This window comes from Cydia amplana, chromosome 8 (genome assembly GCF_948474715.1).
Source record: "Cydia amplana chromosome 8, ilCydAmpl1.1, whole genome shotgun sequence".
NCBI classification, from domain to species: domain Eukaryota; kingdom Metazoa; phylum Arthropoda; class Insecta; order Lepidoptera; family Tortricidae; genus Cydia; species Cydia amplana.
In genome coordinates this window covers 12,021,838-12,249,310 of record NC_086076.1, presented here as the reverse complement: position 1 = coordinate 12,249,310, position 227,473 = coordinate 12,021,838, and the positions used below count along the sequence as shown (strand labels likewise).

At 36.4% G+C, this 227,473-nt stretch overlaps 22 protein-coding genes and 1 pseudogene across 22 annotated transcripts; 7 read left to right on the top strand and 16 right to left on the bottom strand.

Annotated features, from left to right (window-relative positions):
- Nucleotides 1–6,523: 6,523 nt before the first annotated feature.
- LOC134650457 (uncharacterized) lies at nt 6,524–18,767 on the bottom strand. The gene is made up of 9 exons (XM_063505413.1): nt 18,718–18,767; nt 18,355–18,627; nt 12,380–12,634; nt 11,994–12,277; nt 9,163–9,266; nt 8,726–8,993; nt 7,320–7,383; nt 6,921–7,229; nt 6,524–6,839 (listed from the first exon to the last, which is right to left on the bottom strand). Exons 1-9 carry the CDS (start codon nt 18,727–18,729, stop codon nt 6,576–6,578), a joined length of 1,833 nt encoding a protein of 610 aa, XP_063361483.1. The 5' UTR covers nt 18,730–18,767; the 3' UTR covers nt 6,524–6,575.
- LOC134650288 (cuticle protein 7-like) lies at nt 8,634–9,490 on the top strand (annotated as a pseudogene).
- Nucleotides 14,162–14,976, top strand: LOC134650282 (cuticle protein 8-like). Its single transcript, XM_063505241.1, has 2 exons — nt 14,162–14,532; nt 14,622–14,976. Exons 1-2 carry the CDS (start codon nt 14,206–14,208, stop codon nt 14,904–14,906), a joined length of 612 nt encoding a protein of 203 aa, XP_063361311.1. The 5' UTR covers nt 14,162–14,205; the 3' UTR covers nt 14,907–14,976.
- An 8,195-nt stretch (nt 18,768–26,962) lies between the features above and the next one.
- LOC134650456 (uncharacterized) lies at nt 26,963–65,119 on the top strand. Its single transcript, XM_063505412.1, has 13 exons — nt 26,963–26,975; nt 27,249–27,557; nt 27,662–27,931; nt 33,205–33,411; nt 33,581–33,847; nt 48,123–48,146; nt 48,257–48,730; nt 48,935–49,171; nt 53,107–53,322; nt 53,431–53,813; nt 55,619–55,976; nt 64,215–64,510; nt 65,039–65,119. The coding sequence occupies exons 1-13, from the start codon at nt 26,964–26,966 to the stop codon at nt 65,100–65,102; spliced, it is 3,117 nt and encodes a 1,038-aa protein (XP_063361482.1). The 5' UTR covers nt 26,963; the 3' UTR covers nt 65,103–65,119.
- LOC134650290 (uncharacterized) lies at nt 36,805–40,471 on the bottom strand. Its single transcript, XM_063505250.1, has 3 exons — nt 39,886–40,471; nt 39,104–39,243; nt 36,805–36,958 (listed from the first exon to the last, which is right to left on the bottom strand). The coding sequence occupies exons 1-3, from the start codon at nt 40,195–40,197 to the stop codon at nt 36,856–36,858; spliced, it is 555 nt and encodes a 184-aa protein (XP_063361320.1). The 5' UTR covers nt 40,198–40,471; the 3' UTR covers nt 36,805–36,855.
- Nucleotides 53,002–54,068, bottom strand: LOC134650270 (cuticle protein 18.6-like). Its single transcript, XM_063505229.1, has 3 exons — nt 54,020–54,068; nt 53,440–53,913; nt 53,002–53,349 (listed from the first exon to the last, which is right to left on the bottom strand). Exons 1-3 carry the CDS (start codon nt 54,029–54,031, stop codon nt 53,110–53,112), a joined length of 726 nt encoding a protein of 241 aa, XP_063361299.1. The 5' UTR covers nt 54,032–54,068; the 3' UTR covers nt 53,002–53,109.
- A 978-nt stretch (nt 65,120–66,097) lies between the features above and the next one.
- Nucleotides 66,098–76,414, bottom strand: LOC134650455 (histidine-rich glycoprotein-like). The gene is made up of 11 exons (XM_063505411.1): nt 76,304–76,414; nt 75,716–75,853; nt 74,096–74,262; nt 73,209–73,266; nt 69,809–70,018; nt 69,317–69,483; nt 68,855–68,894; nt 67,823–67,909; nt 67,224–67,403; nt 66,738–66,904; nt 66,098–66,237 (listed from the first exon to the last, which is right to left on the bottom strand). Exons 1-11 carry the CDS (start codon nt 76,373–76,375, stop codon nt 66,171–66,173), a joined length of 1,353 nt encoding a protein of 450 aa, XP_063361481.1. The 5' UTR covers nt 76,376–76,414; the 3' UTR covers nt 66,098–66,170.
- On the bottom strand, nt 68,831–70,313 carry LOC134650302 (cuticle protein 19-like). Its single transcript, XM_063505262.1, has 4 exons — nt 70,297–70,313; nt 69,809–70,018; nt 69,317–69,483; nt 68,831–68,894 (listed from the first exon to the last, which is right to left on the bottom strand). The coding sequence occupies exons 1-4, from the start codon at nt 70,306–70,308 to the stop codon at nt 68,831–68,833; spliced, it is 453 nt and encodes a 150-aa protein (XP_063361332.1). The 5' UTR covers nt 70,309–70,313.
- Nucleotides 76,415–77,252: 838 nt separating the features above from the next.
- Nucleotides 77,253–88,403, bottom strand: LOC134650454 (histidine-rich glycoprotein-like). Its single transcript, XM_063505410.1, has 7 exons — nt 88,392–88,403; nt 87,828–87,977; nt 82,496–82,662; nt 82,088–82,148; nt 78,051–78,599; nt 77,445–77,611; nt 77,253–77,361 (listed from the first exon to the last, which is right to left on the bottom strand). Exons 1-7 carry the CDS (start codon nt 88,401–88,403, stop codon nt 77,298–77,300), a joined length of 1,170 nt encoding a protein of 389 aa, XP_063361480.1. The 3' UTR covers nt 77,253–77,297.
- On the bottom strand, nt 84,885–87,262 carry LOC134650264 (uncharacterized). The gene is made up of 2 exons (XM_063505219.1): nt 86,269–87,262; nt 84,885–85,305 (listed from the first exon to the last, which is right to left on the bottom strand). Coding segments are annotated over exons 1-2 (819 nt in total). The 5' UTR covers nt 87,086–87,262; the 3' UTR covers nt 84,885–85,303.
- A 3,637-nt stretch (nt 88,404–92,040) lies between the features above and the next one.
- On the bottom strand, nt 92,041–100,583 carry LOC134650453 (uncharacterized). The gene is made up of 9 exons (XM_063505409.1): nt 100,510–100,583; nt 100,256–100,408; nt 100,018–100,184; nt 99,376–99,435; nt 96,727–96,829; nt 94,816–94,884; nt 93,772–93,924; nt 92,929–93,095; nt 92,041–92,121 (listed from the first exon to the last, which is right to left on the bottom strand). Exons 1-9 carry the CDS (start codon nt 100,519–100,521, stop codon nt 92,055–92,057), a joined length of 951 nt encoding a protein of 316 aa, XP_063361479.1. The 5' UTR covers nt 100,522–100,583; the 3' UTR covers nt 92,041–92,054.
- On the top strand, nt 96,089–96,910 carry LOC134650315 (histidine-rich glycoprotein-like). Its single transcript, XM_063505276.1, has 3 exons — nt 96,089–96,201; nt 96,278–96,430; nt 96,700–96,910. The coding sequence occupies exons 1-3, from the start codon at nt 96,190–96,192 to the stop codon at nt 96,847–96,849; spliced, it is 315 nt and encodes a 104-aa protein (XP_063361346.1). The 5' UTR covers nt 96,089–96,189; the 3' UTR covers nt 96,850–96,910.
- A 1,299-nt stretch (nt 100,584–101,882) lies between the features above and the next one.
- LOC134650452 (histidine-rich glycoprotein-like) lies at nt 101,883–110,516 on the top strand (the record flags this gene model as incomplete). The annotated part of the gene is made up of 11 exons (XM_063505408.1): nt 101,883–102,041; nt 102,120–102,286; nt 102,455–102,514; nt 104,562–104,697; nt 104,851–104,957; nt 106,923–106,951; nt 107,491–107,631; nt 107,714–107,844; nt 109,925–110,077; nt 110,156–110,322; nt 110,434–110,516. Coding segments are annotated over 11 exons (1,311 nt in total), but the record flags the coding sequence as incomplete, so codon positions are not given.
- An 837-nt stretch (nt 110,517–111,353) lies between these two features.
- On the bottom strand, nt 111,354–117,579 carry LOC134650451 (histidine-rich glycoprotein-like). Its single transcript, XM_063505407.1, has 7 exons — nt 117,493–117,579; nt 116,533–116,793; nt 114,605–114,768; nt 113,677–113,711; nt 113,425–113,432; nt 111,923–112,428; nt 111,354–111,479 (listed from the first exon to the last, which is right to left on the bottom strand). The coding sequence occupies exons 1-7, from the start codon at nt 117,502–117,504 to the stop codon at nt 111,416–111,418; spliced, it is 1,050 nt and encodes a 349-aa protein (XP_063361477.1). The 5' UTR covers nt 117,505–117,579; the 3' UTR covers nt 111,354–111,415.
- A 1,675-nt stretch (nt 117,580–119,254) lies between these two features.
- On the top strand, nt 119,255–122,273 carry LOC134650450 (uncharacterized; the record flags this gene model as incomplete). The annotated part of the gene is made up of 3 exons (XM_063505405.1): nt 119,255–119,737; nt 120,633–120,799; nt 122,228–122,273. Coding segments are annotated over 3 exons (696 nt in total), but the record flags the coding sequence as incomplete, so codon positions are not given.
- Nucleotides 122,274–124,518: 2,245 nt separating this feature from the next.
- LOC134650448 (histidine-rich glycoprotein-like) lies at nt 124,519–126,600 on the top strand. The gene is made up of 4 exons (XM_063505403.1): nt 124,519–124,784; nt 124,875–125,477; nt 125,648–125,814; nt 126,409–126,600. Exons 1-4 carry the CDS (start codon nt 124,629–124,631, stop codon nt 126,476–126,478), a joined length of 996 nt encoding a protein of 331 aa, XP_063361473.1. The 5' UTR covers nt 124,519–124,628; the 3' UTR covers nt 126,479–126,600.
- Nucleotides 126,601–127,355: 755 nt separating this feature from the next.
- On the bottom strand, nt 127,356–129,181 carry LOC134650216 (uncharacterized). Its single transcript, XM_063505159.1, has one exon. The coding sequence runs from the start codon at nt 128,801–128,803 to the stop codon at nt 127,385–127,387; it is 1,419 nt and encodes a 472-aa protein (XP_063361229.1). The 5' UTR covers nt 128,804–129,181; the 3' UTR covers nt 127,356–127,384.
- Nucleotides 129,182–135,635: 6,454 nt separating this feature from the next.
- Nucleotides 135,636–137,456, bottom strand: LOC134650259 (histidine-rich protein PFHRP-II-like). Its single transcript, XM_063505215.1, has 4 exons — nt 137,285–137,456; nt 136,416–137,006; nt 136,044–136,210; nt 135,636–135,763 (listed from the first exon to the last, which is right to left on the bottom strand). Exons 1-4 carry the CDS (start codon nt 137,294–137,296, stop codon nt 135,691–135,693), a joined length of 843 nt encoding a protein of 280 aa, XP_063361285.1. The 5' UTR covers nt 137,297–137,456; the 3' UTR covers nt 135,636–135,690.
- Nucleotides 137,457–140,376: 2,920 nt separating this feature from the next.
- LOC134650297 (cuticle protein 7-like) lies at nt 140,377–141,885 on the bottom strand. The gene is made up of 4 exons (XM_063505258.1): nt 141,768–141,885; nt 141,089–141,346; nt 140,840–141,006; nt 140,377–140,521 (listed from the first exon to the last, which is right to left on the bottom strand). The coding sequence occupies exons 1-4, from the start codon at nt 141,777–141,779 to the stop codon at nt 140,455–140,457; spliced, it is 504 nt and encodes a 167-aa protein (XP_063361328.1). The 5' UTR covers nt 141,780–141,885; the 3' UTR covers nt 140,377–140,454.
- A 524-nt stretch (nt 141,886–142,409) lies between these two features.
- LOC134650564 (cuticle protein 7-like) lies at nt 142,410–149,041 on the bottom strand. The gene is made up of 5 exons (XM_063505519.1): nt 148,958–149,041; nt 146,463–146,601; nt 145,344–145,438; nt 144,638–144,804; nt 142,410–142,665 (listed from the first exon to the last, which is right to left on the bottom strand). The coding sequence occupies exons 1-5, from the start codon at nt 148,967–148,969 to the stop codon at nt 142,557–142,559; spliced, it is 522 nt and encodes a 173-aa protein (XP_063361589.1). The 5' UTR covers nt 148,970–149,041; the 3' UTR covers nt 142,410–142,556.
- Nucleotides 149,042–156,292: 7,251 nt separating this feature from the next.
- LOC134650563 (uncharacterized) lies at nt 156,293–157,899 on the bottom strand. Its single transcript, XM_063505518.1, has one exon. The coding sequence runs from the start codon at nt 157,635–157,637 to the stop codon at nt 156,663–156,665; it is 975 nt and encodes a 324-aa protein (XP_063361588.1). The 5' UTR covers nt 157,638–157,899; the 3' UTR covers nt 156,293–156,662.
- A 6,067-nt stretch (nt 157,900–163,966) lies between these two features.
- On the bottom strand, nt 163,967–171,013 carry LOC134650562 (uncharacterized). The gene is made up of 4 exons (XM_063505516.1): nt 170,779–171,013; nt 170,614–170,700; nt 165,188–165,284; nt 163,967–165,116 (listed from the first exon to the last, which is right to left on the bottom strand). Exons 1-4 carry the CDS (start codon nt 170,809–170,811, stop codon nt 164,110–164,112), a joined length of 1,224 nt encoding a protein of 407 aa, XP_063361586.1. The 5' UTR covers nt 170,812–171,013; the 3' UTR covers nt 163,967–164,109.
- Nucleotides 171,014–173,817: 2,804 nt separating this feature from the next.
- LOC134650561 (adult-specific cuticular protein ACP-20-like) lies at nt 173,818–196,417 on the bottom strand. Its single transcript, XM_063505515.1, has 4 exons — nt 196,306–196,417; nt 178,087–178,350; nt 174,906–175,002; nt 173,818–174,173 (listed from the first exon to the last, which is right to left on the bottom strand). Exons 1-4 carry the CDS (start codon nt 196,318–196,320, stop codon nt 174,007–174,009), a joined length of 543 nt encoding a protein of 180 aa, XP_063361585.1. The 5' UTR covers nt 196,321–196,417; the 3' UTR covers nt 173,818–174,006.
- Between the last annotated feature and the right edge of the window lie 31,056 nt (nt 196,418–227,473).

Sequence of the window (227,473 nt, the reverse complement as noted above, 5' to 3'; positions counted from 1 at the left end):
CTTTGTGAAAATGTATTATATTAAAAAACAAGAAAACTAATTTCAGCGTTTTCGAAAATTCATCCCCCAAGGTGGTGAAAAAGGGGTTGAAAGTTTGTATGGAGATCAAATATTTTTGTGAGTGTGTGACTTTAAACTTTGTATATGGGTATATTATTATAAGACAGGAAAAGTAATTTCAGCGTTTTTGAAAATTCATCCCCTAACAGGGTTAAAAAGGGGTTGAAAGTTTGAATCCATTACAAATGCTTTGAAACTTCTTAGAAAGGCATAATAGCCGATTACAAAAAAAAGTAATTGCGACGTTTTAGGAAATTCAACCCCTAAGGGGGTAAAAAAGGGGATGAAACTTTGTCTTGGGGTGCAAATTTTATTTTAAGCTAGGACCTTGAAACTTTGCAAAAAGGTATTAAATTAAAAAACAAGAAAACTAATTTCAGCGTTTTTAAAAATTCATCCCCCGAGGTAGTGAAAAAGGGGTTGAAAGTTTGTACGAAGATCAAATATTATTGAGAGTGCGGGACTTGAGTCTTTGTATAAAGCCATATTATTAAAACTCAAGAAAAGTAATTTCAGCGTTTTTAAAAATTCATCCCTTAAAAGGGTTAAAAAGGGGATGAAAGGTTGTATGGGGTTCAAGATTTATTTTAAGCTAGGAATTTGAAACTTTGTAAAAATGTATTATATTAAAAAATAAGAAAACTAATTTCAGCGTTTTCAAAAATTCATCCCCCAAGGTGGTGAAAAAGGGATTGAAAGTTTGTATGGAGATCAAATATTTTTGTGAGTGTGTGACTTTAAACTTTGTATATGGGTATATTATTATAAGACAGGAAAAGTAATTTCAGCGTTTTTGAAAATTCATCCTTTAACAGGGTTAAAAAGGGGTTGAAAGTTTGAATCCATTACAAATGCTTTGAAACTTCTTAGAAACGCATAATAGCCGATTACAAAAAAAAGTAATTGCGACGTTTTAGGAAATTCAACCCCTAAAGGGGTAAAAAAGGGGATGAAACTTTGTCTTGGGGTGCAAATTTTATTTTAAGCTAGGACCTTGAAACTTTGCAAAAAGGTATTAAATTAAAAAACAAGAAAACTAATTTCAGCGTTTTTAAAAATTCATCCCCCGAGGTGGTGAAAAGGGGGTTGAAAGTTTGTACGGAGATCAAATATTATTGAGAGTGCGGGACTTGAGTCTTTGTATAAAGCCATATCATTAAAACTCAAGAAAAGTAATTTCAGCTTTTTTAAAAATTCATCCCTTAAAAGGGTTAAAAAGGGGGTGAAGGGTTGTATGGGGTTCAAGATTTATTTTAAGCTAGGAATTTGAAACTCCGTAAAAATATATTATATTAAAAAATAAGAAAACTAATTTCAGCGTTTTTGAAAATTCATCCCCCAAGGTGGTGAAAAAGGGGTTGAAAGTTTGTATTGAGATCAAATATTTTTGTGAGTGTGTGACTTTAAACTTTGTATATGGGTATATTATTATAGGACAGGAAAAGTAATTTCAGCGTTTTTGAAAATTCATCCCTTAACAGGGTTAAAAAGGGGTTGAAAGTTTGAATCCATTACAAATGCTTTGAAACTTCTTAGAAACGCATAATAGCCGAATACAAAAAAAAGTAATTGCGACGTTTTAGAAAATTCAACCCTTAGGGGTTAAAAAGGGTATGAAACTTTGTCTTGGGGTGCAAATTTTATTTTAAGCTAGGACCTTGAAACTTTTGCTAAAAGGTATTTAATTAAAAAAAAAAGAAAACTAATTTCAGCGTTTTAAAAAATTCATCCCCCGAGGTGGTGAAAAAGGGGTTGAAAGTTTGTACGGAGATCAAATATTATTGAGAGTGCGGGACTTGAGTCTTTGTATAAAGCCATATTTATTAAAACTCAAGAAAAGTAATTTCAGCGTTTTTAAAAATTCATCCCTTAAAAGGGTTAAAAAGGGGATGAAAGGTTGTATGGGGTTCAAGATTTATTTAAGCTAGGAATTTGAAACTCTGTAAAAATGTATTATATTAAAAAATAAGAAAACTAATTTCAGCGTTTTCGAAAATTCATCCCCCAAGGTGGTGAAAAAGGGGTTGAAACTTTGTATGGAGATCAAATATTTTTGTGAGTGTGTGACTTTAAACTTTGTATATGGGTATATTATTATAAGACAGGAAAAGTAATTTCAGCGTTTTTAAAAATTTATCCCCTAACAGGGTTAAAAAGGGGTTGAAAGTTTGAATCCATTACAAATGCTTTGAAACTTTTTAGAAAGGCATAATATCCGATTGCAAAAAAAAGAGATTGCGACGTTTTAGGAAATTCAACTCCTAAGGGGGTAAAAAAGGGGATGAAACTTTGTCTTGGGGTGCAAATTTTATTTTAAGCTAAGACCTTGAAACTTCGCAAAAAGGTATTAAATTAAAAAACAACAAAACAAATTTCAGTGTTTTTAAAAATTCATCCCCCGAGTTGGTGAAAAAGGGGTTGAAAGTTTGTACGGAGATCAAATATTTTTTAGATTGCGGGACTTGAATCTTTGTATAAAGCCATATTATTAATTCTCAAGAAAAGTAATTTCAGCGTTTTCAAAAATTCAGCCCTTAAAAGGGTTAAAAAAGGGGTTGAAAGATTGTATAGGGTTTATATTTTATTTTAACCTACGAATTTGTAACTTCGTAAAAAGTTATTTCATTAAAAGAGAAGAAAACTATTGTTAGCGTTTTTCAAAATTCAACATTTAAGGTGGTGAAAAAGGGGTTGAAAATTTGTATGGAGGTCAATATTTTTTGTAAGTACGGGACTTGAATCTTTGTATAATGACATATTATTAGAATACGAGAAAAGTAATTTCAGCGTTTTTAAAAATTCATACCCTATAAGGGTCCAAAAGGGGTTGAAATTTTGTATAGGGTTCAAATTTTATTTTACGCTAGGAACTTGAAACTTCGTAGAAAGGTATTTTATTAAAAAACAAAATAACCTATTCAGCGTTTTTAAAAATTCATCCCCCGAGGAGGTGAAAAAGGGGTTGAAAGTTTGTATGGAGATCAAATATTTTTGAGAGTGCGAGACTTAAATCTTTGTATAAAGCCATAGTATTAGAAGACAAGAAAACTTATTTCGGCGTTTTTAAAAATTCATCCCATAACAGGGTTAAAAAGGGGTTGAAAGATTGTATAGGTTATAATTTTATTTAAAGCTAGGAACTTGAAGCTTCGTAAAAAGGTAATTTATTAAGAGAAAAGAAAACTAATTTTAGAGTTTTTGATAATTCATCCCCCAAGGTGGTGAAGGGGGTCGAAAATTTGTATGGAACCCAAATATTTATCGGAGTGCGGGACTTTAATCGTTGTATAAAGGCATATTATTACAATACAAGAAAAGTAATTTCAGCGTTTTTAAAAATTCATCCCCTAAAAGTTTAAACAGGGGTTGAGAGTTGGTAGAGGGTTCAAATTTTATTTAAAGCTAGGAACTTCAAACTTCGTAAATAGGTAGTTAGGTAGTAGGTTTTATTAAATAGTGAACTTGAAAATCTTCTGGGGGTTGAGAGAGATTATATCGAGATTATCGAGAACAATTTTATTCAGTTAGGGGCTTGAAACTTCGTAGCCAGGTTGTGAAAGACAAATCTCATGCGTTGTATACTTAATAATTAACAAATGAATAACCGTCCCTACTGCTATCTTTTGCTGCATAATGTTCTAAGCTAATGTAGAATTTATAACCACAAATATACAAATCCACGCGTACGAAGTCGCGGGCAACAGCTAGTAATTCATGTTCCGGTGTTGTTTTTAACACTAGTTGGTCGCCTCCAACTGTAAACTCGAGATTTGCAAAACGCGCCATCTTGCCTGGCGTAAAGGGTAGTCTACAGGGTGCCCAGTAATTAATGGATAACCTTTTAACTACCAACAGGGCACCTTAGACTGGTCCAGAAAATGCACTTAGGTACTTATAGGACTAGTAAATATTTCGTGGTTTACGAGATAATCGAACTTTTCTATCTTTTTTAATATCCATCCATAATAGGCCATATCTTAGTTTGTAAAGATGCAAATAAATACCATTTTAGAATTAGTATTAGATAAACTTTTTTTTTTAAATTGGTCACATTGGTCTTCATACATTTTTTACTCACAACAAGCGATTAAAAAAAACTTGCTAGTTACTTTCCAAGTACTTCTTTGGCACATTAAGAGACATCTAATCCTGTTCTTTTGTTCAATATTGATTTTTATGGACGCGTGTTAGAGATTGATGGTGGTCAAACCAATTGTTTCAAACATTTTTTTATTAAAATTGTTACTGCTTTAAAAAATGTACCGAGAACACAGTGACCTACTTTTTGAAATAGTTTTTCTACTCCCGTACTTTTATTTGTCAACCTTGAAAGGGGTGGTGCACACATCTTTAAAACCCTACCTTATAGTTGTCAAGACAAGTCTTTAGTGCATACACGCAGTATCTTTTTGGAACTTTTTCGATACTTCGTGTAATGACCACTTAAAAAATATTGTATGAAATACCTTGTTGCCAACCTTATTTTAAATATCATCTCTGAAAAATAAGCGAACCATAGACATTTTTTATTTATTTTTTTATTAGCCTATAAATGAGTGTCCCACGGCTGGGCACAGGCCTCTCCCCTCGATTTCCACGATTCCCGATTTGGTTTTTCCTCAGGCCACTTGTTCAGGAAGTTGTCCAGGTCATCCCGCCATCTCCTTTTGGGCCTGCCCCGTCCACGTCCCTCTACCGAACCATAACATACCATAACATGTTTTTTTTTTAATTTCATTCATTCATTCAGTCTTTTTCCGCCCGTACCCTCCATTCTTTGCTACTTATAGAATGTGGTTGTCGAATAAAAACTTAACTTTTGTGTTAAAAAACAGTGTCTTTCAAGTTAAAATGGATGAAGACGAAAAGCCTGAAGAAATATCAGTGATACTAAAGTAAAAGTCACTATAAAAATAGGTAGAAGTCCACTTGATTACATGAAATATATTTGTTTTTACAATTTTATATCAAAGTAAGTGCTTGGTCGTAGAAAAAGTATTGTATGCAACGTTGTTTTATAACTGAGTCAGAAAAATACTCGGGGCGTCATTATAATGACGCCCCGAGAATTCGGCTTCGCCTCAAATTGTTACTCACGCCACTCGCCTTTTTTGATCTCTCTTAAGCAACGGTTGCATAAAATACTATTAGCTAACCATCGTTAGAAAAATTAGCTACATTAGGTCCTCAAGATCCAGGCACCGCCACCGAATTCACCTTCTCCCGTTCCTTCTCGTCTGGAGATTTGATGATTTTATTTCAATTTCCTTGACAAAATATTGCTGCTTTGGTCGCATTGATGTCGTAATTAGAATGTTCAATACGTCACTAACTTAATTAAGAAGATCTGCTTCCTCAGTACGACTGCAGCTTGACGCTGGAATAGCAACGCTGCTTCAAGCGACATCATATAGCAACCACAGCAACGCTGCTGCAGACACCGTCCGAATATAAAATATAAACGTTACACGCCTCGTGAACTTTTTGTATATCTCCGGGAAAGTGATGTTTTCTGTACCTACGTGAATATAAATAAATCGACCTAGCCCCAAACTAAGCAAAGCTTGTACTATGGGTACTACGGGTATGGGTATGGGTAGAAGGCGACGATATATATACATAGGTACATATATTTATCAATAAATATATCTTATATTACTTATGTACATACAAATTACCCATGACTCAGGATCAAATATCTGTGTTCATCACACAAATAAATGCCCTTACCGCGACAATCGATTTCATTCACTAGGCCAGACCGCGTCGTCAAATAGGTATGTTTTTAGTTAGGTCGATCGACCTTTTAAAATATTGCAAAGTGGCATTAAACGGGTGTGCAGTTTCGATATAAGAAAGGATGTGTCGATTTCTTAAACAAGCTATGTAAAGGATGCCGTATCGGATGTTACATCTGCTTCTCGATTAGTTATGAATGACCGGCCTGATTTCCGCAGTACATATGTCGGCAAGGCAAGTAAGTGGCACAGGCGTGCGAACTGCGAACTTAGTAGGTACTTAGTTTATTTTTAACTTGAGTTTGTTTGGTAGTTCGTTTTAGTAAATCTAGAGGACGTTGATACATGGTTTCTATATTCACCACTAGCTTTTTAATAAAGAAAATAATTAAAAATGTGTAGACATTTTCGCCAACAAAAATCCTTGTTTGAATTTATGTTTTCTGAGACTGATCAAAAGTCTGAGACTGAACGCTTCGAAGACGTTACACACACCTAGCGATATCCACTTATAAATCGCTAGTGTGATAACGCCCTAAGGGTGTGGAGCTTGAACAGTAGTTACGTTCAAGCCCGTGTTCAGTTTTGGGCTGATTGAACAACTTATTTATTTAAAAAAAAACATTTAAGAAATTAGATACCTGACTTGTTTGGGAAAAACTAAAATGTATATTTAATTTTTGACACCTTTTATGTATTTATGCATGAAATAAATAAACATTCAACAATTCCGCCAGTTTCTATCAATCATCTTTGGTAACAATTTTCCTAAATATATTAGTGATGGTAGTAGGCGGGAGCGGCGTAGACGGGCGCAGCCTTGATGAGGGCGGGCGCGTGCGTGGGGGCGGTGTTGTGCACCACCGCGTTGAAGCCGTTGTGGTCGTCAGCGGTGTACTCCACGGTGCGGATGGAGCCGTCAGCCTCGTGGAAAGAGTAAGAGCCCTTCACGACATCTCCGTCGCGGGTCTCCTGCTGGGACTTGTTGTCGCCGGTGTGTCCGTCAGCCACGGAGTAAGTGTACTCGTATTTGGGGTGAGCCTGGAAATCAATGTTTGGTAAATATAATGCCACTTAAACAGAACACGTAAATTATTGAATTTTATTTTCGCTACAACTTACGATTTCTTCCTCATGATGGGCTACTACTTTAGCGATAGGGGCAGAATAATGGACGGCAGCAGGAGCGGCGTGGTAGGCGATGGGGGCGGGGGCGGCGTGGTACGTGACGGGAGCAGGTGCGGCGTGGTAGGCGATATGAGCAGGAGCGGCGTGGTAGGCGACGGGGGCAGCTACCAGCTTGTGGGCCACGGCTTGGGGCTGGTCGTGGCGCACGATGCTCTGGGAGGAGACGGCGGCGGCCGAGGAGTAGTGCGGCTCAACCAGGAGACCGGCCTGGGCTACAGCAGCGAAGGCGCACAAAGCGACGATCTGAAATCGAATTTATTATTTGAGTATACGTTTTATTTATTTATTTAATTAATTTGCATTTATTTATTTATTGGCTACTGCTGAACTCACTTTGGAAAACATGTTTGGTTCTTCAACGTCTACAGTCTGAATGATGTCTGTGTCGTATTGAAATCTGATTTTATACTTACTCGCTATCTACTGTGCAAGCATTCTTAATCAGGTTGTAATGTGACCTTGCCTCCGGCCAGAGGCGCGAGCTTACGTATAAGTCCATTCAAAGGTATGACATAACATCCTCATAACATGTTACAATAAAAAATAGCTAAATATTATAGGACATTTATGTTAATATTTGGTATTGCAAAAGATGATTTCAAGTACTTATTTGTTTTTATACTGTATCACTACCAAAACCAGGCTTTAAATATCGTTTCTACTCCCGTACATTTATTTGTCATTTAAAGAGTCGTACACACACCTTTACCTTATAGTTGTCAAGACAAGTCTTTAGTCTATTCCCCAAAAAAGCATTTGTGCATATTTACACGCAGTAGCTTTTTTGCACTTTTTCGATACTTCGTGTAATGAAAACCTAAAAAATATTGAATGAAATATATTGTTGTCAACCTTATTTTAAATAACATCTCTGACAAATGAGTGAACCATAGAGATGTTTTTTTTATTTCATTCATTCTTTTTCCGCCCGTACCCTCCATTTTACTCCACTACCACTACCACTCGTGGCGTTACTCACGCCACTCGCCTTTTTTGACCTCTCTTAAACAACGGTTGCATAGAATACTATTTCACAAATTTTCAGTTAGTTTCGGCTGTGTGTCCTCTTGTCTGTAATCAAATTTTGCCAGTTTTGGACACAGTTTTGGTATTGCAAAAGAGGATTTTAAATACTTATTTGTTTTTCTATTGTCACTACCAAAACCAGGCCTTAAATATCGTTTTCACAAGTTTTCAGTTAGTTGTGTGTCCTCTTGTCTGTAATCAAATCTTGCTAGTTTTTGACACAGTTTTCTTTTATAGAACTTGAAATTTATCAACTCAGCCTCATGAAATTTGGGCTTGTAGCAATTATCTTAAATCATGGTGACTGTACAAAGCATAGCTATAAAATAATGTGGAAAAAAAATGTTCTTGACAAAACCACTTTTGCATAATTTCATTACTTTAACTTTTATGCATCATACGAATAGACAATAAGCGACTATTATTAAAATGTGTGTCCAATGAAAGCTACATACTTACTTATAAATTTGAAGCTACATGGCACGCATGGCACATTTGACCCGAATCAAGGTTACGTTACGCTATGTTCTGCTTGATACATTTTACAACAAGTATAAAACCAGAATTCAGCTCTAGACAACTATCATTTACTTATCAGCCGTAATAGTAGAACAATCAATTATGTTCTCCAAAGTAAGTTTAATCATAAAAACTAAAATTAATAATAAATAAAAACCTTAATTAAATATGAAGTGATTAACAATGACTGTTACTGTTCTAGATTGTCGCTTTGTGCGCCTTCGCGGCTATAGCCCAGGCCGGTCTCCTGGTTGAGCCGCACTACTCTTCGGCCGCGGCCGTCTCCTCGCAGAGCATCGTGCGCCATGACCAGCCTCAGGCCGTGGCCCAAAAGCTGGTAGCTGCCCCCGTCGCCTACCACGCCGCTCCTGCTCACGTCGCCTACCACGCCGCTCCCGCTCCCGTGACCTACCACGCTGCCCCCGCCCCAATCGCCTACCATGCTGCTCCTGCCGCTGTTCACTAAATTTGTTGCCCACCACGAGGAAGAAATTGTAAGTTGCCATAAACAGGTAATATTGTTCCTTGCTTTACTACATTAAAAACCTACAAAACGTATATTTGACAGAACATTAACTTTCCAGGCTCACCCCAAATACGAGTACACTTACTCCGTGACTGACGGACACACCGGCGACAACAAGTCCCAGCAGGAGACCCGCGACGGAGATGTCGTGAAGGGCTCTTACTCTTTCCACGAGGCTGACGGCTCCATCCGCACCGTGGAGTACACCGCTGACGACCACAACGGCTTCAACGCGGTGGTGCACAACACCGCCCCCACGAACGCGCCCGCCGTTCTCAAGGCCGCTCCCGTCCTAGTCAAGGCTGCACCCGTCTATGCCGCTCCCGCCTACTACCACCACTAAGTTACATATTGAAATTTATACCAAAGAGATAAACTGGCAGCAGTTAGTTGTTGAATATTTATTTATTTCATACAATGTATTAAAAGCCACAAAAAGCTATTAAGTTGATTTTATTTTTTTCCTAATAATAAGCTAAAATCCTGTTTTTTTTAATCCATTAAAGGCATGATTCATGTAGCATAGTCTTCTCAAATTATAAATATTATAATAAAATAATAAGAATAATGTAGTTTAAAACATTTATATTATACGTAGTTAAAAGTATGGAGTTTTTTTTTATCAATTAAAGGCATGATTCATGTAGCATAGTCTTCTCAAATTATAAATATTATAATAAAATAATAATAATAATGTAGTTTAAAACATTTATATTATACGTAGTTAAAAGTATGGAGTTTTAAAAACTGTAGGTAGGTATTTAATAACTCAACTACGTTGCGGTCTATGTCGTCTATTCTTACCTTATGATTTGTGTCAACTATATAACTTGTAAATGTATTGGGTAACAATATACAATCCCATCAGTTGATTGCAGTATTTGTCACATAACTTACACAAGTGGCCTACTACTTTGCTAACAAGATATGTAGATATCTATCGATATGTTGATCGGGATTTAGATACGTCTTAGAACACGTTTTACATTTCTAAGTGTTTTGAAATAAGTAAGTCATTCATTCAGTCCTAGACAAGCAGGGATTGAAACGTTCAGTTAGATCTTGGTTGTTGCTCCACCGTTAGGGTGTTATTACACACTTACAGTTTACATGTAAGTTGCGAGCGAGGCTATTGCTGAACCCGATAATCACCAGTGTGCGTTATATTCTTCGCCGCGCTCAATCTGCAAATTTGACCAGTCACAAAAAGCAAAGATTTAGGGCCCGATTCGGATTTTGAAATATACATCTATTAGATATCTTTTAGACATCACCAAGATACGATAATGATATGTTTAAGATCTAACCTGTCAAATTTGACATTTGCGCGATTCTGGAGATACTCTTGAACGATTTCCACAGGATACGACTTAGAGATCCAATTCACATCTAATAGATCTAACTCTATCTAACGTAAAAGTGACATTGGTTGCCCGAATTGCGCTGCAAAAGAGAATTAATTGATATCTAAATTATAACGTATCTAGAATGGATCTAGTACGTGTCGTCTCTTGTAAATATCTTGAAGTTCGAATACGGCAGTTAAACTAGAATATTTTCTGGATTTCATAACTGTGAAAATGTTCACGACGTGGAAAATGAAAGAAGATATGATTGCCTTAGGTGGACCCATCATTAAAAAAATCTCCTTAATGTACCCATGTAAATATAAACTTCTCTTACATGATACATATTATGGATAGGTACACCGTTGTTTTTTTCAGTCGAAAAGCTAGTGGCAAATAAGACAATTTGTTATATATCGACCACAGCTATATGCCGCTACGTTTATTTTATTTTCATATTTTTATTTATTTTAAGAGTTAGGAGCATTTTTTTTATGAAATCTGTTTACCGCTCCTAATTTATACAATAATAACAAAATCGAAAAAATTCAAACCTAATCAGAATTTGTTATGGATATTATGATCTGTCAGTATCAAAAGTAAAGCTTCTGGTTGAACTTTGACACTGACAGATCATATCTATCACAAATTCAAATCAAATTTATAGCGTTATCAATCAGAATACGCCTTTAAATAACCTAACTTATCGGCTGTCCTATATATTGATATAGGAATTGAATTTTGCATTTTTAGGTATTGACCTAGTAAGGGACAAATTTCTGGAAATTCGTTTTTTAATTTTCTTATTTGGACCCGCCTAGTAGATTATACCTGCTCCAATATCGGCATCAATACCAAAGATTTCGGCACATACGTAGGTACTAGGTTTTGGCGTGGACGTCGTTCAGCCTTACTAGGTTTTAACTGGGAATTTAATGATTAAATAGTGGGAATTTTTTTAGGGTGAACCCCAAATGAAATGGGAAAAGGCACGGATAAAGGAGAAAGTATGTTTTTTTTCTTCAGTTGTTACCAGTGGTATTTAAAAAGTGTTTAAAAAACTCATAAAATATGCATATATATATAATGTTGATACCATGTTTTGTAATCTACCCATTCACGTAGGTATTTTTTTTATTTAAAAGAAAACAAATCAAGGCTTACTCATTTTATGTTTTTACGCTTTCCTGTAAAATTTTGACCTCAAGTACTTAGTGGGTTTTGATATAGGACAGCCGTTATCATCATCATAATCGCAAATTAAACCTGCAATTTGATGTACCTATTTAAAGTATGGGTGAAATTTACTCATTTTTTGCCATTTTCAACTGCCGGCTACCATATCCCTTACTAGGAATTCGATAGGAAACATGATACTCGTAGCTACATAAAGCTAGTAGGTAGGTATCAAGCTGTCCTTAAGTTTCAACAGCAACTTTGAATTTTGCTGAATATGGTTGGAAAAGGAAATAAAATGACATGCATATTTAATTTTTGACACTTTTCATGTATTGCATAAAATAAATAAGTATTCAACAAACACTCCTGCTTCAACTCTGTCTTCTTTGGTATCAATTTTACTGTGTAGCTTAATGGTGGTAGTAAGTGGGAGCGGCGTAGACGGGCGCAGTTTTGACGAGGACGGGAGCGGCCTTGAGGACGGCGGGCGCGTGCGTGGGGGCGGTGTTGTGCACCACCGCGTTGAAGCCGTTGTGGTCGTCAGCGGTGTACTCCACGGTGCGGATGGAGCCGTCAGCCTCGTGGAAAGAGTAAGAGCCCTTCACGACATCTCCGTCGCGTGTCTCCTGCTGGGACTTGTTGTCGCCAGTGTGTCCATCAGCCACCGAGTAAGTGTATTCGTATTTAGGGTGAGCCTGCAAAGTCAATCTTAGGTAAAATATATGTTGTATAGGTTTCTAATGTTGAAAAAATGGAGGAACGGAAACGAAGGAGGATTTTATTTTAGGTCAACTTACAATTTCTTCCTCGTGGTGGGCAACATATTTAGCGACGGGGGCGGCGTAGTGAACAGCGGCAGGAGCAGCATGGTAGGCGATGGGGGCGGGAGCAGCGTGGTAGGTCACGGGAGCGGGAGCGGCATGGTAGGCGACGTGAGCGGGGGCGGAGTGGTAGGCGACGGGGGCAGCTACCAGCTTGTGTGCCACGGCCTGGGGCTGGTCGTGACGTACGATGCTCTGCGAGGAGACGGCGGCGGCCGAGGAGTAGTGCGGCTCAACCAAGAGACCGGCCTGGGCTACAGCCGCGAAGGCGCACAAAGCGACGATCTGAAATCGAAGTTATTATTTGAGTATACGTTTTATTTATTTATTTAATTAATTTGCATTTATTTATTTATTGGCTACTGCTGAACTCACTTTGGAAAACATGTTTGGTTCTTCGACGTCTAAAGTCTGAATGATGTCTGTGTCGTATTGAAATCTGATTTTATACTTGCTCGTTATCTACTGTGCAAGCATTCTTAATCAGGTTGTAATGTGACCTTGCCTCTGGCCAGAGGCGCGAGCTTACGTATAAGTTCATTCAAAGGTATGACATAACCTCCTCCTAACATGTTACAATAAAAAATAACTAAATATTATAGGACATTTATGTTAATATTTGGTATTGCAAAAGATAATTTCAAGTACGTATTTGTTTTTATACTGTATCACTACCAAAACCAGGCTTTAAATATCGTTTCTACTCCCGTACATTTATTTGTCATTTAAAGAGTCGTGCACACACCTTTACCTTATAGTTATCAAGACAAGTCACGCAGTAGCACGCAGTAGCTTTTTTGCACTTTTTAGATACTTCGTGTAATGAAAACCTAAAAAATATTGAATGAAATATATTGTTGTCAACCTTATTTTAAATAATATCTCTGACAAATGAGTGAAACATAGATATGTTTTTTTTAATTTCATTCATTCTTTTTCCGCCCGTACCCTCCATTTTACTCCACTACCACTACCACTCGTGGCGTTAACAATTTTCGGCTTCGCCTCAAATTGTTACTCACGCCACTCGCCTTTTTTGAACTCTCTTAAACAACGTTTGCAACAAATACTATTTCACAAGTTTTCAGTTAGTTTCGGCTGTGTGTCCTCTTGTCTGTAATCAAATTTTACCAGTTTTTGACACAGTTTTGGTATTGCAAAAGAGGATTTCATATACTTATTTGTTTTTTTATTGTATCACTACCAAAACCAGGCCTTAAATATCGTTTTCACAAGTTTTTAGTTAGTTTCGGCTGTGTGTCCTCTTGTCTGTAATCAAATCTTGCTAGTTTTTGACACAGTTTTCTTTTATAGAACTTGAAATTTATCAACTCAGCCTCATGAAATTTGGGCTTGTAGCAATTATCTTAAATCATGGTGACTGTACAAAGCATAGCTATAAAATAATGTGGAAAAAAAATGTTCTTGACAATAACACTTTTGCATAATTTCATTACTTTAACTTTTATGCATCATACGAATAGACAATAAGCGACTATTATTAAAATGTGTGTCCAATGAAAGCTACTTACTTACTTATAAATTTGAACCTACACGCATGGCACATTTGACCCGAAGCAAGGTTACGTTACGCTATGTTCTGCTTGATACATTTTACAACAAGTATAAAACCAGAATTCAGCTCTAGACAACTATCATTTACTTATCAGCCGTAATAGTAGAACAATCAATTATGTTCTCCAAAGTAAGTTTAATCATACAAACTAAAATTAATAATAAATAAAAACCTTAATTAAATATGAAGTGATTAACAATGACTATTACTGTTCTAGATTGTCGCTATGTGCGCCTTCGCGGCTGTAGCCCAGGCTGGTCTCCTGGTTGAACCGCACTACTCCTCGGCCGCGGCCGTCTCCTCGCAGAGCATCGTGCGCCACGACCAGCCCCAGGCCGTGGCCCAAAAGCTGGTAGCTGCCCCCGTCGCCTACCACGCCGCTCCTGCTCACGTCGCCTACCACGCCGCTCCTGCTCACGTCGCCTACCACGCCGCTCCCGCTCCCGTGACCTACCACGCTGCCCCCACCCCAATCGCCTACCATGCTGCTCCTGCCGCTGTTCACTACGCCGCCCCCGTCGCTAAATTTGTTGCCCACTACGAGGAAGAAATTGTAAGTTGCCATAAACAGTAATAATGTTCCTTGCTTTACTACATTAAAAACCTACAAAAAATATATTTGACAGAACATTAACTTTCCAGGCTCATCCCAAATACGAGTACACTTACTCCGTGGCTGACGGACACACCGGCGACAACAAGTCCCAGCAGGAGACCCGCGACGGAGATGTCGTGAAGGGCTCTTACTCTTTCCACGAGGCTGACGGCTCCATCCGCACCGTGGAGTACACCGCTGACGACCACAACGGCTTCAACGCGGTGGTGCACAACACCGCCCCCACGAACGCGCCCGCCGTTCTCAAGGCCGCTCCCGTCCTAGTTAAGGCTGCACCCGTCTATGCCGCTCCCGCCTACTACCACAACTAAGTTACATATTGAAATTTATACCAAAGAGATAAACTGGCAGCAGTTAGTTGTTGAATATTTATTTATTTCATACAATGTAAATATTAAAAGCCACAAAAAGTTATTAAGTTGATTTTATTTTTTCCCTAATAATAAGGTAAAATCCTGTGTTTTTTTAATCCATTAAAGGCATGATTCATGTAGCATAGTCTTCTCAAATTATAAATATTATAATAAAATAATAAGAATAATGTAGTCTAAAACATTTATATTATACTTAGTTAAAAGTATGGAGTTTTAAAACTGTAGGTAGCTAGGTATTTAATAACTCAACTACGTTGCGGTCTATGGGCCCGATTCGGATTTTGTAATAGACATCTATTAGACATCGCCAAGATACGATAACGATATGTTTAAGATCTAACCTGTCAAATTTGACATTTCCGCGATTCTGAAGATACTCTTGAACGATTTCCACAAGATATTACTTAGAGATCTAATTCACATATAATAAGTACATATTTAACACGATCTATCGTAAAAGTGACATTGGTTGCCCGAATTGCGCTGCAAAAGAGAACTAGTTGAAATCTAAACTATAACGTATCTAGAATGGATCTAGTACGTGTCGTCTCTTGTGAATATCTTGAAGTTCGAATACGGCAGTATGTCGTCTATTCTTACCTTATGATTTGTGTCAACTATATAACTTGTAAATGTATTGGGTAACAATATACAATCCCATCAGTTGATTGCAGTATTTGTCACATAACTTACACAAGTGGCCTACTACTTTGCTAACAAACAAGATAGATATCTATCAATATATTGATCGGGATTTAGATACGTCTTAGAACACGTTTTACATTTCTAAGTGTTTTGAAATAAGTAGGTAAGTCATTCATTCAGTCTTAAACTGAGCAGGGATTGAAACGTTCAGTTAGATCGTGGTTTTTGCTCCACCGTTAGGGTGTTATCTATCATACACTTACAGTTTACATGTAAGTTGCGAGCGGTGCTATTTCTGAACCTGATAATCACCAGTGTGCGTTATCTTCTTCACCGCGCTCAATATACGTATTTGACCAGTCACAAAAAGCAAAGATTGAAACTAGAATATTTTTTGGATTTCTTAACTGTGAAAATGTTCACAACGTGGAAACTGAAAGAAGATATGATTGCCTTAGGTGGATCTATCATTAAGGAAACCTCCTTAATGTACCCATGTAAATATAAAGTTCATTCACATGATACATATTACGGATACAACGTTGTTTTTAACACGCTTTTATTTGGTCGACCTGTATGTAACTAACTAGGTAATGGAATCTTGCAAGTTAAATTTGATCCACTTCCCGGTTTCCGATTGAGCTGAAATTTTGCATACACATGTAAGTCGGGTGACAATGTAATATTATGGTACCATCGAGCAGATCTGATGATGGAGACAGGAGGTGGCCATAGGAACTCTGTGATGAAATAACGCAACCTAATTGTGTTAGGGGTTTTTAGAATTGTCTCGATGAGTATTAGTCGTCTATCGTAAGAAAAGTACAGTCAGCGATAAAAGCTTGTACCAAAAATTAAATTTTTGTCAAAAACTTATTTTCAGTCGAAAAGCTAGTGGCAAATAAGACAATTTGTTATATTCAACTACAGCTATGTCCCTACGTTTATTTTATTTTCCAATTTATTTATTATTTTATGAGTCAAGAGCATTTAAACTTTGTTATGAAATCTGTTTACCGCTCCAAATTTTTAGAATAATCACAAAATCGATAAAAATCAAACATATTAGCTATCAGATCTAAATTTGTTATGGATATGTCAGTATCAAAAGTAAAGCTTCCGGTTGAAGTACCCCTTTGATACTGACAGATCATATCTATCACAAATTCAAATCAAATATAAATTTATAAAAACTGTTAATAGTAACAATCAGAATACGCCTTCAAATAACCTTACTTATCGGCTGTCCTATATTAATACCTAGTAAGGGACACATGTCTGAAAATTCGTTTTTTTTTTAATTTATTTGGACCCGCCTAGGAGATATATATCCCCACCCGATTACATCTGCTCCAATATCGGCATAAATACCAAAGATTTCGACACTTCCAAACCCACGGTGACGGTTTACAATTGTAAAATTCAGCAAGTCACAAATCCCATATCAAAACCTAATAAGGATATCAGACATAGGTACTAAGTTTTGGCGTGGACGTCGTTCAGCTTTACTAGGATTTAACTGGGATTTTAATGATTAAAGTGGGATGTTTTTTTTTCAGGGTGAACCCCAAATGAAACGGAAAAGGCACGGCCAAAGAAGAAAGTAGGTTTTTTTCAGTTGTTATTTTAAAAAGTGTTTAAAAAAACTCATAAAACATGAATATAATAAAATATGGATGTTAATACATAGGTACCATGTTTTGTAATCTAGCCATTCACGTAGGTAATTTTTTTAATTTAAAATAAAAAAAATCAAGGCTTACTTATTTTATGTTTTTTACGCTTTCCTGTAAAATTTGATCTCAAGTAAGGTAAACGTACTAGTGCTCAACATGTTAATGCCCAATAGATGACACCCTGCTGTCACCTCTATTGACAATGACTTAAGTTTCAAGATGAAATATACTGGGACCGCGTCGAGCACCAGTACGTTTACCTTAATAAGTGGGTTTTGATATAGGCGTTATATAACATCATAATCGCAAATTAAATGACCTGCAATTTGATGTACCTATTTAAAGTATGGGTGAAATTTACTCATTTTTTTGCCATTTTCAACTGCCAGCTTCTATATGCCTTACCAGGAATTCGATAGGAAACATGATACTCGTAGCTAAATAAATCTAGTAGGTATTAAGCTGTCCTTAAGTTTCAACAGCATCTCTGAATTTTGCAGAATATGGTTGGAAAAGGAAATACAATGATATGCATATTTAATTTTTGACACTTTTCATGTATTGCATAAAATAAATAAGTATTCAACAAACACTCTTGCTTCAACTCTATCTTCTTTGGTATCAATTTAACTGTGTAGCTTAGTGGTGGTAGTAAGTGGGAGCGGCGTAGACGGGCGCAGTTTTGACTAGGACGGGAGCGGCCTTGATTAGGGCGGGCGCGTGCGTGGGCGCGGTGTTGTGCACCACCGCATTGAAGCCGTTGTGGTCGTCAGCGGTGTACTCCACGGTGCGGATGGAGCCGTCAGCCTCGTGGAAAGAGTAAGAGCCCTTCACGACATCTCCGTCGCGGGTCTCCTGCTGGGACTTGTTGTCGCCGGTGTGTCCGTCAGCCACGGAGTAAGTGTACTCGTATTTAGGGTGAGCCTGCAAAGTCAATCTTAGGTAAAATATATTTTGTATAGGTTTCTAATGTTGAAAAAACGAAGGAACATTATTAGGTTGTTCGATTTTATTTTAGGTCAACTTACAATTTCTTCCTCGTGGTGGGCAACATATTTAGCAACGGGGGCGGCGTAGTGAACAGCGGCAGGAGCAGCATGGTAGGCGATGGGGGCCGGAGCAGCGTGGTAGGTCACGGGAGCGGGAGCGGCGTGGTAGGCGACGTGAGCGGGGCCGGAGTGGTAGGCAACGGGGGCAGTCACCAGCTTGTGGGCCACGGCCTGGGGCTGGTCGTGTCGCACGATGCTCTGCGAGGAGACGGCGGCGGCCGAGGAGTAGTGCGGCTCAACCAGGAGACCAGCCTGGGCTACAGCCGCGAAGGCGCATAGGGCTACGATCTGTGTATAAAAGATAAGATCAGTAAGTTCACATTTTGGCATAGGTACATAACCTGCTCCAGATTAACTTGAGTACTTTATTCAACTTACTTTGGAGAACATATTGATTTTGATACGTTCAAATTGTAAATGATAAACTGCAAGCAGTGAATACTTGTTTTATACTTACAAACAGTTGTAGGTGTCTTGGTATTCTAGAGTTGAGTAAGTAGTATGACAAGTTTTTGGCACAGTCGACCTTGCTGCGGGCGACATCTCTCAACGTTGTTACTGCTCTAGATTCGAATCATGTTTCATGAAGAGCGGTTAGTGATTTAAGAGTTATAGTAAAAAACTTATCATATGACAATAATTATCAGGCTGTCTGGAAGAGATCGCTCTTTAGCGATAAGACCGCCTGTTGTTTACCTCTGTCTTTATGTATTATTTGTGTTTCCATGTACATTTATCCTGAGGTTGTGCAATAAAGAGGATTTGTATTGTATTGTATAATTTAGCAATATATGTACTCCACTCATTTTACGGACTGGAAGTATGACAAATTGGAAGCTTTCCGGTACAAATATGTTTGTACCTAATATGTTTTTTTTTCCTGTAGGACTTCCATAGGCATATATTTTCTAAGTAGGTGGTTTTAATACGAGTAGGCATCTAAACAAATTACTACTTATTACTCTTTGTTGCTAGCAAATTATGTGCCCTACATTTGTAGATTTACTAGTTTTATGAACCTATAAATTTTCTTTAATTTCGCTTTTTTATGATTTTAGGCCAAAATTTCATTCTGCTTGCAAATAAAAAAAAATTTTTTTTCTTAATTACATACTTCCAGGTAGAATGTTGTTGGTAGGATTCCTGCATACCATTATCCTTAAATATCTTTTAATTAGGAAACAATACAAATTATTTTTATTAGGTACCTACTTAAATATTTTGTATTTGTATTTTTAAGTAGTTACACTATTCAGTATTATTTCAGTTTATAAACTGTAAATATCATATTTACAAGGATGCTTAAAAAATCAGTCTTTTTTTTTGTAATAGTCAGCAAACGAGCAGACGAGCCGCCTGATGGGAAGCGGTCATAGTCGCCCATGTACATAAGCAACATCACAGGAGCCACTTAAGCGTTGCCGACCCTTGAGAACCCTAAATACCCGCTTCTTGAAGAATCCCATGCCGTAGCGCAAAGGAAATACCTCAGGAGGCAAGTAATTCCACATTCTGCACGTTCTGGGAAGAAACGAGCGAGATGCCCGCTTATTCTTGGTGTGCCATGTATCTAAGAAGTGAGGATGAACTTTGCTCCTTTGGCGGGAGGTGCGGTGATAAAAACGAGACGATGGCAGCAAATCAAAAAGTATTTTTCAATTATACTGTTGTTCACAATTTAAACTTTGCTCATGAATGATACAAGTACGGTTCCGCAAAACATTAAATTTAATGTTTTAATGTTTTTCATAACGCAATTTAACATTCCGTAACCTACCTACAGCTAATTAGTAGCACTTCTGAAACAAACATAATATTATTTATAGATAATAGAAAAACCGTCAATGTAACATAACAAGATGTAGGTAAATCACGATAACGATGCCCGACAGATTTTCCGAATATAACTTCATCATCTTTTCGCACATTTTGACAACAAAAATATATCACTTAGTTATCATTAAGTGATAGTACAAATAGTTTTTTTTTACTTGTACGACTGTCCATATATTTGCATTGACGCGAGCGAGACGCACGGGCGAATGATAACAAAATGATATCAATTTAACGTCTAAGTGTACGTTTGAACTGACCTCCATGATCATATACCTTGCATCTAAGCATACGATTTACTAGTAGGCGGGTCAGCACAGTTCATAATGTATGAGAGCTCTACATGAATTCTCACACTAGAGATTTTTTGAGATGTGATAACCTATGTTGCAAATACTATATTTAAAAAAAAATCTCCACAAAATATGTCACATGGTTTTAATAAATCCAAACTATTATTAAAATAGAAAAAATATATCAAAACATGAATCCGACACTCGAGATTTTTTAATATGCAGTTCTCAAACATATACTCATTATGTATTTATATTTTCTCCCAGCTTGACACCAAAACCAGCTCCCAATAATTTTCTTTATTAAAAATATTTTTTTATATAAAAATAACAACTATGTGTACATAACAATTACATGTTAATTAAGCTCTGTATATTTACTATATCCTACAAAAAAATCTCTCACGTAAATTAATCCATTTAATTACTATTAACCATTTTTGTTTTGAAAATGTTTTCGTTGCTTCGAGAAAATGGACAGTGGGTTTGTTTTTCACTTTCTCAAATCTCTTTCTCATGTTAGTGTAACAACAAAAAATCTCCCACGTATATGTAATATTGTATGGAATAAAACCATTATTAAATCATCCAAGCTATTTAAATTACCCTAAATGGCGGGTACTGATTCACTGTAGAGAACGTTTTATCGACTTCCATATCTCCGTCTCACTTCAATGTTCGCGGCAGACGATTATTCCGCTTCAACAGCCGAGAGTTCGCGATCCGGTCGACCGTTAATTCTCCCATGACTATCTTACCCAGTTTCATCGGTATGCGTTGCGCGCTTACTTAACACACCTCAGGCCAAGCTCCTATAAAACGCGCAATGCATGCATGCATTGCGGTATCTCCTATACGTCACATATGTCAGCTATGAGGCTATGACATGGCTATGACAGACTGTGGCAGTTAGTTCCAAAGAAGTATACAGACTTGTCTACCCACCATAAAGTTTAGCGTAAAGAGAATATATCACTCCTTAGTGAAAAACCATACGGTTTGTGCGAAGTTGAGCGTTATGTCAATGCTAATAAAGATGATGGTTTGACTTACGGAAATGAATAATATAATATCATTTTATTTTATATTTCCAATTCCCGTTTCATTTACACCCAATATTAAATCTTTTTCCGTAATAAAATGCGTATATAATTACTGTCATCATCTGTATTTATTTTATTTCTTTAACCCCCGTTATTCATAAACGCGCTACAAACCTCAATTAGCTAATAATAGTAATAATCGTTTGTCCTTATCTGTCACTTTAACTTATGTATTTGTAAGTAAGGGATAAACATAATTGAACTAAATCAGGCCCGTAAAGTTTATGAATAAAGTGGTTAATCTTTATTGCACAAAAGAAAAACCTTATAGTACAAGAGGCGGACTTAATGCCATAAGGCATTCTCTACCAGTTAACGATGGCTTGTCCTCCGGCCCATTTGATCGATGACCTCCTTTGATTATTTATTTTTAATGGACGCCAAAATCCAGACAGGAACTTCGATTTTGACATTTACCACAGTAATGCAGTCGATAGCAATGTCGCGCTTCAAAATTGCTGCAGTCGACTGCATTGCTGTAGAAAACGTGAAAAAGGTCATTCAAAGGGTAATAGGGTTATATACACCGCGGGATTTAATAACCCGAAAGATTTAAACCAACGATTTTAGAGCCTAATTAGAGTATATAAAGTTATATAACACATAGTCCAAAAACCCTTAATTTAAGAGATATTAATTATTTAAAACAAATCACAAGTAAAAAAATCTCAATTCTAACACACCCTTATGCGTGACGTAGCCACCAACTAATTTTACACGCAGACGCACTAACTACATGGTTATTAGCCAGTTTCACTTAATTAAGTTTGATATCCTACAAAAGGTTTCACTACCGAAATTTTGTTCTGTTCTCAATCACGAGAGTACAAACTATTTACCTTTACGATAACTGGCCAGTTTGACGAAAATGACGAAATTGATGTCAATAAAATGACATATTTCATATGTCACACAAGATATGCGCAAGATAACATCTTTAAATTTGATTGACTGTAATAAATAAAATTCATTTAGCGGATATTCACTTTGTGTACGGATTTGGAAACCCGAAGAACTATGTGCTTCCGGCACGACGGACCCACTTCAGCCTAGAAGTTCGTAAATTGGCTAGACGAACAATACCCTGAGAGGTGGATTGGCCGTGGAAGCAACGTCCTAACCTGGCCCGCCCGGTCACCCGACTTAACGCCATTGGTTTTTTTCTATGGGGAACTCTGAAAGATAAGGAAGGAATACTCAACACCAGTGAACTCTGGAGAAGAATTATTAATAAAAATTCGAACGGCTTCCGAAGAAATAAAGAACACTTTTGTAAACCTAAATAATGAAATCCGTTTAAAATTAAATCTTTGTGCTGAAAATGGTGGTACACACTTCGAAAACCTAATTCATTAAATTAATAAAAAAGCGTAATTGTTTAACATAGTTGTTTATTTTACTTTACTCAGTATAAATCAACACATCGAGAATTTAAAATACGTACTGATAAGCATGATCGATATTTTAACAAAAGGTCATTCAAGTAATCATCCCTTTCCAGCTGTAGTATGAGTTAAAACAATAAGAGGCATGATTTCTTTCGGATATAATCATGGTTAATGGCTTTGGTTACCTCACTCAAAGGAAAAGATTTTATCGCAAAGTTTCAACAATAATAACTGCACTATACCTACTGTTGTAGTAATTAATAAAGTTTTGATACAATTTGTGGTATTTTGAGGTGCCAATCAATTGAAATAATTTCAACGTAAACATGATCCTAGACATAACTTGACACTTCTTGTCATGGAACACATGTCACTGCATTCGCCGTGCATCGTATGATATCGGAGTGATTCATGAAATGTCATGCTCGCTCTCTGTTTCTCTACTTGAGATTAATTAAACTCGCTCACTCTCTGAATAAAGGTTTGTTCACAAAGAAGCGGTAAATTAATATGTTTTAATTTGTACTGAAATAGTAGTTTAATTAAAATATATAATTGGACCCATGTTGATATAACATTATTTACTCGTACAGTCACCAGCATAAATATATGACTGTGGGCAGCCGTGCAAAAATATCTGATGCTCCATTGGAGGCATAAGTACATGACGACACTACCTCGGTAAAAATATGTGATGCTTTGTGGCCGGCAAAAATATCGTTAGTCTTTATCCGCATAAATATCGGATCGGGTCGCTTAAAAATATTTGATTACTTATAAAAATCAAAATTATCTGATTACTCTCATCTGGCATAAATATCTCTCCACTGTGAAAGCAAATACATCGGATGGACGACGGACCGCCTATTATAATATCTGAAACGTTGGAAAATCACAAATATGTTATCGACCTTCAAAAACGAACCATACATGTTTGGTATAGAGCCGTAAATTGTATGAAGTGATTTGACAATTCACGAAAAGAGTGCAGTCTTGTCATTGTATATGTCTGTCTCACATTATATTCTATCATCGATTTGACGGAATAAAATGGATATATTTTTTTTGTAAATTTGAACGTATTGCAATCATATCATGAATCTAGTATATAACTGGATCTGGCATGAGGGGTGGGGGAAATGACCGAACGGGATAGTCTTATGTATCATTCAGTAGGAGTAGCAGCGAAAGCACTATTATTGTTTGTCCTTGTCACAGTCCACAAGTTGACTTCTTTATCATCCTTTTTTATGTAAGAAGGAGGTTTATTAGTTTTATTACACATCTTCTATTAAAAGTCTACCTGAATTATGTCACAATTTAAAATTGCAAATGAAATACGTGAGACAGACATATGCAATGACAAGTCTGCACTCTTTTCGTGAATTGTCAAATCACTTCATACAATTTAAGGCTCTATGCTATCCAGGTATGGTTCGTTTTTGCCGATTGATGACATACATATTTCATAATTTCGTGTCAGATATATAGGCGGTCCGTCTGCCATCCCATGTATTTGCATTCACAGTGGAGAGATATATAAATAAGCCAGATGAGAGTAATCACATAATTTTGATTTTTATGAGGCGTCAAATATTTTTAAGCGACCCGATTCGATATTTATGCGGATACAGACTAACGATGTTTTTGCCGGCCACAAAGCATCACATATTTTTACCGAGGTAGTGTCGTCATATACTTATGCCTCCAATGGAGCATCAGATATTTTTGCACGGCTGCCCACAGTCATATATTTTTGCTGGTGACTGTACTGTCGTCAAAAATACGTGATTTAAATCTTTCGGGTTATTAAATCCCGCGGTGTATAAAATGAAATGATGCATTAATAAAACTTTAGTTAATTAACAATATTATATTAAATCATTAACAACTTTGACAGCACGATCTCTTCGCAGGTAGGTGCTCTACAAGGAGTTTATATTACAACATTATTTCCAAGAAATAATCTCTCATTGTTACGAAAATGTTGGTAGGGTGGCTTTAGGTTACTTTTCGTTCATATCGTCTTGGATATGGGTGAACATGGTGTTAATACACTCAGTATCAATCAACCTGTAAAGATATTGTAGCCTGGCCTTTTCTCGAAAAGTCTTCTAGAAAAAATTACGCTCATGTCGTCTCGGATATGAGTATATTTGGTATCAGTGCATTCAGTATAATATCCTGAACACAAATATATGAGTTGACAAGCGCGAAAGTGGTGAGGGTAGTTGCTATGACGCAAAGTTTTTACCATTTTTCTTTTAAACATACCATGTGGGGTACCAAATGAAAGGGCCTTGTAAGTAGATCACAAATATATAACACACTGTAACACTTTTACTACTTAATCCAACAAATTATTTGAAAACGTTCAAAAATTTCACAATAAGTTGAATTCCAACTGCTCTAAATTGACTAAGATAACTTGATCCCAAGTTTCCTTGCAATTATACGTAATCGAGGGCCAGGCTCATACTAGTTCTCATGTCGCGATGCGCTAACGCTAACAAAAACTAAGCGTTACGAATTGCTGACATTTGCTTCTTTTAGTTTCACTCTACTCAAGCATCGGATGACAGGATCGTTGAAAAGGGACAAACATATCCTTTGACGTTACGTTACTCTTCTCGTGAATTGTCAAATTTTAAAATTCGAAATTAGCTTTGGAATTTGTCCGGGTGGCTATTCGAAGTATAACTTGGTGGACGGTACTTACTAACCAAATAAGCTTGGGATCCAGTATCATAGATAGTTGTAAGACTTCAAGGGTCTATTTATATCTGACTGTGCATCCTGTATTCTAAACGTTTTGTGAATAGATATAAAAATTGACACCTATCATTTTTCACATAAACACAGACACTTTATGCATTGAATTATTAAACCTTAACGCAATGCCATAAGTCATAAGGTATATTTTCCTAATATACCTTGATGCTAATTCGAACTTTGTTATAAAAGATGTCATTTTATATCATTCGCGCGTGCATTTCACTCGTACTAGATGAAATATGTATTGGTGCGAGCGAGACGGTTGGGCGAATGATAACAAAATGATATATTTTTGACATCTTAAACAAAGTTTGACTTGGCCTCTGTGGAAGCCTGGAAATACAGCATACTTCATTGACTTTTTATGCTGGAAATTGATTTAATAATTGCGAGAAAAATAAGTATGTTATTCTTCAATAACTTGTACACTTACTGTCAAAAAACTAGAAGTGTCCATTAATTGTGTAGAACATTATTTGCTGTTTGTTTCCAATATCATGCTGCTATTCTGCGAATATAGCAGTTCCTCAGGCAGATAAATTAAACATGATCGAAACAAACACTATTAACCACAATAGTAAACTTTTCTCTCAGTGTGGGATATTCTCGGTCATGAAAAACTTACAAAGTTATTGTTTTTTTCATTAAATCTATAATTAATATTATTGCCGGGAGAAATTCTGACCGTGTAGTCGTGTAAGCTTCATAGCCCATTCTTCAAAAAATCTCTAGTGTGAAATTACTGTTTAGGTAGTATAAAATATAAAATAAAAAAAATGTTATTTCTCAAAAACGGGAACAGATATCAAGTTGTTAATTCGCAGCCGGGTATTCAATATGATATATAATTCACCCGTGTAGAAACATTTGACTTTGCAATTAATGTAACTTTAACTTTATATTGACTCCACTATAGGTGTTATCAGTCATACAGTATGACTCATACTACGAAATAAAATAGTCTCAGTTCTTTAAGATTCTTATTTATTATGAAATCCAGAATTTACTGACACTGCAACTTGTTAAAGTTATTAAACTTGTTAAAATTTTCTAATGTAGGTATATATGTATTACTATAACATTCATTAGCCTTAGCGGCACTTTGACACGAGACAAGGTCAAATAGCGAGTAATATCAGTTCAAAACTAGTTTCCTTTAATAAGTATAAAACGCTCTAGCACAATAATCAAGTTATCATTCATTCTTCGTACACTACATCGAAAGTAGCAAAATGTTCTCCAAAGTAAGTGGACATTATAATGTATCGGCATGTCATAAGTAAATAAAAATAATAATGGGGCGTGTTACAATTTCAAAAATAACGTTTTAATTTGATATTAGGTACACTTTACTCGGGACTAAAATTAATTAATTAATCAAGTATTAATTAAGTACCTATTAAGTATTAATTAATTGATGTTGATACGCCTTCAACTTTTCTAATTTAGGGGCAATATACCAATCAGGGAATTCAGCTCAAACAATTAATTCACAATTTGTTTTTTTTTTTTTTCAGATCGTGGCTCTTTGTGCGTTCGTGGCGGTTTCCCATGCGGGTCTCTTGCCTATGCCCCACTACTCCCACGCCGAAGCCGTCTCATCCCAAAGCATCGTACGTCACGATGAGCAGCCCCATCACTCCCCCAAGTTGATCGCCGCTCCCGTCGCCAAGCTGGCTGTCGCCGCCCCCTTCGCCTACCAAACCGCCCCCGCTCCCGTTGTCTACCACCACGCCGCTCCCGCTCCCGTCGCCTACCACGCTGCTCCCGCCATCCACTATGCTGCCCCCATCGCTAAGGCTATTGCTCACCACGAGGAAGAAATCGTAAGTTTCTAAGGTTAAACATTTAGAATAAACCATGATCTTTATAAATGCAAATGTACTTTATAAAGTCATGGCGTAATCTAATATTTTTTTTATTATTGCAGGCATACCCCAAATATGAGTACACTTACTCAGTGGCTGACGGACACACCGGCGACAACAAGTCCCAGCAGGAGACCCGCGACGGAGATGTCGTGAAGGGCTCGTACTCTTTCCACGAGGCTGACGGCTCCATCCGCACCGTGGAGTACACCGCTGACGACCACAACGGCTTCAACGCGGTGGTGCACAACACCGCTCCCACGCAAGCGCACGCCGTCCTCAAGGCCGCTCCTGTCCTAGTCAAGGCTGCTGCACCCGTCTACTACCACCACTAAACTGTTATTTTGTAATAGGAAATGTTATTTATTGTAAATATAGATTCTTGCGAATGATAAACAAAATAAGGTTGTTTTATGTATATGTCACCGTAAAATTGTAAACACTCGTTATATTATAATCTCGCTAATTACATTATAAACTGACGACAGGGAGATTATAATCTAACCTAACCTAACCTAACCTACGTTAGATTACCTTTAAACTAACGGGTTCACAATCTTACGGTGTCATATATACACAGCATCCCTAAAATAATCTCTTGAAATAATCAACAATACAAAATACATATTAATATATTAATGGACAGTTCCGAGTTTGATCTAAGATTAAGAAGAAGCATGTCGGGTCTTGTTCAGTGTAGGCTTCCGTAGTTATCCATCCGTCGCAATTATTATTTATTATTAGTAAGTAAATATCATGTAGGTACTTTTTTTCTTTCGGAGCTGTACCTATCACTTTGTCAAAAAAAATTGTTGAACAGTGAACACCCCTATTCGTTTTAAAAGACTTATCCAACGACAATCCACACCATATAGGTTGAAGTGAAAAAAAAAAAATAGGTACCTATTCTATTTTTTTTCTTTTTGTAGTTTTTATTTTACTACATTGTAGGCATGATTGATTTATGTATTAGAACAAATTAAATTATTTTCAGAAAATATTTTAATTTGTTTTTCTACTCCAGCACTTAAATGTGTCAATTAAATGACTGACAGTGATATCTAAAGCAATGTCATTTGAATGATTTGTCTATAGGCTCATAAGATGACTGCTAGCAGTCATCTTATGAGTATAATACAACTGCTTTATTTTTTTTAAAGATACAAGTTCCGATCATCTTGATTGAAAGAGGTATGTTTTCATTTACAATAATAACTCTTTTTTTTTAAATAATAACTCAATTTTTTTTAAATAATAACTCTTTTTTTTTTAATAATAACTCTTTTTTTTTAATAATAACTTTTTTTTTTTTTTTTTTTTGCTGCAGCTGTCATAGAAAAAGTAATGTATGCAACAGCTCATAATTGGTTCTTAAAATTCTCGGGTCTTTTTTTACAAAACTCGACTACGTCTCGTTGTAACTTCGACCCTTGAATTTTAAGAACCCTTATTATATCACTGTTGCATAAACTACTATTTTATTTCAAGTAGACACACTACTATAAATTATAAACTTTGAATAAATGTCATATACTAAGAAAAAGTGACCAAGGCCTCCAGTGCCCCAGGCTGGAATCGAACCAGCGTCCTCTGCTATCGCGGCAGGTGCCTGAGCCATTCGGCCACCGGGCCACAGCGGCATAGGTCGAATTTTTCCAAGTATATGCACTTCTTACTGAAGGCTTATGGCGCCCCCTGGCCACCTCTAAGGTAGAACAGTATGGTTCGACCTTTCTAACTGGATCATCTCAGGTGATACCGAGTTAGCGAGAGAGATGGCGCTGCCAATCAATGTATTAGAACAAATTAAATTATTTTCAGAAAATGATTGATTTATATTTATATTTATATCCATACCAAATTGCACCTTCTCAGCACTAACGATCACGGAGCAAAGCCGCGCCATATGGAGATTATAATTTATATTATAATATCTGGGAGACCGAGCTTTGCTGGAAAAACATATAAAATCTCAAAAGTTAGCGTTTTCCCATAGATAAGACCTAGCTAGATCGTTTTTTCGCCCCCGAAAACCCCCATATACGGAATTTCATCGAAATCGTTAGAGCCGTTTCCGAGATCCCCGAAATATATATATAAATAAATATACATACAAGAATTGCTCGTTTAAAGGTATTAGAATTTTTGGTGGCTTGTACACAACGATTTTCAAAAAAAATGTTAACGATTTTGAATCATGCAGTTATATTTCACTGAAAACACACGTATCTTCTTACGGGTGGCACGATTGCTTAATGTTGCTATTGTATAGTCCCAAAATCAGATCAGTACATATGCGTATCTAAATCTCACAACCAATTAAAATAAATGTCCAAATGGGATGCCATTTTTAGGGTTCCGTAGCCCAATGGCAAAAAACGGAACCCTTATGGATTCGTCATGTCTGTCTGTCTGTCCGTCTGTCCGTCTGTCTGTCCGTCCATAGGTCACAGCCACTTTTTTCCGAAACTATAAGACCTATACTGTTGAAACTTGGTAAGTAGATGTATTCTGTGAACCGCAATAAGATTTTCACACAAAAATAGAAAAAAAAACAATAAATTTTGGGGGTTCCCCATACTTAGAACTGAAACTCAAAAAATGTTTTTTCTTCAAACCCATACGTGTGGGGTATCTATGGATAGGTCTTCAAAAATGATATTGAGGTTTCTAATATCATTCTTTTCTAAACTGAATAGTTTGCGCGAGAGACACTTCCAAAGTGGTAAAATGTGTATCCCCCCCCTGTAACTTCTAAAATAAGAGAATGATAAAACTAAAAAAATATATGATGTACCTACATTACCATATAAACTTCCACCGAAAATAGGTTTGAACGAGATCTAGTAAGTAGTTTTTTTTTAATACGTCATACATACCCTAAATACGGAACCCTTCATGGGCGAGTCCGACTCGCACTTGGCCGCTTTTTTAAATAATGGCTTTAAAGTATTTTTATTCAATAGGTACTTAAATACCTATTTAAAAAGCAATCGCTGCTTTGTCGAGGAAATTACCAATTGTATGTTGTTTTAGTAAAAAAAACACTTGTTGACTAAATTTCCCGTATGACGGAATTGGTCACATCGACCATACAGATATTTGATTAAAAAATGTATGTAAATTTCCATGAATTACCAAAGTTTCATACGTTTTAGCAACTGAGTGTAAGATTTTGTGGGACATACGATGAAATTTCGCTTATTTTGTACAGAATAGGGAGCTATATCTAGTTATCCGCCAAATCTAATCAAAATATGAGAAAAATGAAACACCGACAGTAATATAAATGAATACCCATATGGTTTTCGTTAGGGTTTTTATATTATTAATATTTATTGCTAAAAAATATGGAATCTAAAACGTAAAAGGACTTTATGTCCTTATCTATAGTGCTGACGTAGAAATTAGGCAAAAAAAAGCAACAGACACAATGGTTGGAATAAAACGTACTTATTAATAAAATAATATAATTATTTCAGTTTTTCAATTTCCATAATATATTAGTAACTTAATTATTATTATGGCTAATATGGCTCGATTCTAAACAACAGCACACGTAAATGATAATAACAAAATCCTCAATTTTAAGATATCTAATCTACAGTAAATACTTCATTAATACAAGATATACCTACTTAATTTCAAAATTATAACCTCTAAATTTTGATTTTTATATTATTCTAATTTCTAATGAAGACTGCCAGAATTTCATATTTGGAGCTTTAGGTCAAACATGATAGGTAGGTACTTGGGCCACTTGCACCATTCCACTAACCTGGGGTTAAGCGGTTAAACCGTTAACCCATTGTCAAATTGTACTGCAAGTGGCCCTTAAACTCTCAAAGAGTATTGGACAAGTATAAAATTAATCTAATTAATTGCATCTAGACATTTAAAATCAAAGATCAATCTCTAGGATAATATTTAAATTAAATCCAGTAACTTTAATGCCATACGATAAATACATTTAAAATCAGTCGAAATAACCATGGCTGTTAAGATCAATTTAGTTTGCGCTCTGTCAATAACCTATAATAGCAAATATCTGGGAGACCGAGCTTTGCTCGGAAAACATATAAAATCTCAAAAAATTGCGTTTTCCCAGAGATAAGACCTAGCCAGATCGATTTTTCGCCCCCGAAAACCCCCATATACCAAATTTCATCGAAATCGTTAGAGCCGTTTCCGAGATCCCCAAAATATATATATAGAAATAAATAAATAAATAAATATGCAAGAATTGCTAATTTAAAGGTATTAGATAGATTAATTTCTTATATCAGGCTAGCCTATCACGAGGTTAACCGATGGTAAAATTAATCCGTTTGATAGGGCTTCTCAAAACAAGCGTTTTAATATCTCGATATAAAACCTCGATTAGTGTAAGCAGTTCGTCCCTGGTCGGGATGTATTTTAGTATCGTGAAACGCGAGAAAACCAGTATAAATGATTTTATGTCTTCTATTAATCACCTAGGTAGTCCTTCATACCTACTTACAGCAATATCTATTAACCCTATAAAACATTGGAACATATAGACATATCAGATTTTAGCGATATTGTTCTACAACTGAACGTGCCAATCAGGATGCGCAGGAGTTAAGGCGTTATCATTACAAACAACTACTTATCACGCAAGGTGGAAATTGTGGCTGCGGCCAGTATACTATGTAATATCGCAATGCGCTGACTCAAATGGCACAAAAATTGGTCAGTTCAAAGAAATAAAATAAAAAGTGGCCAAGTGCGAGTCGGACTCGCCCATGAAGGGTTCCGTATTTAGGCGATTTATGACGTATAAAAAAACTACTTACTAGATCTCGTTCAAACCAATTTTCTGTGGAAGTTTACATGGTAATGTACATCATATATTTTTTTTAGTTTTATCATTCTCTTATTTTAGAAGTTACAGGGGGGGGGGGGGGACACACATTTTGCCACTTTGGAAGTGTCTCTCGCGCAAACTATTCAGTTTAGAAAAAAATGATATTAGAAACCTCAATATCATTTTTGAAGACCTATCCATACCGCACACGTATGGGTTTGATGAAAAAAAAATTTTTGAGTTTCAGTTCGAAGTATGGGGAACCCCAAAAATTTATTGTTTTTTTTTCTATTTTTGTGTGAAAATCTTAATGCGGTTCACAGAATACATCTACTTACCAAGTTTCAACAGTATAGTTCTTATAGTTTCGGAGAAAAGTGGCTGTGACATACGGACGGACAGACAGACGGACAGACGGACAGACAGACAGACAGACAGACATGACGAATCTATAAGGGTTCCGTTTTTTGCCATTTGGCTACGGAACCCTAAAAATTAATAGAAGGAAGACAGACGTATTCTGAAAAATCTATGTAGTTAGTTTTTCAGTGATGAGACCACTATTGTATCATTGATTGTATACTTCACTTTTTAGTCTCCAAATTTTTATGTTGTTTGATTTTCTCTATTATGATGAAAAATAAACATTATTTTAGGTAGTTTTAGAGGTCAGTATTAAAAGGGATTTTGGTTTAAAAATACTTTAATTCGCAAGTATCTATATTTACAATAAATAACATTTCCTACATTAAAATAACACTTTAATGGTGGTAGTAGACGGGCGCAGCCTTGACTAGGACAGGAGCGGCCTTGAGGATGGCGGGCGCGTGCGTGGGGGCGGTGTTGTGCACCACCGCGTTGAAGCCGTTGTGGTCGTCAGCGGTGTACTCCACGGTGCGGATGGAGCCGTCAGCCTCGTGGAAAGAGTACGAGCCCTTCACGACATCTCCGTCGCGGGTCTCCTGCTGGGACTTGTTGTCGCCGGTGTGTCCGTCAGCAACGGAGTAAGTGTACTCGTATTTGGGGTACGCCTGTAAAATATATTAAATACCAATAACCAAATATTCAGAAAAATACTCTGAATCTTATCATTGGTTATTTCGGAATTGTTTAATAATAATGTCTTAGTTACTTGCTATAATATCTACAATAGGGCAAACTACAGGGACGATTGGATCTTGTTGATATTTTATTTTTGTACAAAACTTACGATTTCTTCCTCGTGGTGAGCGACGACTTTAGCAATGGGGGCGGCGGCGGCGTAGTGAACGGCGGGAGCAGCGTGGTAGGCGACGGGAGCGGGAGCGGCGTGGTGGTAGACAACGGGAGCGGGGGCGGCTTGGTAGGCGAAGGGGGCGGCGACAGCCAGCTTGGCAACGGGAGCAGCGATCAGCTTGGCGGAGTGATGGGGCTGCTCATCGTGACGCACGATGCTTTGGGATGAGACGGCCTCGGCGTGGGAGTAGTGTGGCTCAGGCAAGAGACCGGCCTGGGAGACAGCCACGAACGCGCAAAGGGCCACTAACTGCAATAAAAATAAAATAAAAATATTCTGAATTAAAATATAATTTCGTATAAATTAAAGTACCCCTTATTCATAACATAAATAGTCTAATACATATAAATAATTATTGTACTTACTTTGGTAAACATTGTGCTAGCTTTCTCTGTTGTGTATGAACAGTGAATGATAAATTTCAAATTGTTCTCGCCTATTTTATACTATACGAATAAAAGTAACCCGTTTGAATTGCTAAAATGCTTATTAGACATGTGTAAGTAGAAGTTGACCTTGCCCTAGGTCAGTTCATTCTGTCTATCGTACGACTGAATAATATTTTTTTTAAAACATTGTTGTCAGAAAGAATTATTTTTGTAAGCATTAAGAAGCTGATTAATCGTTTTGATGATATAGGTCCTTAAGTTTACTTAAAAACAAAACGGGCAAGAACATCTCGGGCTATGTTGAGTGTAGGTTTCCGTAACCGCAATTAAAAAGAGTAGGTGTCCTACATTATTGTAACCAAACCAAAAAAAAAACTAAATTTTAGTTAGGTACTTATTATATCTACAAGGTTTATTAAATTGTACAATAACTCAAGACATACTTAATGATGCATTTATTTGGATATGTATTTTAAGTATGTTTATAATATGTAAGTACATAAAACTCGTATTCATTTTTCTTAATGTTTCTTTTTACGAATTATTATAATCACAAGACGGCGAGGTTTCTTTTTTGGACTCCTCCTCAGGCGCGGGTGAGCTTTATATGCGTTGTTATCCATTATCTCTCCTGTAACGTCTACACTTCTTCTATGACGTCTACCGCCAAGACTATCCCAGGGGTTATTTTTGACATGAGGATTCCAGTTTGGAATTATTACATCTCGATGTGTTGGTTTCTTTATTCCAGTGATTTGAATATCGCGCGCTGTCCTCGCTAATATAGGAGTACGGGTAACGGGTTCTGGGATGCTAGGACGCGGGAATATAGGCTTTGGTTGATGAGTATTCAGAGGTCCAGGAAGTTTTATATCCCTTGCATTGCGTCTGTTGTAGCCAGGGTGTGTTGGACCAGTGTCCCTGCTGCCAGAAGATGTTTTGGGACTGCCTCCACCTCGCTTGGCGTCGGGTGAATCAACGCTGCGCGCACTTCTTTGGCCAATTTCTAGATATTGATAGTGGGTACCATCCGGCATAATTGAATCACTGGATATCATATTATGTAAGGATGCAAGATTTGGAATATCTATTCCTGACGGTGTTATATCATCTGCTGCTCTGGCATAGCGAAGTAGATTCGGGCCTCGCCGTGGTGGCCGGTATGTAGGGAGTATACTATTAGGTATAATAGATTTGAACGTAGGACGATGCGGTGGTCTGTATGTAGGTAGAATTATCCTTTGACTGGTAGATCCGACAACAAACACTGTTAGGAGAGCTCCTAATACGACAGTTATTTTAAACATCTTCAGCGCTTGTTAAATGCTTGGGATGAACTGAGTATTAAAATTGATTGCCAAGTTTTTATACCCTAGTTTAAGGAAACTCCGGTACTTTACCCAAACAATAACTCATGATTGAGAAAAGGGGAAGACCTGTAACTTGTTTGCTAGTCTTATTAGTAATGAAGCAGTTAAATAATCTAAACTACCGGAATGCTTACTTCGTTATCTAAAGGTCATATGAGCTTGTGCTGTCAGGCTTGGTCAATATTTGCTGATATCGTTGTTTAAATACAACGGGACCTTTCCGAGATTTGGATAAATTATACTGAATAGCTGAGTTAGTATAAAATTACATCATCCGGAATTGTGCATATGAAACAAAATTAATTTAAGTGTTTTAAATGGAACAGAATTAACTTTCACTGCGGTTTTTACGGTTATTTAAAAGTAGGTAATTTTTTCAGTTGCGGTTTAATATTTCATTTATGTAATTTGAAGAATGAACGCCTGTTCATAGGAGTACACATATTTTAATTAAAATAGATAATCTCTACTTATATTATAAATGCAAAAGTAACTATCTGTCTAGGCTTTTAATTAAAATATGTATACTGACCCATTAAATTGGTTAATAAACGAAAAAGGTATCACTGTGTGGCATGTTTCCACCTATGCTGAAAAAATAAATCTTTGACTGTTTGTAAATATTTTATGTTTAATCAATTAGTTAATACAATATTGGAGGTTGTAGTTAATTTTTATTATAATAAAAAAAAACTATTCTTGAATAACGTAAACATACATACCTAATAATAAATTAAATAATTCAATATATTTATCATATGTACCTACAAAATTAATTACTTATGTTATACTGTACATTTGGTTTGAACCTCAAGGGGCCCACTGATTAACATTCCGCCGGAGGATATCGGCCTGTCAGTTAGAACAAAAATTTGTCAGTTCCGAACAACTGACAGGCCGATATCGTCCGGCGGACTAGTAATCAGTGGGCCCCTTTAGGGTGTCATTCTGAATCCCTAACAACGTTTGTAGATTCGGAGATTTGTAGAACGTTTGTAAAGTCACTTGCCCTAACTGGTTTGTCCTAATGGGCCCATGCCCTAACGATCAATTGTCATAACGATTATTTTCCATAATGTAAGGTTCTAAAAAATGGTTAGGTTTTAGAACTTGCTGCCACAAAGGTGGCAGCAAGGTTAGGGTTAGAACTGCGACCCTCGCAAAAAAGAAAATATGCTTAATAACATTAGGATACGCAATCAATAATTAGGGCAACCAAAATTAGGGTTTTTAGTGTTAGGACAACTGATCATTATGACAAACAATATTAGGGAATGCAAAGATAGGAGAAAAGACTTTAGGGATTCAGATATAGATCCGCCCCTTTAAATGTTTATTCGGATTATTCAAGTGATAGCTTGCGTGCGCTTCGGGGCTTCCCATGCAGCTTCTCCTACACGACATTAAACTTTTTATGATAAGCTATACGTGGTATCGGTTGGAATGGCGTATTTCTGCTCAGCTCGTGCGGCATTGTGATGAAGGGGACCCCCTGTCTGAAACAAAATAAAATAAAATAAAAATAAATAAATATTGGGGGACATCTTACGGCTCCTCTACACGATGGGCCATCGCCGGCCACTCCAAGGGACGCATTTATGCATTAGAGGGAGCAAGTGATAATGCTATTTCATTCTACCGCATGGCTGCGTCCCTTGGAGTGGCTGGCGCTGGCCCGTCGTGTAAAGGAGCCCTTACACAGATCAACCTAGCCCCAAACTAAGCAAAGCTTGTACTATGGGTACTAGGCGACGATATACATACTTATATAGATAAATACATACTTAAATATATAGAAAACATCCATGACTCCGGAACAAATATTAGTGTTCATCACACAAATAAATGCCCTTACCGGGATTCGAACCCAGGACCATCGGCTTAGCAGGCAGGGTCACTACCCACTAGGCCAGACCGGTCGTCTTCAGCTCTAATTAAACAAGACAAAATCATTCAATTCTAATTAAACAAGATTAGACAAGGCATAATTCGTTTTAGTCCTAAAAACTTAAAGTCAGTTTAACATAAAATTTAGTAAACGTCTTAAGGATGACATGCTAGAACGGTCTGGGTCCGGGCCGAGGCAACCGACACTTCGTTTTCCATGGCAGGTGACCGGTGATCACAAAACATTACCCTGGGTGTTATTAATTGATTGCACTTTTTAAATATCACAAGCAATTTACATCAATTACCATGTGTGTCTATAGTTCGTTTTTTTTAGCATTAGAAAGAACTTGAAAGAAGGTAAGCGATTTTGACATGTCTTTTAATTGAAAAACACTTTTTAAAAATCAATAACTATTACTTATGAAAGCAGAAGACTATAAAAGATCGTATTAGATTCATAATTGTTACATATTTACCGTAACTTATTATTAAAATGTGTTTTTCAATTAAAAGACACATCAAGATTGTTTACCTTATTTCTAATGCTAAAAAAAACGAACTATAGTAGGCATATTCACAAGAGACGACACGTACTAGATCCATTCTAGATACGTTATAGTTTAGATTTCAACTAGTTCTCTTTTGTAGCGCAATTCGGGCAACCAATGTCACTTTTAAAATAGATCGTGTTAGATATCTATTCGATGTGAATTAGATCTCTAAGTAATATCTTGTGGAAATCGTTCAAGAGTATCTCCAGAATCGCGGAAATGTCAAATTTGACAGGTACAGGTTAGATCTTAAACATAATATATCGTTATCGATCTTGGCGATGTCTAAAAGATATCTAATAAATGTCTATTGCAAAATCCGAATCGGGTCCGCAGAGAAAATATTTTGTTCGGATAATTGTAGATGCGTAGAATGTCAAATATTCAGCCGTAAGACAGGGTCATTGCGCTAATTTCCGTCCATGCTCTAGTTTTCGCTCACTTGACGGATTAGTAAATAATATAATTATACTTGGTCAAGCAGATCTTGTCAGTAGAAAAAGGCGGAAAATTTGAAACATGTAGGCGCGAAGGGATACCGTCCCATAGAAAATTTGAATTTCGCGCCTTTTTTTACTGACAAGATTTGCTTGACCAGCTATATGTATTTAGTTTTTAGTTAGCTACTTGCGAAATATTTTTTTTATGTAGATAGATATATTGCTTAGACGTTAAGGAAGTGGACGAAAACTAGAGCAGGACGAAAATGAATGCACCTACTCATAGGTAGTATCAAGAATGTCAAAAGTAGGTATGATGAGGTCATCATTGAGAAAACTAGTGAGTTTGAGTGAGCACTAGAAGACTATGGGCCCGATTCGGATTTTGAAATAGACATCTGTTAGATATCTTTTAGACATCACCAAGATACGATAACGATTGTTTAAGATCTAAACTGTCAAATTTGACATTTGCGCGATTCTGTAAATAGTCTTGAACAATTTCCACAAGATATGACTTAGAGATCCAATTCACATCTAATAGATATCTCCATAACAGATAACTCCATCTAACGTAAAAGTGACATTGGTTGCCCGAATTGCGCTGCAAAAGAGAACTAGTTGAAATCTAAACTAAAACGTATCTAGAATGGATCTAGTACGTGTCGTCTCTTGTGAATATCTTGAGGTTTGAATACGGCAATATACATAGTTAAGTATTTTTTTAAATTGAAGCTGTAGACGTAAAAATATGACTTACTTTGGTAGAATTTTGACGCCAAGATTAAGTATATGAGAAAGTTTAGGATTTTCAATCGTAGTTGTTGGGGCGATGTACTTAGGCTCCTGATCCAGTTGCTGGTGAAGTTGATGGAAAATCGCCAAATGATGCAAGTCAGCCTAAATATGAAAAAATAAAAGCAAATTATTTTTAGAAAGAAGATAATAATTATTTACCATTATTATTAATTTGAACTATTGTTAAAATAAATAACTACTATTTGAGAGATGTAGAGTCTCTATTGTTCATTCCTTAGACAATTCTAATACGAGTTAGCGAAAGAGATGGCGCTGCCAACCAATGTATTAGAACAAATTAAATTATTTTTCAAAAAATATTTTAATTTGTTTTTTTTTTAAGAAGTGCATATACTTGGAAAAATTCGACCTATGCCGCTGTGGCCTAGTGGCCGAATGGTACAGGCACCTGCCGCGATAGCAGAGGACGCTGGCTCGATTCCAGCCTGGGGCACTGGAGGCCTTGGTCACTTTTTCTTAGTATATGACATTTATTTAAAGTTTATAATTTATATAGTAGTAATTTATATAGTATACTTGATATAAAAAAAAAAACAAATTAAAATATTTTCTGAAAAATAATTTAATTTGTTCTAATACAAATTCTAATACGCTTGAAATATTTAGATACTTACTTGAATAATGTAAAGTTACAAATATGGTTTAGAATAGTCAACATAAAATCTTGTAAGCAAAAAATTATAGCAGTAGTAGTAGGTAATTTTAAATAGCCTTCATTATTACCATTTCGAATGTTGGTGTCGCTGCCGTTGTTGCCAACGCCTTGTAGACCTTTGGTCGAAGATGCGAATGATGGGAATGCAACATTTTAACGTCGTGGTTTATATGTGGCCTATAAGTACTAGGACTTATGTTCTTCGCCTTATAGGGAATACGTTTTGGTTCCAGATGCAAGGTTGGTTCCGCTGAATTTTCAGTAAGTTTAATGTTTCCGTATTCAGTAACTGGGTTTGAAACAATTGAAGTATACAAGATGGGCGTTGGCGGATACATGTTTTCTTCTGAATTTGAATATACAGGAAATTGATGGTTCATTGGAGCGAATTGGATTGTTCTGTTACTCAACGGCTTGAGCGGTGAGTTATTCGCTGAATGAACGTGATATGATACCTCCTGCCTCTGTGGAAAGTCTTCATTTCTCTTCGGAGTATCCTCATGTCTATTAAGACTGTCTTCTGCCCTCTTTGGAGTGTAATGATGTATTGCACTGTACTTATAAGATAAGGGGACATCTTCCCTTATAAAACTATGTGAATAATGAGCTTCGTTAGATTTTGCTTGTAAGGGTGGAGCTCCAGAACATGAAGTAATTAAGGTAATTACATATATAATCTGCAAGAGATAATGACATTTATTTGTTGGTAATGCTTTGGTGTTTTATTTTGTGGTAAAAATAACGGTTTCACTAAAACTCACTTTGAAAAACATCTTGCTAGAGATTCGTCGGTGGACCACTCGGAAGTGTTTGTGTCCGGATGCAACGTGCTACACTTATTTATAGGCACGTGGTTTAATCAGAGAGAAATCATATGTTATATAACAATTTTTGTTATACGCAGAGCAATTATTCGCTTGCCTCCGGTGAGCGACTCCTGTAACAAAGCCGATGGGCTCCGGACCTTTCACCCGTTTTTTTCGATTCAAACTTGATTCGAAATTGATGGATAGACATTGGTTGTTGCGATCGCGAGTTCACTAACTCGACTCAACGTCTATAACTTGCCAAGCGTAGGATTTGTTTTGGATAAATGAGATGATATCAGTTTATATAACATCTTTGCAATTGTCTACAAGTGTGAGGGGTCAATATTATGCATTTATTATGGAAAATAAGCGAAACTATTGTCCACTTATTATTCAGTAGAGTACCTATGTAACAAGCGGTTTAATACATCGCAATTATAATAGGTTTCTCATATAAAAACCATTTTTATACATACCTAATAACAAAAGAGCACTGATCTAATGCCATACTAAAATATAATGTGAGCCCTTGTCTGTGGATAACGAGATTTTATTAGTCAAGAGAGTCGTTGTTTTCTGCATCGCCTATAAATGGATATGTCTAGGAATACTTAATTATACCTACATATTTTTTTAGGTATTTACTTCGGATCGGTGAATTGATCTATATTCTAATTAAATGGCTTGGTGGTCATAAGTAAGGCCTACTGAACGTGAGAATCTGTAGTTTGATTAGGTTCAGTTCTACTTAGTCAGGTCAAGGATTGATATCTTTTTCCAAGATGTCCTATCTAGGTACCTAAAGTGTCATTCAATAGAACTTGCTAACTATGTAAACAAACCGCCATACTAAAATTGACATTGAATGTCAAATTACTAGTAACTTTTGTTTACATAGTTAGCAAGTTCTATTGAATGACACTTTACATAGGACATGTTGGAATTTTTTAAATTGCCCTCGTGTGCAATTTTTACACAATGCGTGATTTACATTATTATGACGAAAGTAAATTAATCTGAGATTAGGTAGGTATTTCTAATTCAATCCGCACTGTGTGGGAGGTAAGTTGTTGACACTCGCGTGGAGGCCAGTGCCCGAGGCGTTGCATGCTATATAGTGTAAGTTGTGAGAATGCGGCGATATGTGACAGCGTAAATGTACACTTTAATGTAAGATAGTAATTTATTGCAAAAATGTATTAACAGTTATTTCTAGATTAATTTTGAATTGTATGTAGCTTCTTTGAAATTCAAACTATAGGTTTCTGACAATTTCAAATTAAGCAAAATATTTTTTTTCACATACGCTTGGTAGGGTTCCGTAGCCAAAAAGACAAAAACGGAACCCTTATAATTTTGACATTGCAGGGCCCCTATTCGAGATGTAGGTATAACTGTCAGATTTCGCGTCCACTTCAATTCAACAGTTGATTGAATCGCATGTTCATCAACTGCGGATAATATCCTTTGGTACAACCAATAATTCAACAGTAATCAACTTTGTTTTATTACTAGTTTAAGGTTTATAATGCTAATGTCAAATTTTGACACAAGATTGTTCCGATTCAACGGGAGTACCACGCGATACGTCAAACTTCGTCATGCTTGTCGAATACCTGTCCTATATATTATACTACTCTTTGCGAATACCCCTCCTGTTTTGCGTCTATAAATTCTTCTTAGAGACTTTTCTAATAAGTTCAAAATTGAAGTGGTTGCGTTTTTCGTCGAAATGTTCAAACCTCGTTTAAGAGTTCCACGAATTAAAAAAAAGCGGCCAAGTGCGAGTCGGACTCGCCCATGAAGGGTTCCGTATTTAGGGGATTTATGACGTATTAAAAAAAACTACTTACTAGATCTCGTTCAAACCAATTTTCGGTGGAAGTTTGCATGGTAATGTACATCATATATTTTTTTTAGTTTTTTCATTCTCTTATTTTAGAAGTTACGGGGGGGGGGGGGGACACATTTTACCATTTTAGAAGTGTCTCTCGCGCAAACTATTCACTTTAGAAAAAAATGATATTAGAAACCTCAATATCATTTTTGAAGACCTATCCATAGATACCCCACACGTATGGGTTTGATAAAAAAAAATTATGAGTTTCAGTTCTAAGTATGGGGAACCCCCAAAATTTATTGTTCTTTTTATGTTTTTGTGTGAAAATCTTAATGCGGTTTACAGAATACATCTAATTACCAAGTTTCAACATTATAGTTCTTATAGTTTCGGAATAAAGTGGCTGTGACATACGGACGGACAGACAGACAGACAGACATGACGAATCCATAAGGGTTCCGTTTTTTGCCATTTGGCTACGGAACCCTAAAAAACGACATAATATTAAGTTTCAGTTTAATTATAGGTTGAGAAAAGTTTCAAATCAATTTGTCATATTCTGAACCAAAATATTGTAAAAACACGAGGTATACAAGCATACAGAGTGAAGTTCAGTAAAATATAGTAAGGCATTGTAATACTAGATCTTATGACTTACGGCGCTTAACGCATGAATACAATAATGTGTTATAATATCGCGAGCCGGTCAACTATGCGGTTATCCCTGACCTTACAACCGGGCCACAAATTCGACGCAACGCTCTACTTACCTGTCATTATGTTATTGATGGCTTCAAAACTGATAGATGTATTACTCTGTCAACTGAGTAATTGACAGAGATAAAGATTTAACCCAATTGTAATAACATGGTCAGGGTTGGGCAAAATACTGGCTTCCACGTATTTGAAATACAAATTACAAAATACATTTTTAAAAGTATTTGAAATACAAAATACAAACTACTTTGGTGACGGGTATTTGAAATACAAAATACAAATTACAGTGTTTAAAATAATGTATTTCAATTACAAAATATACCTTTATTTATTTTTTTGTTTAGCATTTAGTTTTAACGTTAACGAATATCCTTTCATATAAACTTATAGGGTCATTGCGCTAGTTTTCGTCCAGCTCTAGTTTACGTCCACTTGACGAGATTTGAATATATACCTACATTCCTGCACAAATTTGGACTGATTTCAATCCTTATGTCTAATTCGTCTAAGCAATATATCTGTCTACATATAACAATGATATTTCGCAAAAAGGAAGCGCTGGTGGCCTAGCGGTAAGAGCGTGCGACTTGCAATCCGGAGGTCGCGAGTTCGAACCCCGGCTCGAACCAATGAGTTTTTCGGAACTATGTACGAAATATCATTTGATATTTACCAGTCGCTTTTCGGTGAAGGAAAACATCGTGAGGAAACCGGACTAATTCCAATTACGGCCCTAGTTTACCCTCTGGGTTGGAAGGTCAGATGGCAGTCGCTATCGTAAAAACTAGTGCCAATGCCAATTACTGGGATTAGTTTCCCCAGGCTCCCATGAGCCGTAGCAAAATGCCGAGACAACGCGAGGAAGATGAAGATTTCGCAAAAAGTAGTAAATTAAAAATGAAATATATATTTGATAATCCGTCAAGTCGTCGAAAACTAGTGCATGGACGGAAACTACTGCAATGACCCTATCCCCTAGATTTAAACGAAAAGTTCCACGGAGAAGTTGACCTAATATAGATCCAGTATCCAGCCAATGAAAATTGTATCTCGGCTGGATCGGAGGTTCGCGGTCGGCTCACAGCTTGTGCGAGAGATTAGACATTTTAGGATTAAAGAATTTAATAAAATGTATTTATAGAAATGTATTTTGAAGCTTGAAGTATTTGAAATACAAAATACTAAATACATGTGAGTGCAGTATTTGAAATACCAAATACAAAATACTTTTGAGGTAGTATTTGAAATACAAATACAAAATACTAATTTGTATTTCAAATACGTATTTCAAATACATGTAATTGAAATACTGCCCAACCCTGAACATGGTAATCAGTGTCGTTTTGTAACGACGTCTTTAATGTAATGTTGTGCGTACGCCTACCTACAATGAACCTAATCATTTGTTTTGTGATGTAAAGTATACATAGGTCAATAAGCAGATCGCCGCGATAAAAAATAGATCTATAGAGATAGGGATAGAGAAACTATGCTTCCATAGAACTGAAGCGTATTTATAAACTGTAGACGTGACTTTATTGCTCGTTTAACAGGTTTATGGCAGGTAAAAAGATTCTAACTAACGAACTCTTAGGTCTATTGAATATCTAATCTATTATTCAATCCGCTTCATTGCACAATACATGAAGGTACAAATGAAACAATATTAAACTCTTAGGTAAATATTACTAAGTATTACTACTAGTAACTACTAATTACTAATACAATTCTATTAAGTAATGAAATACGTAATGGAATTGGAATAGACTCTGAATTAGCTTTTTAATTATGGTACCACAAAGAAAAAGATATTTCAACTCCAATGTTTGAAATATACCTGCTTATTATTAAATGATGATGCGACGTAACTATTTGTATTTACGAATTTATCAATGAATTTAGAATAGAACCTTGAGTAACGGATGATAGTGGATTTCATTGATGCGCTCGAGTGACTCATCTTCATTCATTGATATGAGTAGGTCGATAACCTCAAAAGCCGTGACTTGAGGCATCTTATCGAAGATGCGTTAATGTTGTGAACTTGCTTGTAAAACGAGAAGTTATGGCATAAAACTTATAAACAAGAATTAAGTAATTTAAAGATACGAGTAGAACAGGCTGATTTAAATTTTCTTTCAATGAAAGTATTAGGTATATCGTCTTATTATAATGACATTATGACTGTTCATAAAACTTTTGACTTACATATTTACAAAAGTAGACGTTCCGTTTATACTCGTAATATAGACTAAATGTAAGTATTTTCCCTATACATAACATATCTCTAGATGTATAAATTATAACACAAATTTAGTGTTCTCATCTAGTGTTATCAGTTTGTTTATTTAAAAACTCATAATCTCATTAGTCATTATATTGCATTCAGAATACTTATATTCATAGAGATGCTACATAAAAAATGGATGTAAGTATATAATATATGAGTGAACAAGGTAAACACGAATAACTTAACTTTATGGGCATGATATAGTTGGCATTGGAACTTTAAATATATCAATGTGATTTAACTAGAATTAAAAACTAAGCTTAAAAACTAAGCATAAAAATAAACTATAGATAAAAAATTTTGCCCAAATCGCCGTCCATTGGCAGCGTGCCCAGAAGGCTGGCAGCATTGCCACGTTGTATGGCAATGCTGATCCGCTGTGCTAGATATGACCCAGCCCTCTGGTCACGCGTCAATCCCACCAACCTGTGGCTACATGTGATTTAATATTTGTTTGCGATACTATAAACGAGAGACAAAGGGATGCACTAAGAATAATATCAAATCAATATCCAATTCAGATTTAAAAAGTTAAACATGGCTCTAAGTAAATCAAAATATATGAAGTTAAAAGTAAATAAAATAAATAAAATAAAATAATTATTTATTTCAGAAAAAGGTAAAGAAAGAGAAAGTAACTAAAGAAGCCTGTGAATCATTTTATTATCAGGTTACCTAATTATTAACCACTCACATGATTCCGATTTTAACAAAAGGTGCCCTGAACTGCTCTGCCATTTCGCAGATACGACGGCACAGTGTCATGATATTTTCAAAAATCGATAACTTTACTTCTGCTAAAGCATTTGCAACGATTCTTTTGGTTTTTTAATGATAAAGAAACAAAGAATTTATTTTACTACTATAGCATTGTGCTGTTATAATAAAAATAATTATTAAAAATTCACAAAGTTGACCCAATGAAATAATGTCCGCGTTATAGTAGAAAACTATTTTTAATTAAAAATCTAAATCGATAACGTATCTTTTTTTTGTATTAAATTTAAAGAAGACTTAATAAGCTTTTAATTGGTACTAAACATCTTGATAGCTCACCTATGAAATTGCCGAGTAAAACTAATTCAAATTCCGATAAGAAACTTTCGAATTGCTCAATCTGCTGTGAAACTATATATTATGTTCATGATTTTTTTGTGGCTAATTTAGACACTGAAGTACTAAAATATAGTAAAAAACAGTTTAAGACACTAATAATCTTGAAATAAAATGCATAACTTATGCAATTATAACGATGATAGTAGCTATATAACTTAAAATAACAAAAGAGTATCTACGTACCTACTAAATTTTGGTGTTTTTATAATTGCCGATCACCAACAACCGAACTAACTTATAACTACACTAATACGTTTAATACATCCACCATAACACACACTTCACAACATATTAAGCACAATAAACCAATAATAACTATTAACACATAAAATTATACTGATTACAAACGTAAATAAGCCGGTAAACTGACTTCTTCCATCTCAAAAATAAAGATGGCTACCCATTTAGGGTGGAGACACAACAGCGCGCGGTGCAGATGTTCAACAGAAATAGGAACTTTAAAATTGTAATACCTAATTAATTATTTATTTAATCGTATAATTATTTAGTTTATTCAATGTAAATAGCAAAGAAATATTAGTAAATACAAATTATAAGTAAGTAGTAAAAAAAATCCCAAAACGCGTATGCAATGCGTCTAGTACACCACATGCCTTACGATATGCAGAAATGCTTTAAGCAACCACAGTTGCCGGGTTTGTACTTACAATTTACCGTCACATGTTTTGATCGCTAATCCTGTGTAATACACAGTGATTTAATACATTCTATGGTTTATTAATGTAACTTAATAATCGAACTAGTTAATGTCTATTGGTTGCTCAAGATATATTTAGTAATCTTAGAAATGTAGGGCATTCAAATAAGAAACACGTCAAGAATCTACAGAACTATTGTTTTGAAGTGATATTATTTGGTCATCAATATTAAGTAGGTCTAAAATATAGTTTTAAACTAATAGACCAATAAACGCGGAGTAGTTTAATATACATTACTAATAGAAATATCTAAATTTGAATACTTGAGGCATTTTAAAACACGCAGCAACTTTTTACACATCGCACTTCCTGAACAACTTGCAAAGTAAAATAGATAAGAAATACTGTGGTTGTGTCTATATGGTTGAAACATTTTTTAAATATTGTCACGTTGGTAGTCTGTGTTTTAAAAATTGTTTATACCGTATCTGTGCAGCCCTTCACAGATAATAAATAAAAAACCGCATACACTCCTTTTGCAACTCGAGTTGCGACGATCATTTTAGAGGTGCGCAATCTTGAAACTCTAGTTGCTGGAATCATGTGAGTGGTTAAGCAGTGCACGTGGTGGACTGTCAGAAATCATATTTTTAAGTGCGTAATGTAGACCTATGTTCAAGTATCAAGGATAATGAAGTGGCCATGTGTTACCCGATCATGAAACTTTAACCTTTAATCTGCACTAAGAAAGTTTGTAACATTTTGACCCATAGTAAATACCATACCACGCTGCGACCCGGCGACCTTGTCCCGCCCAAATCCGAGCACTATAAAAGGCACACGTTACACATCCAATGCATCAGTTGATCACTAGTCAACAAACAATATGTTCTCCAAAGTAAGTCATCAAAAAGTGAAAAGAAAAATACGAAAAGTTTTTGTGTTTTACTTGTTCAGTTGAAGAGGAAAACCCGTATGGATTGCACTAAATAACTATTTTTATTTTAGATCGTCGCTGTGTGCGCCTTTGTAGCGGCAGCCCGGGCTGGCCTTATTGCCGAGCCTCACTACTCCCACGCTGGAGCTGTGTCATCTCAAAGCATCGTGCGTCACGACGAGCAGCCCCATCACCCTGCCAAGCTGATCGCCGCTCCCGTCGCCTACCACGCCGCTCCCGCTCCCATCGCCTACCACGCCGCCCCCGCCCCCGTCGCTTACCACGCCGCTCCTGCCCAGGCTCACTACTCCTCTGCTGGCGCTGTGTCCTCCCAGAGCATCGTCCGTCACGACGAGCAGTCCCATCATGCCACTAAGCTGATCGCCGCTCCCGTCGCTAAAGTCGCCGTGGCTGCCCCCATCTCCTACCACGCCGCTCCCGCACACTACGCTGCCAGCCCCGTCCACTACGCCGCCCCTATCGCCAAGGTGCTCGCGCCCGCCCCCAAGCTGATCGTCTCTGCCCACCATCATGAGGAGGAATACGTAAGTGTTTGCATCATAAAGACATAACATTGTTTTATAATAGAATAGAATTACAAACTAAAACAAAAAATGCCACGAAATGGACTCATCTCTGCTTGAAGAAAGATTCAGAAATGAAAATGAAATAGTCAGATATTAGGGAAATTAATCCCTTAATATAATACCAACATATCTATTTATTGCTAAATTATTTTCTTTGTTTAGGCCCACCCCCAATACGAGTACTCTTACTCCGTGGCTGATGGACACACCGGCGACAACAAGTCCCAGCATGAGTCCCGCGACGGCGACGCCGTGCACGGCGAGTACTCTCTGCTGGAGGCCGACGGCTCCGTGCGCAAGGTGCAGTACTCCGCCGACGACCACAACGGCTTCAACGCGGTGGTGAGCCACTCCGCGCCCGCGCACGCCGCGCACGCGCCCGCCCTTCTCGCCCACCACTAACTCCTGCAGCAATTGTATACGTTAGACGTTGACTCGTGATTGTAGACGTTAGGAACCCCGAACTGTAAATAGTCAATAATATTTATTTTTGTGATAATAAAAGCAAATTGTTGAAATATAAAACGGTCTTCTTATTGTTTATACGTGCAACCTTGGTGAAATTACAACTTTAAAACAAGCAACAAGTTTGGAAAACCTCACCCCGACTACGGATAATTTTGTCAAAAAGCCTACTCATTACAATCTAAAGTCACCCACGTTATAAAAATGAATCAATTGACACCTCATGCCTTCTTCAACATAGAATTAATATGACTAGAACAACTGTCAATATTCAAAAGTGGGCCCAAAAATGAAATGCAAGTGTGTGCGTAAATTGTCTATGTAAGAACAAAAATAGTGATGTCATGTTACAACATATTAATAATCTGTCGATGTTTGATTGCTTTATCGACTACTTTTTCAAATGTGTTATTTTAAACGTTAAAATTCTACGACATTATGATGTATAAATAACACGTGCACTGCGTGTGCTATCAAAATCGTTGCAGACTTATCTTAATGCAACTCTTACTGTGTTGGAAAGTGAAGTTTAAATTTACCGCTAAACATGAGCACCTTCAATAAGGTATAACAATCGTTATTATTTGAAGTCGGTTATAAAAGCTAATATCTTAATGATGTCTTGTGAAGAAATAATTACATAGCTATTAATATACTGACAAGTTATCGATACTGTCATATGTACATTTTGTCAAGCCCTAGCGTAAAGTAACAGATTATGTTTTTACACAAAATATTTTAAATTATAGACTAATATGATAAAATATTAGCAAACAAAGGAAGAAAAACTTATAATGAACTTTATAAACCGGCTTCTTACACTTTTTACGCTGTTAATTTGACAAAATATCGTTATGAAAATTTCGCTCGGAATATCATAAATCCTCTCAAATGAGTATTTGCTTGGATTATTTGGCACTGTAACACTGAAATCCAACACACTACAATACACCATCTTCACTGAATTAATTTATTTAATACTTTTCGTCCTAATCCGTGTATATTTTTCAATTTGAAAATTACCGTGATACGCTCTTGGCCGTCCGCGGCCGTCGTCAAAAGTGGTTACGTTTTCTCATTGGTAGTCTGACTTTTTCGCACTCATGGGATGTTCATATACGTGATGGCTTCCCTTTCGCACACTTCAGCTGTCTGTCAAGCGCGAGCGGGAATTGTATGTCTGTGTTCTTCAAAATCGGCTCAGCACTTTAGTTCGTTTTTTTTAGCATTAGAAAGAACTTGAAAGAAGGTAAGCGATTTTGACATGTCTTTTAATTGAAAAACAATTTTTAAAAATCAATAACTATTACTTATGAAATCAGAAGACTATAAAAGATCGTATTAGATTCATAATTGTTACATATTTACCGTAACTTATTTTTAAAATGTGTTTTTCAATTAAAAGACACATCAAGATTGTTTACCTTATTTCTAATGCTAAAAAAATCGAACTATAGTTTTGATGCTACCGTGGAACACACGAAGTCGGTTAAAATTCAAAAGTTCGCCTAAATTGTATAACTTCAAATTGTGTAAATTGTAGGTTTATAACCTTCATCGTTTTAAAAAAAAAATTGGGATCATGGTTTTTTGCTAACTTTTAGACTTAAAATTACCGGTAAATTGCAGCAATTTTGTGATTTATATTTAATTATATTTGTGTTCAAATACCTATACATACGAATATAACCTGTATAACATAATGCGATCTAATTTGAGACTGCTAAATTTTGTCACATTTAAAGCGGTTTTTATTTTGGTCGTGCCACGAAATGTGTAATAGGTACCTTACCTTCATATTATTTCATACAGACGACCTAGCTGATTTTTGACAGCTGAAGGCCACGAACTTTCCCTCCAAAATGTATATCAAGTTCTGATTCGACTTACGAGGTTTGCCAAGATTGCGTCTTTTGCTTCATCCAGCGCATTTATTGTAGTCATATACTTAGTATTTTTAAATTCGATTATGCAGCTCAATCTAGTTGTTTGGTCCTGACTCCAGTCCACATGGAATCCAGTCATTAGTCACAAGGGGAAACGAATGTCGACAGTCGATAAATCGAATATCGTTAGTGTTGTGTGTCGACAGAGTAACATCCCTAGTGCGCAAAACGTTCAAGCTGATAAACAAGACCAAGCTAGTGCGGGTAGTACGAAAAACTCGCGCTTTAGACATTCTTCTCCGGACCACGGGGACAACGCCGTCCTCGAAACGTCGGAGGTGAATCTTAAATATATACGCAATTAAGTACCGTTTAACAATTTACATAATAATCTGTAAACGTTTAAATCAGTGTGGTCGAATATGTACGCAAATTGTTTTATTTTTATTCGGTCTGCCTGGCCTACTAGGTAATGACCCTGCCTATGAAGCCGATGGTCCCGGGTTCAAATCCTGATAAGGGCGTGTAAGGGCATTTATTTGTGCGATTACCACGAATATGTGTTCTTGGTTCCATCATTCAAGAACACATATTCGTGCGGGTACGGATCCCTAAAAACATCCATATGCTTTTAGGGGTCCGTACCTCAAAAGGAAAAAACGGAACCCTTATAGGATCACTCGTGCGACTGTCTGTCGCTCCGTCCGACCATTCCCCCCATTTATCTCAGAAACTACTAAACCTATTAGAAATGTGCAGTCAAGCGTGAGTCGGACTTAATGTACGGAACCCTTGGAACACGAGTCCGACTCGCACTTGGCCGGTTTTTTATGTAAAGCTGGTCAAGCAAATCTTGTCAGTAAAAATAGGCGTGAAATTCAAATTTTCTATGGGACGATATCCCTTCACGCCTACATTTTTCAAATTTGCCGCCTTTTTCTACTGACAAGATCTGCTTGACCAGCTATACCTATTCAATTATATATGTATAAATATTTTTACATTATATAATATATTGTTGTCTAAGTATCCAAATCACAATTATTAACAAACACCTTAGGTATTGAGCATACTGTGGAGCTTAGTCAATTTGTGTAATAATATCGTATACTTAATATTTATTTTTATTTACTTATTCTTAAGCGAGATTTAGACTAACAAGAACTTGCATACAAATTATCATTACATTGCGGTATACGAGTATCATCAAACTTTTGAATTCAGTTTACCTTAGAAGTCGGCAATGTAATTTAAAATGCATGCAAGTTCAAGGTTTTTTTTGTGAGTTGTAAGAATAGCATAATATGTCCTTTAAGAGAATCAGTACCTAAAGTTTCTCAATTTACTTAATTAAAAAATTCTAGTTATAAAGGTTGTCTTAGTTTTAAAGGTTGCTAACCTAACCACCGACAGGGCACCTTAAGCTGGTCCAGAAAATCGACTTTTAAAGGTCTAGTAAAAGTTTTGAGGTTTTCGAGATAATCGAAGTTTTTTTTTTAATTACATAAGTAGTTAATAATCATCATTAAATATAACTTAAAGCTAAATCTTTTTTGATTAGTTTTCTTCACTTTAATCACAATCTAGGAAATATCTTAGTTAGGTATTTGTCAAGATGTAAATACCATGTAAGGTATCCCATTTCACCTCTAGAATCAGTATTAGCTAAACTAGTTTTTAGAAAGTTGGTAATTCTGTTCTACATATACCTACATTTTATAAATTATCGCTTCAAAAAGCGAAATTTTCTTCATGTTATTAATACCTATATATGTATTTAGATGATAATACTACATAAAAGTATATTTATATACGGTGTGAGTTTAATAACAGGCAGTTTTTTATATACGGTGTGAGTTTAATAACAGGCAGTTTTATATTATATATCAACAACTTGCTTTTATTATCAAAAACATAAATACTATCGACTATTTACAGTTCAGTGTTCCTAACGTCTACAATCAGGCGTAATTACGGTTTCAGGCGTTAGTGGTGGGCGAGAAGGGCGGGCGCGTGCGCGGCGTGCGCGGGCGCGGAGTGGCTCACCACCGCGTTGAAGCCGTTGTGGTCGTCGGCGGAGTACTGCACCTTGCGTACGGAGCCGTCGGCCTCCAGCAGAGAGTACTCGCCGTGCACGGCGTCGCCGTCACGGGACTCATGCTGGGACTTGTTGTCGCCAGTGTGTCCATCAGCCACGGAGTAAGAGTACTCGTATTTGGGGTGAGCCTAAGAAACGATACAAAATATTATATATTTAACTCGTAAGTATATGTGTACCTAAATAATTAGACTAACTGTATGACTTAGTACACTTACGTATTCCTCCTCATGATGGTGGGCAGAGACGATCAGCTTGGGGGCGGGCGCGAGCACCTTGGCGATAGGGGCGGCGTAGTGGACGGGGCTGGCGGCGTAGTGTGCGGGAGCGGCGTGGTAGGAGATGGGAGCAGCCACGGCGACTTTAGCGACGGGAGCGGCGATCAGCTTAGTGGCATGATGGGGCTGCTCGTCGTGGCGGACGATGCTCTGGGAGGACACAGCGCCAGCAGAGGAGTAGTGAGCCTGGGCAGGAGCGGCGTGGTAAGCGACGGGGGCGGGGGCGGCGTGGTAGGCGATGGGAGCGGGAGCGGCGTGGTAGGCGACGGGAGCGGCGATCAGCTTGGCAGAGTGATGGGGCTGCTCATCGTGACGCACAATGCTTTGAGATGAAACAGCTCCAGTGTGGGAGTAGTGAGGCTCGGCAATAAGGCCAGCCTGGGCTGCCGCCGCAAAGGCGCACAAAGCGAGGATCTGTAATAAATTACAATCTTAATTAACATTTGTCACACCATATTTTACACTTTTTTTTTCACTGCACTGAACACCTCTTGTCACTCGAGTAATCCACAACACTTACTTTGGAGAACATTTCTGTTTGTTTAGTGGGTTCACACTGATACGTTACATATGAGAAGAACAGTTTATATAGTTATTTGGTCAGGACAAGGTCGACAGGTCACAGAGTCATTTCGTGATTAATTATTGTCGCTCGATGAGAAATTTGACCGTAGGCTGAGTTGAAGTAGAGCACCTTGAAATTTGGACGACTTTTAAAATAATGATACCGAACCTCTAGCTTCAACCTGTTAGCGCCACTTGCACCAACCCACTAACCCCGGGTTAACCGGTTAAATCTTTAACCCAGTGTCTAAATGTACTGGCAACCATGCTAACTCCAGGTTTAACAAACTAACTCCGGGTTATTGAATGGTGCAAGTGGCTCTTAGTCCCTTAATAACGTTTCAATATACATTTTTGTGTATAGGTTATTTATACACAAAAAAAACCGGCCAAGTGCGAGTCGGACTCGCGCACGGAGGGTTCCGCACCATCAACAAAAAATAGAGCAAAACAAGCAAAATAACGGTCACCCATCCAAGTACTGACCCCGCCCGACGTTGCTTAACTTCGGTCAAAAATCACGTTTGTTGTATGGGAGCCCCACTTAAATCTTTATTTTATTCTGTTTTTAGTATTTGTTGTTATAGCGGCAACAGAAATACATCATCTGTGAAAATTTCAACTGTCTAGCTATCACGGTTCGTGAGATACAGCCTGGTGACAGACGGACGGACGGACGGACGGATGGACAGCGGAGTCTTAGTAATAGGGTCCCGTTTTTACCCTTTGGGTACGGAACCCTAAAAAGTAATATAATATGTGTCTAAATAAAATATTTATGTAATTAAATTAAGACGAAATTGGATGACCGCCTTTTTATACCAACGTTCTCCCCATTTTCTTTTCTGGATATTAACATAATATAAAATACTAGCTAATGCCCGCGACTTCGTCTGCATGGAATTAGTAATTTGGGTAGCTTATTTTTTATCCAATCTACTTTTTATCATTTCCCTATAGAAAGTGCCAACCCCTTTTGAACCCCTAAAGGGATGGCTAATTTACGAAAAAATAAATGACAAGTCTCAATTCTAATGTCAATATCCAGACAGGAAAATGGTAACTAGTAACTGCGTTTGTATGAAGAAGCGGTCATCCACGATGCGCTTAATAATGAGGGCTAATGATGAAATTTATGAACTTTAGAAGTAAGTAGGTATTTAACTTCGTTTTCATTTAAAAAGCAGGTTTTGTTCTATTTAGTACTTTATTTATATACATATCATACGTGGTATAAAATAAACAAGATCTTAACAGTCAATCAACAAATTAATGATGGTGATATTTGGGTGCAGCGTGTTGCGCGTGACCTTCGCGCTTGACCTCAGCATTGAACCTGAAACAGAAGTGACATTAATATTTATATATATATGTAGGTACATAATATGGTTGTCTTATATTTCAAACCTTAATTTATCTTACCTTACTAGCAATTCTGCACATATGTAAATGCATTCAATTTCAATAAAAACAATATCCAGATAAAGAGACGTACTTAATGATTTTGTGACATGACAAGCGCAAAAACGTAAAACAAACGCAAATTATTAAACAGCTCACCCGCTATGCTTATCGGCGGAGTAATGCACGATCCTGACAGTGCCGTCGGGCTCGTGCAGGCTGTAGTAGCCCTTCACGACGTCGCCGTCGCGGGACTCGTGCTGGGACTTCTTGTCGCCGGTGTGCGGGTCCTCCACCTTGTACTCGAACTCGTATTTAGGGTGTGCGTAGTAGTCGTGGTGGCCTTCGGGCGCCTTGCCGGGCACGTCGTGGCGCTGGATGTTTTGCGACGAGACGGCATGGTGGTGGTCATGGTGAGATTCAATATGGGCGGGCTGGTGGTAGGACACTACAAGCGCCGGCTCGTGGTGTTCATGCTTGTGTTGTTCGTGCCCATTATTATGATGAGTCTGGTGTAAAACGATGCTCTGAGATGAGTACGCATGCCCATGCTCTTGCTGGTGTTGCTGCTGATATTGGGCGGCAGCTACGGTGAGGGTAACGGCGACAAAGATGATCTGTAAACAAGTAAAATTAATGAACAAAGGCTATTCAATTCAGGCAACTCAATTTTTAAATAGCCAAACTGATTGTGGTTAAAAGCTATAATGGTTTGTCAGTCAGCGGCTGGGAGTTAGACCATCAGTAAAATGTATCACCGGTAATAGTAGAGGCTAGCCAGTGATTTCAGGTAACTTGCGGCACTCCTTCCATCCCTTATATTTATTAAACAGGTAATACCTAGCCAATAGTGATTTAAAAATAAATAAATGTTTTCTACATTTTTCTACCTTTGTGTACATGGTTGTAGGTATATTTGAGATCGCTGTCGAAGTAAAAATACAACTGATAACTTTAGCTACTAAAGTAAAGTATTTTATAGGAATACTTTTACAAAAGTTTCGTAAGGACAAGACTTCGATAAAACCTGCATTATTCAATTTCATTCATCCAGTGGATACAGTGAGAGTAAGTAAACAGCCTTGTATTTTTGGTTTCGTTATTGTGTGAATGCTTTCATTTGCTTCCCACGTAAATTTTAATGACATGGCCCTTGACCGTGTAATTGGCAAAATATACCTAAAAAAACAATACTTGAGTACCTATAAGATGCTTGAAATGTATTAATTAGGTATTATTTTAATTGTCCCTTTGTGCATACTTATGATAACGGCCAGGATTTACATTTAGAAGTCGTAAATAGCAGTACGTGGCAGGTTATGAAAATAAGTAGGCGAGGAACGCATGTTGTGTGGATGTTATCTGTCTAGAATATGTAGGTGCAGTCGGTTCCCTAACATTAGTATTCACTTTTCTATATAATTAGTACGGCGACTTGGGTACTTACGTAGGGGCACCGACCGTACTACGATCAAACCTATAATATTAAGACGCCTGATATGATAACATTGTATTGTTACTTTTTTGAAAATCTGATCATTCAACTAAGTTATCACGATGATCAGAAAAACAATTAGGGTTTATGCCCATAAATTATAACTAAAGATATATTATGTTGAAGCCCGTAGTCTCACTTGCAAATTATGTCATTATTTTAAAGATTGTCGTTGTTAATTTTAGTCTCCTGATAAAATAATATGAGCAATCAGTTTTGTTTATAGAACTCTGACTCAATATTTCGATATTTCAGGGCGATGGTCAACTGGTTTTAAACATCGAGCCCGTAAATTTGTAAGTTGTATATAAAGTGCCCGCAACGTTAACATGTTATCAGACACAAATATAGCACACAGTTGATCACAACTGCTTATTTATTATCAAACATGTATTTCAAGGTATATATGAACATTTTAAACTATAGGCAGGGCTTGTTAACGTTACCAATTCACATTATAAAGTAACGTTACTTAACGTTAAAATCATAAAAATACCTTATTACCGGTAGTAAATGGTAACGATACTTGATAACTTAACATTATTATAACGTTAGCTCGTTAACGTTAATTTTACCGGTAATTTTACTTTTTATTGCAGGGCTTGTTAACGTTACCCAATTCACATTATAAACTAACGTTACCAAACTAACGTTAACACTATCATTCTTTAAGCTGATATTTGCTTGTAATTTCATACACAATTTTAAGGCCAGTAGACCTTATTGACCATAAATACGGCAGGGTTTCTGTCAAATTGAAATAGAATCAGTCAAAATACATTAAAGATAATTATGTACGTTAGTAAAACTCAACTTTAATTCTAGTAGTTAGAGTTCATAGTCTTTTGTCATTATTCTTTATGTTTATCAAATGAAAGAGGTGGTATTCTACTTGTTTAAGATCTTTGTCCAATATGCATTGCGTTTCACTCTCTCATTAAGCAAAATGTGAGACGCAAATACACAATGGACCGAGATTGGACAGATAAAATACCACCCGGCTGTGTCGGAATATATTTTCCAAAATAAGAAGGTTGCAAAACGTCATAAATTAGTTTGTTAAATATGATGGTATAGCTAATTCGTTACTTGGTCGGTTTATATTAGGTACAGGCGTCTTTGATATAATATACGTCAAGATTATATAGGTTGGATAATGTCTTGATTTTTTTTGTGAAATATGGAGGTGTTGCTGAAATGTAATTTAGTCGGATTATATTAAATGAGACACTTATTTATTGATGTTACTGCTTGCTTGTAAAATAGTCTGGTCAGCACAGTTCATAATGTATGAGAGCTCTACATGAATTTTCACACCAGAGATTTTTTGAGATGTGATAACCTATGTTGCAAATACTATATTTAAAAAGAAATCTCCACAAAATATGTCACATTCTTTTAATAAATCCAAACTATCATTAAAATACAAAAAATATATCAAAACATGAATCCGACACTCGAGATTTTAATATCATTTTATTTTACATTTCCAATTCCCGTTTCAATATTAAATCTTTTTCCGTAATAAAATGCGTATATAATTACTGTCATCATCTGTATTTATTTTATTTCTTTAACCCCTTATTCATAAACGCGCTACAAACTTCAATTAGCTAATAATAGTAATAATCGTTTGTCCTTATCTGTCACTTTAACTTATGTATTTGTAAGTAAGGGATAAACATAATTGAACTAAATCAGGCCCGTAAAGTTTATGAATAAAGTGGTTAATCTTTATTGCACAAAAGAAAAACCTTATAGTACAAGAGGCGGACTTAATGCCATAAGGCATTCTCTACTAGTTAACGATGGCTTGTCCTCCGGGCCATTTGATCGATGACCTCCTTTGATTATTTATTTTTAATGGACGCCAAAATCCAGACAGGAACTTCGATTTTGACATTTACCACAGTAATGCAGTCGGTAGCAATGTGGCGCTTCAAAATTGCTGCAGTCGACTGCATTGCTGTAGAAAACGTGAAAAAGGTCATTCAAAGGGTAATAGGGTTATATACACCGCGGGGGTTATTACCCGAAAGATTTAAACCAACGATTTTAGATCCTAATTAGAGTATATAAAGTTATATAACACATAGTCCAAAAACCCTTAATTTAAGAGATATTAATTATTTAAAACAAATCACAAGTTAAAAAAGCTCAATTCTAACACACCCTTATGCGTGACGTTGCCACCAACTAATTTTACACGCTGACGCACTAACTGCATGGTTATTAGCCAAATTCGAACTACTAACGAAATTTTGTTCTGTTCTCAATCACGAGAGTGCAAACTATTTACCTTCACGATAACTGGCTGACAGTTTGACGAAAATGACGAAATTGATGTCAAGATATGCGCAAGATAAAATCTTTAAATTTGATTGACTGTAATAAATAAAATTCGCCATGCCGCATTATCCTCCGGCTCATTTAGCGGATATTCACTTTGTGTACAGATTTGGAAACCCGAAGAACTATGTGCTTCCGGCACGACGGACCCACTTCAGCCTCGTTCCCAGTTCGTAAATTGGCTAGACGAACAATACCCTGAGAGGTGGATTGGCCGTGGAAGCAACGTCCTAACCTGGCCCGCCCGGTCACCTGACTTAACGCCATTGGTTTTTTTTCTATGGGGAACTCTGAAAGATAAGGAAGGAATACTCAACACCAGTGAAGTCTGGAGAAGAATTATTAATAAAAATTCGAACGGCTTCCGAAGAAATAAAGAACACTTTTGTAAACCTAAATAATGAAATCCGTTTAAAATTAAATCTTTGTGCTGAAAACGGTGGTACACACTTCGAAAACCTAATTCATTCTTCTTCTTCAACCTAGCGTTTTCTCGGTCTAGCGCCAGGGTCCGCTTTCCTGGTCTTCGGCATCCTCAGGTGTGAAAACCTAATTCATTAAATTAATAAAAAAGCGTAATTGTTTAACATAGTTGTTTATTTTACTTTACTCAGTATAAATCAACACATCGAGAATTTAAAATACGTACTGATAAGCATGATCGATATTTTAACAAAAGGTCATTCATTGATTTTAACAAAGTAATCATCCCTTTCCAGCTGTAGTATGAGTTAAAACAATAAGAGACATGATTTCTTTCGGATATAATCATGGTTAATGGCTTTGGTTATCTCACTCAAAGGAAAAGATTTTATCGCAAAGTTTCAACAATAATAACTGCACTGTACCTACTGTTGTAGTAATTAATAAAGTTTTGATACAATTTGTGGTATTTTGAGGTGCCAATCAATTGAAATAATTTCAACGTAAACATGATCCTAGACATAACTTGACACTTCTTGTCATGGAACACATGTCACTGCATTCGCCGTGCATCGTATGATATCGGAGTGATTCGTGAAATGTCATGCTCGCTCTCTGTTTCTCTACTTGAGATTAATTAAACTCGCTCACTCTCTGAATAAAGGTTTGTTCACAAAGAAGCGGTAAATTAATATGATTTAATTTGTACTGAAATAGTAGTTTAATTAAAATATATAATTGGACCCATGTTGATATAACATTATTTACTCGTACTGTCGTCAAAAATACGTGGTTTAAATCTTTCGGGGTATTAAATCACGCGGTGTATAAGATGAAATGATGCATTAATAAAACTTTAGTTAACTAACAATATTATATTAAATCATTAACAACTTTGACAGCACGATGTCTTCGCAGGTAGGTGCTCTACAAGGAGTTTATATTACAACATTATTTCCAAGAAATAATCTCTCATTATTAAATTATACAACGGGACTTAATCGCGTATCGTTGTATAATTTAATAATGTGTAAAAATCGTGAAAGTTTAAATCAGTGTAATCTCTCATTGTTACGAAAATGTTGGTAGGGTGGCTTTAGGTTACTTTTCGTTCATATCGTCTTGGATATGGGTGAACATGGTGTTAATACACTCAGTATCAATCAACCTGTAAAGATATTGTAGCCTGGCCTTTTCTCGAAAAGTCTACTAGAAAAATTTACGCTCATGTCGTCTCGGATATGAGTATATTTGGTATCAGTGCATTCAGTATAATATCCTGAACACAAATATATGAGATGACAACCCGAAAGTGGTGAGGGTAGTTACTGTGATGCAAAGTTTTGACCATTTTTCTTTTAAACATACCATGTGGGGTACCAAATGAAAGGGCCTTGTGAGTAGATCACAAATATATAACATACTGTAACACGTTTACTACTTAATCCAACAAATTATTTGAAAACGTTCAAAAATTTCACAATGAGTTGATTTCCAACTGCTCTAAATTGACTAAGATAACTTGATCCCAAGTTTCCTTGCAATTATACGTAATCGAGGGCCAGGCTCATACTAGTTCTCATGTCGCGATGCGCTATCGCTAACAAAAACTAAGCGTTACGAATTGCTGACATTTGCTTCTTTTAGTTTCTCTACTCAAGCATCGGATGACAGGATCGTTGAAAAGGGACAAACATATCCTTTGGCGTTACGTTACTCTTCTCGTGAATTGTCAAATTTTAAAATTCGAAATTAGCTTTGGAATTTGTCCGGGTGGCTATTCGAAGTATAACTTGGTGGACGGTACTTACTAACCAAATAAGCTTGAGATCCAGTATCATAGATAGTTGTAAGACTTCAAGGGTCTATTTATATCTGACTGTGCATCCTGTATTCTAAACGTTTTGTGAATAGATATAAAAATTGACACCTATCATTTTTCACATAAACACAGACACTTTATGCATTGAATTATTAAACCTTAACGCAATGCCATAAGTCATAAGGTATATTTTCCTAATATACCTTGATGCTAATTCGAACTTTGTTATAAAAGATGTCATTTTATATCATTCGCGCGTGCATTTCACTCGTACTAGATTGGTGCGAGCGAGACGGTTGGGCGAATGATAACAAAATGATATCTTTTTGACATCTTAAACAAAGTTTGACTTGGCCTCTGTGGAAGCCTGGAAATACAGCATACTTCATTGACTTTTTATGCTGGAAATTGATTTAATTATTGCGAGAAAAATAAGTATGTAGTCTTCAATAACTTGTACAGTTATGTACTGCCAAAAAACTAGAAGTGTCCATTAATTGTGTAGAACATTATTTGCTGTTTGTTTCCAAAATCATGCTGCTATTCTGCGAATATAGCAGTTCCTCGGGCAGATAAATTAAACATGATCGAAACAAATACTATTAAATTAACCACAATAGTAAACTTTTCTCTCAGTGTGGGATATTCTCGGTCATGGAAAACTTACAAAATTATTGTTTTTTTCATTAAATAGGTAGTATAAAATATAAAATAAAAAAAATGTTATTTCTCAAAAACGGGAACAGATATCAAGTTGTTAATTCGCAGACGGGTATTCAATATGATATATAATTCACCCGTGTAGAAACATTTTACTGTGCAATTAATGTAACTTTAACTTTATATTGACTCCACTATTAGTAATTCGGTATTGTTAGATTACAAAGTAATCTGGGAATCGGTAATCAGATTACAAAGTAATTTCGAGTAATCGTGGAACCAGGAATCAATTACGAAATGCCCATCTCCATTTAATATGTCTTTGTCTCACGGAAGTTTTGTTATTAAAATTGCCCATCTCTGCTTGAGAGTGAATGAACATTCGCTCGATTGTCAACGATGATGGCACCTATCAGTTAATCAAACGGTAAATAAGCAGCTGTTAACGTTACCTACTAACGTTAACAATGGTGTATCGATACCTTTGACTTAACGTTAGCTCAAATTGACAGCTGCTAACGTTACCATTTTGTTACCGGTAAAGAGTAGTATAACTAACGGTACCTGGTCTAACGTTAGTTACAACTTAACGTTAAATCTGTCACCTTGTGGTAACGATACCAACTTTTTAACGGTATTTAAAGCCCTGACTATAGGTAAAGGCATACCGATTAATGAAGACAATTCAATATTAATAAAAGACATCGTGTTCTGGCAAATTAAAAATACTAATCAACCTGAAATGTAAAATACTAGTAGCTAACATCATATTTAAATAGTAATAAAATACTTAATACTATACCTACCCAGTAAAATAGTAAAAAGTTTAATTTGTTATTTCCAAAATATATTCTATGTCGACAGAACTCAGTTTGAATGTAACCCGGGGTTCGGGTATTAGTTTGGAAATATAAATTGCGATTATTTTTTATAGATCTTCGTAGTAACTGCTACCTAGGGCTTGCAATTCGAATATTCGAATATTCGAATTTGTCGAATATTCGACCTGTTTTGATATTCGAATATTCGGCCGCTCAGGTTTCGAATATTCGAATATTTTTTATTACTATAAAAAAATCTATGTCGTCCACTGTAGTTACAGTTTCTGTGTGTTTTACGGGTATTTACAGTGAATGAGGAACGGTAGGTACCCAAATACGAAGGAAATAATATTTTTACTGTATTACTCTCGATAGACTTCGTGAATACAGTGAAACCTAACTCAATTTAAAAGAAAACGAAATCAAAAAGTATGTTATTTTTACGGTGCGTAAGTTTTAAGTTAAAGGGTCATTCTGTTTATTCAGTACAAGCGTACGTTAAGCGAATTTTTGAAGTCTAAACTTTGCCACTTATCGCAATTCTCAAATTTAATCATACCAAACCTGCCCAACTTGGTAATCTAACCATGCACCTTTAGCTGACGAATAATCCACCCAGTACTCAACTAACTTTTTCCCTTAAATATTCCAATATTATATAATTAGCCGACCATTAGGAATAATAACTTGCCAAAACAAAGTCAATAAAGATTCAAAATACAATGAAATTAAAGGCCTTTTTACAGGCCTCTGAGTGATTACAAGTTAATTTAAATCGGAAAATAATTACCTACTAAAAAAAATATCTTACATACCTAGGTGTTTGGATGGTTAAAGTTATATTATTTCACGCAACGACGCATTTATAATAAGTTTTATCTAGAAATATTAAATACGTCTAATTTTGGCGTTTTACTTGTTTTTATAAATGTGGGCATCTTATAAATAGTAGGATAATAAAATCTAGTCAATATAGTGGATTTCTGACAAATATCCTTAGTTTTAGCAATATGTGAAAAAAGCTTTTGAATAAAACGATAATAAACCGATTTCTCGTTCCTTTTCTTATTTTTTATAATATTCGAATAATTATTCGAATATTCGAATACGTCGTCAGAAAAAGTCGAATATTCGAATATCTGAAAGTTTCGAATATTTGCAAGCCCTACTGCTACCCTAGCCGTGGCTGTGGCCCGTCCCCAACAGGGACACGGGCATGACTCTTACCACCACAAACGCCGTCTCGTCACAGCACATCCAGCGCCACGACGTGCCCGGCAAGGCGCCCGAAGGCCACCACGACTACTACACGCACCCTAAATACGAGTTCGAGTACAAGGTGGAGGACCCGCACACCGGCGACAAGAAGTCCCAGCACGAGTCCCGCGACAGCGACCTCGTGAAGGGCTACTACAGCCTGCACGAGCCCGACGGCACTGTCAGGATTGTGCATTACACCGCTGATCACAAGACAGGGTAAGTAATGTCTATCTATAATTTAAATGAAAGGGAAAAAGTGATATACCGTAAAACAGGGTGAGTAGGTTTCGCGGGGAGAGGTGGGTTATGAATGGAGAGAGAAGGTTTGAGAGGGGGGTGAGAAGGGATATTAAGGCTACTGCTACAAAAATAATGTATTCCAATTTAAAATGGAGCTATAGTAATACGCATAATAAAAAAAAATTGATCCAACAATCTTCCAAAATCACCTGTGTATGAAAACCCCTCTCACCCCAAATACGAGGCACTACGGGGTGAGGTGGGTTTTCCTATTTATCGTCAAAGTTATGAAATGGAACTACCCAAAATAAAATAAAAACTAAAATACAAAGGTCCGGAACACTTATTATATACACCATTCAGTTTTCATATGTAAAAATAAAATGTTATCGAGGTTTGAATTTCAGTTTTGACCCTACTCACCCCATTTTACGGTAATGTTTGTGATGATTTTATTTCATGAATTTTGTAAAAAAATAATAACGTGTATTTCACCTTTAACAGATTCAACGCTGTTGTTACCCATGAAGGACACGCCAAGCACATTGTTCCTAGTCATCACCACTGATTCTGCGATTATACTTATACATGTTGTTGACTATTGTGTAACTTAATTTGTTTTTAAAAGGATACTTATTAATTATTATGTGAAATACTTCAGAATATTTGTTTTTATTTCATGGCCCCTATGATACCTACGAATTAATCATATGCTATTGGTTTTTATGGTGCGATAGTCATTAATCTTTCTTTGTATGTTGCCATAGGTATATTTATTGTATTGCCATATACTTTCAATGTGCCATCACAGTCGACAACAGTATCGAATATTATCTTATAATAAAGCCCAGTTCTCGTGCGACTGTTTGTGGTAGGTTTTGTTCATCAATTTATTTGCTTTCATATTAATCTTACGGATGATAATTAATAAGTCACATATCAGCAGATTCACTCATCATTAAGTTTCCAAATTAGTTAAGTAAAAACAAAACTTACATGCACACGTTTACGTTAGAAAACATGAATCTAAATAGATACCCCACAACCGCCATAATACAAGGCTCAAATTTAAATACAATGCAAACATTTCATTGCGCGTTGGGCAAGTGAATGGTTTCAATGGTAACCTTAAACTTCCTTCCTGAAATTGACTAATATTTGAAAGAATCTCAATCATTTTTAGAATATTTTTTTTGTCCCTCCTGACTACCTGTGTCCTATATAGTGTGTCCTTTTGCTGTTAATAACTTAATGAAATCAATACCTAAATAATATTGACTCAGTCAAGGTCAATTTCATAATTCATGCACGCAGACCATCGGTTACTAATTGTAAGTTTTATATAAATAGTTGTGACTAATATTATACCAATAGGTGTTGTAATTCGGATCACTCGGATGTTGTTGTAATTAGGCCTATATAGGTTTCAAAAACATTGATTCCCTGATTTCAGTAAATTTTAAAGAAACTTGGTTAGATAACCGTTTTTGTGGAACATACCTAGAATTACCGAGAAGGATTTGAGTAGGTAAACAGGATTTGCTTGTAAAAAAATATATTCGGTAAAAAAATATTTACAACATAACAATTATCGGTAGATCACAGATTCATACGTAAAATGGTATAAAAGAACAATTTAGTAGTGGTGGTGGTGTTTCTCGGGCACGATGTGGTGGGTTTCGTGTTTCACGTCAGCATGGAAACTGCAAATATACGATGAAAATATAAATTATTATTTGGTTTCAAAATATAAAATACAGATGGTCAAGCAGATCTTGTCAGTAGAAAAAGGCGGCAAATTTGAAAAATGTAGGCGCGAAGGGATATCGTCCCATAGAAAATTTGAATTTTGCGCCTTTTTCTACTGACAAGATTTGGTTTATTATTAAGCTTTATTATTTTTGCTCTTCGCAGTCATAAAAAAGTGAAAAGCACGTTCTTAATATTGGTTATTTGTATGCAGTGCTTGATGCAAATCGCGTTTCTCTGCTGGTTTGTTGGTATGGGAATTCATGTTTCGGGCGAGGTCATAAAAATTGTGGTTTTGTACAAAACTGTCATTAAAATTAGATGACAAATTGGATGGAGCGGTAAATCCTTTCTTTATGGCCGTTTTTTGCAGTTTTTCTCTGAAATGCCGGGCCATCAAATTGACCTTCTCGTACAGTGGATAATATTATCATAGAGTTTAAGATCATCTTACCCAGAGTGCTTATCGCCGTGGTAGTGCACGTGTCTGATGGAACCGTCGGGCTCGTGCAGGCTGTAGAAGCCCTTGACGACATCACCATCGCGGTGCTCGTGCTGGGTCTTGTGGTCGCCGGTATGCGGGTCGTCTACTTTGTACTCGAACTCGTACTTAGGGTAAGCCTGTGAAATTTAAACAGGTACATTTTTAATAAATGAAAAATATTCTTATGTAAACAAATATCAACATTTGCAAACTCTTTTATATACTAAAATCGTATATTTATACGGTCTTGTCTATCACAATTTATTACGCCGTCTGAAATATAACATTAAATGCAAGTGCAGCCGCCATAAAAGCTTATTATTTTAATAGAAAATCATAATTTTAGTTCATGGGCATCGCCATTCACAATAACTCACGATTATAACGTAACGAACTCAATAACTGTGCGTGGCTGACTAGAAACCACGCAAACAAGGACGCTATTTCCATACTTACGTAGTAGTCGACATGGTCGTGACCGTGGTCATGGCCATGGTGACCGTGACCGTGGATGGGCACGACGTGCGCGGGCCCGTCGTGGCGGGAGATGTGCTGCGAGGAGAACGCGTGCCCGTGCCCGTGCCCGTGCCCGTAGTGGGCGGCGGCGACGGCCAAGAGGGAGGCGAGGCACAGGACCTGGAACGGTAATTTAGTTTTAATTCAATGATGCTCTGAATATGCCTAAAACATTTTTTTTTCTAAGTAATACCATGAATTATATATTTAAAGTAGATTTATTAATAAGCATTGATTTTATTTAGTTATGTTTTCTGGGAGCAAAGACTTAGGTTTAGAAAAATCACTTTTTACTTTTTGCATTTGTTCGTATAATCTCTGGTGATTTTGGTGATTAAAATGGCAAATTCAGAAACTTTTAAGTTTTGGATCACAAGCAAAAAATTGTTTTCTTTTTAAACATTATTAAAAAAATATATAAACCGTTCTAGATACTTGTTGAATAGCTTTTTTTCTCTATGTAAATATTAAATAATATCTTAATTTTGGATTTATAATTACGTTCAATAAATTAATTTATGATTTTTTTTATTCATTACCTTAGAGTACATTATGAATTTAGGATTATTGTCTTTTGTCCTAATGGAGCTAAACACAACTGCTGACTGATACATACCTGCCGAATTCTGCGACTTTTATATAGTCGATTAGGGTATTTATCAAGGCAATATTGATTTCACTAACTCATTCACTGAGTTTGCTCGCCAACTAAGTCATGCATAGTGTTAGCAACTATTTCGTAAATTCATTGTTATCTGTGTTATTTGTAATTATAATCAACACGAACAAAAAATAATTTGCGGTGAGACAATTTTAGATCGCCAATCTAAGAAAGTTTCATAAGGTTTGAAGTATTTACTAGGTATAGTTGCATAGTTCATTTTAATCGTAAGTTATAAGTTATATTATTTAAGAAGAATCACACACAAAGTCATCACCAGTAAAGTTTACATAAAAAAAAAAGAATTACCTAATGAACTTGGCTACCATGTTCAAGTATTACAGCAAGTGTTACGAACAGTCAAAAACAATGATCGTGATTATTTTATCGTCCTGAATAATCATTTATTTACAAACAAGATATATACAGTGTATTACTAAAAGAAATTAAAAACTAGCTTAAATCTAAAATAGGCCCTTCAGGCATTGTACCAAGGATGCTGGCGACATTTCCTCGCTGTATCGCAATGCTGATACGTTGTGCGAGGTAGCCGCCAGCTCTTCGGTCACCAGTTACGTCAACCAGACGCTTCGCGATTTCTTCTTACTTTGTTGACGGATATTTTTACCTCTGTAAATTGAGTTACTAAATATACCTTGTTTGTTTCGTTTTCTTTCTGAGCGATTATTTTGGAAAATATTCACTTCCGCCAAACCTTATGACAGTTATGCTAGAGTAGCTTTATGACAGTTGTACACTTTGGAGCTTAAAATTCAGAATCGCAGTATCAAAAACAGATGAATATTAAAACCAAGTAGGTACTTTTTTTCATTTTATAAAGTTTATTAACAATAGGTAACAAAACAATATATAAACTATAATTTTTTCAATGATGATGGACAGGGATTACATGCTTAGCGTGACCTTCCCTCTTGACTTCAGCGTTAAATCTGAAAAAGAAAATAAAAACGGTTTCATAAATAAAATATCGTTTATACGTAAACCCTGACCTCTGACCAGTGATATATGATCACGCGCCATATTCCGGAATTTAATTGGATTAAATTTCTCATAGTACACTGAACTGTCACCACATACGAGTATCTACATGAGAATAACAGCGCCCTCTTGACAATGATCATATATTTCTGGTCAGACTTTACATTTCAGAGCAAAAAACATGGGTATAAACTATAAACGAGTGTAAATCACTCGAGTGTTACAATACAACTTAATGTAAAAAAAAAACTTTTTGACGTTTCGGATACTTATGACTATATGAGACGCTCCACGCTCCTAATGAACTTAGAAGAAAATATCGTTAATTCTGACTTGACATCGGAATAAGAATAGTACAGACATGTAATCTTACCCGCTGTGTTTGTCGGCGGAGTAGTGCACAATCCTGATGGTGCCATCAGCCTCATGAAGGCTGTAGTAGCCCTTCACGACGTCGCCGTCGCGGGACTCGTGGTGGGACTTCTTGTCGCCGGTGTGCGGGTCCTCCACCTTGTACTCGAACTCGTATTTAGGGTGCGCCTGTAAAGGGATTCAATTTTTAATAAGTACCTTTACGTAAAATCAGTATAAAGTCCAGGGGCCCGTTTCTCATAAGCTTGTTACTTTTAATTCAAGCGGATGTCACTTTTTGACAGCTTTTGTTAGAAAGGGACTTTCACTTGTATTACAAGTTACAGGCTTTTGAGAAAGGGGCCCTAGTACGTATCAATTTATAAACTATAGGTACTTCAAATTTTGCATGCTACACCAAGCAGGGTATGGCTGAACTAATTAATATGTTATTGTACACCTTTGTAAACCCATATTCAGCGAATAAATAAATACAAATACAAATACTTCTTACATAATAATCTTGGTGGTGTTCCTCATGTTTCTTCTCGATACCAATCTGCTGCGGAGCAGAATGGTGTTCATGGTGATTATGCCCGTGCTCATGTCCATGGCTTTGGTGAAGCACTATGCTCTGAGAGGAGTATGCGTGACCGTGCCCGTGATGGTGTCCATCCTGAGGCCTAGCTAAGGCCACGGCCAGGGTAATGGCGGCAAAGAATACCTGAAGATAGAAAACAAAGTCATAATTTTATCTTATTGTACTTCCTTGATCTTATTTTGTGTTCTTTTCAGATTCTGATTCTAGCTTGCGTTTAAAACCAGGGTGCGTTTTTATTTCTCTATTTATAGGTAGGGTACATAAGCTAAGATTTTTCAAATTGGAATTTATTCATAATGTTAATATTATATTACGACCCAAAGATGTCTATTTATTTTTTAACATGGTTAAACTAGGTATCAGAATTCAAAATTAAAGGATTACGATGAGAATTAAAATACCTTTGTGTACATTTTTCGAGTACCTATGTTAATGTTTTAAGTCTCAGACTTAACTGATAATGATGTAGTGTTTCTGTTTCTTATATATTAGCACTTATGAGAGTTTACGCAAGAATGTATGTAAATATGGTCAAACCACTTCATTACCGATAAAGTGTACATTACGGATTTACGATATCAGGTAAGTTGTAACCTTGAATTTGAGCTGAATTTTAAGGTTCCGAAACAAAATCTTTACCCGTCTGTTCGTTTGTCTTTATGTAGGTACTAGTAAGTATACCTATGAGGCAGACATTTTACGTATTATTATTACGTATTATTATTACGTATAAGTAATATTAAAGTCTTAATTAGTAATCCGGTTCGAAGGACCAAAAATGAAGTGGATTATATATATGTATGGTTATTTAAACACATATTTCTAATGATTTCTTTATTAATATATAAAATACGTGTTTTTGGTATAAATCTAAATGAAAAGTCACATTATTTTTATATGTCAAAAATCAATATAGCCGCTTCTTAGTTAAGAAATACACAAACATGTAAGTAAGTAAGTAAACATCAATTATAGCATTTTTCAAACTGGAAGGGTACGCTGATAGATGTCAGATCAATGCAATTTTGCGAAATTTGGATTTTTTGGTGAGGTATATATTGTATGGAGATGACACCTGCCAGCGTGCCCTTCCAGTTTAAAACATACTATTCATGTTCTAATTGGTTTCAATATTTAAAAATAACTTTAACGTTCCTTGAAACGCTCCGAATAGACACATAACAAACATGAACTACTACATGAGCTACTTACGAAAATAAAGCTAATTTAAAATATTAACAAAATTTAAACCCCCAATTCAACGTTCAAAGGGCGTAACCGAGGTGACCATCGCTAATCCGATACGTCAAACGAAATGTATAAAAATTGTATCGCAATCTTCTTCTTCCTGCCCTTATCTCACGTTACGTGGGGTTGGTACAACATGTTTCCCTTCCATTCTCCTCTATCTTCCGCCACCTCAGCGCTCACTACTTTTTTTTTCATACCCTCTTTCACATAATCCATCCGTTGTTTTTTGGGTCTAGCATCCGCTTTCTGTCCATCAACATTAGTCCTAACCTAACGTAACATTATTTTTCCTATATGGCATAATAGGTATATAAAAATTATATCGCAATGAGAACATAAAGTTCAAGTATTATTTCCATACATTGTTAACTTTTTATTTGAAAATAAAGGTTAACAAATAACCAAAATAGTGTTTAGTTTTTAAGTTTATAAAATTAAGTGTATGTATGTTAGTCTATAAGGTATATATAATATGGGCCTTGTTGCCTGAATTAAATCTTAAAATTAAATAAATAAATAACGATTTTCAGTTATCACCTATAGGCTACGCTGGGAGGGATGCGATTAGGTCCCTATTTGATTTTTAGACATGGCAATCAAAAAAATACAAAATTTTGTAAACTCTCTAAGATAGATTCAAATATTCAGAAGTCGGTCCCATCGCTCCTTTTCACAAAAGTTGTCATGTAGTTGCCATGTCATTTAATATCAGTAATAGAAGCGCCCCCGATAATTCTCATTTCACGTATCACGCGCTACCGATGACCGGACACTCCGGACAGTCCGTCAACACGCAAAAACTCTAGCCGTTGTTGCGTGTCGGCTTTGACAGGGGTCGCGGTCGACTCACACTTTCTATAGGTACTTGCATATTTCTGCATAATTGACAATGAAACATAATATAATAATGACTCCACGGCCGATTCGGCCACGGCGACTGCTTCAACTCCGTTGCTGTCTCTGGTGTGCTCGCAAGTGGCTGACGTAACCGATCTTGTGGACAATGAAACATATTAGCTGAATAACAATAGGTAGGTAACGAAATTTGAATTATTTTTCGTGTGCTTAGCAAATGTTTAACTTATAAATTTTTCTTAGTAAAATCTTTTGAGAAGCTTCGATATCCTGAATTAGGTACCTATAGTAAATTGACAGAAGATTGAAAAAACATTTTTTGATTCAGGCGTTATTTACTTATCTAAAAATATGCATGAGATAGCATGTAAAGCATAAGTAATAGTAAAAAAGTATGAGATTTATACCATAACATTACCCATGAGACGTCCGAAATTTTCAGTTTACTTCTTCTAATTCATGAAACAAGTACCTATACTACCTACTGTTCCTTTTCTTAAGACAGTCTGCTTCTCATCAAGACGATTGCAACTAGGTACATAGTCCAGACTAATTAAAGTTGTTTTTCTTAGACATGGCATTGCAATGTTACTTACCAAAATTCGACATCGAGAACTGATTTCTGCTTTGTTGTCCAGATACTATCTTAGGAAAATTAACAGATACCTATTGCAAGTTACCAACCTTATCTGATTGAACTTTTATGTCTAATTAATATTGGTTTCACTATTGCTCTTGACTCAAAAGTTAACGACCATTGATTTATTATCTTAATATTACATTCACTTGTTTTTGGCTTTTGTAGGTCTTAGATATATCATCATCATCAACACAAATTGTAGGTTTTATTTAGTCAAAAAAAGTTTCTTTTAGTTTGTAGGTATTAAACAGAATAAAAAAAATACTTAGTATTTTTAAGTTCATTTTTTTACACCTGTTTACTTAAGGATTGGCTTCGTTAACCCATTAAACGTTTATTTCCAGATTGAATTGGTGGGTATTTTTTGGCCTATACAATGGAGTATAGTAGAGAACAAAATTGTAAACATATCAACTGTACTAAGCAAGTACATATGAAATCAAGAAATATTAAATAATTATTTATAAAACACACATTCAAATGTTAATATTTTTTATTTGGTATAAACGTATCAAAGTCGAACACAAACAGTATAAAAACAAAATCATCGGTATTTTAATAGTGATGATGGTGGCCATGGTGGGGCACGATGTGGTGGGTGCTGTGCTTAACGTCAGCGTGGAATCTGAAAATAAGAAGAACACAATAAATATGAAATAAATAAAATAAATATTTGGGGACAATGTTACGCACATCGAACTAGCCCCAATAACAAAATAACATAACATACTTATGTAGGTACCCACTTTTCTATACAATTACTATGGCGACGTGGGTTGGGGCACCGACCGTACTATGGGTACTACCAGTGATAACAGGGCATTATCTATGAAAAGGGACCTTATTGTCGATGGCGCTTACACCGCACAGCGTCGCGCGGCATTGTATTTATATCGGAGCATCGTTAATAATGCCGTAAGCGTCATCGAGAATAAGGTCCCTTTTCATAGATAACGTCATATATTTATATAGATAATAAATACCTACAGCAACTCGGGAACAAAATATTCGTGATAAACACACAAATCACTCCCCTTACCTAGCCTAGCGGCTAGGAGGCCGTAAAATGGTAGATATAATTAAGGTAATAAATACGAGAAATAGAACATGTACAGGTATTGGATGGACAGAGATAATTATAAAAAAAAACAACGGGTTGCACTCAGGGAGTGCCGGCAGAAGTGAAAACTCAATGACATTGTAACAGTTTTTCGATCAGGTCACGTGTCCGTCTTACGAATTTTCAATCTGTCGAATCTGTCGGTCACGTGACCTGTCGCGAGTTTATCATTTTTTCCCCATCACAAAAAGTGCACAGCGTCGCTAAAGAAGTTTCACTTCAAAAAACTTTTTGACCATTACAGACGGGGTGCAAAAGTCAAGCAATTATTGAATACATAATTCACGATTGTTTACGAATTACATAAAGAAACACCGGTTGCCTATGATCTTACCCGGAGTGCTTGTCGCCGTGGTAGTGCACGTGTCTGATGGAACCGTCGGGCTCGTGCAGGCTGTAGAAGCCCTTAACGACGTCACCGTCGCGGTGCTCGTGCTGGGTCTTGTGGTCGCCCGTGTGCGGGTCGTCTACTTTGTACTCGAACTCGTATTTAGGGTAAGCCTGTCAATAATAGTACATTACTGCAGACGCCGGGAAAGAAGGGCTTGCCGGGTGAGTAGGTATAGACCGTAGGGAGGCCGGATAGTGATACGAAGTCGGCAAGACCTTTTCACGGCTAGGCATGTATAGTGCTTTTCTCAAACATAATATGCAATGAAATAAAAAAAATCACCAATCAAAAAACAAATTATAAATATCAACCACAAATAGCTACACGACTAAAGTATTTTCATTTTTCTTCCAATCCTGCCATAATGACTTTTTTTTTACGGAAGTCGTCCGTATTTCGCGTGTGCAGTGTTCGAATAGACCCTATTAGGGCCATTATACACAACCTGATAATAAGAATCTCAATTTCAATAAATAAAATAAATGCAGAGGATTTTAAATATTGTCTATGGTCTCTGGCGACTTACGTATAGACAAGATTTTAAATTTATTCATCAACACATTGAACAGACTCGTATTCTTAATATCAGTACGTTCGTGTATAACAGGCGTTAACACGGATATTTTGGTCCGATAACCATTCATTCACTAAAATATAAAAAAAATAATATAATTCGGCTGTTTAGCCTGTATGGACACAGACCCCATGTTTACATTAGAATTAAAAAAAAAATTACTTCCCGGCCTAGGCCTTCAATTTCGTATGAAATTTCTTTACAGTTCTCTGGAGTTGCTCCGCCCTAAACGTGATACTTCGAAGCCTGATATAACGCCCGGAGCGACGACATTTCATTGCATGTTTGAGAAAAATATTAAAATAAAATATAAATAATAATTCAGCCTATATACGTCCCACTGCTGGGCACAGGCCTCCTCTCATGCGCGAGAGGGCTTGGGCTATAGTCCCCACGCTAGCCCAATGCGGATTGGGGACTTCACATACACCTTTGAATTTCTTCGCAGATGTATGCAGGTCTCCTCACGATGTTATCCTTCACCGAAAAGCTAGTGGTAAATATAAAATATTAGTTGATTTTTTTGACATAAAGTAGATTTTCTTTAAGTTATAATGTAAATTAAGAAACAATACATAACCACGTCACATGAAGGTACTAAGCATGTTTAGATTGATTCATAAAAGCCGAGATTTGTACTGAACTGTCTAAATTCTTAAACAAAATCCGCCTCAGTTTTCGTGAATGAAACTTTAAGCATGGTATCGGTTATTCGAATAGGTCGGACCACAAGTTAAACAAAACTAGCGCGATGACAATGTCTAACAAGTTTTAGATTAACAGGCAACCCAATGGCAGTCGCTTTCAGATAGCAAAGGACCGTGTTTTCCATGTCCGTTAGTCAGCGGGTAGCCCGGATTTTTGACTTTTGCGGCGACAATGACGCGCCGTAATACTGCAGCAGTAAGTCTGGATTCTGAATTGTCTGGTGGAGTCTGAATTCGTATGGCACCTTTAGTACATATTCGTCGTCCTCTATACGTACTTACGTAGTAGTCATGGTCGTGATGGCCATGGTGTCCGTGGATGGGCACGAGATGCGCCGGCCCGTCGTGGCGAGAGATGTACTGGGACGAGTGACCGTAGTGGGCGGCAGCCACAGCCAGCAGGGTAGCGAGGCAAAACACCTGTAGCAAACAAATAAGTTAAGAGAATGCTAATAAAAAACCAATTCTATTAGAACTGCATAGTCCAAATCTGTAAGCAAAGAGCGAAAACGAGAAGCCACGTTCGCATCGCCCTTAAACGCTGGTTCACTTCTTATTTTCCTACTATTGCACCCTATACGATAAGCCGCAACGTTAAACTATTTATTCCCTCATTGAGTTTTAACGGAAAGAAAGCCTTACGAAATTATGCGTGGTGATTAAACTGTGTTTTTTTAGATTCCGGGGTTGAAAATGTATGCTCTATGTACTGAATGCAAGAGGCGCGGTTGTAGAAAAAAGCTCTAACACAAAAATATGGCACTTTTTCACGGCACTTTGATTTTATGGCAAAATAAATGACTTATTTATTGTTTTTTATTTGTTTGTATGTTTAGGCGTAAGTATTTAAATAGATAATTATATTTTTACCTTGGAGTACATTTTGTGTTGTGGTTTGTTTAGCTTTGTCCTAAGTCCAACAAGTGACTGATACATATTCATAAAAATTTACTACTTTTATATTAGTCGATAAGGGTATCAAGGCAATATTGATTTCACTAACTCATTGACGGTAAATTTTTGCTCGCCTAAAGTCATGCAGTGTTTGCAACTATTTCGTAAAGCATTTGTTCACGATACACCGCACGCGCGTTGACGTTGCATAGTTTAGACGTAAATTGTCTATTAATTTATGCAATGCAGTCTATTTTATCTAAGTAATTAGCTGTTTCAGATAGTAATATAAGATATGAATCTGGTCATAAATTAATTTTTAAAATGGGCTTATCATAATTATACAAACCTACATATAACTTTACAGCTCTTTGTAACAGTCTTATTTGTACATAAAGAAAACATCTTGGAAGAGCTTTTCCGTTTAAGCGTTACGATGTCATTATACTGATGCACTGACAAATACTGGTGTTTTGCTTTATAAAAATACGATCGTATTAAATTCTGGCTGTTAAGACATTTTACATAGTAATCAATGTAGGGGTAATCCGTTGCTTTATTGTGATCAAAGTTCAAGTGCAAGAAGTAAAAAGCATATTGAGGATAATTATGTTTCACAATACAACGCTTCACGTCGACTTCGCACATTGTCGTAATTGTTTACGAGCTAGAGCATACGGGAGCTGAGATTTAAATATTTTAGGTAAATATACCTTAAATAAGTTAACAACAATATATACCTACGGATGATGCAATCTTGAACGCTTCGCTTTCGTCATATTTATTTTCATCTTATTTATTTTACAAAATGGATTGATGATAGGACTAATAATTGAAGAGGAGTTTGGTAATACGTTTGTTTATTACATTTATAATATCCTAAATTATGAACAACAACAAAATACTGGTAAAACAGAATACAAACAATTTAACAACAATATTTAAAAAAGACTCAACAACAGGAATTTATTCAGTGGTGGTGATGGTGCTCAGGAACGATGTGGTGGGTGCTGTGTTTGATGTCAGCATGGAAACTAGAAAATAAAATAAAACAATCAATATTTAAAAGACAGGAGAGTAAACAAAGCACCTATTAATGTGAAAAACTTTGTCTTACCCAGTCTTTTTGTCACTGTGGTAGTGCACGTCCCTGAGGGAGCCGTCGGGCTCGTGCAGGCTGTAGAAGCCCTTGACGACGTCGCCGTCGCGGTGCTCGTGCTGCGTCTTGTGGTCGCCCGTGTGCTTGTCCTCCACCTCGTACTTGAACTCGTACTTGGGATGCGTCTACAATATAAATAATCGTATTAAATATAACGGTTGGGATCCCTGTAACTACATAAACAATAATATCATCATTATCTTCCTCGCGTTATCCCGGCATTTTGCCACGGCTCATAGGAGCCTGGGGTCCGCTTGACAACTAATCCCAGTAATTGGCGTGGGCACTAGTTTTTACGAAAGCGACTGCCATCTGACCTTCCAACCCAGAGGGTAAGCTAGGCCCGTATTGGGATTAGTCCGGTTTCCTCACGATGTTTTCCTTCACCGAAAAGCGACTGGTAAAGTAAATATCAAATGATATTTCGTACATAAATTCGGAAAAACTCATTGGTACGAGCCGGGGTTCGAACCCGCGACCTCCGGATTGCAAGTCGCACGCTCTTACCGCTAGGCCACCAGCGCATTTGCACTACATAAACAACATATTTTTCTAAATACTTACATAGTAGTCAACATGTTTCTCGTGTCCGTGATGGTCCTTGATGGTGACGATTTCCGCATGTCCGTCGTGCTTGGAGATGTGCTGTGAGGAATGGGCAGGTTCGTGTTTGTGCTCATGCTTGTGCTCATGGCTTTGCTCGTGTCCATGCCCATGTTTGTGTTCATGCCAATGCTCGAGCCCATGCTCATGCTTGTGTTCATGGTTGTGCTCATGTTTCTCTTCGTGCCAGTGTTCGTGTCCATGTTCATGTCCATGCTCATGTTTCTGCTCATGCCAGTGCTCGTATCCATGCTCATGCTTGTTTTCATGACTATCTTCATGTTTCAGCTCGTGCCAGTGCTCATGGCTGTGCTCATGATTTTGCTCGTGGCTATTCTCTTGTCCATGCTCATGTTTATGCTCATGGCTATGCTCATGTTTATGCTCTTTTATATACGCCTTTAGCACTGGGCCGTCATGGCGTGTTATGTACTGCGAAGAATGCGCAATTTTATGCTCGTGCTCATTTTGTGCTGCGACCACAAGTACTGCAGCAGCCAAACATATTACCTGTCAAAAAGTTTGTCTTATTAAAACGTATACGTTACAAGCTGAACTCTATAATTAAGGTATAATTTGACCTACATGTTCTTTTTGAAATGGTTCAAATAATAGTGCATACCTAAATGTTTATTTTAAAATAGTTTTTCACTAACCTTTGATATCATTTCAATGATATTATCTTGTTGTCCTGATGAAATGAAGTCAAATTGTATACTGATACTGTTTCTCCAAAAAACAGCTCTTTTATTTAACTGAGACCAATTCGATTTCAATAGAATTTCAATATTCATAATTGGTCATTAACACAATCATATCCTAAAGTAGAGTGTTTTGTAAAAAATTGTGTAATTCATTTGAATGTTGCAGTCGCGTAAAACCTCATCATTATTTGCAATTTGCATTAACAACTTCATATGATATCGATTGAGAAAAACTGGTTATGCCCGAGTTAAATGTAAGATTTAGGTAAGTATTTTTTTCCACTTTGAATTAACATCAAAATCAAATGGAACGCCATAAAATAAAAATGGAACAACTCCTTCTTCGACACTCTGATAACGACTACGTACGGGCGAGGCTACTTCAAAAAAGGAATGAGAGCATGCGCTTCCATCGCGAAACCTTGGCTCTACTCCACCACCCTTGCGCATCACTGTTTGCCTCCATCTGGGCTTAAAGATATGCGAGCCCTACGCCCGTGGACGAACTAGGATGGCACTGGCACGGCCTAAATACACTGCCAAATGAGCGCAGGCCAACTTTACAGGCATTCCACATTAAACGACTTGATCCACAGCGAATTTGCACCGCCTCCTTACCCTTTGACTTTGGAGTCGTCTGAGTTTTCAGCCACCAATGACGGTAAAGAGACCTGATGGCTGCACTCTTGTGCCTTGGAGCCATGGCCGCCCGTTAGCGTGGGACGCTACCTGCGTCTATTTGCTACGGCCAACAGAAGAGCTACGCAGATGATCTAATGTAAGAACAAACTTATAACAATACTAATTGACGTTCACCCTTATTTTAATTTCAAGCATACTTGCCTAACATTTAGTCTTTTATTTAAGTCAATAAATAAACTTTCAATTACCGTGCAGTACATTTTGCACTGAATTGTTTAATTGACAAGTGATAAATTATTTGTGTACTTATTTGCATTAAGTAACGGCGCTTTTATATAAGCGATACATTTAGTCTCAAAAATGCCTCCAAAGTTTTAAAAACCTGTTTATTTAATCTCGTCCATAACCAGCACAACTGCACTTAAGTTACGTTTGCATTCGACCTTGAATTTATTTTTAACCGCATATTTGGAGTGTCTTTCACCCATTATTGAATAAATTATTCACCCACGTGGACACGGGCGAATTTTTAAGTTTCCAAAGTCAATTAGAAATCTTTAATGGTGACGTTATGTTCGGAAATAATTGCTTTCAAAGTCCATCATACATCATACTTAATGTTCATATGTATATTTTTAACCGACTTCAATTCCAAGAAGGAGGAGGTTCTGTATTTGGTTGTAACAATTTTTTATGTATGTTCACCGATTATTCCGAGCCCGATTTGATAAAAGTATTTTTTTGTTTGAAAGGAGTTAGTAAATTTTGGCTTGGAACCGATTTCAAACATATCAGTTAGGTAATCTTTTATTATATCATTTTTGAAGTCGGTTCCTTTTTTTATTATTTAATAAAGTTCAGTGGTCAAGTCCGTCTGTCTATCCTCAGTGTCCAAACCACCCTTGTGCTGTAGTTGGATTATTTAATAGATTTTCATATTCCATAGGGTAGACCGAGGCGAATAGGATCACAGTTTATTTTATTGTATACAATTTTGCATGATACTTGTATCTTATCTTATGAAAGTAAATAAAGAACATACATACATACAGGATGAAACGGATCATGATGAAAAATCCGTTGATATTTGAAATATTGCGTTGATAGCTTGCGACGTCAGTCATAAGCAATATTTACTATATATTTTTTTTTAGTTTGACCCGATTCGCCCTATTATCCGATTCGCCTCAGTCTACTATATAACTATTCTGTTACAATTAACAGTCGTTGTCGCCATTTGAAAATGCATTAAATGCTTCACGTGTTCGCTACGGCTGCAGGGCCTGCTATGTGGGACCTATTGTGGGTCCTTTTTACCGCGAGCTCAATATTATACCTAATTCAAAATGTACACAAAAGTGCGTACTACCCACTTTATAAGTAAATTCCATTCTTGAAGTTGGTATGCACTTTTGGAGCTGTTTGTACATAGGCAACACTATTTTAAAAGATCTTAGAAAAGGCCACTTAGCTTAGACCATCCACGTAGAGATCATATGTATAACAAAAAGAGGTAAGTAACTATACTTATAATGTATGAAAATATTACTCTTTATTAATTTGTATTTCAGGATTGACAACGATAGAGGAGGACAAATTAAAATTGTATGTCGAGCGTTATTCCAATTTTGTAGGTTACCTAGCTTACCTAAAATTTTTCGAGTCTATTCGATTATGGCATGTTGTTGTTGACGACCCCTATTCATTTGGAAATACCTATTCAACAACACCCCACACCATAAGTTTGAACCGAAAATTAAAATTCATTCCCACTTTACGTGTAGGGTATGTCACGCAACCGATTTTTATTTTCAGAGACAATCTAGAGTCGGGGCCGACTGCCATATCGTTCGATATCAAGCAAAGAATATAATACCGATATCAAGTAATATGCGAGGTTTGTCAAAATTGTTTGTAATTGACTCTTCATTTCGAATAAAACGTCATCTCGATTGATATTAGAATAGAGATCAAATCAAATTTCTTTGTTTCTCAGAGATGTTCTAGATTTGAATGTGATTAAAGTATCGGTTATCGATACCTTAAAGTAAACATTGCGATGCAACAACATATTACAGGTGTATTATAGTTGGTCAAACCAATTTGTCAGTCAGTAAGAACCAGGATAACTATACTCATCCTATTCTTTTGGGTGATAACTAGTACTAGTGTAAGGCAAAGATAGTATGATTCTCTCTTTGAAATGAGACAGTCCTTTGACAAACTATAATATAGGCCTTCAGCTTATCGTTTCTGAACATAAATGAAATAAAGAATAAAGAATAAATATTGTAGGGAAGTTGTTAGAATATGGATGTAGATAAAATAATGTATTTACAGGCAATATGCGTATAGGTCTAACTCTAACTCTAAATGCGTTTATAGGTAGGTATACGGCAAGTTGGGACATTAATCAAAACAAAAAGTCAAAGTATTCCCATGAGAAACTAAATAATAAGAACTGTTATCTGACACAAATATTTCGTTAATGGGACTGTAAGAGGGCGGCAATCAAATAAAATCTCTTTTGTATTTGGGTAAAATACAAACATTTAATATTAAAATAGGCAATATATTGAACACATGTACTTAACAAAAAACGTAAGTACGAGTATATTTAACAATTTTAACAAAAATACTTCTTTAGGTTTAATGGTGATGGTGATGATGAGGAACGATGTGGTGGGTGCTGTGCTTGACATCGGCGTGGAAACTGCAAAACAAAAAATATCGTCAATGTCTTTTGATACCATGCCTACATATTGTATCCTTTTTTGTTACTTTTTTTAATGTTCTCTGTGTTTATCGTTGGTAACATAGTGTCAGGTTAGTTTTGTTCAAAATACGTGACTAAGTGCCACTTGCACCATCCCTCTAACCCGGGGTTAACCGGTTCAACCGTTAACCCAGTGTCAAATTGTACTGGTAACCATAATAACTCCAAGTTTAACCAGTCGACTCTGGGTTAAAGTGTGATGGTGCAAGTGGCGCTAAGGAAACAAAATAAACAACATTTTCTGGTCTTCTCTCATAAAATGATTTCCAATGGTAAATTCTTACCCGGTGTGATGGTCACTGTGGTAGTGGACATGTCTGTCAGAGCCGTCGGGCTCGTGCAGGCTGTAGAAACCATGCACGGAGTCTCCCTCGCGGTGCTCGTTCTGCGTCTTGTGGTCGCCGGTGTGCTCGTCGTTCACTTTATACTCGAACTTGTATTTGGGGTGAGTCTGTAAACAGAAAACCGTGTTGTAGTCTCTCGTGACATGAGGCCCAGTACGTTCGTGTTGTTCTCTCACTCTCACTGAGCGTAAGCGCCAGCGAGATGGAAGTGTTTAAATAAAATAAATACTATTCGGTTCGTCCCTCAAACATTAAATTCCCGATTTTTAGAAGCAGTTTTCATATTTTTAGCTTTTGTGCATAATTTGTTAACAATTTCTAAATTGCATTTTAGACCTATGTTCGTGTTTTTTTTATCGAGCATAAGTTACGCAGGATTCAAATCGATACAGTGCCTCGAGAAAGGCCTCAAGATTGCTAATCAAATGTATAGGAGGCGTATTGTGATCCAAAAAAGCGCTACGACTTTTTTAAAACTCCGCGTTTGGACCTATTGCATCTTAACATATACAATGGATTATAATGTTAAACTGTTAGTGTAATGTCTGATGCTCTAATGGGTTTGTTTGTATCCGGTAATTAATTAATACCAATACTCGAACAGTTTACTATTATTTATTGTAATAAATGATGAGAGCACATCTTACTAGTACAATGTCTATATCCCAAGAGAGGGGGGACCGGAGCAGACAGCGTTTAGTTACCACAACTCTCCCCCAGCCCATTTATAAAAACACTTAACTTACAGCAAACACTTAAGTTACACTAATTACTTATAGCTAACATTTGGTTAACATGGCGTTTTACGGTTCTCCCCTCCACATTTACCGAATATGTAACCCCTGGTGTCAGACACTCCTTGATCTCTCCCGCAATCCACTTTTGTTTTTTATCTCTATAATCTCTAACCATGACTTTCATCCCTACATCAAAAATCACGTTTCGATTTCCCTTACTGAACTCCACTAGTTTTTCATTATTAATTTGCAACCTAGCACTTACTGGCTGTGGTCTAAGTAAAGAAAATCTTGTTCTTAACTCCCGCTGATACATTAGTTTTGAGGGGCTGACACCAGTGGCTCTATTTACACTTGTTCGATAATCCACTAAAAATAAGTTTATTGCGTCTTCCAGTGACTTTCCACCGACTATAATTTTTTTTACATGGCTTTTAAAAGTCTGTACAAAGCGTTCGGCAGCTCCATTCGTTGCCGGGTAATAAGGTGGGGTATAACTTATTTTTATGTTTTTGCTTTTACAATAATCTTTAAATTCAGTACTCGTCCATGTTGTCCCATTATCCACCACCAAATGGAGCGGGTAACCATACCGAGCAAATAGTGACTTAAAAACTTTTAGTGTAGTAGTTGCCGTTATATTAGGCATCACATATGCTTCTGGCCACTTTGCAAAACTATCTATCACCACCAAAAACATCTTACCACAGAAAGGTCCAAGAAAATCCGCATGTAAACGTTCCCAAACTGTATGGGCCGGTGGCCAGGGCGTTAGCGGTACCTTTTCGGGGGCCTTTCTGTTTTCTAAACAAATCATGCATGCGTTTGTTATATCTGTGATATCCTTATCTATAGTTTTCCACCAAAAATATGACCTAGCAATTTGTTTCATTCTATTTATTCCAAAATGGCTTGCATGTAACTCGTTCATTACTAAATTCTGCAGACTTTTTGGAATTATTACTCGTGTGCCCCACAGTAAGCAGCCCTGATCAATACTTATTTCATTTTGTTTTTCATGAAAGGATTTTAATTCTTCATTTAACATTGCTTTATCAGGCCAACCATCAGTACAATATCTCATTACAGTTGATAGAGTAGTACATTTTTTTGTTTCTTGTTCCACTATTTTCCAATTTACATTTTCAAAATTTGATAATGACAAGAATTTTAACACACTTAATTCACTACTGTCTAATATTGGATGGCTAAAGGTACTATTGTCTGGCGTGGGGTTGCGAGACAAATAGTCTGCGGGGTTGCAATCTGTTTTTATATGTTGGATAGTGTAGTTAAACCCTGACAAGAATATAGCCCAGTGCTGTAATCTTTTACACGCCATTTTTGGTATACCCTTTTTAGGGCCAAATATAGTAACCAACGCAGCATTGTCGGTTTGTAACTCGAATGTTCGTCCAAACAAATATTCGTAAAATTTAGTTATTCCGAAGATTATAGCATATGCTTCCTTCTCTATGGTTGGGTACTTTATTTGGGTATCTGTCAATTTTTTACTGGCATAGGCTACTGGTTTCACTACACCATCCTCAGATCTCACAGAAAGAACAGCGGCCACCCCGCAGTCCGAGGCATCGCAGCTTAAAATTATTGGCAGTTCATTGCTGTAATGAGATAAAGTGACTGTTTTTGTTAAAGCTTCTTTTATTTTTAAAAAAGCGTTGTCACATTCAGGGCTCCAACAAAAAATTTCATTCTTAAGACAATTATACAAAGGCTGTAGTATTGTGGCCATGTCTTTTAAAAATCGATTATAATAATTTACCTTTCCTAAAAAGGAACGTAACATTTTCATATTTTCGGGTTGGGGTGCTTTTAATAAGGGCTCAATATTTTCTTTAATTACGCTGATCCCTTCACCTGATACATGATATCCAAATACTGTTAGTTGTTCTTCAAAAAACTTGCACTTTGATATTTTTAATTTCAACTCTGCCTCTGTGAAGCGTTGCAATACAGATTTTAATCTTGAATTTACTTCTTCTATTGTTTTTCCTGCAATGAAAACATTATCTATATAAACCTTCACACCTTCCAGTCCCGACAACAACTGAACAATTAGGCGCTGAAAAGATCCCGGCCCCGTACTGACTCCATAGGGCAGATATAAATACTTATATATGCCCTTTTCAGTCACTATTGTAGTTAGTTCTTGTGAATCTGGATCAAGTGGTGCTTGAAGGTAAGCTTCTTTCAAATCCAGCTCACAAAAACAACTATTTCCTTCGAAATTTGACAGTATGTCATTTATTGTCGGGAGTGGAAAATGGTCTATTTCTAGGTTAGGGTTCAAAGTTACTTTGTAGTCCCCACAGAGGCGCACTGAGCCATCACCCTTCATAACTGGTACAACTGGTGTACCCCAGTCGCTAAACTCGATTGGAGCAATGCGACCATTTGTTAACAGCCTATTTATTTCTGTTTCGACCTTGGATTTTAACGCAAATGGCACATTTCTAGCTGGCAAAAATTTTGGCTTGGTATTTGGTTTTAATTTTAGAGTTATATTTGCCTTCTTAAAATTACCCCAGCCCGGTTCGAATACAATAGGGAACTCTTTTTTTATTTTATCTAGATAGGCCTGTTTAGTTGGAACATTAGTACATACATTAATATTTTGTTGTAGTTTAAACGGCCATAAATGTAATTTTTTTAACCAATCTTTTCCTATAACCCTTGGTAACCCATCTTCTACAACTATGAGTGTCATATCCTCAAATTTTGATTCATTAAATGTCACATTCAAATTTTTTAATAATCCAATTGGCTTTGAAATGGACTGGTCAAAATTGATCATAGTCATTTTAGAGTTTTCTATGTTGATTTGTGGGAAAAATTTATTTCTGTCACTTTTGTTCATTGTAGTTATATCTGAACCCGAGTCCACTTCAAACTCAAATGGAATCCCTTCAATTTTTAGCTTTAAAAACATAGATGGTATTTTCTTAAATAACTTACACCCCAAATTAAGCGTCTGATACATGTCATCTAGTTCATTAGTTTCACAAACATCTTCTTTTTCTTCGGAGCAAACCACAGTTTTCAGGCTTGGTTTCTTTAGGGGGCATAGCCTAAATATGTGTCCCTTCCTGCCACATTCCGAACAGTACTTAAAGCGCAAGGTGCACTGATCCTTCCAATGTCCTGTCTTGCCGCAACACAGGCACTTTGACTGTTGTTGTTGTTGTTGCCGCTTTTTTTGAGGCTGTAGACTCACTTTCCCACGATCCGTTGAGAGCTTGAACACATCAACTGGCTTGGCCGATAGTTTAAAAGCCATCTCTGCTGTCTCCGCCACTGCTGTTAACTTTGCCAGAGTCGCATCGGCCATCTTCAATACTTCATATCTGATTGTCTCGTTGTGAACGCCATTCAACAGTCTTTCTTTTAAATGTTCATCTACATCCTTGAAATCGCAGTCTTTAGCCAGTTTGCGAACAGCTAACAGGTATTCTTTTATCGTTTCTCCTTCTTCTTGTTTCCTGTCCATGAATCTCGCTCTGTGCACTGCTAGATTTATTTTGGGGTGATAAAATTCTTGCAGTTTTTTACATAGATCCTCATATGTACTTTTAATTGGTATATCTGGGGCACATAACCCTGACAATGTGTCATACACGTTACTTGTTAATTTCGTTATTAAGAGCGGAACCTTTTTGTCTTCCGAGATATCATGCAATAACATGTAACAATTGAGTTGCTCCTCATAACTTCTCCAATTTCCACCACTGAAATTTTCTAAGCTAGTAATAGGGAGCGTTGACTGGTGTGTCATTTTATTTTTTTTTGTTTTAACGTGGTCCCGAAGCACTTTCCGCAAATCGTCGATACTTGGATTTGGGCCTGTCGGTAATTCTAACTGTATTATGAGTTGTGATAATGTATCTTTTGGTAACTCCTGAATCCACGACGTTTGACCACTTGCAATTTTTAATTTAAATTCTTCGAGGGACATTATGTCACTAAACTTGTTGATTATCACCTTCAGTTGTGCGTAGTAACAGTAGCCAGCAAGATGGTTGCCATTGCCATGTCTGTATTGTCTGTTTTACCGACAGAGTTGTGACATATGACGTATAGTGTCGTTTGACGTTTGCGTTTTGATATTGCTAGAATGTATGTTCTGATTGCTCTGCTTTACCGACCGGTTTCCTTCACATTTACTGTCAACTGCTCCGTGGTGACGTTTTGAATGATGATAACCTCTAATTGCGAGATGTTAAAAATACGTACAGTTTCACGTCGATCCGTAACCTTCTCGTCGCCAGTGTAATGTCTGATGCTCTAATGGGTTTGTTTGTATCCGGTAATTAATTAATACCAATACTCGAACAGTTTACTATTATTTATTGTAATAAATGATGAGAGCACATCTTACTAGTACAATGTCTATATCCCAAGAGAGGGGGGACCGGAGCAGACAGCGTTTAGTTACCACAGTTAGGTACCTACTAACAATGTATTAGGTATGTTTAACTTTGACTTACAATGTCTTGTAATGTTTAACTTTTACTCACGTAATAGTCGACGTGCTTCTCGTGTCCGTGGTGATCCTTGATGGTGACCTCTTGAGGATGTTCATCGTGCTTAGAGATGTGCTGCGAGGAGTGCGCGTGGTGTCCATGCTGAGCAGCCGCCGCTGCTATAAGGGCGAAAAAACAAAGGACCTGCCAAAATAAGACCTCTTTTTAATCTTATACCTTTAAACGAGCCCTATTTATTTATTCAAAAAATCAAAATCAAAATACATTTATTTCAAGAAATACAGAAATTTTAATAAAAGCAGTACAGTGATCCCTGAGTGATCCCCACACTAGTCTCAACCTGTATCGTGGGAATCTTAGAGAAATACCGAATAATGATGTTGCGGCTTTTCGGGGATCTCGGAAACGGCTCTAACGATTTCGATGAAATTTGCTTTTCTGGGGTTTTCGGGGGTGAAAAATCGATCTAGTTAAGTCGTATCTCTCGGAAAACACGCATTTTTGAGTTTTTATATGTTTCTCAGATCGGTCTCTCAGATATTTTATATTTAATGAAGATAAAATGTACATATAACTATTTGAAATGTGCAAATATACCTTAATATGCATTTTGTAAAGTTCAATCCAATTTTTTTGTAAATAATTTTTGAAACCCTGATATGACTGAGTTCAAATGGAAACTGATACTGTTTACCAGAAATCCAATTCTTTTATAATACACATAACGGGGACAAAATCGTTTCATTATTTTATTGGTAATTAAAACTCGCCGAATGGGGAATGCAGATTAATTGATTTCGCAAAACTATTGAACCAACAATAAGCGTGTGTGGTACGTATTATCTTGTTGCGAACTAAATACTTGTGCAAGGTGCTATAGTAAATTAAACTTAAGTGAACGGTATTAATACTGCACCATTACAAGTAAAGCCCTGGTAGGTAAGAGTATCACTAAAATATCAATGAGGTAAGTATGGTCAAGATTCAAAAATCAAATTTTAATCCTTCGAATCGAAAAATGGGCGTGGGCTACACTTTTTTGTTGTACTGTTGTAAAAGTGGGAGCGGAAATGATGTCGCACAGGTTTTACGGGACCAATTTCCGGAAACAAAAAGGTTTTCGAGGGGATCGGAAAGGCCCTCGAAAAGATAGGGGAGCTAATAGCTGCGGTGACAAGATACATCCTTGACGCACTCCTCGTTTAGCTCTAAAGGCTTTGTGACACAGCGTCCTCTATCCGCACTCCGTATTTTGCACAAGAAATTATTACCTAGTTGTTTCGGTGTTCCCATTTCACCCATAACCTTTAACACTTTTCTTTAGAACTTGATACAATCAAAAGCCTTTGCGTAGTAGGCAAAGCACATATAGCTATAAAAACGTCGTGCCTTCGGTATTTCTCTATCAATAGCCTCACGTTAAGTATTGTGGTCCCAAATACCTCCGCAAATCTCTTTTTCTTCTTCATCCTCGCGTTATCCCGGCATTTTGCCACGGCTCATGGGAGCCTGGGGTCCGCTTGACAACTAATCCCATGATTTGACGTAGGCACTATTAGTTTTTACGAAAGCGCCTGCCATCTGACCTTCCAACCCAGAGGGGAAACTAGGCTTTATTGGGATTAGTCCGGTTTCCTCACGATGTTTTCCTTCACCGAAAAGCAACTGGTAAATATCAAATATTTCGTACATAAGTTCCGAAAAACTCATTGGTACGAGCTGGGGTTTGAACCCGCGACCTCCGGATTGAAAGTCGCACGCTCTTACCGCTAGGCCACCAGCGCTTCTAACAAATCTCTTTTTATCAGTAGATAATGCTTTCTGGCATGGTTAACTAGCTATTAAAAAAATATATAACTAGGTATTTCAAAATAAAAATAAAATTGGTAAGTAGGTAGATAAAAAAAGTTTGGAGGTATTTTCAATTTTTTATTTGACCTAACTTAATAATATAACAACAAATACTTTTATACACAATAAGTAACAGAACTTAATTAGTATCTGTACATTTACATTTTATTTATATAGTCATATTGTTAAAATAATAAATATTTGTTTTGTGAGTAGTTTTTTAGGTTACAGTCTTTCTTTGTGATTCCTTGAATGTTTATTTTTTTTATTTTTATAATTCAGTGTGTGTTTTATAGTTCTGTTATTAGTATGTTCTTTTTGTTTTCTTCGGTTGTTGTTTAGTATGTATAAATTTCTGTGTACCTTACTCTTTTTATGTCTATTTTTTGTGTCGTTGGCGTATGTGTCGTCTCATAGTTTTAAGTCAGGTCCCCACTGAAAACCAGCGCCACGGATTGCCGCGGCATTATGCTGAGTGGGGGTCCTATTTTAGCGTCCAATGTTTTTTTTTATGCCTGTATGTTTTCATTTCAATTATGTAATATGTTGTGGCGTTAAATAAATGTATTTTCTTTCTTTCTTTCTTTCTTTAATTAAGTTTATAATGTACCATATTTGACCAACTAATTAGTGGTGATGCTTAGGGAAGTCATGTTTGGAATGTCCCTTGTGCTCAACGATGGCATTAAATCTGAAAAAAAAAGAAACTTATTGTTGTAGTAAGTATTTCTCGATATCGATATGTAGTTATTGTCTTTCGCTGTCAAAGTCAAGCATATGTAACTAGTTAGGTACATTTAGCCGAACATTATGGAAGTTTTAAGTGCATCACTGTTTATTTGTGAGCTGTGTGAGAACTTGAACTTAGTTTACATAGGTATTCAATACGTATACGATTAAAAAGTTAAAATTTACCCGGTCTTGTGGTCAGCAGTGTAATGCACGATCCTGACAGTGCCGTCGGCCTCGTGCAGGCTGTAGTAGCTCTTCTCATGCGCGAGAGGGCTTGGGTTATATAATAGTCCCCACGCTAGCCCAATGCGGATAGGGGACAGTCAAAAATACACATTATAATTATATTTGATTATCTAAATAGTTGAAATATAAACCACTATACTTCGCTTACCTAACAGACGTTAGAACTATTAGAAACTGACTGTGTACTTATTTGGGATGTGGTAAGTGAGAACAAAGTTAACAATTGAATAAGGGCAATACGAATATGCAGATAGTGGAATTCAGATTTTAAAACCAATTTAAAATCAATTCTTCTCGATTTATTAGTGCGCTTTCGATGCATATATATAGTGAAATAAATAACATATGTACAGATTATAAAAATCTGCAGGACGGAAAACTAGTGGTTAAAATGCTTAACCATATTACGAGTTATTGTAATAGTAGTAATAGTAGTGCTATTTGAATGTATTATAAAATGGAATTCGATTTTATTATTACGCAATAATAACATTTTCACAGATAAGATATGTGTATATGTGTGTGTAGTGGATATGACATCCGACTTTCAATCCGGAGGACGCGGGTTCAAATCCTGGCTCGTACCAATGAGTTTTTCGGAACTTATGTACGGAATATCATTTGATATTTACCAGTTGCTTTTCGGTAAAGGAAAAATCGTGAGGAAACCTGCATACATCTGCGAAAAAATTCAAAGGTGTATGTAAAGTCCCCAATCCGCATTGGGCTAGCGTGGGGACTATAGCCCAAACCCTCTCACGCATGAGAGGAGGCCTGTGCCCAGCAGTGAGACGTATAATATATGGGCTGAATTATAATTATATTATTATATAAGAAATGTATTCTACTTAACAACACAGTTTATCTCTATGCTGGTTGTAATTTGCAGTTTCTGTGTGTGTGAAGGATTTATGATCGGTATGTTTGTAGGTAAAATATTAAAAGTCCTCTGAGCTTCAGCTTTCCTCACATGATGATTTCTAATGATTTCGATAGTTCCATGCAGCGTTTAGTATTTATTACCACGGATAGGAAAAGTAACTGTCTTTATAATTTTGCTCATATCAGGCTGATAGATTTTGATAGATAGACAGATTTATATGTAACTCGTTATAGGTATCAAGATAGAAAAATTGAATTTTTCAAAATGTTTAATTGAGTAAGTACTTCTCATTTGTAATACGTATTCCACCATTCATCTATTTATGTAGGTAGTTTATTTATTTATTTCTGAAATCAGTAGTGCTTTTATGTACATTCATTCGCAAAAGATAAATTACATACTTATCAGTGTTTAGATGTTTTTAGTTAGGAATTAAAAACAAAAAATATGATAAACAAAGATTTTATTTCAATCCATTTCTCATTTGTAAATAACAGAACGTAAACAAATCAACTATCACAGTATTAATCATCAACAGCAATTTTTAATTAATCGTGATAATGATGGTGCTCAGGAACTATGTGGTGGGTGCTGTGCTTGATGTCCGCATGGAAACTGCAAAAACAACGGAATAAAAATTTACTTTTATACATAACCTACATTCACACTTAAGCGTTGGTAGCCTAAGTAGATAAGATGTTGCAAGTTTTCATGTTCTAACCCCTCGTACCAAAGACATTCCCATCAGACGAAGCATCATTTGATGTAATACCAGTAACCTTTTGGTGAATGAAAATATAATAAAGAAACTTAAATACACCTGTATTCCTCCTTCCAAATTATACATGTAAACCTTCCTCAAGAATCACTCTATTGTTAGGTGAAAACTGCAAGAAAATCCGTTCAGTAGTTTTCGAGTTTATGGCAATCAGACATCATACATAGGTACACAGTACAAACTTCCTGTGTAATTATGAATTATATTTCAGGTCGATGGGAAATATTACTTATTTTGATTTGCTGAAACTTTACTACTATGACATACCTACATTTATATTATTTTTGTATGACAAAAATTGTTTAACACTTTATGGCTCCTCTACACGATGGGCCAGCACCGGCCACTGCAAGGGACGCATTTATGCGTTAGAGGGAGCAAGTGATATTGCTATCTCATTCTACCGCATGGCTGCGTCCCTTGGAGTGGCCGGCGCTGGCCCATCGTGCAGAGGAGCCATTAAACTGTCGCGTTTTGTACACATATTTAATTACACAAACGGGTCTACCGCGATATAATTTCATTGTTTTAGGTCAGTCTTTCCGTGACCACAGCTGGTGCAACAGCTGAAACGTCGGAATTAAAGGTAAAAACAATGAAATTATATCGCGGTAGACCCGTTTGTGTAATTAAAAATTGTTTACCCAGTATGCTTGTCGCCATGGTAGTGGACGTGTCTGATGGAACCGTCGGGCTCGTGCAGGCTGTAGAAGCCCTTGACGACATCGCCGTCGCGGTGCTCGTGCTGCGTCTTGTGGTCGCCCGTGTGGTGGTCGTCTACTTTATACTCGAACTCGTATTTTGGATGAGTCTAGAATAAAAATTACTGTAGGTACTTAGTTGAAAAAAAAATTATTTCCACCGATGAATGTTATCGCTAATTTGGCTCTTTTACAGTGGGAAAATTAAATCTTTAACACCCGGCTTTGCTTAAACTGTAAAAATAAACAATCTTGATCCCGCTTACTTTTTCTACGTTTTTCTAAGTTTTCCTGGTGTATTACCTTTTCTATTCACATTCTGTTAAATTAAATAAAATATTTAATCTCACGAACCATGCGCCACAACGATCCTAAGGAATGGTGGAGAAAAAGTTTCATTTATATAAAACGTAACGTATACGTTTTAGTACGAGTACGTATACGTTTCCGAGGTTTTCCGGAGGGTCTACAGTATGGGGTTCTTCAAAAAAGGAGTGTACAGGTTTTTAAAAAGGTCGGCAACGCGCATGTAACACCTCTGGAGTTGCAGGCGTCCATAGGCTACGGTGACTGCTTACCATCAGGCGGCCCGTATGCTTGTTTGCCACCGATGTGGTATACGTTTTAGTAACGTGATTATTCCTGAGTCCTGACACACAAAAAATCATGACTAGATTCGTAGACTTTGCCGCTATTTTGTCTTTTTGTAGGTATTTGTAACGATGAAGTTATATGACTCAGTACCTACCAAAAGTCCTCACAGATCTACCTACTGAATTTACTTACATAATAATCGACGTGCTTTCCATGACCGTGGTGATCGTGGATGACGACCTCGTGGGGATGTCCGTCGTGCTTGGAGACGTGCTGCGAGGAGTACGCGTGGCCGTGTCCGTGCTGGGCTGTCACCACTCCCAAAACGGCTGCGAGGCACAACACCTAACACACAATTTACATACAATTGGGCGTTTTTTTAACTTGTCCCCTACACTGTTTTTTCAAATTTGGTATTTTTTATGTTATTTCTACTCAGAATCACGAGCTCTTTCTATCCTAATAGGAGGAAAAAAGTGGCCCAAAATTTCCATACATTTTTCGGTCTTTCCATTCCGCGACCGCCATACAAAGTCTATGAAAAATGGTGACGGAATGGAAATAAAAACCTTAGGACACTTGTTTTCTCCTATGATAGAAAGAGCTCGTGATTCTGAGTAGAAATAACATAAAAAAAAAACAAAATTTGAAAAAAAGTGTAGGGGACAACTTTAAAAAAACGCCCAGTTTACGGCTAAATCCCTTTCTTAATTATTTTACTTACTGCTTATCGTTATTATAGTACTAGTTATTGTATTTGGTTGTTTATTGTTAAGCTCGATCAGTCCGCTTCAAAAGTAGCGCCAGGAGTAGGTAACTAAGTATATAGCTATTTTATTCTCTTACAGTTAAAAGGAATACATGACTCTCTGTACCTATGCAAAATTATTGGATTCTGGCATATACCTACTTTTAAAACTAAGAAACAGTTGATGCATGTTTTTTTGTAAAAATATTACAGGATGTTAGATATAGATACTTTTTACGCGTTTCTAAAGGCTACTATATAAGTAGGTATAATTGATGTCGGCTGTTCAAGTTCAAAAGTTTCATTATATACCGAATGCATTGGTTTCAACTATCTAATCTGCATTGAAATAGCGTAGAAACTATAAGTTAAAATCCCTATTGGTAAATAAGAGGTCGTTTGTGTCCCTTAAATATTCAATATCTTTATTGCAAATAAGGAAGAATCCATGCAAAATCTTTTATGATAAGGCGTTTTTTGTTTCTTACCTTAAAATACATTTTTGAGTAGAAAATATTAATGTGCAGAAGCGTATGAAGCTTGTTGTTAACTGATACCTGTTGAAAACAAAACGTTTTTATATTGTCTACCGATAGCCACCTTTGCAATAGTAATTGAACATTAAATTAATATATTGACCGTAAAAATTTAATGAATATGGCGATTGTTACAAACTTGGGCAAGCGCCAGATATGCCTTGGCCTGAATTAAATTTAACTTGGTCTAATTAAAAAGTAGCCACCTATGGTTAGAATTAACCTCATATTCTTATATTTTATGCTACCATTTACTAACTGTTTTTGTCGGTCTGTCGTTATTATTGTACGATTTAGATAGATAGATAGATAGATAGATAAACACTTTATTCATTTCCACAACATACATGGTAATTACAAAGTTATTAAATATTGGCATGCAGCTTAAATTAAAAGAAAAACTTATATAATTACACGATATGATCAAAAAAACAAAACATAAAAGGACATAACCATGTGTCGTGGCAGAGAATTGGCGCTGGCTTAGCATGATGATGCGGCAAGCCACATCGCTGATATTCTGCCAGGACCTTACAATAAAAGTTTGTGCAACGCTTTATGACGTACATTATGTTTATGTTGTATTTGTGTAAGTATTGAGTTAGTGCGATCTAGTATGTGTAATTGTGTATATATGCGAGTCGCGGCAATATCTATTAAATATATAATTTATTTAGTTATTACTGCACAGATAGACCCAAATTTCACTATAGCTATATGTAATTATGTACCTCTTCTTTTGTAGGTTAATAGGTTCGTTTGCATGGCTGAGTAGAAGAAGTACAGTTTTTATAGAATTCATCTTCTATTAATATAAATGTAAATAGAGATGAAAGTCAGTAGATGTCACCGTGTAGGTATAATCGTGTAAATACATTTTTGCAGTAAATTACGACCACAATCATTGTTTGTTACCATTTATCAGCTGGCACTGTCCAAACTGTCGTAGATTTATAACATTAAGATCATTCACAAAATCTTAAGTCAGTATTTTTGCAGTAGAATTTAAATTAGACATAGACATAGGCACAGGTATTGCCAGGCATTTAGCAACTTAACACAAAGTATACCTAACTATATCTAGACGGTATGCAATACACTTAGCTGCTACATGTTGGGAGAGAAAATATATTTTGCGACACACTCTTTGTTACAAACTCGGCGTTTGGCTTTGACTTACTTTTTAATTATCAATAAATTACTTCCATATAGATATCGTTATAATTTTGGCATTATAAAAGAACAGATTTCTTCAGTGTAGTTATCAGTTTACAGGCTGACTTCATTAGATCAACTGCATTGCACTACTGCATATATTTATTGAAAATGATGCTTAAAGTAAATATATACTCCTACTTCTAATGCAATTAATATTATTAAAATGGGAAATAATAATGTATCAAAATACTTTCAGGTTGTAGGTCTTCTTGCCTTAGTCGCTTTAGTGGTCGCTCAGCATGGCCATGGCCACGGGTATTCCTCCCAGTACATATCTAAACACGATGGACACCCGCAGATAGTCACCATCAAAGACCACCATGGACACGAGAAGCACGTCGATTACTACGTAAGTTTAATAGTTAGTTAAGAACAATTTGTACGTTTATATTTCTAAGTAGTTGCCATCAGTATGAAATAACACCTAACACCTCTGTAACACGGTTGTACAATAAAGAGCTATCGTATCTTATCTTATCTAACGTGTTATATAAATTGTAGACTCGCCCCAAGTTCAAGTACAAATAACACCTCACACCTCTGTAACGCGGTTATACAATAAATAGCTATCTTACCTTATATTATCTTATCTTATCTAACGTGTTGTTTTAATTGTAGACTCATCCCAAGTACGAGTTCAAGTACAAAGTGGACGACGACCACACGGGCGACCACAAGGCGCAGCACGAGCACCGCGACGGCCACGACACCAAGTCCAACTACCACGTCGAGGTCAAGCACATTGTTCCTGAACACAATCATCACTAAACGGGAATAACTACTGATTTTTACGTTTTATATGCCAGTTGTTAAACAGTTTTAAAGATATAAATATTATAAATGTTATTCGACATAATTGTAAAATAAATAATAATATTAAAAAAACAATTATTAAATTGTATTTTTTATCATTACCTAGGTACCTAAATTATAGCTATTTAGATACTTACATAGAATTTTGGCAGACCTCACCACCTCAGTAAAATAAAAACAATTGATTAAAGATAGAGGTAGACAAGGGGCGGTCTTATCGCTGAGGAGCGCTTCCAGAAGACCCTTTGTTAGCGGAAACAAATAATGTAATCAATCAGAGTAGGTGTTGCAAATACGTACGTATATTATGTACATAGAAAGTGTAAAAATCTACTTCCAATATCATGCCTAATACTGATTGGGTTGAGTTTACAATTTAAATGGTTTTCGTGTTACATACAATGTTTTTCATTAAGTACATACAACCCGTGAAAAATAAAATTAAGTTTCAAATGAGATAAATGTAAAATAAAGAAAAATTACAGATATTGTGCACCACTTTGTTTATTGAAGGCAGAAATAAAAGATATTAAACAATACCTAATCTTTTTTTTTGAGCAAAACGAAATTAAGGTACCTAAATTAATTAACATCAGTATTTTTAAAGTGCAAATATTTAGAAATTTGTTATAAACGACTTTTTTGTAGAAACATAATTATAGAGTCTGTGCGGTAAGAGAAGAGTCGTTATATTTCACAACTCTCCATCCGCACTCTTTTTCATTTTTTTTTAAATTATTTATGTGAAACCATATAAATTAAATATCAGGAATGAATTTAGCATCCTTGAGTTACACGAAAATTATACCAAACTTGACCACATAGCAAAACTTTATTTTTTACAAATTTCGGGGGGCTTTAGTCAAAATTTTGCATCAAATATTCGATTGGCTCCCCTTCCTAAATCAATCTGTGATCCAAAAGCAGCAACTCTGCAAAAGGAAATTCCATCATCATCATTTGCCGTATAATTAAGTGTACACCAGCGACTAATAGTAGTCTGTCAGACACCATGCCGTTTAATTGCCTTTTTTTTTAATTACGATTTATTATTATATATAATATAATAGTAATACATATACATACATATTACATATATAGGTTAATTTGACGGAATTAAATTCATGGATTAAGAAATACAACGAAAACGATACTCCGATAAATGGCGACGTAGCAACAGCCGATAGGTACATAATTATATTGGCTCCTCTACACGATGGGCCATCGCCGGCCACTCCAAGGGATGCATTTATGCGTTAGAGGGAGCAAGTGATATTGCAATCTCATTCTACCGCATGGCTGCGTCCCTTGGAGTGGCCGGCGCTGGCCCATCGTGTAGAGGAGCCCTATGGTGTCTGTCAAACTTAACATCAGCGGTAAAGGGTTAATAGTAGATTGTTAACCAAGGGGCACTCATTTCTGCCGAGGTAGTTTGGTGCTCGAACGCAGTGCGAACAACAAGTTAAACACTCTACTACTTTTCATATCGAATACGAGGAAAGTAAAATGCACGTGATTTTAAAAATCCTGACAGTATACATTTTTGTTCTCGAGGGTACTTTCAATGAGCAATTTAGGTAAAAGAATCGTTATTTATGGAATGGGGAGTTAAAAATCAGAATGGAAATTGTATAACAAATCCATCTAAAACTAAATTTCAATTGTTTATCTTAAAAAATAAATAAATATCGTAGGTACTTGGAAAGTTAAATGCTTATAGTGCAGAAACGTATCACTTTCTGCGCACCTTTTAGAACAACAATGACCCTCTTTCAGAGCATGAGAAATGAAAATACATTCCGACGTTTCGACCCGGGTGACAGAGGAAAAATATGTTCACCTGTCAAAATTACAACATGAAAAACTACCCACATACATAAAAGATATGAACAGAAACAATCGGCTCAATTCGAACAATGCATTTAAGAGATCACTGCGGCCGTATTAATTTTAAGGCTATTATACGCAATATAATTCGTTTACTTAGCGCCACTTACACCATCCCACTGACCCAGGGTTAACCGGTTAAACCAAGAGTTACCATGGTTACCAGTACAATTTGGCACTGGGTTAACGGTTTTACCCCGGGTCAGTGGGATGGTGATGGTGTCGCGCTTAGTTTTATTTCGTAAAAGCTCATAAATAATAAAAATCTCAATACTTTATTGGTATACTTTTATTTACAAACAAAATAACAAATTGATATGACTACGTACGTAAGAAGATTAAGCCAGGGACACACTTATCCCACGTACGCAACGTATGCAATGCATTATGACAATCTTAATAACCCTGAAAGTTGTATGCTTAGAAACATACTTGTCATGCGTTGCGTATGACTAGTATGTGTCTAAGCAAACAAATTTTAGGGTGCAGATGTCATAATGCATTGCATACGTTGCGTACGTGGGATAAGTGTGTCCCGAGCTAAATATCAACATTGTTTGAACGCGTCTCCTTCGAATAAGTTGATTCGTTTAGTGATGGTGGTGATGCTCGGGAACGATGTGATGGGTGCTGTGTTTAACATCGGCATGGAAACTGAAACATAATCGGAAAATGTCGTTGCATTACGTTGCGTAGAAAATGAATATATTTTGTTGAATTTTGCACATAATATAAACGAATTCGTTACTCTTGAATAAGATAACATAAGCTTACATACTTACCTAATATAAAATTTACGGTAAAAATATTATAATATTCTTTTTAGGGTTCCGTACCCAAAGGGTAAAAACGGGACCCTATTACTAAGACTCCGCTGTCCGTCCGTCCGTCCGTCCGTCCGTCCGTCCGTCCGTCCGTCCGTCCGTCCGTCTGTCACCAGGCTGTATCTCACGAACCGTAATAGCTAGACAGTTGAAATTTTCACAGAGGATGTATTTCTGTTGCCGCTATAACAACAAATACTAAAAATAGAATAAAATAAAGATTTAAGTGGGGCTCCCATACAACAAACGTGATTTTTTACCGAAGTTAAGCAACGTCGGGCGGGGTCAGTACTTGGATGGGTGACCGTTTTTTTGCTTGTTTTGCTCTATTTTTTGTTGATGGTGCGGAACCCTCCGTGCGCGAGTCCGACTCGCACTTGGCCGGTTTTTTTTATCGTGTAAATATAATTACCCAGAGTGCTTATCGCCGTGGTAGTGCACGTGTCTGATGGAACCGTCGGGCTCGTGCAGGCTGTAGAAGCCCTTGACGACGTCGCCGTCGCGGTGCTCGTGCTGGGTCTTGTGGTCGCCCGTGTGGTGGTCATCCACTTTGTACTCGAACTCGTATTTGGGATGAGTCTAAATACGAAAAAAACGGTTAGTCTTTGATTTTTTCTTAAATATACATAAATCGAGGCTAAGGCACTTACGTAGTAGTCGACATGCTTCTCATGTCCATGGTGGTCGTGGATGGTGACCACGTGCGGATGTCCGTCGTGCTTGGAGATGTGCTGCGAGGAGTGAGCGTGCCCATGACCGTGTTGAGCAACCACAACCGTGGCTAAAGCCAGAAGACTCACGACCTAAAATTATTGTTAAAATTTAGCTTTATCTGGTTAATTTAAATTTTAAGTTAAAGTCGTTTTCAATTGTAAATAAATATTATAATTCTCTTATAGCCTACCTTAAAAAACATTGTTCTGTTGTTGTTAGTCCGATGAGGTTAGACTGTTAACTGATACAAGCAACAAAGAAAACAGCTCTTTTATATTACAGAAGAAATTATATTATCGATATGTAGATAATTTATTAGTAAGTAATTACATTAAGCCACGACCAAACGCAGGCATTGTTGTGCAAAGTTTCGCAAAACATTTGCTCTGCGAGCGTACTCGAAAAATGGCGGCGTGTGTTGTAAACGTTCGTTTACAAAATTATTAATACAAGTACAATGTCGCGATTAATTAATATCTGTTTAGTATAAATTGAACGACTTTATTGAAAACTTAATTATTAGAACTGAAGGATCAATAGGTACCTACATTTTGTTCTCAAATGACATATAAATGGATTCCAATATTATTGTAATATACTCGTAGGTTGCAAAATTCAAATGATTTGCCTGTGTGGTTTTTTTTAACTATTAATATTTTACGTAAGCTAAACGTACTGGTGCTAGACGCGGTACCAGTACATGCCATCTTGAAACCTATGTCATTGTCAAAAGAGGTGACAGCAGGGTGTCATCTATTGGGCATTAAAGTACCTACTAGTAAGTTTACCTTATAGGGCGACACACTTTATTGTTAAATTGTAGTATGAGTCCCTAATTAATTTAATAATCCTAGCCAATATTATAAATGTGAAAGTAACTGTCTGTCTGTTCGTTTGCCTGCCACGGAACCGTTTTAGATAAAATTTGGTTACTTTGAAGATAGTTTCAGGCCCGGTGATGGACAAAGGGTAGTTTTTATCAATCATTATTATCATTTCACGTAGAGTCGCGGGCAAAAATATAGACTTTTATTAGATACCAGTTTTATTTTTTATTTTTAGAGAATATCGAAACAGCCTTGTTAGATATAATGGTAGATGGTAATATCCAGTTAGATTTAATGATAGGTATTTATTATCAATGGTGTCGTAATATAATATACTGGTGTACTCCCTCGAAACTACGCATTAATATTAACAATTTCTTGTAATAATGAGTTTCGTTAAAATAGTTTGAGAATGGTAACATTTTTTTACATAATTTAGATCTCGCGTACCTGCTGAGTTTGGGCAGTATCTTAATTAAGAGTATGTAATGACAATAAATTACATACTCTTTAATGGATATCGCTCGATTTGCAACCCGCAAGTTAAAATATAAAAGAAGTGGTTGGTTTTGAAAATGTATCAGTTCACAACTGTCCTTTATTCGAGTGCAACGAATTCACTTATTTAATAATTTTAAAATGTATTCCAAGGTATCTAGAAAAATTGCATTAAAAATCTAACTAGTGACTTAAACTTTGGGCGTCAAAATTTGGATACTAAACCAAAATTTTAACATTACAGATTTTGTGTCTCGCTGCTCTGGTGGGGTTGGCGATCGCGCAGCACGGGCACGAGCACGCGCACTCCTCGCAGCACATCTCCAAACACGACGGGCACGCGGAGGAAGTCATCATCAAGGATCACCACGGACACGAGAAACACGTCGACTACTACGTAAGCCCCAAACAGTATTCTTCTCTGTTCTATTGCCTTCTGCTGTTTGACACACGTTGACAGTTAAATTTGTTACAGACGCATCCCAAGTACGAGTTCAAGTACGAGGTGGAGGACAAGCACACGGGCGACCACAAGACGCAGCACGAGCACCGCGACGGCGACGTCGTCAAGGGCTTCTACAGCCTGCACGAGCCCGACGGCTCCCTCAGGGACGTGCACTACCACAGTGACAAAAAGACCGGGTGAGATTTTTGTTCAATTTCTTTTGATCCATTTAAAATCGGGGTAATGATGTTCTAATTATTGTTGTTCTAATTAAGTGTGTAAAGTAAGTTTGTGATTTGTTAATTGCTACATTATGATAAAATACTGCACGCATGACAATAATGTAAGGATTATCTGTTTTTCAGTTTCCACGCGGAAGTAAAACACAGCACCCACCACATAGTTCCTAAACATCATCACCATTAAGTGTACCGTGTACCTTAAGTTTAATTGTGGTACATTTTTAGTATGAGATAAGTTTTGTTGTACATTTGTTTTTATGAAATACATTACCTACACGTAATAAAACTCTTGTTTATATTTAAATTTCCAATCAAGAAATCATTCAATTCAATTTATTTTTCTATTGACCTGTTTATCATTTTAGTTTTCTATTGACCTGTTTTTCATTTTATTTTATTTTATTTTAATTTGACGATCATTATGAGATATCCGTGCTTAGCTTAGCCATATTGACATTGTTGTTTTTTTTATTTTATATTATTTGACATTGTTAATAATTTAGTTAATTAATCGATTGCTTATAATGGTTTTTAAATTGTGTATTGCTTGACATTTGTATAATTATAATCAATTGTTATTTTCCTACTTGACGATCATAATATAAATTCGTATAGATTAGTGTAAAATAATGTATATTGTAATTTCATATTATGAAATAAATAAATCTAAATCTAAATCATATCCAATTCGTATAATACAATCTCCTTTATTATTTAGTTTATATGAAAAAACACATTATTTTTAATATACCTAATATTCATCATCTTCCTCGAATTGTCCCGGCATTTTGCCACGGCTCATGGGAGCTTAGGCTCCGCTTGACAACTAATCCCAAGAATTGGCATAGGCACATTAGGCACTAGTTTTTACGAAAGCGACTGCCATCTGACCTTCAACCCAAAGGGTAAACTAGGCCTTATTGGGATTAGTCCGGTTTCCTCACGATGTTTACTTTTACCGAAAAGCGACAGGAAAAATATTTCGTACATAAGATCCGAAAAATTCATTGGTACGAGCCGGGGTTTGAAACCGCGACCTCCGGATTGCAAGTCACACGCTCTTACCGCTAGGCCACCAGCGCTTTTAATATGCTTATATATAAAACTTTAATATAAAATCAATCAATATTTGATCTGAATATTGAACCCTTTACAGAACGTTTTTGCACTAAATACGCCACCTAAAAACGTTCCCAGTTTGAATCAACAGTCAAATATTTTTTTATTTATAGTCAACAGTAAAAAAAAAAACTTCGAATGTCATGCTATGAAATCGAAATGTTACTTGCCAAACACTCGCTGGTTGTCACACTTTAAAGGTAATTTTGATATTTTTGTGGTATCAGATGGCGTATGGTTGAATTATAAATGGGGCTCATTTAAGAAAGTTCTTCCGATCATAATTCATTGTATAAGCGATTGATAATTCAAAGTGAGGTCATCAAAATAGCATGTTTTTGAACTGCCGTTAGTGCAACTGCATCTTAGCCTATTTGACATGGCCTGATATTGACATATTACAGTACAGCGAGCCGCAAAATGACATGGACACATTATGAATAATTAATTACTGGTTAAACAAATAAAATATCTGGATGCTATGTACCATTGTTACTTATCGCCCCAGGATTTTGATAGGATAAAGGGTTGAATACCTAGGTGATAAAAATAAGTGTTTATTTTCTGCAGCAACATATTTACATCTTCATTTATTACATTTAAAACGAATAACAAACCTTGTCAAATATCACAATGACAAAAAGACAAATTAAATATAATAATTTAGGATCAGGATAATCAGATCAGAGTTAATGATGATGCGTGGGAACTGCATGCTTAGCGTGGCCTTCTCGCTGGACATAAGCATTGAATCTGTAACAGAAGAAAACTTTATTTAAACAAGATTATTCATAAAAATAGTTGACAATCTATCGAAAAATCTTTAAAAAGACATGACATGCTTTGTTCGTGTCGCTTATTCTAACTTTTGGTAATAATATCAAACTGCTTTAAATGATGATAAAAAAATTGTAAGTCACTGCACTATCTTTTGTTTTGCCAATAATGTTAAATCTGGAAGCAATAAATGCCTTAGCGCCACTTGCACCATCCCACTAACCCCCTAATTTGACACTGGGTTAACCGTTTAACCGCTTAACCCCGGGTTAGTGGGATGGTGCAAGTGGCGCTTAATGCAGGCGTTGCTATTTTTGTTAATGTTGGTACCCAGTCTTGTGGTCAGCCGTGTAATGCACGATCCTGACAGTGCCGTCGGCCTCGTGCAGGCTGTAGTAGCCCTTCACGACGTCGCCGTCGCGGGACTCGTGGTGGGACTTCTTGTCGCCGGTGTGCGGGTCCTCCACCTTGTACTCGAACTCGTATTTAGGGTGCGCGTAGTAGTCGTGGTGGCCTACAGGCGCCTTGCCGGGCACGTCGTGGCGCTGGATGTTTTGTGAGGAGACGGCGTGGTGGGGAGTGTGATGTGACTCAGTGTGGATAGGCTCGTGGTATGACACTAGATGCACGGGCTCGTGCTGCACATGACCAAGTTGCACGTGGCCAAGCTGAACATGACCAAGCTGCCCATGCCCATGCTCATGTCCATGCTCCTGACCATGGCTCTGGTGTAGGATGATGCTCTGAGACGAGTATGCGTGTCCATGTTCATTGTGCCCGTGCCCTTGAGGCCGAGCAAGTGCTATGGCCAGGGTAGCAGCAACCACGAATATCTATAGAAATTGATAAAAACGATAATGAAATCATTACTATTATAAGTATGTATTGTTAATTTAAATGGATTTTTATTAAGTGTCCACATTAATTAATAAACTTACCTTTGAGTACATTTTCAGAATTGTTGAACGGTCGAATGTAAACCGAAAATGATGTATGGAATGAAATACTTGCGGCTCTTATATATTTTACCTACGTTTTTGACCATAAAGTGCGAGATTAAGAACCTGTTTTATTGTAATACAATATCAAGTGCAATGTTACAAGGTCCTTTGCCCTTCGAGAAATTTAAAGTGTGTAGGTACTATCACTTTTAACAATCGCATAAATAAAGTACCTCGTTTAATTTTGTAATGACAATCAAGATATTCACCTGTCAATTTGTAGATCAGATTATACGGTTACAGAACAGAAATACCGTTATCAAAAAGCTTATTATCAAGACAATTAATAAAACCAATCCGACATTAGCATTGTCACAGAAAAATAATCTAAAATACTACAAAATATCGTCTGATGAAGTTCATTTCAATGAATTCCTTAGGTATATTTATTTATGAAATATGTACTTGTCTAAGGTCAAAATGAAAGTGGTGTCCAGTATTATTTGGACAGTCGATTTCACAGACATCTTTACAAGCCAACGTTCCTAAATTTACACGTCTCTATGACACTAACAATAAGTTCGTGTAAATACATTTTTGGAACGTTGTAAAGATGTTTGTAAACTCAACTATACCAGGGATGTGGCGGATGCCGACTTTTTGACATCCGCGGATGCGGATGCGGATTTTTAAAGGCTCACATCCACGGATGCGGATGCGGATGCGGATGTCAAGATACAAAAAAACGTCAAATATTACATTTTAGTATTTTTTATTAAAAAAAGCGGCCAAGTGCGAGTCGGACTCGCCCATGAAGGGTTCCGTATTTAGGCGATTTATGACGTATAAAAAAAAACTACTTACTAGATCTCGTTCAAACCAATTTTTGGTGGAAGTTTACATGGTAATGTACATCATATATTTTTTTTAGTATTATCATTCTCTTATTTTAGAAGTTACAGGGGGGGGGGGGCACACATTTTACCACTTTGGAAGTGTCTATCGCGCAAACTATTCAGTTTAGAAAAAAATGATATTAGAAACCTCAATATCATTTTTGAAGACCTATCCATAGATACCCCACACGTATGGGTTTGATGAAAAAAAAAATTTTGAGTTTCAGTTCCAAGTATGGGGAACCCCAAAAATTTATTGTTTTTTTTCTATTTTTGTGTGAAAATCTTAATGCGGTTCACAGAATACATCTACTTACCAAGTTTCAACAGTATAGTTTCGGAGAAAAGTGGCTGTGACATACGGACGGACAGACAGACGGACAGACGGACAGACGGACAGACGGACAGACAGACAGACATGACGAATCTATAAGGGTTCCGTTTTTTGCCATTTGGCTACGGAACCCTAAAAACAAGCCTAGTGCGAGTCGGACTCGCGTTCCAAGGGTTCCGTACATTAATTCCCACTCACGCTTGACTGCTAATAGGTCTTTTTGGCTAATGACTAAATTACCTAGCAGTCTAGCACTTACGCCGATGCTAAGACGTTCCTGTACCGACCTGTTCCACATCGATTTTTAGCGGATGCGGATGCAGATGCGGATGTTGTAAATAATTCAGAAGTTCCGCGGTTGCGGATGCGGATGCGCATATTCGCAACATTCCTGAACTATACTTACTACTTACTATCATGTTGTAATGAAAAAACAAACGTGTTTTTATTTGAAGAACAAACTTTAATATTTAAAAAAACACACTTAAATGGCTAAACTACTAATTAATATAAATATAAATTAGTGGTTATGGTGGTATTCCGGTACGATGTGGTGAGTGCTGTGCTTGACCGTTGCATGAAAACTGCAAATAAAATGATGAATGAGTAAATGTATGATAAACTTAATTCAATATCGTCAGAAGAATATAAATACACAAAGTAACATTTATGTATTGTTTATTGATAAGATTGCAAGTTAATTAGAATAACTAACCATAAATAAATGATTTAGATAAGATTCGAACCCCGGCTCGTACCAATGAGTTTTTCGGAACTTATGTACGAAATATCATTTGATATTTGCCAGTCGCTTTTCGGTGAAGGAAAACATCGTGAGGAAACCGGACTAATCCCAATACGGGCCTAGTTTACCCTCTGGGTTGGAAGGTCAGATGGCAGTCGCTTTCGTAAAAACTAGTGCCTACGCCAATAACTGGGATTAGTTGCCAAGCGCGGACCCCAGGCTCCCATGAGCCGTGGCAAAAATGCCGGGACAACGCGAGGAAAATGATGGAATAAATGATTTAGATAAGAGTTAAAAATACCATTAAAAATACAACATCTCACCCGGTCTTTTTGTCACTGTGGTAGTGCACGTCCCTGAGGGAGCCGTCGGGCTCGTGCAAGCTGTAGAAGCCCTTGACGACGTCGCCGTCGCGGTGCTCGTGCTGCGTCTTGTGGTCGCCCGTGTGCTTGTCCTCCACCTCGTACTTGAACTCGTACTTGGGATGCGTCTGTAACACATTTAATTGTCAACGTGTGTCAAACAGCAGAAGGCACTAGAACAGATTAATGCTGTTTGGGGCTTACGTAGTAGTCGACGTGTTTCTCGTGGTCCTTGATGATGACTTCCTCCGCGTGTCCGTCGTGCTTGGAGATGTGCTGCGAGGAGTGCGCGTGCTCGTACCCATGCTGGGACACCACTACGCCGATAAAGCCAGGCACGTTACCTGTTTTTTCCTAATTAAAAAAATATTAACAATTGAGACCGCATTTAAACTTAAGTTAAAAACTAAAACACCACAAGGATCACTCTACCTATCTGGTGTTAAAAGCATTTCAATTTTTCTTTTGTCTTTGCTAACTATAATAAGCAAAACATTAATGCTTTATAAATTGAAAATGTTTTAAACATGTGAATTATTTGCCAATTGTAAAACATTTTATTTTTATGACAGTTGAATAGTTTTTTTATTCAAAAATTATACATTGATATAATGTTTTACCTTAAAGTACATTTTTAAATTGGTATTTGTCTCAAATGTGTTTTTTGGTGAGCAGACAATAGTGCACTGATACATTTATAAAACAAACTACTCCTTTTATAATCCGATAATAACGCAACCAAAGCTGATAACTAATACTTACATATGTCCATTTGTTGAAATTCAGGACTTTGTATTAAGTAGACGCTGTGTGTCACACTAATATTTCGTAAACTTAAGAGTTCTTTCACTAATATCGAATTAATTTAAATTGTTTTATTTATTTTATGCTAATTGCCTGTACTACTTTCACCTCCATGACAAATAATCGAGTTTCAATTATCTTAATAAAACATAACTTTGGGGATGGAGTCCTAATGAAATATTAATTCAACTCGTCCCGCCATCTCCTTTTCGTTAGTCTTTACCCCGTCGGTCATTTATTCTGTGCTGTCCTGTATCTCCCACTCAGTAGCTATTTTGACCCACCTACCCGGATGCATGCGGCAGACATGCCAAGCCAAGCCCCACATTTAACTCGCTGGTAAATTTAAGTTAAGGCCTCAGTTAACGGCCATGATTGAAAGCCATCAGTCTGGATAGGCAGCATACACTAGAGGGAAACTTAGTTATCGTTATTGCTTTGATGGTCTAAAAGATTGCAAGCGTTTTTCATATGTTCTACCTACAAACTAATTTTTGTTTTTGAAATAGACTAGTAATGCTCGCATTTAAAAAAGGTTGGTTAGAATTTTGATTGGTTGATTGATGCCCGCCAAATCTACATTCTTTCATTTCCATATATAACAAATAAACCATATGACCGTATGACCTAAATATTTACTCCTCAGAATATGGTCAGACGTAACAAAATCACGCTGTATAGCAGTAGCGAATTGCAGGACAATGAATCAATTATGGTACCTAAAATTGTAAACATCATCGAGTCATCATATCAATGTGATATATTCGTAGGTATAATGTGTAGCAGTATTGACGTTCTTGCAGAATGTAGGTACCTACCTAAATAAAAGCAATGTATTACTTTAAAAATTGAAAAAAGGTATTATGTCATGTATAAAAATAATGGCCAATTTAAACAAGAACGGTTCCATTAAAATTAAATTCAAGACGGTCGATCACTGTACGAGAATTTAATATCGAACACTGTGTATGGCCAGTGTTTTAATTATTATATGGCAGTAAATTACCTCTTTACATTTACGATATCCATCGATTTGTAATTCACGTGTTATAAAAGAAGTTGCTGGTTTTGGAAATTTATCAGTTGACAACTGTTCTTTGATCTGTGAACAACATAAAACTATATTATTGTAAAAATGTATCCCAAGGTAAATTCGAAATTCCAGTTTTTTAAAGTAAATTAAAAGTTTAGGATGAGTTTTTAGGCATATTACTAATCTATTTATTATTATTATTATTTCATTTTAGACAGGCAGCTGATGCTGGTGCGTCTAAATCATAGTTCACTTAGCACGATTTCACTGTTTTGATAGTTTGTCGAGTCTATTTTTAAATTGATTCACACTTGTAGAGTTCACAACTTCAGAGGGTAATTTGTTCCAAGCATTTACTATACGATTTGCAATAAAGTTTTTCCCGATATTTGTTTTATGCTTTGTTGTTACTAGTTTAAGGTAGTGTCCTCTTGTGCGCGTGTTTGGGTTTCGAGTGAACAGGTCGCTTAGCTCTGGACAGTCGTAATATCCATGCATAATTTTGAACGTCTCGATCAAGTCACCACGTTCCCGCCTTTTTTGCAGTGTTGTCAGGCCCATCTATTATTTACTTTTACACAGATTTTGTGTCTCGCTGCTCTGGTGGGGTTGGCGATCGCGCAGCACGGGCACGAGCACGCGCACTCCTCGCAGCACATCTCCAAACACGACGGGCACGCGGAGGAAGTCATCATCAAGGATCACCACGGACACGAGAAACACGTCGACTACTACGTAAGCCCCAAACAGTATTCTTCTCTGTTCTATTGCCTTCTGCTGTTTGACACACGTTGACAGTTAAATTTGTTACAGACGCATCCCAAGTACGAGTTCAAGTACGAGGTGGAGGACAAGCACACGGGCGACCACAAGACGCAGCACGAGCACCGCGACGGCGACGTCGTCAAGGGCTTCTACAGCCTGCACGAGCCCGACGGCTCCCTCAGGGACGTGCACTACCACAGTGACAAAAAGACCGGGTGAGGGTTTTTATCGCTTAGTGTCGATTTGCAAGCAGTCAATGTACTTAATACCTACCTAAAACTAAAACGAAAACATTACAATATCTATAAATAGTACTTCTTTTTCAGATTTCACGCTGAGGTGAAACACAGCACCCACCACATTGTTCCCAATCATCATCATCATTAAGAGTGGTTTATTTAATATTATACGCACATACACCTAGACATATTTTGTTGACACTGTTGTTTGTTTATGAAAAATATAAATATGTAAATACAACTTCTGTCTTTAATTTCACTTTTTTTTTATTGTTATACGTGCCGCCGTGAGGATTTAGTTGTAGTTTTTTGATGAGAAGATCTGGCTAGTTAATTTATCTCGTGTTTGTATAAGTATACCGCTTAAAATACAAAGCAGTATTTTGGTCCTCTTTCCATTTCTCTAAAATAGGTGTCGCTAGAACGAACACGACGGACAAGACACAATAACGAAATAGTATTTTATGCAACCGTTGTTTAAGAGAGGTCAAAAAAGGCGATAGTGGCGTGAGTAACAATTTGAGCCGAAGCCGAAAATTGTTAATAAAGACACCACGAGTATTTTTTGACTCAGTTAAACAACGTCGCATACAATACTTTTTCTACGACCAAGCACTTACTTTGCCAAAAAGATGCTGCGTGTACACACAAATACTTTATTGGAGAATAGATTAAAGACTTGTCTTGACAACTATAAGGGGTTTAAAGGTGTGTGCACGACCCTTTAAATGACAAATAAAAGTACGGGAGTAGAAAAACGAAATAACAATTAGATAATTTATGATTTATTACTTTCTTATACCTTTCTTACAAAATATGACAAATTGAGAAGCTTTTAGCGCGTTTCTGAAAAACGTCATTTGGTATCAGGAAGTTAACAAATTCGATATATGTAGGTATTCAAGAGTTTGTTGAACTTAAAATATTTGTATTGTAGTAAACTAATAAAACAACGAAATCGAAGCAACAGCTTTATTTACATATTGTAACACTAATATAACAACATTACATAATCAGGTATCACAAGTATAAACACAAATCAAAAATAGTTTAGAAACCACAACGTAAATTAATGATGATGAGCCGGTACTACATGCTTGGCATGACCTTCACGCTGGACCTGGGCATTGAATCTGGAGAAAAAGAGGATAATTATGTTATTACAAACAATATTTAAAGTCGTCATCGGTCAAGCCTCAGCTTGACCGATGACGACTTTAAATATTGTTTGGAACCAATTAAAAGTGACATTGCTGGACCAGAAATATCACTGTTGACAGCTGATACAACACATCAAATCCATAATAAATTAAGAACAAAAAAATAAAATGAGAATCGGGTTCCAGATCTCGAATCTGGGGTAAAATCGAAATGTAAGCCTGTACGAAATTTACAAAATATATTTTTTGAGGGCATATTTTATTTATTTATTTTATTTATTTTGTGATGACGTTTCATTCACTAATTATTGAATCTCAATTTAAATGAAAGTTAAAGAAGTTATAAAATTAGAGTACCGATAGACATCGGTAAAAATTTAATTGAAATTATTTTAGAATATGGCAATCTTTCTTACCCAGTCTTGTGGTCAGCAGTGTAATGCACGATCCTGACAGTGCCGTCGGCCTCGTGCAGGCTGTAGTAGCCCTTCACGACGTCGCCGTCGCGGGACTCGTGCTGGGACTTCTTGTCGCCGGTGTGCGGGTCCTCCACCTTGTACTCGAACTCGTATTTAGGGTGCGCGTAGTAGTCGTGGTGGCCTTCGGGCGCCTTGCCGGGTACGTCGTGACGCTGGATGTTTTGTGAGGAGACGGCGTGGTGGTGAGTGTGATGTGACTCAGTGTGAATGGGCTCGTGGTATGACACTAGATGCACGGGCTCGTACTGCACATGACCAAGTTGCACATGGCCAAGCTGAACATGACCAAGCTGCCCATGCCCATGCTCATGTCCATGCTCCTGACCATGGCTCTGGTGTAGGATGATGCTCTGAGACGAGTACGCGTGTCCATGTTCATTGTGCCCGTGCCCTTCTTGTGGTCGAGCAAGAGTTACAGCCAGGGTAGCGGCAACCACGAATATCTACAAAACAATAATATTGATACGTTATTCATTTTTTGTAATAAAACTTTCGTATAGATAATTATCTTGAATGTTATGAAATGATTATCCTTACCTTAGAATACATTTTAATATGCTAAAATGATGTTGAACGTTCGAATACGAATTGGTAATTGATGTATGAGATCTAGTACTTGCGGCTTTTATATACTTCATTCAAGAGCAATCAAAAGAACCAGTTTCTTCAAAATACTTCAAGTGCAGTATCACGAGGTCGTTTGCCCTTTGAGTAATAAGTCATATTACCCACGTCCTTACACTGCGCTTACCATTTGCAACTTTTTTAAAGTACGGTAAGTAATTGTAAATATGTCTCAAATATTCAGCATGAAAATAAGATCTAACGATCTTCCACAGTTGTTCCATGGAAGGTTTGCATGCTTTGTTGTTTTTTAAATGGTTTAGGGTTTAAACAATAATGAAAAAAGCTATGCGGGGCCGTGAAATTAATTTATTTGAGAAATTAAGGTTTGTAAAATAGATAGAAAAAATGCGACCAATCATAATAATGGTCGCATTTTTTCTATCTATTTTACAAACCATTATCCGTACCCGTTTATCCGTGCATTTGTGACTCAAAACTACTCAAAAGATAAGCAAAAGGTTCAAAATGTTGCTTTAAAGCAATAAAAAAACAAGATCAATGAATTGTTTTCTGTAATGAGGTGTGCAATAAAGAGTATTTGTATTGTATTGTATTGTATCAATTGAGACCAATAACAAAAAAAAATATGGCCAGTATCTGAAATACATTGTATTGTATTATTTCAAAGCTTAAAAACGGACAAATATCTCTTGTAACTTATTTAGAATTAAAAGCCCCTGCCAAAAAATATCGGCAATTCCTTTCTCTTCTGTCTTATCTTTACAAATGTAGTACCTACCTAATTCATTCTGACGAGAAACATCACGTTTGACGTTGTATAGAAGCCCGATTTTTCAAACATTTAATAATACCTGGTAAACTAGGTAAAGCGGATACTATGTTATATTGGGATGCAATGACTGAAGAAGAAAGAATGATTTTTGTATTAGGAAATAAATATAGGTACATACTTATCTAAATTCAATAATTTGAAATAATAGACAAATTATGAAACACAATGTTATTATTCAAAGAGACTTTAAACAACAGTAAAGAAAAATTTACTAAGATCGGGTTAAATCGAAGGTGAGATCAGTATTAATGGTGACCATGATGATGATGACCATGATGTTGGCTGTATTTTACGTCGGCGTGGAATCTGTAACAAATATTTAAAATAATTAGTAAGTTTATATTATAATATTATGTAAAAAAAACTGGTGAAGACCATACAAAATAAAAAGTACCTAAAGTGAACAGCAAATTGAACACATATTTTTGATTCTGATGATATATAATATATTTATGTAAAAACACAAAGAAATATAATTACCTAATTTCAAATAATATGTACCTACGTTTTTAGTGAAAACGCGTTTTCCCTGGTTAAAACTAGTGTTCCTCTGTAAAACGTTAAAAAAGCGTATTTCGGTGAACACTAGTTTTCACTAGACTAGAGTAATATAAAAGAGATATAACACAAAGAAGTTTTGTTTCAATGTAACGTTATTATAATACATAAAGTCGGTTCTATCGCTTCGCGCGCTGTTTGGTCGCTTTTTGGTCGCTGTTTGGTCGCCTCAAAAATAGGTAGGGACATACAACAGAGGTAAATAACCCTTAAGGCGCGTTCCCTTGTCGTCGTGCTTCGTGGCTTGTAGATTAAATGTAGGTGTTCACATTAGGACAATACGATCACTGTCTTTACTACATAGTGGGAACGCGTCCTAAGGGCATAGAGAAAAAATACATAGATTGCTCACTCCATACATCAGTTTTAGTACCAAAAAGACTATTAGCATCTAGCATCGAGTAGCGGAACTATCAGTACTGCTACTTGACAATAGATGTAGTACCGACCGGAAACTCTTATCTCAACAGCATAAGACTTTCCGGTCGGTGCTACATCTATTGTCAAGTAGCAGAACTGATAGTTCCGCTACTCGATGCTAGATGTAGACACTGAAATTAATAGTTTAACTGATGTATGGAGTGAGCACTCTTGTCTTACTATATTTCTCTATGTTAATACGAGTATTTTATTTGCCTCACCCGTGCTTGTCGGCGTGGTATTCCACATGTCTGACGTGGCCGTCGGGCTGGTGCAGGCTGTAGCGGCCCTTCACGACTTCCCCGTCGCGATGCTCTTGCTGCATCTTATGGTCGTGAGTGTGAGGGTCCTCTACGTGGTACTCGAATTCGTACTTGGGATGAGACTGTTGAGTAGGGTGGGGAACAGAAAAATCCCATTGAATACGGAAAATAAGAAAAAGCTAGTCCTTCTAGAGACGCTATTTATATCAGGCTATGTGCAGAAGTTTTCCGAGAGTTAATGAATGCTCAATAGATTACAAATATATTCAGGTTCATAACACAAACATTATGTACCAGGTCATCAGCAAATCTACATAATTGACCTATTCTTGCTAAGTTAATTAAGTCACTGATAAATACAATGTATTAAAAAAAATCTAAATAAGTGTTGGTGCGGTCACTGTATCAGATAATTAGTTAACTAATCATTATCACCCATTGATATAGTATAAAGAACTGGATACCCAATCAGCCGCCAAAAATGGCCCCACAAAAGTGATGTCAAAACAGATCATGCATTACTTTTTCGTTTAGTCTTGTTTGAAACCCTCAAATGTGAAGTTGTCAACAATTACGAAATGTGCCGTTAAAATATGTAAAAATAACAATGATAAAACAAGGAAAAAGGATGGAATGTATTTCTTTCGGTTAGTTCTTTGGATAGCATTACATAATTTATGTAATCTGGTGGTAATTTTATGGTTTTGAATAAATTAATTTGTTAGTACCAAAGAAGGGATGTCAAGGAACAAAATTCTATTGAGTCGATGTGAGGTCAATATTTTTTTATATTTTTATATGGAATTCATAAGAAATAATATTATGTTTAAATTGAAGATTTCCAAGAAAACCTATGCGACGTGCAAAGTGGACTGCTATTTAATTATAGCAAGAGATAGGGGTGATGCAGTTTTAAACAAGGCAAAACGGCACTTGTGTGTTTGGCCCATTTCCCTGTTTCCGACATATACACCACCAATAAGGGCTTATATCGACTAACTGTAAATGCTAAACCTGTCGGAACACAGTGACAACCACAGGATTTTTTTTTATAAAGTATAGGTAGACTTTATAAAAAAAATCCAATCAGTATCTAAATGTCCCCGTGCACCCGTGCTATGAGTAAATGCAGATCTTAAATACACAGTTATTTAATAAGTAGAATTTATTTCAAGGAAATTAGTATTTAAAGACGTATACTTACGAATTAAAAATTTAATTTGTTTGAATTTGAACCACGAATTAATTTTATTTGAGCTCCCGATTAAATTAAATTTGTTTTATTTATTACTTCAATTTTAATATTTTCCTGTACAGTAATACATATTAAAGTGTACCAAAGTGACTCCATTCGTTCATTATTCTCGTTTGACGTTGTTTGACGTAAATACGTTACGTTTAGTGCCATCGGACTAAATTTTTTAACAGTGTTGGTACTTATGTTTGCAAATTTGACACTTAATGCTTACGACATTAAGCTCTTTTCTGTACGAAACATTTATCTTGACTCAAAATTTACGTAAGCGTTTTTATCATCAATGCAAATGGTGCGAAACGTCATTGGGATCCACATTTCTTGACGTTTTTGTTCTGCTTTGTGTGTCTATTTCTTTTATATTAAGTCAGTGTTATCACCTAACAATTTATGACAGTTGTATTCTATAGAACAGTACACAGGAACATACCAAATAAATTAATTGACTTGCGTTTTGTACTACAATTACTACTTTTTTGTGAGCGTTTTGTTTTTGAATTGTTGTTTTTAAGGACTATACAAATTATTATTAATTGCTAGAAATAACATTTTTTTATAATATTAAATTTATATTTAAAATAGGAGTGAATTAGGTTTACAATACATCTTCATTTATCTAAAAAAAACTTACATGGTGTTCGTGTTCATGGTGTTCATGGCCATGGGGGCTGTCATGACGTGAGACATGTACATGCGAGCGGGCATGCCCATGGTGCTCATGACCATGACGGCCATGCTCCGTATGGCCATGCGACTCCACCCAATGGTGCGGGCCATGTCCGTGGTGGACCGTCTTGATGTGTACTTCCGACCGAGGCACACCGTGCCCGTGGTGGCCATGCTCTGCCTCCTGGGCGACCACTACAGCTACGAGAACCGCGAAGCACAAGACCTAATAAGAAAGAAAACACAATAGATGTCTCGTTAAACTAAACCACAGAATAAATAATAGTACTAGGTACAGAAGACTCACTCTCTAACAAAACGCGTCTGTTACGATCAGCACAGATATGGCCGCTAGGTGGCGACAGTGCCACGCGCGGCTTATGGCTTTCCCCAAAATTGGGGTGGAACGGATGTACTTTTAGCTACCTGTAGCAAAGCGACGAAATCGCGGAGTGAGCCACGCCCACATATGTATACACTTTGAACCAAAATGAGAACAATTGAAACGTATCTTCTTCTTCTTCCTCGCGTTGTCCCGGCATTTTACCACGGCTCATGGGAGCCTGGGGTCCGCTTGGCAACTAATCACTAATAAGTTTTTACGAAAGCGACTGCCATCTGACCTTCCAACCCAGAGGGTAAACTAGGCCCGTATTGGGATTAGTCCGGTTTCGTCACGATGTTTTTCCTTCACCGAAAAGCGACTGGTAAATATCAAATGATATTTCGTACAAAAGTTCCGAAAAACTCATTGGTACGAGCCGGGGTTCTAACCCGCGACCTCCGGAGTCGCATGCTCTTACCGCTAGGCCACCAGCGCTTCGAAATTGCGAAGCGCACGAATTGAAACGTATAACACTAGACGTATTATTTTCATACATCTATCGATTTGTGGTTATGGTATCATTTTGTGGTTAGGTTTTACCTTAGTAAACATTTTGGATTATCTTTGTTGAATCCTATCCAAAACAGAGTCACGATGAATACTGAAGATTAGCTGCAAAAATTCTTCTTTTATGAACCGATAATCAAGGTAATATTGATTTCTCTGTAAATAAGGCTGAAAAAATTAAAACAGTTTTCCAATTATTTCGGATATTGTATGCGAATAATTATGTAATAAAACTCCGCCTGCGTACGCTATTTTTAGATTAAGTCTAATTAAGTTTTATAAATTTATTTGTTTTACCTAATTCTTTTGATTGTAGACGACTTTATTTTGATTTTTGTTGCTGTTTAAAATGATGCAATCCAAAAGGGACTTATGTACGTAAGTTCAACACTTTGTAAAAAGGGATGACTTTTTGCGTCAACTCAAAAATGGCTTAACTGGTCTAGTTAAATTTTTTTTTTGGACTTTATATTTGTTCTAACTTTACTGCACAAAAAATAAGATCAGACAGTTATAGGTTCTGGAATTTTTTACAATAAATGAGAAATTGAATACCTACTAAATATAAATACTTACCTATGTTAAATAACACACTACAGTTGGGACGAACAGACAAGTTTTCTCTCCTGTGGGCAATAGTTAACAGCTTGTGGGCATGTAGGTAATGATTTCATCATCCTTATCCAAATAAGAGGAGTATCTTTTTATGTGGATAAGGGTTAAAAAGGAAAAATTAACCTTGCCCTATAAATTAATAAGCCCTTAATTTTTGGGTATGTCTACAGGAAAGACGTGAACACAGTTTTGTGTTTGACCTAGGTATCTATTTTAAGATATTTATTTTAAGATTTGGATATCCTGATTTGAAATATATATTTAAATGATTAAACTATTCATTTAAATTAAAGAATTAACATCCAGGAAGTTTTAGGTATTTGTATTCATTCATCATTAATAATAAAAAAAATATAAACATATAATAGCTAACCGTTTATTTACATAACAGGAAATTAGGTTAGTTATATTAAGTAATTAAGTGTCTTACGCCCCTCTGATAAATTAAGGAGAAGTAAACCTATACATAAATTTAGTGAATGTATCTCCAAATAAGTTTATAATCAGATCGTCAATCTATTTATATTTACAAGCAGTAAGTAATGAATAACGGAGACCCAACTTATTACTCATATTATTATGTAATCGATCCATATGCAGGTTACACCACTTAAAGCAGAATTGCAAAAATGCATATCGTATGTCGGCTTCCGAAACTGAACAAACCAGTTTATAGTAAATTAATGCGATGTATAAAATCGAGAGCTTTTGTTGAGGCCGAGTTAATTTTGCAAGCGCTTTAGACTAGTTAGCACCATAATGATTACAAGGGTACGTACGCAAATTAATTTGTATCTATTTATTGTATTAGTTGTGTCTAATGTTTTGGTTGTAGGATATTACATATATTAAAATAATTGATGAAACTTTTTAGCATCATTTGTTAGTTGCCAATTAAATTAAATGACTTATAGGTATGTAGACTGTAGGCTGGCACTCAATGTGATGGACACCCAAAACTATAATGAATTAAAAATGCAAAAAAATGTATTAATTTTTTATACTTGTGTAGGTATTGGCCTTTTTGGCCGTCATGGCGGTGGCTCATTGTCAAGAGCACCAAACACACTCATATTCCACCGTCATCACACATGAAGCGCCAAAGAAGATCGAACACCACATTCCATCGTATACCACCTACGAAATACCTTCCCACCACGAATCTATTTCGTCACTCTCATCTCTCTCGTCACTCTCATCATCATCATCATCTGTTTCATCTAATGCACAAGTTCCTAATTACGTCCTTCCTACTCCGGAAGAAGTTGAAAAACTACCGCCTCCAGTAGTCCGCACCCACATACCTTCCGAGCCCGCCCCCGTTCACCAAAACCAGGAACCTCCGGTTCCTGTTCAACATTACTTTACACCTGTCAACTTCCAAGCCAAACCTCTCCAGCCAGTGCTTCAGCCCATTCCTGTGCTTCAGCAAACAGTATCCGTGCATCACCAAGCTCCTGTCGAACAATCGGTGTCCCTGCACTATCAACCCGCCCCGGCAATCCAAACAGTATCCGTGCACCATCGACCTACGATTCAATATGAGTCCGCTCCATTACATCATCCTGTGCATCATTTCTCCGCTCCTCTGCATCATGAGATTGCTTCAGTTCAACATGAAGTGCACCTACCTCAACATGAAGAGCACCATGAAGATTATTACGTAAGAATTTTATTGTATTTTGTTAATTTACTATACACTTTACAAGCCCTCTGTTGTTGCAGGTGTCCATGGGCGGCGGTAGTCGCTTTCCATAAGGGAATTCATCTGCTCGTTTGCCTCCTTTATCATATAAAATACGGAATCCTAAAAACGATTTGAATTAATGTCCGGTAGAGATTTTTGAAAACTGACGAAGATCCTTTCCTTTTCTGTGTGCTCTAATCTAAGATTAAATTGTGTTGGTTGGTGAGGACAGCTCACATTTATGCTTGTAAATGTTATGGGATAGATTTTGCCCTTATGCAAGGAAACATATAATATTATTTCTATAATCATAAAGTTCTATTTTTGTCGAAAAACGAATGGAACAATATATAAAAAATGTATCTACTGTTTAAAAAAAAAAAAAAAAAAAATATATATATATATATATATATATGTCGGAATCGTGGGCGTATCATACTATCAGGAGCACATCAGGACCTTCAATCATGGATGGCGAGCCCTCATCAATGAAATACGTTATTAAACTCACAGTCTTTACTGGATAAGACTGATTACAAATCATAGCACACGTTACACTTCTTATTCAAAGCAAACCAGTGGATTAGACCCAGGAACCGCCACAGACGTCATCTTCTCCCGTTCTTTCTCATCATGTTCCCATCTGAAGATTGATTGACAGCATCACTTCAATTGTTCTGGATTTCATTTGTTTTTGACAGCGCACTCTATGACGCCTTGGCGGAACTGCGCCGAACGCCACGCAGGTGTACACATAACACCCTAGTTTGCTCTATTTGTCAAAGATTGCGTGATGAAACGCCTCTTGAAGGCAATAGATGGCCCATTTTATCCATTCTCCGACATATTATATATTTATATATTATTTCAGGCGTACCCTAAATACGAGTTCGAGTACAAGGTGGAGGACCCGCACACCGGCGACAAGAAGTCCCAGCACGAGTCCCGCGACGGCGACGTCGTGAAGGGCTACTACAGCCTGCACGAGGCCGACGGTTCTGTTCGTACTGTCGAATATTCAGCTGACAAGCACAACGGGTAAGTTACACTTAGAATCTAGAATTATTCAAATAATTCTCTCATGTCAGCAAATGTATACCTATATATGGGTTGCTACAAAAAATAGAATAATGCGATCCTAGTTCAAACGTATTATTTATCGAATAGTTTCATTTTATGACGACATACAATTCCTTCATTACACAAGAATTCCAGACAAAAAAGTAACCTTACAAAACTTCTTAAGTCTCCAAGATAAGTTATGTTTTGATTGCTTAAAAAACGATACTATAAAATGATAAAGAAAAACTTGTAAAATTAAGTATATTGCAAGTATTTTCACCTATTGATTTAATGTAGGTACTTGTCAAATTTTATAATTTGAGACATCTTCTCAAATAAAAGGTTCTAAATGTGTAAAACTCGGTGACTAATCAAGAGAAATCGACTACTTAATGACGAACTAGTTCAATATCAGCCTTACACGTCACGTCAATTTTAAACACGCACATCCGAAGGAGAGCAGCGGACGTGCGCACTACCCAATTTACGAGTAGGTAGTTACATGTAGCTCTAATAAATACGTAACGTACCGCGGCTTTTGAACTTTAACACTTTTATCTCGCTTTAATATCACTCTCAGCGCATCTCGCTCACACAAGTAGGTATTGTAAATATGAGCGAGATGCAATAGGAGTAAAGACTTAGATTTTAAACTTTCGAATGTCGCTCCTGGTTTAGGGCGGTGTAGTTACAAAAGGTTTTCCTTTCTATTTTGATATTCCTAAAGCATAAAAATAAAACACAAGTAGGTATAATGAAGACAACATGTAATTATTTAAGATAATTATCAAACCGATGGACCGAACGCTGAGCCAGTGTTATATTTATAACCGTCCAAAAACATAGACGTAAGAACATATACGTCGACTAACTACTCGTCTTTCTTAAGTGTGTCAATAAAAAAGGCAGAATGTAAAAATATGTAACTCTACTTTAACGAGGGTAAATAGAGACTGTAAATAAAACAAATAACAACGACTAAAAATGCTCTAGTACCTATTTTCTAAACGCTATCGTCAAGATGTTAAACTGCTCTTTATTAAGCAGGTACAGGTTTTTACATAAATACAATTTTTAATCATTGTATTTAAATATATTGGAAACCCTAACTGTTTGATATAAATCATGGTAGCCAGCGACCTTAGGTGGTTTTGGTGATTACGACCATACCAATCATGTATTTAGTGAAAAAAATCATCTATCAAATATATTTTTACTAAAATTATTATTTACAATTGCAACAAATATATTTTTTTCAAGTTTTAATTTGTGTCAATTATTTAACTAGTTTTCACACTACAACTATTATACCTTTTTATTCATAAGGGCTTATGAAAAATAAGATAAGTTATTAAAAAGCTATTGAAGTATAGGTATTAATGTGTATTTTTATTTTATTTTTAGATTCAACGCGAATGTGAAGAATGACCACCACCACAGCCATCACTAATGCCCTGTACCTGCAAAACTATTTATTAAATACCTCTTTGTTTATTATAGTTGTTCATATCTTAAGTTTTTATTAAAGACAATATTTTTACTATATTTGTTTAATTTTTTATTATTTCTAGCCTTATTCATAGTTAGTAATTTCAATGTAAATCATAATTTATGTTTATCAATATCGCTCTTATTAATTATATAAAATTATGATGAAAACATAAACAAGGTTACAACATTTCCAATGATGAACTGTGAAATTTTCTTTCCGCGGCTGAACCAATTGCCTATAAAGTACCATTAAAGTAGCTAATTAACCTACTATTTCTATGTGTTTACATATGTTAACTACTCAGTGTTACGCCATTGTAATTAATATAGGTATATATGTATTTATGAATAAACGTACAAATAGGTAACAAAAACATTGAGCTACACTTAAAACAACAGTTTAAAATTCAAAGTTGGAATTCTGGAAACATAAATAGTGGTGAAAGCTGACAAGCGCTATACCTACATCGCATAAAAAGTATGTACAAAAATTAAGTAGATCTAGAAAATGTGGTAGGCAGGCACTCGTACTTACATGGTTTCATGCGCAAATGCGTGGTGCTGATTCTAGCACTTAGTAAGTATACCTACTATTAGGTTTATTATTTAACAATGGGTATTTTTTTTAGTTTTTAGTAAATGGTCTTTAAGACATTATATTAAGCTTCAGTTTCACTAAATCGTCTAAATTCTTCAATCATGTCTGTTTTGGGTATATATGTGACCCGTGGACATCATGAAATAAACTATAAAGGCGTGTAAAAACCTTCTTCTTCCTAAAATATGAATACATAAATCTAGGAAAAATTATACGAGTCGTTAACTGTTGTAATGTATATGACACCGTAAGATTGTGAACCTGTTAGTTTATAATCTATGGTAGGTTAGGTTAGGTTAGATTATAATCTCCCTACCGTCAGTTTATAATGTACCCAGCGAGATTATAATATGACGAGTGTTTACAATTTTACGGTGACATATACACAGATAAGACCCTCGTTTACCAAAACGACTTTGACCCGTTTGTTCATTAAAATGGAGGTAGTAACTAAACAAACATCCTATTTATTTACCATACATAAAAATAAAACAACATTAAATAAAGAGTATTTTATTAAGTATTTATTCGTAGTTATCTGTTGAAGGGGAATAGGTTTTCTATATTACAAATTATTCAAAAATGTCATCATGCATTCATCAGTTAAAGCCTCTGTATATTATTAGAAAGCGGAATATCCTCCGTTTTCGATTTTTATAGTCTCAATCAGACATTATAAGTTTTGCTAAAATTAATGGCATTTACAAAAATAAAACATTAAGTGAATCGAACGGAAAATAATTTTAGCTTAACGGAATATTGTTATTAATCAAAGGTTATTCGGGAAGTACATTATTTACTTACTTATAGTCATTAATTATTTTTCACGGCATCATTATATACTACCAATTCAGTAAGTAATCAATTCATAGAATTTCAATAAATATTGCTGCTGTGTTTGATTTTGTTCAAATTTCGCTAGCTAGAGCGAGCTTATAAATGAACCATTACAGTTTTAACAACAAAACATAACAGTTAAGGTAAGTACTGAAACTCAAAATTGATAAAATATAATATTGATATAATATAATATTGATATAATATAATATTGATATAATAATGAGCTAAGGCGACTGTGTTACGAACATGCAGGCTAATTAAAGATAGACGGTAATGTAACCTCTAAAATAATGATATTATTTTTATACGAAGTTTGTGTAACATCAAATATCAAACATCAACATTTATTCAGCAAATAGGCCACAAGGGCACTTTTACACGTCAACATGGAATTTACATACCTACAGCAAAAAAAAACACATCAACAATTTTATTTATTTATTTATTTATTTATAATACAACTAAGCCGCAAATATCAGATCAAACTAAAGTATTAAGTACATAGAGATGTATAAAGTCTCTAAATGTCGAATTACAAAAAAACGCTATAACAATAGTATTGAAAAAAAAAACACAAAGATACAAAAACTATAATCTAAAATTATTTAGAGATGTAAATGTCTCTAAGTGTCATCATAACTAAAAGATTACAATATACCTATAGTAGTTAATCAAATTATACTTAGAGATATATAGGGTCCTGTATGTATACCTACGTACCTACATATTTAATGTTATTTAAAAGCTAATACAGTTAATAAAGTTAACATACAATTAAATAAGGGCACTTTGGTAGTGACATTTGCAAATAATTTGTAGTGCACTAATTTAACGGCCTGACAGCCTTCACATTGGTTATATAAATTACGTCATACAATGGCAACGCCAGGCGGTTACGGACATGATGTCCGCAGTAACAAATTCAATCAATTCGCTCTTGTAACATCTGCGGTATATATTGAGCTTATGACTATGCTAATTCAACAGTTCCACCGCGGAAGTGAAAGAAGAAGGATCGAAATGTTAGCTAAAGTGCGTGTTCATCGTTGTGTAACATCTAGCCCGGTCACATAAATACTCGTGCTTATAGAATTTGTGTTAATACAGTGACTCTTGTTTCAGGCTTTAATCCTTGCTCTTGCCGTTGGGGCATCCTACTGTCAGGAGCAACACTACGCTCTCAAAACGTTAGTGCGCCATGAACAACCTCAGGAATATGTTCACCACCAAGCTCCAGAGCATTCGACGCACAAGGAACCAGCCCCCATCTACGAAGTGCAATATCAAACTGTTCCAGAGAGCCAGGAACAGGCCGTGTCATCGCAAGCCAGTCATCACCAACCTTCTGCTGATCATGAAATGCAGTTGACCAGCGCGAAAGAAGCTGAACCAGCGTACGTTTACGTACAGCAGGAAAAGCAGCCAGTCCATTTCCACCATGGAATTTCCCTTCAATCACTATACAAGCACGCTGCTGCTGCTCATAAAGTTCCTGCCACGCATAAATACCAAGCTCACCATGAGCCATCACACTACGTGTCGCACTACAACCACGAAGCTCTAAGCCATCACCACGCGGCTCAGCAACATGCCCCTGAGCATTACGCTGCTCAGCAACATGCCCCTGAGCATCACGCTGCTCAGCAACATGCCCCTGAGCATCACGCTGCATCCCACCACGCTGCCCATTCCGAGGAAACCCATGAAGAGCCTATCGACTATTACGTAAGTTTACAAACATCAGAATGTTAAGTGCTTCGTCACTAAGCATCCGGTTCGAAATCAGCTTTCTATGTCAAGTGTTGTGCTCACGCATTTTAATCAACATTACCTAGTCTTACGCATTTAGATAGGACTATTAAGGACGTAGGTACTTAAACGTTTTGTGATTCTAGGCGCACCCTAAGTACCAGTATGAGTACAAAGTAGAGGACCCGCACACCGGAGACAGCAAGTTCCAGCATGAAGTACGTGACGGAGATGTCGTGAAGGGCGTCTACAGCTTCCAGGAGGCCGATGGCTCCATCAGGACTGTGGAATACACCTCCGACAAGCATACCGGGTAACGTTACTTCATATTTAACTTTACATAAAATAGCCATAAAGCGCTATAAAACGTAAAATAGTAGCAAACAAGATATACTTATTCAAATGTTAATAACTCAGTAAATATCATAAGAGTGTTATAGCTTATTTTTATAAGAGACTTAAGTAAAATAAAATTTTAAAATTCAAGTGGGTTCCATTGAAACTTGTTGGGGTTTTAACCTCTGAAACAAAATAGTCGACTACGCAACAAAATCAATCTTCAGGGGAAATCCACGATAATGTTGTTTAAGAAATACTTCTGCCTATTATGGCAGCTTTCTTTATCAATTTCGTAACAGCTTATTCGACTTAGGCTTCATGCTCATAGAGACAGAGCCTTCCTTAGGAGTTTCAGTTCAGTTTAATTTATTGCTCCTGTTACATGAAACATCCTGTATATGGGTTAAATGCCTTCAGTAAGATTAAAATGTGCAAACTGATTTGGATTTGTCAGTCAACGCTAATGATTGACCTACAAACTTAGTAACAAAGCTACCGGAAATGTTACGAATAAATATTACTAAATTTGTTAGTAGATTGACCAAATAACCATATTCTGTCTTTACAGATTCAACGCGGTTGTGAAGCACACGGCGCCGAGTCATCACGCGCACGTCAAGCAACATCATGAGAACTAAAATTTAAGCTGTTATATTGTTTGTTGTTACATGTGTAATCATAACTTAATTTATTAATCTTTCTTTACTTTTCTACTAAGTTTTTCCTATTAATAAATGTAAGAGAATACGCTCGGCTTGAATATTTAATTTTTTATTCATCCTACTAAACTAGTACCTGTCGTTAACCAAACGAGGCCCTTTTTATCCCTTTTTGAAGCCTCAGAGCATTTTTCAAGTAAACATATGATTGTGGTAATATATTCGTATTACTCTAACAAAGATATAGGTATTATAACGAATAACTGGTAGTTTGTCCCGGTTTTATCTTATTACCAGGTTAACTTTTGAGGCAGGTCATGTTTCTCACAGAATGTAGAATCATTTTTTTGATGTCGTATGCAAAATGATTGTCACGTCACGTCAGCTTCCAGGTTACAATAAAGACCTGTGACCTGTTAACTGTATTTATTGCTACTTTAAAGTTAACAGTTCCGGTTTGTTTCACTTCACGCATCCGCCGAACAATTATGTTTTATTGTTATAGAACCTGTTCTATATAAAATTACATAATAAACTTCACTTTAAAAGGCTTTTGTTTGAAGTAATAATAACATAAAGCTATATAGGTAATGGAAAACCAGTCTGAATTTAAAATTTATTGCCTTGTATCGTAGTGTACATTACGGAGCCTTAATTTACTCATTAAAACCCAAAATTATATTTAAAAACTATTTAATTGACGATGAACGTCTTACATGTTCTATGTGAAAAAGTGCAAGGGACGGGTAGGTATACAAAATTATTGATATAGGTGCTGTAAGCGCCTGTCGAATGTTGAAAGGCAAACAATCCTCGTTTCACAGCAATCGTAGACTAGCTTCAGGAGTCTGAACATCTTCCCGCCTCGTTGAAAGGAACAGCCTTTCAAAACTTCAAGTCCTCCGGCGATGGTAGAGGGCAGAGGCGAACGAGTGGTCGTCGTACGCATCCCTTTGTGGTGGTTACGTCTGCAACCCTGGCAACACCGTCGGCTCCCGGGAACAAGCGCGTAACCCTTCCAAGGCGCCAGCATAGCGGAGGGACGTGATCTTCGTGGAGCAGAACCAAGTCGCCCAAATTAAGTTTGGCAGTGTTTGTTCTCCATTTGGTTCTCTCTTGTAATTCGGATATATATTCTCTCTGCCATCTATTCCAAAAATGCTGGCGTATCTTTTCTATCCTAGCATAACGTTGAAGAGACATCTCCTGGCGGTTCTCCAGTGCAGGCGACGGCAGTGCAGTCAGTGGTCTTCCGATTAAGAAGTGCCCTGGAGAGAGGGAAAGGAGGTCGTCAGGGGACGTAGACATGGGGCACAAGGGACGACTGTTTAGAATCGCTTCCACTTGCGCAAATAGAGTTCCTATTTCCTCAAATGTCAAATGGCTATTGCCTATTACACGTTTTATATGGTGCTTTGCGGATTTTACTCCGGCCTCCCAGATACCGCCGAAGTGAGGTGCGTAAGTTGGAGTGAATATGAACTTTATGTATTCTTGATTCGCAAAATCAGACATAGGTTCCTGATTAGCTTTTATGAATTGACCTATTTCTTTAGCCGCGGAGACAAAATTTCGACCATTGTCACAGAATATTTCCGCAGGCTTGCCCCTTCGCGCAATGAACCTCCTAAGCGTCATTATGAAAGCATTTTTTGTTAGATCACTAACCGCTTCTAAGTGCAAACATTTATAGCGTAAACACACAAATAAACATAAATAGCATTTTATTAATTTAGCACCTCGACCCTTCCTATTTAAAATATAGAAAGGTCCCGCAAAATCTAAACCTACTGATATAAACGGAAAATCCGCATTTATTCTCTGAGCTGGGAGATTTCCCATTTTTGGGGTCAGAGTCTGACCGCGAGCACGCCTGCATCGCATGCAATTGTTTACTGTGCGCTGAGCAAGGCGTCTTCCATTTATAGGCCATACGGTTTCCTTAACAAGAGACAACAATAATTGAGGAGGCGCGTGCATATGTTTTATGTGCACATTGGCAAATATAAGTTTTGATAAACGATGAGATGCGTGAAGCAAAATTTGGTGCTTCTTTTCATACGGATAATCAGATGCATCGATTCGACCGCCAACCCTAATCACCTTGTCGTTATCTAAAAAAGGTGAAAGCTTTAATATTTTAGATTTAGAGCTTAACGGCTTAGATTTAGTAAGCATCTCGTACTCATCTTGGAACGATTGTTTTTGAGCGATTAAACAGAGAAATTTAAACGATTCTGTCAACTCGTCAACAGTTAAAACACCTACTCGTTTATTTTTAGGATTTTTTAGATTAAATATCATTCTCTTAACATATGCAAACGATCTTTGCAATTTATTTAGCGTAGAATATTTTTCGAAGTCTACGATGGGAGTTTCTAAATTTACAACATTACATTTAGTTTCAGGTAAGTCATCAATTTTAAGATTATTTAAAACAGGCCATTTAGATTCATCTTCAGTTAAAAATGTAGGTCCAAACCACCACAGATCCAGCTTTGGAAGCTGGCAGGCATCCACTCCCCGCGAAATTAAATCAGCTGGATTTGCAGAGGTAGGCACATATCTCCACGTTGATTCTTTAGTCTTTTCTAAGATTTCATTTATGCGATTAGCCACGAATACCTTTAGTTTAGCAGATTTATTATGCAACCAGCTCAGCACGATACTTGAGTCGCACCAATGCACGATACGATCCGGCTTGTATCTGAGAGAGTCTAGGACTGCCCTACTGAGCCTGGCAGCGAGCAGCGCAGCACCGAGCTCCTGCCGCGGCATGGTCGTAGGCGACAGTTGAGCGACTTTTGATTTTGAGCATAGCAGCCTGACAATGACGTCACCGTTTTCAGATAGAGTTTTCATATAAATACAGGCACCAAGGGCCGACTGTGATGCGTCACTGAAAACGTGCATTTCAATCAATTTTGGTGAATCACATAAAACTCGCCTATCTATTTTGAGATTTTGGATGAATGGTATGTTTTCGACAAATTTTTCCCACTCTTTTTTAATATAATCCGGAACAGGTAAGTCCCAATCTATTTTAAGCTCCCATAATTTTTGTAATAGCATTTTTGGTTTAATTATACATAAACTTAAACAACCTAGTGGGTCAAATATTTTAAATGCGTTTGACATAATGTATCTTTTAGTTATGACATCACTCGGAATAGGATCTTTCACAGGAAAGTTTAGCGTATCATTAACTGGGCTCCATCCTAACCCGAGAGTGCTAGCTGATTCACTAATGATTAAATTCTCTTGTGTATTTATGTTAGCATCTTCAAACAGAGACGATAAGTTACTTTTGTATTTTCTTAAATTAAAACATCCTGTCTTTAGTGCCTCAGAAACTGATTTTTGTATATATTTTAATTCGTATTCACTATTGGCTCCAGTGATCAGGTCATCAACATAGAAATCTTTTTGTATTATAGTTTTGATGAGCTGATCACTCTGCTCCTCTCCTACTTGAAATAAACATCGCGTGCTCAAATAGCTCGCACTTCCGGTACCGTAAGTTAGAGTATTCAATCGCAGCGTTTTAAGGGGGCTAGACTCATCTTCTCTCCATACTATCAATTGCAGATTTCGGTCATCGTCGTGAACTTGAACCTGGCGGTACATTTTCTCGATATCGCCAGAGAGAATGTACCGGTATTGTCTCGCTCTTACAAGAATGGAGAAAAGAGAGTCCTGGACATTTGGCCCCACCAAAAGAATGTCATTGAGTGATTTACCAGAGGAGGAAGCAGCTGAGGCGTCGTACACGACGCGTAGGGATGTAGATTCACTATTTTTAAAAACAGCATGATGGCACAAAAAGTAGTTAGGATTTGGCTTGAGCAAGCTAGACTCAGACAGATGGCCTAGCTCTGCATACTCATTTATGAATGTAGTGTATTCGGATTTCAAGGTCGGATTTCGCTTGAATTTTCGTTCCAAATTTAAAAATCTTCTTTTAGCTAAGTTGTAGGAATCCCCAAGACATTCAGGTGATTCAGTTAACGGCAATTTAACGCAAAATCTACCGTTATCTAGCCGTATAGTGTTCGTTAGGAAATGATTTTCACATTCCTGCTCATTTTGATTTAAAGCATTTTTGTTAGGAACCTCTTCGGTCTCCCAGAATTTAGTTAGCATATTTTCGATGTTTTGTTGTGATTTAGATATAATTGCATGATTACAATTAATTTTATTTTGAATTTTGTTATTTGTATCGTTAGTATTTTGATTTTTGTTATTTTGATTGTTAGTATTAGTATACATTCGTCCGCATATTAACCAACCAAATTTAGAATCTCGTAGTGTAGGCATAGAGGGACCTAGAGAAAGTTTTTTGGTACCTAGGATGTCCCAAAATATGTCCGCGCCGATCAAAATCTCGATCTCGCCTGGTTGGTTAAAATCGGGATCCGCTAGTCGGATATGTTTAGGTATCTGTAGACTTTGGACATCTACTGGACGTTCACGAATGTTGCCTGTTAGCTCCTTTAGCACAAAGCACGATAAGGCAAGTTTATATGGATTATGTAGTGAATGAATTTGCGTAGTACATCTTTCGACAATGTTGTCTACACATTTATTGCCAGCTCCTATCAGATTTATACAGTCGATAGGATTCGATTGTAGTGACAATCTTTCTTTTAGCGATTGTTTGATAAATGAAAACTCACTCCCGTTGTCTAGGAAAGCTCGTACTCTTTCTTTTTGATTTGTTTTAGGATTACACACTTCGATTATTGCAGTAGACAAAAGCCCTCGGTTATTGTCCAAGTCAAAAAAGTTTGCCGCTGATGATGCGTTGCTGACCGTAGCAGCACTACTTATTATGCCCGGACTAGTCCGGCTAGGCTCGTGAAGCAAGCTGTTGTGCATCTGTTTACAATCCCGACAAGGACCTCCACGACACTCGCTGACCGGATGACCTTGCCTAAGGCAGTTGGCACACAACTTGTAATTCGCGACGTCGGCTAATTTGTCTTTTATGCTTTTAGCAGCAAAAGTAGGGCAATCGTATATTCTATGGTTGTCGCTGCATATTATACATACAGCAGTACCAGGTGTATAGGTATTTTGTTTAAAATAAGGCTTTGATTTTTGGTAAACACCTGCAAATGATTTTATTTTGTTATTATTGTAGCTATTATTTTGGTGATTAGGTGCTGGCGGGCTTGGTCGTGACGTAGAAGGTAAAAATTTAGAATTACCGGTCTCATGTTTATTGCGATTTAGTGCCTCAAGGACGTCCGCACGATTAATTAAAAATTTATGAAATTGATCCAAAGTAGGGACGTCATCGAGCGTGTTACGGTACTCTTCCCACTTCATTAAAGTTTGGCTGTCTAATTTAGACGTCAACATGAATATAACAAGCATATCCCACTTGTCGGTCGGCTGGCCTAAACTCGACAAAGCTCTCAAATTTTTAGTGACATGATCGACCAAGAAACGAAGTGCCTTTTCGGACTCGCGGGCGGGCGCTTGTATATTAAACAGTGAACTTAGGTGGTGGTTGACAAGCAACCTTTTATTATTGTAGCGGTCGCCCAGCAACTTCCAGGCTTCTTCGTAATTGGCAGACGACACCTCTAAGTTAGAAATAATTCTAGCCGCATCGCCCTCTAAGTAGGATATGAGGTAGTGAAATTTATGTATAGGCTTTATACGTTCATTTTTGTGAATAAGATTTTCGAATGTATCACGAAACTCAAGCCAGCGGAAATACGCACCATCGAATTTTGAAATTTGTATTTGTGGCAATTTAAAACCTTGATCCTGATGATCGTGCGTACATTGAGCGGGCACAGGAACGGCGACTGAATTGCGTCGTTCCATTTCGAGCGTACTGTATTTTTCAATGAATGTTTTGGCTTTTGCAATGTTTGTAATAATATTTTGCTCAATCATCTCCCGTTCATCAAGCTCAGTCGATAATTGGTCAGCATTCAGGACCTCAATCTCATTTTGCAATGTGTCGAACTTGGATGACAAACCCTCAAGCTTGCTAAGCTTAAGGCTTAGCTCAGCTAATTCAATATTAGAAATTTCCTCCTTTGTATTCAACGTATTTATATAAATTTTAAATTTAGTAATTTGTCCTTTAATTGAACTTCGCGAAACAGTTAATTCTTTGAAGCGTTTTGCGGCCAAAGCCTTTTGTTTCTCATCCTCGCTCGACATTGTTATTACCTATTTAGTTTTAGGTAAACAAAAACTGTTAACTATAATAAAGATAACAAAAGGTTTATCTCACGCTCCTCACTACGGTGTACTTGCCGCTGGGAGTCCGGCTGCGCGAGCTCAGCTGACTGGTAGCTACTTGATATTATAACGGGACTTGCTACGCTGAGCCGCGCCGTGACGATCCTGGAATAGTCGGCGAAACACTTTAAATACAATGAAATTATTGTTGAATGAGGTAAAATGAGGGCTAATTTAAAAGATAAAACCAATTTGTAACGGTAAAATTGTTTTAGGTTAGGTAGGTTACGTAATGTTTTAGCAATTATTTACGTTAATTTGTCTCGAATGTAGCTTATTTTTAATGAAATATGCAAATAATGTATAGAATACAACTAATTAAGCATGGGCCACCATATGATTTAGATAATGTAATTGAAATATTAGGTTGAAAGTACGATATTACCAAAGAATGTAACTAGATATAAAGTGATTATTTTTACGATATTTTTGTGTACTTGCGTAGGTGGAAGTATAATATACCTCTTTAAGAGTATCTAAAAGAAAATTGTTTACAATTTTGACTATTAGATAAAAGATTTGGACTTTGGAAGGACAAAGGAAGGGCACTTAGCTATGGCAACTGCTTCGACGCGCAGGGTGAACTTTCGACGTTGCACTGCACTGCACTCCACAATCCAGCCAAGATTTACTCTTCTGCTCGTATCTTCTCCCAGGGACAGGAATCTTCTAGTTACTGCATACGCGCCCTTGCTGCATACGCGCCTTTGTACTATCGCACTTTCTTTCTTGATTTTTCTTGATTTTCGTAGGTTCCCCCATGGGCCAACAATTAATGTATCGTAGTGTACATTACGGAGCCTTAATTTACTCATTAAAACCCAAAATTATATTTAAAAACTATTTAATTGACGATGAACGTCTTACATGTTCTATGTGAAAAAGTGCAAGGGACGGGTAGGTATACAAAATTATTGATATAGGTGCTGTAAGCGCCTGTCGAATGTTGAAAGGCAAACAATCCTCGTTTCACAGCAATCGTAGACTAGCTTCAGGAGTCTGAACATGCCTGATAATGTTTTTCATAAATACTTATATCATTATTTAAAATAAATATAAACGATAAATCTCGAATATTTGGATGACACAAAATGTCTGCACTTGAACGATGAAAATGGTCACCGAACCCTGAAAGGTACTATCAATAACTAGTCCTTTAGGGTTAGAATCACCCAAAACTAAAAAAACCGAAATCTTCGCGGATTTTTCGATTTTTGACAAAGTTGCGTTCGGCGCGTTGGATTATTCATTGGGTCAACATCATAAACAAGTCTGCAAAAAATCAGAACTACCGGATTTGACGCAAACGCAAAATGTATAAAATTACTGTATTATTAGTTTTTGTTTTTCGTATGTTAAATTTGTAACTACTTATTTCAAAAAAATCTTTATGCCATTAATATTTTCTCACTATACTTAAATGAACTACCTAACTAAATTATGATAACAAGAATGAATTACTGAATTAAATACTTACCGGACACCTATGTCAGTAAAATGACAACGAAAATACCTATCCGTCCGGTATACGTCAGGTACTGCATAACTATTAAACAGCAGAATATTACATAATTAATATTATTATTTAGGTTCTTCAATTAAGGTTCATTATAACATACCCGTATTTTTCATATTTAGTAAGTAAACGGGATATTGGTAAAATATAATCCCGTTTGGGACATCGAAATTTGTATATTGTTTTCCCACGTACTCTACTCTAATACCTTTAAACCAGCGGTCGGCAACCTTTTAGCAGCCAAGGGCCACATAGTAGGTAACGAAGTTGACGCGGGCCGCACTTTGTTAATATTTATTATGACTAGACTAGACATTGTCGTTTGTCAATATTATTACTTACAAAATAGCCAGGGAGGCTCGCGGGCCGCAAGTGACAGATTCACGGGCCGCATGCGGCCCGCGGGCCGCGGGTTGTCGACCGCTGCTTTAAACGAGCTCTACCTTTAAACGAGCAATTCTTGTTTATTTATTTATTTATATATATTTCGGGGATCTCGGAAACAGCTCTAACGATTTCGATGAAATTTGGTACATGGGGGTTTTCGGGGACGAAAAATCGATCTAGCTGGGTCTAATCTCTGTGAAAACGCTCATTTTTGAGTTTTTATGTTTTCCAAGCAAAACTCGGTCTCCCAGATATTATATTACATGTTATAATTACATATATCACACGATGACCTGACGTTGACAGTAGAGTGCGCTCAACCCACGTTCACGTTCGGGCAATGGTAAATCTAAGATATTCTTTTTATTTAGAGTATATTAGCTAAATGTATGTCTTTCCCATCACGGAACAATGGTGTTTCGGACATTAGTGAGGCGTGAGCGGAGCAATGTGGGGTACACCGAGCAGATGCTGCCACAAGATTGGCCCCCAAAAACCTATCGCTTTGCTAAATCATTATTAGCATTAACTTATGAAGAGTAAACAACCAATACCCGGACAAGCTGAAATCTTCAAATTCAGCTTTTATAGACTTATCTTCCTTGCGTTTGAGCCTGGGGTCCGCTTGGCAACTAATCCCTTTTATCTAGGCTATTTTGTTGAAATGTATCTTTTGACACTGACATAATATCATATCCATAACAAATCCAGATCAAAATCGTAGCCTATTAATTCAATCAGAATAGGCCTCCTTGTTATGTGAAAACGTGTATGTCTGAGTGTGTGAAATATTTCTATTATAAAGTCTGTCAATCCATTTTCGTCAATAAGAAAGTGGCAAATTTTAAAAACGTAGGCGCGAAAGATATTCGTCCCAGAAAAAAAAATTGAATTTCGCGCCTTTTTCTACTGACAAAGTTGTTTGACCGAATATAAAAATAGAACTGAAATATTTTTAAATACTTTATTTACAAGTCAACATTAATAACAATCAGTCCTTTGGAATAAGTTAATAGTCGATAACTTAATGATGGTATTGGTGCTGCTGGGGCTGGATGTGTTTGGAGGGCTCGGAGTGCTTGACGTACGCGTTGAAACTGAAATTAAATATAATATTAATAGATTGATTGAAAAAAGTTCTATCTCTTCTGAGTTGTGTAATATTACAAGGTTTTAGATATTCAATCTTCAACTTCATCAAACTTTGCCAATTGAAAGTCGAAACTTTTCGAATCGAAAATTCCGGCGAAACGAAGACACTACGATAGACATCCATAATATGTGACGTCAGTAATAATTTTGAACTGGAATCGCCTTTTTTCATTCTTTGTGGAATAATGTATGAATATTTCTATTAAGATGTTTGGCAAAAATTACCCGCTGTGCTTGTCAGAGTCGTATTCGACGGTGCGGATGGAGCCATCGGCCTCGTGCAGGCTGTAGACGCCCTTCACGACGTCGCCGTCGCGGGACTCGTGCTGGGACTTGCGGTCGCCGGTGTGGGGGTCCTCCACCTTGTATGAGAACTCGTATTTGGGGTGAGCCTGGGAAAAAAAAAACAATTGTTTCATTTAACGGGATCACTTCTAGATGAGATTGGTTTAGAACCAGGACTTGTGTCATACTGGGAGAGATGCTCTGCTCAGCAGTGGCCGGCTAAATATAGAATGATGATGACGATATGTGGAAGAAGTTTGGATTCTATATTTTACATATTCTTAGCGAAATATTATATTGTTAAAGACTTACATAGTAATCATGGTGCTCCTCCTCATGGTGTTGTTCCTTGTGATGTTCCTGGTGAGCGGGAGCAACTTGGACGGTGTGGTAGACGGGGGCAACGTGTTGGACGGGAGCGGAGTGGTGGACGGGGGCGGCGTGCTGTACTTGGACAACTTGCTCATGCTGAGCGGGAGCGTGGTGGACGGAGGCGCCATGATGCTCGTAAGTAGCGTGGTGCTCGGGCACAGCGTGGTGCACTTGGACTACGTGCTCGTGGTGGGCGGGAGCGTGTTGCACTTGAACTTGCTCGTAGGCGGGGGCGTGGTGAATTTGCTGCTCCTGTTGGGCTTGGTGTTCATTGTGGACGGGAGCATGGTGCACTTGGACGGAATGATGAATGGGAGCGGCGTGGTGCGATTCGTGGTGAGCGGGAGCTTGGTGTCCGTAAGAGTTATGGTGAGCAGACTCCTGGCGAGGATGGTGGACTTGGTGGAGCACGAAGGACTGAGAGGACACAGCGTGTCCGTGTCCGTGGCCATGCCCTTGCTCCTGGCCATGTCCGTGCTGGTAGTGCTCCTGAGCACACACCGCCGCTAAGGCCACAGCAACGATTAGGACCTGAGGAACAAATCACGATACTTATTAAGAAAGCACACAAAAACACTTAAGGTGACAGTCCATTTCCAACCGCAGCTGCACTACTGTTAATTTTACTATGGAAATTGAGAGTAACAGCGACGCGTTCAGTACCAGCTGCGGTCAGAAATGGAATGTTGCCCTTAGCTTAAAACACTAGTTGTCACTAGAACACTTCCGGTTATTATGATATGATATAATTGTTCACTTGCAAAACTTGTGTGTTAATTAAAGACACGTATTATTTTAATGTGACTCACTTTAGAGATCATTTTGAGATGTGTATGCTCTTGTGGAGTGATGTTGAATGATATTATCTCATAAGTACCGTTGCTTTATATAGTCAAAACTTGAGCTTGAATTTTTGACTGGATGAACAGGTCGGTATACGTAAGAGGGCGGGGAACGAGTTTTGACTCAACGTTACGTTCATTGAGTAACTGAAAGGATCGAATACACTGATTGCTCATTACTCAAGTGTATGTCGCTCGAAGCATTCAAAATACGCGTTCCATTTTAATATTGACACAAGCATGTAACTATTTAACATTTTTGAATAATTAGATATTTTACATTACTCATTTTTTGTAAGTATGTCTTGCTTTAAATCTTGTCTAGTATTATATACATCTTTAAAAAACATTATCTATTGGAAACTAATGTTGTAAAGTTTCAAATTAACCTCAGGAATATAATGTTGAAATTAATGATATCCAATAAGACACAACAAAGCTACGCTAATCTTTTCTGAATCATAAGTTAAATCTATAAATAAATAAATAAATAAATAAATACTATAGGACATTTTTACACAAATTGACTAAGCCCCACAGTAAGCTCAAGAAGGCTTGTGTTGTGGGTACTCAGACAACGATAGATATAATATATACAAATACATACTTAAATACATAGAAAACAACAAATATCTGCGCTCATCACACAAATAAATGCCCTTACTGGGATTCGAACCCAGGACCGCGGCTTCACAGGCAGGGTCACTACCCACTAGGCCAGACCGGTCGTCATCTATATATATATGATATGAAAATTATTTTTAAGGGTTTATTTTTAAACTGGTTAATGGTTTGGTTATAATTATATGTATTCATAGTATACTCTAAAATACATATGGTATCCGGCGATAAATATTGCACAATGCATATCGGTTTTTGGAAAGAGACAATTGGTTGTTTACAACAATTTACGAACACTGGCGATCGTCCATCAATTATTATTTGTTAAATGTCATTTCATAATTAGAGTTTTTCAAAGGACTGTCGTCTCATTTCAAATATAGACAGAGATAATCATACTACCTTTGTCTTACACTAGTACTAGCACCCAAAAGAAAAGGATGAGTATAGTTTTTTTTGTTCTTATTTACTGACAAATTTGGTTTGACTAACTATATTCATTGTATAGTTGATTGCTACACGTGACCACCTTCCAGCTCCATCATCAGACCCTGAATAATATCTTGTGTCAAAGATCTTGATGAGACGAATCAAACGAGCCCAAACACGAAGTGCTTTAGTTACATGATTGATTGGTACCCGTGGCCACCTTTCAGCTCCATCATCAGACACTGAATATCACCTAGTGCCAAAGATCTTGTTGAGACGAATCAAACGAGCCTAATCATGTTACTAAATGGTTGATTGGTATCCGTGACCACCTTCAGCATCATCATCAGGCTTCATCATCAGATCCTCAATACCAGCTCGTTTCCAAACCCTCGTTGATACAAATTATAGGTTTTATTATATAGCTAAAATAGTTTCACAACACAACCTATACCAAATGCAATGGCGAAACATGTAAATAAGCGAGTACCTATCTATAGTTTATTTCTAGTAATATACCTACTAAGTTCAGTATGTACATACTCGTACTTACTGATTTAGTATTTTCGTACCAAATAACATTTTTAGGACTTTAAAATGTAAGTATAGTTAGTGTTGTTATGGTTGATTTCAAATGCTTCACGGACGATCAAGAATGTTTAATCTATCATTGTAGTGCGAGCGTGAGGGAAAATGCGTGGTAGAAGGGATCGGCATACTGAGCTCGCACGGCCTGCCGCAGCGCGTAAAATACCTAAACTCGCTCAACGCCGAAATGTAATAGCGCTCTTAATAATAGCGCAAAATAATATTCATTAGGAATGATGAACCGTTACATGGGCGTAAAATGAAAAAACTCATGGTCTCGAAGGCGAAAAATGTATTCACTATTTATTATTTTTTAGTATAGGTACAAATAGTTCTTGCAGTAACGAAACGGCCAAGCCACATATTTTGACTAAGGTGTAGAGAGTTTGTGAAGTTATGGCTTATAGAGTTAGAAGCTTGGCTCTACAAGAGATCTGATAAGTTTTTGACAGTGCGAGGTTTCGTCTTGGCAACATTTTACATGAAAATGTTTTGGTGGGATGTGTGTTTTTAAGTTACATAATAATTACACCATCTAATAGTTCTCTCTTCTTTGTGATTTTCTGTCGAATGGGACCACTTAAGAAATAATATAATCATTATAATCATTTATTTGCACATAAAAAGGGTTTTACATAGAGGTGTTATAAAGTTACAATAGTTACATGCCTAAAAATTTAAGCCTTTTATTTTTATTAAGTATTAAAATTTTTATTAATGTGATATTAAAACGTTTTATTTTTCCCTTTCAACTATTTATTAACGATTTTAGTAGTAAGTATAAAGTTTTCTGAAGTGTCTCTTTCTATCTTATAAATACAGATATAGATGATAGATATTGAATTTTTCTTACAAAATTACTGACCCAAATGGAATTCATAAGTCAAACTGTGTTATAAACAGTATTTTCAAACACTGTAGGCATTCCGATTTTAATTTAATAGACAATGTTCCGACGAGAGTAAATTTGACCAAAGTTATGGTGCAATCTTTTCGAGCGATGGCGCCATAACTTTTGGCCTACACTCGGGAAGATGGCGTTAATTTCAATATTTAATAAATTAACACATATTCTTTCACTGAACTGTTAGAACGCCATTTGACTTTCACCCTTATTCTTTCACTGATAAGGGTGAAAGTCAAATGGCGTTGTAACAGTTTTAATCGTTTGTCAAAAGGTGGCAGTAAATGTACTGGGGCTACATAATTTACCATGACAGTAACTCTTATGCACTCTATTCTCTTTGACCATTAGTAACAAATCTCGAATACCGAAAATAATTGTCTGTTTCACTGTTTTTGACTGACATCTCGGAGTTATATCTCAGAGTATATTATATATTGGTAATGGTAAGGGTTGGAAAAACAATATAAATATATTCCTAAATGCAGGCAGGTTTCGATAATAGAATCAAAGTGGATTTGAGGACTAGGCTATTTATTCAACAGTTCAACAACATAACAATCACATGCATACGACACGATACACAGTCATTTGATTAATGATGATAATGATGGGGCTGGACATGCTTGATGGGTTCCGAGTGTTTCACGTACGCGTTGAAACTGCAAACAAAAAATAACATTTTATTAATATCCTTACTAGGTACCACCAATATAGGCTTATAATTAGATTTAATGCTATTTTATTCATCAACAACCCGCTATCTTGGACATCTCGAGAGGATTCTAGCAGATAGAAAGGCTTAAAGGGCCCACGTAGGATGTCCGATAGGACAACGACCATCTAGTAAAGTACCGCTGGGGAGCCCAGAAAACTGGGAGGAAATCGCACTAGTTCGGGCGGTGCCAACGCGTATCGGAGACCAAGACCATCTCAGTTCGCTAAGCCAGTAGAATAGTAAGTTATTTCAATCTACTCACCCGCTGTGCTTGTCAGAGTTGTATTCAACAGTGCGGACGGAACCATCAGCCTCGTGCAGGCTATAGACGCCCTTCACGACGTCGCCGTCGCGGGACTCGTGCTGGGACTTGCGGTCACCGGTGTGGGGATCCTCCACCTTGTACGAGAACTCGTATTTGGGGTGCGCCTGTAGAATAATATAAAAAATACTTTGTTGAAAAAAGACCTTAGAGAATACAGTAAACCCATCGCATCGCATAAAAACTTACATAGTAATCATGATGTTCCTCATTCTGGTGTTCGTGGTGGACTGGAGCAAAGTGGTGTACGGGGGCAGCATGGTGCACAGCCACGAGTTGCTCGTGATGGGGAGCGTGATGTACAGGGGCGGCATGGTGGTCCTTGTGCTCGTGGTGTACTTGGTGGATCACGAAGGACTGGGAGGACACGGCGTGGCCGTGGTGTTCTTGACCATGTCCGTGCTGTTGGGCACACACCGCTGCTAACGCCGCCGCGAAGATGACGATCTAATTAAAATGACAGAATTTGATAATTTAGACAAATAAGTTGAGTAAATTAATTTCGATGCGTGTTTTTTAGAGACAATTATTTTAGAATTACAGCTAAGTCAATATTTAACAAACAAATATAGTTTCGGTCGGTTTTATTGCTATTAATTACCTTGTATAGGTATAAATATCTGGGTGACCGAGCTTCGCTCGGAAAACATAAAAAAACTCGAAAATGCGCGTTTTCCCAGAGATAAGACCTAGCTAGATCGATTTTTCGCCCCCAAAAACCCCATATAGCAAATTTCATCGAAATCGTTAGAGCCGTTTCCGAGATCCCCGAAATAAGAATTGCTCGTTTAAAGGTATTAGATTATAATATGTAATTTAAAATCATTTTATAAAAAATAAAAAAATTACTTGTATTCATCGTACTTACTTTGTTGAACATGTTGCTTGTGTTAAGTCTTGTGAACTTGGCAATTGAATGATATGAATATGCACTTGGCTCTGGATTTTATACTTTTATTCAAAACTTGAATTACTTTCAGGTCGACAGGTTATGTCAAACGAACACGTAAGAACACTGTAAAAGGGTGGCAAACGAGTATTAATCGACGACTATCACTTTTAAATCCGCACTGAGTGACAGGAGTCTGACATGTCGCCGAAATAAAATATGCAAGTGTTATGAAAGTATAAGTAATATTTATTTTACGTCATTTTCAGTCACAAAAACCGGTTCTTTACAGCACCTCGAAGCATTGTGTCGTGACGTTTCATAAACTGTATTCAAATTGTCGAGTTTTGTACAACACTACAAAGTTTGAAAACGAAAGACTTACAACTACAAGGAAGTATAATACAAAAGTTTAAATTCTAATGTTGGGGGATGACTGATCATGATAATACTAATTTGGGCCGTCAAGTCCCAGGATGGATACACCTTATGAAACGCATAGCCTCTTTCATGTTTGACCAGTCATCAGCAGAAAAAGTTTGAAAGACATGATTTTCGCGATCTTATCCTCTTATCATCAAAACCGTGCCAAGATTATCTAGAGATTCTAGTTCTCTCGCCAGCTGAGCTACTTCTGCTGCTGACTGTCCAATGGACTGCCTGTCTTTGAACGTTAACCATGAAGCATTCTCGTTTCGTTGTCGCATTCCGTCCGTGCTTAAGCTAGGTATTAATTAATAAATAGGTGTCGTCGAAGGCAGAGTGAATTTAGCCGTGGAGGAGGCCGTGTCCGTAGGCGGGGGCGGCGAGGACGGCGGGGGCGGCGTGCACGGCGGGGTGTGCGGCGTGCCCTTGTCTGCTCACCACTGCGTTGAATCTGAAAATGAAGAAGCATGTGATTAAGGGCTCATTTAGACGGTGCGAGAACTCGCATGCGAGTTTCATTACATTGCGTTATTTGATCGGTCGGCTGAATTGATGTAACCTCAATGGTCCGCAATGTAACTAAAATCGTATACGAGTTCGCGCGCCGTCTAAATGAGCCTTATTGCTCGAGTTTTTACATTATATTTTGTTTTTTTATGCCCGAACTGAGATTTACTTCTTTCAGTTCGTAGGGTAGCGAGCTGTCAACCAAACCATAGAAAATTGAAACCTTCCGAGTGTCATCTGTTACAAACGATTTAAACTAATGTATGCTTAACTTGTTTGCGTCTTACCTGTAAACATCACAAAGTTAAGAGACTCAAAAGCTATTTTTTGAACTGCACCCTTACTGGCAGAATACATTTTTTTAGCACTTGAGAGTCAAATAAGAGAAACGTTACATATATACGTAATGTACCCAGGTCGTACTAATCTTGTTTATGGAAATATTGAGAGTAGATACAATATATCGTTCTCGAAACACCGTTAACCGTTAAAATGTATCGGTTCTATGTCTAGCCAGATCTCAATAGGACATTTAGAAATCTAAATCCGCTTATTCACCTTGTCAGAATACAAAAATTGGTTGTAAACGATCAATTTCATAAATCTCTTAAGTTTCGAATTATCAATTTTACCATTACATTGTTGTTAAAACAACCATTTAGCACGCACCAGTTTTTTTACTGACCGTTTGGCACGCTTCGAGTCTGGAGTCATTGAACCGAAAACCAAACCGCAGTGTCAAGGGCAGCGATTATCGCGCGCTTTGAGGCTAAGCGCGGTATTCGGAAAACAAGATCCGTTCTAGAGAAGAGAACGATACGATATGTAGGTACTAGATACCTGGTACTTAGTTTAGATTTCGACTACCAATGTCACTTTTAAATACGTTTTAATTATCGTATTAAAATCGTTTAAAAATCGTTTTGAGATCTAAAAATACATAACGAGACGTTTTAGACATTTTGGAAATCTTATATTAAAGAAAAAAATCCTTTAATATAAAATTTGGAATATCGCTCGCAGACGTATCTGCTAGTAAAAAAAATGATTTTGGAAATCGTTCAAGAGTAGGTAAGTATCTCCAAAATCGCGGAAATGTCAAACTTGACAGGCGAGATCTTAAAAATATCGTTGTCGTATCTTGGTAATGTCTAATAGATATCTATTAGATGTCTAGTTCAAAATCCGAATCGGGCCCTAAGCCATTACTGCCGTTACACTTTTACGGACTTGTAATAGTTTCGGATTAATTATCTAATTCGATGATTGGTTTTTGTAGATTTTTTTCGGTGATCGTCTTTATTGTTAAATTTTGTAAAGAATTATCTTAACCATTCTTATATAAAAAACGTTTAAGAGCGCTGTTTTGAACCAATAAATGTCGTTTATTTACAGGAAGTGACAATATTTAATATAAAACGCCAATCGCAACATAAATAATGTTTGGAAATTATGACGTGAATTATTTACATTTTTACTGGCGTTTGTCAAATGTCAAAAACGAGTGTCATCTTAGCTACGGCTTACCTAGCCCGTTTCTTTACGATAATTCAACTGCAAATTTCATCGTTAGTACCTACTTCTTTCAGATCGTATTTTATTAAATATTTGCCTCATATAAAAAAACCTGCCGTAATCTCGAATCCGGTACCATGATAATTTTATCTTTCAGATGTAGGTATACTTACCGCACTTTAGGTAAGTACCTACATTCCTCCAGGGATGAAGTGACAGTACCTATAGATGTGCAAGTTACTGAAAATTTCCGTTTAGGAAAATATCAGAGTTTCTGAAATATTTCCATATTCAAATTTCGAAATTTTGGAAACTGTCCGACGGCATATCAGTGAGTGCCAACATTGCCGTCGCCAGATTTTTCTACTTCATTAAATCTTGCTAACGAAAAGTGCACCTACCCATTATGGTCATCAGCTGAATAGTTGACGGTGCGCACGGTGCCGTCAGGCTCCACCAGCGAGTACTGGCCCTTCACCACGTCGCCATCGCGGGACTCCCACTGGCTCTTCTGGTCGCCCGTGTGGCCGTCGGCGACACCGTAGTTGAATGTGTAACGGGGGTGGGCCTGGAAACAGTGAGACGATATGATCAGTGCAAGGACATCATGGGAAATTTCGTTGTTCTTGAATTTTGCTCCACTGTATCTAAGCAAATTTTGAAACTATGAACTCTTCTCAATCTTTAGTAATATCTACAATAACAGGCATTAAAACTTGCTGTATTATATTTTAAGACTACCTGGCTGAAATCTCATTGATCCCACACTTAACACATAATAGGTACTTTGAGACGTCACATCACATTTTTAATATCCGTCATAGTTTTGTTGTTGACTTGTTAATAGTTAGTAGTAGTTAATAGTGTCATCAACGTAAGTTCGAATTCGAACTGACCTATAGGTATAGGTAAATTAGACAGTAACGCTTAGCTGCTATGAAAGTAAAGGTGACAGTCCATTTCCAACCGCAGCTGCACTACTGTTCATTTTACTATGGAAACTAACAGTACCAGTAGTGCAGCTGCGGTCAGAAATGGAATGTTACCCTAACGGTGTAGTTCCTACGCAAATCACCTTTTTTACACCGGTACAAAAAAAGTACTCACATAGATTTCAACAGGGGCTGCGGCGTGCGCCAGGCCGTACGGCGTTCCGTGCGCCAGGCCGTACGCCGCCCCGTGCGCGACCACGCCGCCGTGTCCTGAAAATGAAATATTTAAAATATAACCAATACTTTTATGGTTGGGTGTTTTAGCTCACACGAGCAAACATAACTAAATTTAATTAACGCTGCCGGTGTGATGGGGACCTTTGGATCGAGCATGGCTGAGAATGGGTTTTAGTTTCTTAAGTTTTGTACGTAGTTAGTAGAAATTCAAAATAAATTGATTTAATGTAACACATGATAATATATTTTTATGATGAAAGAGTGAAAAGGAATTTTTTTAAGCAATATATATTATGAATATTGAAATAAGTAATTTGTCATTTAAGTGTTTTCTTTATCTGTTTTCAACTACTAATGATCTACGATCAACTAAATTAATTCGTGCGACATAATAATAATTTTCATTTTGTTTTTTGGCTGATACAACTTTATTAACTACCTAAGGGAAGAAAATAAATGTAGTAGGGCTAAATTTAAAAATGAGTTAAAAATATGTTATTGAAAAATATACCCTAATATTAAAACTGTACTTACTCATGAACCTTTACCTAAATTTTGTTGTTAAAATAATTTCAAATGTTATGACCTACTTGTCTTTTTTGAGTTGTCATCATAATCGCCATGCATGTTCGCTTTTCGGATAGTATGTATTTAAGTTTAGTATTTAGTGCATTAGTGCATAGCATAATATGTATGTTTAAAACGTAAAAATGAGCGTGATCTCGCCAACAAACTGCAATCGCAGTTTGGCGAGGAATATAAATTGTTAAAATTGTTGTGTACTTTGTGATAAATGAAAAAATTATAAAAAATAAAATTCGTTATCAATGCTATCATCATCCCCGTATTTTGAGCGTGTTTGGAGGTAATCTAAGGTCCATTGATGGACTCCATTCGGTAGCTTAATCCCAAGAATTAGGACTCCCAACGCAGAGGGGATATTATAAGCCTTATTGGGATTCGGTCTGGCTTTTCACGATGTTTTTCTTCAGAAAATGGACTGGTATGTATCATATTATAAGTGATTCGGAGGCACCACCAAATTGAACTACCTTACCATATCCCACTCCCAGCGCCGGGGCGGCCAGCCCATGGCCTAGGCCTCCTAACACCAGGCTCGAGGAGGACAGCGCGCCGTGAGGGGCCGCGATCAGGCCTCCACGTGCCATGCTGATCAGCGCACATATGAGGATCACCTGGGTAAATCCACGGTGACTCACGTTACTTTGTAGTCACTATTCCTAACAATCTTGTCGTATATTTGAGATCAAGAGCTTTCTACGTCGAAAACTTGATAATAATATCACAGAGTACATTACTGCGAATCATTTATCGAAGTACTTTTTCTCCATCAAATTATAAAAAAAGGAGAAAAGTGGAAAATAACTCCATGACTCACGTTACAAGAAATGGACACGGAGTTTTACGCCTTTTGTGTTTATTGATTTCCCTTTGATTATTGAATGAATTAGTTTTAACAAAATAACAAAACAATGACATAAATATGCAAGCTTCTTTAATAGTTAACCAAATAAAATCAAAGATACACCCTTATTTAAATAAAATATAAAACCTTACGAACTCACGTTACAGCGATTTCGTGAATCACGTTACTTGCGACTACCTAGAATATTTTGATATTTTTTATCATTTCTAGCAAACAAATAGCATATTTTTTACTTATTATTATTAGAATTAGAACTTTTCTGATACGTTATTTAGCTCTACCCAAAGCTTGGCGATTAATTAACATCGAAGATGAGGATGCAATTGAACTATCTAAGGCTCTTGCTTATTCAGCTTTTTTCTTTGATCTATATGTTTTTCAACTCTTTTTCTGGTTTTTTCTCTTTCATCCTTTATAAATTGGTTTTTCTTTTTTTGAGTCATGTTATCTAGCAACTTCTTCTTTTGCCTGATTTTTTGGCGGCAAGCCTATGTTTTTTCTTATACTCTTCGTACTTTCCGTCGTCTTTCAGCTTCTGTCTTCTTCTTTTTGCCCTTTCTGCCGCTGATAGAGGCATTGTAGCTACAAAATACATTCAAATATTTAGTTACTCGCTTTACAGTTGCAACAACGCGATTCACTGTGACTCACGTTACAAGTATCTCAAGTCATGTATTTCTATAAAATAACACTTATGCGGAGAAATAAACCGCGAGAATGACACCATCTAAGCCCAATCATACACATAGTTCAATATAAGTTCGTTTGTCCAAAACTTCAGTACAGTAAATGAAAAATATTGTTTTTTACGTTACTCACGTTACTCAACGACATGCAATTTTCATTCACCTCTTACATATTTTTCTTTCAACTTATGATAATTGTAATCAAAGTAACGCGTGAATAATTTAATAGACAACAGATAAATAAAGGTTACTTACCTCTTCTTTGCGTAAAAATCAATTAAAGTCGTAATATTTATAATCACTTATTTTACGTTCGTAGTTGATTCCGCAAGCAGCACTTACAATGTCGGAAATTATGACAACCGTTGACTTATTATTGACTTAAGGTTATAAAATTTGTTCTGCTACCCTCATTTGATTATTCTACATTCAAACACATTCTAAATTCAATAGTTTATTTTTTCGTTGTCATGTCCGAGTTACGCGGAAAGACCCACCTGCAAGTTTTAACAGGATCAGAATACTGCACTTAGTGGCCGCTTTATAGGTCTAACACTTATCTCAGTTTAAGAAATTGCACGGTGATTTTTAGTAGAAAGTAGTTTTTGGACTAGATTATATGTATATTATTTATTTAATTAGGTACGTAATATAAAACAAATCAGTTTAATGCAGCCAAATCTGTAATCAGTTTAACGTTAGATCTGTAATTTAGTTGGTACTTAGAGTTACCCTTACTGCGAAGTGCAATCTGGTAATCACAAGCTCGAATTTAACCGTGATTCGGCAAATCGGCATGTTTTGTTTTGTTTTAAACAATCGTAAAATAGAGACAGTAAATTATAATAATAATTAAAGATAACAGTATCACAAATCAGATAAATATCAAATCATTCAATAGTAGTGTGCGCACGCACCTATAAAAGTTTAATCTCAGAGCTTAAAATAAATTTACCTTATTAGATATTGCACTGACTATAGTGCGTTTTAATTATGGTTCTAGACGTATTATATGGACTTATTTTTTTTTTATTTTTACCTAAGTAATATAACGCCTTCTCTTTTGAAAGAGACATTGAAAGTTAAATCAACCATAACATTGAAAGTTTACACCGAAATTGGAGCTTACTTTGCCGGCTTAATTTGATCCCTTTCATGTATGTCTACATTAGTGGTTATCTTGTTTTTTATGTATAAAATAACTACCTACCTACCGTGTGACGCGAAAGGTTTCAAGATATTTCTAATAAGAATCATGTTCAAGCATGAACATGTCTATAAGGAAATTCCATATTAAGAACGGTGTTTTAAAAATGGATTATTACGAAACTAGCACGTTATCAACACACTTGCATTTCTTATCACTACTGTTTAGTCCTAGCCACACCTTTATCACAATTTCACTGAAATACACATTACCTTGGCTATCATTGTGGTAGCTTAGTCTAGGACGTTAGTTCACTGTAAGCCAGGGCTCGGTTTGTGCCAAATTGTCAGATAACTGAGGCTTTTATACCTCGGTTATATGTCCTATAGGTACAACCCAAAGTCCCGCATGCCTGTATCTGGTGTAGGTAAATGTATGTATGCGCCTTGTGGGCGGGGCCGCATTGAAACTAGATCGTGAGACTAGCCTGGATACGCTCAAAGCCAGACCTCGCTGTGGTTTCGTGTAATTCGAACTTTTTCCAAAATAAGGATTTAAAATTATACTGTGCGTCACAAACCATTGAAAAATGCGGGGTCCAATTAGCTACAAGACTGGATGAATTTGGGTCTAAAACGGCGTTGGTAATAACTGGCTGTAATAACATTTTAATGTGTATACTACAGCGTAACAAGACATTAATTTCGTGTCTTTTTTAAGAAGACAAACTCAACCTGCTTAACACAATTATCCTAAAAGTTAGTTTTAGCTTCAATGGGTGCAACAAAAATCAAATCCACCAAATCTAATAGTCTATCTCAATATATTATACCAATATACTGTTATTTCTTATTGCCTGAATATTATTCACATATTCACTTTGGTAGTAATCGAAGTAAGGGTATTATCTAATATCTACTAATAAGGAGTTGCATGTTTAAATTACAGCCCGTATTTATATTTCTGCTTCAGTTTAATGAGTTATATATAATCTCTGATTAATATCGAATTTATAGACAATAAAACATGGTTTATTACTGTTTACTTGTATATACTATGGTTCTATAAGCGTGTCAAGGCTGCTAGACAATAGTAACCCTTCGAAGCCTGTTTAATCTGAAACTATTACATTTTTGTCTTTTAGGTATAACAAGTAAAACATTTACTTATTGTAAAAAAAATCTGATTAATAAGAGTATCGTAAAACAAAAACCATAATGAGGGAGTCATATAATACAATACAATACAAATATTCTTTATTGCTCACCAATATGGCAAAGAACATGTTATACAAATTAAGTATAACTTAAACTATGGTAGACAACAGGCGGTCTTATCGCTAAAGAGCGATCTCTTCCAGACAACCTTAGGGTAGTGGAGACACGGCAAAAAAAAACAATTTTAAAATGTTGGAAGACAATGTATTCATAACATGAGCGACCTATCTAAGATCTCATTCCAAAAATAGTTGTGCCTATCCCAAAAGTCTGGTAGTTTAGGACCACCCCACATTTAGCGTCTTTCGAGCGTCGGCGTCTACAACTCTATGGCCGCTGCTCGACGCAACGTCGAAGCAACTGCGCAGCGACGTCATTTTCCATAGCGCCGACCTGAGGGCCTACCGCGAACCACGTTCGACGTGTTGCCTCTCTGTCGCACTTGTAAATTCGTACTTAAGTGTGACAGGGAGGCAACACGTCGAACGTGGTTCGCGGTAGGCCCTCAGACGCCGACGCTCGAAAGACGCTAAATGTGGGGTGGCCCTTATGGTGGTTTGATAGCGAGGTAATTAACATAACAATGGTTGAATGCGCGCACGCCGCATGCCTCGGAACAAAGCGCACGCATTTCCAACGCCTCCGCATACAATTACGATTTAGGCTGTGTGAGATTGTATTGCAGACTCCACAACACTCGCACGTGATTTAAATAGCTTGCGAAATAAATAATCAACTTCATATTTCATCTACGGGTTAGCGTTTCGTTCGTGTGATATCATAATATTTAAATAATCAACTTCATATTTCATCTACGGGTTAGCGTTTCGTTCGTGTGATAGAGTCAGACCGGGAAAAGTCTGCAGCGATTTTGATAGCCCACGCAGTGCAAGTGTCATTTTAAACGTCAAACTTCTATGAATTTATGACGTGTAAATAACACTTGCACTGCGTGGGCTATCAAAATCGCTGCAGACTTTTCTTGGTCTAACTCTATCATATTTAAAAAATCAACTTCATATTTCATCTACGGGTTAGTGTTTCGTTCGTGTGATATCATATTTAAATAATCAACTTCATATTTCATCTACGGGTTAGCGTTTCGTTCGTGTGATAGAGTCAGACCGAGAAAAGTCTGCAGCGATTTTGATAGCCCACGCAGTGCAAGTGTCATTTTAAACGTCAAACTTCTATGAATTTATGACGTGTAAATAACACTTGCACTGCGTGGGCTATCAAAATCGCTGCAGACTTTTCTTGGTCTAACTCTATCATATTTAAATAATCAACTTCATTTTTTATCAACGGGTTAGCGTTTCGTTCGTGTGATATCATATTTAAATAATCAACTTCATATTTCATCTACGGGTTAGCGTTTCGTTCGTGTGAAATCATATTTAAATAATCAACTTCATATTTCATCTACGGGTTAGCGTTTCGTTCGTGTGATAACTATCATATTTAAATAATCAACTTCATATTTCATCTACGGGTTAGCGTTTCGTTCGTGTGATATCATATTTAAATAATCAACTTCATATTTCATCTACGGGTTAGCGTTTCGTTCGTGTGATATCATATTTTCGCTTGCATCCTATAAGAGGCTAAGGGACATCACTACATAGTATAAAACAAAGTCGCTTTCATGTCTGTCTGTATGGTTAGATCTTTAAAACTACGCAACGGATTTTGATGCGGTTTTTTTTTAATAGATGGAGTGATTCAAGAGGAAGGTTTATGTATAATTTGTTAACCCGTGCGAAGCCGGGGCGGGTCGCTAGTAAATAATATATCCATCTTTACTCATACTCATACTCACACATTTATTCATAAAACATGATATTTTACATGTCAAGTAAGGCACATATTTAAACGATATATTAACCAAATATTAAGTAGGTAGGTATTTAACAGGTACATAGGTAGTAATTTATTTCTGCATGCATGGCATTATTTTCGAAGTAAAACAGAGGGCCTACCGCGAACCACGTTCGACGTGTTGCCTCCCTGTCACACTTACGTACGAACTTACAAGTGTGACAGAGAGGCAACACGTCGAACGTGTTTCGCGGTAAGCCCTCAGGTTCGTAACTTAGATTTTAAAATTTGAGTCACTACACGCCTCGACAAATTCGTCAATGATAATCGCATTTAGAAAGGCAAGCAAGGTTTGTTAATAAAGTTTTAAGGCGATTTGCAAAAACAACATCACTTTGTACTAATCGCTTTGTATGTGTTTGTTTGTTTATCTGATTAAATAGTCGCTGTGGTTAATTATGCAAGCCAGAAGTTGATTTACATTACCATTCCAAATGTCGGGGCAACCAGAAGGCGTCTAGGTTGTAAGTCTCGCTGTGCCTTGGCAATGACTCATCTAACCGATACCTTTTCCGATGCTGCGATGTCGTTCACCTCCGACAGGCTTCGCGATGATGGCGGAACAGGTTTGTCATATTTAGTGCATGGAGTTTTAATACATATTTAAGTGGTTTCATCAAGTTTTTTTTTGTGTTATTTATTTAAATTATATTATGTGTAAAGTTACAAGAAATGAGAAATAATATAATTTCCTAAATTTTTTTACAGGATTTCTTGAAATATTTGGAAATTCAAAGATGTCTGCAAAAGCTACCGTGGGTAACTTTAACTTTTACAATGTACAATAAAGGTGACAGTCCATTTCCAACCGCAGCTGCACTACTGTTCATTTCACTATGGAAATTGACAGTAACGGCGACGCGTTCAGTACCAGTAGTGCAGCTGCGGTCAGAAATGGAATGTTACCCTAAGATGTGTGCCTAGTAGTGGAACATAATATAAAATAATGTATGTAGGTGTAGGCTGATATTGATGGATTAGTAAAGTATGCTGAGTTACGGCTTTGCAATAAATTGGAAAACAAGAGAGGCATAATGAACTAAAGTATTTGGGTATCTCATTCTAGTGTGTGTATGCAATCAATAGTACATATTAATAACACTACACCTCCGGGTATTTTGTGCAGACTATTCTTTTCTGAGACGTTTTGTAACCGCGTGTTACACAACGCCAGGTGTACGCAGTTAACGAGAGGAAGCCAGGATCCATTCATATGGAGTTGTTTTTTGTGCGACTGTTGCCGGATGTTTTGTTTGCATGCCAATAATTTAATGGAGGCACAGAATAAATAATAGTACTAAGTACAGAAGACTCACTCTCTAACAAAACTCGTCTGTTACGATCAACACAGATATGGCCGCTAGGTGGAGACAGCGCCACGCGCGGCTTATGGCTTTCCCCAAAATTGGGGCCGAACGGATGTACTTTTAGCTACCTGTAGCAAAGCGACGAAATCGCGGAGTGAGACACGCCTGATGGAGGTTGGTATGTTTTGCATTGATAATTTCATGTTGATTACGTCGAGATCTAACACATCTAATTTGTTGATGATGAACTGATTGAGAGTCTCGGTGCTCTCTGTCTGTGCATATATTTTTAAATGAAGTAGGTACTTACGTTACGGTACTTACGGTTCTTTTAACCAAGTTAAAAAAGGAGTTTCTTAATTTGGCGGTTTTTTTGTTGTTGTGTATTTATTCGGCGATTTTTTTTAAAGGGTTGAGTTTTATGTACTCCCATTGTCATCCAGTCAGTATCTAGGCACACTTATAGTGATTTTAGTATTTTTCATGCAGTTAAAAGTAATACTGTGTTCAGTACGGCTACCATTAGTTTGGCACTGACATAAACGCCGTCGAGAACGTAATTTACTTTCTATACATCTCGCTCGTACTCGCATATTTGTGCAAACGAGATGTATAGAAAGTAAATTACGTTCTCGATAGCGTAAATGTCAGTTTTGACACTGTCAGTGACTCATGGTACGGGCTCAGGAAAAAGTAGGCAATGCCACACCTACACACACGTTTTATAAACTGGTACTTTAAGTAACTAATTAAACGTCATATTGCCCGCATTCGTTAAGATATGAGTAAGTGTCAGGTTGAAATTTTAAATGCTGCAAGCAATAACGCAAGTTCTAACTCGCTTATAAATAAGGAATTTATTAAGAGGGCTATCGTTATATGTGAATTATTTTATTGTTCAAATATTCTTTATTTCTTTTTTGTCTCGAGTTAGGTTATTTATAATATGAATATAAAAGTAAAATATAAAAACAATTACAAAACAATAAAAAATACATATTCAAATTATTATTATAAGATGCGCTCTCATAATTGAATAGCTTTAGAAACTAAAAGTAGGTACTTACCTATATGTTAGCAATGAATATTCTTTTGACATAGCGCTATTTGGCTCATTAGAGCAGTGCATAATAATATTAAGTAGGTACCAGTCATTAACAATAATAATTTTTAAAAATCTGATTATCAGTACCAAAATATTTCTTATTACCTTTTCCAGAACATACGCAGGCGGGATTATAGTTAGGCACTAAACTTTTTTTTTTAATATAATACGTTTCAGTGTAATACAAGACCATTTTAAATATCAAATGTCAAAGTAATAAAAGTGTAAAGGTCATAATACTTTCTATCTGGAACTTACAAAGTGCTTATCGAATAGCCTCTTAAGATTGTATCGGTGCCTGCATTCGTTGCAATATCACATGTAGTAACATTTTATTCTACACTAGTATAAAAAGTAAAGAATGATAATTCCAGTCTCTAGTTTTAGTTAATGAAAAGACCATTAAGTACTTGAAAAGTATCTTTACTGTGGTTAATAAGCAGTAGCGTAGCTAGGTAGCCAAGGGCCCTGGGGCAAATAAAAAAATGGGGCCCCACTGCTATGTAAACTGATTAAGTTTTATCAAATAAAAATATGAAATATACAAATACTTCAAAAATGCTAAGCTACTTGCCCTGCCTTGCCCTGCCCTGCCCTGCAGTGCACAAAAAAGAGCTTTCTTTTTTGTGCACTGCAGGGCAGGTAATAATAGTATTAAACAGTAACAACATAAATTACAATTAATACTGGGTGTAGGTTTGGTTTGGCTAATAAAACGAAATAGAGAAGATTCAAGGGTTTATTATATAATGGTCGGGCCTAACAACTGACTAAATAACAATTATATTTACAATTTTTTCCTAGCTTTAGTTTTCGCAAAAGTATCAATGACTTCGTTTAAATCCAGGCTTGATGCGGTTTTGTTTTCAATTGCTATTAGCGATAAATGTCGGAGTCGAGTTTGGCCCATATTATTTCTTAAATAATTTTTTATTATTTTTAATTTGCTAAATGACCTTTCAGCTGCTGCAGAAGTGACAGGAATTGTAAAGAATAATAACATTGCTGTAAATACTTCTGTTAGGTCGCATTCTAGCACTCCATATTTGCTCATTATTTCCTTACATAATTGGTGAACAGTCCATGCTTGAGTTAGTTGAGGTAAAACTAGGTGGTAAATATTAATAAATTGAAGTGAAAAACTAGGGCCTATTATATCTGAATATTTTCTTTGGAATTCGTCACACTTTTGTAATAAAGTTGCTTCATCAACATGTAATAAAATAGTTGGTGTTAGAAAATCGAATATATGACAGACTGCACTCATACCAATAAAACGTGTATCTAATTGAGATATTACTGTGTCTAGTACATTATTGAAAATCTCAATTTCAAATATTTTTTCTCGGTTTGGAAATCGGTGATCAGCAGCTAATTCATCAAAATGTTTTTTAACTTTTCTTTGCCTTTTTTCTTGAAAATGGGTATCAATACCATATTTTCTTGCAGTTTCACTGGCTTTGCACTTGAATAATTCGAAATCATTTCTATAAATTTGCAACTTTGCTTTGGTCTCTGCTAAAACTTTACTCGCCTCGCCCAAATTAATGTCGCATTTTTGTAAAGTTTTGGATGCATAATTGATGTCGTTCAATACACTGTGCATGAATTCGCAAAGCAACACGAACTCGAAATTTAGCATTTTTGTTTTAATACTCTCTGCTTCACTACGCTCATCTTTATTAGGGCTCTTTAGAACTATTTCTGATAATGCTTTGATAATATCAAAATAACGAAGTTTTATTGCAGATATCGTATTGACCCTACTGGACCATCTAGTCGGATTTAGTTTTTTTAGAGTGGTGTCCGATTCACCAGTGAATTTTGACAGTAGATCCCAACGTTTGATGCTGTTTCCGAAAAAGTTATACAAATCTTGCAACGTTGCGAAAAAAATCTGTATTCCCACACAACTTCTAACGGCATCATTTATCACCAAATTTAAATTATGAGTGGCACAATGTACGTACTCTGCGTTAGGCTGGATATCCTTAATATGTTTTTGTACACCATTATACACACCACTCATCACACTGGCTCCATCATAGCCTTGCCCCACACATTTTTTTAAATCAATATTTTTGTCGATAAATAATGTTGTCACTTGGTTGACTAAATCTACTGCGCCATGTTTGATGGCTGCATAAAAGCCTAGAAACACTTCTTTTACTTCTATATCAATTGGCTGTCCATTTTCCGATCTGGTTATTACTGCATACCTCACAACAATGCTTAGCTGATCTACCTTCGATACGTCCTGTGTCGTATCCATTATGATGGCAAAAAACGGTGACGCTCTAATTTGTTCTAGTAGATGGGTTTCGAGTTTGGTCCCCAAGGTCTCAATCATTTCATTTTGAATTGTTGCACTCAGATATCTTGTAGATCCTAAAAACATAAAAAAACACAATTTCAAAAAAGTCCTGATAAACAGTTAATTATTATAAACAAAATAAAACGATAAAAAAACTTAGAAATAATTATTATTACCTTTGGGCATATCCAATACTTGCCGCAATTGCCGCAAAATGTGATCATATCGGGCGACAAGCTCTACAACGGATAGAAAATTTCCGTGGTATCCTTCCTGACTTAAGTCTTCTTGATGTCCTCTCAAAGCCAAAGAACCCTTTGCTAGGGTAAGTATGATATCGAATAACCTTTGAAGAACCATTCTCCAAAATGATGCTTCTTTGCGAATTTCATTTTCAAGTTCCTTGTCGATAGTATTAGTATCATTTTTTTTCCAAAATTCATACACAGCACATGCTTCTGAATGGCCACTCGAACAACTGTGTTGTTTAATTCTTTCTGATAAATGCTTCCAATCTCGAATTCCCGTACACCAAACATTATTCCTTTGTGAAGCAAATAACCAGCAGGGTTGACAATAGGCAGCGTCTAGTATTTTGGAATAACACAACCAAAAACGATTAACTGGCCCATATTTAGAACATGAAACGTAGTACGATTTTGAAAAACACCTATTGTTCTGGTTGATGTCTGTTGGAAAAGGTCCTGAAGGCTGTAAAGGCCCCATATCAATAATTTGACGTTTTTCGTTATCACTTAATATTTTGTTCGTGAAGTTTCCCAAGTCATAAGAAGATTTGTCGTACACATTTTCGAAAAATGTAGAGGTCTGTGGTTCCTCCAAACCCTCCGCTCTTATGTGTGTCATGCAAACATCATCCACGTTCACATGATCGGCGGCGGAGGTATCTCCAACTGCAATAATTGTCGAATTTTCTTCAGTAGGCTTCTCAACCAACACTGCAGTTACCACATTATTTGAGTCACTATCAATAGAAATATTTTGGCCAGATGTACTTGCAGAAGGCTGACTAAAAAACTTGTCAATTTTGGGCAATTTTTGTTTACTATCTTCTCTTTCTTGGCGTTGTTTGCGTTTAAATGCACCACTGGGTTTCTTATTTTTATCCATAATTTTAGTTTTCTAATTTAATTAAACAATACAATGTTAGATTGTGCTCGAGTAGGTAGGTACTCACTGTTCACTGACGACGTTAAAAGTAAAATAAAAGGAAAGAGAAACACAATCATACGCTACAAGTGTCGTTGGGGAATCCCCGGAAAAAAAATTTATCACCGTTAGTGTTACCACATTTAACGGTGAAGACCATGAACGATCTCCTGCCCGCGGACCTGAATCAATGTACCAACTGCAGCCACTGACTGACTTACATTTTTTCACGATATTTCGCGTTATACAAATACAATAATACAATGAGCTGTAGCCGAAATCTATAGATTTGACACGATTTATTGACTTAACGGACATCAATATGAGTCTCGGAGTAATTAACAATGGAGCCGCCATTAACAGGCGTACCCCTCTGTCGAAAATAGGCGGCCAATGGTCAACCTCATGTCAACCATATGTATGGACTGACTTTTATCTGACATGACGTAGTACCTATACATTTGATGTGCCCCTCCCCCGCAAAAAACGGCAGACTATTTTGTACCGAAAATTTTAGACATGGCGTCTCCGTTTATATCCTCCAAGATATGAGTGGTAAAATCAAATAAAATTGAACCACTATATTGACCAGTACAAAAAAGTTTATTGACATTAGCTTACTAATGCCGGCTACATACGTAACGATAAATCGTAGCGATAAAACTGTGCAGTCCGAACTGCGCAGTTTTATCTGCCGTGTGTATGACAAATCGTTACGATAATCGACAACGATTTGTCATACACACGGCTGATAAAACTGCGCAGTTAGGACTGCACAGTTTTAAAGCTACCATTTATCGTTACGTGTGTAGCCGGGGTTACTCCTGATACAGAATTAATTTTTTAACCGTTCTCGAAAAAAAAATCTTAATAGTGGTAACAGACTATCGCACCGCACCAAGGTCATTGTGCGACGCACCCATAAGTAAGAGCGAGAAAGCGATATCTCTTTCTCGCTCTTATCGGTGCGTCGCACAATGACCTTGGTGCGGTGCGATAGTGTGTTATGGCCTTAACTCGAATTCACAATAAAACGCACATCGATGGATAATAAAACGCACATATCACTATCCGTCAAATTGACAACACTGCCAACCTACAGAAAGAATTTAGGGGAATTCCCTAGGCATAACTTTTGAATTTCTCTCAACTGAGTTGCCATGATTAAAGTGGGGTTGCAACCTGTCATATTTATTCTGAAAATGGGAGAAATTTCCAAAAGTTCAGTTCGATCGAGATTTCTGGTAATGATTCGAGGGCCCCCTGAGCTTGAGGGCCCCGGGGCACTGCCCCGCCTAGCCCCTAGGTAGCTACGCCGCTGTATAATAAGGTGTATTTAATTATCAATCAACCTTTGAGTTAGCGTAGAACTCGATAGTTATTATGACAATTTGTACAAAAGGAGTGATTAGATTATTTTATTATTTAGTTTAGTCCTTTAATTAAGACATTGGTTAAACATTTTAGGTACTATTACTACTTCAGTGCAGTGTAGTAAGTACTAGCATTTTTTCGAAATATTTTGATTTTATATTTTATTATACAACACTAAACTACCTACTTCAGAACATATTCAAATATCGTCGGAATGAAACTCGACCAAAGCTGCTATTAAAATAATTGTACTGAATATGTATGTCGATAAATTTTAGCAAGTCTCCTTCGACTCATAATTTCAGGGCGTACGTGTGGAAGCGAGTAACTGTCGCTGTAACTAAGGATTTATTTCCATCTTAAATAATCGTATGCGCAAGTATTTAATCCTTACCAACAAGGCGTTTAACTGGCAATCCTTGACCTGTTTCGTGATGCTGTCATTTTAGTGTAAAACATGTCGATTATATACAATGTATAACAAATTTAAGTTCCCATTAATATTTTTAATGATAGATCAGATTAACTGTATTATGTAAATTATATTAAGTTTAAGAAACTTATCAATTTGTCTAATTCTGTACAGCCGGCCTAGCCTAGCTGACTATCGCTATCGCTTCGACAACGAAACGCTTTGTGTCTCTCTATCACTCTTCCATATTAATGCGACAGGTACAGTTGCGTTTCGATCGCTACGGAGCGTTAGCGATTGGCACGTTGTTGGCTACGCGGCCTGATTATTATAAGCTTCCAAAGAGTTAAAAACTAAGTTTATCATCGAATAGAAGTTTTCAAACCAATTCCTGTAATTTCACATTGATAATTTTGTGATAATAAGCCCGTTTTGAAAACCATCTAACCTGAAAGTTAAATATTTGGCCGGGTTTAAGGTTGCATTCGTATTCTGACAGCATAGTATACACCGCTGGCTGAATAAGATTGGCACTATGGTTGATCTACCCACTTAGGTACATATATGGCATTCGTTTACTTCAGTTTATATTATTTAAATGTTATGGAATAATCTGGTCTATTAGTCGCTGTTAGGATAATGGTATCGTGTTTGTAAGGCGGGTGGACAAATCGGGGCACAAATCTCCAATTTCGATGGCGCGTGGCCACCGTTGTGTTCCACTTGTGATCGTTTTTTAACGCCTTTCACCTTATACATAGTTCGGAGTCTACAATTAGGTACTGTGAAATTACATTTAAATGTCATGACTCATGGCAATTATTTATTAATATTTTATTTAAGTGAGCGATATCAATCTATTCTTGACGAAGAAACATGACATAACTAGGCTGTTTTAATGCGTTAGTTTAATTTCATATCTATATTTCGATTGAACTTACTGAATTTTATTTTTTTATTTCGGATTATGTTCTCATTTCAATTTGATTAAATGTAGTGGGAGAAGTAAATGACTGATATCGTAGCAGGTGCCCCTCAGCCACCCGAGTTTCAACCCATGCCGCCGTGACCTGGGTGGCCGAGAGACTTAAGCACCTGCTACGATAGTAGAGGGACGCTGGTTCGATTCCAGCCCTGGGCACTAGAGGCCTTTGCCACTTTCTTATTATAATGACATTTATTTCGGTTTGTTTTATCTTTCATAAAGAAATTGCACTTAAAATGAAAATTATATGTAGCTTTTTGTGACAATTTTGGCTTTTACAATCACAGTGGAAAGTCTAATCATAAAAGTTTATTAAAAATGAATATGTTTCTAAAATATCTAGATTGTAAAAGTAACAATCTAAATAAAAGTAAAAGTGAAAATAAAATCTATACTTACTTAAAATTATTGCTATATACTTACGTCATAAAAAATACATCGTCCAGAAGGTACGCATGTGGCATTGTTCCCATAAGGCTGGCCGAGTTCCCTCTCTGTAATGCCAGCGATATACGCTGGGCTACGCGTTCAGCCAATATAACCTGTCGTGTCAGAGGCACATCGGCTGAACTCCATTTATTCACATTTACCTAATTACCAAAAAATCAGTGATACCAAAGGCTGCATGCCCTTTTTGAGGACTATTGGCCTTGCGTTTATTTCTTTTTCATTACGACAGCACGTTCACCGATTTATATCTGTCGCTACGAGCCCTACTGACAAATACATATTAATACCTAACTTAACTGGAGCAAAAACTGAAACTAGAGTGGAATACACCGCATTGCGACAATGCCGGCCGTGTCACGGCCGCGCCCACCGGTGAATGTCCAGCGTGCGTGCACGCGGCGTATACATAACCGCGAATAACCGCATTAACGTCAACCCGATCACTTTCTTATTTTTACTTAATTCCCAATTAATCTTGCGCAACTGGGGTTGCTGGCTTACGTTCCCGTGATAGTACCTACTAGTTAAGTTTTACAAAATAAATCATACTTAATCGTCCGCGTGTTTATTGGCTTTAAACTTATGAATGCGTGTTTAATCAAAAATAAAGTCATTTAAAATGTGGTAAATTAACTTAAAAGCGGGTATTTTGCAGTTGTATTATAGATTTGCCAACAGTGAGACTGCTACCCATAAGGGTAAAATACCCGTATAAAAAATCGTGCCAAAATATAAATTTTGACAAACAGACCCTGGCAACGTAACAATATAACAATTGACAGAAGGACTTTTATCGATATATCTGGCGCAGACACGTTGTCGTGGCCTGATCTTAGAATTGATAATTTCCTGATGCGGCAATCATTTCATGAAATGATCGGAAGGCCACATCATGAAAAAGTCAAATCCAACCTAACCATATCATGAAGTGATCAAATTCTAAAATGGCATTTCATGCGATAATCAAATTATATGATCTGGCTATAAATTTCATCAGTTGTATTTTTTCAGTCAGGAAGCAATAATCATGATTTCGTTCGGTAAAAGCTACGCGTGTATCATCCTTTCCAGCGTAATTACAGTTTGGCCTGTCTATGGGTTGCAGAAATACTTAATTTATTTATTGAGATAACACTAGGTAGGTAGCTCCATGATTTCTAAAGGCGATCCATAAAAGTTAAAGAAACAATAAGTTTATAAATATTTGGCCATCACTCACGTTTACGATTGTATAAATAACAATTATACAAATTATTGCTTATTGACGTTTACGTAACGTCTTCAGAGCTCGCAAATAATCATCAATCACAAATGGAATCAGTCCAGCCAACATACTTACACAGGAGTTTATGACGCTTTGTCGGCTACCTACTGTTTCCTAGGGTGATGCAATGCTACACTTTTCTCGTCAGTCATTCATAAGAAAGGAAAAGTTCTATACCAATACCTTTTGCTCATTTATTATATTGGTTCTAAAGGATAAATGATGAAAATAGGGTAATGAGGGGAACTAAGCAAATAATTAGTGGGAGTGGGACAGAGCATAAAAATGACAGCTTCCGAAAATGTTGCATAACCTTTATCTATATAACCGCTACGCCTGCCTATTCTGGGCTGTTAGTAAATATGACCTGTTTGCCAATAATAATATGAAAATATGAATTAAATGTTATTTATTTTAAATTATTAAATCAGGCATCATTTGATTTAAAATAAAAATACCTTCTATTTTGGATAATTATCTGCCACACTCTCTGTAGTAGATCTTTTTTTGATAAAGACGCAATGTACCTACCTATTTTTTTTAAGTTTAATTTTGTGTTTTGATTTTATTTTGCATCCGCCAGAAGTAGGTTGATTTGGTTCATAAAACAAAACAAGTAGACACTAGATATACACCGGATCTACTGCCTAACCGGAAGTCAGATTGGTGCTAATTCCATTTCACAAACTACTTTGACCGATCCATTGATTAGCGTTGGTTCATACATAAATAGTTATCATATCGTAAGATACATTAAGGATTTCCTTCACATTGGCGTGTGAAATCTACTGTAATAGTTTAGATGTATGTAAGTAGGTAGCCTAATCGCTCACAGGTAAATACGTATACGTATATAATTTAAGAAACGAATACTAAAGTAAGGTAGCTAGAGCTGATTAGCTAGTTAACCTGACTATATTATAATTGTAAGTACCTAATCAAATTTTAAGTAGTTAAAATCATTAAAGTAGGCGGCTAAAATTTAATACTTAATCTATCTCCCTGCTTTAGTGACCTAGTTACATTTCATTTGTCTGCATTAAAACAAAAAAGACCCTTTAAAGTAGGTAAACAAATTATAAATAACCCAACGTCCTTGTGACGTAACGTTCCCACTCGTGCGCCGGCGCTGGCACTTTCGCTATCATTGAAGATTGCTTGCGCAAGAGCATAACTGATACAGTTCGCCGAAAACCATTAGTAACACATTCACATAATTGTTTAGAAACGCCCCGAGAACCGTGAATGCCTATATTTTGACAATGATGACTATTTTTTATTTTTTGTGTGTGATAATTCAACTGCACAAAAATTTCGTCTTCGTTCAAGACGTAGAAGTTGAAACTAAGATTGCAATGAAAAAACAAAATAGTTTGCTAAGTACTTTTGACAACTTAGTTTTTCGCTGTAAGAAGGAAGGTAAGGATGTAGAAGTGTAATTAAAGAAAAACATCGAATAGTTTTCGTTTTATTATGCTATTTACATCGACATTATTGTTCATTACTTCTTACTCATGAGTTATAAAATAGCATCGTATGTTTCGTATCGTGCCTTCTTCACACAAACAATATAATATATAGACTTTCGGAGTTATATGCCATTTAAACAAACATCACAATAAATAAGGTATGTTTAAATACTTAGGTTTAATACTTTGGTATGTTGTATTTGGTCCAAATGCAATTATAAAATTAAACAGAAATTGCAAACCACAACTTTAATTCACCTTTTCGTTTTTTTTTTTAATTTTTACGGTCATTATAAAATTAATCAATTAACTGCCTATACACAAAATCGCATAATTTCTAATCTAAAGTCACAGCTAGCAAACAGAGAACTAAAAAAATCCTTCGTCACTTTAATTGCATTTCAGTCTGTATGATATCTGTTATCTTAGAATTTATCTCAAGTACTTTTACTACCTAGTTTGTAATTACTAATATAAAATTAAATATCAAGAATATCTAGTAAGTTAATGACCGGCTTTCTCTTTTTAATTATTTTACGGACGATTTTTTTCTCGCCCTTGTTCGGCTGGCGGTGTCGGTCGTCATCATCATCATCGTCGTTAGAGTATTGCGGACGCTCGTAATCATCCTCTTCGTGTCTGTAGTCATCAGGGATCCTCGGGGGGTTCTTAAACTTCTTTTTCGGTACAAGTATGTAATCGTTTATGTCATCGCTAGGATAGCCATACTCTGGGATTTTCGGTGGCCTATTTTTCTTCTTCGGTCGCGGAGGAATATCATCCGGATAATACTTTTCAGGTATCGATAATTCAGGTATAGGATAGTGCTCATTTTCATAACTTGGACGACCCTTGTATTTATTTGCTAACAACCTCAAGTCTGCTTCTGACAACGTAGGGAACTTGTATCCATTAAATCCAAATGGGCTGGTAAGTTTCTCTGCTTCAAAGTTGGATGGAGAATTCTGCGAGTCGTCATCGTACGATGTTGGTTGGAAAAGTTTATTAACTGGATACCTTTTGCTTATATCAAACTCTACTAAATTACCATACAAATTACTAGTTTCTTTATTATGTTTATTTTTGCAATTTGGATCATAATTAATGCCTTGGTGACTATGTGGCTCGTTTCCCGCTTCATCAAGTGGATGTTTTATTGTAATGCTATGAGTGAAGTCACTTGCTTCTAAATCTTTTGGATACTTTGGCCGTTTCTTTAGGGAATAATCTTTAAACAATGATTCGAATGGGTGTTTTGCTCTTTTCCTATCAGTTGGTAGGTAAGAATCTCTTTCATCTTCTGAATCTTCAGAAAAGTCGTAAAACTTCCCAAAATCTCTTTGAGATTTTTCTTCAAACAAACTACGACCCTTTTTCTCAACCGACTCCCCATCATTTTTTACTACGGCTGTGAATCCGGTATCAGGACCGGCTGAGTACTCGACGGATCTCACAGAACCATCCGGTTCAACAACACTGTAATGACCTGTAAAGAAAAGGCTCATGACTATTGCAATTATGCGATTAATAAAAAAAACGTACCGTTTTGTGTATCACCTTTAACAGTGTCACCTTCTTTGGACTCCCATACCGATTTGACGTCACCCGTGCTCGTATCGGAGACTCCGTAGCTGAAGGAATAACTAGGATTTCCCTGAAAGCAAAGTTTTACCAAACCGTTAATTAAATTATTAAATACAAAGAAAGAAGCAAAGAATGTGTGAATTGATAGCTCGCGTGAGCAAGAGCCGTCTTTTACTCATTATGACAATTCATCGCATGCTTGGCGATTACGGTTTAGTATGCTGAATAATAAATGATCGGTTTAATGATTTCCATAAGAGCGGAATGTGAGCGGTATAATGAAGGTAATTGATTGTGGGCGGGAATCATTGCGTAGCTATCAACCATACGTCAAATCAGTATGTTATGTATAATTATTTGACTTTAAGTACTTAATTAAAACTTAAAAATAACAAGTTATAGTTATTCAAATTTAATTTAAACATCAAAATATTACGATTCAGACATCAAGAAATAAAATCAAAAACACACACTAAAGCTAATTGATAAGTGTAAAGTCATCCATATGAAATTTCTAATTAAGTGTTCGTATAAATTAATAAGAATGCGCATTAATTCACAGCTTTGAGGTTTCTTTTTTGATAAACTTTTTGCTGTGTTTTCACCGATTAATTATGTGCTAAATTTTAACTCTAGGTTACAGAAAATCTTGATTATCAAGATATTTGAATATAAATTCTCTTCATTGATTTATGAATTTTACAGCTTCGTTGATTAAGTAATTAACCAATTTTAAACGCGTTTTTTTTATTACATACTTTAAAATTAACTGATTTGCAAGACCGGATCACTTCGGTCTTAAGTATTCCGAAAACAAAGTTTTGTACGGAACACTAAAAATCAGGTATACACTGTTAATATTCAAATCATTTCAATTAGTCTAGTGTGCAAATGAGTACACTAACTAGTGAGAACTAAACATACCGACTATTACAATCTCTGTTTGTAAACAGACGTTAAATGTCACTTGATCATCTTCGCCAAGTTCAAGATGAGCCGGCGGCACGTGCGCCGTGTTACTCAATGTCAATGACGGATCGCTTTCGTTTATTTTACTTTCGTTTTCTTCTGTCTGCACTGTTTTGTAATCTTTACATAATAAGCTTAACACGATGTATAGCTTATCGAAAATAAATGATTGAAGGTTTAATTTGACAGATATGTTATACGTGATTTCTTTTGTTTGTTATTGAATGAGAACTTCCGAGTTGGAGATGTTTAAAAAGAGAGCGGATTACGCATGTGTTACAGAATCATCTTTTTTTACGAACACATTAAACTCATTAAGTGTTCCGCGATATTTTGAACGTCCGTTTCTAACTCCATTTGAATTTTGACACAGTGACCAAAACATAGTTCACTTTACAATTTAAGGGTCAAATACCTTTAAAGAAATCAAAAGTGACCGAAACTGGTTGCCGGAGTACTTTTACTGCGGCTGAACGAGTCGAGTGGGAGAAAAGTGGGTGAGCTACATCGGAGGCAATATCGATCGGTGTCGTTGCGACAACCAATGGCCATTTTCCATAACTATTTGTGCATAAGTGTGCTGCAGTAATTATGAAATAAGTAAAGATTACAAACTCCTAATCGATTAAAAATAATATCGGTGTAGTATCATACCTATATGTATATACACTGTTAATTAAATCAAAACCTCTTCTTTTCTGTATTCTTTGTATTGTTTTCTGTAATGAAGTGTCCAATAGAGTATTTGTATTTTACTGTAGACTTTACCATAAAATTTATCAGAGGTAGCTAATTCACGTCTAAATTAATGGAAGAACATAACGAGTATCTATTTTACAAACTTTTGACACTGACATATCTAATCCATATCCTATCTAGTCGTACTATTTGACGTACCTATGTTAAAGTTCGAACCGGGCCGACAGTTAGTTTATCTCGTCTCTTGTCATTCCGTTTCCACTAATTACCGTGGACGCATTTAGGCGGCTATCACACTGCTCAGCACTTTAGAGCGGCATCTGGTGCTGCGGTTTTAACTTTGAACTGTAGAATCTTGATTTGTATGTAAAATCCGCATGATATAACAAACTGACTCCGCCTCTCTGTGCGAAGGTGAGAATCGCATGACGGTTCGCGCTTTCAAAAGAAGTTCGCGCTTTCGGTGCGGGCCGCAGAGCATGCGACCCCGAGATCCATACCGTACGGATTTTTGTATGTACATAAATGCGGTTCGTCGTGCACCGCAGCTCCGGACGGAGAATACGGAGCAGTGGTGCGTCGTCGTAGCACGCGAATTCATCGCTCCGCACGCATCAATAAAATGCGGCGGCAGTGTGATAACCGCCTTATTTTGTTACAAACCCGTTGGAAATATCCATAAAATGGCTGAAAGTAATTTCCAAGTCAATATAAAGTTACTATAAAAATGTTATCTCAGTCAAAAGTTGGACTAAACATGCATAATGAATTGAATTTTCACTAAACATGAAGTTCTCTTAAAAGACGATGAGTTTTGACTCAAAAGAGGCACAAAGATCACTTCATATGTTGAACTGTGTCCATAACTATCTTTTAACTTACCACTAGGTAAGTAAATATTATATCTACCCATATTTCTTACTAATTAAAATATACGTAATATTTGGGGTCGTGGGGACCTATTAGCGCACGTAGCCTTTATGAGGAGCTGCCAAAGCGCCGTATAGAGGCTTCTGGTGACCAAGGGCTGGCCAATATTTTGCCCAGCGGATCAGCATTGCTATCCAGCGGGGCAATGCGGCCAGCCTTCTGGGCACCTTACCGAGAGACTACGACTTAGGCAGGCGTGCCTCACTCCGCGATTTCATCGCTTTGCTACAGCTAGCTAAAAGTACATCCGTTCGGCCTCAATTTTGGGGAAAGCCATAAGCCGCGCGTGGCGCTGTCGCCACCTAGCGGCCATATCTGTGCTCATCGTAACAGACGCGTTTTGTTAGAGAGTGAGTCTTCTGTACTTAATACTATTATTTATTCTGTGACTTAGGCCAATTTTTTTATTTATAAGTTTTTAACTTAAGTATTATTTATGTTTTACAGAAATAAATTAATTTAAAATTTAAATGTTTTACAAAACAATATTAACTATTAACTCATCGTCTTTTAAGATAACTTAATGTTTAGTGTTTTGTCTCAAAATCAGACATTTCAAAAAACCTCCTATGAGAAGCACTGACGGTGGCATTAACACGAGTATTACACGAATGCGGCGCTTATGGGTTTCGTCACAACAGACTGCAGTTATACCGGTATGTTAATGCTCTTGTATTTGAACTCTTAATACTTTGTGAGGCTATTAAAATTTTAAAAGATGACGCATACAATAATCACATCACAAATTATTTATTTTATAACTATGTACGTATTTATATGTCAGACCTTGGAAAGTAGTTTATTTCGAAATGAAAATTGTAAAATATTTTTTACATTTTATATTTTCGCCATAATTATATTCATAATGAATTTTGGATTAGGAAAATACATTGCTGGATATAATGCGAATGTGCATTCGGATGTGTAACTTTTGTATGGATTCTTTTTACTTCTTATAACTTATCAAATATTACGTTATGTCTCTAAATAAAATGTGTTTAAAAATATACGGCCCTTTTATACGGTACCTACTTTTATCTCTTTCAAACAAGTTAAAATATAGCTTAAGTGATACTAATACTTTATTTTAGTTATTTGTATAGGATTCTTATAAGTCATTAATACATTTTAGAAAAATTTTATCTGCTAGATATGCAAAGACTCTTACGAGATTATGTGCGCGGTCACTAAACTCTCGTTGTTATTGTTAGAATGCTATTAATGTATTAAATTATTCGTAGGTTTATTTACTTGGTTCGCCAATATATATTTCCCAGCAAATAGCTGTTAACCCCTCAAAACGCAAATTAAATATGAAAAAAGCACAAAGAAGTAATTTTTTGTTAATTTTTCCGACGACGTGCTGCTGGCAGACTTAAAACTCAATATCAGGTTAACATTAATTATAGAATAAAATATCAGGTTCAACTCGTAATTCATACTTACTTGAAAATTTACTAATGTGTGAAATGTTCATAACTTCAAAACCTTTGAACAAGCCAAAATCGAAATCTCACGTAGATAATTTAAATACATACAAATCGAAAATATATTTGATTAGTCAAGTTTTCAGATTAAAAAAAATACACACTCTTCTGTGCATCACCTCTTTCTTGAACTGATATTTAAAAACAATAGAGAGAGTATAATCTCATTTAACCTTTTTTGAGAGAAGGTACCTACTAAATTAATTTTGGAGCGTGGAGGCATACGATTTAAAGTTGCTTTTACTTTCATAGTGCTACTTCCTTCGCATAAATATGTTTACGAAAAAATATCTTAATTATCATTATACCCGGTGTACCCCTTACATTTCATTAAAGTGTCAAAAGGCCTCTACGTGTTTGCTTCGGCTCCGCGCACGCCTCCCAAAGGAAATATGCGCAATAACGCCCGACAATTAAACACGAAGACGCAACTAAGTAAGCGATATTATAAGTTCATAAAAACCAAATCGACAAAATCCAATGAAAGCAATGAAAAAGCTAGGCTTCCTGAATCAATTAGACTAATCGATGATAATTCGTAATTTACATATTTGCCGGAACGGAAACTGTAAAAAGTTAAAACCGATTTGATTAAGTAGACAGAAAGGAAGAGAGAGACGGTGCAAAACACTGGGTATGCTCTTCCTGCGACTGTTTGTCATGTCAGTGTCTCTAGATTGTTATAAAAGTGTATTTCGGTGCAAAATTACAAATAAGGACAATACCACGCCTTGTCGCGGGAGCTTGCCTCTTATGACATGGGTATAAAAAAACACTGCTACATATACATACATATAAGTAGCTAAATAAGGCATATATGGACCTAATTCTAAGTACTGCGATATTCTATACATATTATTTTGCAGGCGTTGTGGCCAGTGTCAAATTGTCACACTTGTTATCATTTGCGGCATATGGTCATTTCAACATTCTTGTATCGTTGGTTATAAATTAAGCAGTAACTTATCAGTTTCGCCACGAAATGAATTAAATAAAATATAGGACATTAAAAAACATGCGAAAATTTTAGGTAAGTAAGTACAAGTACTTACTTACCTAAACAAGTATAAGTACATATAATATAAATAAAATTACCTTTTCATAAAAAGTGCGTATTTTAGAATCGGGTATATTAAGTAACATAAAGATTTAGAACTTTAAAACCCATCAAAATAGTGTTAAACACTATCCAAAAAGTTGCATCTTATTTATTTAAATGTTCTTACCTGCTAATAAGTACTTAATAGTCTTTGCAAGATAAAAGTAAGTAAGTATAATTAAGCAACAATAAAGTGTGGCATTATAATTACTCACTTGATTAGTATCGTGTTCGTTCACTTCCTCTTCCACGACAACAGTCTCTTCTTGGCGTGTTAATACTAATAGGTGCGCCAAGAGGGCCTAAAAAGATTAAAATTTAATTTTTATATAATATTATTGGTATAATAACACTTAGCCTAATTAATACTAGGTACCCACCAGCAATGCAAGCACTCTCGCCATTGTTGACATTCGGTATCCAGGTAACTTGTCACCACCACAAAAACAAAATCACCAATTTTTTTTACTTTTTTTGTTTAAATTTACATTTTATGACGTAATTTTGTTAACGTGTCCAAATCCAAGGTTGCGAACGCGAAGACACCCCACATTGACCATCCTTACCTATATATAAACGCATCCATTCGCACCTCCCAAGCGTGCACATACACTCACACACGTAAAACTGCAGTCACCGCTGATGCACTGACAATCAATTGTATAGTACCTAATCTATTTAATATCTGCAACATAAATTCATTTCAGGTAGAAAAACAAGACGGTAAAATTGTAGTAAAATAAAAATATATTCGTCGCACGTTTACATGTCTAAAATTTTACCAATACCTTAATAAATATTTTATGTAAATATTTTTATAAGTTTTAGGCTACTAACTACTCTTTGGAAGCAAATATTGTCTGGTTTATATTACATACTAAGCGAATTAATTTTCGTTTGTTACGGTAATTCTCGTAACAGAATTAAACGAATAGCTCTATCAATTACTATTCAAATGATGTACGTGATTCAGAAAAATGTTTACGCACAGTAACTGCTAATGAAACTCGGCATGCAAATCAATGAAAGTGAAGCCGATTCGAAGATGTGACAGTGCGTGTGATGTGTTTTAAGTTGACAGTCCATTTCCAACTGCAGCTGCACTACTGTTCATTTTACTATAGAAATTGACAGTTACAGCGACGCGTTCAGTACTAGTAGTGCAGCTGCGGTCAGAAATGGAATGTTACCCTTAGACAAACAAGCCGCCATCATTTAACTAGAATCCGCTTAAGCCGTAAAAACTTGCACATTCATCTGTCGAATACTAACTATCCTAATGAATATTTAACAATCAATGAAAATTGATACTCACATTCATCCTCATAATCTTTTATTTTCATGAATAAAAGTAAATTATTATGTGCGTGTTAGGATAATACAGTTTTCAAGTTTCTAGATAATACATAAATGATACTAACCTTAACAAAACCAAGTTTCACTGGCTTGCCAGGGGTGAATTGAAAAAGACACATGCTTGACATGTTATTTTCCGCGGTCTTCCTCTCCTCTCCCTTATATATTAATTAATTCGCTTTCTTTGTGTTTTATTTTCAGTCCAAATATGGACACCATTGGCTTAGTGATAACCCCCAGAATTTAAGAGTTCTTAGATAGCTTTTTAGTCGTCGAAAGAACTGAAAAATCGTCAATATTTTTCATGTCTAGATCTAAGAAGCCTCAGGAGCCAACAAGTAAGTCCAATGAACATCTAAATCCAAGTTTTGGGCGTTTTAGCCCGCCTTGTCATTTCTTCTTGAGTTCAAGTTTGGCTGTAGACATTGGTTAGGAAAATACGATTTTGTTATCCGCTAGATTTGTCAGACAGATATTTCTAACCATCTAACAGGAAAAAATCAATGTAAGTATAATGTCAATTAGGTTATACTCTACCTTATACCTACTTAAAAATAATAGTTTGAGTTAGTACCTATCGAACGAGCAGCCGATCTTTGTATGCCTATTATAATTGCACATCCCCGATATCTACGGACTGTCATTTCTAATATTACCTATTGAATTTCAATATATGCAGGAATTGAAATAATTTTATAAGTGCATGAATAATAAGTAGGTAGGTAAGTGTTTGTCATTGCAACCTAGGATAATGCTATTTAGAGAAGTCGCCATTTTAGGAATAGTAGTTCCTTTAAGACTCCTAATCTGTACGTAAAATTTTGTTATTGTTTAGGGCTTGTTATTGTTTTTTATTAGAGCATAATATTGGCTATATCGAAGAAAAGATGTAAGTAAGTATTGTAAGAGCAATTAAATACCAAAAGATTTTTGAATTTTGGCAAAACAATCATTTATGAACTAAAGTGTCAGCAAGCTAATTGTGTTGTTTGTACAGTGTTTATTTATAGCTTTTTATGTAACGTAGAAAGGGACATAAGTTGACATAACCCTACATGATTAGTGTTGCAAAACGCATTAAATCGGTTTTCATCTTATAATTAATTTGTTATTATAAGTACCATAATTATATCAACTAGAAATATATAAATAAAATACTTAACGTCAGCTAGCGCCGGCTCTCTATTTAGGCTCTTACCTAAATGAAATAATTAGTTTAAGTGAACCTAGGATAGAAATTGGCTTTATGTTGGGAATGGCGGAAACTCTTTTACGATTGACGAGCGATAAACACCAATAAATGCATAAAGATAAAGCAACAAGCGTGTAGTTACATGTAATAACATTGTAAAGGAACAATGAAATATGCCAACTGAACATATATGTCCATATCTACGCCAAGCCTTAAAAACAATGGCAGACTTTCTTCCACTTATAAGTTATTACCCAGATAAGTCGGTGAAAATTACATTAACATGCACTCTTTGCTGATTTGCTGTCTTAAACTCATTCGAGCGTTAAGGCTAAGTAATATTTTAGACACTAGACATAATTTCTATTCATATTCCAACACTTATTAATGACCACTTAGTTATGTTTCATGCATGGCTCGTTTTTTGTAACTATGATGTATTGCTTATTCTATTAGGAAGTGTCTGGTAGTATCGATTTATTTAATTTTAATCTTGATTGTGACATCGGAAGTAAATAAAAACTATATTATCGTTTAAACGATTTATTACTTTTTTTTACAATCAAGAGGTATAAAACAACGTTTCTCTCATACCACTCATACATCAGGCAAACATAAATAATTATATATTTGTTCTTATTCTGTGTATGAAATTCTTTTCGATTTCAGTACAAAACAAAATAAATGGTATATTATATTATAATATTGAGTCCATTTGATAAAATTAACACAATAATTATTATATAGGCATAGGTATATGAGGACATTCGAATCGTTCTCTAAATAAAATAAAATAAATGAAACTATACAACAATTGCCTTATTGCAATCAGGTGTCTTTGCAACGCATTTACAAAAGATTTTCATTTTTTTAGTCTTATACGATTCTATATTTCTGACACCTATATTTACTGGTAAAATCATAGAAAATCCACTTTATATCACAGAACGTCAATTCTCAAAAGGTAACTCGAGCGCTTATTTAAATACTCTTAACGCCATCTATCACTCCATCGTTACTATTTGGTAAAGCGCAAGCGGTTGATTGATTTCAGCGCCACCTAGTGGTATCCGTAGTAACCGTGTGCGTCATGAGTGTCGTGGCCGTACACCTGCGGGTGGTGAGCGTGGCCGATGCGCTTGACCACTGCGTTGAAGCCATTATGCTTGTCAGCGGTGTATTCTACGATGCGGGTAGTGCCATCAGGTTCAGCGAGGGAGTATGCGCCTGAAAGGTTTTTATGTAATATTTAAAAACAAACCAGGCTCACCATTTTTATCTAATAAGACTAGGAATCGGAGATTTTTTCATAATTTTTAGCAATCTATTATTTTAAATGGATACGCAAAGTATTCATTTTAATAAGGCAAATCAACTTAAATAAAATAAAAACAAATCAGATTTCATAAATTATTACCAGAACCTATATGTACCTTCGCATTCGTATTCGTCAATAAAACAATTATTTGTCATACATTTACGATGGGCACGGATTGATTATGTGTATTGTAAAGATCATGAATATTATGATAAAAAGTGCGGCTCCTCAAATATTTCACTTCCATCAGAAATTTACGTTTTTTAAATTTTATTGTGGACATCAAAATATTTATTTATTTATTTATTTAGAAACAAACAGTCTCGTATTGCTACATTGGATACAATAGCATTTAGTAATGTAGTAGACTTACAGTCTCCTTAATTGGATTATATAAACCTGAACATTAAAATATGAAAATACATAAGAATTATGAATTATCTATATAAATCAAACATACTTAAACGGTTAATATTAAGCACCTAATGTCATTGAACGTTTTAATTGCTTACACTGCATACAATTCTACAACTAACACCAAAATTCGGTATTAATACCTACTATAGCGGAGTAATCAAAGTTCTATCATACCTTTTAATTTAAGTTTCTCAATTATGGAAATGTCACATGCAATAAATTACCTTTAACAACATCACCGTCGCGCGTTTCCCACTGGGTTTTGTGGTCGCCGGTGTGAGGGTCCTTCACGGAGTAGTCGAACGCGTATTTTGGATGAGACTGAAAAGAAGCATGAAAGTATATACAATTTGCAGGATAAGATATGTATAGCTTGGATGAAACAATATCATTTACTGGAAGCATTTGAAATTTAATCTTTCAAGTACCTAAGTATTTGACTTATTGAATAGGTACTTCTTTCATCAAAATGACATGCTTAGAGCTCAAAATATTAATAATTAATAATAACTTTAATTTTAATATCTTTAAATATAAGGATTTTTTTAACTTTGCGATTTTATGTGTAAATTTTGTGTCTTCTTTTTGTAATATATCACTTGTGATTTGACAAATATCTTTAAATAATATTTTATATCCAGTTTCTAAGTGCCTGTGCTTTCTTAATATCAAACAACGGCCTGGTTGAGAATAAGCATTGTACCATTTGCACTAGGCAAATGTTTAGAAACTCGTCAAAAGGACTGATAGGTATCGGAATAATTAAAAAATTCTTGAAATGTATTTCTAGACGCTTAAACAAAAAATAATTTCTTACCCAATAGTTAGACTAAGATTATTATCTTAGTCTAACTATTGGGTAACTTATTTATTAGTTTGCAAAGTTTTCAATAGCACATTTGTATTTTAAACGTCAATCTTCCATAAAATTATGCTTTGCAGACTTATCGTCGTCTAACTCTAAATCATTATCATTACATATATGTATTACCATACAACACTTTACAACGTCACTTAAAAAGCTTCCGCTCAGCTAGTGGCAAGGAATGTACTTTTGGGGTCCCTTTGTTTCCTATACAGTTTTAAGTCATAATGTATTGTTTGTCATATTATCATTAGTCATACTGAAACCGTTAACTTTTCAGGATTTTCGTAAGGTTATCCTATTGATAAAGTTAGGTTAGGTTTGTTTTATGGCAATCCTGTAAAGTGACGCATTTCTGAGGCAAATTAATTATGACTATTCGAGCAAACAATACATCATGACTTAAAACTTTTTGGGAAACAATAGAGAACCAATTTTGAATACCAAGAAACCCTTCCGAGGGTAAACCTACTGACCAGCATATTTTCGCAAATAAGCTGTATAGGACCAGAAACAAAGACATAGAACATAACCACATTGCCAAACATACAATCACCTGCCAGCTTCCTGCGACGTATCCGGAACGTAATTCGCGTCAAGCGCGCTAATGGTCATTACTGTCAGCTTGACGTATATTTTGACCGACACTATAATTTTGAGGAACAATGCAAACGATGGATATGTTGTTACTAAAGTCTGTTTACATTACTGATTTAATATGGTACTACTATAATATATAGTTAATACATATATAGTTATTATGATAAGGGTGCATTGGGGTAGCTTCGAAAGCGGAGTAATTTTGAAACTGGCAAATACATACCTATCTATAAAACCAGAAGTACTTCATACCACTTCTTACTTTAGCAACAACGCTACGTTCAAACCTTATACTTGACTTGGATGGGTAATAATTAATTATATACATAATAATGTCAAACCATGCAATAATAGTAATACTCGTAGATATTCATGTCATTTACCCAACGTTGACAATATATTTTATTTATTACATGTGTAACTAAAAATATAGTTTAAAATAAATTGTAACCAAATAGGTATGTATTAACATACAAAAATATAATGACGTACTTTGTTCTAAAACGTATAGATAACTTACTTGCAAATATAAGTTTATTATTCAGTGATATAAAAAAGCTATAGTCGAATTATGTAGATACACAATGGAAATTGACTTCGTTTAGAATAAGTTTTTGGCAAAAATTTCATTTTTGGTACAAGCTTTTATCGCTGACTGTATTTTTCTTACAACAGACAACTAATACTCATCGAGACAATTCTAAAAACCCCTAACACAATTAGGTTGCGTTGTTTCATCACAGAGTTCCTATGGCCACCTCCTGTCTCCATCATCAGATCAGTTCGACAGTACCATATTATTGTATTGTGACTAGAACTACATACAGCTGCCAATTTTCATGACGCTACGATCCTCGGAAGATTGTTAAATTAGTTACCTTAGATTCCATTACATAGTTACATACAGGTCGACCTAATAAAAGCTTGATAAAAACTAACGTCACTATTGCAGTATCTTATACTTATGTAATAAGTAGTTTTCATTCACATCGTCACAAAATATTTTGTTAGTCCATGAATGAGACACAAAAGATCGTTGTCATGCTCCAATGATGCGAAACGGAAAAAATCTAGTTTGTTCAAATGAGGGCCCGATTCGGATTTAATAGATATATTAGACATCACCAAGATATACTGACATATCTTGGTGATGTCTAAGTGTAAGGCCTGAGTGGACGCTCGAGTTGGGCGTGCAGCGGGGCGGGGCGTGTGGCGTGCAAGTTAAACAAATGCCAACGTATAGTAGCGGCCTACTGTACGCTGCTCAAATTACTTGTGCGCCCGACGCCACGCTGCACGCCCCGCCGAACGCTCCGCTTCGAGCGTCCACTCAGGCCTTACACTAATAGATATCTAATATTTGACGTATCTTAAAGTTCGAATATGGCTGTGAGTCTTTTTAAATGAGTTTGCTTAACAAAACACTTTATATCGGTGTCGTATTAAAAATGTCTTCATTATGAAATTTATGAATATTACATTCTATATGATAAGGTATTTAAATGAGTTTGTTTGTTAGCAAATATGTTTTCTGATTGATTTTAAAGTAGTCTAACCTTACGTAAGATACGGCAATGGGAATGGCTGCTTTCAAAGGTTTTTATAAATGATGCCGGCATAGGTTTTTCCCCTGTTAATAGTTTTGTTCTATAGGATCGTAAATTTCGAAATAAAAACATTAAACTTTGGTATGCTTAGGAGCAGATCTGCTTCATATAATGATCACTTAAAGATGTGTTTATTATGATTGCTTTATAAATAACAATATTTTGACCAGAACGTACGAAAGGTTAATTTGACACTTTTGATAATATTGTCAGGGAAAACCCATACAGCGCCATTTGATTATAAAAATAAACAAGTTCAAAATAATGCTTTTCTCGATCTCTACCACTAAAAAACTTTTGTAATCACTGGCTTTAATAAATAAATTTACTTACATGATAGTCTCCGTGCTGGCCATCATCGTGCGCCACAGCGTAGCCGCCATGGCCCCCGTGGCCTTCATAACCTCCGTGGCCACTATAGCCTCCGTAGCCGCCTAGCCCACTGTAGCTGTCGTAGCCACCATGACCGCCGTAGCCAGCATAGCCACCGTGGCCGCCGTAGCCAGAGTGGCCACCGTAGCCAGAGTGGCCACTGTAGCCAGAGTGGCCTATGTAACCGGCGCTAGCAGCGGCGCAGGCTGCGACGAATGCGAATACCTGAAGATTTGTTGATAAAATTATAAACAAACGTTATTCATTTAAAGTGTAAATTTTAATCTTAATAATTTTATCTTTGAATGGTTTATTGACCGAGAGTTAGTGAAGGTCTCTTTCTGAGCTTGAGCTTTCGTATGTCCTGGGGCCTTATTCGACATGCCACTTTTGACGTCGCATGTTGAAGTTCATTTGAATCTGAACAATCATGGGTTGTCGAATAGGTAAAGTGTGTCACCTGTCAGTGAATCTCATGTAAACAAATCATTTCATCGCTAGACTTGGTTGTCTATTGGTATGGCCGCCATGTTTGGATTTATGACATTTAAAAGGGGATTCTATGGCATAGAGTAAACTGCATTTCTATTTTCTATAGTTTTTTGATTCCCCTACTCGACGCAAGATGGAGTTAACAGTCAAATTTCGATCTTGGCGTTATAAAAATAAACCGCAAGAACATGACATGCAGTTGCGTTGGTGTAGATCTATCATGAAAACGAATATATGACAATTGTCCAGAATTAAAAAAAACTTGACAATAAACATACAGCAATACATATACCACTAAATGTCAAAAAGAAAACAGATTTAGTATAATTACTAGGTAACAAATTATATATAAAGTTTAAATTTTAAACCAATCGTCGTGGGTCCTAACCCCGGCTCTTAGCAATGAACTTCTTGTAACTTGTGTGAAAAATATCATTTAATATTACACCAATTACTTTATGGTGAAGTAAAATATCATGAGTCATGAGGAAGACGGAGTAGCCAGTAGCCACAATAAGCTATATTTTTGTCCTCTGGGTTAGATGGCAGTGAAATAGGGAGAGATAGTGAAGAATGCGGCAAAATAAGCATTTATTGTGTTGTTAGTAGTTAGTAGACTAGTTTTTTTTTCTAAAAATGAAAATTGACGCAACAGCAAGCTCATAGCCCCCTATGAGCCAGTCTGTTAGGTGCAGGCTTAAGGGCTAATCCCGGGGGAAGCGGAGCGTCGGCGACTAGCTGGTGCATCTGCTTATTAACCTCTTCTCACTTTTACCTCAGGTCCTTTGATTAATAAATTAAAGTAAAATTCGTAAGAACTAGTGCCTGTGTCATATTCTAAATTGGACGCTATGCCTAATTAGTTGTTATAAATTAAATACAATAATTATTTATTTAATTAAATTTATAACAACGCAACGTGGGGTTATTCATGATGAATTTTAATGGCTTATATAAGACAGCGGTCGTATATTGCCTCAGAAATTTGGATTTTGTCAGTTTGAATGAACAGCAAACTGGAGACATTGAGATTAATTTTAAACTTATTATTTTAGGTGTTCGTAAGAAATAAGGTATTGACAGACATTGACGGAAAATCGCGAAAACCCGGCCAGGTGCGTCGGACCACGCAAAACGGAGGAGGATTCCATACTTACTTCTTCTACCATGTATCCATATGCCAAAATAGCAACAAAAAAGCCGAACAAAAATACCGTTTCTTCGCAGCACTAGATTTCAGTCCTTTTTTTAGAAAAGTAATATGTTTAGGTACATAATATATATATATATATGTAAGTAATTTTGTTATGTGAAACTTATATGTTGTGTTACGAGACTTACGAGTAGGTAACTTTAAACTTTAACAGCCTAACAGATCCCAATAAGGCCTAGTTTACCCTCTGGGTTGGAAGGTCAGATGGCAGTTGCTTTCGGAAAAACTAGTGCCTACGCCAATCCTTGAGATTAATTGTCAAGCGAACAATAGGTTCTCATGATCCGTGGCAAAATCGAGATAACGCGAGGAAGAATAACTTTGTCACAAGAATATTTGGCCAAATATAAATCCTTACTCTCGTGTATTTGACCTACCTACTCGTATTGAGTCGTATTTTGCCACCTAGTAGCCTCGAATTGGTTGTTATATGTGGCTTTCCATAAACTAAGGGTCCTTATGCTTCAATAAGGACGTTTTCATGGGGTCCCGTTGTTTCCCATAAAGTTTTAAGTCATAATGTATTGTTTGTCATATTATCATTACTCATAAAACTGAAACCGTTAACATTTCAAGATTTTAGTTAGGTTATCCTTTAGATAGGTTAGGTTAGGTTAGATTTGTTTTATGGCAATCCTGAAAAGTGACGCGTTTCTGAACCAAATGAATTATGACTAACGAAAATTCGAGCAAACAATACATTATGGCTTAAAACTATCTGGGAAACAATAGAAACCCCGTTTTCATCTGAAGTTGCAATAGAAATTGAAAAAGCCACATTTTTTCAAGCTTTTACTTAGTTTCATCTGTCCCGTTGGTTGTCTGTCTGTTCCAATGTGGTTCCAATCAAATCATGCAAATTAAATCCCAACAAAAACATAAATGTGAAATGAGAGCCAAGTTCAATATTGAGAATACGTGTCGTTGTTGACTCGCCGACAAAAGAATTGAGATCTATATGGGTGCCAAGTTCTGTGCTGTGTAGAAAATCCTGAAATTATAAAGGATTTGTCTTGGCTAGTTTTTACGTATAGGCATATAGGTAATATATATTTTTCTGTTAGTTTTTCAAAAACTTGGTTTGTTGTTAAAAACTAGCCAAGACAAATCCTTTATAATTTCAGGATTTTCTACACAGCACAGAACTTGGCACCCATATAGATCTCAATTCTTTTGTCGGCGATTTAACAACGACACATATTCTCAATATTGAACTTGGCTCTCATTTCACATTTATGTTTTTGTTGGGATATCATTACTTTTTGTACAGAAATTACTATAGTATTCATCATGAAAGCAGTTTGCCTAAGCTGAAAAGGAGACCCTCGCTAACGCGCGGTTAATTGTCAAAAAGTTTCAGTTTCACATTTTTTCTTTTGTATACGCCTTATAGTCTACTTTCATTCCAAATATCAAGTTTCTAAGTAATCTAGAAGTGGGTTAGGTTTTTGGTCTATAAGTATTTTTTTTTTCCATCGATATATCAATAATTTCCAGTTTTCAGATTTTTCCCTCTATATGCACCTAATAGTCTACCTTGATGCCAAATATCAAGTTTCTAAGTCATCTAGAAGTGGGTTAGGTTTTTGGTCTATAAGTATTAATTATTTTTTTTCCATCGAAATATCAATAATTTCCAGTTTTCACATTTTTCCTTCTATATGCACCTAATAGTCGACTTTGATGCCAAATATCAAGTTTCTAAGTGATCTAGAAGTGGGTTAGGTTTTTGGTCTATAAGTATTAATTATTATTTTTTCCATCAAAATATCAATCATTTCCAATTTTCACATTTTTCCTTCTATATACACCTAATAGTCTACCTTGATGCCAAATTTCAAGTTTCTAGGTCACCTGGAAGTGGGTTAGGTTTTTGATCTATATGTCAGTCAGTCACAAAAATGCCGGTTTTTAAAGGTTAATTTATCAATAACTGTTTGAGCTATGTTTATGAAATAGTGTATTTTGAACAAGCTAAGGGACTTGAATACATGTGCCAAATTTCATGTGTGTAGGTTAAGTAGGTTTCAAGTTGTGAAGGGGTCAAAAGTAGCTCGAAATGGTTCGTGTAATATTACACACGGTTGCTGCGTCGCCAGTTCCTTTTTCTTTGAACTTGGCTGGACACGCTACCGCGTGTCTAGATTTGACCCACTTCTCGGGTGTTCAATGAAGCTGAAAATTTACATAAGTACATAATATGTAATATGGGTGACAATACAATATTTTTATGGTTACCATCGAGCTGATCTGATGGTGATGATACAAACAGTGGTCTTTTAAGTCTTTTTAACTTTGTGATAAAACAACGCAACTTAATTATATTTGAAAATATTTAAAGAAAAATACAGTCAGAAATTAGAAATTTTGTTATCTAACCTCTCTATCACTCTTGCATATTCGAGCGATAAAGAGGCAAATAGCTGAGTTTCGATTTTCGCACTTCCCGATAGGCCCCTTTGTAAACAAACCGCCTTGATGTGTCTATGTCAAATTTTTAATTGTCTGTGAAAACTTGTTAAAAAAAAGTTTAAAACAAAGGCGTAGGCAAAGAGTAGTATAATATGTATATAGCTGGTCAACCAAATCTTGTCAGTAAAAAAAGGCACGAAATTCAAATCTTCCATGGGACGATATCCCTTCGCGCCTACATTTTTCAAAATTGCCGCCTTTGTCTACTGTCAAGATCTGGTTGACCAAGTATACCTATATAGCGCTGGCGGTACACCGAGAAATTCAGTAAAATGCTGCAAATGATGTTAAAGGTATGAAAATCGGTACGATTGATCTGTAGAACATTTGAAACAATTTGACCCGAAGCACCAACAAATAAAAAGAAAACGAGAGGAGTTATGACGTCATCTTTTTTTGTAAGGAATAAAAAAATATTGTTTAAAAACCTATCGTGTTTGGTATTAAACGAAAGGGCTTTAGGAGCCGATTCCAAACATATATCACATCATTACATTTCAGTATTTTTTTTTATTATAATATAAATAATTTTCAAAACATACCAATTAAGTTTGGGTTTCTCCAGATACAATACGGCAAATTTTTTTTTGTAAAATATACCTCTAATCTTATACCTAATATCCTCATATCTAACCCTAATAAAGCAATTTTGAAATTATATACATTTAGGTTTTTTTTTTATTTTTCAATTTTACATAGTGTGATCTATGAATCTCTCAATTAAATATTTAAAAAGAAAGCATAAAATTAATATATAACGGTTTTTTTCAGAAAGTCGCTTATATCTCGGAATCTATAAGTCGTAGTAAAAATTGTCTATGTAATAATTAAGAAAGAATTAACCGAAAAAACTCACCTTTAACGTCCCCCCTTTCCCGAGTTCTCCGCCCCCCACTCATCATAACTTTTTCTTACTTAAAGCTTAGATATTACCAAAGGAACATGTAATAGTATTTTATGCAACTGTTGTTTAAGAGAGGTCAAAAAAGGCGAGTGGCGTGAGTAACAATAACAACAAACAACAACCGAAAATTGTTAATAAAGACGCCACTAGTATTTTTTGACTCAGTTAAACAACGTTGCATACAATACTTTTTCTACGACCAAGCACTTACTTTGAAATGCAATGAAATAATAATAAAAATGGATGATGATGATTGTTTCATGTCCTAATGTGATAGGTTGTTCAGTGCGTGGGATTCTTAAGGGGAACGAAAATTTTATTATTTTTGCGCTACGACGCACGGTTTAGGAGATACAGCCCTATAAATATTTTTCTTCCTCTTTTTCTTTTTTTTTCTTTTTTTTTTCTTTTTTTGTGTTTTTTAAATCTTACTTAGGGGTTCCTTAAAGGGGAACGAAAATTTGATTATTTTTGCGCTACGACGCACGGTTTAGGAGATACAGCATTATAAATTTTTTTTTTGTGTTTTTTAATCTCTTTTTTGTGTTTTTTTTTAATATTAATTAGGGTTTCTTACAGAGGAATGAACATTTTAATATTTTTGCGCTACGACGCACGGTTTAGAAGATACAACCCTATAAAAAAAAGTCTTTATTTTTTTGTTTTTTGTGTTTTCTAAATATTACTTAGGAGTTTCAAAGGGGAACGAAAATTTGATTATTTTTGTGCTACGACGCACGGTTTAGGAGATACAGCCCTATAAAGATGAAAATAATCGTACCATTAACCAAAACATGTATATGGTTTACTCATCTGTCAGAAATGACAATTAAAATTAGATTGGAAACAATGTATTCCATACAATATTTTTTAAGTGGTGATTACACGAAGTATCGTAAAAGTGCCAAAAAGATACTGCGTGTATGCACAAATATTTTTTTTGGGGAATAGACTAAAGACTTGTGTTGATAACTATAAGTTAGGGGTTTAAAGGTGTGTGCACGACCCTTTAAATGACAAATAAAAGTACGGGAGTAGAAAAAGCAAGTTTCAATACTCTTATTTTACCCGAATGACATTATTACTCGTATTGAGTAATTCGGCAGGGCTATTATTACACTTTGTAAAATTGAAAAATTAAAAAAAAAACCTAAATGTAAATAATTTCAAAATTGCTTTATTAGGGTTAGATATGAGGATATTAGGGATAATTTGAGGTATATTTTACAAAAAAAAAATTATGGTATTGTATCTGGAGAAGCCCAAACTTGGTATGTTTTGAAAACTATTTTTATTATAATTTAAACAAAATGACTGAGATGTAACTATGTGATATATTTTTAGCATTGGCTCAGAAAGCCCTTTCGTTTAATACCATACACGATAGGTTTCTAAACATTTTTTTTTATTTCATACAAAAAAACATGACGTCATAACTCCTCTCGTTTTTTTTATTTGTTGGCGCTTCGGGTCAAATTGTTTCAAATGTCCTAAAGATCAATCGTACCGATTTTCAGACCTTTAACACCATTTGCAGCATTTTACTGATTTTCGCGGTGTACCGCCAGCGCTAGAAGTGGGCAGCAAAGAGTAGTATAATATATAGAACAGTCGGCAGTCAACGTTTGTTCCTAATAAATATAACATTGATGAATCAAGGCGGTTTGTTTAAAGAGGGCCTGCCGCGATACCAATTTCGTTATCTGCCACCATTAAATTTCGCTCGTATATGCAAGAGTGATAGAGAGGCAGATAACGAAATTTCCCCCCACCCCCCTTTGGATGGTTCTTGTTTGAGTTATAATGTCACTGTATTGAGGACTCAACCTTTCCATTTTTAAAGTGTTTTTATATCGACATGACACTGGCTACTGTAGTAAATGCCAAAAAAGAAAAAAAAAACGCTGTCATAGTAATCGTCAATCGAAATAAACAACGTACAAATATCCAAGAAAAATTTGCAAAATAGTATATGATAAATATGTAAAACATCATTAATTATCGAATTAAGATTACATACAACTTTGTGTAAAAAAAATTGAGGCAATTATACAGCCCGATTATACGGGTTACATCTTGAAAAAGATGATTATCTTGGAAAGAAGAGTAAATATACATAGGTGAACATAATGGTGAACAAAGGTATAGTCAAATAGGTAGGGACATAATTCAGGGTTTGCTTGTCTGGTCCACGCATGCTGTACCTATCACGACCACGGCACGGCCGTCTCCTGCTAACTTTTCGCTATAATAGTAAAATCATAGGTCTAATACCTATGATTTTAATATTATAGCGAACAATATTTCATGTTCATGATCTCGAATTTAAGACTTTAGCTTAGATTTATGGCGTGCGGCCTAGCGCGCGTTGCCTCTATGAGGAGCTGTCAAAGCGCTTTATATCTGTATGCTTTTGATGATGCGGATCAGCATTCTTATCCAGCGGGGCAAGCGGGCAGCCTGGAGAAGGGCACCCTACCGCACTTGGTAGGTCACTACACTCACTACCAGGATTTAGGGCTAATAATTTATTTATAAGTTTTTAATACCTTTAAACGAGCAATTCTTGTAAATTTATTTATTTATTTATATGTATATATATTTCGGGGATCTCGGGAACGGCTCTAAACGGATTTAGATGAAATTTGCTATATGGAGGTTTACGGGGGCGCAAAATCGATCTAGCTAGGTTTTATCTCTGGGAAAACGCATTTTTGGGTTATTATATGTTTCCCGAGCAAAACTCGGTCTCCCAGACATTAAGTTTTTAATTTAAGTGTTTTTACCATGTTTCATATTTAAACTTACAGATGTGAATCACCAGCAGAGTTTTTGGAGAGGTGTGGTTTTCTTATTTCCTGTTACCAACCTGAAACACCATACCTACTTAAATATCAGAAAATAATAAAGTGAAGAAAATTAAATAAAGTTGAATGCTTAAAAACTTTAATGTTTTATTAAAATTAAACGAAAAAAAATGTGTAAACTGAAATAGATCTAATTTTTTTATTTGTAGTTGAATAACATATATGTATTTAATCTCCTTTAATTAAAAATCATCTCTGAGTAGATACATATTAAACAATAGGTACTTTTAGGTCTTGGTAGTAATGTTAGGTCTTATGACCTACTGTATTTGACTATTACCAAGACCGAAGCCTGACCTGTCAGTCACCAACTATTTTGATGCTCTTTGTAGGTAGCATCAAAATAGTTGGTGACTGACAAAGTTACCAAGTTACTAAGGTAGTAGGTACCTATATAGTAGGTAGCAGTAGCGCAATATTTAGTCAAAATATTTTGACTAATTTAGATTACTTTTATGCCAAAAAAGTAATACAAGCTATTCATGTTCCACTTAGTAATAAAATACGGACTTTTCTGAATATGTGGTTTACGAAATGTGTTAAGAGCCAACAGGAGTGGTCATTTCTCCATACAAACGTACTCGACTGTTTCCTCCGTGGGTTTTGAAGCTAGAGCAATGATTTTTTTAACACAGATTAATATTGTCAATAACGGTGTCGGACCGTTTTGCTTTTTTTGATATTTTTGTTTTTTAAGGCGCTAGAGCCCTTCAAAAATGGCCAAAATGGCCTAATTGACTATGCCGCAATGAGAGGCGTGGTATTCAAAACTGATATCAATTAGCCAAAAAAGCAAAACGGTCCGACACAGATAATTTCATAATCATTTAGATTTCCAAATTTGGTTACGATTGGTTAAGTTTTGGAGGAGGAAACAGTTAAAAGTAAACAGGAAACAGGAGGTTTCGTACTCGACCTCGATATTTGAGATTTTTACGCAGGATTTTTCACCTTGTCCTTATCGCATTAGTTTTAGGTGCCGCTTCCGTTAGCGAGACGGGTATATTTACCTAAAATATTTAAATCTCAGCTCCAACAGGAGGCTCTTAAGGTACAACTTGTGGTTTATTAACGTGGTTTAGAAATAGGCAGCTTGAGTTGAGAGAGGTGATGAGTAAATTGTTTAATTTTTTTACAATTTTGAGCGTTTATAGGAGAATGTGTGGAGCAAGCATTATTTGACGTGTAGGTGTGGGTTCAACAAAAAGATCGCTTGTCAATAAGGCATTCTTGCTGTTAAAATTCAATTATTAATAGCCTTTATCGACCATCAGCAATGTAGTCCCTTTTTGATTGATGGAAATTGTCACGTAAGTTCCACTACTCGCCGCCGCATCGCCTACAGCGCATTCGTTGGTCTATCGCTCACAAGATGTCATTAATTCATGTAAACTTACGTACTGAAAAAAAAAAGTTTTACTCTTTGCTATAAATTACCCTTTCGCACGTCAAAAACTCCAAGATGGTGCCGAAGGTCATAGAGAACCAAGTCTACCTTTGGAATCATTACTTGTCAAAATTTGACATTAGCAATCCACAGTTAGGTGACAACCAAACCAAACCATTATAAACCTTAAAGTAATAATAAAACAAAGTTGTTTTTTGTTAAATTATTGTTTGTACCAAATGAACTTCAGCACTTGATGAACTTCAAATGAACTTCAGCAGTTGAATTTCAAATGACGCGAAATCTGACAGTTGCACATGTCGAATAGGGGCCCTGATGTTCTACTCTGTAGGTCGCATTTCTTAACCGATTCTCGTGAAACTTTGTGACCAGGTTTGGTAGTTAAATATAAACTAGTAGTTCGCCCCGAACTGAGAACTCGCGGTTCGTCAAAAAGATCAATTGAATGCAGTGCTACTTAGTCCGAGATGGGCATTTCGTAATTGAATCCTGATTCCACGATTACTTGAAATTACTTTTTAATCTGATTACCGATTCCCAGATTAGGTACTTTGTAATGTAACAATACCGAATTACTAAGTACAATTCTATTTGAGGAATCAGGAATCAATTTCTCGAATATTACAATTACTAGTAATTGGAATCAATGTCGATTCCTCATTACATTAAATCTGCGCCTCCTAAAACCTATAAAACGACATCCATGACGACTTTTATGACATAGTGCATGGCCGCCATCTTGGATTCCAAAATAGTCATCATTTTCGAAAACTGCGCCCCCTAAAACCTATAAAACGACATCCATGACGACTTTTATGACATAGTGCATGGCCGCCATCTTGGATTCCAAAATAGTCATCATTTTCGAAATCTGAGCCCCCTATAACCTATAAAACGACATCCATGACGACTGTTATGACATACTGCATGGCAGCCATCTTGGAATTCAAAATGGTGTTCATTTTCGAAATCTGCGCCCCCTAAAACCTATAAAACGACATCCATGACGACTTTTATGACATAGTGCATGGCCGCCATCTTAGATTCCAAAATAGTCATCATTTTCGAAATCTGAGCCCCCTATAACCTATAAAACGACATCCATGACGACTTTTATGACATACTGCATGGCCGCCATCTTGGAATCTAAAATGGTCATCATTTTCGAAATCGGGGCCCCCTAAAACCTATAAAACGACATCCATGACGACTTTTATGACATATTGCATGGCCGCCATTTTGGATTCCAAAATAGTCATCATTTTCGAAATCGGGGCCCCCTAAAACCTATAAAACGACATCCATGACGACTTTTATGACATACTGCATGGCCGCCATTTTGGATTCCAAAATAGTCATCATTTTCGAAACCTGCGCCCCCTAAAACCTATAAAACGACATCCATGACGACTTTTATGACATACTGCATGGCCGCCATTTTGGATTCCAAAATTGTCATCATTTTCGAAACCTGCGCCCTCTAAAACCTATAAAACGACATCCATGACGACTTTTATGACATACTGCATGGCCGCCATCTTGGATTCCAAAATAGTCACCATTTTCGAAATCTGAGCCCCCTATAACCTATAAAACGACATCCATGACGACTTTTATGACATACTGCATGGCCGCCATCTTGGAATCTAAAATGGTCATCATTTTCGAAATCTGCGCCCCCTAAAACCTATAAAACGACATCCATGACGACTTTTATGACATAGTGCATGGCCGCCATCTTGGAATCTAAAATGGTCATCATTTTCGAAATCTGCGCCCCCTAAAACCTATAAAACGACATCCATGACGACTTTTATGACATATTGCATGGCCGCCATTTTGGATTCCAAAATAGTCATCATTTTCGAAATCTGAGCCCCCTATAACCTATAAAACGACATCCATGACGACTGTTATGACATACTGCATGGCAGCCATCTTGGAATTCAAAATGGTGTTCATTTTCGAAATCTGCGCCCCCTAAAACCTATAAAACGACATCCATGACGACTTTTATGACATAGTGCATGGCCGCCATCTTGGATTCCAAAATAGTCATCATTTTCGAAATCTGAGCCCCCTATAACCTATAAAACGACATCCATGACGACTTTTATGACATACTGCATGGCCGCCATCTTGGAATCTAAAATGGTCATCATTTTCGAAATCGGGGCCCCCTAAAACCTATAAAACGACATCCATGACGACTTTTATGACATATTGCATGGCCACCATTTTGGATTCCAAAATAGTCATCATTTTCGAAATCGGGGCCCCCTAAAACCTATAAAACGACATCCATGACGACTTTTATGCATACTGCATGGCCGCCATTTCGGATTCCAAAATAGTCATCATTTTCGAAACCTGCGCCCCCTAAAACCTATAAAACGACATCCATGACGACTTTTATGACATACTGCATGGCCGCCATCTTGGATTCCAAAATAGTCATCATTTTCGAAATCTGAGCCCCCTATAACCTATAAAACGACATCCATGACGACTTTTATGACATACTGCATGGCCGCCATCTTGGAATCTAAAATGGTCATCATTTTCGAAATCTGCGCCCCCTAAAACCTATAAAACGACATCCATGACGACTTTTATGACATAGTGCATGGCCGCCATCTTGGAATCTAAAATGGTCATCATTTTCGAAATCTGCGCCCCCTAAAACCTATAAAACGACATCCATGACGACTTTTGTGACATATTGCATGGCCGCCATTTTGGATTCCAAAATAGTCATCATTTTCGAAACCTGCGCCCCTAAAACCTATAAAACGACATCCATGACGACTTTTATGACATACTGCATGGCCGCCATTTTGGATTCCAAAATTGTCATCATTTTCGAAACCTGCGCCCCCTAAAACCTATAAAACGACATCCATGACGACTTTTATGACTTACTGCATGGCCGCCATCTTGGATTCCAAAATAGTCATCATTTTCGAAATCTGAGCCCCCTATAACCTATAAAACGACATCCATGACGACTTTTATGACATACTGCATGGCCGCCATCTTGGAATCTAAAATGGTCATCATTTTCGAAATCTGCGCCCCCTAAAACCTATAAAACGACATCCATGACGACTTTTATGACATAGTGCATGGCCGCCATCTTGGAATCTAAAATGGTCATCATTTTCGAAATCTGTGCCCCGTAAAACATATAAAACGACATCCATGACGACTTTTATGACATAGTGCATGGCCGCCATTTTGGAATCCAAAATGGTCATCATTTTCGAAATCTGCGCCCCCCAAAACCTATAAAAAGACATCCATGACGACTTTAATGACATACTGCATGGCCGCCATTTTGGAATCCAAAATGGTCATCATTTTCGGAATCTGCGCCCCCTAATACCTATAAAACGACATCCATGACGACTTTTATGACATACTGCATGGCCGCCATCTTGGAATCTAAAATGGTCATCATTTTCGAAATCTGCGCCCCCTAAAACCTATAAAACGACATCCATGACGACTTTTATGACATAGTGCATGGCCGCCATCTTGGAATCTAAAATGGTCATCATTTTCGAAATCTGTGCCCCGTAAAACATATAAAACGACATCCATGACGACTTTTATGACATAGTGCATGGCCGCCATTTTGGAATCCAAAATGGTCATCATTTTCGAAATCTGCGCCCCCCAAAACCTATAAAAAGACATCCATGACGACTTTAATGACATACTGCATGGCCGCCATTTTGGAATCCAAAATGGTCATCATTTTCGGAATCTGCGCCCCCTAATACCTATAAAACGACATCCATAACGACTTTTATGACATACTGGATGGCCGCCATCTTGGAATCCAAAATGGTCATCATTTTCGAAATCTGCGCCTCCTAAAACCTATAAAACGATATCCATGACGACCTTTATGACATACTGCATGGAGTGCATGGCCGCCATCTTGGAATCCAAAATGATCATCATTTTCGAAATCTGCGCCCCCTAAAACCTATAAAATTATATCCATTACGATTTAATGACATTGCATGGCTGCCATCTTGGATTCCAAAATTGTCATAATTTTCAAAAAAATCTTTAAAAAACAATATTATAAATGTGTAAGCCGAGCACTTTCATTTGATACCAAACTCGACCATACTTTCTTGCAATTAAAATGACCAGAATAGCAAGACCCCTCACAAATGGCTTTTTAGCATTTTAAGCTCTTCTAGCTCAATAACCTCTTGTTCAAGCCAGCTCAAAATTTAATGACTAAAATATAATGCCCTCGACTATACGTTCACCCAATTTCATTTAAATTAGAACAAATTTACTTAAGTTATTGAGTATCAAACTATCCTCTGAAAGTTCAGCTTAAAAACATTGAAATGCCGGGACGTGCCCCTAGCCAGCCGTGTGTTCAAAGTCGAATGTAAGAACTTCGCTTCGCTTCGCTCGCTCGTTCGATTATTGTAGTTTTGTTTCTGGAAAATGTTCATAATGGTCTAAAGGACTTAAGCGCCAGTAGAGTATATGGTACTTAAGACTGTTCGTTCGCTGTGGTAATGACAACGGAGAATATTTTTTTTACATTTTTAAATGCTTATCACGAGGTCTACAGCTCGCAAAGCGACTTTATTTTAATTTTATTTATTTACTTTTAATATGAGAGAAACTGCTTAAACATGGATTTTCATTATTATTTTGAAAGGCGCAGATTAGAGCTTCCATATAAAAGACATAAACGAGAGCCTACCACTGCACTACTAAACTTGAGCCAAAATAATAATGATTATTACCACTTATAGCACTTTTATTTCCAAATACAAGCAAAATAATAATATTTATTAACAATGTACCTGCCTACTTTGTAGAAATAAGCCGAATAAGTACAGCTATATAATATACATTTGATATTTATTTACCAGTCGCTTTTCGGTGAAGGAAAACATCGTGAGGAAACCGGACTAATCCAAATACGAGCCTAGTTTACCCTCTGGTTTGGAAGGTCAGATGGCAGTCGCTTTCGTAAAAACTAGTGCCCACGCCAATTACTGGGATTAGTTGCCAAGCGGACCCCAGGCTCCCATGACCCGTGGCAAAATGCCGGGACAACGCGAGGAAGATGATGAAGTACAGCTATATATACAGCATGTGACCTAATTTGTCGGTTACATATGCAAATAACCACAACAATCAAATTAAATTTGCATTGTTATCATTATCAATGAAAATCACCTTAACCTTGGTACAGATTACCATGCAAACAGAGGTCATCGTATCTGCCAATATTAGTTCACCATAAAACAATGGTTTTCCCATACTCTCGATGTTATAAAGAACAATAGTTCTCGAAACAAAAGAAGGAAGCGTTATAAACGTTATTAATTTCCTGTTCAAATGTACTCATTTATTAGTTTTGTTTGATCACAGAACATATTAAAGAGGTTAGAATGGCTATCGCGCGCAGTTAGTATCGGAACCGGTGTCGCCGCTCGTTCCTCTCCACATTTACTAACACTCGCGCAACGGTAGTAAAAAAAACCAAGTGGCCAAGTGCGAGTCGGACTCGCGCACGGAGGGTTCCGCACCATCAACAAAAAATAGAGCAAAACAATAAAAAAAAAACAAGCAACAGACGGACGGACGGACGGACGGACGGACGGACAGACAGCGGAGTCTTAGTAATAGGGTCCCGTTTTTACCCTTTGGGTACGGAACCCTAACTAGCTAGCGCCTTGTGTGCGTGGTGAATGGATACGCCTCCTTTAGACAGATTTGATGTCTGGTTTCTTAATCTGAACGTTATTGTGGCGCAAAAAGGCACGTTTACTTCGTTTTTCGGTCAGCGCGGGCAAGTAGCATGCGAGCGTTTGCTCAAAACCGCGGCAACACGTACCCTGCTCGCATCGCCATTCTAACCTTATTACTTGTTCTGTGGTTTTGATGCATTTCCTAGTTACGCTGTTTACGTTATGCGATGCGACACTTGGCTGCAGATGAAATAAACCGTAACAAGGTAATGTAATGAGGCATGTAAGCTTACAAGTACAGTGTGTGCTATATAAAACCATAACTTTAGATCAATTTCAATCATATTGGAATTTTTTTCATCATTCTTCTGCATTCAACATAATTTCAAAATAAACTTTTAACTCATTTTTATTTTTTATGTTTTATTTACTTCCTTTATGCAATTGTTCTAGGCAATCCTCCTCACCATGTTACCTATCTATTTCAAATAGTTTACCTAGGTTAGGGCGCCGAGATTAAACTTTTAACTTGCAAGTGCGCCGCGGACTGAAAAAGATTGGGAACCTTTGCCTCAGAACATACACTACTTACGAATACAATAATTTGAAAATGGCGGGTTCAACGGTAAGAGACTTTAGAATGATATAAGAAAATATAAAGGCGGGATTCCACCAGTGTGCTATGCGGCAAGAGCATTTTTGTACTGAATATGCATTTTAAGTCATAACAAGTATTACGAGTAGATTGAGACGATGGTGCAGTAGTTTTGTGAAAAATGCGCCCACAATTTTTGTATCAGTTTTTTCTTTTTCATTTTGGATAGAGTGTTAGTTTCAATAGGGGAAACTGGGGAGGGTTGATCACCCCTTTTGTTTTTAGCATACATTTTCTTAACTATTTGTAGTATTGAAAAACTTTATAGACCATACGATTCAGAATTTATCTCTTCATTAATAGTTTGAATTAGAACAGATTTGTGCAATAAATTAGACCATTATTTAATGAAAACCCACACTGTTGACTTTTACCATGTGTCCCCTATATAAGGGAGACTTGTTTACCCCTGGTCGGGAGCCTTGATCCTAGGGGGATCAAGTGACCCTGGTTCTTGGGACACATGGTAAACAGATTTTTACTATGTCTCCCCATACCAGATTCTCATTAATTATATAACTCGGATCGCTATTAGCAATGCATCTATAATTTGTAAAATACACAGCAAACATATATATATTGCATCTTCCATGCTTTGAAGTTGTATTTCCGGTAATCAGATGTCTAAGCCGAAGGGATCAAGTCTTCCAGATTTGGGGACACTTGGTAAAAAGATGTTAAGCGGCAATGTCATATTTCGAGGGTAGTATCTACATTAATTTATTCACTTTATCTACAGAAAATTAATATATGAAGATATCAAACACATATTAATCCATAATCTTATACTTTTAAAAAACAATGTAATCGTATTATCCATAAAACAACATAAAATAGGGAATAAATTTTTGAACCAAAAAAAAAGTTAAAAAAAAACAAAAATCTAAGTTATTAACATAAAATTTCTTGTAACAAGCTAAATTTTTTAAAGTAATTATGAAGGTATTTTTAGCGTCAGATACCTACAGCAATTTTAATTTTTTTACCCATCTCTGGTCGTTATTGTTTACTATAATAAATAAGTTTAAAAATTTACTGCTCACGTTTCGAGGACGATGTTTGAGCTGCATAATCCTAAAATCCTTTCTGTGGACCGTCGGTTCTATAGTACATAAGGTCGGAAAGCCATTGAAATAGCATTTCATCCATAAAAACAAATATCGCCGGTTGAAAACCAAATATCGTTATAAGTGTTGTTTGTCGACCGAGTAACATCCCCTGTGTGTAAAACGTTTAACTTGATAAACAAGACCAAGTGCGGGTAGTTCGTAAAATGTTGATGTCAACTTTAGTTAGTCTTTTCAAAGGCCACGGGGATAATTCCGTTTTCGGAGTTCGGAGTCGGTTGTATAATTAAAAACTGAATTATACGCCATTAAATCCCGTTTTAATAAACAATAATGAGTCAAAAACCTTGAAAGTTTAAATCAGTGTTTCTCTGGTCGTACTTTTGCGGCATGATTTACTAAAGAAAAGAAAATATTTATGATAGCTCTATGAATCATTTTGTAAGTAAATTTATTACAATGTATACTTGATCGCTTTGGGGGTGACATGATCCCGGAATCATATCTCCCCTGAAGAAAAAGACAAAGTCTCCCCATACATAGTAAGATTATAAAACGTGCCGTACTCGAAACGTGTGTTCGCGTATATCAATGTAATCCAAGTTAATCATCACTTCAATAAACAACAAATAAAATAAGCACACTCACTAACATCATTTCCATCTCATATTATAAAATAAATTCAGTTAAAGCTTACCGAAAATTGAATATAGTACGCAGAAAATCTTTCACCGTCCGCCATTTTTGAACAACTGACTTTTCCGATACAGTGCCATGACAGAACGTGAAGTTAGGAACGAATGAATGAGTGTTACCAGTGCAAAAAAATGTATCTCGTTTGGTTTGATTAAAAATGAAGTTTACCAAGTGTCCCCTAGGGATCGACCCTCCCCACCCTCACCTAAAGTCTTTTGAACACATAATTCCCATTGTTACGCTCAGTTTATAAACCATCGACTTTTATAAAAAATATATCGTAACGTCCACATTATTAGGTTGAAACAAATAATTTCACGCACATCAAATGACAAATATTAACAGCGTTATTCATAAACGACTGCTAAGTTAATCAGCGTTTGTCCCTCTCTATGGCATAACGACAGATAGGGACAAACGACGATCATCAAATGATTAAGTTAGCAGCCGTTTATGAATAACGCCATAAATGATTACCCTTCAGATTTAGACGAATATATGTCACAAAATTTGACACATAATAATCAATTTTACATAATATACAAACGTGAACTCCGAAAATAATACACTCTTTTTTTGGGCTTTTCAGTAAGCTTTCAGTTTTGTAAAAATTAATAATAATATATTTTATAATTTTTCTCATTGTTTTCGTCCACTTCCGTACTCACTTGTAAGACGCGCATGTTTGTATATGCACTGACGTCCACTGGGTCACTTTCGTCCTCTTCAGCCCGGCCGACAGGAGAACTGACACGGCGGCTCCCGGCACGCACACTATTTATAAGTAACGACGCTGTTAGTCGTTGCGAAATGCTGTTGTTGTTTTCATGTTACGTTTTTTCATACCCTTGATAGCCTGATAGTATTCCCAGGCAGATTTGTGAATATTTGAATGCATTAAAACACTTTATTAGTAGACGAAAAATGTGTAAAATGGTATTGAATAATTTTACAGTTTAGACTCACTTGTTGTAAACCGTAAAATTATTCTATGTTAGTATGTCTCACGACAGTTTAAATTCGATTATGTATATTGGTTTTCATTTGAAATGGTTTCATAAGGTTTTATTTTTGGAGTTTCACTAAAAACATGTTCAATACATGTCTCATAGTATGTATTAATAATTGCATCGTCGATTTAGAACAATCAGAAATCAATTGGAATTTTATAAATTGTATGCAGATGACATCTGTCACCATACCCAAGCTGATTGATTGATAATATAGTTATATTGGAAGCGTACCTAACTTGTTATTCACTTGCACCTCATAAAAATGTCATATTTCTTTGGGATAAATTCTCAAACCAAATTTTTACTTAGTAAGATTAGATATAATGTCAAAAGCGTGAACGCCATGACGCCTGTCATTTAAAAAAAACCACACAAAGTTCCACGAAAATTGTTTGAGAAATGCGATTTGTAGAGGAGAACAGCTGGACTTACAGCGATTTTGCCCTGAAAATTTGCGCTCACTCGGTCAATTATCCGTCACATGGCAGATAAAATGTTTAATTGTTGAATTAACTATTTAAACACTTCTCTTTGCTAACTGTAGCTATATTATTATTGCTCTTAGAGTTACTTATCACGATTGTAATGCATACAAAGCAAAGCATTCATTGATACGTAATTTTGTACGAAGTACTTACTCCATGCTTCGGGCTATGCCCAATGGTGCCCCAGTTTTAATGGTTTTAACAAACTCTTGTTACACAGTTTGCAAAACGAGGCGTTGCAATGCGTGATTCATATACCTACGAGTAGCCAATGATTGAGTTTATATGCAATGTTGTAATTGATAGTTATTGGAGTATTGCAATCAGGCTTTACTAGAATCACTTTTTGCAAAGAATTGTGTTTTTTTAATGATACGACTGATCTATTCCGATCTGTCGGTGTCAAATGTGACATTTCTTCAACCAAAAACCGTCACGTTTGACACGGACAGATACCGATCTGGACAGGTACCGACCTATCGTACCGCTGTGACTTAACGGTTATGGTAGCCTATGGATACTTGCAAATACAGGTGTTATTAGCACTTTGATGACACTTTATAGGTCTAGTTACATATTTACAGAGTAAGCAGTTGTGTTATTGTTGCCAATTTTAACTTAAAATAATAATTTAGCCATTCAAATTTTATTTATTTTCTGTTACAGGATAATTAAATCTACATCCTGTAAGATTCTTTGTTAATGACAGTGTCTTAGTGTATTATATTAGTAATACTTGACACCAACTGGTAGGCTCCATTTAAGTTTTCTTCTTGTATAGGGGATAAAATAAAATTAATTAATATCCAAAATATATAACATATAAAAAAGCATTAAGTATGTGCAACTATAATTAAATTACCTAAACTAATTAGAGCACAAACGATTTTCATCGGAATGTACACCTAATATTTATATTGCAATAGCGTACATCGATCCTAATTCGAACGAATGCTTCAACGAAATTAAATTAAAATTTACGATACCTACACATTATTTACCGCCGAATAACTTTTTTATTAGATTAATTCTTACTGCTTCAACATTCATTGTTAATAGGTAAGTACTTATCCTGATTTATAATGACACTAAGTTAAATACATTATTAATGAAGTTAAATTCAAATCAATAAACATTTATTTCTAATATCAAAGATTCATAATCAATCTAATCATTTAACTATGCATGGGGTCCCATTAGGTATCAGTTAATTATTAAAAATATTGTAAAATATCGGCGTTTAGCGCTTGCCCAAATATATGTCGACGCAAACACGACTGGTTAAAATATCACACAAAAGATGAGCGATCGCTATTATATTTAGGTACATAAATATTATAAGTACGAGTAGTTAGTTATAAAACCTAACAAGCATAATTATAGTCAAACATTTAGAACCGTCATTATGATGTAGCAAGTTAGTTTTCTTTAAAAAAAATTTAATCATTACGATTGATTTTGGGTTAATCAACTTTTTCTTGTCACACGTTGCTATGGTTACGGTCTCCTGAGTCACTCTTAAAATTTTAGGTTTTTCGTATTTGGGCATCGCGTTGGCGTTGTCTGGACATCGGATGATGGTAGCATGACGTAGGAGGAAACGGGGTCAAAAATCGTCCAAAATAGATGACGTAATTTATGAACAGCCCCCTTGTAGTATTGTAGGGACAGAAGCGTTGTCATTTATGTATTATGAAACGGTTACAAACTATTATGCAAAACGGGCAAAGTAGATCAAGTCCTTAGATAGATATATTATCTTTGATTTATAGGCATTTAGAATTATACATGCTTTCTTAATCTTAGTGTTCCTAGGTGCTGATTTACATCATTAGTCACTAGGTTAAATTGTCTCTTTTATAACCATTTCCACAAAGTTTAAATTTAAAGCCTTTAAGTTATCTTTGGCTGTAATATTAGATATAAGAAAAGCTTTTTGTCTAGACCTGTAGGGCTAAAATGGCCGGCTCTTTATCATTTGTCACCATGGCTGTCACGTTCTAACAAATATGTAAGAGCGAAAGTGACGCATAGCATGACAGGTGATAAGAATGCGACCATGATAGCTGGTCTGGTCTGAGAGACCAACGCGTGAAACTAAAATCGAAGTTTCGTTATCTACCCCTCTATGACTTTTGCATATTCGAGCGATATAGCGGTAGGGAGGGCCTCTGTCCTAAAAAAATAACTAGTTAAATTTTCGCTATGAGTACTTAAGTAATTTATGGCTATCAATAACCAACCTAACTAATGTAACCTTGGTAAATAATATTAAAATAACATGTTACCCGTCAAATCTCATCTTAACCTTGACTTTTCCAAAAGATTGATGAGACTGATAGTAATCTAATTACCCGTTGCTGTTACAACTCTTGCAACCGTTGACAACTTCACCAACTAAACAACAGGGCAGCGATAATGCGAGTAGAGGTTTGGTCACTGTAGCAGCAATACCAAAATTCCATGTCATTAATGAAACTCTGGGCCCGATTCGGATTTTGAAATAGACATCTGTTAGATATCTTTTAGACATCGCCAAGATACGATAACGATATGTTTAAGATCTAACCTGTCAAATTTGACATTTGCGCGATTATGGAGATACTCTTGAATGATTTCCACAAGATATGGCTTAGAGATCCAATTCACATCTAATAGATATCTAACTCTATCTAACGTAAAAGTTACATTGGTTGCTCGAATTGCGCTGAATTGTTTAGTTGAAATCTAAACTATAACGTATCTAGAATGGATCTAGTACGTGTCGTCTCTTGTGAATATCTTGAAGTTCGAATACGGCAGTCTGTCGGTCCCGGCAGGTCATTGCGTTACAGTGTTGGCATTGTGGGTACCTTATGATTACTAAGCACGACTGCGAAGGATCACTGATATTTTAACCAAATTCTAACATTTAACTAGTAAAACTTGAGAATTGAGAAAGGACGCTTATCGGACTCGAGCAAGTGACAACGTGATGTGACATTATTGCCGAACTGTTAAATTTGCATTGCGATAGCCGATAATTTGCTTTAATTTGCCATGTGGTCGTGCTATTGTCTTATATCCATTGCGGTTCAAAAAACTAGGGTAATGCTTCACATACCGTGCTGGTATTCTAGGCCCCGTCTTTATTTAATAAATTTACCGAAATTCCTGTATAAACAACGTTACCCAACAATAAAAATAATAGGTATCATGTTCTAAAAATAAATACACTTTGACTATAATTAACTTAAGTATAATGTTTAAGAAATAATGCCATTTTATTACAGTTTTTTAAATTGACTGACAGCTAAAATGGGCAAACATAACGAAACACATATAATCTTGTAGTTTAAAGATAGTCTTAACATTCTACTTTAAACGATGTAGTTCACTAATTCGCAAAAACGACAACAGGTAAATAAAAATACTTGTGTGAGTTTTCCTGTCTCACAGCACCCTTAATTAAGTGCTTAACGAATCTGCATAAATATCTCAGTTTAGAAGAAACCACTAGAAATCTAAATCACTTAGCATTAGAGAATGCGGTCAAAAACTTCATAATCGCAAATTACCGGTCGAAGATCCGATAAAAATGGCCAGTATTCCGGTTGCAGAATTGGCACAAGGCACTAATGCAACGGCGGCCAAAACCCTTTATTAAAGGAGTCGATGGTAGAACAAAGAGGCTCTATAATTGCCAATCGATTATCAGCAAACTACGATCGGTTTGATTTGTATCACGCGCGGGTGCCGCACACGAGTCGGGTAAGAACATACGAGTCGATAAAATAAATATGTGTTGTCGATTGTGGACAACTACTGTTAAAGAAATATTTATATATAGCAAACTCATGGCATTTATTTTATGACAACATTTGTCAATGCGAATGAGCATAAAGCTATTTCTTAAATAATAAGTAAGCGGTTTTGACTTATTAATAATGTTAGTGATGGTAATTGCTATAACTGTTCCAAATTTTAGCTATCTACGTCAAACGGTTTCTGAGAAAAACACATTTAACTGATTTGCAAGACCGATGTGATCCCATAAGTGTACCGCGAACAAAGTTTGTGCGGTACACTAAAAATGATAAATGTTTTAAGTGTCTGAGGTTCTCAGAACTTCGCTTGTTTTACTCGGTAATGTGTGATTATGGGGCATCAAATAGACCTGTTGCTTATTGGATTTGCTTTTTGTTTGGGACCTGTTAGACAAGATATTTAAAAAAAAGGCAAACGAATGGAAATAACTGTTATTGCGAAACTGAAGTTCTTTATTTTTACCTTAAAAACCACCACATTGAGTCGGCCAAGGAAAGAGACATAATGACCACGTACTCATTTGGCCGTCAAGCTTCGTTTGATAGAACCTGCACCATGATAACTGATCCGTGATCTACGGTCTCTATAGTGTCATAAAAACCCTATTCATCTTTTACTCTTTCAAATACTGCCAACGTGCAAAGTTACGTTAAACACGAAAATTATTTACGACCGATATTATTTTCTAACTTTGCGTTGACTTTCTTATGTGCTACATTTTATGATATGACACTTGTAAAAAAATTGTCACCAATCGTAAACTGCAGAAGGAACAAGTTTGAAATTCTACAACATTTTGTCATTAATAACATTATTTCCACGAGTTGGTAATATAAACATTTACTGATATGGTTCTATATACCAAATTATTACCAACCGGTTTATTAATACTAGCCCTATTAACACGGTCGCATTTTTATCGTTTATCACCATGCCTGTCACGTTCTAACAAGTATGTAATTGTAAGTGACAGGCATAGTGATTTTTTTTTTTTACTTTATTTAACGAGCATAGTCTAAAAGACGATGCCGCTCAATAATACACATCAAAAAATGCTCTTACAATAAAGTCAATAAACCTTTTAAAAGCTAAACAGATCCTTATTTTCTTCTTGGGACACAACTTGAACATCTCGGGAATCAATTCAGAGACCACTACTGTAAAAAGTATCAACCGTTCTTCCGCTGTATCTGTAACATACTTTCTATACTCTTTCGGTGTTATTCATAAACGTCTGCTAAGTTAATCAGCTGATGATCGTCGTTTGTCCCTCTCGATGGCATAACGAGAGACAGAGACAAACGATGATCATCAACTGATTCAGTTATGAATAACGTCATTTGTCTGTAACGCATGAAGCCATAGAAATTCATCCTTCAGTTCTTATAAACCTCTTTAGAGTTAGATCAGGAAAGAGATGCCTTATCAAGGTTTTTCAAATTCAGGATATCAACAATGGAACATTATTAAAGAGATTATTTTACAGAAGTTTTTGAAAGCTGCTAATATTTATTCGTATCACGAAATTTTGATATCTTTAGGTCGAAGGCTTATGCGATTCAGCCAAAAACTACTGTTCCGTGTCCGTGACTCAGTGTCAAATTTCAATTACCATACGGTACCAAGGTCAGCTTGTATGGTCTACCGTGTGAACTTATCTACTTACGTGTGTCCTACTTTCATTCAGATGTGCTAACATATCAAGCAACCGAAATTAGAAACATTGTGTACTCAACATTCTTGTTTAGCAATAAAATGAAATTACTTATTTTCAGATGATAGTTAGGTATTTGACATATTCACTGCCTAGAACACGTATGTGTGTTCATTTTATATTGGAAATAAGCGCCTGGCAAAGTGTTAAATAATTAAAAGCGCTAGTTTTATTTTTGCGCTAACATAAGTAGTTAACATTAACATTCTACTAAAGATAATTACGTTTAAAAAATATCAAGGAATGAAGAAGCTTACACAATCTAAGACTACTGCTGCAACTGATCAGGTATTGTCTTAATACTCTTAATTATACTGAACTTGACCGCATAAATCAGTCAATGAGATTGATATTAGACTATCCAAGTTGATACCTAGGTACTGAAAATCACAGGGCGCAATGAAGTGTAAACTTGAATCGAAATAAACAGTCGAATTTTAGTTTTACTTTTTTATGCGTGCTAAGTAACCCTTTGTGACATTAGGCACTGTAACGTAAATGAGGCAAAAATTCGTATACTAAACCTGCTAAAGTCTTGGAACTTCGACGAATCAGAAGAAATTCTGAATCCTTCCCAAGTAACTCCTAACTCCACGTTCTTATAGGATTACTTCTTCATTCCTCTTCGAGTTCAGTTTCAGTTTTTAATACTTAACGCTCGAACACACTTAAATCTAACAAACTTTTACACTCACACATTCTTAGATTTCATTCACACACTTTTCACTACCTCCTCACAACATCGTTACACATATACAAAGCACACACTCCTCTCTCTTTCCTAAATAATTCCTATTCTTATGTTTAGTATAATTATACATTTTATTTCTGGTAACTCGTGTTGATCATGACCCCCGCGATTTACAGGCCATGCCTAGTGTGGGGTTCAATGTAACGTTCCTGCTAAACTTTTATTATTAATTATTAAAAAAGGATACAATAACAATAACAATATTTTTTATATTGTTATTGTTATTGTATCCTTTTTTGACAAAAAGTCGACACGCTTGGTTTCAATACAAATCGTGATATTTGCTTGATCTATGGTATATTTAAGTGTGTGGTCTGTAGCCGTGTGGTGGCCGGCTTTAGAATAGCGCCAACCCTCACATGGGATAAGGGTGTCGTACGAGGCGACTAAGTCCACAAACGAAGCAAAAAGCCGTTTCGTCACAGGGGAGATGGACCTCTTAGCATTGGCTTGCAGTCCATCTAGGAGAAGGATACTCCAAAATTAAATCCCGGTATGGAGTTACCGTAAGGCGCGAGTAGGGTCCAACTTGAAATAAGCGGCAGATTCCTGCAGCCGACCTGCCTCCACACGTATTGGCTCGCCTTTCCTGTGGGTTAAGACAGTGAAGCCGAGAGGGTAATGCAGGTGCTGGGCATCCCTGCGTTTCCTTAATTCCGTCCCAGGCGGTGTTAAGTCTGGAGAGGTCATTGTCTCTCCGATTTGCACCATAAATCGTCTGCAATAGACGTAAAGGCTAATTGAATTGGACAAAAATAATAGACAAACGATAATATAACGTCAGGCGGTCTAGCACAAATTGCGTTCTCGCGCGCGAGTTCATACTTGAAGTCGCGCCAGATGTAAGGAGTCGCGCGCGAGAACGCAACTCATGCTAGACCGCCAGGTAACAATAACAACCAAAACTTACTGATTTAAAAATAATTAAACAAAAATCAACCATGTTTTAGTATTACTGCTGTTCACTGTGGCTCTGAACTTGTGGTAGTAGGTAATTACTGAATTGGGGTTGTCACCCGCCGATAAGCCAAATTAAATATAAAATTGGAATTTAAGTCATGAATTATCTTCTTAGCGTTATTGCGGGTTTTGACATGGCTCGCTAAAGGACACGCCTGGTCCAATCGGCTAGTTATACACAGAAATTAACGCAGGCACCAATTTTATTTAAAGCGATTGTCATTTGACCTTTTCATCCAGAGCATAAGGCCTTTTTAGGATTAGTCCGATTTTTTCAAAATATTTTCCTTCGCTGAAGAGCGACTGGTAAAAACAGCCGATACTAACGCCACCTAGGGATTCATCGGTTAACTTCTAAGTTAAGGAAACACACGTTTTGCTTTGGTTAGCTTTGCGAAGTGAATGGCTGGAACTTAATTCAGTTGTTTGTTCAATGGTTTTCTCGTTTAAAAATACTACTCACGATCGGTAGATGTCGCCGCTTTAGTTGTAACATTTAATTAACACTAATTAAGATGATAGGCCAACGAACTCTTTAATAAGGTTAAGAAAATAATGAAATTTAAATATACGATAATTAAAAATACGATTACACTGTTACCTGTATTAACCATAGGATTTATGTAATTGTCGAATAAACACATCATTAATTAGCAACATGGCAATCAACTTACAGTAATTAGGTATCTACGGAAATAAGAAATAATTGATAGGTAAGTATTTTCAAGTGGTTGAATTGAATCTAAAGTAGGTATTATTCTAACAATAAAGGAGTAACTGCCATTTAATATTAATACAATAAATAGATCTTAAGTCTTTATTCGGTCAGATAAAATAAAATAATAAAAATTTAATGTTTAAAAAATTGCGCAAATTCGCAATCGCAAAGCGTTATTCATTTAATTTTTTTTGAATAACAAATTTGAATGACATTTAGCTCAGTTGATCTATTTAAAGTCAGTAAGTACCACACGGCCAACGTGCACATTGACATTTTGTAAATACCGACTCTATTATAGCAGGCGTGTCCATGATCATATTACCATAAATATTAGGTGAAGAGAACTTGTTCACATATTACCATTATTAACATTTACTGTATTAAACACAGTATTATTCTTTTTTTTTTTTTTCATTTGCCTATTTGGTGTCCCACTGCTGGGCAAGGTTGCATAATTATGTACCTTTATAAAGCAGAAAAAATACGAAATCTGTTACTTTCGTCCATACACCCCTATAAAACTGGGGCACTCTCCTACGCTGAAATCTAGAAATATTTACATAAAATACTGTATATTGACTATTATATTTAGTAGAATTGGAAGGACAAAATAAAAGTGCGTAGGCGTTAGGTTGCTGTGTATTGCACAAAAATAATTGTAAACTTTATTAGAAATAGTTTTTGTTCAGAATAGGACCAGATACCTGTTTCCAGTGTCCAATTAAATTCTCTTCCCGGCAAGACTGCATATTATAAAAGATGACGCAACCTTGAAAACATGTTTCTCCATGATTTAAAATGTCAAATCAAGATCTCTTTGTTCGCTCTTTATTTCAGCGCTTCCTTCTAAATGACATATATTTGTATCTTTCTTTGTATACGCATGCATTCACATGTCAAAAAAACTAAATTAAAATGTCCACTTAAATTACCTACACGATTCATGCCTTTTAATTTATTTTGCAGCGGAAATATAATTATGACGATCAGTTACATGTTTGCTGCATTCGTAATAAAAGGGTGTAGCAGGATAACCTTTGAAAAATTGCCCACAGAGATTTTTGTTCAAAACTATTACCCGTGAGGAGAAAATATTTCGTACACATTTTCAACCCTTTACTGCCCCTAGAACCTCATGGCATCCAGTTAACCCTAAAACGTTTTTATTTATTTTCTTAAAAACGAAACTACGTAACTGACGGATTTCATGATTTGTACAAGTGGTACAAACAGCATTTTTTTTATGTGAACTAATATCTATTCTACATTATATTCTAGTTAAATATTCAAATCTGGAGCCGACCTTCGATTTTGCACCAGTAGCCATAGAAACTAGCGGGCACTGGTGTGCTGATGCTAAAAAAATTATAAAAAAGTTAGGTCAACGCCTACGTGAGAAAAGCGGCGACCCGGTCCGGCGCATTTTTAATCCAGCGTATTTCGCTAGTGGTGCAAAGGGGAAACGCCAGCAGCGTGCTAGGTACATTTAGCCGGGTACCTATGGCCTAATAACATATAATACCCTAAATTTTTATATTTACCTAGTTATAAGTTTGTAAATTTCTGTACCTATCTAATTACCATTATTCTAGTTTCATCAATTTAGTAAATGTGCGAAAAAATTACTTACATTGGTACCTTCTTGTAACTCCTAAAGCCTTGCAATAGGTATTAGTAAAAAAATAACAATTGCCCGCGGCTGGGAATTTCATTTGCGAAGGTGGTGCTAAGTCATTAGGTCTTGTATATGAACATTTTTATTAGACAAAACAACATAACAACTTTTTAATCAATACATTTAATTTTATTGCATTGCAAAAGTAAGTAGCAGTATCTAATCGGTTAAAATTAAGTTAGCTCTTTATACTATAATAAAAACAATCAAAACTGATCATTGTAATTAAACTGATTGAAAGGATTGAATCAGAGATGGGTTATTATTAGAATAATTATTGCACATAATATCTATTATTGATACAATGCGTACCTACTGATTATTACACCTTATAAAATGCTTAATAAAATTATCATGCTTATTTCTATGAAATTATTCTTAATTTACAAAAAATACTGCTATAACTTTAAAACATATTGATAAGTAGAAGTAAGTAGGTAGTACTATACTTTAGTATTATAAATATATTATAATTCTGCCTCATTATTAAGAATGAAAGGAATCTAATTTATTCCACGCCTTTATATTCTTGCGGAATAGGTACTTGAATAGCTCATAATTGTAATTTGGAAAGGTAAATCCTTTGAAAAGATTAATGAACAAGTAAAGGATTTATTGGTAATAAGATAAGTCTGAAGTGAGCCTGCTTTGTTAATTAAATATTTTCCGCTGGCCGCATTATTTATTGAATGTAAGTATTGTGTCAGCATCTAAGTAACTAAAATGACTGAAAATAAAGTTGCTTTATAATTCATTTCAGTTCTTTCTAGGAGTTATAACAACAAAGAATAAAAAGGCATAACGTATGAAATACCTAATAAATATTATTTCCGAATTCAAACGATTGAATTAAATATCGGTTAGATAAGATATTTTTCTCAAAAATGGAAGGCAAAGTCGACGTTGCCGGTTAAAAAATAGTTCGCGAAGTGCGTAGTTTATGGTCATTCAAAAAATTAAAAAGTTAAAAACATTGCAGTCTGGATTTCGGGACTGCAATGTTGCATACAAATTCCATTATTTAACGAGTTCCAAACTTTTTAAAACTTTAAATGGCCATATCAAATGAAGGCATAGGTCCATTAAACAGCCAAACAGATGATCAGCACTTATTATTATAATGTTGGTACCGCGACTATTTAGGTGTCTCAAATACGTTGGCGTATTTTCAGCAGAAAAATACACTTCTTTTTTTTTAAAAGGCAGCAAGCAAATCTTTTTAATTCTTTTACTTTTTTCTGTGAAAATTAGAACGTTGCTTCTGTAAAATATTTCTATTTCTTGCACCATTTTTGAGAAAAGCACTATATATGACTCGGCTGGAAGGCTACTTGTTGGCTTCGGATTCAATTAAACGGACTCCCAAGGTCGTCCGTTTAAAACGAATCCTCAGCCTGCAAGTAGCTACTTCCGAACCTCGACAATAATGTAATATGAGCTTAAACAAGCCGGAAATATCTCAACGCGTCGATACGAACTAATTGCATCCGCAAATGTTTAACTTTAAGTACCCAGTTACCTACTTAGATTTAAGGTGATATTCTGATGTCAACTGCAGCTGCATTACCGTTGCGACATTACTACAGCGGCGTTGACATCACCGCTGTATCTGTCAATTTCCTTGATAAGAAGACTGACGGATCCGTCACTCATTTTATCAAGGAAATTTACATATAAGAATCCCGCTTTTAGTCCGCAGCAGTAATATCGCAACAGTGCAGCTGCAGTTGCCATCCGAACGTCACCGGTTAGTAAATCCCTTAAACTTTGTATTAAGCAGAAACGTCTGCTAACGATGCTATTAAGCTTCGAAATAAATTAATGTTGGAAAAATTCACTGTCTTGGGTGGGACTTGAACCCACGACCACTGGATCACTAGTACAGTGCTCTGCCATCTGACCTACCAAGACCGTACCCAATTCAGCGAATATTTCCACCATATATGAGCCCTAGGGAGGCTCTTAGCGACATCTACCGTAAGAGACCTACACTTCTTAAACGGCTACCAGAGTCCGATGGGATTCCGAGAGCGTGAAGTAATTAACCATCGGATAACCATTAGTTGCGAAATTACACGTAAAAAGGTCCTTGACCCGCCGAGGCGTTACAAATAAATGCAAAGATCTAAACTAGTGTTGTGAATAACGCTCATTTCGAGGCTTAAAGGAACCCTTAAGACTCTCGAGGCTTAACGCCTCAAAGGCGGCAAAGACGATTTCTTACATCCATACGCGTAAAATAAATAAATTCAATTCTCAAATATAGTCGAGTCTTGAAGACTTACGAGTCTTGTGGGCTCGAGTCTTTAAGCCTAAAAATGAGCGTTATCCACAACACTCTCTACATCGTGTTCAGATAGCATCAAATCTTAATTCATGTAGTGCTTTAGAGTGAATGTGGAATAGACATTCTCCTGACGTTCAATAACATCGGGTGCATGTAAATATACCTAATCATAAAATACGAGTAGTTAATTATCTAAATGATAATTTATGAAGTGAATTTCAGTTACAATGATATTCCTAGCGACGTTAACTTATTTATTTGTTATTATTATTACATGAAATAAACTTACAATGTAATACAGTTTCCTGCAAAATTGTTTGCACAGTTTGACTGCAGGCGCGAGTCTCTGTTATAAGTACTTACATAATCAACGTAACATATTAAAAATTAAAACTAACATCGTAATTATAACTCACTTCACTTGAGTGACATTTGCAGGCTCAGGCATAAATAAGCTTTGGTAATTTGGTAAAAACTCTTCCGATCGTTAATAAATAGCTAATCATATGCAATATGGTGGCGTGGTAGCTCAATAGTATTTTATGCAACCGTTGTTGTTTAAGAGAGGTCAAAAAAGGCGAGTGGCGTGAGTAACAATTTGAGGCGAAGCCGAAAATTGTTAATAAAGACGCCACGAGTATTTTTTCACTCAGTTAAACAACGTTGCATACAATACTTTTTCTATGACCAAGCACTTACTTTGAAATAAAATTGTAAATTTAACAAATATTTTTCATTCAAGAAGTACCAAAGAATGGAGGGTACGGGCGGGAAAAGAATGAATGAAATAAAAAAACATGTCTATGGTCATCTGTCAGAGATGACAATTAAAATTAGGTTGGCAACAATGTATTTCATACAATATTTTTAAATGATGATTACACGAAGTATCGTAAAAGTGCCAAAAAGATACTGCGTGTATGCACAAATACTTTTTTGGGGTATAGACTAAAGACTTGTCTTGACAACTATAAGATAGGGGTTTAAAGGTGTGTGCACGACCCTTTAAATGACATATAAATGTACGGGAGTGCGCCATAGATGCATAAACTACTAAACATAAATAAAACATAAGCTTTGCCTTGCTTTATTGGGCATCACATAAGTATAAATGTTCATCAATGAATCGTTTCACTATACATATTCGATTATTTCTTACAACACCATCTTGATGCCATAAGCTACATAAAAAGTGGTTTAGTTATACAACTACCAACAAAGATACTTCACCAAATATAGGTATAGGTTGTACATACTTACTTGCACCCGCTGTAAACGTAGTACTGAAATACATACCTACATACTCGTATACACGTTTCTGTCATAATTAAACAGAGATGCATTATCAACAAGAAATATACATAATGAATAAAATGGAATACAGTTTTTGTCACGATTATAATTTATAATAAAAATGTACATACAATTTTTTCATCATCTTCCTCGCGTTTGTCCCGGCATTTTTTGCCACGGCTCATGAGAGCCTGGGGTCCGCTTGGCAACTAATCCCAGGAATTGGCGTAGGCACTAGTTTTTACGAAAGCGACTGCCATCTGACCTTCCAACCCAGAGGGTAAACTAGGCCTTATTGGGATTAGTCCGGTTTCCTCACGATGTTTTAAATTCCTTCACCGAAAAGCGACTGGTAAATATCAAATGATATTTCGTACCTAAGTTCCGAAAAACTCATTGGTACGAGCCGGGGTTTGAACCCGCGACCTCGGGATTGCAAGTTGCACGCTCTTACCGCTAGGCCACCAGCGCTTACATACAAATTTTTATAGAAAAAAAATTGCCAATGTAGTAGGTGTATGATATTAGCCTACGGATCAATAAATTTTTATCTTTATTGGACGCGATCACTGCGTATTGACGCATGACATTTCTGACAGATATTAAAATAGCAGCTTTAAGCACGAAATAAACATTGAGTAATGCCATTAAAATGCAATATCAAATATGTTTCCGTTAAATGAGAAAGTAATATAAAAATGTCTCGGTTCAGAACACAGCAAAAATATACCTCCGCTACGGAAATTATGTGGCTCTTCTTATAAATACGATCCGATTTATTGAAAACTGTCGAGTTTTAAGTTAACCGAATGTGGAACCCAAAAATCTCGATGTAAAATATTGTAAAATGTCATCAAAATGCTGAGAATCGTATGATTCGATAATTGATTTGCGATCGTTCTAGTATTTGTTGCAATTTACGTACCTATGTATGTATTTGCATAATTGCTACATCGTGCAGATTGCTAGAAATTATTAGTTACTTCTACTCTACTTCACTACTTACTTCACTGTGTATTTTTGAAGTGAAAACTTCTTTAGCGGCGCTGTGCACTTTTTGAGGTGGGGAAAAAATGTTAAACTCGAGACAGCGTAAGACGATCACGTGACCGTGATTTAGATGGCCACTCATTTAGATGGCATTTAAATCAATAAAGAAAAACTCAATAACATTACATGAAAAAACTTTTCTTTATTGTTTTAAATGCTATCTAGTGAGTTTCGCTCTAACTGGTTTTAATATAACTCGAGTACTAACAGTGATGTGCTTAGGGGTTTCAAGTAATTAACGCTAACGCTAGATGGCGTTAACCTCAATTATACATAGTGCATTTTGCACTAGTCATTGAGTTTTCACTTCTGCCGGCACTCCCTGAGTGCAACCCGTTGTTTTTTTTTTCAAGAAAGAAAAGGTGTAGAAGGCTCTTATTTCTTTAACAATACCTTTAGGGTATAGTATTCACATTTTTTTAGTATTCACATACCTACAGCTCGTACTTGAGGCTTGAAACTAGTTTGCCTCTGCAGATGCGACGCACCGCGTAATTATCGCGTTGATCTGACCGAATATTCCGATTGCTTACCATCAGCAAGCTTGTCAAACATTTAGCAAAACCAGTGTAAAAGTGACCTCAATATTCATGACGTCTATTAGAACGCACTTACACTGGTTTGATAGATAGTCCAACTAGCCTATCCTGATATGTTTTAGAATATCTCTGGAACCTCCTTTCTCGAGGTTAAATACTTGATGTTACGTCCAATGCCTCATCATGGTTACGAGTATTATGTGATATTTAATACTAGTCTTGGTTTTTACCGGTCAAGGGTGTCATCAGATGAACCATTTCACATAAATATGTCACCCGGAGACTTAATACATTTTAACTGTTTTAGTTATGTTATGTAGGTGTAACCTGTGCATAGTTTGATCGTAATTCTTATCGTACGCATACTTTTTTTTAATTTATATTGGTCAAAATCGTACTTGGTATGAGTAAGCGTTATTCACGTTTTCTGTAAAAATAATAGGTATTACTATAGGAGCTTAATAACGTATTTTTTTTTACTATCATAGTTTAGTGTAGGTAAGGTACTCTAGAAATCACTCGTGTATTTAGAAAATTATTTTACTTGACCTAGAATATACATTAACAATAATAAATTGAAAAAATATTTCATAAAATCCCCTTCTCGTACCTAATGGAACCCAGGAGAAATTGAAGAAACCACTCGAATTTAGAAGCTGTTTTTGTATTTTCCAAGCATTTCCATTATAAAGTACCTTAACTACTTTAGTGAAGAGGAACTGCTAAAAAAAATCATAACTCAGTGACAATTCTACATATTTGAAGAACGTTTTCATTATTAAGGTTTTTGAAAAACGTATGCTCATAAAAGTGAAGTATGTGTACTAATCACGATTGGCATGCATCACAGACGTGTTAAGGCTATTTGCAATTATCATGATTTGCTCTACAGTCATAAATGATTTTAGAAAATTATTTATTTAATATTTTTATCATTTACAGGAATGCGGGTCACAAAACTAGTTTGTTGGCATTTTAAATTGTTTTGATTTGAGAAATATGTTTTTTTATTAAATATAACACTCATAAAATGTTCTTGATATGAACATTAAGACTTACCCGAAATATCATGTTCTTGAATTATAATACGATGCAGCTTTATCACATGCAAAAGGACAATATTGCAGTTACCACCTCAACATACGACTTCAACGCCCATAAAGAACGCTGCCCTTTCACATGGTATCAATTTATGACAATTGTTTTATTATATAGCCATTTAAAGTAAAACGAAACGTATTACAGCGCCACGTTGCCTTCCCTTATCGATCGATTCTTATTTTAATGGTTCATCTTGAAATAAAACATGACAAAAATTGGCGGTCAATCACATACAACAATATTACGGTGCGAATATAAAATGTGATATATTATGTGGGTATAGTATTATATACCGCAAAGTGCTGCAGATACGGACATAATGACATGATTAAGATAAAGGTTTTGTTTTCCTCAGCCCTACTCTCTTTAATATGAACATAAAAGTACTTACAGACAGGATATTGTTGTCACTCCAGCGTTTTCCACCGATTACAAAGTAAGGAGCTACGTGAGTCAGGGATTCTAGCCCGACCAGGGCACGATCATAAGATTTAGTATTACGAGTAGGTATTATATGGTAGTTGACTCGTGTTCAAATATTATTATTGTTCTTTTTTTTTCACTAGTGCAGTGCCTTAATATACACAATAAATAACACTGTTTTATCATTCCCACAAGTTATTTATTAGAATTTAGTGGAACTTAAGAACTTATACATTGATGTTAAGTACAATCGATATAATAATTTGTACATCAATTATTCTGTACCTTTCCATACGAAATAAGTAGTACCAGCTAAGTGCCAGTATGAACTAAAGCGATAAAAAGACCACAATATGCATATTAAAACTTGGCGGCCGAACCTTATCTCGACTGCGGGCCATCAATGTCCTTTTATGTCGCCTAATTATGCAATGCACGCTGGCCACAGGCGACGGGCCTTGGGCTTGTTTCTATTGTATACGTGCTAGTGACAGCTTGAAGTTAAGATGCCCTTTAGAAAAAAAAACATCGGCGGATGTTTAACATAGGGCAAACTAGATACCAAATACTTATTTTGTCCTTTAGGTAAAAATATAATATATGTAAAAATGCGCTAACGTGGACAGGCTTATACTAGTGTGATCCACTAAATCGATTTAAATGTAAATGGCTGATTTTAAAAATAAAATTTTACTTTACTTTACTTGTAATTGATCTATCGCTCTTAATTTGCTATAAATATCAGACGATAAATATGTTTTATTTTCAGTTTTTGTTACTTGTTGTACACTTTCATTTGTACAATACCTTAACTACATCGTAATCATTGATATAACTACACACACACAAGGTATAAAAAAAATTAGCCGCCATCTTAGTTCTTCGTTACTCATTTCGATTTAACTTCGTATGGTTCAGCTTACACATATTTCATCTACTTTAGTTTTCCTTTGTTTTGTTTTTACACGACTGCCCAAACAAAAAGAGTGTATTGTTTTCAGCGTTCATGTTTGTATGTATATATTTAAGTATTTATTTATGTGAGTTTCTTTATTCCACGATAACTTCAGAATGCCTTATTAATAATTTAATTTATTAAACTACTCAATTGTAGGTTCGCATAAATTTTCTACGGCGAATGATGGTTAAGAATTAGTGTAGTAAGCCCTCTTAAGTTAAGATGACCGGTTCTGTGAGGATCAACTCATTTGTACCCATTTGAATTCTAATCTATCATAAACTATGAGATCGACTGCAGTAAATGTAAGTAAAGTTTTGCATGCATTTACTGCCTAGTTTAGTTCATTTAACCTCAAAATTATGCTGACTACTTGGGTTTTGAATTCAAATGGGCACCAACTGATCAGGGCTTATAATAATAACTAAGTACCAACAATAACACACAACTGACCATACGATACCTTTTATCGCGTCACAACGTTCACGAACTGTAAAATGATTCGGTTAGCCTTTTATATACAAACAAAGTGATGTCAGTGTTGTCATATTATTCATACAGTGAGTATGTTACATCGATGATGTTCAAATAACCATTTTGATTTCCTTTATTGCATTGTAAGTAAATTGTGCGTCCATCCGTTCATCAAGGGAAACACTTACCTCGCAACTACAGCTCAGCCACAAAATATGACGTCAAACTCGTCATAGTACCGAAAAGTGTGATAGTAGGTGATACATATTTGGACCACTGTCACTTTCGTTGTACTGTGACGCAGTGTGAAAGTACTACGTCACAATCACTAGCGTCACATTCGGCTGATCACGGCTACTTGCACTTTCAACGAAAGTGAATGTGCGAACGTGAATTTGGTCATACCTACGTCACGCAGTAACGAATGCTTTCGTCACTGAGTGACGCAGTTTTTCGTCAGAACCTTGCATACTTTTTCGCATTATGAGTAATCTAACATTGAAGAAAAACAAAATACAGTGAGAGGTATAGTTGGAAATTTTTAAGGTGTCCTAATGTTACTAAACCTGAAAACTCTTCCTATAGACAGGATACCTGAAAAATGACAACAATATAAGAATATTATTCTGGTCTTAGTCGGTGTCACGACGATGACCTATGACGGAAGAGGTGATGGAGGCAATTGACATCATTAATTTATTTACTCCCTGAAAGGTAATGGCAATAACGTAATATAGTGATATCATCCAGGGTTGGGCTAGTCATTAAGCATAAGTCTATTGATTGCTATTTTCCTTAAGTTAATCAGAAACATAGCTAATATTATGTGACAATAGAAAAGTTCTGTACTTATGTAAGTATCTAAGTATAGTACATGTAAGAAAGTTATACACAATTTGAGATTTTTCCAGCATCTACGGCACCTTACCGCAGGGGGATTTATTTTAGTAATTTATTTTAAGATTAGTATTATTTATTTTTAGATTTAGGGTGTAAGTTTTATAGTTTAATTACCTATTGGAGTTGTGTTAAATTTGTACTTATGTTAACATGTAGGTATTTCTAAATAAAGATAGTTTGTAAATTTGAGACTCGTACTGATTAATAGTGTTCTATCAAATCAAGGCCAAAGGTCAGGTTGCATCGTGTGAAGATAATTCTGTCACGTTGACCCAGTTAGCGGACAATGAGGATGCGCGGGAACTATTGTCTAGCCAGACGCAATATACGACGTATTCAGAAACAAAACTCAATACCAGTGTAATACGCACATGGTTGTGATCTGAATTACAAGAAAATACGTGTTACAATGTTATTATTAACTAATTAAGTGGACTGGCTTAATCCTGGTAACCTATTAAAATATATTGACATCAAATGTATCGAGTTGACAAGATTGTAAAATTAGTAAAATAGGTACCTCTGAGCTGCAGATTGCTCTTTGATATCAGTCAGGAATGCCAGGATATTAAAAAACTACCTACATAAATATTTGATCATTCGATTAAGTTTAGGTTTCACCGTTTCAATTTTCTATTTATGTATTTTGCTTTAATTAATTCATATTATAACTGCAAAATAATTAGTGAGGAGTATATCCATGATATTAGTGAGGAGTATCCTCACTAATATCATGGACTCGTGAGTCCATGATATTTTATGATCTAATAAATAATTGATGATGCACCGCGATTAGCTCTTTTCCCACTGAATTGATGTCGAGTTGTAGAAAAAGTAACATAAACTGGAGCGTGAGCTTCGAATGCAGTTTTATATGATTGTACAACGGGACTTAATCGCGTATGTAAGTTTTAAGATTTACCTCCGACGTTTCGAGGACGGCGTTGTCCCCGTGGTCTTGGAGTGTTACTTCTTAATCTACGAAAAACAAAGTGAAAGAATCTATGCAATGCACATACAATGCATATATGCAGTCTGGAAAAATACCTAACAGTACCATGGACCTAGAATGAACAGTAGGTACGTTACATTTTTGATAATATTTTGATCACAGGTACAGTTCAAAGACTTGAAAAGTGACTACCTATCCTTTCGGTTAATACCACTCTATCGTTAAAGTTTTGACGTTAAAACGCATTATAAAAAAAACGAACTTTTATTATGACTGTTATAATCCGTATGCTACTCTTCAAAAATGAAAACTAACTGTAAGCTAAAAATATTATTTCAGACACCTTTATAATGTAGTGACAAAAATCGAAATAGATGTTATTCATTTTATTTGTTCCGCAATAAAAAAGATACCCATCGTGAGAACCCGCAGCGATGACCACACGCGAGCGTACACAATGGGATTGTTATTATGGATGATTAGTTGCAGGATTACGGATAATTGCACAAAAAACCGCGGGGTCGTCGTGTGTAATCCGTCCACGGAACCGGTTGAACAACGGTTTTCATAAAACTGCGAGGCTTGCGAGGCGATCATGCGCGAAGAGCTGTTTATGGATGTCGCTGAAATACTGTTTTAACATGTTAAACCAACACATAATCTACTTATTTTGTAATGAAATTTGGAAAGTATTACTTATACAATAACTATAAGTTCATTTTCAATGTTACTTGATTGTGACTTAGATCTTTAGCAGTAGAGTCTGTTCGGAAAGAGATGAGTCGTGGAATGTATTGGGCCCCATACATTCCACGACTCTTCTCTTTCCGCACAGACTGTACAAGATCAATGTGAACTACTTACCTGGAAAACAACACAAATTAGGTCGTTGTAAAAGGACGGAAAGTAAGGAAGGAAGTCAGTGAGTTTAATAAAAAAAAATTAAGGTTTAAAAAAAAACTTACTAATATTTCGTTTAATGCCAGCTAACTTATTAGCATTGGTATTTACTCAATTATACCACATCCACGTACTAGGTACCTAATATGTACGAACGATACCTAAGCAATGACAGGGTCAGTCGGTTAGGAATGCATAATGTTTAACACAGTGATAATTTAGCCACATTACTAAGTAGTCGGATAAATTCAGAGAAATAGTCGTCAATATACATCAATAATTTATCAAATTCCAATCAAATACGACTACCTACGTTAGGCGAATGCGAAATCAGTTAGCAATTTAAAGGCAATTACGTTTTGAATATTCACTAACCATCGCATTAACATAGCATATAGGACAAGCATATACATATAATACACAAATAAGGTGACACTCAACGTAAATGAACAACGAATAGAAGTAACAGGTAGGTAGTAGGTATTTATTACAAAGCAAAGTATTAATTATACATAGTAAAGTATTTATTAATTTATGTTCATTCCAAATCTGAAATTAATCTTTTAATTTGTGGGAAAATCAATCGTCTTTTATATGGGTTCTAACGAGCTTACCTAGTATTAATTGTGATTGAAAAAATATATAATTTACACTTACTAGCCGTGCCGTTCAATTTTCCACATTTCTATCCATAGTAAGCTCATGTCGAACCTATTTTGTTACAGAAAATGTAGGCCAATTAAGAAAATGACGGCACAGCTTTTAATGACTCGTAATATATATACTTAATAAAGCCGATTCGACTGTCGCTGTTAATTCTTAGAACTCCGCGAAAAAATCCTTGTTACATATCCCAGTAATAAAATCCCGTAAAGTAATCCTATTTGCTCCAATTGCTATTTACTCAAAATTACGGAGCTTTATCTTTATGTTTTTTTTTACTATTAATTATTAAAGTAATTTCATATTTCTTTTTTAATTCATGAAGAGCTAAGACGAATACATATTTGTATTCCTAATGAAACCTATTCACGACTAGGTCACTAATTACCTAAGTTATTTCTAAATGACGCTAGTGTGTTAGCTCACTCATTGTTTTGGTTGTTTGATATTTAGAAACAAGAAACATTTATACTACGCTGTAATAACGAGTGGAACCTAATTACGGGGTAAAATGGCTTGATGCAGGCTTATTAGCCACGGTAATCTCCGCGGAGAGTTACTGTTCGAGTCTTAATGTTGCGTCGACGTGCTTTTGTGCACACGTGCGTTATTGCACTTAGAAAACCTTACCTTTACTTACCTTTAACTTTAGAACCTATAGAAGTGGCTTATTTTTCTCATCCCGGGCCATCTTGATTGCCTACTAGATCGTATCACATTAGGTATTCTAAAGTTATAATAAAAATAACAAAACATCCTTGGTGTACAATTCTAACTCACATGTCCAGTTTTTTACAGTTGACGGAAACTAGATATAACAGCCAGGCCTTCCGTATTTATACAGCGTTAAAGTTCTAATAAATATTTATTTACAAACAAAAAGCCATCGACCCAGTAGGCAAGCACTATTTTCATTGTATACTAAGCATGTACATACCTATGTCTAAATAATCGATTATCAACTGCACTTATACCAGGTTAGCTGGATTTCATTACTAGGTTAATAACTCATTACTTTTCCGGCTATTTTTAAGTATACAACACATACCTAGAACTCTAGAAGTATCATTAGTGTCTGTTAAAACTTATTATTTGTAGCTATTCATAATCTTTGAGAGTAACTATGGGTGGTAACTGCATATGTATGTATACCCGCTACCCTATATTTGCATAAGTGAGCAAACACTAAAAAAAAAATTTGTAGCCGATCTCATTGACTAATCCAAAAAAACCTGATTTAAGTTATAAAAAAATAAATTTTGATTAGGTAATTTCCTAAAACCGACTTAGTTTTTACAAACCGAACTGTTGACCGGTGTAACATATTTTTCCCAAGTCCTAATTTGTATTTAACGTACAATGCCTCAAGGGCCTATTTTAGATTTAAGCTAGTTTTTAATTTATTTTAGTAATACACTGTATATATCTTGTTTGTAAATAAATGATTATTTAACATTTTGATGCTGTTTTGCAAACATATCTTTCAGTGTAGGTATATTATTTACTTTGTAAAAGAGAATCCATTCTGTCATGCCATCTTCTTATCTGTAGAGTCATGTTACCAGGAAATGCTTCGACTGCAGCCCTTTCGAGATGATACTTGGTGTAATGAGCGTGTCTATCTGGTGGTGCAAGACAGGAGAGATGTTTTCATAACTATGTAACCTATGCTGTTTTAATAAGTTACGTAAATATTTTCCTAGTCATGTCACAGACTTATAACATTGTAGGTAAATCATGTTAAAAATGTTTGGTGACATATAATGCCTCGAGGGAGAGCTACTGCCGAATCGAATGACTCGGCTAAAGTACCTTGACCCTGTTTAAAATTCTTTTTATTTTACGTTATGGAACCTAAACCTTAATTGTAAAAATAATAACTACCACTTAATTTACACGCATTACCCAAGTGTTCATGGACGGAATCACATCCTACACAAAAACCACGACTACTAAATTACAAAGTTTCTAACACAGTTCCTGACAGAGCAGTGTATTGACTATTGAGTATTTATCTTCGATCAACACGGGCTTCCGACACGTCGGAAGGGATAGGCCCAAGCGATATCTTAACATACAAATCATTCTGCCATTTTTCGCGGGGGGGAACGTGCACACAGTCGCACTTCTCACACACTTACGTACAAAATCCAATCTGTAATGACGACACAAATACATAGAAAATAACACACTACACAGAAAAATCTTGCACACCTCGATCTGTTATTTGTGTACGGACGAGTCACAAGTGTCACAAAACGCACACTAACACATTTTCGTCAAAGAATTTTATTGTTTTCTGAGAGATGAGAAGTCGGATTTGTCGCTCGACCGATCCGCAATTTGTACTGGGCGAGCAAAATCGATATATCCAGCAATTACATGAGACTAAAATATAATTGTAGTATTCAGGATTAAGGAATCTAAGTAAAACCAGGAAGATAGCTAGATAATGACTGATTTATTTTTATTCTCAACCTACCGCACATTCCTCAGCTACCCACATCTATAATTATGATGATATACCTATGTATACAACATCTTCCCCCTTATGAATAATAATGCATATTTTCATATTAGGTATATCAATCAAGCTTAAAACACAGTTAACCTAGCCAAGCAAAATCAAACTAGAACCTTATCTTATTAAATGCATAACAAGACCACATATATATTTATACATATTTTTTTAATATCTAAGATTATATATTTATTTAACTATCACTATAGCAATAGCAACACTACTTTTATCTTATAATATTACTTCTACACATTTTTCTTATAATTTACAATGCCTCAAGGGCCTATTTTAGATTTAAGCTAGTTTTTAATTTCTTTTAGTAATACACTGTATATATCTTGTTTGTAAATAAATGATTTTTCTTCTTTAAAAAAAAAAAAAAAAAAAAAAAAAAAAAAATTACAAAAATAAACATTAACATGCAGCGATACTTGCACTGGGCCATTGTAAACCCTATTACATTGCATTAAGGTTCATCACAAGCTTATTTACTGTAATTAGTATATGAATACAATGCAGTTGAGATCTTTTACTTTTGCTTTGTACATTAGTTATTTACGAGTAACCTATAACAATATCTTATTACTATTTATGATATCCTTATATACTAGTTGACATTTTAAACTTGATAAGTAAGTTAGGTATAGACAATATTTTGAGATATGTATTAGGTAATACCTAAGTGGTTTTTTTTTTTATATGTATATACCTATACCATACCTATCTACTTCAGTTTTATAACTAAAACCTATCCGGCGTGCGTATTCGCCGGCCTGAACGAGTGTAGCGGAAAGCGGAATCTTGATCAGCTGTGGCCTGGGGCCCACGGGGACTCTGTGGTCCCGGTGTTTGACCTCCGCCACACTCCTCCAAGTCATCGTAATAGTATTTTGGAATATTTGCCCCTGAACTGCTACTATTGCCAGGACTGTCAGTAGGCGGCGCCGGCGCCGCCGGTATGATCTGCTGCCTGTTGCGGCGGTATCGGCGGCCGTCCGGCGTGCGCACCCAGTAGGAGCGCGGCTCGGCGGCGGCGCGCTCCACCTGCGCGCGCACCCAGCGCCCTCTGCCGTTTATATCGGTCGGGTCTCGAATACGCACCTGCTCATTATCTTTTAATGGTTTTAATGACCTAGTTCCTCTATTGTAATATTGCTTCGCTTTGTCATTCTTAATATCGCGTCTGATTGATATTTCTTTTCTCACCGGAGTCTTAGGGTTCAATAGGCTACTTTTTACCGGTAACTTTGTATTTAATCTCCTACCAAACAATAACTGAGCAGGTGAGTATTTTTCACCCGATATTGGTGTGTTGCGAAAATTCAATAGTGCCACGTAAAAATCAGTTTTAGTTTCTTGTGATTTTATGATCATATTCTTGACCGTCTGCACATTACGCTCCGCAAGACCGTTCGAGCGAGGATAATGCGGTGAACTAGTAACCTGTTCGAAATCCCAATCCCTAGCGAACTCTCTAAACTCCTGCGACACAAATTGACAACCGTTATCTGATACCAATCTTTGCGGTATCCCGTGACGTGCAAACATAGGCTTCAAAATACCTATTACTGTCGCGCTTCTCAAATCCACTATAGTGGCCACCTCCACGTACTTGGAGTAATAGTCGACCACGAGCAAATAATGTTTGTCCTTTACCTGAAAAATATCAGCTGCGAGCACCTGCCAAGGCCTATCGGGGTCGGCGTGCGGCGCGAGCGGCTCGCGCGGCGGCGAGGCGCGCCGCTGCGCGCATGTCTCGCACTCGCGCACCGCGCGCTCCACGGCGGCCGCCATGCCCGGCCACCACATCACGTCGCGCGCTCGTCTCTTGCACTTTTCGATGCCGAGATGACCTTCATGTACCTTCTTGATCATTTCGGCCCGTAAACCACTAGGGATAATCACCAAGTCGTTCCGAAACACTACGTCCTCCACGACATGGATCTCATCTCTGACCTCCCAGTAAGACTTCGCTTTTTCAGTTACAATACTTTTGGTATGCGGCCATCCCTTTCTGTAATACCCCATTACTTCGCATAAACTCTGGTCTATTCTCGTTGCCTCTCGTATTGCCTGCATTTTAGTGCTACTAAATGGTAGGTTACTCACCAGAGTATTTACGTGTAAATTTACCTCCTCTTGAACTCGGTGATCGCTCCTACCGCCTAAATCCGTGGTCGCCCTTGACAACGTGTCAGCCACGTACATCAGTCGCCCTGGTACATAACAAATGCTTAAACAATATATTTGCAGTTTTAATAACATACGTTGTAGTCTTATCGGTGTCTCGTTCAGCGGCTTTTTGAAAATTGCCTCCAATGGCTTATGATCCGTTTCTACCGTTACCTGAGAGTGGCCATAGATGAATTGGTGAAACTTACTGCAGCCAAACAGGATAGCGAGGAGCTCCTTCTCTATTTGAGCCCATCTCGACTCGGTGGGAGTGAGCGTGCGCGCGGCGTAGGCCACGGGCCGCCCGCCCTGCAGCAGCACGGCGCCCAGCCCGCGCGAGCTCGAGTCCACCGACACCGTCACCGGCTCGTTGGGCGAGTAGTACCTAAGTGTCGGCGTCTGTGCTAATTGACGCTTAAGATCATTGAATGCTTTCGTGTGCCCCGCATGCCAGTCGAAACTTACATCTTTTTTTAATAGCTCCCTTAACGGCTCCACCTTATCTGCATAATTATGAATAAAACGAGACACATAATTTGTCATGCCTATAAAGCGTTCTAACCCTTTTTTGTCTTCCGGAATAGGCATATTCTCGATACACTTCACCCTATCTGGATCAATCCGAATTCCATTTCTATCAAGTATGTGGCCCAAAAATTTTACAGTATCCTGACCAAACACACACTTGTTCTTATTGAACTTAACCCCATACTCAGCCGCTACACGCATTACCTCCCCCAACCTCTGATCGTGTTCATCTCGCGTCTTTCCGTAAACTAATATATCGTCAATAAATACCTCCACACCCTGCCTTGCAAATAATTTATACATTATACTGTGAAAAACTTCTGACGCACAACTGACCCCGAACGGTAACCTGAGGAAGCGGAAGCGCCCAAAAGGGGTCGCGAATGTGCAAAGTTTTGAGCTAGGTTCATCTAGAACACACATATAAAACCCTTTACTCGCATCTAACACCGAAAAATACATGGCACCCGAGATATTAGCCGTTATTTCATCAAGAGTGGGGAGTTGGAAATGGCTTCGCTTTATCGCTTTATTTAAATGCTGAGGATCCAGACACAGTCGAATATTTCCATCCGCTTTTTCTACTATCACAATATTGGAGACCCAGTCAGTCGGTTCACTAACCGGCACTATTATATTTAACTGCTGAAGCCTTTGCAACTCCTCCTCTAATTTTGGCCGTAATTTAATTGGTATTTTTCGAGACCCTCTAACAACAGGCGGGACAGTTTCATCAATTGTTAACTTATGTAACCCCGGTAACTGCCCAATTCCCTCAAAAATGTGCTTATGCGACGCTATCATCTTACTAATGCAAGAGTCTTTAATTTCATAAATACGCTTTATCAACCTTAATTGTACACAAGCATCTCGCGATAACAAATTGTCAGAGTCGGCGTCTAGCACATATATTTTTTGTCTAATTATAGCATCATTAAAACTCAAGTCCGCTTCAAAACAACCTACAACTGGTAATATATGTTTACTAACCTCTTTCAATATTGAACTCGTCTTACATAATGATTGCTTATCAAATCCGGCAGCCACATAATTGTTTATCGAGATAACTGTCACGTCCGCACCGCTGTCCAATTTAAACTGCACCCGTGCTCCGTTTACCACTATCCACTCGTACCAGTCCTTTCTGTCAACGCTTCCGATTTCAATTCCCCTTATCATAAACTCCTCCTCTTCGCTCATTTCCTCCGTCGATTGACACGATAACTCACGCATCGTATGACTCACAAATCCGGACGACCGACAACATCTCGCGAAATGCCCTCTCCTATTACACCTAAAGCATGTCACTTGCACAGCTGGGCATCTGTTGTCGTCGTGCGTGTAGCTACAATTCCAACATCGGCGCTCCCTCCGGCCGGCACCGGCACCGGTAGCGGTCGCGGCGCGGGGCCGGGCGGGCGGCGGCGGGCCCGGGCGGCCGGCGGCCCGCGGGCGCGCCACGACGGGCTCGATGGCGGCGCTCGGCGCGGGCGCAGGCGGCTCCGCGGCGCGCACGGCCCCGGCCTGCTCGCTCGCCACCTCGGCCGCCCTGCACCATGCTGCGGCGTCTTTTAACTCCAAGTCCGACTTTCTGAGCATCCTTTCCCTCAGCTGGCCATCTTTTATCCCCCTTATCATTTGAGTCAAAATCAAGCTATCCCTTAGATCCCCAAATTTACACGATTTACTTTTCACTTTCAATGTGGCATAATATTTCTCAAACTTGTCACTTCCCTGCGAACACTCAAAAAACAGATGTCTCTCAAAGTTAATGTTTTTTGTTGGGTCACATCTCGATTCAAACTTTTCGCACAACACATCAAAATCGTCCTTTTCGGCCTCTTCAAAGTCCAATTCTTCATATATTTCGCGCCCGCTTTTACCAATGATATGTAAGAATAACGCACACTTTTCCTTCCCCGATGCCCCATCACGCCCCGAAGCTACTAAGTACCAATCGAATGTCTTTTTCCAATCACGCCAATTGTCCGCCATATTACCGTTGCTGCCGTCGCATAACGGCGGCGGCTGTTGTAAACTTGCATAGCCACTATTCTGAGCGGCCGACCCCGCAACTTCATTTCCCGTCATCACTAAACAACCGAGACGTCCGATTTACGATTAATACACTGAGTTATTTACACCTGACACCATGTAGTATTCAGGATTAAGGAATCTAAGTAAAACCAGGAAGATAGCTAGATAATGACTGATTTATTTTTATTCTCAACCTACCGCACATTCCTCAGCTACCCACATCTATAATTATGATGATATACCTATGTATACAACAATAATAATTATGTTTAAATGTAATTAAACGTATGATATGTAAAAAAAATATTACATGTGAAATGTAACACCTTCTTACAACAAACCTCCTCTCTTTACAACAAAAAACCGAGCAATTAGGCATTTTTTCTGCTGCTGTGTTCACTCGCGCGACTGGAATCGGTCTAGTTAAAAATCCGAGTAAACTAGTTTTATTACCCGCGCTAGATCAGTTGATCTTGTACCTAGGCAGAGGGGAAATAGTGCGAATGCCGCATCCCTTCCGTGTTGATCGAAGGTATTTATCTTGAAGATTGTTTATCGTTTTGTTTGACTCGAAATAAAAGCGTATTTCATTTAAAGATGTTTTTTTTTTTCAAAATGAAGACATTGCTATTGCCGTGCTTAGATATAGCAGCAGTGGCCACGTGTGACATATTTTTGAGTTACATCCAAATTCTAAATTCAATTTATTTCCCGCACATTCGCACCACAAACACACGATGTATGTTTCAACTTGTTGAGATCAAGATGATTATGTCGGCTTGTGCCGCACATTATCATGCTGTGCTTTGTTACGTGTGATGCCACGTCATTACATACTTGCTTACCTTATTTACTCATCTGTTTATACAGCGTGTTATAAAATATATCTTTGAACTAGCGAATTATAAATACCTATATGAGTCTAGGTACACTCTTGATTTTCACCGGTGACAACTTCATTTTACTGAACTCTGGGATACCTAGTGGTGGATTTCATATGAACATAATTAGGATTAAAAAAAAAACGTCCTAATAAAATTTCTATATTTTTTATTTATTGTACATATTTACAAGCGTTATAGTTACAGCTAGAAAACACAATCAAAAACAATAAAAATCGAACTAATAAAAAAGTAGGCAAGGTTACAACGTTCAAAGAAGATCTACACTAACAATATAGTATTCAATTATACATACAATACTCACTTATAGAATGTCCGTACCGTAACCGTTATATTAAGACAATTCTCTGAATATTTACGATGCACTGAATAATTTGTTTAATAGTTAAAAAAATTGGTACACAGATATTTCCTCATTTTAACGAAATTCAATTTCCCAGTAGCGGAAGATCTGGTTTAAGCGAAAAGTTTATCTTTTATGTCGTTTCTAAAGCCTGCTGTCTAAGGTAGCGTAAGGAACGATTCGTGAATTCTCGAAAAGTCCACAAATTCCGTCCACGAAGCGTACGCGTCACCTACAAAGCGTGATATACGCCTGGGCGTACCGCGTGCAATACGCCGGACTACATCGTACGCCTGCACATGTGTTGGTTATTTGAGCTGGGCTAGCACTATCTCGCATGTTTGGATTTTGTTATCCTAAAATAACTTTACTCGTTCTAAAATAAGAAATAAATATTTTAATCAGTTCCTTCAAATGTAAACTGAGTGTAATCCATACTATATGTAAGTATTCATTCTTAAATTATTTATTTAATTATATCCTTTAAATACTACTTATACAAGCACAATTCAATACTGTAAACTAAGTCCAATTTAATAGGATTATCTAAAGGAGGTTTCTCAAGACTTTAAAGCGAAGTAACTAGGTTAACATTGTGCTAATATCTAATGAGAGATGAGAGAAAATGTAACTTACGCTACGCTAATGATTCGCTTTGTGGACAGAC

Excerpts from the sequence above, each read along its gene's own strand:
- LOC134650315 (XM_063505276.1), top strand. Across the intron at positions 96,431-96,699 it reads AGAAGCACGTCGATTACTAC|ACTCATCCCAAGTACGAGTT; the intron begins GTAAGTTTAATA and ends TTTTAATTGTAG.
- LOC134650270 (XM_063505229.1), bottom strand. Across the intron at positions 53,350-53,439 it reads ACCATCATGAGGAGGAATAC|GCTCACCCCAAATACGAGTA; the intron begins GTAAGTGTACTA and ends ATCGTTTCTTAG.
- LOC134650456 (XM_063505412.1), top strand. Across the intron at positions 33,412-33,580 it reads GCTGGGACTTGTTGTCGCCG|GGCAAACTACAGGGACGATT; the intron begins GTGTGTCCGTCA and ends TATCTACAATAG. Across the intron at positions 48,147-48,256 it reads CAAACAATATGTTCTCCAAA|ATCGTCGCTGTGTGCGCCTT; the intron begins GTAAGTCATCAA and ends TTTTTATTTTAG.
- LOC134650563 (XM_063505518.1), bottom strand. The coding sequence starts at position 157,637 with ATGGATAAAAATAAGAAACCCAGTGGTGCATTTAAACGCAAACAACGC.
- LOC134650216 (XM_063505159.1), bottom strand. The coding sequence starts at position 128,803 with ATGATATTTAATCTAAAAAATCCTAAAAATAAACGAGTAGGTGTTTTA.
- LOC134650259 (XM_063505215.1), bottom strand. Across the intron at positions 136,211-136,415 it reads AGGAGCACCATGATTACTAT|GCTCACCCCAAATACGAGTT; the intron begins GTAAGTCTTTAA and ends TTTTTTTCCCAG. Across the intron at positions 135,764-136,043 it reads GACTCTGACAAGCACAGCGG|TTTCAACGCGTACGTCAAGC; the intron begins GTAATTTTTGCC and ends ATTTAATTTCAG.
- LOC134650264 (XM_063505219.1), bottom strand. The coding sequence starts at position 87,085 with ATGACACACCAGTCAACGCTCCCTATTACTAGCTTAGAAAATTTCAGT.
- LOC134650297 (XM_063505258.1), bottom strand. Across the intron at positions 141,007-141,088 it reads AGGAACATCATGATTACTAT|GCGCACCCCAAATACGAGTT; the intron begins GTAAGTTTTTAT and ends ATTATTCTACAG. Across the intron at positions 140,522-140,839 it reads AACTCTGACAAGCACAGCGG|TTTCAACGCGTACGTGAAAC; the intron begins GTGAGTAGATTG and ends TTTTGTTTGCAG.
- LOC134650561 (XM_063505515.1), bottom strand. Across the intron at positions 175,003-178,086 it reads GCCAGCACGGAGACTATCAT|TCTCATCCAAAATACGCGTT; the intron begins GTAAGTAAATTT and ends GCTTCTTTTCAG. Across the intron at positions 174,174-174,905 it reads CGACGGTGATGTTGTTAAAG|GCGCATACTCCCTCGCTGAA; the intron begins GTAATTTATTGC and ends AAAACCTTTCAG.
- LOC134650302 (XM_063505262.1), bottom strand. Across the intron at positions 69,484-69,808 it reads AACACCACCAAGATTATTAT|GCGCACCCTAAATACGAGTT; the intron begins GTAAGAAGTATT and ends ATCCCTTTACAG. Across the intron at positions 68,895-69,316 it reads TCCGCCGACAAACACAGCGG|ATTTAACGCTGAAGTCAAGA; the intron begins GTAAGATTACAT and ends TTTCTTTTTCAG.
- LOC134650454 (XM_063505410.1), bottom strand. Across the intron at positions 82,663-87,827 it reads AGAAGCACGTCGACTATTAC|ACTCACCCCAAATACAAGTT; the intron begins GTGAGTAAAAGT and ends TTCTGTTTACAG. Across the intron at positions 77,362-77,444 it reads CACAGTGACAAAAAGACTGG|TTTCCATGCTGACATCAAAC; the intron begins GTAAGACAAAGT and ends TTTATTTTCTAG.
- LOC134650451 (XM_063505407.1), bottom strand. Across the intron at positions 114,769-116,532 it reads ACCATGAACACGAACACCAT|TCTCATCCCAAGTACGAATT; the intron begins GTAAGTTTTTTT and ends CCTACTCAACAG. Across the intron at positions 113,712-114,604 it reads TACCACGCCGACAAGCACGG|ATTCCACGCCGACGTAAAAT; the intron begins GTGAGGCAAATA and ends TATTTGTTACAG.
- LOC134650453 (XM_063505409.1), bottom strand. Across the intron at positions 96,830-99,375 it reads CCCGAGCATCACCACCATCA|GAACAATGTGCTTGACCTCG; the intron begins CTAAACGAATCA and ends GATTGTGTTCAG. Across the intron at positions 93,925-94,815 it reads ACTCAAAAATGTATTTTAAG|GTGTTGTGCCTCGCAGCCGT; the intron begins GTAAGAAACAAA and ends ATTGTGTGTTAG.
- LOC134650564 (XM_063505519.1), bottom strand. Across the intron at positions 145,439-146,462 it reads GGCGCTGGGAGTGGGATATG|GACACGGCGGCGTGGTCGCG; the intron begins GTAAGGTAGTTC and ends TTTCATTTTCAG. Across the intron at positions 142,666-144,637 it reads TCAGCTGATGACCATAATGG|ATTCAACGCAGTGGTGAGCA; the intron begins GTAGGTGCACTT and ends CTTCATTTTCAG.
- LOC134650455 (XM_063505411.1), bottom strand. The coding sequence starts at position 76,375 with ATGAATATGTATCAGTCACTTGTTGGACTTAGGACAAAGCTAAACAAA. Across the intron at positions 75,854-76,303 it reads AACACAAAATGTACTCCAAG|GTGTTTTGCCTCGCTACCCT; the intron begins GTAAAAATATAA and ends TGTTTGCTACAG. Across the intron at positions 73,267-74,095 it reads CACGGCGACAAGCACTCCGG|ATTCCACGCTGACGTTAAGC; the intron begins GTAAGATCATAG and ends TCTTATTTTCAG.
- LOC134650448 (XM_063505403.1), top strand. The coding sequence starts at position 124,629 with ATGGCAACGCCAGGCGGTTACGGACATGATGTCCGCAGTAACAAATTC. Across the intron at positions 124,785-124,874 it reads GGATCGAAATGTTAGCTAAA|GCTTTAATCCTTGCTCTTGC; the intron begins GTGCGTGTTCAT and ends CTCTTGTTTCAG. Across the intron at positions 125,478-125,647 it reads AAGAGCCTATCGACTATTAC|GCGCACCCTAAGTACCAGTA; the intron begins GTAAGTTTACAA and ends TTGTGATTCTAG.
- LOC134650290 (XM_063505250.1), bottom strand. The coding sequence starts at position 40,197 with ATGAACCATCAATTTCCTGTATATTCAAATTCAGAAGAAAACATGTAT. Across the intron at positions 39,244-39,885 it reads CGACACCAACATTCGAAATG|GCTGACTTGCATCATTTGGC; the intron begins GTAATAATGAAG and ends TTTCATATTTAG. Across the intron at positions 36,959-39,103 it reads GGCGTCAAAATTCTACCAAA|ACAGGGGGTCCCCTTCATCA; the intron begins GTAAGTCATATT and ends ATTTTGTTTCAG.
- LOC134650282 (XM_063505241.1), top strand. The coding sequence starts at position 14,206 with ATGTGCGCCTTCGCGGCTGTAGCCCAGGCTGGTCTCCTGGTTGAACCG. Across the intron at positions 14,533-14,621 it reads CCCACTACGAGGAAGAAATT|GCTCATCCCAAATACGAGTA; the intron begins GTAAGTTGCCAT and ends TTAACTTTCCAG.
- LOC134650562 (XM_063505516.1), bottom strand. The coding sequence starts at position 170,811 with ATGTCAACAATGGCGAGAGTGCTTGCATTGCTG. Across the intron at positions 170,701-170,778 it reads CGAGAGTGCTTGCATTGCTG|GCCCTCTTGGCGCACCTATT; the intron begins GTGGGTACCTAG and ends TAATCTTTTTAG. Across the intron at positions 165,285-170,613 it reads ACGAACACGATACTAATCAA|GGAAATCCTAGTTATTCCTT; the intron begins GTGAGTAATTAT and ends CTTTGCTTTCAG.
- LOC134650457 (XM_063505413.1), bottom strand. Across the intron at positions 12,635-18,354 it reads CTGTTCACTACGCCGCCCCC|CCGCACTACTCCTCGGCCGC; the intron begins GTTGCTAAATAT and ends CTCTTGGTTGAG. Across the intron at positions 6,840-6,920 it reads CCCATCATGAGGAAGAAATC|GCTCACCCCAAATACGAGTA; the intron begins GTAAGTTGTAGC and ends ATTGATTTCCAG.